Source organism: Melospiza melodia, chromosome 29 (genome assembly GCF_035770615.1).
Source record: "Melospiza melodia melodia isolate bMelMel2 chromosome 29, bMelMel2.pri, whole genome shotgun sequence".
Taxonomy (NCBI): Eukaryota; Metazoa; Chordata; class Aves; order Passeriformes; family Passerellidae; genus Melospiza; species Melospiza melodia.
This window is the reverse complement of record NC_086222.1, coordinates 159,428-408,090: the sequence shown is the minus strand read 5'-3', so window position 1 is coordinate 408,090 and position 248,663 is coordinate 159,428. Positions and strand designations below refer to the sequence as shown.

Sequence of the window (248,663 nt, the reverse complement as noted above, 5' to 3'; positions counted from 1 at the left end):
CTGCAGCCAGGCATGGCAGCATCTCTGCAGGTTCTGCTGCAGCCGGGCATGGCAGCATCTCTGCAGGCCCCACTGCATCTGGGCATGGCAGCATCTCTTCAGGCAGGCATGGCAGCATCCCTGCAGGCCCCACTGCATCTGGGCATGGCAGCATCCCTGCAGGTTCTGCAGCAGCCAGGCATGGCAGCATCCCTGCAGGCTCCCCTGCAGCCAGGCATGGCATCATCCCTGCAGCCAGGCATGGCAGCATCCCTGCACTGGATGGATTGGCACTCAGGCCTGTCTCCTGGAGCAGCCATGCTGGGAGCAGGTTTCCTGGCTGGGCAAGCAGGTATTTAGCCCAGCGCAGCAATCTCAGGGGCTGAGGGGAGCACAGGGGCACAAGCACAAGATCCCCAACATGTGATGGCATAAGTGATGCTCTGCATTTCCTCCTCAGCCCAACCTGAGCTCACCCCAAGTCCTGGGTGCCCAGCATTACGCACTACAGCCCCCTGGCAGCTCCCACCCCGTGCCACGGAACGTGCTGGGGGCTGTGCAGCCGTGGCAGGAGCGTGGCTGGGCTCTGCACAGGATAGGTGCTGTATTCAGGCTGGGGAGCACAGTGGGAGCAGGGAGGGAGGCCTCCATTGTGGTGCTTGCCGGCGCGGAGCGGGCGGGAGAGGGAAGCAGCTCTCCTCCAGCTGCCAGCACTCGCCTTTCAGAGCGCGTTTGGAGCGTCACAAACAATAAAGCATCGGCAAGGAGCCCTGGCAGCACAGCTGCCGGATGGCCCCGGCCCCATCAGGCGCCCGAGGCCGCCCATTACGGCGGCTCCCGCTGCCCGAATTGCATGTCTGCTGCGATTTAACGCTGCACAGAGACACGAGATGAGCGCGGCCGGGCCCGCTGCAGCCCCGCTCCACGGGGCCCTGCTCCAGGGACAGGGCTCCTGCAGGAGGCCTGGGCTGGCTGGGAGCCCTGGTCACCGCAGAGGGACAGAGGGACACCCAGGATCTCTGCTCTGGCACTCACCTTGTGCAGCCCCCAGACCCTGGCACAGACCAAACGCTGTGAACAGCTGCTCAGTGCGGTGCCCTTGGCCAATTTAATTTCATCATGGGACGCTGGTAGCTTTGTCCCATGGATGCAAACTGCTTGGCCCTTGAAGAAGCCAAAAATTGCCCATTCCAGATATCAAGCCCATCTTCACCCAGTGAAGGAGCCCAATGCTTTTAAATCCCCCAGAGAAGGGATGGGAGTGCGTTCCTTTCAAGTCCTCTCTTTCATTAGACACCCTTGAGATGCTTGCAATATTCTGCCAGTTTCATTACCACTAAAGGCAAGCAATAATAAGAACATGAAGGTATTTGGAGCCCATTGCTGTTAATGAAGGAGATCTGGCTGCTGCTGAGTGGGACGGCAGCTATGCTCACAGGCTGAGCCCAATCTCGGGGCATGGAAGGAGAGGACATGTCTGCAGCTTGCTCTGTCTGACAGTGTACAATCTCCCCCTAGTAAATTATCTTGGATGTAACAGTGCTGTGACTGCACTTAACGCTGCAAACAAATTGTTCTACACCCTAGTTAATTATCACAGCATTAATCAGGCTGCTAAACGTTAAGCACAGCCTGGACAAACCTGGAGCTAAAAATACGGGTCTGAGTTTATCTTTGTGACAGAGAAATTCAGAATTTTTATGGTTAATAGCTTTTTTAAGGTAGGAAAATCTTGGAGACCCTTACCTAAGCAACGAAGTTTGGGTATAGCACCATTCCCTCTGCAGTGCGTGAGGGTCCCAGAGTGAAAATCACAGTGCTCAGCACTACCTCCCTATCTCTCACTATTAATAGCCTGGCAAGCTCCCAAAATTAGTGGAATTTCTTACTCTGTTGCATTCAAGGATCACTGGTTATCTTGTTTATACTTTGCACATCAGGGAAATTGGCAAACACCAGCTTCCACAGTTTCACCTTATCTACACTGATACCTCCTCCCTCCCGAATTCCTCATCTGGAGCACCTGTGAGAACCAGGAAACCCAGACAATCTCAGAACAGGCCACGCTGAGGTCCCACACCTCTCCCAGAACAAAAGGCAAGAGATGGTCTGTGACTGCCCAAGACAAATCCACTGTGGGAGATGCCCACCCAGCTGGGAAAGGGCATTCTCAGGGGACAATGGGCAACCAGGGTATGGCAGTGGCACTGTCTGACCCTACTATCCCCCTTCCTCGTGCAGTGCCACAGCTCTGCTGGAAATGCCAATGCCATCAGTGTCGCTGGAGCTTCGGAGCCCGATGGGGATTGCGACTGACACATTACTGATGATGCAGGAGGAGTTTTTCACCAGTTTCCCCAAGAGAGCTGAGCCCCGCTGGCTCCTCAGGTGGAGCCAAGCTGCCCAGGTGCCTGAGCCACATCTCATCAGCTGCACTGCTGACGGCGTGGGGTCTGCACACACACACCTGGATCCCGCACAGCCCCGGGGCCCTTGCTGGGGCATCTCCATTTCAGCATCCTTGTATTAAGAGAAAGGTAGAACCCAGGCTGTGTCCAGAACACAGACCCTTTTGGCTCAGCAAATCTGAGAAACGCCTATTTCCTGCTGCTCACCCAGGCCCAAAAAAGCATGGGTTTGGCTGGAGCAGAAAGCAGGTGCCAGGTCCTCGTTGTTTTGAGCCTTTTCCTGGAGGTTTTCCCCCAGGGTGCATCCACGCCTGGAGCATCCCAGTCCATCCTCCTCCAGCCCCTGCTCGCAGCCTCCCGCCGGGCAGCACCGGCGGACACCTGCAGGACCTCAACAGGGGAGGAGCGTTTATTACTGTTGTGATTTAAAGAAAATAATTCACTTTTATCAGTATGGAGGGGCGCGGCCAGGGCAGAGCGCCGGCTGGGCCGGTGTTCCTGGCTGCTGGGGTGGGGGCACGGGGGAGAACGGGCTCGGGGCGATGATCGGCGGCTTCTCGGGGGGGAGCACGGCCGGACACACGGGCGGACACACGGCCAGGCACACGGACACACAGACGGGCACGGGCGGGGGCACGGGCGGGGACACGGGCGGGGGCACGGGCGGGCATGGGCGGACATGGGCGGACACCTGGGCGGACACACGGACACACAGACGAGCACGGGCGGGGGCACGGGCGGGCATGGGCGGACACACGGACACACAAGACGGGCACGGGCGGGGGCACGGGAGGACACACGGGCGGATACACGGACGGACACACGGACACACAGACGGACACACGGGCGGACACACAGACACACAGACGGGCACGGGCGGACACACGGACCCACAGACGGACACACGGACACACAGACGGGGACGGGCGGGGGCACGGACGGACACACGGACCCACAGACGGACACACGGACGGACACACAGACGGACACACAGACGGGCACGGGCGGACACACAGACGGGCACGGGCGGCGCGGCCCCGGCCCCGGCGGGCGGCGCGGCCGGAACCGGAGCGGCCGCGCGTGCGCTGTGCGGACGGCGCCGCTGCCGGCGGCCCCATGACGGCCGAGCTGCGGGCCCGGGGCGGCGGCGGCGAGGTGAGCCGGCGGGGCGAGCCCGCGGGGCGGGCGGGGTGCCGGGGGCGCTGGGGCGGGGGAACGGCGGGCCGAGCCCCAGGAGGGCGGCGGGCGGCGCCCCCCGCGCGGGCCGGGGCTGCCGCCGGACCGAGCCTCGCAGCGCGGCGGCCCCGCTGCGCCCCGAGCCCGCGGCCCGCGGCCGCTCGGGGCCGGCCCGCAGCGCTTCCCCGCTCTGCGCGCTCCCGGAGCCCGCCCCGTCGGGTTTCGTTGGGAATAACGGGCTCCGCGCGGCGCCGCGCGATGCGCCGGTACCACGGGAAAGGGCTCGGGCGGGCGCTCAGACACCCTCCGCTCTGCGGGGAGCAGGAACGCGTGTGCCCTCCCCGCCGCCGAGCAGCACCTCCTGGGGCAAGGCAGCGAAAACTGTTGCTCCAGACTTGAGGGCTCTGCGTAAATCGGCTCTGAAGGGACCCGGACCCGGACGCGAGGCTGTGTCAGTGCTCAGGGGACTGAAGCCCGGACCATCCCGAATTGACACAGGGCTCTGCACTGTCCTGTAGCATCTCGGTGCTCTTAGGACCCAAGAGATGCGTTTCAGAGAGGTCAGAGTTACGGGGTGCGATGGGATGGGGGTGTCAGCCCTTTGGTTGTGCGTTAGGAGTGGCATCAGTGCAGCAGCCGTGCCCGGGTCTGGCGGGGACAGGGACCAGACCGTGCCCTCTGTGTGCATCTTGCGCACGTTAATGCAGTCCGAGGTTGCTGCCTGCAGCTTCTTGTTGTGGCGGATATTGGTTTGTGAAAGCCTTGGCCGGGAACGTGGGCTTTGTTCCTGCTGCCGCCTGTGGGTTTCCAGCCCTCTCCGTATCCATTCTCCCCCACGATGAAAATGTGTGAGGAGCAGAGGCTGAAGGCCACGGCTCTGGGTGCTGCTTCTGTGCTGCAGCCTTCCTCCTCCTTGTGGGTGCTTATTTCTGGAACCCCCTTGAACTCTTGCACTGCATTTGCTCCTTTCCCTTTTCACAGTTTCTCATCAAAACAAACTTCTGAGGGCGGTGAGTCACCTCAGAGCAGGAAAATGGCAAAACCTTTCTATTCCATCATTCTTGGCTGACCTTGTAATTTTATCTCTAGTACCCTCTTTCCTCTCAGCCTCTTGGTTTTGTACTCATCTCTTGTTGCTGTAATTTAATACTAATAGGATTTGGGTTTGGGTTGTTATTTTTCCAGCAGGTAGGGCTTTGGTTCAGTTTGGGTTTGCAAGTGCAGGGTGTGTTAGCAGTGGCAGCACACTGGTGTTAATTACCAGCTACAGAGCTTGTTTTGTAGCCCCATGGCGTGTAACCTCAGAAAGCAATAACCAGACTAGTTATGGCAACAAAACTACGCACAATCCCCAAAATCTTAACAAATTGGTTGCACAAAGAGTGGTTCCTGGTGGCTTCTGTGGGCTGCCCCAGGCTGCCATAACCCTCTCAAAAGTGGTACAGGATAAGCTCTCTGCTGTTAGCACAAACCTTTCCTCAAAGGCTGAATAAAACCACACAAAAATCATTGAAAAATTAAATGGTAACGTAGAGCAGAGGATCAGTAATTGGCTTTTATGCTTACAGCAGCCTTTGTGACTTCTCTCTCTGTGTGCTGGAGCAGAAAAACCACAGAAAATCATGCCCTGTCCTGCCTCAGGTTTCATTATTATAATGCAGTGTATTAGCAAGGGTGTTTGTGGGGTTTTTTCTTCACTGGAAAAATCTGCCCTGCGGCGCAAGGTGGGGTCAGCCGACATGCACGGCACGCGCTAAGGCAGCAAAATTAGCAACATGATTTAAGTGGTTTGCCTTTGTGGGAGTATGCCTGCCCTCAGTCTCTCAGCCTTGGCTCCTCATCAGGCAGCTCCTCCTGGGGCTTCTGAGGCGTTCCAGGCTGTCTTGGCTTTTCTCAGGATAAAGAGCACATGGAGTTGAGGGGGGTTGCACACACATGTGTGCTCTTTCTTGTAGAAGTTGAGCAAAAGTAGTGTTTTAAAAGGGACAGAGAATTGCCACCAGAATAGGAGTTTTTTGTTTGAATAGCTAACACAGGTGTGTGCTGTCTTTGTGTGTGGAGTATCATCCATGACCAGTATGGGTGGGGGGCTCAAATAGTAGTTGACTCATTACTCACTGGGTGGAACTTGTGTTCCAGTGGCCTGGAAGCATCTTAATTTTTTTTTCAGTGGTGAGAGTAAGTAGAAACCAGAGTTCATTTGCCTGCAACTTTGCTGGTTAAGATTAATTAAAAGTGTGATCTTAAGGAACTGGGATTGATCAGGCTGTGCTGACTGCAGGATCCCCTACAGCCTCTGTAAATCAGGATACAGACCCAGCAGTTGTTCCTGTTGTAATATTTTTGCCATACCACATGCAATGCCAGCGTTATGGAGCTGCATCTCAGTTGTCACCCAGAGTGAGCCTTTGGCAGCAGCATCGGCTGAACTGCAGCCATGGGCAGGGCTGGTGGGACCCCAGTGCTGGGAGGCTCCTTGTGGAGAGGTGCCTCTCCTAGTAGTCATTGACTGAGGTTATTTGTGCTTGCCACGTGCAGTGACCACCCTGTGGTAAGCCTAGGCTGCAAAGACTTTATAAGTCTGGTAAAGAGAGGTTCTGTAATCATTTGTTTTAAGTGGCCGAACCAACCATACCATGGGGCCTTGAGCAGCAAGTGTCTCCCCAAACCTCAAGTGCTCTATGTGGAGTGGGAAGGAGGAGCATGACAGGCTCCTGGGTCCTTGGTCTGACACCTTATTGTCAGTAAGAAGTGACATGCACAAATGGCATGTGCCACCACACTGAAAATAGCTCCTGACCGTGCCCTGGGAGCAGGCGGCCGCCTTATATGTCCTGCTGCACATGCCACTGCCTTGGGGGCGGGGAGCCCCTTCCCTCCACAGGTGTGCACCTCCCACAGTGAGGGGGCCTGGCCCCCGGGCCTGCCTGCGTTCTCCTGAGGATACGGGGGCTTGCATGTCAGTCTGTGAATTCAGCAGGGAAAACCCCGAGTGCGATGTTCAAGCTGATGTTGCTGTTTGCATTAAGCAAGTGTGACTGGGCTTGAGTGTCAGTGTGTCAGCAGAAAGGAAGGAAAGAAGCAGTGCTCTGCTGGGCCCTCAGCAAGCCTTGCAGAAACAGCTTGATGTCCATCCTGGTCACCTTTTCACATAAGCTGACTTTATTTCTTGCACATAGGATTGCCAGGTGCTCCTAAATCAGATGAAAGAGATCACAGGAATTCAGGATTCAGCATTCCTGCTTGCTGCTCTAAAGGTTGGTGTATATTGCCATAGTTTTGGGGAAAGAGAGCTCTGATTTTGTAGATTTTGTCCAAGAAGTCAGGCAAGTTGGGGCTCCCGCCCAGCATAGCACACAGGTGTTTGCTGGTGTGTTTGTCAGCTGATGATGGGCTGGTCCTTGTTAGAATGGTCCATGTGTGGCTTGTGAGAGTGATAAAGGATCAGCCTGGGTGTGTGAGAGGCAAAGGGTAAATCCTTTGCTGTTCTTCTCCTCACTGGTGCTTTGCTTTCCCCTCCCGTTCTGCCAGGCTGCTGATGGAGATCTCATGGAAGCAGTCACCTTCCTGACAGAGGACCCTGCTCCAGAGCCGGTGCAGAGCCCAGCTGCTGCAGAACCATCCGCCTGGGAAGGGAGTGTGGTGGGCAAACAGCTCCCACAGGGTAAGCCTCACCTCTGCTCACTCCTGCAGCTTCATGTGTGAGCTCAAAGGGGAAATATCCATCCTCCCTGCTTCTGCCAGCAGCACATCCCTCCAGCTTCTGTTCTGGTGCATATTTTGCCAGTACTGATCGCTTAGTAGTGTTTTAATAATGTTTGGAGGTGACACATCACAGTTAAAAAGCTGATGATCCTGTCTCTCTATTTCAAGAGCTCTGAACTGTTTCCTTAAGCTCTGAATTTAGCTGTAAGGAAATCTGGGTAGTGCACAGCTGCATGCTTTGCCCTGTTCTCCTCATCCAGCTCACTCAGTGGCTCCTAGGCTGCCTGGCATGATCTGAACAGGGATTTCTGTTTAAAACCTGAACTAGGAAATTTTGCTTGTATTGGTTGAAGAGCCATGTTTGTGAAGTATGATGTTTTCTAGAATTTTCTCTTAAAGAGAACGTTTGCTGCTGTTGGTGGAAAACTGATCAGAATGCTGCCTCTACTTCTAGATGTTGGTGCTGCACCTGCCCCTCACAACCAAGACAGCCTCTGCACAGCCAACACTGTCAGACCACTGGAATCACCCAAAGCCTCAGCTGCAGAAAGGGATGCAGCTGAAAGGTCAGTGGAGCTGTAAGACCCCCACTTTGGCTTTCCAGATATCAGTGGGTTCTGAGACTGCTAACTGGAGAACTAGCATAGATCACCTGCCAGGTGGACACCTACTGGCTGGAGGGGAGCTTGATTGCTGTAGCTTTTACCGCACAGTGTTTCTCTCTTGTGACAGACCACAGGATCCCCATTCTGCTGAAAACAAAAACCGCTCCAAAAGGAAACGCTGCGAAGTCTGGGGAGAGAGCCCCAAGCAGAGTGACTGGAGAAGAGCGGGTGACTGGCCTGTTGGAATGAAAAACATAGGAAATACATGTTGGTTTAGTGCTGTTATACAGGTAATCAGCAAAAAAAGTTCTCTGATCTCAAACTTGCTATGGCCTTGGAGTCAGAGTGTTTCTCAGTTAGAAGTAAACATGCAGCAGCTCTGTGGGGGAGTCATCGTATGCAGATGAGTGAACGTGACCCTGCTCAAACACAGAAACTTCTGTGTTTATGTGATGTGCCTGTGCAGAAAGAGCCAAAGAGCAGTTAAATAGGCTTTACTTAAAAATAGCTACAGATACAGAGAATCTGTGTGTCTGTATGCAGGGAGTTGTGCAGTGATGGCCAGGTGCCTGCTGAAATGATAGAAGCTTGCCTGGCAAAGTGAACTGGTAATTTAATTTTACTGCAGTTATTGTTGGCTCGATAACACATGGTGTATCATATTTCAGTTAATGGAATACACTGGCATAGATGCTTAGACAAATAAACAACTAGGCAGCATGTATTATTAGTAATGATCTGAAGAAGAGACAATAGTAAGTGGAACTGAGCAGATTTGTCTCTCCTAACCATTTCACATCAGCAGAGAGATGTTAATCATTTGTCTTGAGCTCTGAGAGGAAGTAAGAAAGCTGCAAATGGGTTCTTCTCACTATGGCTTCTTCTTGGATGCTTTTCTGAGCCTGCCTGTGCAGAATAGAATGATTTTCCTAAAAAGTTTATATCTGTCCTAGAAATGGCAGGATGAGATTTCGCCCTTTGGGTGGGTGCAAACATGCTGATGATCTCAAAGGTCTGTTCCAGCCCAGTTAATTCCATTATTCTGATTCTGTGCTGGTCCAGCAAAGGGCTGCTCACACTGTAAACATGCATCCAGTAACATGGGACCATTGGGAATGTGAAGTTACAAAAGAAACCTGTCAAGTCAGAGTGAAAACAGGGCATCAGATTGCAGTGAGTCCAGTCCTTGCAGATGCTGACCGAGCTTTACCTCTCCTCTCCTTTCAGTCTCTGTTCCAGTTGCCAGATTTCCGGAGGCTGGTCCTTGGCTACTCCCTCCCACAGAATGTGCTTGAGAGTTGTCGTAGTCACACTGTAAGTTTTGATTCAGTAACACTGTCAAGTTTCCCTCTTTTGTGGTGTAGCATTCTGCTCTTTCTCTAACCAGATTTAATTTGGGGCTATCTGAGACCTGTGGCTTTAAAATCATGTGGCTGTGTTTAAGATAAATTTAGGAAATTCTCAAAGACAGAATCAGGATAGGAAAAAAAAGGGCTGCTTCTTGTATCTCTGTTCTATAGAGTCTTTAACTGCTGTGTGGGGAGATGTTTTTCCTATAAAACTTCTTTGGCAGTTCCAGATGACTCATTGGTTTGCATACATAGTAGAAGAAGTGGTATTTGAGCCAGTGTGCAGCTGGTTGTGTACCTTTTACTATATGTGCCTGTGGTGTTCAGTAGTGCTGTGTTTTAAGATAATGCTTTTTAGAGCTGCAGGATGGCTTTGACTTTTCTTCTTTTTGCAATGCAGGGAAAAAGAAATATTGCATTCATGCAAGAACTTCAGTGTCTGTTTGCATTAATGCTGGGGACATGGCGTAAGTTTGTAGACCCTTCTGCAGCACTGGAACTCTTGAGGGACGTGTTTAGATCAGCTGAACAACCACAGGTAAAACCATGTTGAAAATCCTTTAGCTCTCTTCAAACCAGCAGTCACAGCCACGGCACCCCCATTTTGCCTCACCCTGCTGGTGCTTTCAGAGGCCTTTTCCCATGTTTGTCAGCCGACAAGCAGCTGTCCCTGTGTCATTAGAGCAGAATGTACATGCGTGCTAATTACCCAGCCAGCGTAGCATGGCACTACCCAGCGCCATCTGCGTAGTCGGGGAGCGATCACGATAATTTCCTCTGATCTAGTGTTCAGATAAGCAGAGTTCATTATCAGTCTAAATCAGCCCAGCACTTGAGTCTTTCACAGCTCAGCTGAATGGGGGCGGCTGTGTCAGTGCTCAGCAGACTGGGGGAACACCTTCTGGTGGGTGTCACAACTGATTCTCCACTCTCATCTCTCTTGCAGCAAGACGTGAGTGAGTTTACACACAAACTACTGGACTGGCTGGAGGATGCATTCCAGCTCACTGTGAATGTCACGTGAGTGTTCTTGGGAGTTTGATCTAAGGAGGTTTTTAATAAGTTGGAGGACTTTATGTGAAAATTTTGAGCAAATGAGTGTTCTTTGTTTCCTGTGGATGAGGCTTACTCAGCTTGAAACGTTATGTCTGCATCTCCTGTTTGTGAGTGTGGGACTTCACTCAGTGCCAGTATGGTCTGCAGAGTAAATGAGCTTTTGAGGGAGCTCAGCAGCCCTGGTGAACAGAAAAGCTCTGGTAGTTTGAAACTTCCTTTCAGAAGCTGGCATCTTAACATTTTTCCCCCCCTCTTGCCAGTGTAAGTGTTATCATTGCTTTGGAACATGAAAATTAATGAGAAGCATCCTCTTTATTTAGTGCTTGGATAGAAAAATGTTCTTTTGCCTGTAGGCCCCCAGACAGGCTTAGATTACGACTTGGGGTTCTTTTGCAATCTCCAGCTGCAAATGAAAGTGTGCTTTTGCTCTCTGAAACAGGAGCCTTGGGGACAAATCCGAAAACCCAATGGTGCAGCTCTTCTACGGGACTTTCCTGACGGAGGGTGTCCATGAGGGTGAGTTAAGGGCTTGGTAGATTGAACTTTTTAACTCCTTTGAGTGTTTTGGAGTTAACCAGAATTTTTGTTCTCTTGAGTTAGCTCATGGTTTCTGTATGGTTTCCATCATCCAGGCAACACTTTTTCCAAGATTGAGACCTTTGGTCAGTATCCCCTTCAGGTAAATGGTTACCGGAACTTGAATGAGTGCTTGGAAGGAGCCATGGTGGAGGGAGAGATGGATGAGGCAACAGCATCTCAGTCAGTGAAGTATGGACAGGAGGTTAGTTTGACCTTTTTTGTCGAGCCTTTGGTTGCCTGCTGCAGAAAAGTGCAGCACACACAGTGCAGGGCTACTCTGATAACTTTGAATGGCAACTGTGAGTGTTCTCTAAGAATTGAATACAAAACATTTTCTGGATACCTGGAATCTCATGTAAATGTCTGTTAGTGTTAGGTGTTCGGACACTTAGTGTAGTTAGACACGAAGTCTTTGCTGAATTATAAAGATGTGATGTCCTATGTAACCAGTTCAGAGAGTTTATTTTAAATTGCAAAGGTCAATGTCTGCCTCTGAGTCAAGTCTCTCTCTTTCTGTTGAAGCCTACCTGTACCTGAGTAGGGGGAGACCTACTGCCTCCATATTTTCGGAGGGTAAAAGTACAGTGCTTAACTCCATGGTATGCCATTTGGAATTTGTCTCTTTCTCCCTATTATATTGTGTATGGTTTGGGGTTTTTCTTCTTGGTTTCACTCTTATTTTCTGACTGTGATGATTTCATTTCATTTCTTTTTTTTTTCTTTTTTTTTTTTTAATCTCACTAATCACAAACCAATCATAAAAAACTTAGTTGCAGCAAGGTGAAGAAGCACCATTGCATTCAGCATCCTCTGTGTGTAAGTGCAGCAAAAGTTAGCTTGGAGAGAGGCTGGGAAACAACATTGGCAAAGGTATCTGGTGTAGGCAGGGCAGGGAAGAGTATTTCAGTTCTGTGAGAATGTCTGGAAATTGTGTTGCTGTGGTTTAGACTAGCAAAGGAGAAACAAAGTCTTGAGTAGGGGAGCTCTGTTCTGACCCTGGACTTCAGTGTTTGTCCTGGGTTTTCCTGGTTTCTGCCTGAAGCAGTTCAGGTGCATTTACAGGGGATGTGGGTGTAGCTGGTGCTGGCTGGCGCTGGAGACAAAGGCACCTTGGAGCTCACCAGGCAGGTTCGTTTCAATCCAAGCTTTTTTAGTTCCTCAAAATTCTTTCCCAAAATTAAGGGAAATTTGACCCATTGTGGAGCTGTTTTAATTCTTCTGTCTGCACAGATAGGAGGAAAGGGCTCTGCCTTAATTTCTGAGAAGCCTTACTGGGGAAATTGTGCATCTTAGTTTCACTTCCTAGGATGTGGTGGCATGACAGGGGACATAGGGAATAATGATTTTGTCTCTTGAGCACCTAGGCAAGTGTGCTGAAAGTCAAAGCAGCAGGGGAGTTTACAGAAACTTCTCCCAGACTATGGGAGCATAAATCATTCCTCCTTTGTGGTTATGGGCTGCTGCTTAGAAAGCTCTAAAGCTCTGGTGTGGGGCAGTTTTGTTGCTGCAGCACACCTGACACGAATTCCACAAAGGACAAGGAGCTTAGTGTGCCCATCCTGAATCCAGAGGGGAGCATGAAGTGGGTGGTGCCAAGCTAAAATAGGTAAAGGAAGTATCTGGCAGTGGATGCTGGAAGTTGTTGTGAATCCAGGAAGAGCAAGAGGAAGTGTAAATTCAACTGATAATTTTTCTTTCAGCATAACTCTTTGAAGTAGTGTGTGTAGCTACAGAAAGTAGTTGGGGGTCTTCTCTGATTCCCCTAAATCAAGTTTGCAAGTAGACTGAGAGAGAAGAAGGATTCTGGTGCTGCAGGAGGACTCCTGGTTTGTTCATCGCTCCATGTGATCTTCCTCAGAAAAGAACTCTCTTGGGGGCTCCTAGATGATGTGCAGATTGTGTGTAGCCTCAACTAATTTGTAAAATTCAGTGCTGGACTTAATAATCCGTCAAGCTGGATGCATTAGGCAATGGCAAGTAATCTTGAGAGCAATTATGAGGCTTTTTCACAGTAAAAATGTAAAATGGAAGCATAAATTACTAACTTGTAAAATTTGGCTTTCTGACTAGTCACTCTGCAAACAAAACCTAATTCTGTGCTTAAAGACAGAGACTTTTAAATCAGTCTGAAATCATATAGGATCAGTCTGAAATGTGCCATTAGCAGTCATCTTAAAACATTTCCCTCTGGGGGCATTTCTGCTTTTGTTACAGCGCTGGTTTACAAAACTCCCACCAGTTCTGACCTTTGAACTCTCCCGATTTGAGTTCAATCAGTCACTAGGACAGCCAGAGAAAATTCACACCAAGCTAGAGTTTCCCCAGACTATGTATATGGACAGGTGAGTTGGCCTGTTGCATGGTATGTTTAAAGCTGTTGCTTTGCTATAAATAAAGAAATTAAAAAGGTTGTTTGGGTGAGCAAGAAAAGATTCTAAAATATTTATGGAAGATGGTGGATGTTAGAAGTAAAAAATCTCACCTGGCAAACGGGGCTCTGTATTTCTGTTTAGGTACCTCTACTGCAATAAAGATCTTATTCAGATGAAAAGAGAGGAAATGAAGAGATTGAAGGAGAAAATGGTGACTCTGCAGCAGAAACTGGAAAGGTGAGTAGTCAGCTGGTTTTATTTTTATGCCTTCTGGAAGAGTGCAAATGTTTAATTTTAAATGAGCTTTCCAATAGTAGAGGAGCTTGTAGGGGAAGCAGAAACAGCAACGTGCTTGTTCTGAAACATGTGGGAGAAGGAAGTGTATTTCCAAAAACAAACCTGTCTCTTCAATTGTTTCTAAATTTTACTGGCACTGTTATAGGAATAAATTCTTTCAAGAGCAGAGTTGACACTTTCAGCTGCACTGGCAATGTAGGTGAGGAAGCCCAGTAGCACATTACAGAAAAAGTTGTTCTTCTCTTGTCCCATGAGGTTTAAACCTATCTCATTCCTTCCTTCATACAACACCTTGCATTTTCCCCTAGGTACATGGAATATGGCTCTGGCCCAGCCCGCTTTCCACTGCCAGACATGCTGCAGTATGTGCTCGAGTTCATTGCCACAAAGCCAGCTGGGGCTGTTTGCTCTGCTCAGAGCTCTCAAACAACTCCCCTGCACTCCCAGGCCAAGCCCAATGTTTTGGATGTGCTTTCACAGCCAAACAGGTCAGTAAACAGAAATTAAAAGGATGCACAGGAGGACGCTTCACCTCCCAACTAAATGGTCCTGGGTGGCTTTCCAAAAGTGTGTTATTTATCTGGGCGCTGGTGAACACAATACTGTAGTGTGCAAGTGCTTGTGCAAGTAGTGGGTCACTGCTTTGCTGGTCATTTGGTTCTGTTGGTGTAAATAAAACACTGCATCTTGTTCTGTTCTTTCTCCTTGTCCAAGAGCATCCCTATATTCCTTGCCTAAGCAGCAGTTAAGAACTAAATTATGTGCTCTTTTGGGTTAGGCTACTCATTTTTTTTTGCTTCATTGACCAGTAAATTACAGCAATATTAGATTATTATAACCCAGGCTAGCATGGTTGGTTTAACACTCTAAATTAAGCTGAGTAAACACACACGTTTTCTTAGTAGCAATGGAAGGAATTTTTAGCATTGCTCATTGTGGATCTGTGCTTAGAGAGTTCCCGAAGAATTTGCCTTAGTATTCTTCCTGTATTTTAGTTTGGACTATGAAGGCTGAAGCACATTTCAGTGTACTTGTTCTCTCTACATTTTATACTGCTCTGGAAAGGAAATCCTGCTCCAGCTCTAGAGTAATTTTTGTTTGGTTTATTTTGTATTCTTTTCCGAAACAAGAAAAACTAGAGAAAGATTAAAAAACCTGCCCACTACTCTTGGATTTTGCTCCACAGCATACAAGAAAGGACTGATGCTAGGACTGAAGATGAAGCTTTCTTTGTGGCCAATTCTTCACCGCAGCAGAGCTCCAGTATGGATCTCCAGCCTCCTGTTTCACCTGCAGAGCTGTCTGAGCGTCCAGCTCCTCACGTGGTCTCCAGGGAAGAGCTGAACTTGGTTCAGACGTGTCTGCAGCGATGGAGGAACGAGATCGAGCAGGACGTGCAAGGTTGGCCCCAAATGCATTTGTAGGGATTTTCCTCCTCAGTGCCCACCTGGTTTCTCCCCTGTAGCTTTGCTGGATACAGCCTGAACTACAAATAATTTTGTCCCTGTTTGAGCTCTGGTGTTGAGTCTATCTGATATTCTCTGCATGGCCTCAAATTCTTTGAAGTGAAAGGAGCTAGCATAGCCTGATGAGTAGTCATTAATTTTTATGCATTTCTCTCATGGTTGATGTTCTTGGCAGATCTGAAGGAATCTATTGCCAGAATCAACCTGTCCATCGAACAGATGTACTGTGACCCTCTCCTCCAGCAGGTAGGAAATGCAGCTTCAGTATGTAAATATTCACCTAGTATTGCTGATCCTCATTTTTGTTAGTAGACATTGGTTTAAATTGCCCCCTCCACTGTATTTTTAAATTTCCAGTGATGAAGCAGAGAAAGATTTAGTTATGAAAATCTTGTTTCTTCTTTCCTTAAAAGTCAGTTTTCACCCAGTAAGAAATTTATCAAATTGCTCGACTCTTGTGCCGTGCTGCACCTACAAACATTCCCAGTGTTGGTGTGGAGAGGTCAGGCAGAATCAGTCCCTGGCTGCGCCCCTGAGCGATGTCCTTGTCACTTTGCAGGTTCCCTATCGCTTGCATGCAGTCCTGGTCCATGAGGGGCAGGCAAATGCAGGGCACTACTGGGCCTTCATCTATGACCAGCCCCGTAAAAGATGGCTCAAGTACAATGACATCTCAGTGACAGAGTCGTCGTGGGAAGAGCTGGAGCGAGAGTCGTTTGGAGGCTTGAGGAATGCCAGTGCCTACTGCCTGATGTACATCAGTGACCAGGTGTCCCCTGTTGGTGCAGGTACACGGCCACAACTGCTGGTTAATGACGTGTGTGTGCTGCTGTGTCTCTCTGGCCTGCATGATCATTATGTTCCTCAGCTCCTTCAGCACAGCTGTCTTTTGACAAAGCACAAAACTTCACCTCAGATAGGATTAAATAATCTGCTTCATGCTCGATTCATTTCTAAATACCTGGTAGGACTGAAAACTGCCAGGAGAAGCATCCAGTTGAGATTGGAAACAGCACCTCACGCGTGAATCATGGGTGTACAGGCTAACACTGCCCCTCTGCCACATTTAACATGCATCTAGTGCTTGTCTTCTTCATTTTGACTTTTTGTAGTGTTTATATGGCAGCATTTGTTTCCTCAGGGCATGTAAAACACCACCACTTTATCTGTCCCATTTTTATCACACTTCCTGGCTCATTTGCTTGGTCTTTGATGATTACACCTAATCTAAATGGGCTCTTTTTTTGTGCAGCCTTTCCCCGAGAGGTTTTGGTACCTGAGTGGCTCAGACTTAGTGTGTTTGCCGTGCCAGTGCTTTGTGGAGAAATTGCTGTGCACGTGGCTCTAGACATGGCAAACAGCTGTACAAGGACACAATAATTTCACGCGTGGCTCATTTTGATATAATAAATGGAAAGAAACAATGGAGAGCTGACATTCTGTTCATTGCTAAATGTGGCTGATGAGGATCTGGAGGTTGTTCTTTGTTTTCTTATGACAGTTCTGAAACAAACCCATTTTTTTCTCCTATTTAATGCATTTTTTTTTGTTGTTTTTTAAAGCATTTTGCAAAGGGTGCATAAAAATATCTGCTGTAGAAAGTTGCCATTTGCTTTTGATAAATTTTAGGACTTGTCTGAAGCTGATGCTGCTTGGGTTTTGTGCTGTTTTACAAGTGAATACTGAAGTACACCTAAAAAGCACTAAGAAAAATCAGTGTGATACTCATGCTATAGAACCCATGCAGCCCTTACCTTACCTGCTGTACAGTGATGAAGGTGTGTCATCTCTGGCTGAGCTGTGAACTTTCCAGCTGTTGGCAGTTCAGTGCTGTTCCCTGTGCACCTGGAGCCCTTGGACCAGGATGTGTCTGACCTGCATCAGCAGATGCTGGTTCTGGAATTGCTCTGTGTAAATGCTGTCCAGTAGTAGAACAAAACAGGGGTTTGTTTTAGATAACTCTGTAGATTTGTCTTTATTTTTGCACCTTTGCTTCTGGATCACCTTAAATTACAGAGCCAGTAGAAAATTTGGCTTCTTTCCCCTTTTATCCCTCAGCCAATTTCCTGTGCTGCCCATGATGTTGTGTGTGTGCTTAGTCCCTAAGGGTGGTGCCCTGCCACAGTGTGTTTCCTTATGCCAGTCTTGCATTTCCTCCAGATGAGGGTGAGGGCCCAGAGGCTAGACAGCTCCAGAAGGAAGTGGAAGCTTTGTCCCCAGAACTGAGACACTACATCCAGGAGGACAACTGGCGCCTGGAGCAGGAGGCAGAGGAGTGGGATGAGGAGCAATCTTGCAAGATTCCTCAGATGGAGCCTTCACCTACTTCTGAATTGCAGGACCTCTCTTCTGAGTCAGGACCAGGTAATCTCGCTCTGAATTTGCAGACAGTGTCAGAACCAGGAACAGCCAGCTGGTCACCAGTACCACTGTGTTGAAGCCTTGCACAAATGTGTCAGAATGCAGGAGCAGGTGCGAAAGAGGCAGCACAGGCAGCTGCTGGAGGCTCTGCCCTGACAGTACAAAAGGCTGTTCTGCTGGTTTTGCACGTGCATCCTTCCAAGCCTGTCCCCAGAAATGCAGTTTCCCATTCACTTACTCATCATGGGCTAATATCAGTTCATTTCCAGCTTTTTTTGTTTTTCACAAATACGGAGTGGACAAGTGCTGTTCTCTGGAGTAGGAACCCCTGATGCCGTGTGCCATTCCCACTGGAACGGGGTACGCACACACTCGCCTCAAGTGCCTTCACCTCGGGCAGGAAGGCAGCAGCTGTGTAAAACTGCATGGACAAGCTGCAAAGCATTTTTGAACATGAGAGAAAAAAAAACCTTGCAGCTCTTGCTGACTAGTACCACGCATCTGTCCTGACAGAGCAGTCCCCAGTGTGTGAGCCGAGCGTGCACTCCCTGTCCTCGGAGCATGCCAGGATTGCCAAGGAGCAGACTGCCAAGGCCATTGCCAACACTGCTGATGCCTACGAGAAGAACGGCGTCGAGGCAGCTCTGTGCGAGGTAGGAGCTCAGCCTTGGCCCAAGAACCTCCCCCTTGTCTCCAGATTATTCTTCTTGATAGACCTTTGCTTTTCCCATTTCTGTGAAGTTCTGTAGCTGCGCCATGTTTAGCTCAGTCCCCTTTGGCTTTCCTGTTTTTGGCTTTGGATTTTCTTACTCACTCTCTTCTTTTTCTTCTTGGCCACAGCGCAAGGAGGTAGAGCCACTGAAGGCCCATCCAGAAGAAATATCCCCCACAGTTCAGGCAGAGCAGCCCCGGGACACTCAGGAAGCAGAGGCTGCTGCCCAAACTAGCTCACAGGTCTCTGAAGTGGAAATCCCCAGTGTGGGGAAGATTCCCGTTAGATCCGATGCAGATGGATATAATGAGGAGGTACAGATCCCGGTGCAGGGATTAATAAATTACTGCTGCTCGTTAGCCTCTAGCTTTGTAGTTAGCTGGCTTTGAGCTGCCCTAAGGGTGGGTGTCATAGTGTCTGTCATAGGAGTAACACCCTGTACAAAGTCAGTTTTCCTACTGTGGAAGGGAAGGGGGACCACATCATTCCATAATTCCATTTTTAAATGTCATCAGAAAAGGAGCTCCATAAGAGTACTCAGTTTGTCAATCTGCATGTTGGTCATAATTCCTCTTTTTGGCACAACTGTATCAAAATCGATCCTACCCGTGTTAATTTCTTTACAAGTCTCTCTGCTGTCTTCAGTTACTATTTTGTCCCCAGTCAAAGACTTTAATCCCAATAGCATAATTTACATACCCTGCCCACTGATTTTTTTGGGGTCTGACTTTAACCACTCTCATACATGCTCAAGCAGTGTTTTGAAGTTCTCTCACTTGCATGAGTTGGATTTCACACAAACACTGGGGCTGTCACTCCTTGAGTAGGTTTGAGATGTTCTGGAGTTATCTTGGCTCAAGGAACTGCTGCACCACAGGTTCTGCATTTATTTTACATGTCTTAGGAAGATTGAGTGGGACATGGTGGGGACATGGCCAGCCTGCTTTACCTTCTCACTAGTTGAATTTAAAAATTCAAGGGTTTGGAGTGACCAGCCTTGAGATCTTTAAATGCCTAAAAAAAGCCCAGCATGTAAAGTGCATGTGATGGATAGAGTCAGTAGCATGCAAGTAACTCACAGCCCCAGTTATCACACCTGTACTCATACAATTTCCTTTAAATCTTACTTTTGAAAGTTTCTTCCATTCTTCGCTGTGCTGTCTGTTCTTTCCCTGTCTGTTACTGTTTTCCTTGTTCCTGTTTGTGTCTGTTCTCCTGCTTTTGTGGTAGGTGATGCTGAGTCCAGCCATGCAAGGTGTCATCCTGGCTATTGCAAAAGCCCGCCAGACCTTTGATCGTGACGGGTCTGAAGCAGGGCTTGTTAAGGTATTGATTTGTTTGCTAAATCAAATAGTATGGATATCTGTTTTCCCAGAATAGAGTATGTGCCATATTGACAGGTCAGGAATGTAAAGGGAACGATTTGTGCACTTTTTCTTCTGGTTAATGGCCTTTGCCCTGCATTTTAGTTCCTGCGCTCTTACAGTGATGAGATATCCATGGGTTCAAAACAATTTTTAGAGCTTGCAAGGGAACACCCTCCTGCCAAGACAAACAGAAACTTTTTTCTGCTTATTTTAGTACTGTAAAATTTGGTTTTTTCCTCCTGAACATACTTGCTTACTTGTGACCTCTGCTGTCAAAGATGTCAAGAAATGTCTGTGTGAACAGAGGTTTGAAAGCATAACCACTGGTGAATGCTGAAGCTGGTGTTAGATTTTACAGGCAGGTAAATTTAACTAAAAATACCAGATGGACAGAATCATCCATGCTGTTAATCTATGGGATTATAAATCACAAGATACTCTTGCACCTCAGCAGGTAGAAGTGTGTCCCAGTCGATTTTGGCAGCCTGGGCACTTGTCAGAGGGTTGCCAAATGGGTCTAAGGCAGCTGTACCCTCTCTCAAAGGCATTTAGACACCCTGGCACTTTTGGAAGCTCACACTTCACACGTGGGGCTTGCCTGGCTGTGGGGGCCATTGGTTTAGAGCTGAGGTGTTGGTGGGCTTCTTTGAGCACTGGGATATCACCAGCAGAGGAGGCTCGGTGTCACCACAGGAGTCCTTCCGAGCAGGACCCGTTTGAGCTGCTGTGGCATTCCCACGGGCACACGGGTGGATCTGTCAGTACCTGTGTTCTGTTGGCAGGCATTCCACGAGGAGTACTCCCGGCTGTACCTGCTTTCCAAAGAGACCCCGACCCCCCAGAACGATGCCCGCTTGCAGCACGTGCTCATCTACTTCCTGCAGAACAACGCTCCGCAGCAGGTGGTGGAACGGACCCTCCTCGAGCAGTTTGCAGACAAGAACCTCAGCTACGATGAACGGTGAGTGCTCAGGGTTCCAGGGAGGGCTTTTCCCACCTGGATGTGCAAAGGCCACTGTTGTGATTTTTCTCCTTTCTGCTCACATGGAGCAGGTCCATCAGCATCATGAAGGTGGCACGGGCAAAGCTGAGCGAAATCGGTCCTGACGATGTTGACATGGAGGAGTACAAGGTAAGGGACCAGAGAGCTGTCTGATCCTTCAAGCTGTCCTAGCTGGCTCTGTCCAAACTGGGAAATGGGGAGCATGGCATGGAGCTGCATGGCCAGCACAGTGGCCACTTGGCAGAGGGTGTCTGCAGGAAGCTGCTGTGGGAGAAGGAATACAACGGAAATCTGAGCTTGGAGGAGTGTCTGCAGTTGGCTAAATTCATATGTGTCACTCATGAGAGACATTTAAACACTTAAAAGGGTAGAATTGGGAACCCCAGACTGCATGTGGGTGTTCCAGCTGAGGCTGATGCTCTGTTTCCTCCTCTCCTCACAGAGATGGCACGAGGACTACAGCCTTTTCCGCAAGGTGTCCATTTACCTGCTGACGGGGTTGGAACTCTACCAGAATAGAAAGTAAGTTCCTCTAATTGTGTTTGGACAAGATAAGTTGTAGCTAAAAGTAAAGGCCACTGTGACAAAAATTTTTCTTTGAGCCACAATGGCCTGTGTTTGAGGCCAGTGGGAGATTTTTTGACCTGCTAATAGGTCTTCTTGAATCCACAATCGAGCTTGGTTAACAGTTTAAAAAATATGAGGCTGAGCTGCTGGCTGGCTGCCTGACAGTTCTGAGAGTTTCCCCTAGGATTTCCCTTTGGGAAGTAGAGCTTTATATTCTGTTTTCAGGAGATGAATTTGCAGGAATGATTGCCATCACTTTGGGATTTTTCACCTTGGACTCCTGTATTAAAAGGAAAGTGCCTTTAGATGGATTTACACTTTGTGCAAACACATAGTTTGGAGCTCTCAAAGGGCCTTGGTTTCCTCCTTACCACTCTAGAACCTGTATTTTCCTTCAGTGGTGTAGGCTTTCAGAAATTATTCCTGGTTGGAAACAGAACTGAATTCCAAGGTGGTTCACAGTGACAAGCCACCAAATTCAGGTGGGCAAATTGACATGAGACATGACAAGAGCAGTTTAGAATTACCCCAAATTGACCTGATCCCTGTCAGCAGTTCTGTTTTCTCATCTGAAGCTTGAAGTGTGCGAGGGACTGAAATACACAGCCTTCTGCCCTTCTTGGGGTGTCCTCTCATAGTGCAGTTCCTGGAGCAGTACAGAAAACAAACACAGAAACAAGCACATTGCACATAAACTTGGTTTTAAGGGGCTCTGCCCAGACACTTGTTTGGCATTCTGGGCAAAAAGGAGCAGGAATGGCTTGACATGGGGCATCTGTTCTTTTGTGCTTTGGCAAGGAAATACAGCTTTTCCCATCGAGCCTGAATCTTCCAGCCGGGCCCAGCAGGAAAGGTTTCCTGAGCTGAGCCCAGGGAAAGGCTGCAGTCACGGCCCTGGCAAAGCCCAAAGCCTGCAGAGCTGACCCTCTTCTTGCAGGTACCAAGAGTCACTCACCTACCTGGTCTACGCCTACCAAAGCAACACCAAACTGCTGCTGAAGGGAACCAACCGCGGCGTGAGCGAGTCGCTGATCGCCTTGTACCGGAGGAAATGTCTCCTGGTTTGTATCCAGGAGCTCAGCCCTCACTTTGGAGAGGAGGGGGGGGAGCAGCCGGGGCACCATGGCAGCCAAGACCAGTGTAACTGTTACTGCTATGTCTATTGATGTGACTCTGCCCCTTGCTGAGTGCCAGCAGCAATATGGAAAGCTAATAATGATCATGATTCAATTAAAGAACATGCCACATAGGTTTCAGGGAATCTAGGCAAAGGCAGATCTGGTTCTTGCCATCTTCAAACCAGAACTGTAAATAAGCTGTGTGCTCTCTGTATACAGATACAGCAAATTGCCTGCATGTGTATGCATATATATGTTTTCAAGTCTGTTTTCTATGGTGTGTTTCCCATGCCTGAAAGTGGCTGTTCCACCAGCTCCTGGTGTTGTTTGTTAGTCCTTATTCTCTGCATGGCTGCCAGTGCAGGGCCCAAGCTGGGCCTTTCCTGGATGCTTATCCATGGTCCATGCTTGTTCTTTACAAGTCTGTCCCCAATTCTCCTTCCACCCCCAGAAGCTGAACGAGGTGGCAGCTTCTCTTTTTGTCAGCTGTGAAGAAGCTCATGTGTCAGAGGGTGTGAGCATCCTGAATGAGCTGATCATCCCCTGCATGCATCTCATGAACAACTTTGAGATCTCCAAAGAGGACCTGGATGCCATCGAGGTCATGAGGAACCGCTGGTGCTCCTATTTGGGACGAGAAGACATGGACGGTAGGACATGGCTGCTGTTCATGGGCAGGCAGTATCTGGATCTGAACTGAGAAGGAATTAAAGACCATCTAAAATTAAATACTCGGTGTCTGCACTGCAGCCCATCAAGGCCCTTCTAATTGTGGGAGGAGAAATGCATTTGAATGACCCATTAAATCCTGTTACAGAAGAAATTAGTCTTTTGCACTAAAGCTGCAGAAGTGTACCTCATCCCTAAAATGGGACAGCTGATGTCCCAAGAATGGCTTAGAGTTCCCTTGAGGGGCTTGGGTCTTCTGTCAGGGCTTCTGCCTGACTGGAGGTACCCAGGAATGGCAGGTAAATGCAGACATGCTTTGTGGCATGGCATGCTCCTCTTCAGGAGGGAGGAGCAGGTGTTATCAGAGACCAAGGTTATGGAAGATGGAATGGGGGAGCAGATTTGGGGCATCTCTGCCTTCTGAAGAGGAGTTTGTCATTGTAGAGCTAAATGTTGGTTCTGGGCAGCTGTTCTTGTTCTGTCTTTTCTTCTGGAGTCAGCCTCTGTGACTTGTGACTCCCCTCAGGTCATTTCTCGTCAGACAAATTGGTCCTGACTTGCCTTGACATGTGTGTGAAGGTCTGGGGAGTCCCTGCAGAGTTCTTATCGCTAACAGGGGGTAAACTTGATGAAAGAAAATTATGCAAAACCACAGAGGTTTATTCTCAAAATAATGTTGTAAAAATTAATATTGGATACATTTATCCCAGTTGCTGGGCTGGATGTGACAGCCTTTGCTTACAGAGAAGGTTTCAAAGAACCAGAAGCTGCTCACCCCTCCCATGTCACGTGGGCTGGCTCAGGTGTTGCCTGCTCACTCCTCTTCCCCCGTGGGGGCCGTGGTGTGTCGTGGGGGCCGTGGTGTATCATTGGGGCCATGGTGTGTCGTGCACCCCAGGGGCCTAGGCCTGCCCTGGGAGTGGACGGTGCCAGCTCCGCACGGGCTGAACTGGCCTGTCTGGGGGGTACAGGATGTGGAGGCTCCATTGCCCTCAGTTGCACAGTCAATGTTTGGGTGTCACCCTGAAGCACGCAGTGGTTCTTCACTGACAGCCGGGACAGGAGCACCTTTCCAGGGAAAGCTCCGTGCCTCGTGTCTCAGTGGGACACGGCCTGTGCTCCCAGGTGGCAGTGGAGCCTCCCTCACAGAGCCCTGGGAGGCAGGCAGGGCTGCCCGGTGCGGGGCCTCCTCTGCCTCAGCAGCCACTGCTGGTCCCTGGTGATGGGCTGGGCGGCTCTCAGCGCAGGGAGAGGAACCTGCAAAAGGCACCACAGCTCCTTATCCCGGCGCTGGAGCCCTCTGCCATTGCTGCCACTGACCGTGTCCTCCTTTCCCCTTGACAGCAAAGCTGCAGATGAAGCTGGGTGAGCTGCTGCCCCGGCTCCTGGACGGCTCCACCGAGGTCATTGTGCTGAAGGAGCCCCCGAAGATCCGGCCCAACTCCCCCTACGACCTGTGCAGCCGCTTTGCGGCCGTCATGGAGTCCATCCACGGCGCCTCGGCCGTGGCCGTGCAGTAGCCGCGGGCAGGCACGCCGGGGCTGCAGCGGGAGCAGAGGGGCCCTTGGGATTCCAAGCTGTGTTCTTTGTAAATACGAGCGGATAAAAAGCAGTATTGCACTTGTGAGGCAGAACGTAAGGCGGTAACACGAAGGACCTGGACCACTGTTACAGTGCAAAGCGCAGCAGCACCGTGGGGCCCAGCCGGGCTCCAGAGGCTCCTCTGTCCTGGCAGCCCTCGAGCTGCAGCCCCTGGGCAGCTGGGGCTGCGCTCTCGGGCACCTCCACAGCTCCCTGAACGGCCACTGCCAGAGGCTGCGTGTTGCAGTCCAGCCACACTCCTGCTCACAGGAGCCCGGGCTGAGTGAGGAGGAGGCAGCAAGGAGCAGTGGCTCGTGCTCTGCAGCGTGGGCAGTCATGCACGCAGCTCTGTGTGGTGGTCAAGTCAAGCAGGCTTTTGCCTTTTGTATTCCAGCTGGCACCAGAAACCACGCAGGAGCCTTCCTTGAAGAGGCAGGCAAATCCTGGCAGTGAGGAGCCAGGACGGGGCTGTGGGTTTGTGCCTGGCAGGAGCTGACTGGCTCAGGGCAGTCACATCACCCCAAAGGATATTCCCCTTGTGGCCGGAAAGCAAACTTCCTTCTCCCCTCGGGTGGTGGATCAGGGCTCGATTACTGTCAATGGCAACTTGAGGGCTCAGATCAGCCCCTTGTGTTGGTGGTGGGCGTTTGTGTTGACTTTGTTAACAGAGTGCCCTGTTGGCATTTCCTTTTGCGGTCACCCTGTGCTTGCATTGGAGCTGCAGCAGTTGTAAGCCAAAAGTTCTGAGTCAGTGGAGGGGGATCCTGTTTTTTGGAACTATGCAGAGTTTTCTAACAGTGCAATAAAAGCATTTGTTCTATGTTAGAATGAAAAAGCTCCTTCCATGTCTTTATTCCACTCTAGGGTTCTGCCTGAAGGTTCCCTCTGTACAAAATGTGTTGTCATTAGCAGAGCTGCCTTAAAGGTGGTTCCACCATCCTGTCAGGGGGTGTTTCCGCAGTATTTAGGAATAAAATGCTCATGTGGGAGAATCTTGCACTCTCCTGGTGACTTCATGATGAAGTAGAGCTGCTTTTATCCACAGGTCGTCTGGCTGCCAGTGTCCCAGCAGTGACCCGTGCCTCCTCAGGGACCAGGGTGCTGCAGTGCCAGTGCTGCTCTTGCAGCTTGTTCCCCCCATTGTTGTGACAGAGCAGTGGGATGAGGCCTTCAGCTTACTGCTCAGGGTCCTTGGCCTTCAGTGAATGGAAAGGCGGAGCTCTTGAACAGAGTCCCCAGGCCATCACCCACCCAGAGGCATGCTACCTCCTCCCAGGCAACACTTGGCATTGCCAGGCAGCTTTTGTGCACTTGCAGGCAGTAGGATGTGGTTTGGGAAGAGGAGAGCCTGTTTGTTCTGACTCGTGAAACAGTGGCTTTGCCCTGTTCTTTGTGTTGCTGCCAGAAGCTGAAATGCCCAGCCCATGCCCACAGCCTGTTTTAAGGAACCAACAAAGAGTGTCAGGAGTGGTGCTGGGGACGTCATGGTATTTGGTCTGAGCTGGACAGGAGGAGCGTTCCCAGGCTGAAAACCTTTGCTCACTGTCCTGTTCTCCCATTTCTCAAGGGAGTTAGAGCCAAAACAGCCTCCGTGCTCCCTGGGTTGGTCAGCCCTCCTAGGGAGCTGGCAGGGGGTGCAGCTCCTTGGGAGGTGATGGCCAGGAACAGTGCCCCTCAGTTCGACCTTGTTTGATTCTCTTTCAGAAGGACTGAGCACCTGCCTCTTCCACTTCACTCTCAGCAGCACCAGCTCTGTCCCCAGTCCTGCAGCACCAGAACTGCCTGTGATCATCACTGTTCCCTTTCCTTGCCCATCTGCTCCTTCCTCTCCTCCAGCTGAGCAAAGTGCAGGTTTCAAAATGGGACTTAGAGCGAGTGGACTTTGCTTTCCCCAGGGCTGGGCCTGCCTTGAGATGGGTCACGCGCCCACAGCTCTGAGCTGCAGGGATTAAACCAGCGGTGAACTCCGTGTCCAACCAGTGCCGTAGCAGCGGCCAGCCCCTGTCAGGACTCCGGGTGCTAATCCAGCCTGATGGTCCATGCTCTTGCTCACAGAGGTGTGTAATCAGCCTTGATTTTTACAGCTGAATCAGGAAAATGTGGAAGGAACAGTTCAGACCAGCAAAAACCCTTTCTTGCCTCTTGTGCACAGGTAAAAGATGCGGTCAAGGAACTTTTGACACAAAGGTCTGTGGCTTATCTGCTTTATCATCTTAGCCATGAGAAGATGAGGCTCCCTCAGGGCACACGGTCACTGCCATCCCACCTTTGCAGCAGGAGTAGAACTTGGTGCTGCCTTGTCTCATTTTCCTCCTTCCCCCTTGTTTTCTATTTTTCTCTCTTTTCCTCCAATGTTTTCTGGACCAACCAAACCATAGCTGCAGCAGCAGGGCTGCCCATTGCTGCTCCCACCCTGCATCCCACCTCTCCAAGGTACAGCTGCACGTTCAGAGCACAGACACACTGCCAACGGACATGATAATTTATTGCAAATATTTCAGAGCAACACAGACATGCAAGGAAAGAGCTGCTGCACTGGGGCACAGCATTAGCCACATCAGACTTGGCTATGGGGGCCTCGCCAGAGATGCCAACAGTGTCACCCATCAGTGATGGTACCACGGTGTCACCAACAGTACAAAGCACTGCCAGCTGTTTGTTGCCTTCCCATTCTTGCTTGGTGAGTGCTGCAGGGAAATCTGCTGCTCCTTAACGGAGAAAAGGTGAAGCAGACGCACAGAGGAAGGAGAGAAACCTGCAGAGCTGCCGTAGCAATTAGCAAATCATCCTGTGAAACAAGCAGGAGCCCTCCCTGCCAGGGGAAGAGCCCACGAGGTGCACAGGGCACAGCACCTGAGGCCCTAGATGACCAAGTCTGCGTTTTTGGGGTGCAGGTGGTGGCCCCTGGGCAGCCCTGGTGCCGCGGGGCCCTGGCGGCCGGCGGGGGCCGGCGGCGTGTCGGTGCTCGGGGCGCGGGCGCTGCAGGCAAGGAGCAGTCCTCCAGCGGCCAGGAAGGCTCCAGCAAACCAGCCCAGGAAGGTGGCCTCCCCAAACTCCCACCTGGGCACGATGTCGGGGACGGTCTCGTCCCAGAAGTCGAGGACGGTGTTGTAGGCGACCCAGGAGACCGGCACCAGGGTGGTGATCCCTGCCAGGCCCAGCGTCGCTCCCCCGCCAAGCAGGAGCCGCCGCTTTCGCCCGGGTTTGTCCTCGCAGGTTCTCCAGCCCTCCAGCCCCAGGGCAGCCAGGAGGCAGCCCAGCAGCCCCAGCCCGTTGGAGAGGCACATCAGGAGGCGAGAGATGCGCAGCTCGGGGGGCAGCGCCAGGAAGGAGCCGTGGGCTTGGCATTCAACCACCCCCTCCTCCTGGGTGATGCAGACCTGCCAGAGCCCCATGTTCCAGACCTCCATCTCGTTCAGGTCCAGGTTGAGGTTCTTCCAGAGCGGCACGAAGGTGGTGACGCAGGAGCTGATCCACCCGAGGAGAGCCAGCAGCATCCCCCCGCCCTGCGCCTTTGCCCCCCAGCCCCCGGCCATGCCGTCGCCGCCCCGCTAAGCTGCGGGCCTGGATCAGCCGCCCCGAGCAGCGGCCGCGGGCATTAACGCTTGTGGAGCGGCGTCCGCCCGGCCGCCGGCCGCGTCTGCCGCCCGGGGGGGGCGAATTCAAGCCTGTTCCTCCAACGCCGGGGTGTGGCCACGGTCGTTTTTCAGCTGCTGTTGGTTTTTCCATGCTAAAAGGAGAGCCCGGCTCAGCAGGAAAAGCCGGGCGCATCCCCGCGGTAACTCCGGGCTGGGTCCCGCCGCTGCCTCGCCGTGCCCAAGAGGGTTAAGCCAAAGCACGCAAATCCTCCGAGCCTTGGCCACCCCGGAGCGAGAGCCTTGGCAGGGACAGCGATTCTCGGCTGCAGCAGTTCCAGCCTCGGTGGGACACGGCTGGCACCGTAGCACAAGATGCAAGGCAGCAGACAGGTAGAAAAGCATCGGGCTTTTCTCAGGAGTCGGTGGCCCTGATCCTCATTAGGTCGTTAATTAAATATGCAAAGGAGCCTTTGAGGGCTGCGTTGAGAATGGGGATGTTCAAGGGAAGGCGCAGGTTTCAGATGGGCCCTTCTCACAGGTGGGCATTGATCGCCCTGTCCTGCACCCAGCAGATGACACTCGTGGTGTTGTGATGTCCTGATAGGAGACACCCTGATGCAAGCACACAGCTGGGGAAAGCCCATGGACATCAGCTTGGTCCGCTGGAAGGTGTTCCTGTGGCAGGGGGCTGGAGCTGGACTGATCTTTAAGACCCTCCCCAACCCAAACCGTTCTGGGATTCTATGAAAAGGACGAAAAGAAGCATCAGGAAAATCCCAAGTTTGTGCTGGCACTCGGCCCCCATCCTCCCCCACGTGCACTGCCTCCGCGGGGTCCAGCTTGCAGATTCATCTTCCCTGGGAGATTAGCGACTAATCTCCCCTTCATCCGCCGTCTTTCTTATCTGTATCGGGAGCCAGACGGGAAATTACTGAGTCCTGCTGGTCGCGGGGTCCAGCCCTGGTGAGTGCCGGGAGGGTCTGTGCAGGGGGCTCCCACAAGGAGGGGGCGAGAGAGCGCGGACCACGTTCAGCAGAGAAGCGCAGACCAGGCAGGAGAGAGGGGATGTTTTCCAGCCCTTGCTGACCATCCCGCTCCTCAGAGCAGACAGGGAGCATCATCCCGAGGGCAAGAGCAGGGAAATCCGCTGGGAAACCCCTCCTGCTCCTTCCCCCAGGCATTGGGGCACCTGCTCCTTCCGATTAAATCGTCTCAAGGTAATTGTGCCTGTCATTGAGACAGATTAACGGGTGACCTTCTGCCGCTGGAGCGGGATTGGCGGCCGCCGCCGAGCTCCCAGTCCTTCTTTCCCTCCCACCGGCCGCGGTGGCACGGCCGGGCAGAGGATTCCCGTCCGCAACCGGGGGGAAGATGCCCGGCGGTGGCCGGGGCGCAGCGGGAGCCACGAGCCGAGAGCGACGCGCGCCGGGCCGGCAGCCGCTCTGCCTGGACATGAGGTGGGTGTCTCCCGGGTGCCGGCGGGTTGCTCCGGACACTGACATCCTCCGTCGCCGCGCTGAGGAGCGCTGGTGCCGCTGCTCTGCAGTGGCAGGGGATGCTCGAGGGAGGCAGAGCGCCGTCGCTTCCACCCCATCCCCACCCCTTCCCCGCAGGCCGCTGCGCTCCGGGTTGCGTTTCCAGGCCATGAGCTCCCATCGCGTCTCCCCATGGGCACCGGCTGGGCTCAGCCTGTCCCGAGGAGCCCGGCCGTGGGATCTGCCTCTCTCGCACCTTCCTCCGCACCTAGGGACCATCCATTTCTGCCCGGAGCTTCTCAGAGAACCCGCAGCTCCCGCCACGGCCTGGAACAACCGTGGGACAGTGCCTTAGGCGCTCACCCGGAGCTCGCCGGCTGCCGGGGCTGCTTCCCACCGGAGACGAGTGCCTCCTTCCCCGGCCTTGCAATGCAATTATGGCCCTTAATGGGCTTAGCCATCTGGAGCCAGCCCGCAGGCGCCCCGGCACAGCTCCGGAGTTGGGACAAGCGTTGCTGGGCGAGCGGGGCTCCCCCAGACCCTGGCCCCGGGGGATGCGGAGCGGGCCGGAGCCCCACGCTGCTCTCCCGTCCGAAGTAACTCCCGCTTGTCTCCCCCCGGCAGGACCCCGCGCCCAGCCCGGGGCTGAGCCGCCGCCATGGTGCTGCCCTACGCCCGCAACGGCGGCGGCGGCGGCGGCTGGCTGCCCCCCGAGGAGCCCCGTGGCCGCAGCAACTCCATCCCCCCGGCGCAGACCCCCACGGCCAAGCACATGCTGGCCTACCTGCCCCGGCCGCCCGCCGACACCAGCCGCTACGGCACCTTCCCGCAGAAGGTACGGCTCGCCCCGGGCTCCGGGGCATCCTCGGCGCGCGGCGCCGCCGGGCGCTCGCGGCTCCTGTCGGAGGCGATTTCTCACCGACGGGCTCCTTTCCCCCCCGCAGCCCGATCTGCCGGCCGCGCCCGGGGCTCCGCTGGAGGACGGCGGGCAGAACGCCGCCGCCGCTGCCAAGAGGGGCGCCGCGATGCCAAACTACCCGTCCGCACCCCGTCACGGCGGCTTCGTCCCCGGGGAGCCGTCGCTGCCGCCGAGCCGCGGCAGCCTGAGCGCCCAGCAGCACCGCGGCCGCCCGTCCTGGTGCCCGCCGCCCGCCCCGCAAGAGGCGGCTGCCCGCTTCTACCCGCTGCACGCCCTGAGCGCGGCCAACATCCCCAACTCGTCCCGCGGCAGGACCTCCGCCCGCAGCTCCGCCGCTCCCACCCCGGAGGGGCTGCAGGGCCGGCGCTGCAAGCTGCTGGAGGAGGACGGCCCCGCGGCCCAGGCCGGCCGGCGGCAGCGGCAGCGCTACGTGACCAAAGTGGGCAAGTGCCAGGTGAATCTGGGCAACATCCAGGACAAGAAGAGGTTCCTCTCGGACATCTTCACCACCATCGTAGACCTCAAGTACCGCTGGTTCCTCTTCGTCTTCATGATGTGCTACGTCGTCACCTGGGTGGTCTTTGGCTTCATCTACTTCCTGGATGCCTGGGTGCGCGGCGACGTGTGGCACCGGGGCGATCCCGAGTGGCAGGCGTGCATCGAGAACGTGGACGGCTTCGTCTCCGCCCTGCTGCTCTCGGTGGAGAGCCAGCGCACCATCGGCTACGGCACGCGCATGGTGACGGCCAACTGCGCCGAGGGCGTCATCCTGCTCATCGCCCAGTCCATCGTGGGCTCCATGATCGACGCCATGATGGTCGGCTGCATGTTTGTCAAGATCTCCCGGCCCAAGAAGCGCGCCCAGACCCTCATCTTCAGCAAGAACTGCGTCATCTCCCTCCGGGACGAGAAGCTCTGCCTGATGTTTCGCGTGGGGGACCTGCGGGAAAGCCACATGGTGGATGCCAAGATCCGGGCAAAGCTGATCAAGTCCCGCCAGACGGCCGAGGGGGAGTTCATCCCCCTGGAGCAGTCGGAGCTGAACCTGGGCTATGACACAGGGGAGGACCGTCTGTTCCTGGTGGAGCCCCAGATCATCTGTCACGTCATCAACCGCCACAGCCCTTTCTGGGACATGTCGGCCGAGTCGCTGCGCCGGGACCAGTTTGAAATCATCATCATCCTCGAGGGCATCGTGGAAGCCACAGGCAAGTGGTCTGGGGGAGTCAGGGTGGAGAGGGGGGGCTCCCCTGGGCTCCTGGGGATGCCAGGCAAACCCAGGCCCAGGAGTGACATCTGAGCAAGAGAGGCTCGGGGTGCTGTGTGTCTCCAGCAGGCTGTGGGTGAGGCAGGGCTGGAAGCCCCTCGCCCTGCAGGCTCAGGGGGCTCATTGTGGCACCCGGCACAGCACAGCCATGTTCTCCATTGCTGCAGGAATGACGTGCCAAGCCCGCACCTCCTACACGGAGGACGAGATCCTCTGGGGATACCGCTTCGAGCCTTGCATGTCCCTGGAGAAAGGCGCCTTCCAGGTGGACTACAGCCGCTTTGAGATGACCTTTGAGGTGCAGACGCCAGCGGCCAGCGCCAAGGAGCTGCAGGAGCTGCGGGAGCTGGAGCAGCAGGAGCACTCCACGCTCAGCCTGTACTGGGACCAGCTGGTGCAGCCGTGCGCGCTGCCGGGGCCCGGCGAGGACGCGCTGCTGGGGACGGCTGTCCCTGCCAGCACAGCCCAGGGCGGCCGGGACGAGCCAGCGCGGCGGGACTGCCCTGCCTGAGCCCCCCGGGCCCGGTGCCCCACACCAACAGTGCCATAGCCCACCCTGCTCTGGGGGGCTGAACGCCCCCCGCTCCCCCAGCTGCAGCCACAGCATTCTTTCATTCTTTTTGTTAAGTTGTTCTTTTGTAACGAGGAATACGAGGCAGCGGGTGAGTAAAGGCTGTTCATGACAAAACCACCGACCGTCAGCCGCGTTTGTTCTGGGGGGGCCCTCGGGGTCCGGGCAAAGAAGAGGCAGAGCCCAGAGCCCCCCAGTGCCATGGGCTCAGTCCTGCACCACCTCATGGACCCTGACACAGCCCCCCAGCACCCGAAGCTGCCCCCAGTCCCTGTCTGAGAGGGTGCCCCGGGATCCCCCAGCAGGGAAGCATTGCAGCGGGCTGGTGCTGAGAGAGGCTGGATATGGTGTAGTAGAATAAAATTAATATTGTTACAGGAATGACACCACTGGAGTCACCTGCAGCACCTGGCAGGGCAGTGCCTGGGCCTGAGCCAGGGGCCTGGACTGAAAAGAAATCAATGAAATCTGTGTATGCAGGGTCTGGCTGGGCTGAGGAGCCTCCCTGCAGTCCCCAGACAGCTTTGCCTCAGGGGGTCGCAGAATAACCCCTTGGATTTAACCCCTTTTGCCCACCTTTGCCTCTCCTCTATCTACCTACCTTTGTATCTCCCCACAGAGTCTTGGGCAGGGTATTTTCTGACCTCACCTCAAATCTGTCCTGCCCAGAAGGGTGTGAGGGGAGGGATGGGGCAGATGGAGCAAGCTCAGCCCGGCACAAAAAGGATGCATAGGGATGTAATATAAACATGTACATCAGTGTCCCTACCCCACACCCCCTACAGCCCCAAACCCCCGACAAACATAAAACTCCCTGCACAAGAAACAGTTAAAAAAAAAAAAAGGCCGCAAACAAGTGTTTGTAGGTGCAAAGTTAATAAGGGTCAATATGCATGTTGATCCAATATAAAACTGTGATTTTCCTATTAAGCAGTTGATTTACATGTCATTAATATTCAAATACAGGCCACTGGGTAAATAACAAACACAAACTGGGTTATCACACACACGGTCGCGTTTCACAGCATGGGACAGGCTCGGGTCCCACCGAGCCAGACCGGCTTCATGTCCCTGTTCCTGTCACATTCCCATTCCTGTCCTGTTCCCACTCCCTTTATTCCCGTTCCCATTATTCCCATTATTCCCATCACCGTTATTCCCATTATTCCCATTATTCCCGTTATCCCCGTTATTCCCATTATTCCCATTATTCCCATTCCCATTATTCCCGTCCCCATTCCCATTATTCCCGTTCCCATTATTCCCGTTCCCATTATCCCCGTTATTCCCATTATCCCCATTATTCCCACTGTTCCCATTCCCGTTCCCGTCCCCGCGGGGCCGCAGGTGTCGTTCCCCGTCCCGGCCGCCAGGAGTCGCTGCCGCCGCTCCCACCCGAGCTCCCTAAGCCCCGCCCCTCCCGTGCTTCACTTCCGGCGCGTCGCGGTGACGTCAATCGCTGTGCGACGCGGTGACGCGCAGAGCTCTCCGGCGGCGGCCGAGGTGGGAGCGGAGCGGGAGCGGGGCCGGGGTGGCACCGGAGCGGGAGCGGGTTGGGAGCGGAGCCCCCGCACCGTGCGGGGCGAGCCCGCCGCGCCCGCGGGGGAGCGGGCCCGGGCCCTGACGGCGGCCCTCCCCGCAGCCTTGCCCCGACTCACCCGTATGGCGCGGCCCTGAGGGGAGATGACCGACCAGGAGAACAACAACAGCATCTCCAGCAACCCCTTCGCCGCCCTCTTCGGCTCCGTCGCTGCCGCCAAGCACTTCGCCGCCATCCAGAAGCAGCAGCAGCTGCGGCAGCTGACAGGTGCGGAGGTCGAGGCTGGCGCTGGGGCAGGGGCTGGGCGCGGGGAGGGGGCGAGGCGGTCCGCTCGGACACGGCTGGCCCCCGAGACGCTGAGGGCTCTGTCGTGCAGGCGAGGAGACGTCCATCAGCCAGGATGACTCCGACAACAGTGTCTCCGAGAGCCTGGACGACTGCGACTACTCTGTGGCCGAGATCAGCCGCTCTTTCCGCTCTCAGCGAGAGCTCTGCGAGCAGCTCAACATCAACCACATGATCCAGAGGATCTTCCTCATCACACTGGACAACAGTGAGCCCGGGTTTGGCGGGGTGTGGTACAGGCTGGGGCAGATCTGACGTGGGAGAGGACAGCTGGGAGGGAACAGTGCCAGGTGCTGGGGACAGTCCTGCCTGCAGGTGGAACAGAACAGGTCCCTCTGCCCTTCCCAGGTGACCCCAGCATGAAGAGTGGGAATGGGATCCCAGCACGCTGTGTGTACCTGGAGGAGATGGCCGCAGACCTGGATGACCAGGACTGGCTGGACATGGACAATGTGGAGCAGGTAGGGACTGCCTGGGACCACCTGTAGGCTTTGGCCTCTGGATTGAGTTTGTTTCCTCAGAAAGTACATATGATATCCCACATCCTTTTCCAAAACCTGGCACCAAGCTGACACTTATTGTTTTGCTGGAAAAGCCCATGAGATTTCTGGGATGTGAGACTGAGAAAAGTGTAGAATTTGGGGAATCCAGCCCTTCCTCCTGGAAGCTGCAGGAGTTCGCTGCCCTGTAGGTCTGTGTGGGTAGGAAAGGGAAGAAAAACCAGAGAGCTCAGTCAACAGTGTCCACACACACTCATCTTCATTTGCAGCTGTATCAGTCATTCCTGGGGAGGATTTCAGTGGAAATGGTTTCTGGAGGGGTACTGTTGTTCCATGAGGGGCTGGAAGGTTTGCTCAGGCCAGAAGCAGCTGAGGGTTCTCACTGCAGTTACTTAATGAGGGACAGGGAGAGCTGTTCCCAGCAGGAGCCCATTAGGCTGTGTGGCGTGGAGCTTCCTCCTCTGGAGGGGCCAGCTCTGCGCTGGGCTGTGTCACTGTGCCCTGTCCCTGCCGGTGCCCAGGCCCTGTTCACCCGCCTGCTGCTGCCGGAGCCCGGGAGCCACCTGATCCACATGACCTGTGCCAGCAGCCAGAACCTGTCGGCCGACCGCGACGCCGGGGAGAGGCACATCCTGCGCTACCTCTACGCCTGCTTCCGCAGGGCCCGCGAGGAGGTGGGCCAGGCTCTCTGCACCCCGCTCTGCCGCGCCCCGCTGGAGCTGCCGTGCCCCAGCTGGAGCTGCCTTGTTGTCCCTGTCAGATCACCAAGGTCCCCGAGAACCTGCTGCCCTTCGCCGTGCGCTGCCGCAACCTGACGGTGTCCAACACGCGCACCGTGCTCCTCACCCCCGAGATCTACGTCAACCAGAACGTGTACGAGCAGCTGGTGGACCTGCTGCTGGAGACGCTGAGGGGGGCACGTAAGTGCAGCCGGGCTGGGGCACGGTGCTGGCTGTGCCACTGCCTCGGTGCTGCGAGGCTGCCCTGCAGCATCCAGGGCTTGGGTGAAGCTTTGGCTCCCCTTGCTGCCAAAGGGGGGTTGTGTTTGGGTCGGTTTGGCTGTTGGAGCACTGTGAGTAACAGCCTTGTATCTCCTGCTAGAGTTTGAAGACATGACCGAGTTCCTCGAGGAGGTCATAGAGGCCTTAACGATGGACGAGGAGGTGCGCACATTTGGGGAGGTGATGGTTCCCGTGTTCGACATTCTGCTGGGGAGAATCAAGGACCTGGACCTCTGCCAGATCCTGCTCTACACATACCTCGATGTGCTCCTGTACTTCACAAAGCAGAAGGACATAGCCAAGGTGGGTACTCTGGCTTAGGCAGGAGCTTTTTGCAGGGGCACATGAGCAAGACCTGATCTGCAGAGGTCAAACCAGCAGTGTGGTGTAACAACACCTAGTGTGGCTAGTCCTACCTCTCCTCTCCCTTCTCATAGCCTGCCACAAACCCATTAGTATGTTAGGGTTTTTTGCTGGGATTTTGGACAACTGTCAGCATGTCCTGATGTGTTCCCCAGGTTTTTGCAGGCTACATACAGCCCAAGGATCCCAGCAATGGACAGATGTACCAGAAGACTTTGCTTGGTGCCATTCTAAATATCTCCTGCTTGTTGAAGACCCCTGGCGTGGTGGAGAACCATGGCTACTTTCTGAATCCATCCCGATCCAGCCCACAGGAGATTAAAGTGCAGGAATCCAACATCCATCAGGTGGGAGAAGCGGGGCAGTTCTGCTTCCTGTGGTGTTAGTGGCCTCTCATTGCCTGAGGGTTCAAAACGTGGTATCAGGGCTTGAGTTCCACTGCTGGTTCAGGAATAGCCTGCCTTGCAACTAGGCATGTCCCAAAACTGCTTTGAATTCTCCAGCTGGAGCATGGAAACACTTTTGCCAGCTGCCTTGGGTCATTATAACCCAGGTCTTTGTGCCTTATCAAAGTTGCCCGAGCTTTTGGAAAAAGGGTGGCTGGTACTGGCAGAGCAGACATCAGTAACTTGAGGTGCTACCTGGAGATCATCTACCTCAGGTGTTGCAATCACCAGGGAGTAGTTTTCAGTGCCTGTCCTGTAATTAAAACACTAATTGATTCACCAGTTGAGAAGTGATAGGCATTCACTTCTATCTCACCAGATAGAAGTGAATGTTCTCTCTCATTATGCAAGTAATTTTTTTTCCTTAGAGAAATACTTAGGAATTCATTCCTAGGAATGTTCCAGTAGGTCATGAGTAAAACACGCGGATGCAGGATATAAATACAGGAGTGAACTGGGGTGCAGAGGTCATCCCTGGGGGGAACTTTCCCACTCAGGGGTTCTTTCAGGCTGTCAAAAATAGGCAAAGAATTTTGGATTTACTCCATATGAGAACAAATTGTCTCAGCTATGCTTTTGCCTAATTGTTGTTTTGTGCCAGCCCCAGGATCTGACCTGCTTGTGTGTGATGGGTGATTCATGGGGTGTCCCGAGGAGCAGGAAAGGGTCTGATAGCAGTGGTATCACAGAGGCAAAAGAACCACCCCCAAGGACTCATTCAGTTGTGTTCTGTTTCCTCTAACAGTTCATGGCCCAGTTCCATGAGAAGATCTACCAGATGCTGAAGAACCTGTTGCAGCTGTCACCGGAGACAAAGCACAGGATCCTGTCCTGGCTGGGGAACTGCCTCCATGCCAATGCGGGCCGCACCAAGATTTGGGCTAACCAGATGCCAGAGATTTTCTTCCAGATGTACGCCTCAGATGCCTTCTTCCTCAACCTGGGGGCTGCCCTCCTGAAGCTGTGCCAGCCCTTCTGCAAACCCCGATCTCCAAAGCTGCTAACCTTCAACCCTACCTACTGTGCCCTGAAGGAGCTGAACGAAGAGGAGAGGAGGAGCAAGAACGTACACATGAAAGGTACACCTAAGCTTTGGGGATGGGAAAGCAGATCTCCTCAATCTCCACTTTACCCACTAATGCCTTCTCAGTAAACCATTAGGGTTAGGGGAGAGTTAGAATTGTGACTAGAGAGGAGCAAGAAGAGAGCTGAGTGCAAATACAGTGCTGCCAGTTATCACCAGCAGCCCTTTTGTGTCCACAGAAGGGACCCTCTCAACCCTCTCCTCACCAGCACTGCTGGGTAGGACCTGATGCAGAGATGCTTTTCCTTACAGGTTTGGAAAAAGAAACATGTTTGATCCCTGCTCTGAGCGAGCAAGAGCCACAGTTTGCGAACAGCTACAATCTGGTGACGGAAAACCTGGTGCTCACGCAGTATACCCTGCACTTGGGGTTTCACAGGTACTTGTTTCAGTTCCCCTGGGGCTGTTTTCCACCCATGTGCAGCTCTGCACATTTCAGTAAATACTGTGAACACAGGGTGGCCAGCTGAGCTGCTGCTTCAACTTCAGCCTGACTGACTGCAGGAAGAAATTTTACTCTCATTTTTGCTAATCAGGATACGCTCAGGCTTTAAACAATCATTGTGGGTTTTGATTGTCAAACCCCCTTGGCCTTTCTGCAAGTGCTTTATCTTAATAAAGGAGTCTTGCAGGCTCCCTGTTACTTGTAGACACCAACAGCCAAGTGCTGGTATTTATAGGTTGCTCCATTCCCCCTCTCCTTGGGGCAGGAGCCTCATCCAGGTGGCAGAGCACCTGTCCACTGGGAGTGTATGTGAAACAGCAATGTGAGGTAGCTGTCAGCTTCCAGGAGAGGATTTTCTGGACACTAAAAGACTCTGTTTTGCACGACTTCCCTCTGCAAATCGTTGCCTAGATACTGTGAGGTCATGGCTGATCCAAGCAGAGTCCCCTTCTGGTTTATTCTCTAAATATAGACATTGACAAAAAAGTTATTATGCAAGTGGCTTGTTGCTGGGAAACTGAAGTGTCACCTTGCAAGCATCTCTGGGCCGTGTTGGATCCCTGACCTCAGTGACCCAAGGGAGCTCTGCTGTGTCCCCAGGCCACTCTGCAGGTGCCATGGTCCCTCAGAGGGTCTCGTACCCTCCCAGGTCCTGCCAAGCCTTTTCTCAAGGCTTCCCGTTGCAGAGCCCCAGCCAGGGTACCCACAGGAAATTATCTGAATCCACCAGCTTCTGCATTGGTGAGGCAGGATGTCTGTCTTTCTGTCTGTCTCCTGAGCCCCTCCTTGCCTCCTTTCCCGGGCAGGTTGCACGACCAGATGGTAAAGATAAACCAAAGCCTTCACCGCCTGCAAGTGGCGTGGCGAGAAGCTCAGCAGAGCTCCAGCCCCGCTGCTGACAGCCTCAGGGAGCAGTTTGAGCGCCTGATGACCATCTACCTGTCCACCAAGACGGCCATGACGGAACCGCAGATGCTGCAGAACTGCCTGAACCTGCAGGTGTCCATGGCAGTGCTGCTGGTGCAGCTGGCAGTGGGGAACCAGGGCAGCGAGCCGCTGGAGCTGAGCTTCCCGCTGCCGCAGGTGGAGCACAGCGCGCTGGCCTACGTGCCAGGTGAGGCCACGGGTGCTGCTCTGTGCCAGCACCTGCATGCATCAGCACTGCAAGAGCTGCCTGAGCAAGTGCTCCCCTGTCCAGGGCAGGACACAGTGCCACCACCGATGTTGTGCAGAATATTCTCTCTGAAAAGGATCTCTCTTAGAGAATTTGGGGCTGTTTGAAGGGCCATACTTAGGGTGGTGAAGCTGCTGACCTTTTAGAAGTCTTACTCATTTGCAAGTGGCAAGTTCTACGTTGATTTAGTGTTTTCTCTATATGTAAACTCTTTTTTCTGGGGCCTGCTTCAGGATTCTTCCCTTGGGGGTTGTGTAGAAGTGTGTCATCAGCAGATGCTGGATTTACCCCAGAAGCAACCTGACTTGTGGGAGGGAAGAGGGGAAGTGAGTCCCACATGTTACTCATGCCATCAGGCTGGGCATCCTTCTCCATGTCAGGTTCTAATACAGCTTTTTAATTACCAGTAGTTAATCAGCATCAGGGTGGTGAGGGGAGAGTGGATGGGAGGCTGGAAAAGGGCAAGGTGAGCTGCCTGGGGAGGAGCTCAGCTACAATCTCTGTTTGCAGAGTTCTTTGCCGATAATTTGGGCGACTTCTTCATTTTCCTGCGGCGTTTTGCTGATGACATCTTGGAGACTTCTGCTGATTCCCTGGAGCACATCCTTCACTTTGTTACTGTTTTCATGGGTGATGTGGAGAGGTAGGTGCAGCCCTAGGTCCTTGTTGCAGAACTCCCAGGGTGACCAAGCAAGTAGAAATTGCAGAGCTGTCTTGAGGCTTGGTTTGTGCAGCTGCAAGCAGGTTGATCTTTTTGAAACAGCTGAAATATGCCTGCAAGAGGCACAAAGGGAATACAGGCCTGCCTAGAGACCACTGGCTTCATGCAAGGTTCAAATGGGATTTAGTGCTTAAATATATGTGTTCCCACACTCTCCCTTTGCCTGAGATTCCACTGTGGCATGGTGTCTATGCAAGTGACTGCTGACCCAGGGCTGGCTTTACTGATGGTTTGCAGCAGTCTGGCACTCAAGCATGGATGAACACAGATCCTGGAGTGATTCCTGAGCAGCTCCATTCTGCACCATGGACATGTCATCCTGGATTTGCTTTGTTTTGTCTTGCAGGATGAAAAATCCTCACCTGCGAGCCAAGCTGGCTGAAGTGTTGGAGGCTGTGATGCCTCACATGGATCAGGCTCAGAGCCCGCTCGTCTCGAGCGTGTTCCATCGCAAGCGAGTGTTCTGCTCCTACCAACACGCCGCCCACCTGGCCGAGGCACTCATCAAAGTCTTTGTGGATATCGAGTTCACGGGTAAGCGCAGAATGGGAAGAGTTGTGTTGCCTGTGTAGCACCTGTGGGGGACTGTCCACTTGAAAGGTTCTTTGGCTTGTGCCCAGGTGACCCACACCAGTTTGAACAGAAGTTCAACTACCGCCGTCCCATGTATCCCATCCTGAGGTACATGTGGGACACTGATTCCTACCGGGACAGCATAAAGGTGAGGCAAGAGGTGCATGCCTGAGTGTGCCATGTGGGTGTGCAGCTCACCTGGGGGGTCACATGGGGGGCTCCACGTCCTGCCATCGGGGCTGGGCTGCAGAATTTGCTATTTCCTTCCTTTGCAGGCTCTGGCTGATTATGCCTCAGAGAACCTGGAGGCAATGAATCCCCCTCTCTTCTTGCGCTTCCTTAACCTGCTCATGAACGATGCCATTTTCCTGTTGGATGAAGCCATACAGGTAGGGCTGAGTTCACGTTCCATCACTGTCAGGTAAACAAGATCTCACTTCCTTGGTGCAATACTGACCTCCAGAACAGGGCCAGCTTGCCTGGCTCTGCCTGGTGAGTCTCTGCAGTAAGTAGTGTGCAGGAAACAATCCCAAGACGGAGTGGCCGGTGCCCTGGAAGAAGAGGTGAAGGCAGGAGGAAAGGTCTGGGGCCCTGTCCGTGGGTTACCCTTCCTTACGTTGCGTTCAGGAGGCAGCTCAGAACCAAGAGGAGCAAAAGAGCTTTTTCAGATCCAACAGGAAGCACGCTGGGAAATCTGCCTGTTCGTAATCTGGATACACTCAGGCTTTAAACAATCACTGTGGGTTTTGATTCTCAAATCTCCTTGGTCTTTCTGCAAGTGTTTTATCCTAATAAAGGCCTTTTGTCTCCAGGCAGTTTTCCTTTGGGATTGCAAGGGAATTTCAGGTGCTCTCATGTCCCTGGTGTGTGTTAAATGTGTCTCCACTCCTTTCAGAGCTGCTGTTGCTGCTAGAAAGGGCTATTTTGGGGAGCTATTACCTGCTAGAGAGCTGATTGCTGGAAGGCCAGCAGATAAGATGGGTGATATGGATGTTGCCTGACTGGTTTTGAGTGTTTCTGGACCTCCTTGCTGTCGCCACCCACGCAAACAGTGCATGTGTTCTGTCCTGCAGTACCTCAGCAAGATCAAAGTTCAGCAGATTGAGAAGGACCGAGGCGAGTGGGACAGCCTGTCCCCCGAGGCTCGCCGCGAGAAGGAGTCCAGCCTGCAGATGTTTGGTCAGCTGGCCCGTTTCCACAACATCATGTCCAATGAAACCATTGGCACTCTGGCTTTCCTGACTTCAGGTAGGGGAAGTGGTCCCTCCTGCCTGCCAGGGTGTGAGCAGGCAGGAACTTGGTTTCAGTGTGGTCAGATGAAGATGGAATGGCTCTGAATCTGCAAGCTGTTGTTTTGGTTTCCAGAAATCAAGTCCCTGTTTGTGCATCCTTTCCTTGCCGAGCGCATCATCTCCATGCTCAACTACTTCCTGCAACATCTGGTTGGGCCTAAAATGGGAGCTTTGAAGGTGAAAGATTTCAGTGAGTTTGACTTCAAGCCACAGCAGCTCGTGTCTGACATCTGCACCATCTACCTAAACCTTGGGTAGGTGACAAGGGGAGTGAGCTTGTCAGGAGCCATGCAGGAGCCATCTTGGTGATACTGGGGGAGAAATGCTTAGTTACACTCGAGCTTTTCTTTAGCTTTGAGTTCTTTGCTATGGGAATGTGGCTGCAGTGGGGCCTGTTTTGCAGCCCTGATAAATGGGGATTCTTAAACCTTTCTCTCATGTAACCTGGTGCAGGGATGAAGAAAACTTCTGTGCCACAGTCCCCAAGGACGGCCGCTCCTACTCACCGACGCTCTTTGCCCAGACCGTGCGGGTTCTGAAGAAGATTAACAAGCCTGGCAACATGATAGTGTCTTTTAGTAACCTGGCTGAGAGGATCAAGGTGAGCACTGGAGGGAATTCAGCATACAAAAAGAGATAGAGCTGGTTCCCTGTGTCCTTTTTGCTCCGTGTATTGCTGCATCTTTGCTGTGGAGCTGGATTTCTGGGAGTGGAGCTTTGTGCAAGGTCCAGCTGGGGCAGCTGGGAGGGTTCCCTGCCTGCACAGACCTGTGAATGCTCCCTGGTTTTTAAAGGGTGGGGAGGCGGAATCCCTCAGAGCCACGTGTGCTCCCTAGTCTCTTGCAGACCGGCAGCAGCAGGAAGAGGAGACATACGCAGATGCCTGTGATGAATTCCTGGATCCAATCATGAGCACTCTGATGTCAGACCCCGTGATCCTGCCCTCCTCCCGTGTCACTGTGGACCGATCGACCATAGCCCGACACCTCCTCAGGTGTGCAGCACAGCCCTCTCGCCTTGATACTTTTGGGAATCTGTTTCATATATCCAGGGACTCTTCCTGGCCTCTCTCTTTTCTTTTCTTTTTTTTTTTTTTTTTTTTTTTATCTCTAGCACCAGGAAAGTCCAAGTAATCTCCTTGATCTTTTCTGTTTCAGTGATCAGACAGATCCTTTCAATCGGAGTCCCCTAACTATGGACCAGATCAGACCAAACACAGAGCTAAAAGAGAAGATACAGAGATGGCTTGCAGAGAGGAAAAAGCAGAAGGAGGAGGAGCTGGAGGACACTCTGAACTAAAAGACAGGCTCTCATCTCTAAACCTCCTGTCATGGGCAAGATCACAGCCATGCAGGGGTAACGGCTGGAGCTACCACCCGAATGACGACCACATTTAGTGCATTGCCACCACCTTTGGAGTCTCTCCTCAGACCTTCCCTGCCAGCCCTTGTTCTCTCTTTTCCTTTCAAGACTCTCTCTTTAATACTACGACTTCCCACTGCACTACAGCTTTGAGCCTCAGCCACGGGAAAAGAACACAGCCTCCTCATGATGTGGTGCCCTGGCTCTGTATTACCTGCTCTTTGTGTTGGCCATGTTCTTTTCCAGCAACACCAAAAGCCTCCCTCTGTTCTGTGTTTAAACTGTAACCATCTCTCACTTGGTGAAAATGAGGGGGTGTTTTTCTGACTTTTATGTGCCAGGGGTGTAGCACGGTTTACTTCCCCAGTGAGTTTTGGGAATGGCGGGCGTTGGAAATTAAACACAGAGATCATCTTACAGCTGGTGCTGGAGGTGTGGCGCTGCCGGGAGCTCTGAAAAGCCTGTTTGGGTTCGGTGCGGGCACCGGTGCGCTTCCGGCCCTGCGTGGGCCTCGAACCCGCGGATCCTGCGCGGTCCCGCCCCGCCCCGCCCCGCGCACGTGACCCGGGGTCCTCGCGGCGGGCTGCCCTCGGCGATCGCCGGTGCGGTGAGCGGCGGTGACATTGAGCGCGCCGCAGCGATGGCCAAGGCCGCGCAGGGGCTGGTGCAGCGGCTGGTGCAGCGCGGGCCCGAGCTGGTCGGCGGTGAGGGGCGGCGAAGGGCACGGGGAGGGAGCGGGACTGCCGTGGAGCGGGCTGAGGCGAGGGGAGCGACAGCGGGCCGGGGGGAGCGCCGGGGAGGGGAGGGGGCGCGGGGCTGAGGGCAGCGGGACCAGGCCCGGGCAGGCCTCGCGGGCTCCCGCCGCTGGGAAAACACCGTCCGCTCGCTCCCCTTCCCGCAGCCGCCGTCAAGTACTCGAAGCCGCGCTTGGCCACGTTCTGGTACTACGCCAAGGTGGAGCTGGCCCCGCCGACCCCCGCCGAGATTCCGCGGGCCATCGACAGCATGAAGGACTTGGTCAGGGCCTTCCAGAGCGGCCGCCTGGCGCAGCTCACTGTCAAGGTACCGGCGGGGCGGGATGCGGCACTGCCGGGACGCAGCTCCAGCGGGAGCCTCCTACCCACCCGGGACATGCTCTGCTCCTGCCTGGGGAAGAGTAGGAACTGTTCTCAACGACGTATGAAGCTCATGGAATTCAGGGGCTCAGAGTTTAAAGTGTTTTGTTTTATTTGCTTTAATTCTTCCCTGCCTGGACCAGGCTGTGATTGCTCCCCTCTGCTCCCAGGGAAGGGAGAATCCAGCCTTCTGGATCATCTGTTGGCCTTGAAATTAGTGTGTTTCCCGTGTGTGGGCTAAGAAATGATCCTTGAAAGGGCTATAAAAAGCCAAAATCAATAGCTGACAGTGTGCTTAATGCTGTACAACATTTCTGTGATGGGACGTGTTGAGGGGTACCCTCTGCTCCGCTTCTGGGTTTTCACCTTGAGAACTGCTGGAGGGCATGGATGTGGGATGGGAGTGAGGGAGGAGCTGTTGTGGGAGTGTGGGATCTGAGCAGTGGCTTTTTCCTTTCAGGACGCAGTGAGGAACGGCCTGGTGGCCACGGAGGTGCTGATGTGGTTTTACATCGGAGAGATCATCGGCAAGCGCGGCCTCATCGGCTACAACGTGTGAGCACTCACCTCAGCAGTGCCAGCAGTGCTGGGTCTGTAATGGGGGCTGCAACAATAAAACTAGGAGCTGATCGAGCTGTTGTCATCCTTGTCTGGTACTCTGACAGGTGCCAGCCTGTCCTGGGGGCAATGCTGGCAGGGATGGCTCCTCAAGGGGGGTCTGAGGGCCAGGCCTAAGGGTGCCAGAGTGCTTCAGTGACATCACTTGGTCACCAGAGCTCTCTTTGCTCTGGGACACTCACTGTGTCCCAACTGTGGCTCCAGGGGAGGTCTGAGAGCCCCAAAATCAAACAGAGGCTGGAAAGGGGAAATATTCCGTTTGTTCCTGAATGCAGTTCCCATCAGCTACTGGGACCCAAAAGCAAATTCCAGTACTTTTTCCTTTATCAAAAGCAATTTCCATGGCTTATTCCATAGGGAACGTAGCCCTTCAGGTTTGGTATCTGACTGGTGCAGTGGAAGCCTGTGTAAGTAAGCAGAGCCTTTTTACTTACATGTGTTACCTCAGCTACCACCAGCCAAAGGTTGAGCTGTCTGGGGTTCTACCACCTTGCTCATTGTCAGCCAGCTCTTGCAGGGTTTTCTACAAAACCTGGTGAGTACCCTGTGCTCTGACATGTTCAGAAAATAATTTGTAGGTGTTTTCTGGGGCTAGCAGCCTGTTTTTACTGTCTTAGAAGATGGTTTTAGTCATTATTGCTCCTCGTTGATACAGTTGTTGTCCTGCTGCTCCTTTGCTTCTGTGGGCGTTGTGCTGTGCACACGGTGACCCTGCAGGCCCCCAGCCCTCAGTGACCCTGATGTCTTGGGGTGACTGTGCATGTCACTTGCTCTCTCTGCAGCAGAACTGCCCTTCTCAGCAGCTCATCCCAGCACAAGGCCTTGTGTGCTTCTGACAGGGAGTGCAGCTGAGCTCACACACTCCAGATGTGGTATAAGCAGTTTGTGGTAAGGTTGTTCGTGGCATGGATGGAGACCTTTTCTTCAGTCTTGTTAAAAAGAAGGCTTCCTGCCTCAGCAGCTCTGGGTCACAGCTGGTCACAGGTCACTTCCATGCCACAGATGGGAAAACTGAGGCTCAGCGAACTCTTCGTCTTCTGTGGGGGAGTCTGCAACAGGAGCATTGACTGGACCTGTGCTTCCAGCCCCCTGCCCAGCCTGTGTCCTGTGCTTGCATCTCCCACCAGCCTGGCCAGGACACCATTCCTGCCTCGCACAGCCTTCCTCCTGTTGCTGCAGAGTTTTGTGATTGCTCAGCCCAAGCAAACCTGACCAGCGCTGCAGCCAATGCTCTGGCTGAGCAGGGGTGAATGATGGCCCCCAAAACTGCTCCTCCCCACAAGCTTTTTGCTCCTGTCATCACAAACTCTTCGCCCAGCAGGTAGAGACCAGCGAGAGCAATGGACCAGGCCCTGGTATGAGATTCTGCAGGATATGTTCCTCAAGGAGAGGGAGATCACATATGGGATGTCATGTGTGAGCTTGACTGGAAGGAGGATTCTGAACCTAAGAGAACCCCACTGAGGGCAAGGCTGTCTGATCTGGCTCCAAGAGCTGCCTCTCATCTCTGACTTGTTCTTGTCTGCATGTGCCCCTCCCAGAGCAGGCTCAGTGGGCATTCAGGGGGCTGCAGCTCACACCAGGCCTGGCCTGGCAAAAGCTTCAGTAGGCGGATGGGATCAAGCTGCACTAGTAAAGCTTGGGAGAGCTCAAAGATGCTCCTGTCCCCGGAGACGACAAAACCATCTAATTTTAGTTCTCCTCCCGGGAAGTCCTCGGGAGCAGTATGCCCCCAGCCCCGCTGCCACAGCAGAACCCCAGGCAGAAGCAGCATCTGTGACCCCAAAGGGCTCCCGCAGCTTGTTCGTCCTCCCAAACACCACAAGTGTCTGGCTGCCTCTCGGGGACAAACAGCCTCCCGCCGCCCCTCCCTCCTCCCCTGCCCTCGGCTTATGAACTTCGGAGGAAAATGGGTATTTTGTGTCCCCAGGCAGAGGGATTTACATCTTATCCGTGTGTTTGCAGTGCTGCTCTCATGGAATACAGTGGGCACTTGTTGGATGTTAACCCTGCTCTCGCCGTGCCGTACACGACGGGGTTGCCAGCCCGGTGCTGTCGCCGCCACCTCCCTCCCGGGGGTGGCACCCAGCGGGACGCGGCACCGGCAGGGCGCGGGGCCGCAGGCAGGACACAGCCGGGGCCGGGAGGGCAGGGCTGTGGCCCGCCCTCGGTACCACAGCTCGGGGCCACGGTGCCCCCGCAGGGACCGGCTCGTCCCGGGCCGAGCACCGGAGGGTCTCGGCGGGGACTGCGGGCTGTGCCGTGCCCGGCCGGGGCCGCGCCCCGCATCCGTCCCGGCGCTATGCGGGGGGCGGCAGCGCCGCCTATGCCGTATGCGCGGTCCGGGGCGCGGGGCTCCCGCTCCCGCCCGGCATCGCCGCCGGGGTTATGAGGGCTGCCAGCGGCCCGTGTATGCGGCAGGCAGGTTCCGGGGCCGGCTCGCCAGCAGCCCTGCGCCTGTATGGCGCTGCGAGCGATGAGGGGCCGCGGCGGCCCGAGGCTGCACTATCCAGGGCGGGGGGCTGCACTGGGGCTCAGGCCTGGGGCCCTGCATATCGCCCAGCGTTATCCCGGGCTAGCACTGATCGAGCATGGCTTATTCATGTGCCTGGGCGGCGGGATGGCGGAGCCCCACAACCTGCATGGCACCCGTTGTTATGCAGCGCCTCCACGGGCCGGCGAAGCGCTATGCAGGGCGCGGGGTGCGGCCCGGCCCCGCTCTCTGGCTCGTCGCCTCTCAGTAAAGATGGCGCACAGCGGTCGGTGGCGCTTCCCCGCCCGGCCCGGCAGCGGCGGCTGGGGCCGCCGGGGCCCGGGGGGGTCCCGCCTACGGGTGCCGGCCGTGCATAGCCTGCGGCCCGCCGAACCTGCGGCGGCGCCGGCGACGGCGGGCGAGGGCGAGCGCGGCGGCCCGTGCTCCGGCGGGGCGGCGGGAAGCGGCGGAGGCGGGGCAGCGCCGGGCCCCGGCGGCCCCGCGGCCGCGGCCGGTCCCGGCTTCGACGCGGCGCTCCAGGTCTCGGCCACCATCGGCATCAACCTCCGGCGGTTCCGAGCGGCCTGCGGCACCGAGGCGGGCAGCGGAGAGGTGAGAGGGGCGGCGGGGCGGGGGCGGGGGGGCGCGGCGGGCGGGCGGGTCCCGGGCGCAGCATCCCCGACGCCCCGGCGGCGGCGGCGCGAACACACCCGGGCGCACCCACCCAGCCCCGGCCGCACAGCCCGCCCGTCTCCGGACACACCTCCCGCGCCCCGCACAAAGGGCGCGCCCGGCGGGGGGGGCCCTGGGGGGGCGGGTGGCGGGACCAGGCGGGCGGGACCCGGTGCCGGTCCGTGTCCGGCCGCCCTCGCGGTCCCTCCCCGCGCACGCGACTTGCCGCCGGTGCGTCCTCCCTGCCGCCGCCTCCATTATCCGGCTCCCGCCGCTCCCGCGCCCGCGGCGGGGCGGGATGCGGTGCGCACAGCCCGCTGCCGGCAGCGAGGTAGGATGGATGGGCCGGGGCCGCCCGGTGCGCCCGGTGCCGAGGATGCTCGGCGGGGTGACGCGTCCTTCCCCGGGCGCGGGGGCTCCAGGGGGCTCCAGGGGGCTGGGCTGCCGGCCCCTCCTGCGGGCCCGGCGGTGAGTGTCGCGCACCGGCCCTCCCCCTTCTTCTCCTCCTCCTCCTCGTCCTCCTCCTCTTTCTCACTCTCGCCGTTGGGGATGCCCCAGGCGGAGCTTGGGGCGGCGGGCCCGTTGCGAGAGGCCGTTCCGCGGTACTAGGAGAGGTAGTGCTCCTTCTTTTCTTCTTTTTTTTCTTTTTTTTTTGAGTTGCTGTTCTTCCTCCCTTTTTTTTTTTAAGCCTTTCTAAGGCAGCCGGAGTGGGCGTGCGACAACAACCCACCTATTGACAGAACAGGGAAGACATGATGGGGGTGTGTTACTACGAGCTGCAGCGTTGCTTTCCCCCAGTTGTTTTGCATCGCTCCTTAGCGGCATCCTTGCGCCGGCAAGAGAATTCCCCAGGTCTTTTGTACCAGGAGGGATTTCTTATAGATTTTTGAAGGGCCAGCTCCGTCTCCTCTTCTCCAGGCAGGTTGCCAGCTGTAGGGTAGGTGAATGTATCTTTGCATTTTGTCTGTATAAAGACCAGTTGGTTTCCTTTCCCATGACTGGCCGTAGCAGAGGTCATTAAAACATACATGAAAATACAGTTTTCTTGTGTCTTTCTGGCCTGGTTTTGGCATTTTCTGTTGGGTGCCATGAAGTGGAGCTCTTGGCTCATGGCTGAGCTGGAGGAGTACCTTGCCTGTAGAGTGGCAGTTCCCACGGGCTGCAGTGCTGGAGGAGCTGGGTTGTGTTTGCAGGAGCAGAGCTGAGCGTGGGGACACTCCTGCTCTCACCTGTGCAGACTTTGGGGTGTGAGTCACACTGCTCTCATTAACACCATCATCTCAGGGGCTGCACTTTGGGATACTTCTCTTTTTTGTTGTTTGCAATAGACATGGCTTGATGGAATTCCTGGCGTGCCTTGGGAAGCAGTTAATATCTCACCAGTGCTAGTTCAGGGAGAGAAATGACTTGAGATCTGGCTAACCAAGCTGACCACAGAGTTAATAATCCAGGAGGTTTTTCATGTGGGGGGAGGCAAGTTGCTTTGTTTCTTTTCCTTTTCTTTATTTTTTTTTTTTCCTAAGATGACATTGGGCTGTGGTTTGTTTAATTCCAGTTGTATTCAAGTATATTTTTGCATCTCAAAAAAGCCCTAAAACATATTTGAGACATCTTTTTGAGTTTAGCCTTTAGGGTATTTTTGCTTTAAAGTAAAATAGCTTGAATGCATTGTAGGTGTGGCAGCTGATTAATACGGGGTCTCCTGGATTTTAAGAATTCTACCTATTACATCATTTTTCTACTTAGCTGCTAATAGCTTTTCTCTAATAGCATTGCATACAGTAGAAAGTAATGATAAACATTGATTTGTGGCTTGGTGTTTGTAGGCTCAGTTTTGTCTGTCCCTCATGAGCCAGGCAGGGGCAGACCCCAGGTGTTTCCCCTCTCTCTGGATTTACAGCATGCTGGTACTCTTGGGCATACTCAGAGGAGATCCTCACAAACATTCAGATTGGGTTAACTCACCCACTTGGTTCCTTTTCTTTGGTGATGCTCAAGAAACACAACATTTTTGCCTCAAAGGACATAGTTCTCCTGGCTGGTGAGTTGTGCACTTGTCTTAGTCCTAGTGAAGATTACAGTCCCCGGAGGCTGCTTTTTTCTGTCCTGCAGTACAGATTCTCTGGGGAGGGGTGAGGGTGTGAAGAGGGCTCTGGCACATGGGGGCTGCCTGTGGCCTCTGCGGAGCAGAGGACAGCTGTGTGCAGTTTCTGGGACCCGTGGGGCAGCTGCTCTGCAGGATGTGCTCTTCTGGAAGGGGGCTTGCAGAAGACCCCCTCATATTAGGGCTCACCATGGCCTCTCAGTCACTGCTTGGGGCTCTTGCTGTTCTTTTCCACAAGGTTGAGGGTCCTTCCTGAGCCAAGCCAGGTACAGTATTCAACTGAGTGGCCATTATTCCTCAGGAGGAAACTCTGAGCACTTGTTTTGAGGAGCCAGTGGCAATCAGAGGAAGAAGTTGTGTTACCTCTTTATTTACAACTTCTGCTCCGCATGCTTAATTTTTTTCTACCTCATTCTTGTCTGCACTAGTGTAGATACCTGTTGAAATTGGGTATTACCACCAAGTTAGATGCAGGAGTAATGTTGTCCAGAACAAGTATTCGACTCAGTCTTTCCCTTGTCTCCTTGACAGTTTCATAGTATGTGGCAAACTGTGTTTCTCATTTAAAAGGTACCTGAATTATGGGGTGTCAGGGCATTCTCCTCAGATTCAGGTCACTTTGTACAAAGCCTTGTCTTCTGCTGCAGCTCAGTCTTGCACTGAGTTATCTTGAAACCAGCTCACATTAAAGGAGCCACATTCTGATACTTCATTTTAACACCAGAAGAATTGCTGGGGGACTTTTTGCACAGTGAAGCTGTAACTGGTTGAACAGTAGCATTTGTACTGGGTGCTAACCTTTCAGCTTGGTGTGAGTGGCACTGTAGGAGCAAGAAAAAGATGATTGCATTTTCTTTGTTCATTATGTCAATATTTGGTATAAAAGAAGCATAAAAGTAGTTGTTAAATATCTGCTCTGCCTGTCAGTTTAGAGCTTCCTGCCCATGTGTGAAGGGGATTGAAGCTTTGGGGCATAAAAGTTGAGCGTGTGCTGGATGCATGCTGGCAGTATTGGCTGAAAGTTGCAGAAGCTCAAGCTTGGCAGTTGGATGTGGTGGTAATGGTGATGTCCCTGGCACCACCATGATTATACCTGGGGCATAATGTTTTATGTTGGATTTGTGGACGTTTGCTGATGCCTGGAATGTTTGGAAATGGTACCAGATCCATGTCCTGGGAGTAAGGATTATCTTCCATACTGATGCCAGGACTGGCAAAATAGATCTGTATTCTCAGTAACACGTTTGTGATAGACCCACCCTGAGCCTCAGCCCCATAAAGAGCAATATATTCTTTCTAATTCTAAAAAACCTGGACTCTGGAAGCTGCAGCCCTAATCACCATTGTGTTGCCATGGGTGATGCCTGCAGCAGTGTAGTTTGGGGGTTGTCATGGAGGTGACCAGGCCAAGAGCTGCTGTGGGATCTCAAGACGTTCTCTGTAGGTCAGTGCTGCTCCCAGGTGAAGCCCCAGCAAAGTCTGTGCATCACTCCTGGTCAAAGCTTTAGCTGAATGGAACAATGGAAGGACAAATGTCCCCTCATCTGACTTGGTGCATAAGGATCACTCCAAGTGCTCAGCTGTTTATTATTGGAGTTGCATCACAAGTAGTGGCTTGGGAAGCATCTCCCTGAACTCCCAGCAGACTCTGCTCTGCTCCAGCACCCAGTGTTCGTCTCAGGGTTACTACCTGCCAACCTCCAAGGGTGTTTACTCTGCTGAAAGCAGGGGAGTCTGGTAGATGTTGTGCTGCAGTCACTAAGCAGGCATCTGAATGAGCTTCTAAAAATAGCTTATCCCTTTCCAAGAAAGTGAGGTGCTGTCTAACTTGGGCCAGACCCAGGGTGGGGAATAGGAAGGACAGCATTGGTCAGGTGACTCTATTGTAAAATAAACTTTTTCAGGTGATGGTTGGAGTGGCTGCATTGCTGGTCTAGAGGCCCTTGCAACTTCACAGACCCATAGTGGTATGGTTTACACTGATATTCCTCAGACAGAGATCAGAACATCAGTTAGTGCCTGCAGGATAGTTTCTCCTTTGAAGGTGGATTTTCCTGTGAGATCTTTAACTGGAAATGTTTTGAAAAGTAATATTGCTCAAGAGCATTGTGACAGACATTTGCTTGCAACTTCTCTGTTCTTTAGTAGCTGGGTTACTTCAGGAAAAGCCATTCTTTATATGTGCACAACTCTGAAGTTGAACCCAGCTGGGATAGTGCAATGTTTGAATGGGAAATGTATGTGCTGCCCACAGAGAGATCATACCATGTGTGTGCTTGGTTAGTCTTCATGTCTGGCATGAGGCAAGCCTTCCCTCTCATCCTTTAATTTATAATCCTGAGTGGCCTTTTTTGCATTGCATTATTCTCTTTCAGGTAAATGAGGCCATGTTCAAAATCTTCATGGTTTTTAATCACTCTCATCTGTCATGACATTTCTGAAAAACCGAAGGGAGGCTGTTTCTGCCTAGTTTGCCTCAAAGCTGCATTTTGGCATGTGATGGCCAGCTGTACCGTTTAGCCTGGCAAGTGCTGAGTGATACTTAGTGGCTTTCTTCATCATCTCTGACAGGTTGCAGGGCTGCCTTCCCAGCTAGTGATAGTGACCATTCTGAGGTCACCAATACACCCAGGAATGCCACTGAACACACAAGCACAAGTAACATATTGGTCATACTACTTGTGGTTGTAAATGAAGCAGAAGTGATTGTTTTGTGGAAGGAGCCGTTTTGCTGTAGATGCTTCTGGTGACTGGTTGGTAAGAAATGGAAAAAATTATCGTTCCCAGGCTATTGGGCCAAAGCCAGTATTAATGTTGGAAACAGTACTTTATCTTACATTGGCAAAGCAAGATAACAGAGCTCAGTTTGAAAATAATGCAAGTTGTAATCATGGATTGACAGGTGATTGTCAAATATATGGCAAATACTGATTTAGTAGCCAGAGATAAAATAATAATGACTTTAGGACTCAGAATAACAAAATGAAGAGAAGATCTGTAGCAGCCACAGGAACTTGGAGGCCAGTGCAAGTCAGGAAATCGCACAGGTTGAGCAGCTGATCCCTCAACGTTTCTAAACCTGACTGTTCTTAGGTATTTGTTATTTCTCAGTGCCTTGTCTGGGTTTCAGGCCACATGTGTCTCTGCTGGCAGCTTCTCCCTCTGTCAGGGCTGGGGACCCCTTCCCTTCCCTGCCCTTCCCTGCCCACGCGGGCAGGGCTGCAGCGCCCAGCGATGTTTACATGCTGCTGTAGCCCACGTGCTCTGGAGCAGAGGCAGGCCTGTCGCTGCTCTGCTGGCAGTGCTGCGGGACTGAAGTTGAGTTTCTCCCTTTCTGGGAATGGCCTTCAGGGGTGCTCTGTGATGCAAGGTGTCTCAGGCAGAAGCAGTGTCTTCTGGCATAATGTAATTTATTTTATGCTACTTTATCATTGCTTTTGCTGGATTTCTTGTCATCTCTGCTGCAAGTTGTATTTCCTTTTTAGCAATTTTTTGTTAAAGGAGCAAATGCCAGTATCTTTTTTGGGTAAGGAGAATCCTCTAGAATCCTTTTGTGCTTCATTCACAGTGGAGTTCATTTCAACATTAATATCCATATCCTCAAACTTCCTTCTACTCTCTCATTGCAGGATGAACAGTTTTTAGGTTTTGGTTCAGATGAAGAAGTCAAAGTACAAAGTCCCACAAGGTCCCCCACAGGTAAGTTCAAGCTGCAGGATTGGGTGTTGACTTTCTGTTTTCTTTTGTGATGATTTTGCTGTGCCTCTCCTGTTTGTTCATCAAATCTCATCCAGCATAAAAGCCACACCAGTCTTTAGATTCAATGCAGTTAGTTTTGGATTCTCTATGTCCAATCTGTAAAGGAGCAGGGAAAGTTTGAGTAAAGGAGTTATACTGATGAAACCAGTACTTGAAACCTCAAGTCAGTGTTCTGGAGAGGCAGCTATTTAAAGAGTAAGGGTCTGAACTGGTTTGACTATTTTAGTATTCTTCAGTAGACTTCTTTCTGCCTGTGTTGTCAATAAATGCTCTCACCAGAGCGCTTTGCTCTTCCACCATAATCATCTGCTCAGCTTGGCTTCAACAGCAAACTGTGGTGGAGCACCTTGCTAGTGCAAGGGAAGATCCAGAACTGAAATAGCTGGACTTGGTGAGAGTGCAGTGAAATGCATTGGTCAAGGTGGGTAATCAAGTCTTGTGCTTGATGGCTCCAAGGCAGTGCTGAGTATTAACTATGTCTCAAAGCTAAAACCAGTTTTTAGTAAATTTTCTTGTATCAGCCTTGTGTAGGTTGTTCTTGCTCTCTTGACCTCTCCCTTAGCAGTGCAGATGGATGGCACTCGAAAGGAAGGATTTTTTGTCTTTCAGCTGGCTGTGAGCTGCTTTAAAAAAATGTATAAAAATTCATGTGTTTAAAAGGTACCATGTGCCCTTGAGAATTACTGCTCCATCCCAGCATGAAGTTGGTGCTGGGCTTGTGCAATATATAATTGTTGGGAAAAGGCTAGCTTGCATTTTTAAACAAGTTATCTACATGGTATTTTATGTGGGAAAAGACATTTGTTGGGAAGGTATTCTCTACATGTAGTGCCAAAACTATTTTTATTTGTTGATTTTATTAAATGTTTTGGCAACGTATGGGCAGTGTGAATGATACTGAGTAAACACTTGTTTGACCTGAGTAATGCTCATCCCACACTTGGAGAAATTTAATATGTTCCCTGCATTCTCTGTTTCCCTCTCAGTTAAATCTAGTCCACGGAAACCTCGCGGGAGGCCCCGGAGCAGTTCTGACCGAAGTTCAGCTGTACTGTCAGACTCTTCATCAGTGTGTTCCCCTTCAAGCAAGTCTGAAACCACATCCATGGAGAAAGTAAAGAAGAAGGAGTCGAAGAGTGGGGAAAAAAGACGAGGAAGACCTCCAGCACTTACAAGTGTGAAGTTCAAGTTGTCACAGGAAAAGGACACATCGGACATTCAGAAGGGCAGTAAAGAAGAAAAAGAGAGTCTGAAAAAAATCAAAAGATCACCATCCACTACATTTCAGCAAGCAACTAAAATCAAGAAATTAAGAACTAGTAAGCTTTCCCCACTGAAATCTAAATTTAAGCCTGGGGCAAAACTTCAGATTGGGAGGAAGAGCGTTCAGATCGTGCGCAGGAGAGGCAGGCCACCGTCCTCTGAACGTTTAAAGACTTCCTCAACTTTGGTCATGAACTCACAGCTGGAGAAGCCCCAGAGGATTCGCAAAGAAAAGGATGGCACACCGCCTCTCACAAAGGAGGAGAAGGCTGCTGTCAGACAGAGTCCACGCAGGATTAAGCCTGTCAGGATTATACCTTCCACCAAAAGGACGGATGCTGCGATTGCTAAGCAACTCTTGCAGAGGGCTAAAAAGGGAGCACAAAAAAAGATTGAGAAAGAAGCAGCCAAACTGCAGGGCAGGATGGGGAGAACACAGCTCAAAAATATTCGACAGTTTATCATGCCAGTTGTGAGTGCAATCTCATCGCGGATTATCAAAACACCCAAACGGTTTATTGAGGATGAAGACTACGATCCTCCTATTAAAATATCCAGACTAGAATCCACACCAAACAGCAGGTTCAGCACTACATCTTGTGGCTCCAGTGAAAAGTCCAGCGCCGCTTCTCAACATTCATCTCAGATGTCTTCAGATTCCTCACGGTCCAGCAGCCCCAGCGTGGATACATCTACAGACTCCCAGGCTTCTGAGGAGATGCAGATGCTTTCTGAGGAGCGAAGCAATACTCCAGAAGTTCACACTCCCCTGCCTGTTTCTCAGTCCCCTGAAAATGATAATGGTGATAGGAGAAATAGAAGGTTTTCGATAACAGAAAGAAGTTTTGGCCAGAGGACTGCAAAAAAGCTGTCAGCCTTACCAAGCATGCCACAGCAGCAGTCCTCCTCCTCTCCTCCTCCCCCTTTGCTCACTCCCCCCCCACCACTGCAGCCTGCTTCAAGCATCTCAGACCATACCCCTTGGCTTATGCCTCCAACCATACCGTTAGCCTCACCCTTTCTTCCTGCTTCTGCTGCACCGATTCAAGAGAAACGAAAGTCAATTCTGCGAGAGCCAACATTTAGGTGGACCTCTCTGAAACATTCCAGGTCAGAGCCACAGTACTTCTCATCAGCAAAATATGCCAAAGAGGGTCTTATTCGCAAACCGATATTTGATAACTTCAGACCCCCGCCGCTAACACCAGAGGACGTTGGCTTTGCATCTGGCTTCTCAACGCCAGGTGCGACAGCTCCCACGCGTCTCTTTTCACTTCACTCTGGAGCCAGGTTTGATATGCACAAGAGAAGTCCTCTGCTGCGAGCACCACGATTCACACCAAGTGAGGCCCACTCCCGCATCTTCGAGTCTGTGACCTTGCCCTCGTCAGTCGGCCGTGCCACCACAGGCACCTCTGCCACAGGCACGTCCTCTCGGCGGCGCAAGAGGAAAGCGTTCAGCCCCATCCGATCAGAACCCAGATCTCCTTCACACTCCATGAGGACGAGGAGCGGAAGGCTTAGTACCTCTGACCTGACAACTCTCACTCCACAGTCTTCTGTCTCTTCCTCTTTAACTAGTATTTCAGTTAGTTCTCTTGCCACTAGTGCCTTAAATTCAACTTTTACTTTTCCCTCCCATTCCTTATCACAGTCTGGGGAATCAGCAGAAAGAAGCCAGAGACCAAGGAAGCAGACGAATGCTCCAGCAGAGCCTTTCCCATCTGGTAGTCCTGCTCCTCTCTTCCCCTGGTTCACATCAAGTCCCCAGACAGAGAGAGGTAAAAACAAGGACAGGGCAGCAGAAGAGCTCTCCAAAGATAAAGATGCTGACAAAGCCCTGGAGAAGGACAAGAGCAGAGAGAAAGACAGAGAGAGAGAAAAGGAGAACAAACGGGAGTCAAAGAAAGAGAAAAGGAGAAAAGGGTCAGAAGTACAGAATACCACTGCTTTGTTTCCTGTAGGTAAAATGCCCAAAGAAAAAGTCAGCGAAGACGCTGCAGCATCATCATCTGCCAAAAAAACTGCCGGGCGGAAGAAGTCTACAGCAGCAGATCCCACGGCAGAGGTTTCCACTGCTGCTCTGGTAGATACAACAGCTGTCAAAACCAAAACATCCAAGAAAGGTAGAGGGGGGCTGGACAAATCAGACCTGGATCTCAGCCCCACTGTGCCATCTTTGGAGAAGGAAAAAGCTCTCCGTCTTTCTGCTCCTTCATCAAGCACTGTTAAACATTCTGCTTCCTCCATCAGTTCTATGTTGGCTCAAGCAGACAAACTGCCAATGACTGACAAGAGGGTAGCTAGTCTTCTGAAAAAGGCAAAAGCCCAGCTGTACAAGATTGAGAAGAGCAAGTCCCTCAAACAAGCAGATCAGCCAAAAGCACAGGTACTCCTTTTTCCAAGTTGGGTTTTTTACTAGAGTGCATCTTACTTTGAACTTGTCCTGAAAGTCACAAATAGCTTTTGTATACTGAGCGTGAAGAATTAATGTGCCAAGCTAAGCAGCTGTTAGTGCAACAGATGGCAAACGACCCAAAACCAAGAAGCCCTGGGCAGAAGCTGAGGGGAAGAGGGATCTGCTGCATAGTCAGCTCAGAGGGGAGCTGCATGCATTTTGGAGACCAGTACAGCATAGCTGCTTACTGGGTTTCTCTGAACAACTATAAGTAAAGCCATCATCTAGAGTAGTACTCACTCTGAAAAGTGCAGTTCCAGCAAAATGCAGTGTCTGTCTTTGCCTTGAGGTTACTTGGGGGCCCTTCTCGAGTATAAAGTTGGCTTCTGAAGGAAAGTTATTTCTTGATCTTTCTGGTTTTTAACTTTACACAGTGATCTCTCACTTGTAGGAGGGAGGAAGATCCATTGGAATTTTTCATCTGATTTGGGGAACTGCTTCCTACCACTTTGCTCTTTTCCCTCTTCCCCACCCCAAAACCACCCTTTTCTGCAGTCCTCTTTACCTGCCAGAAAGGGAGATGAGATATGTTTTCAGGAAATACTTTTTATTTAAACTTTTACTTTTTGTAACAGCACTAGTGTTGAAAATCGCTAGTACGTATTTCAAGTAGAGAAGCCTCCAGCTGTTTATTTCTGAAATGAAGATGCCCATGCATCTGTGTGACTGGCCTGGTGTAGCAGAAGCCCAGATTCTCACAGTTGCTTATTTGGGATAGTTATTTCAGTGGGAGACATTCCAGAATCTTACTAAAACATGGAAAATTGAAATGCTCAATTTGTTTAGTATCTCAGTAAACCCCTTACCTGAAACATCAGCAGCTGCAAAGCTCTCAAACAGCCTCAAATACTATTTGCTTATGTTGGATCAATCAGCACCAAATGCTGCTCCAATTCCAGTGGACTCTGATTTTTTTAATGTCAGTTCCTTGATAATGTGGCTTCATGAGCAAGTTGGCTTTCCAGTAGTGGATGGAGACTTACCTTGGAATTCCAGTTGAGTCACAACTCTTGTTCTCTTGCATTTATTCTTTCTTGGATAACTGAGGCTTAGAAGGCCAAGTCCGTTTTTGTCCTGATTATTACAATCTGCAAGCTAAGATACAATTTGCTTAGAAGTCTCTATGCATGTTTCTCAGTCTCATTTTGGTAACTTTCTTAGGAATACTGTCTGCTCTCATGTTCTGAAATCTAGGGGCAAGAGAGTGATTCATCAGAAACGTCAGTCCGAGGACCACGAATCAAACACGTTTGCAGGAGAGCAGCTGTCGCACTGGGCCGCAAGCGCGCGGTGTTTCCTGATGACATGCCCACTCTGAGTGCCTTACCATGGGAAGAGCGGGAGAAGATACTGTCTTCCATGGGGAATGATGGTGAGTTAGGATTTCTGGTTTTCATCTGCAGGCCCATACAAAGTCAGCTTCTGGTGATTGCTTTAAATGAGGACTTCAAGTGATTAACAAGGGAAAGTATGTTAAAGAGCTCTGGGCTCTCTATTACAGTGCCACTCAAACAGGGTTAATCCTTTAAGCTGTTGGGAATTGTGTTAAATATGTGTGTTTTGCACCAAACCTGTGTTCCGCCAAGGGGCGTGTGTGCATATACATGTGTATGCGCACAATCTCATGTGGCTTTGCAGATGAACTTAGGCTTCATGGGCTAAATTAGATACTCCTGAATGATTCTTTGACATCAGAAAATTCACATTAGAAATGTTCTTTTGGTAGATAAGTCATCGATAGCTGGCTCAGAAGAGGCTGAACCTGTTGCTCCACCCATCAAGCCCATTAAGCCGGTCACCAGAAACAAGGCCCAGCAAGAGCCTCCGGTGAAGAAGGGCCGGCGCTCCAGGCGCTGTGGGCAGTGTTCAGGCTGCCAGGTTCCAGAGGACTGTGGGGTCTGCACTAACTGTCTAGACAAACCCAAGTTTGGTGGGCGCAATATAAAGAAGCAGTGCTGCAAGTAAGTGTGTCTGAGAAGCTGTTGAGCTAATCCCTGCTCTGAGTGGGATAAGTGTACCCACGATCTGGGCCAGGAACCGCAGATTTGCACTGTGTCATGGGCTTGGACTGAGCTTGACCTGGTCTGAAGCTTGATCAAAGGAAGGGACTGTAAACAGTTTGAGAGTCGAGACCACAATTCAAGGTGCAGTAGTTATGAGCTTTCTCTGGAGTTCACTTCTAGTTTATTCTGCTCAGTTTGATGAGAGTGGCAGAGTACTGGGGATTGTTTGGTGTAAGATCTGTGGGTTTTGTTAGGCAGTACAGGATTTTGCAAGGAAGGCAATATGCACATAAATATTTATCTCTTATTCTCCTAGACTGCATTCATGAAGAGCTTGTGTTTTCAAGCTGATGTTTATTTAGCTTATGTACACTTTGTATATCAAAGGATTAGGGTTAGGGTCTCTGGATCCTAACCATGGATCACAGGTGTGTCTGGATATTATTAAGAAATACCACTCCTCCATGATTTCTTCTGTCATTTTTTATACATATCACTTAGACTGAACCTTTTTCTTTTTTAATTGCAGTATTAAATTGATTTTACCAGACTAGATAAACTGTCTGAAAAGGCAGCTGCTAAAGTGGCACCAGTAGATTGTTGTGGTATAAGAGCTATTTATAAGCTTTGCTGTGAGAATTGCTGTGTGAGAACACTCTGCAGACTGCAAGGAATCTTGCTCTCAGCAGCTTTGCCCAGGCTTTGGGCTGGGTTTCAGAGCCATGGGCCCTGCTACAGGAATGGAGGCAGAAACAAAGCCTGGCCCAGTCTACAGAAGACATTTTATGCCAAGAATAGGACAAATAGGAAATAAAATTAAATAAAGTTAGCAAAAATCTTGGTCCCCTAATCCAGTCCCATGCTAAGAGTACTTGGTTTTGTCTGAACAAAAGTAGTGTATGTATTGATAATGTTCTTTTCAGTTTTTGATGTTGAGTATTTACAGACTTAATGTCTCTAAATGTCTGCCCTCTTGATGTCTGCATCTTTGTTCTGATTTCATGACATGTTCTTTCTTTTTAGAATGAGGAAATGTCAGAATCTACAGTGGATGCCTTCAAAAGCTTATCTCCAGAAGCAAGCTAAAGGTAGGCTAAAAGACTTGCCTTGAGTATAGTACAAGACAGAATTTTTTCTTTTCAGAGGTTTTGCTCTCTGTGCTGTTTTAGCTACACTGGGTTTATAAAGGTTATTCTGCTGGGGGCCAACCTGCCTGCACTGTTGGTGGCAAGTGCATGGGGCAGGAGAGATGTGAGTACTGACAGACATTGCCCATGCCTGTGTCTTTCAGCACTGGCCGGGTGCTGACTGGACTGGTTTGTTTCCTTCCTTTTGCTTCCTTTTCCTTCCTCACAAAATCTGCTCTCAGCTCTGAATCTGTATTACTGCAGGAGGGTGTTGCTTATTGCTGTTGCAAAATAGGGGCCCTAGGTGTGAGAGAACATAGACTGAAGTACAAACCAAGTTTATTTTTTGAGTACAGTTTTTTCTTTGGTATGACAGAGTGACAAAGTTCTGAATCAAAGTGTCTGTATCCTTGTTTCAAGAGAGCAGCAAATAATTTGAAGTCACACTATTTTGTTTATGTTGCTTTATCTGTGCTTCTTTTTCTTAGCTGCAAAAAAGAAAGAGAAGAAATCCAAGACAAATGAGAAGAAAGAAAGCCATTCTGGAAAAAACCAGTTGGACTCTGGACAGAAACAAACTCCTCAGGCTGTTGTACCAAGAGAAGACAATTCTGGGAAGAAGAGCAGTGAGCCTGCCCGTAAGCCTGTTGAGGAAAAGCATGAGGATGGGAATTCGTCCGTTCCTGTGTCAGAGCCCAAACAGGTCCCTGTGTCTGGTACCAGAAAGACTGGCAAGCAGATGTCCCAGCCAGTCCAGCTCCCTCCTCCTCAGCCACCAAGCTCAGGACCTTTGAAAAAAGAAGCACCTAAACCTAGCACTTCTGAGCCCAAGAAAAAGCAGACTCCCCAGCCAGAAATAGGTAAATGGGACTATTTATCCTCAATACATTTGAGTCATGTTAAGTAACAATACTGCTAAAAGCTGGTGCATTTTAAACCCAATGAATGCTTTATGGTGTGTTGAAATCTCAGCAGATTATTTTGGAAATTTTGCTTAGAACTGGCTTCCTTTTTCTTGAGTCACAGTATATGTTAGGGCAGGGAGAAAGATGGCTATCCTGGTTGGGACTCTTGAGTTGTATAGTCATGGCAGTCTTGAGGTGTATTTTCAGAATTGTTAAATCTGTCAACTTCCCATTCTGAATGTGAAACCAGGAGGATGTAATCTTTTATACAAAAGTATAGTACGCTATTGTATGTAGTGCAGAGCAGTGTGACCAGTCACCAGCCAGGCAGCTCTGGGATTTCTGTGGCTTTGCACTCACAATGCTCCAGACTGTGTGCAAAGCAAACTCTTCTTCTAGTCTTGCCTCAAAGAAACTGCTCATAGCTGGGGAGGTGCAGCCACAGAAGAGGGTGGAAAAGTTCTAGTCTAAAACTCATCACACATTACCCAGCTGATTTTTTTCCCTTTTCTTCTCTACAGGTGGCTGTTAGTTACTTGAAATACTCATAATTTTTCCCCCCCTTCCTAGGCACAGAACAAAGCAAACAGAAAAAAATTGCTCCCCGTCCAACTTTCCCTGTGAAACAGAAACCAAAAGAAAAGGTGAATACTGTTTTTTGTACAGTCAGTAAAATCTCAAGCACATGGAACTTCTGTCTGGAAAGTAGAACCATATTGCTTAAGCCTTTGCAGATTTTTTATTTGGTTCTTAAACATGTTAGGCTTTCCCTTGTGGCAGTATGTGGATAGCAGAAACCATGGCCTATGCCTAAGATTCAGTCTAGATGTTACTTTGGTATCCAAGATTTGTGTGTTGGAGGGTGGAGGCTAGCTTTTCCCTAAAAAATGCAACTACTTTAGTCTCAGAAATAGCTCAATCATGGAAAAAAAAAAAAAAAGAATTGTCCTAAGTAAACCTGAGGGAGAAGTGAGTAGAGCCTGTTTATACTCAGACTTGTCCCACTGCATCCAAACACCAACCCATGCTTTGATGAAAGAACAATGTGATGGTAAAGCACATGGAATTAGGAGTGTACTTGCATATGGAATGCTCTTAGGGAATCGTTTGTAGAATGGTCACTTCCCTGCAGCTTTGTAATACTTGCTAATTTTGTGCTGGTTTGGGGGTTTGTCTGTAAATTATTTATGGTATTGGATGTAACTGCTGATTAAGTTCTAACATCCAGAGTTGGGATTAATGCAGGCTCCTTTGCTTGACCAGGAAAAGCCCCCTCCTCTAAGCAAGCCAGAGAGCAGCACACTGAACTTGCTCAGCACTCTGACTAACGGCAGCAGTTCCAAGCAAAAGCCACCTACAGATGGAGTCCACAGAATCCGAGTGGATTTCAAGGTAGAGGACAAAATGTTTTAAGTATTTGAATGTCCGCTGGCTTTCAGACACTGGAACTAGAGTCCCCTGAAAGTGCTGGCAATAACTGCTGAGTTTGTGTGTCTGGTACCTTTCGAAGGGAACCGCCAAAATAGGAGCCTCATGATAAGTCACTTGGTTGATTTTTAAAAGCTTGTTATGCCTTTTTTTTCTTATAATTAGAGTACTGGATGAAGAGACACTTAAAGCTTTAAAACCTTAACTGTCTATGTGTGAGGATGAGCAAGAATTTGAGGTTTATGAAGAATGATTCCATTAAGATGGAACTTTAAAACCTTACCACAACTTGAGCCAACAAGATTTGGGGAAAATGTTAGTAACTTGTAATTCACAACGTTTGGGGTATATCTGGGGTTTTAAAATGATAATTCATGTACATTTTTGAACAGTGTTGAAATAATAATAAAATATTTTCCTAATAATTTTTCAGTTCATCTCTAAGTGTTGATACTGGAGATCATAGTGGGATCTCATAAGTGTTTTATACAAATATGGAGCTTTAATAAAGTATAATTCTTCTGAAATTTCACTTCTAGTAATACTTGTGCAATTGTGAAAAGCCTCGTCCTGTTCCTTAGGTTTGCTTTCCCTAGAAGGAAGGCTCTAGCATGCCACTGAGTGCTCTCGGCATGAACAGCGCCGAGGTGTGACTCTCCAGAATACACTGTAAAGTAGACTGAGGTAGACATTAAAACTATTCCAGTTTGAGGCATCTTAATCACAGGCCCTGAACTGAACAGTGGCGGGAGCATTTTGTAGTGATGTTGTGTTGCCTTGTTCTGCATGGTGATGTGTCCTTTTGTACTTTCAGGAGGACTGTGAAGTGGAGAATGTTTGGGAGATGGGTGGGTTAGGCATCGTCACCTCGGTACCTATTACTCCCAGGGTGGTGTGTTTTCTCTGTGCCAGCAGTGGACATGTGGAGGTAAAGCATTGTGTTCTGCTGTTGATGACTTAATTACAGCACTGTATTGTTACAAAAATAAATAAATAAAAATTATAATGACCTTAACCCAGAAGAATTCAAAATAATACCGGTAAATCTGTCTTTGCTAGAATTTGTCCCAAGATAATAAAGTCCAAGGTATTTAAAATCAGTTTGGGAACTCACATCTGATACAAAGCAAGAGTTTTGGCCTCTTTTAACCTGAAATAAAAAAGACTGCCCAATGGTGCTGACAGGTTTTAGACAGCCTTGACTTTTCCAGGTGTGTCCATACCTGCCAAGAGGTGTAAGCTGTTACAGAAACATAACTGGAAAGGTTCTGATGCTGCCTAAAGAGCTGGATTGAGATATGTTAAATGCATTTCCAGGTTTAGCTAGGTACCTTCTTGGCATCTTCAGACCAGCTAACCTGGGTGCTATTGCTCTAGGAGAGCCTGGGTTCTGATGAGTGGGCAGGGGAAGAGCGGGTTAAGTTCTGGATGTGGACATCAGTGCACTTGAGGTCCACGAAGGCCCTGTGGGCCATGGAGCCATCCCCTTCTTAGTCAGGAGTCCCCAGGGGACAAACAATTCCCATGTCCCCTGTGAGCCTGCAGTGTCTGTGCTCTGAGGATGGTTGTTTTTCTGATATGACCACTCTTGTACAGGATACAGAGAAACTAGAAGAGCTTTGTAATGGTGAAATGGGCTGAACAGAGGGAGAGAGACTCTCTTTGCTCTGCATGTCCCTGCTTCATGCACCAAGTGTGTCTTCTGGTGTATCTGGCTTGTAGTACAGGGAGGAAGTGAGGGAAGGAGATCCTGAAGAGCCTTTATCAATGCTCAAGGCACTTAGTTAACAGGTACCAGACTCTTGGTGGCTGTGAGGTGTCCAGTTGCTATTTAGGTTACCTGAAATACAGAGTTTCCCTCCTAAAATCTTGTTCTGTCAGTTGTAAAGCAGAATTCAAAATAGTTCAGAGCACAAGCGGGCTGGTTTGGGAACTTGGAGCAGTTTCTGCTTTGCTAAAACCTGCCTCTCCCCCCTTGCAGTTTGTATATTGCCAGGTCTGCTGTGAGCCCTTCCACAAGTTCTGCTTGGAGGAGAGCGAGCGGCCCCAGGAGGATCAGCTGGAGAACTGGTGCTGCCGTCGCTGCAAGTTCTGCCACGTCTGTGGGAGACAGCACCAGGCCACCAAGGTACCCCAAAACCACTGGGAGACCCAGCAGCACCCCCAGGGCTCCTCTGGATCCGGAGGTTGGCCAGCAAGCATGTGCCAGGAGCAGAGTCTCTGTGCGCTGGGGAGGAGGCCTCTTGAGTTGCTCCATTGCAGCTTCCTTCTCATGACCTGAATGGGGGATCTAGTAAAAAATGAAAAAGTCCAGAATTTTGCATCCCTTTGCAGGGTGTCTGTACCAATGCTTTTCTCCCTTATTCCTGTAGCAGTTGCTGGAGTGTAACAAGTGCCGAAACAGCTATCACCCTGAGTGCCTGGGCCCAAACTACCCAACAAAACCCACCAAGAAAAAGAAAGTTTGGGTGAGGGATTTTGATTTATTTTTTGGATAATTCATTTGTTGACTGATAGTAGTGCCATGGAGCAGAGCTCTGCAGGTGGTTTGCTCTGATCCAGTTCCTCATCTCTTCAAGGCACGGTGCCTATTGCCTCAGAAGGTACATTTGGAAATACTGAGGCGGCTGGTTGGTAAGATGTTCTGAGAAAGCAGAATTGTTAGAGAGATTACCCCTTTTTTCAGTTGTAGTAAGTCGTAAGATCACAGTAAGTTTTTTGGTCATAGACCCATAACATGGAAGAAGGTCTTTTAAATGGAAGTGTTGGTTAACAAACCTGTTGATACCACTATTGAGAGACAATTTGGATTAATTTGCTAATTTGTGTCTTTCAAGCTTTTGTTCTAAGTGCCTGTAGTTGCCTGTAGTGTATTTGCTAAGACTTTGGGTACGTGTTTCCTTCTACAATGTACAGAGTTTAAAAAGTGTTAAAATAGGACTGTATATTTTAGATCAGAAGAAATGCCACAACTACGTCTTCTTTTAGGGAAGGGAAAGTTGATATTTTCTTTAGTGCAAATATGGAGGACAAAAAAACTATATTGTGATTTAGTTTAGTGTTTTTTCTTGTTGTATTATCACCATCTTACCACAGAGGAAATGAGCTCAGTTCTCTTCAGTGAAAGTTTCAGCATTTAAAATTCCTTGTCCTGTTGGGTAACATCTCTGCACTCATGAAATAATAAAAATTATGAAATGTGTGGAAAGCACAGAAACTGCTGGATAAAAGCAAGTAATTCTTGCCAAATGAATTCTTTTTCCAGATATGTACCAAATGTGTTCGCTGCAAGAGCTGTGGATCAACAACACCGGGCAAAGGATGGGATGCACAGTGGTCTCATGACTTCTCCCTGTGTCATGATTGTGCCAAACTCTTTGCTAAAGGTACATATAGTGTGATTCTTTACAGCAGGAGCTTCCTCAGCTGCTTGGGTTTGAATCAGCCACTGTGAGTGGGCAGGGGGCTGGCTAGGCACCTGAGCTTGGCATGGTCCAGGCAGCAATGCAGGCTGGTCGTGGTCGAGCCTGAAAGTGCACGTAACAGTTCAGACTTCCATAAGATCCCATTTTGTTTGCAGGAAACTTTTGTCCTCTCTGTGACAAATGCTACGATGATGATGACTACGAGAGCAAGATGATGCAGTGTGGGAAATGTGACCGCTGGGTCCACTCCAAATGTGAAAACCTTACTGGTAAGGAAATGCTTGTCCCCTCAGTACTGAAGAACATGAGGCAGTGATTAGACCAAAGCAATCAAGTCTTGGACCTTTCTATTAGAGGGTTACTTTAATACACTCGCCTCTTGTGACCTACATGAAAAATGCCTGTGGAGTAACAACAGATGAACCAGTGCTAATACTAATGACATCCTGAAAGCACAGGATCCTCAAAGGCAGTGTCCCTCAATTAGCTGTACAAGGGACTTTTGTTACATGAAAAGTCTCAGGCAGTAGGTGCAGGGCAGGGATTTTTTCCTGTATCTTTCAATAAAGCAATTCAGGTGGTTATCCTGTCTTCTTTTGTCTCCAGATGAAATGTATGAGATACTCTCCAACTTGCCCGAGAGCGTGGCATACACCTGCATTAACTGTACAGAGCAGCATCCTGCAGAGTGGCGTCTGGCACTGGAAAAGGAGCTGCAGATTTCCTTGAAGCAGGTTTTAACAGCCCTGTTGAATTCCAGAACCACCAGCCACTTACTGCGGTATCGACAGGTAAGCTGGAGCCTGTGCCCTGTTACTCTGGCATTCAGCTGAGTTGTTGAGGTGTTGCTGTGCTTCATACTGCAGAATTGTCTGCATCATACTTGGAACAGTATGTGCTGTGATTTAGTTATATTTTTTCTTTCTTTTGTTGATTCCTTTGGAAGCAGAGAAGTGGGTATCTGTGATACGACTTTGAAGCTGAAAGAAAAATAGGGTGAAGTTCTTCAAGGAATAGGAGGATTTAGCTCTGTGATGATGAAGATGCTTTTTGGACAAAAGAACAGGATCTTTGTCTTGAAATATGCACTCAGAAATAAGATTTCTGAGCAATGAGTTTGATTCTTTTGGTTGATGGTTCTGTCCTGCTATGCACCTTACAGGTCTCAGCAGAAAGCTGGTTAAGAGCTTTTCTTTGTTGCCCCTACATTTTGGACAGAAATTCAGAACTCAGGCCTCCTTTCTTTCACATTAGCAAGAGTCTTTGGATCAATAAATGGGCTTGGGAGGGTATAATCAGGAGCAGCTACAATTCGATAGTTAACATCCCTCTGTCTCCTTGCTGGTGTTCATAGGCAGCAAAACCACCTGATTTAAATCCTGAGACAGAAGAGAGTATCCCATCCAGAAGCTCTCCTGAGGGTCCCGATCCTCCTGTCCTAACAGAAGTCAGTAAACAGGAGGAGCAGCAACCTCTGGATCTGGAAGGAGTGAAAAGAAAAATGGATCAAGGAAGTTACATTTCTGTGGTATGTCAAAGTTATCATGTTCCGCTCTATTACTAGACACTCTGAATTGCTTTATCACATATGGTGTTCATAACTGAGCACCTTAAGCCTTTACTTTAGGAACAAGGAAGCAGGTTATTGTGCTGCTAAAAATAGTTCTGGCTGGCACCAGTTTATATTGGTAATGTAAAGTAATTGACGCTTTTGTGGGGCTCTCTGTAGCCAGCAGTAGTACTTGGTCAGATCCCAGTTTGCTGTTAGTCAGACATTTATGTAGATAAGTGTTCAGGTCATCCTGAACATGAAAATTCTGACTGAAGGTCTTGCCAAATTGCCCTGATTCAGTTGGTTAGCTGGAAGCTAAGGATTCATGGGCGGAGGAGTGATCTCTTCCAGAGTCATTTACAAAAAATGCTAGTCTTGACCAAATAAATTCTCTTTGCACAGACCAGCCTTTTCCTTTTTTTTCCCTAGAGAATTTGTAATCTTGAGGAGCACTGTATATTGCAAAGTGCTTGGCGAATCTTGTGGTGCCAGATTTTGACCAAATCCTCGTGAGACAGCTAGTTTAGCGGATTTAAAACCAGTCAGCTGAAGTGAACGGCTGTGGGTGTAGCAGCTGTGCCAGCCAGTTTACAAATTTAGAGGTCTTCTTGCTTTTTCACAGCCAAATTCCCTTTCTGCTTTTGAGTTGATGCTCTGGTTCAATCTTACAGTCATCTGAATGTTCACTTGAACATTGTTTTAAAAAATTAGTGGGTGGTATAGCTGTGCAAAAGACAATCCTGTTAATGTGAAGTTTTGTGGATTTCTTACAGTTGGATTTTAGTGATGACATCGTGAAGATCATTCAAGCAGCCATTAATGCCGATGGCGGTCAGCCAGAGATTAAGAAAGCCAACAGCATGGTCAAGTCCTTCTTTATTCGGGTGAGCTGGCCTACAGTTACTGTGAAAAAATCTGCTTGGTATCCTACCCCTGCTTGTTGATGTTGGAGTCTAAAGGGCCACCACATTTAGCCTTGCTTGGGTGTTTCCAGGAATAAAATAATACATTGTCAGAGTTGTTAATGTTAATGAAATGTTACTAGTTGTGCATTTACAGTACATCTTGGCTGAACATCTTTGAAGTTTGTGGAATGTTGTCTAACTTTTCTAATGGGATGTTTTTTCCTTTAGCAAATGGAGCGTGTTTTTCCATGGTTCAGTGTAAAAAAGTCCAGATTTTGGGAGCCAAATAAAGTAACAAGCAAGTAAGTAATTGTTCTGTATCCAACTGCGGCGCCCTGCCGTTTGCCAGCTGGCCAAGCAAAACGTATTGAAAGAGCCTGTTTGCAGGGTTGGAATTTCTGGTTTTCCTTTCTTTTCCTTTTTTTTTTTCCTAAGAAGTTACGCAGTAATCCCATTCCCATGTTTTGTACACACTTCTTTAATTTAAGCAGAGTAACCAAAATTCTTAATTAGAACTAGGTGTACTGTGTGTTGGCTTGTCAGTCCTGACCTTCCTTCCCTCTCCTGCTCACAGCCCCATTTGGGGTAGCCCTCCTGCATCTGTTACCCTTCAAAGAAGCAGACAGCCACATCACATACCTTAAAATGTGACTGGTGGGGGACATATGTGGGTTGTAGGTGATTAACAGAGCTGTTGCTGGGGGGTGGATGTCAGCTGGGCAGGGCGTAGCCAGGTGTGACACTGACCCCTTGCTCATCTCAGCAGTGGTATGTTGCCGAATGCGGTGCTGCCCCCGTCGCTCGACCATAATTATGCTCAGTGGCAGGAGCGTGAAGAGAACAACCGCACTGAACAGCCCCCTCTGATGAAGAAAATCATTCCAGCTCCAAAACTCAGAGGGCCTGGAGAGCCAGATTCACCAACTCCTCTACATCCTCCTACACCCCCCATCTCTGGTAAGAGAACTGATGTCAGGACTGTCAATCTCGAACCCAGAAATGCAGCTGTCTTGGAGACCTCTGTGACCTGAAATCATTCAGAGGCAGTAACATATGAGATGTTTCTGAGCTGAGCTTGGACCCAAGAATGCTTTTGTACCCACCTCTTTTCCCCCGAGAATGAAGGTTGTGCAGAGGCTGACATATCCTTTGGTTTCCAGGCTGCTATTGGAAACTCTTCTACTGTGTTCACATACTGACAATCTGTCCAGATGAATTTTTGCTGCTCTGAATTTCAGTATTGTTCTCTCTTTTAACTCTTAAGGCTCTGACAGAAGCAGAGAGGATAGTCCTGAACTGAACCCACCTCCAGATGTGGAAGACAACAGGCAGTGTGCATTGTGCCTGAAATACGGTGATGATAGTGCTAACGTGAGTATCTGCCCCATTCCCCTTTCTGGAGGAGTTCTGGATGGGTTTTGTGCGATGTTGTGTCCCCAGGAACATCTGAAGAGAGCATTTCCTTCTGTTCTTTAGGATGCTGGACGTCTTCTCTATATTGGCCAAAATGAATGGACACATGTGAACTGTGCTTTGTGGTCAGCAGAAGTATTTGAAGATGATGATGGTTCTCTGAAAAATGTGCACATGGCTGTTATCCGGGGAAAGCAGCTGGTGGGTACAAGCAAAGAGCACTTTATTAAACTTCATGCTGATTTGGAATCCAGGATGGGAGCGCAGCTAAAAGATGGCTTGTGTGCATTTGTTCTTCTCTGTCCTTTCCTTGCAATATTTTTTAACACTATATGGAGTAGAACTGACTGAAGATATTTGGAAAGTTATTTATCCTTGCTCAGTTCAGAAATATTATGGAGACCAAGTGAAGCTTACAAATGTGAGGACTGGATATGAAGCACAAGCAGGAAGGTCTGGGAAAGGCCTGGAAGAACTAGTCCACAAATGAAAAAGTTGTTCCATGTGAGGAATAATTCTTCCTCTCACCTCCTCCTCCATGTCTCTCGCTTGTCTGTGTGAGTCACTGTAGTGAAATGGAGCAGCAATGAAGCGGGAGATCAAGCATTACTCTAAACTTCTGTCTGTGCCAAAAAACCCCAACTGACAACAGCAATGGTGGTCTGGTTTTAGAATAGATTAATTTTTTGTTTTCTTTCTTTTTTGTTTCTGCAGAGGTGTGAGTTCTGCCAGAAGTCAGGCGCCACAGTAGGCTGCTGCCTCACTTCCTGCACCAGTAACTATCATTTCATGTGCTCACGAGTCAAGAACTGTGTCTTTCTGGATGATAAGAAAGTTTATTGCCAGAGGCATCGCGACTTGATCAAAGGAGAGGTAAGATTCTTCTTTCACTCTGCCTCGCTCTCTGAAGGTGGGGTTAGCCTGTAACTATGAGCACTTTTTAGAAGTTTATGTTGAATGTGTTTCTTGCTAACAAGGACTGGACCGCATTGCTCTTAAAAAGAAGCCAGTAATACAAGTGGCCTGGGGAAGTTTGGCAAGTTTGGTGCTGTGTGGTAGTTCAAAAACCAAAAGACCAAAATAAGGTTCAAGTAGGACAAACTATATAGCATGCGTGTGGTGGTTCCTTTAATTAACAAGTAGTTTTGTTGGTTCTTGTTCCAGGTGGTTCCTGAGAATGGGTTTGAAGTTCTTAGGAGAGTTTTTGTGGACTTTGAAGGGATCAGTTTGAGAAGAAAATTTCTTAGTGGCTTGGAACCAGAGAACATCCACATGATGATTGGTATGATCTAGTCTTTGGATGCTTGATCCACCTTTGGTGCTGGAATCAGGTTCACAGATATGTTCCTCTCTCTGCTCAGGTTCAATGACAATAGACTGCTTAGGAATTCTGAATGACCTCTCAGACTGTGAAGATAAGTTGTTTCCCATCGGCTATCAGTGAGTATAAGCTGTTTCAAGACTCAGTGTCTTTCAGTATATTTCATGTCAAGCAAGCACTGAGGTATCATATGGGAAAATTGTCTGTAGTTTTTCCTACACTGTTGAGCAATCTCTGATTAAGGGTGTGCAATGTGTTCTGCCAGGAGGGCTTTGGCCAATGTAGTTTCGAGAAATGGAGAATTTAAAGCAGAAATAAGGTTTACTGAGCTGTTGAGTAAATTGATTTGTTTGAATTATCTTCCAGGTGCTCCAGGGTGTACTGGAGCACAACAGATGCCAGGAAGCGCTGTGTGTATACCTGCAAGATCATGGAGTGCCGACCTCCAGTCGTGGAACCTGACATCAACAGCACTGTAGAGCATGATGATAATAGAACAATTGCCCATAGCCCAGTTCCCCTTACAGGTAATCTTTTAAGGACTTCATAGAAGTATATTCTCTGTATGGTTTTGCCATAGTGCATCTCTTAAACCAAATCTCTTAAATTTGGGCTAGAATCCAATTCAGGCTTCCATGTTACAGCATCTCAAGACTTTAAGCTCCTGGATATACTGCTTTGAAAACTTGAGCCAAACAAACACTGCTGCAGGGATGGATTCTAGTCTACAACTCAGGGAATCTTCTACTGATCTAAAACTTCAGACTGCGTTTGGTCTGTGATATGGGGTTTATTCAATACAATGTTGAAGAGTTATATTGTGGTTCTGTGTTTCCAAATTACTTACTTGTATCCAGGGTAAAGCTGTGAAAGGTTTTTAAAATGTTTCTAGTCGTTGTCATTGTTAACATAGAATCTTAAACTCTATAAATATATAGTGGAATTTCATGTGTAAGATGAGCAATTGCTACAAATATTTGAAAGTGTTCTTACAAGAAGAAAGCAGACATTATCTGATGTCAGATCTTTGACTTTGTGTTTATTTAACAAATACCCTGATTCTCCAAGTGGAACGTGATAGTAATATATACTTTATCAGATCGTAACTTTTAGGGCTCAGTGATGGCTTATACTGTTGTTTCCCTTTTGTACAACAACAGAAATTCTACCAAAAGACACCCGAAATACACCTGAAATTGTAAACCCACCGTCACCAGATCGTCCCTTGCATTCTCAGACCTCTAGTTCCTGTTACTATCCAGTGGTCTCAAAGGGTCCCAGGATCAGGGTGCCGAGTTACCCCTCCGCACAGAGGTCTCCTGGATCGCGGCCGTTACCCTCTGCAGGTATTTCTGCTGCTGCTGATTTTGATTGAGGTTTATTGTGGTAATATTTTCGGTTTAGTTCCTGTCTTTCTTGGCTTCTTTCAGAATGAGGTGTTCAGTTTACTGTTTCTAGAGAAAGCAGTGAAATGGCAATAGGTTGAGGAGGGGAAGTTCTAACAATTCACAGTAGAGATGGCCTGCAGAGAAATGTACAACTAAAACAAACATTCCGGTGGGATGAAGAAGAGGCAGGATTTGCACCATATAGTAGTAGTGAGCCCAAAACATTGTAGTACCAGTTAGGGACTTAATATCTCAGTATTTTTCCAGAGAGAATCAGAAATCTGGTGTTGTAATTCAGCAGTTTCTGACTAGTGTTTTCTTCAAACTGATGTTGAAAATTCACATCTGAAGTTGAGATACCAAACCCTAAAATACAAGCTTGCTGAATTCTGGTTGAAGGTATCAGGTTTTTAACATCTATCTAAAGTATAAACACTGTGTGTTGGTGTTGTTTGTGAAAAGGTTTTGCTGGGCTTTAATTTCTAGTGTTTTTTCTGAAGGAATTGGATGTGCATTCATTGTGAAGATTTAAGATCACCTGACAGTCTCTCTTGCCTTTGTTTCTTAGGAAGTCCTACCCCAGTGACCCATGAAATAGTGACAGTGGGAGATCCTTTGCTGTCCTCAGGACTGAAGAGCATTGGTTCTCGGAGACACAGCACCTCCTCTCTGTCACAGCAACAATCAAAACTCCGGATGATTTCCCCTACACGAGCTGGGAACACTTACTCCAGGCACAGTGTGTCTTCAGTTTCCAGCACGGGGGCCTCTTCAGAATATGAACCTACTGTCAAAAGTAGTGACCGCTTTGTGGGGTCAGTAAGCACAGGCCCTCCAAGTGCTTCAGTTCAAAGTTGCTCTACCAGTTCAGGCTCCCAGAAAACAGTGGCTACAACTGGAAATAAAACTTACCAGCTGGATGCATCTCAGTCTACAGAAGGGAAACATTCCAGCAGTTCAGATTTAGTAGCCAAAGGTGCACCTTCTAAGGGAGAGAAAATCAAAGCCTCAAAGGACCCAGATTATTTGTCTCATACTTTTGTTTCTGGAGGAAGCGCCAAAGTGTCTACTCAGCCAACCAGTTCATCAGCCATGGAAATGAATAAAATAGGAACCTTTCAAGAGTGTTCAGGATCATTTTCTTCCAAAGAAGCAATACCATTTCCACCTTTGCATCAGAGGGGCCCAAGGAAAGACAGAGATCAGCACATGGAACCTTTACAGCCAGAGAAAACAACTGCGGTCGATGAGATGGATGCAAAAACCTTGAAGGCTGCTGGAGTAAACAACAGATCTCCTGCAGCAAGTGAGCAGGTAGTTACTGCCCCCAGAGATAAACGTCACAAAGGCAAAAAGTTAATGAAAGACAGTTTTAAAGAAAAGCATTCCCTGAAATCTCTTACAGAGGCAAGTCAGGCAGTCGGCAGTGATGAACTGAAAGCAGACTTTGGCAATCAGGGTTTGGCAACTGAACAAGTTAGTCAGAGGTTATGTAATAATATTCCTGCTGAAAAAGCTGGTGATAAGTCTCCATCTTCACAAGGGCCATCTAAAGGGACTGCAGTGCAGGCTGAAGCAGCCCCTAAGGAATCACAGGCACCCAGGAAACGCACTGTTAAAGTTACTCTGACTCCTCTCAAAATGGAAAGTGAAAACCAGTCTAAAAATGCACAGCAGGAAAGTGATGCTGAAACTCAGTCTGCAGGGGCAGACCTGGCTGCTTTGGCAGAGCCATCCTCAGCTTCAGAAAGCCCAGAAGAGAACCCTGTAATTCAGGGAAGTCCAAATGAACCACCAACACAGGAATCTCAGAATAACACATATGAAAATTTGGCCATTCAAGATAACAGCTTGATGCTCCAGGATGGTGCTAAGGCTCAAGAAGAAGGCTCATACAAGCGGAGGTATCCAAGGAGAAGTGCTCGGGCCAGATCCAATATGTTCTTTGGATTGACTCCTCTGTATGGTGTGAGGTCCTATGGAGAGGAAGACATTCCCTTCTACAGTAACTCAACGGGCAAGAAGCGAGGGAAGCGGTCAGCAGAAGGACAGGTGGATGGAGCAGATGATTTGAGCACATCAGATGAGGACGACTTATACTACTACAATTTCACAAGGACTGTGGTTTCCTCAAACACAGAGGAGAGGCTCGCATCCCATAGCTTATTCAGGGAGGAGGAGCAGTGTGATCTTCCAAAAATCTCACAGCTCGACGGTGTGGATGATGGAACTGAAAGTGATACAAGTGTCACAGCAACAACCAGAAAAGTCAGCCAAGTAACTAAAAGGAGTGGCAAAGAGAATGGGACAGAGAACTTAAAGCTGGACAGAACTGAAGAAGCTGGTGAGAAAGTCACCAAGAGCTCCACCGTCCACAAGACCGACCCCAAGATTGATAACTGCCACCCTGTGAGCAGGGTTAAAGCTCAGGGTCAGGACTCTCTGGAAGTGCAGCTGAGCTCGTTGGAAACGGGCCGCAGGGCTCATGCAAGCACACCTGCTGACAAGAATTTACTGGACACTTTCAACACAGAACTTCTGAAATCCGACTCTGACAATAACAACAGTGATGACTGTGGGAACATACTCCCTTCTGACATCATGGACTTTGTGCTGAAGAACACACCATCTATGCAGGCCTTGGGAGAAAGTCCGGAGTCCTCGTCATCTGAACTCCTGACACTTGGAGAAGGTTTAGGTCTTGACAGCAACCGTGGCAAGGATATGGGTTTGTTTGAGGTGTTCTCCCAGCAGCTACCCACCGCCGAACCAGTGGACAGCAGTGTCTCTTCCTCCATTTCTGCAGAGGAGCAATTTGAATTGCCACTGGAGCTTCCTTCTGATCTCTCTGTTCTGACCACTCGCAGCCCTACGGTGCCCAGCCAAAATCACAACAGGCTTGCCGTCATTTCAGAGTCTTCACTTCCCTCCTCGGGAGAGAGGTCAATGCTTGCCTTGCCTTCCACAGAGTCTGGGGAGAAGAGAGTGACAGTCACAGAAAAACCTGCCTCAGGAGAAGGTGACACAGCTCTCCTGAGTCCAGGGGTAGACCCAAGCCCCGAAGGACACATGACTCCTGATCACTTCATCCAGGGTCACATAGATGCAGAGCACATAGCCAGCCCAGCCTGCGGCCCTGTCGAGCAAGGACATGGCAGCAACCAAGATTTAACAAGAAACAGCGGGACTCCGGGGATCCAGGTGCCGGTATCACCCACTGTTCCCCTCCAGAGCCAGAAGTATGTGCCAAACTCCACTGACAGTCCTGGCCCCTCGCAAATCTCCAACGCTGCGGTGCAGACAACTCCACCCCACCTCAAGCCAGCCGCAGAAAAACTTCTGGTAGTTAATCAAAACATGCAGCCCCTGTACGTCCTCCAAACTCTTCCCAATGGTGTCACCCAAAAGATACAGTTAACACCTTCTGTGAGTTCTGCGCAGAGTGTGATGGAAAGCAACACTTCAGTGCTGGGGCCCATGGGGAGTGGGCTCACGCTGACCACAGGATTGAATCCGAGCTTGCCTCCATCTCAGTCATTATTCCCTCCCACGAGCAAGGGTATACTGCCCATGTCCCATCACCAGCATATACATCCCTTCTCCCCGCCTGCTCAGACAGGCTTCCCACCAAACATCAGCAGTCCTTCACCAGGTCTTCTAATTGGGGTGCAGCCACCCCCTGATCCTCAGCTCTTAGTGTCTGAAGCTAGTCAGAGGACAGACCTTGGTACTGCTGCTTCTACACCAGCTGCTGCCCTGGGCAAGAAACGGCCCATATCTCGTCTGCAGTCACGGAAGAACAAGAAGTTGGCTCCTTCTGGAACCCCTTCTGCTATAGCTCCTTCTGATATGGTCTCCAACATGACCTTAATTAATTTTGCTCCTTCCCAGATTTCTAACCACCCCTTGGACTTGGGAACCATTGCAAATTCAACATCCCATAGAACCGTTCCCAATATTATCAAAAGGTCAAAGTCTGGGGTCATGTATTTCGAGCAAACATCTTTGCTCCCACAAGGTGGGACCACTACTACTGCAGTCAGCACATCTCCCAGCATTATTGGTGCAGATGCCAGTCACCTCCCAGCAGGGCCTGTATCAGGCCTAACGTCGAGTTCCTCAGTGCTGAACGTTGTATCCATGCAGGCCACAGCAGCCCCTAGTACTGGTGGGTCAGTTCCTGGTCACGTTTTGGGACAAAGTTCAGTAACGTTAACAAGCCCTGGATTATTGGGGGACCTTGGTTCAATAAGCAACCTCCTGATCAAAGCTAGTCAGCAAAGCCTTGGTCTTCAGGAGCAGCATATGACTTTACCACCAAGTTCTGGGATGTTTTCGCAACTGGGAGCATCTCAGACTCCGTCTACAGCAGCCATGACAGCTGCATCAAGCATTTGTGTTCTACCCTCAGCACAGACAATGGGCATGACAGTCGCTCCATCAACTGCTGACCCAGAAGGCTCCTACCAGCTTCAGCACATGTCACAGCTTTTAGCCAGCAAAACCGGGGTTGCATCCTCCCAGCTGGACCTTAGCACAGTTCCAGCAACCACGCAGTTGTCAAGCTTTCCACAGCTGGTCGATGTTCCAAACAATACCGGACTCGAACAAAGCAAGGCTTCCTCATCAGTGATGCATGCCAGCTCAGCGTCTCCAGGGGGCTCCCCATCACCTGGGCAGCAGTCTGCAAGTAGCTCTGTGCTGGGTGCCACAAAAATGAAGCCAAAAGTCAAACGAATCCAGCCATTATTAGACAAAGGGAATGGAAAGAAGCACAAAACCTCTCACGCATGGGCTGGATCTTCTGAAGCTCACGTTCCCGAAAAAGGGGCTGTTGCTGTACCCCCGGTCTCGGTTACAGGGTAAGAGGAGAGTTTGATTTTGCTCATCCCTGAGGTTTTGTAACAGTCTGAGAGAATCTTGCACTAGTTTCTCCAGCAAGTTGTGCAAGTCAAGGCAAATTGTGAAGTGCAACTTTTGATTCTGTTGTGGAGCTGGAAGCGTGATCTGGTTCTCTGTATCTTACAAGCCGTTGTTGTTAGTTTTGTAATTCTGCAGAACTGCCAAATCTGTGTTGGCAACTCCCAATGGATACATTCCTGCTTTCCAGTCTCATTTATGGCACACATGGGTTGGCAGATACATTGAATGTTCCCAAATCTTTTTCTTCCAGGACTCCTGCTGTGAAGGCAGATGCGCAGGATGCAGCCAGTGTAGATCAGCCATTGCAGAAGCCACATGGGCAGTCTGCAGGGTAAGGGTTGAACAGACCTTTCTGTGTGGTTCTGCTCGCTGAAGCTGAAGGACATTTGTTTGGAGAATGCAGGAAGTCTGGCATTCCTAGTTAAAATGCCTGGGGAGCTTTCAGTGGGGAATGTACAGTCACAATTTGATGCAATATGGAATCATTTTGCATTAAGCTGCATGTAGTTCTGGGAAGCTCAGTGCCTGCTGAGGAGATGCTCATTCAGCCGTGTCTGATTGTGTGTTGGCCTGCACCTTAATCCTGAGTGGGGCTGACACCAAGAGCGGGTTACAGGCTGTGTGGAATTAGGCTGCTGCCCACAGACTGACACAGGCTGCAAGCAGAAATGCTACTGAGTAGAATCTTTTTGTTTGTTCATTTCCAACTGAATTGATGTCAGAACATTTGATCTGGAAAAAGATTCTTGCATCTGTCTAAGACTGCTGCTCAGGGTTGTTGAGGAAATGAGGCAGGTTGTTAGCTGTTTTTCTCCATGTTCTCCTCCTTCTCTCCCAAGGCAACCAGCTGTTGTCCCAGAACCTCAAGCAACACAGAACTCAATAAATGAGCAAGAAAATGCAGGTATGTCACTTCTTCAAAAACACCTAGTCTCAGAATTCTTCATGACTGGGAAAGTGGTGTTTGAAGATCTGATTTTTGTGTTTGTCATTCTGTCAGGAAAAGGGTCAGAGCTATTAGTTTGTGTTACCCTTGCTATAAGGGGAGGAAAGGTTTGTTTGCTATTTGTAGATCTTGGACAAATAGTTTTGTCTCTGTTTTTAGTTTGTGAGAATTTCAGCACTTGAGATTTCACACTCTTACTGCAACACTCTAGAATTTTTTTCTTGGCTGGATTTGCTGGTGAAAAGGCAAGTCAGTAAGTTATTTTCAATCGTGGAACACTAGGTGTAAAAACCATTCTTTCCAATTCCCATCTTCATGCTGGCTTCTGTCTTTTCTAGGCTCAAAAGCTCTCGAGGAAGAAGAGGGCACTTTCAGCTCCCCTCTTATGTTTTGGCTTCAGCAAGAACAAAAGAGAAAAGAGTGTCTTGGTGAGAAGAAGCCAAAAAAAGGTTTGGTTTTTGAGATCTCTAGTGATGATGGTTTTCAGATCTGCGCAGAAAGCATTGAAGGTGAGAACTGCACAGTGTTGGTTTTAGCTGTCCTTACTAGAAGTAAAATTATTACTTCTGAGCACCTTTTATTTGCTTTATTTATAGATTTAAAAAAAGAGAAAGAGAAATCTCTTGGTTTACAGCCCTAGAACAATCCTAGTTCCTGATAATGTCTGGATTTTATTATTTATTTTGCAATATAATATATTCAGTGACCTATTATATATATCACTGACCCATTTTGTTTTATCAATTGACCAATGATGTTGAACTGTAGTTTGTCAAGAAACAGGCAGTGTGGATCACACAGTGAAGTGTTGGGTGTCCAGACTTTTCCTCCAGACCAATTGCTGAACACCCTGCCTTATGCCAATATCAATTTGCAAGAGAATGAAAGCAATTAGATCCAAGGATCTTAATTTATGGCCTGTGGAAAGTTGGAAACTTCATATTCTCCAATTAGTTTATTTAAATATGAGTATCCCAGTGCTTGGATACTCTGTGACCATTTGTCATCTGTGTGTGTGCTGCAGATGCCTGGAAGTCTCTGACTGACAAGGTGCAAGAGGCCCGTTCAAACGCCCGCCTGAAGCAGCTGTCCTTTGCAGGTAACAGCCTGTGCTCGACATAGGAGAGCAAACAGATCTTTCTCTGAGGGTCTTAGACTCTCAATAGTTCCAGTTAACCTGCTGCAGGCTTTATGGAGGGTAATTTCTCCCCAACGGAAGGATTAGAAACTCTCACATAGAATGCAATAGCTAATACAGTGCTGCTGTGACAGCTGTGTGGTGTCCCAGCTCTTTGTGACAAGCTGCTGTATCTTCCTGCTCCAAGTCTGCAGTGATAATTAGTTTTTGTTGTGCTCTACTTCTTGTTCCAGGTGTGAACGGTTTGAGGATGTTGGGGATTATCCATGATACTGTTGTGTTCCTGATAGAGCAACTGTATGGAGCAAAGCACTGCCACAACTACAAGTTCAGATTTCACAAGCCAGAGGAGGCTAATGAACCTCCTTTGAACCCACATGGCTCTGCTCGGGCTGAAGTCCACCTGAGGCAAGTGTGAGCCTTGTCAGTATTGGGGTTAACGGCCCTTTGGCTCCATAACTTATGCTGTGGCAGGGCAGGAGCAACAAACCTCTGCAGCACTAAAGCTCTCACATAAATGTTAAAAACTGGCACAGGAAAATCAACCATTCAGCATCTTTGAATTCTGCACATTTTCCTGTGCCACTTTGTGGCCCCTTTGGTTTAACAAAGCTTTCCTGGCTGAGGCTGTTACTGGAGGTTCTCAGAACCTGCTGTGTCTGCCCTGATGCACTGGGCTTTAAGGGAGGGCAGAGTAGGGGAGGTGTGAGACAGTAAACATGTCAGACTGTTGTGGCAACCACGTTTATTTTCAGTCAGTAAAACAAACTCCCTTTGGTCTCTTTAAATTGCAGGAAATCTGCATTTGATATGTTTAATTTCTTGGCGTCTAAACACCGACAGCCACCAGAATACAACCCAAATGACGAGGAAGAAGAAGAAGTGCAGCTGAAATCAGCTCGGTATGCAGCAGGGCTTAAAGGTTCTAAGGGGAAAATAGTATTGGGATGTTAAAATGAGCAGATCACACTTCGTTAAGGGTTGTGTGCTTTGAGGGGTATTTAAACACTGAAAGCTGTCAAGCACTGCCAGATATAGAGGTAACTTCTGCAGTAACAAAAGAAGTGACAGCTGAAGGTGACCACCAGACTGGTCTGCCTTCAAATGCTTCTTTTCCTTACCAATGAAAACAATCTGATGAGAATTTGAGGAGGAAAGAAAGGAAATTATCTTTTAGATATATATATGAAAACACTGCATTTATTTTGATTGTATTATCTGAAGGCTGCAGTGTCTAAATTGTACAGTGTATAAATTACTCCACCTTGGAAGGTGCCCCAGATAATACATGGCACAGAGTCTCGTATACAGGTCATCACTTCGCTGTGCCTCTTTGTTCCAGGAGGGCAACCAGTATGGATCTGCCAATGCCCATGCGCTTCCGGCACTTGAAGAAGACCTCCAAGGAGGCAGTTGGTGTCTACAGGTACGTTTTTGCTCTGGTACCATTGTCCATAGGATAGGGGAAGGTGGAAACTGGAAACCTGCTGTGAAGCCAGACTGCAAAACTGAGGGGAAAAGAAGGCTTGAGATTTTTTTCCCTCTTCCTTCTCTCTGCCCAAGTTTTGTATTTGAAAAGAAATCCTCAGCACAGACCACTTGCTCCTTGCTGGCTTTACCTTGGCAATAGCTCAGATGTAGGCAGAGTGACCTGGTTGTGGTCTTGTTAGTGTTCCCTTAGAGAAGGATTAACAGTACAACAGTGGTCCTTGTCACAGCCTGGTTTTTGCAGCCTTTGCAATCTGATGTTCTTGAGCTTTGCTTGTCTCATTTGAAGTAATTTGCTTTTCTTACTGCATTTTAGGTCTCCTATCCACGGCCGGGGTCTGTTCTGCAAAAGGAACATCGATGCAGGTGAGATGGTGATCGAATATTCAGGCAATGTCATTCGCTCCATCCTCACTGACAAACGAGAGAAATACTACGACAGTAAGGTGAGTTTTGGGCTTTTGTAGATGTTCTTAAAGAGTTTGGGAGAGCTAAAAAGTGGCTGTGAAGGTAGGACAGGCCTATATAAAAATTCTGTTGGGGACATCCCAGATTGTGTTTACTGATTTCTTGGGTTATTTTCATTCTAGCTGGAGCTTAAGAGGCTGGAGCTTTACAGGCACTTCTCTTTCCCTTCTGTGGTCTGGGATTAGTCGCAATGAATGTGGGGATGAAATGATGCAGGCAGGAGTGTGTCAGGCCCAGTGGATGGTGGCTGCAGACGCTCCCTCAGAGCTGGGCTGTCTGCTGGGGCGGCTGTGCTGGGCTGCCCTGCCTGCACTAATCCTCCCCTGTCCTCCCTGCACAGGGCATCGGGTGCTACATGTTCCGCATTGATGACTCCGAGGTGGTGGATGCCACCATGCACGGGAACGCAGCCCGCTTCATCAACCACTCCTGTGAGCCCAACTGCTACTCCCGGGTCATCAACATCGATGGCCAGAAACACATTGTCATCTTTGCCATGCGCAAAATCTACCGAGGGGAAGAGCTCACTTATGACTATAAGTTCCCCATTGAAGACGCCAGCAACAAACTGCCCTGTAACTGCGGTGCCAAGAAGTGCAGGAAGTTTTTAAACTAGAACTTCCATCAGCTGCAAGTGAGCCCTGCAGGGCCTGGGGTGAACCAAAGCTTGGAGTGAGCCCCTTCCCGGCCACTGGGATGGGACAGAGAGGCCAGAAGCAGGAGTGAAGATGGACTGGGCTCAGGGACCTGAGACTGGCGGCTGTGTTTGTCCGAGTCCACATCTTCATGTCTCGCATGTGCACACTCACCCTTGTGAGAGACATGGGCGGCTGGAGAAGATCAGCATGGTTATGTTTTTGCTATTCTCATTTCCCCCCGCCCCCATATTTGTTTCTCAGCATGGGGCTAATGAGTGGGAGAGGAGAGGGGAGGTCACCCCAGGCCCAGGCACAGGGCAGCAGTCGTGGGTTGTGTCCCTCTCCGTCTCCTGGCCAGAGCTCTCCTTCCTAGGGCTGAGTCAGTGGTTGGGTAGTGCAGTATTTGAGCTTGCCTCCTGGGGAGAAGGTCTGTGCCTTGCCAGAGGCCCCCAGGGACTGCATGTCTGCAAAACACTATGTGTGAGTGGGAGTAGGTGTGCGGGGGGCTGGCTTGGCTGCTCCTGAGGAGAGCAGGAAAGAGCAGCCCACAACTAGACACAAGAAGAGTTTGGCTGACATATTGCTCTGAAATCCCTGCCTGAGAGCAGGGGAACTCCTGGTGTTCTTTGGCAAGGAGGGCTTGTGCCAACAGTTGGGGCACTGTAAATCTTTGCTAGCAAAGGCTCCAGTTCACCAGCACTCCCTCTGGGCCATGTGGGAGGGAGGTAGTCCTCTGGGTCCTGTCTCCAGCGGCTGGGTTCCTCCTCTGTCCAGCGAGCTCCTGGCACAGCCAGCCAGCAGTGTCTCGAGGAACTGGGGTCTCTGGAGAGAGGAGGGAGTGCGAGCCAGCCCGGCCTTGGCCGCACACCGCTGTGGAGCAGGAGCTGGGAAGGACTGGTGTGAAGGCACCCGCTCTGCTCTGCCCTGCCACAGTGTCCCAGGCCTTTGGGGGCAGGCAGGAGAGTGGCCCTGCAGCCTGTCATGGTCAGTCGTCTGGGTGTAGTCACGTTGTGTTCCCCAGAAAACACAGAAGGACACCAAAACGGAGCCAAAGTTCTCTGCAAAGGCAAGGCCAAGTGCCAGCTGGCCTCGCCCGCAGCATCCCGAAACGCATAGGAAACGCAGGAGGCATTGGCACAGGGGACGAGGAACCAGGCCAGCTCTGAGCAGGTTGAGGGACACCACTGTCCTGGTTGGAGCAGTGTGAGTCCTCCTCCCTGTGGGATCTGCCCTGTGCCTCAGAGCAAAACCAGAGAGAGACAAATGAGAGACCCAAGCCTGACAGTGACAACATTGGATTCTGCTCTGTTCTGTTTACAGTTTAGTATTTAAGGTTTTATAAATGTAAATATATTTTGTATATTTTTCTATGAGAAGCACTTCATAGGGGAAAGCACTTATGACGAGGCTTTTTACAGTGGTATTATCCTAATTTAAGAGAATCTCTTTTTAATGATTTTTTTATTTTCATAGGATGGTTCTAGGAAATACCTGGCTGGACACAGTCTGAGCCTTTCTCCAGTGGGGGGGTTGCTTTAGTTTTGTTTTCTACTCTTGTTCTGCCTTTTTGACTTTAGTAACTGTCTCCGGGAGGGTTGACTGGACCTTAAACTGTATTTGCCCATAAGGACGGGGCAGGAGGGAGAGCTGCCCAGCATGGTATGAGTTTTGCTCTGTGGGAGGACAGTGTGTGACTCGGGCAGATAGTTTGATTCTGCCTTGCCCGTGCTGGTATCCTGCAAGGGTTTAAAAAAGAAAAGCAAGACAGGATGAGACGTGACACTCAATACCTCTTTGCTGGGAGGCCAGTCTGAGACACACACCTCCTGCCACAGTCTGTCCTTCAAAGGCAGATGGGTTTTTCTGCGCAGAAGGGAAAGCAGAAAGCGCCCGAGCTTTTCCGAGCTTTCCTGGTGGTTAGGTTGCAGTTGTTACAGGAGCCACTCTTCCTGGAGCTGATGTATCCGAGGGCTGCTCTGAACCGGCACTGGCAGTCGGTGGGGGGGAAGGGACGGGGAGTGCCTGCTGACTCCCCAGGTCTCTCAGAGGGGCATCCCCCATCCACTCCTCTCTGGTCTTGAGACTTCTTCCTCTGCCCTGAGAAGGAACAGCAGCGCTCGGAGGTTCAGAACCTGCCGATTTCCTTTTGTTATTGCACTGTGTGAGGATAATTTGTTGGTAACTGTTGAAAGCAAAGTCACATTGAGGCTGCATTTGTTACTGAGATGATTTGATGCACTGACAGTTTGGGAACGCACATACTTTGAGGAGCCCAGAGAGTGCCCACCCGGGGGATCTGGGCCCCGTGGCCCGGAGCACAGCTGCTCTTGGCCCTTTTCCTTCCGTTTCTGACGTGGGGCGGGGGCATAGCCCTCGCCATGGCAAAGCCCCTGATTTATCCCAGAGCTCAGCTACGCTTTCTCACCCCGCGCTCCCCGATCTCCTGGCTGCAGGAGGAGGTTCCCTGGGAAGCGCTGCCCGGAGCCGCCGCGCGTGGGGAGGGTGGGAAGGAGAGCGGAGGGGAGCGCTGTGCCTCAGGGGCCCGCAGAGCCGAGCGCCAGCCCCTCCTCGCCGGGCCAGCCCAGGCAGCGGCGCCCGCCTTGCTGCTATTCCCTGTGGCCAGTGGAACTGTCTGTCCCCGGGCGCACCGGGGCGGCTGGGCCTGCCTGCCGCGCCCAGGCTGCCCAGGAGCACCCCGCTCCCCCTGTATGAATGTATATTTTATAAGGACTGACGCAGATCATGGTATCTGAAAATACTAAAAAAGGAACCTTAGGGCGTTTTGGGGTTTTTTTTGTACAAACCGACATGTTTTTTTTTAAGGAGAAGCGGGTCATTGCAAAGGGCTGGGTATCTTTTTTTTTCTGGTTTTCTTTCATTTCAAAGCAATACCAAGTTCTTCAGCAGGACGGTCTGTGCAGAATCATGCCATTCACCCATACACTGGTCCACTCTCAACACTTGCAAATTTTTTTATAACTATAAATACAATATATATAGGAACTAATATAGTAATGCACCGTGTAATGAAGCCTAGTTCAGTATCGGTTCATGGCTTTTAATTCTCTTTAACACTATAGATAAGGATTGTGTTACAGTTGCTCACAGCTCCAGGAAAGCCTTGCTGCTCACTCCCCGCTGGCAGCCAGGGCCAGAAGCTGGGAGCGGGTGGTTTGGCTTTTCCTGGCCCTTCTTGTTACAGTCAGTACTTGTACAACTTGGTTTCTTCCTTTCCTTCCTCTCGTTTTGGTTATGAATGTTGGGGTACCACCTACATATAGGGAAAAATGTGCTCTGTGCTTTCCTGGTATCTTTTTAACAAGGTACAGTAGCTTCGTCTATCGGCCGAGAACTATACTTGTGGTGTTTCTTTTATTGAACTTACAGTCTCTTTAGTAACTACAGATAGGTGAATAATTGTTTCAAAAAACAAAAAAAAAAAAAAGGAAAAAAAAAAAAGCTCTGCAAAGGCAAGGTTATGTTCTAGAAATACATTTCTTGACAACTTATCATGTATAACAAAAGTTTTTTTTTCTTGTGTTCTTCCAATCTACTGGTTGTTTGTTTTTTTGGTTTTTTTGGCTTTGGTTTTTTGGGTTTTTTTAAAAAAAGAGGAAACGTGTCTAAAGTACATCAGTGTTAACTCCCTGCCACAGGGAAGAAGGAAATACTTTAATAGTTTAAAAAAATGCTGAAAGCTCTGCAAAAGACTGAATGTAAAAATAAAAAGTGTACATAGTTGTAAAAAAAAAAAAAGGAGTTTTTAAACATGTTTATTTTCTATGCACTTTTTTTTATTTAAGTGATAGTTTAATTAATAAACATGTCAAGTTTATTGCTGCAGAGGGCTCTCTCCATTTCTTCTTGAGAACTGAGAAGCTGCTGCTTCTCCAGGACGCTCACGAGGGCTGGGAGCCCCTGGCCAGCGCCAAGGGCTGCCCAGGGTGTTCCGTGCCGAGCCCTCGGCCCCGGCTGTGCCCCCGACCTTGGCCGGGCGGTGGGGCCCCAGCCCAGGCTGCCATAGGACGAGGCAGGGTGAACATTAACTGGGCTGCGGCAGCCACAGTGACACAGCAGCATGGCCACAGCCAACGACAGGGCCGTCCTGCAGACCATCTTCAACCCCAGCACCCCTTTTGGGGATATCCCAGGGTTGGATGAGGAGGAGGAGGATGTCCAGGACGAGGGTGAGTGATGCTGCATCAGGTTCTCCCTGGAATTGCCAGCAGGGTCCCCACAGGGCAAGCAGGTGGGCAGGGAAGGAGGCTCTGCAGGCTGGGAGCAGAGCCTGCTTGAGGATGGACATCGGCACCCTGTCCTGTGTCTGTTCCCTCCTGGACAGGGAGTGCAGGGTGGCAGTGGGACGGGGCCCCGTGGGTCGTCCCGGTGCCTCCACTTCCCAGTTACGGTCTCCCGTTTGCACTGCAACAGTGGAAGCTTTTCCGTTGGAGCTGCTGGATCAAGTGCGGGAGCTGGAGCTGCAGGGCGTTTCTGCGGCTGAGTCAGGAGACATCAGCACGGCCCTGGAGCGGTTCAGCGAGGCCATTCGCCTGCTGCCCGAGCGCGCCTCGGGCTACAACAACCGGGCCCAGGCGCTGCGTTTGCGCGGAGACGTGGCAGGTGAGCAGCGCAGGTGAGCAGCGCAGGTGCGGGCGGTCTCCTGGAAGCCCCAGCCCCTACCGACGCCTGCCCTCGTTGCCAGGTGCCCTGCAGGACCTGGACGCTGCCATACGGCTGAGCCGCGGCCGCGGCCGCGCCGCCTGCCAGAGCTTCGTGCAGCGCGGCCTCATCCACCGGCTGCAGGCGCGGGACGAGGACGCCCGGCGGGACTTGGAGCGCGCAGCGCGCCTGGGCAGCGCCTTCGCCCGACAGCAGCTCGTGCTCCTCAACCCCTACTCTGCGCTCTGCAACCAAATGCTCTGCGAGATGCTCGGTCGGCTGCGCAACCCCGATGGGGCCGGGAGCGACTGAGACGGGCAGGAGATGGGCTGGGTAGGGCCGTGCTCCTGAGCTGGCCCAGGCAGACACGCCCAGAAAAGGTCCGCCTCAGGTGCCAGAGCTCCTGTGCCTCCCTCTGGCTAACAGCCAGCGACGGGAAAGCACCAAAGCACCTTGCTGTGTGTGTCTCGCTCTGCTCAACCCCGAATAAAGCTCCCTCTGTTCCCAGCACCTGGGCTCTGCTCGTGGCATTGCAGGAGGCATTGTGGTGCGATTCCCAAGCGTGCACAGGCCCGGTGAGATGGGTGCCGCGGCGGGCGCGAGTCTGGGCCCTCTTCCTTGCAGGGGGGAGATGGGAATGGCGGGGACGCGCACACCCCGTCCCGGCCGGGCAGCCCCGGCAAGCGGCGGCCCCGAGCCCGCGGCTGCGCGCGGCGATCGCGCTCGGGGAGGCGGCGACGGGGCCCGGCCGGAGGGACGAGCGCTCGCAGCCGCGCCGGGCCCGCCCCTGCGCCGCATGCACTTCCCTGCCCGCCGGGCCCGGGCGCAGAGCCGCACTGCAGACCGGGCTGCACACGGCAGCAGCAATGCTGCAGGTAAGGTGCGCCTGGGCCACATCCTGCGACCCTGCTGTGTGCTGGAACACCACGTCCCTGCTCTAGCTGCGTCTCCTAGCGCTGAGCACGGCTGATATAACATGGGGTGTGCCAGCGGCTGGCCGGGGGCTGCCCTTGCCCTCCTGCTGCTACCGCTGCTCAGCCTCCTGGCGCTCTGCTTGGCAGGTGAGGCTCTGGTGGGGTGCTGTGCATGACGCCCAGAGCAGGACCCCTGCCACAGCTCTGATGGGGGGGGGGCTCTCTGGCAGCACTGGAGGAACTGGACCCCGCCACTGAGAGGCAGCCGCGAACAGTGTGCACCCTGCAGGAGGGGGAGAGTCGTATCTTCACCTGCTGGGTGCCCCGGCCAGCCCCCGGTGCCACGCTGGCCTGGTACCTCAACGGTCAGAAACAGGAAGTGAACCTCTCGACTGCAGACACTGCCAGCATCCTCACCTTCACTGGCCAGCGCTCCGACCACCAGCTCAACTGCTCCCTGACCATCCCGACCCCCAGTGAGAGCTACAACACCTCCATCCTTCTCAATGTGCAGTGTAAGGTCCGCGGTGCCGGCCTGCTCCAGACTGGGATGTGGGGAGGGTGTGTGGGGCTCCCATCCAGCCTGGGCAGGACCATAACCTGCATCCACCACAGCCATAGCAGGGCAGCATCTTGTCAGTCCTGTGCAAACGAGGTAGACAAGTGCTCCTGGACCCAGGCGAGACAAATCCTGCTCCCAGCTGTGTTGTCCCCATCCCTCCTCCCCATCTCACTGCCTCTTTTTTACCCAGATAAGCCAGAGATCCTCCAGGAAGGTGCCCACTACCAGCAGGTTGAGGGCACTGGCCTTCTCCTGGTGCTCTTTGTGCTGGTGCAAGCCAACCCACCTGCCAGCATCACCTGGATGGACAAGCATGGGCATGTGATGGCTAACACCTCCAAGTTTCTCCTGGGTGCCACAAGCTACCCAGGCCTGGCCAACCACTCACTCCACATCCATCTTAACTGCACAGCTGGAAACCTCTCCATCAGTGCAGCCAACAGTGTGGGCATCACCACTGCCTCCCTCCTGCCCACAGGTAACTGTTGAGGGGTGGGCATGGTGCAATGGCCCTGTGGAAGGGTGCTGATGGCTCTGCACTGCCAGTGCAGGTCTGCTGGATGCCCGTGTGGAGCTGCCTGTCCTGGGAGTTGCCATTGGAGCAGCCCTGGCCCTATCTGCCCTGCTCAGCCTGGGCTCCTGTGCTGCCTGCCTGGCATGTCGCTTGCCCGAGCTTATGCGAGGTCCGGGGCAAGCAGGACGCAGCCCACGCAGCCAGGGCTCCCAGTGCAGCAGCTCTGAGCCCCCGCAGCCCCAGGGCACGCGTCTGCCCCGCCAGACCCAGTCCCTGCCACCCAACCTGCGCCTCGGTGACCTTGCACAGGAAGAGGGAGGTAAAACCCTGATGTGCCAGCGCAGCACGTGTGGGGCTGCGGGTCTTGTCTGGGTGAGGGATAGATGTCCTGGCTCTTATTCCTTTGCTTCCCTGCAGCTTCCCCCAAGGATGCAGGAGCCAGTGCTAGGGGAGAAGAAAGTGCCCTGCTAGGACTGGAAAACTCCCTGGTCCGCAGCAAGCTTGGTAAGGGAGCAGGTGGGCAAGCAGCCCTAAAAATGTGTTATGAGACATGGAGCTCCGTGGCTGCCCCAACAGGCAATGAGTTCTTTGTCCTGCAGGTTTTATCCAGCTCCCAGTGTCTGGGCGCATCTACAAAGTGCCCAGCATGAGCAGTGATGAGATCTGGCTGTGAGCTGCAGCGTGGTGCCCGTGAGCCAGGGCTGTGCCAGAGCTGAGCAGCTGAGGGTGCCAGGAAGGCCGTGGTGGAAGTGGCAGCTGACCAGCTCCAGTCTGTGCTGTGCAAGGCTTGGGAGCTGTGCCATCAGCCAAGGCATGGTTAAATGTAGTCCCTGAACTTTACTGATACTCTGTTATAATCAAAATGCATCAAAACCGTTTATAGCCAGGCTCCAGCACTGCGATTCCTCTCGGGGTAAAGCCAAGCACCAGCTTTGCTTTAGCAGGTTTGTGACTCCCTGCATGACCCTCTTTGCCCCTGTCCCTGCTGCTGTGGCAGATGGGTGGGAGGTCAGTGGAGCAGGGGCTGAGAAGAGCCCAACAGCAATAAACTGAATTCAAGCATCTCTGTGGTGCCATGCAGGTTATTTCTGCTTGACAGGAGCTAAGGAACTCTTCTCAACAGGAAAGGGGGTTCAATAATAAGGAGCAGAGGAGATTCAAGGTCTCCAGGTCAGAGCTTGCAACACCCTGAGCAGATCTGAGCGTTGTGTTTGAATGTGGAATTTATTCCTGTTTGCTCCAGCCCATATAGTGTGTGCTGAAGGAGCCTCTGCTCTGCAGCACCTGTGGCAGAGAGAGCTTGACCCTGGGAAAGGCTGGTTTAATGCTGAACTCCTTGGGAACAAGTCAAAAATGGAGCCATTAGGCAGCTTCTGCAACAAATATGGTGAGTCAAGCCCTACTCCCTAACAGAGAGCAGCCCAGCAATGTCTCTGAGATCAGAGAGGCTTCTGATTTGCTGTGTGGTATCCCCCAACCTGCTCTGGGTACACCTCAGTGTCCAGTGGCAGACAGTGATCCAAGAGATGAGGCTTTAATGTGCAGCATCAATTAAAGCTCAACACCTCTGCCTCCGCTGCTTGTGAGGGTGGGTTGGATGGTGGGCTCCTGCCCTTCTGCCCATCAGCCAGGGGCTTGAAGTGCTGCAGGGAAAGAACATGCTCATGCAAAGATTTGACTCCCACTGCTCAGAGCACCCTGAGGTGTGCTCAGCCGCCAGCCCAAGGAGATGCACTCAGGCCTGTGCTGGCCTTTGAACAACATGGCACCTCAGCCCAGAGCACAGCCCAGCTCCCTGCGTCAGGCAGAGGCACCAGGGAGAGAGAGCATCAGCTGGGAACGTGTTCTCTGGGGCCCACCAGCCCTCTGCACACCCCACTGCCATCACAAAGCCAGATGTGAAGGGCCCAGCTGTGCAGTGCTGCTCGCTGGGTGGAGCTGCGTACCTGCGAGTTCTTGAACTCCAAGAAGAGGGAGAAGAGGACGTGCAGAGGGTGGATCCGGCTCTTGTACACGGGGATGTCCAGAATGGCTGTGGGCGAGATCAGAGCGTGTGAGGGCACCTGATCTGCACTGCCCCACACAGAGCATTGTCAGGAGGGGCTGAACTCCCACTGCCCCACCACTGGGGCTCCACGCACCACAGACTGCAGCCCCCTGCAGTGCAAGAGCCCACCTCCCACTGAAGCAGGCGAAATAATCCCGAGTGCTCGGGGCTGAGCCTGCAGCTAAAGCTCCCTGGCTTTCAGTGAGAGCGCCAGGCCAGCGCCACATTGTGTCCGCAGCACAGCCTCCCCAGCTCACCGCAGATCATGTCGATGTACTCGGCAAGGTCACAGCTCATCTCCGCGCTCGGAAGACCCACCTGCAACAGACAGGGCTGTCAGATCTGCTCCGACTGCTCGAGCCTGGGAGCAAACAGAGGCCACTGGGGCAGCAGCTGGGAACTCCCCTGCTGGGCTGCTCCCCAGCTTCTGCCCAGGGCGGAGCCATGAGGAGGAACAAGCCCAAGAGGCTGGGCTGTGGGATGGAGCAGGCACCCAGCTTTAATGGGAGATGGTTTCTAAGACCAAGCACTGAGCTAACCACTGGTCACCCAGACCATATACCTTTCCCAGGAGCTCCTCGAATTCTGGTGACCATTCTTGCATCAGGGTCTCGATGTCAGGCATTGGCCTGCCAGGGAAGATTAGAACATCAACTTCAGCATCAAACACAACCTTCCACTGCTAGCTACTCCGTCAGGAGTAATCCAGTAACTCACCTGGAGTAATGGACTGTGGCAGGAGGCTTGCAGCGATGCAGTTCACTAATACTTTCAATCCAGCTCTCAATGGCTTTAGGGTTATTTTCTGCATTCTCCAAACTCTTCACTTTTATTTGCTGCTAAAAACACAAATATAAACCTGGAAGTGTTTAATGGTGTTTTAGGGCTTTTTGGCAGAGCTGCATTCACTTCTGGTGAACCAGGCCTTCTCTTTCCCAGCTGCACTTTACCAACGGATTTCTGCAAGCAAAATGCCAACTAAAACTGGGTATGAACAAGCAAAAGGAAATAAAGCATCACCTGAAGTGAACAGACCCAGAGTTCATATCAAGACTTGGCTGAAGCAAGGCTCAAATCCACTGCAGTTTAAAACTATGGATTAAAGCAAAAGGTCTGGTTTTGCTGCTTTCAAAGTAAACTTCTCAGCTGTAAGAGTAAAATGCCATGGTTTTACTGCAGGAAATGTGACCTGCAGTAAGTGTGACCTCCCTCTCCCTGACTCACCGTGATGTTGTGCTGCTTGGAGTTCTCTGTCAGCCAAAGGGAGAGCACGGTGGGGTCTGACTGCTTGGTTGAGGGCTCATCCAGGACCAGCAGGCCAAGGTTGTCAGGCTTGCCATCAGGACGAGGAACCTGCAGGAAAACAGAGCCCTGTTCTCTGGGGATCCAGGGCAGGTGCCTTCCTACGGGCTCTCTCAGATGTGCATTCTATGTAGGGTGCTGCCTGAAAAGGACACGGTGTTGGAGAAGGAAAGCCCAGGCTTTCTCCCAAGTTACCCAAGTGCTGTTTGGGAGGTGACCAAACCACCAGTGTAGTTTTCCAGGTCTCTGCTCATCACATCTGACAGAGCAGGGGCAGACCAGAGCCCAGGCTGCACTGCCTGGCTGCCTGCCTGCTCTGAGCCTGCGTTCTGTTTCGGTTCATGGAGCAGGACAGAGAGGGGAACCTGAAGAGACTGTACCTTTAGGAATGCATCGATGTCTCCAACAGCAGGAATAAAGTCTGGAATAAAAGGCTGCAGCTTGTGCTCAATCTCTATTGTTTTGGGAGTGTACCTGGAAAAAAACACCACCACAGCATAGGTGACTAGAGACCGTACTGCAATAATTGACATAAAGGAGAGCCAAGAGCAGGCTAAAACCCTTCCACTCACCTCTTGATGTATTCAAAGAGATCTTTGATTTCAGAGGACACCTGCAGGTAGTCAAAATCTGCTGGATTGAAGTCACTAAAAGAAGGAAGAGAGTAGAGGGAGAAGATTAGCATCTCCTGGGCACAGCAAACAAGCCCGGGACAGGTTCGCCAGCTGGAGGAACCACCATCCTGAAGCATCGGGGAGGAGGAGGCAGGAGCTGCCTGTCCCGATGCCACGACTCTGCTCACGCTCGTGGGATCTGGGGAAACCGGAGGAGCTGACAGGGCCCGAAAGGCACCCACCAGCCTCAGCCCGTGGCCAGGAACGCCGCTCACCCGTCCAGCGTGGCCCCGTGCTCCTCCGAGTCCTCCTCCGAGTCGCTCTCCGAGGAATCTTCCTCCGAGTCCTCATCGTCCTCGTCGTCATCCTCGCTGAAGGTGGCTGGGCCGGGGAAGTGTGCGGCTGCCTCCTCCTGGACGAGAGCCGGGTCTCACGGGATATCACCGAGCCCCCGGGGCCGTGCCCCCGCCCGCTGCGCTCGTACCTTCCCTCCGCTGCCCCGGCCGCCGCTCCCGGCCGCTCCGACCGGCACCCCGGGCCGACGGGAGTCCCGCAGGCGGCCCGCGGTCCCCGCCAGCGGCGAGCGGGCTCCGGGATCGGCCTCAGGCAGCTCCAGGCTCTCGTCGTACGGCTGGTTCTCCACCGGGCGGGGCTGCGCCGAGAGCCGAACTCAGCGGCGGCGAGGCCCGGGACGGCCCGGCGCCCGCACCCACTGTGTGCTGCCACGCCGTGTCCCGTGCCCCACCTCCGCCCGCGCCCCGTGTCCCGTTGTGTCCCCCGTGTCCCCCCGTGTCCCCCCGTGTCCCATCTCAGCCCGTTGTGTCCCGCCGTGTCCCCCGTGCCCCACCTCCGCCCGCCTCGCTTCCCGCCGCGCCGCCGCCGCCGCCGTCGCCATGGCGACTCCGCCCGCCGCGCCCGTAGCGCCCACTCGGCCCGGCCGCGCGCGCCCCCTGGCGGCCGGGAGGAGCCAGCGCCCCGCCCCGCCTCGCCCCGCCCCGCCTCGCCCCGCCCCGCCGTGACGGTACTTCCGGGTGCGGACGTGGCGCGGCGCCGCCATCTTGCGGGGCCGCCCGGGAACCGGAGTGAGCGGAGGGCCCGAGCGCGGATCCCGCCGCCGCTGCCGCTGCTATGGTAAGGAAAGGGCCTGTCCGCCGCGGGCAGCGCGGGGCTCGGGACAGTCCCCGGGGCAGTCCCGGCGCTCGCCCGGCCGCCCGGCCTGTGCTCAGGCCGGCGCTGGAGCCCGCGGCCTGGTGGGACGGAGAGCGGCGCTGCCGGGTCGGGCCGGGGCCCTTGGGGGCGGCGGGGACGCGGCACTTTTTCTCTGGCGACTTGGAGCTACGGTGCCTCGTGAGCACGGCCTCACGCCTGCTGTAATTGGCGTTCGGGCTGTAAGGTGTAACCGGGCCGGTGGTGTCCGCCCGCTCCCCCGTGGCACCCTGTGTCTCAGGGCCGGTCCAGCTCCTTTTGTCCGTCACGGCGGTGTTTGGGTTAGTACAGACCCGCACACAGCTCCGGCAGAGCTGAACTGTGCCCGAGGTGCGGCAGGGATCAGCGCTGCCATGTTTGAGGATTTCGGATACTTTCTGTCAGTAACAGCAGTTGCGGATTTAAAAGATCCGAAGCGCGGAACAGAATTATCCTGACAAAAGGAATTAACATCTGTGAGAGAGAAATAAAGGGAGGAAGTCTGGGCAGACTGGGAGATGGAGAAAGTGCAGTTGGCGAGTGCCTGCTGCCCAGTCGGTGTGATAACGCCTGCGAGCTGCCTGGGAGTCAAACCGGGGCTTGGTGAGCCTGGCTCTGCCGTGCCTGTGGCGCTGGGAGATGTTACACCTCACAGCGGTCCTGTGTGTAGTGTAAGCTGGGACAGCCTGAGGGAAAAGTCGATAATCCGGAGCCTCCCCTAACGCTCCCAGGGACTGTACACCTCGGTCTGTGTGAAATCAGGAATGATCGTTTGCCTGACAGAAGCAGGGAGAGCTCTCAGGATTGTTTTGGGACAGAATGTGGATCGGAGAGAGTGAGCAAAAGCAGGATGTCTCTGCTCTTGACATAGTTCATTTCCCGGTCACAGAGGAAGACTTAGGATCTTGTCTAAGGAAGGGTGTGCAGGTGAAGTGTGCTGGTCAGAGATGCTTTCCGTGGGCACGGGCGGGGCGCTGCTGACGCGCTGCTCTCTTCCAGGTGCTGTTGGCAGCCGCTGTGTGCACGAAGGCAGGGAAGGCCATCGTGTCCCGGCAGTTCGTGGAGATGACTCGCACCCGCATCGAGGGGCTGCTGGCGGCGTTCCCAAAGCTGATGAACACAGGGAAGCAGCACACATTTGTGGAGACAGAGAGCGTGCGGTACGTGTACCAGCCCATGGAGAAGCTCTACATGGTGCTGATTACCACCAAAAACAGCAACATCCTGGAAGACCTGGAAACACTCCGACTCTTCTCCAGAGTGGTAAGCACTCCTCGCCCTGTGATGTAGCCCAGAATGGTGCTCTTGTGAGGGATCTGTTTCTGAGCTGGTGCAGGGGCACTGTGTGCCTCCACTTGGTGGGTCTGTGTTCCAGAGCCTCCCTTTCTGACTAGACAGAAAGCTCCGAACTTTTGATGGTAGTTTTAAACTCCACATTAAAAAAATCATCAGTTTTACTTCACTGGTGAGACCAAAGGGCAGACTGTAATTTAGAATTAAATATTCTTTGTACAGTGTGTGGTTGTTACAAGTGCAGTGCTGCTATGCAGGAATCCTGAAGCAGCAAGTTGATGTCTTCACACAGCCAAAGGATTTTCAGGAAATTCACTGGTCCCAGCATGCAGGAACCTTTGGGTTCCTTTGAGTTAGTGTTATGAGGAAGCTGAGAGGTTTTATATGGATTTTGATGTAGAAGAACTAATAGCATCAAAGCTTCATCTTGTTTATTGACAACGTAATGGTAGGAAGAGCAGTGTAAAGTTGTGCTGGGCTTGGGTCTGGCACAGTTGAGACCCCTGGGATGGTAGAAAGAAAGTGTTTACGTGGTACTGTTTGGGGGTACTCCTTTAAAATGTTCTCGCCTTCTAGATCCCTGAATATTGTCGAGCTCTGGAAGAGAATGAGATCTCAGAACACTGCTTCGACCTAATCTTTGCCTTTGATGAAATTGTTGCCCTGGGCTACCGTGAGAATGTAAATCTAGCACAAATTCGGACCTTCACTGAGATGGATTCACATGAGGAAAAGGTGTTTCGGGCAGTCAGAGAGGTGAGCAGGGACACCTGCATTCCTGACACAGGGTGCCCTATCTGCGAAGCACCACTTCTGCTATACAGAGTGTTGTTCCACTTTGGAGGGGCCGTGCAATTAATTAGCGTTTCTGAGGGCTAAATGCTCATGTCTTGTTTCTTTTTTCTTGGCCAGGGGTTTTTGGGCAACTGCACTTAGCTCCTGGGCAGGGCTGATGTTGCAAAGCTGCATCGGGATCTTCTCTTTTCCTCCAGACGCAGGAACGCGAGGCGAAAGCCGAGATGCGCCGTAAAGCGAAGGAGCTGCAGCAGGCCAGGAGGGATGCAGAGAGACACGGCAAGAAGGCACCAGGCTTCGGGGGCTTTGGCAGCTCGGCTGTGTCTGGGGGCGTGACAGCAATGATCACAGAGACCATCATCGAGACCGAGAAGCCCAAAGTGGCACCAGCTCCAGCCAGGTAGGGGGGAATGCAGGTGGCAGATGTGGGAGTCAGTGTTGGCTCAAGCCACGTGCCCAGAGGGTCTGACGTGAGTTCCTCATCTGTGTAAGTATTGAGGAACATACGTACCACAGTAGCACCCCATAGTCTCTTTGGATTCTTGGATGAACAATGGGCTTTCATTTTGTGTGAGAAAAAGAGGTCCCAGCTCCTGGTAATGCATGGAAGTATATCTGAATCTAAATTATAACTAAGCACCCTGCACATAAAATGGTCAGTTCCATGCATATTCTCCCCCAGAAAGGCTGCCAAGTTGAATGGTATGTTGTTGGGATGGTCAAGTTACAGCATTCGAAGGTAACTGGGAAGGGGGAACCCATTGCTGTCAGCTGACTTGGAGATTATTACATGTTTTATTTAGGCCTTCAGGTCCCAGTAAAGCCTTGAAACTCGGCGCTAAAGGGAAGGAGGTGGACAACTTCGTGGACAAGCTGAAATCAGAAGGAGAAAATATCATGACTTCTGTAGGCAAGCGCTCTGCAGAAGCAGCCAAAGTTCTCACTTCTCCCATTAACATGGAGAGGTGAGTGCTGCCCTTGCTTTGGAAGCAGTCTCCTCACAGCTCTCCCTCTGCATGTGGCGTTGGGAGAGAGCAGCTTCATTGCTCTTCTTAGGCTTTTTCCTGTATTTTCTTACCTTGTAATTATAACCGTTGGGCAAAATCTGGGAAGGCATGTCAGCAAAAAAAAGCAGATAGTTTGGTTAGGCATCCTCATGACTAAAATGGGCGCTCCATCCATTGTTGAGCTGGGGTTGGGAATTTTCCTGTGCTTTTTTCCCTGCACTATTGTCACTGTTTCCCAGCCTTGTTACTGCTCAGGATGGAAGTGTTCACAGTTCATTTTACTCACAGTGATTAAAAACCTTTTAATGCCCTGAGCTGTGCACTCAGCTGTGGCCTGTCAGAGGGGATTTGAGTGACCAGCTTGTCAAGATGCTGCATCACTGCTATTTAACTAGGCTCCCATCCCTTGCAGACCCATATGCATGGATCCTCCCGCCTCTGAGTTCACTGTCAGAGCAGTATTAGCCCCCGCTGTACCAGCCATGCTGTTGTTTGGGAGTCCCTGCTCAGTATAGCCCATCCTTACTGAGCAGTGATCTCTGTTGTCTGGGGGATACCAAGAGTGTAGGACTTGAGCTTTTCCCTCTGCCTGTCTAGTGTGCACATGAAAATAGAGGAGAAGATCTCCTTGACTTGTGGCCGTGACGGAGGGTTGCAGAACATGGAGCTTCATGGCATGATCATGCTGCACATCTCTGATGAAAAGTTTGCACGGATTCGCCTTCATGTAGAAAATGAAGACAAGAGGGGAGTACAGCTACAGGTAAAGCCTAATTGGAGTCCCATGCTGTTGAACATGTTTTTGCTGCTTTCCAGGGGAAAAATAATGGAAATACTCAAGTATCTTGCTGTCCTGTGTTCTCATCTAAGCCTTCTCAGCAAATACATTGGAAATGGGAGTAGTCAGTGCAAGTATTAGCAGAAGTGCAGGGCCAATCACGCTCAAGGGATTGAAGTTCACTGGAGAAATGCAGTCTTGGTCACTGTCTTGCCCTCAGAGCCTTATCTGCCCAGCAGTGCACCTTGGCATGCCAGGTGACCTCATGTGGACTTTGCAGCAGCCTGGTGTGTTGCTCAGTGCCTGTGCCAGTGGGGAATTAATTTATTCTCTTGGGAGTTGTTTCTTTCTGAGGTTGTTTGTCCTGTCACTGCTGTGTCTGGGACACTTGAGGGCAGTCAGCAGTTGTAGCTCAGAAGGTTCTTGGGAGATTGGTCCTTCCCTTTCTCCCTCCTCATGTGACCCTACAGATCCCTGGAGGAGGTGCTGCTTTGGCGCACTCTGGCTCGCTCCTCATTAGGGACTCGTCTGTACGTTGTCTGTCTGCAAGTCCACTTCCTTCCAGTGCATCCATGAGTGGGCTGCTCACAGCACTGCCACAGGTGGTGCTTCAGGTGGAAGATGAGACCAAGCCCTTTGCTGACTCCTGTCTTTCTAGTACAACTTGAATGGGAACTTGCAAAAATCCTCTGCTTCTAAAAAGCTGCTCACACTTGAGATTGTGAAGAGAGTGTTTAAATGGAGTTTGGCCACTGACATATATGTGCATTAAGGTTGCTGAGGGGAGACAGTAGTGTTATGGTGTCAGGCTGTTTTTCCTAAGCACATTAGATTGATTTTTCTTGAAATGTCTGCTGTAATCATTCAGGATGGTCTTTGACTTATAGTTGTTCTGTAGACACCAGCCTGCATGACTTGAGTATCTGTTGCAGGTGCTTGTAAGAAAGACAGTGGTGGGGATCCTTCTTGTCAGATTAGCATTTTCTGGAAGGATCCCAGGTTGATAAGCAGTTGTGCTTCAGATGGGCTTCTGAGCCAGCAGAAAACCTGATGTGTGTTTCGTCAAAGCTAACACTGGAATGTGTAGGCCTCTCTGGTAGAACCTGCATTACCTATTGTTCTGTCCCTGGGCTTAGACCTATAGTCTGGGCATGTGTTCCTCTTGCAGACTCACCCAAACGTGGACAAGAAGCTCTTCACCACAGAGTCACAGATCGGTTTGAAGAACCCAGAGAAGTCATTCCCTATTAACAGCGATGTGGGCGTGCTGAAGTGGAGGTTGCAGACCACAGAAGAGTCCTTCATTCCATTGACAAGTGAGTGCAAGTCTGAGGGCTTGGGCAGAAGAAGCTGATGATTGTCCATGAGCTGCTGATAGCCACCTTGCAGCAGCTGGGCTGCCTGGAGCCTGGCATGTTGTAAGACCTTGGAGATACTATGTGTATCTGTTGGATAGTGCCTGTCCTTGTGTGTTTTCTGTAACACCTCAATGAAAATAGAGACCTTTTCTTAAAGTCAGCTTGAGGGTGACTTCGCTGGGCATTTTGAAGTGCATCATCTTGTGAAAGCCTATTCCACATGAAAGGCCTGCATGGTTCACCTACTGTCTCTGTTTCCTCAGTTAACTGCTGGCCATCAGAGAGTGGGAACAGTTGTGATGTTAACATTGAATATGAGTTGCAAGAGGAGAGCCTAGAGCTGAATGATGTGATCATCACCATCCCCCTGCCGTAAGTCATGCTCCTTATCACACAGCACTAATGAGTCCCATCACCTCCTTCCCCTCTCTGTTTTGTGGATCTGGCCAAGCCAGTGTGTGCTAGAGGCATTTCCTTCGCTCTGTGCAGGGAAGTTATTGTCACTTCTCATTGCCTGGTGTAGGTCTGGTGTTGGTGCCCCAGTGATTGGGGAGATTGATGGTGAGTATCGCCACGACAGCCGGAGAAACCTCCTTGAGTGGTGCCTGCCAGTGATAGATGCCAAAAACAAGAGCGGTAGCCTGGAGTTCAGCATAGCAGGGCAGCCAAACGACTTCTTCCCGGTGCAGGTCTCCTTCATCTCCAAAAAGAACTATTGCAACATACAGGTATGGTCGCTGCTTGTGCTCCACAGGTGGGAAGTCACCCTTGCCTCGGTCCCCGGCTGGCTGACACTGGTCGTGCTGCAGGGGCACCATGCTGTCCCACTGGCCATGGCTAAAGGGTTGGCTTTAACCTGCTTCTGAGACTGCTGGATTTGGGAGTCCCAGCAGACAGCACTGGCAGCTGACACTTCATGGAGTTTGCCTGAAGTTCCAGTTGTTTCTTCAAGTCTCTGAGTAGTCATTAATTCCCATCAGACTTTGTTGGAAAATCCATCAGCCTTGTAGCCAAAACACTGCTTAGCATACAGCTGTCTGTCTCCACTGAAGTCTAGCCAGTGGCTGCCACTTCGCTCTTCAGCAGAGACACAGTTACCACAGAAAATCACTCCCCTCTTTCAGGGATCCTGGGAACAAAGGCCTTTGTTTCAGGGCTGAGCTGTGGTTTGAGGGCAGCAGGTCGGCTGTACTTATCATGGTGTTGGGAAGCATGGCATCGCTGCAGTAAGGGAGTGATGTTCAGTGCTGAGCTAATGTTGCCTCTTGTCTCCACAGGTTACCAAAGTGACCCAGGTAGACGGGAACAGCCCTGTAAGGTTTTCTACTGAAACCACCTTCCTGGTGGACAAGTACGAAATCCTGTAATGCCAGACGTGGTGACGCACAATGGAGGAAATTTTTAAATTAAAAAAAAACGAGGCCGACGTTTATTCTGAATGTTGGGAACGCCACAGCCCCCTCTGCTAAGATGCGTGGCTCTGTCTGCCATCTACAGTGTTCCGGGGTCACAGACATTTTTTGCAGAGAAGTGACGTGCTCATGGGGGAAAAGGCCACAAATTTCTTTGGCAGATTTTTACCGACTGGCAAAAAAAGCAAGATCTCCACAAAGAGCCTGACTTTGACATGCTCCCCCTCACCCCGAGATGCTCGGAGCTCAGCCCAGAGCCGACCAGACATCACTCTCTCCTGAAGCATCACATGCTGTTCCGTTGTTGGTGCTGCCATTTTCATTTCTCCTTGGCCTCTGGTTCTCATGTGTGGGGCCACCTGCAGGTCCTGACCCTTCCCTCCGGTGGAAGCTGAGCAAGCGACCTTGGCCTCAGAGGTGGGGGGGCTCATAGCAGGGGTGGGGAAGAGGGACCCGGGGGTTCAGTCCTTTTGCCCCACACAGTTACTGCTGTTCCTCCAGCTCTGCTGTGTGGCAGTGGCCCAGCTCTAGGTGGTCTGGTTCCTGCTGCTGCAGCGGGGAGAGCGTCCAAATGGGACTGTGTCCTTACTGTCTTCCACAGCTGTTCTCAGCCAGGCTTTGGAGGAAGTTTAGTTAGGTTAGAACCAGCTGTATATCCTTTGCAAGGCCGTTTTGGTGTCTGGGGAGGCTGAGGGCTTTGTCTGCCTGGGTGAAAGGAGCTGTGGAGCCTGGTTGACTTACTTGGCCTGCATATCAGGACCTGTCTCAAGTCAGTGTTGGTTCAGCACTGGCAGGTGTGGGAGAAGGAAATGATGGTTTCCAGGTAATGCGAGGGCTGATCCGAGCCATTTCTCCTACTGCTGCCTCATGAGCGTATTTGCTTCATCTCAGAGACCTGTACTGCCCTCAGCTCATCTCACCTGCATGGCTGGGGCCTGTCACAAGTGTCACCTGCCCTTGGGCACACCTCACCTCTGCAGCCAGAGGGCCCGAGTGCAGGTGGAAGGCAAGGGCCCTGAAAGTGCGTGTACTGTGCTCTGTGAGAGACAGCCAGCCTGTCACGGGCCCCTGGGGTCCTCTGCCAAAGAAGTTTGTGGTCTCTCCTCTGCTGGCAGCACCCGAGAGGAAATCAACCCTGGTCCTGTCCTGAGAGGGCAAGCTCTCTCCCCTAGCAAAGTAGGCAATCCCATTAACCCAGTCCTGTTCCAGAGCTGCTTGTCTGTATGATTTTTAAAATGGAGTCTAAGTTAGTTCAAGCATCCAAGGAGCTTTTTTTTTTTTCTCCTTACATTCATTGGAGGGTGATATTTAAACCGAGCCGAGGTCCCCACTTTTTGTAACCCTGTATGATCCTGGCCTAGGGAATAGAGCACATTCCAGTGTACACAGAGAATTCTGAGTCTTTAATCAAATAAAGTACTGTTGAAGGAGTTGGCTGGGGGTCGTGCGGTCCTTGCGGAGCCGGGGCCGGTCTGGCCGTGCGGGGGCGGGACGCGCCGCCGCCGCTTGGGGCGGGGACCGGCCGGGCCGGCGGAGCTGCACGGCGGAGCGGCGGCGAAGGGCGGGCAGGGCTGTCCCAGCCGGGGAGCGAAGGTGAGCGGAGCTGGCGGGGGTGGGACACACTCAGTTTGTGCCCCAGCGCCCGCTGCCCTTGGGAACCTGTGGGGCTGGGGCCAGCGTGTCCTGTAACGTGCGAGGGTTCCCTGGTGCTTCAGAGACAGCTTTGGGATGCGGTGCGGGCAGGAGAAAGCTCGGCTGCCTTGGCCCGTGTTGGGGCTCCCTGCTCGCTGGGGTGCCTTAGGAGGGGTGCAAGGAAGGAGCTGCAGACAGGGAAGTAGGAAAAACACGGTCAGCCATAAAACCAATCATTGCACAATGTTTTGGTGGTGCGTGGATGGGCTGGGAGTTGGTTCCGGATCCAGTGGTCCACGTCAGCGGTGAGTTTGCTGCTGTGGGAGCCCTGAGAGCAGCTTGGTGTTGGAAGGCAGCCAGACAAGGTTCTCCTATCCCCAAATCCTGCTGCAGCTCATGGGCAGTCACAGGGGGAGGTGGTGTTTGGCCCAGGGCTGCCGCTGCTGCCTCTGACACCTCTTGGGGAGCCTGGGAACAGTGCTGCTCTGGCTGGATCCTTCCTGCTCCATGGCTGGCCTTGTTTACTCCAGCTTCCTGCCACACTCCTGCCACAGCCCCTTCAGCTCTGTCAGAAAGCCAGAGGAATCTGGCAGTCCCAGAAGGCCCAGCTGCTGTGCTGAAGGGCCACTGTCTCTCCCAGCCCTCTCTGAGCACTAGGCAAGGGCTGCAGGGGCAGGTCCCCTGGCCGAGCACCACAGGCAGTAGCAAGGCAGGGTACTTCTTGAACTCCTTGTACATTTGGGTTTGCTGTGTGGTGCCATGTGTTGGTACAAGTGGGAGGATGGATTGTAGGAGAATAGAGATAGTGCTTGAAGGTAATCTCACTCCTGGGGAGTAGCAGCTGTACTAATTACCAAAGAGTAGGAACAGCCCTGCCCTTAATAGGGCACAGCTGTGTCCAATAAGGATGGGTGTTATAAAAGACCAGGTTAGGAGAGCTGGAGTTGGCTGTGCTGTGAGGAAGAAGGGTCAGGCGGTCATGCAGAAGAAAGAAAAAAGGAGTCAGTGTTGCAAGAAGCTGCCGTGGGAACTCACAGAGAGAAGGCATGTAAGTTTTACAGTAAGATAACAAACTAACGGTGACAGTCACTTTCCATCCACCGTGGATTGGTGCCAAGCACCCACGCCAATGGTGTGGTGGCCCGTACAGGGATTGATCCCGACAGGTACATGTAGGGCACCATGCAGGTGGATGGAACCACAGTATTGCACAGCAAGGGATCCTTGCTGGCAACCAGAAAGAGGAAAGTGATCAATGCCTGCTTTGGAAAGGTGAGGTTCACCCCACCCCTTTACCAGCTAACAAAGGGCTGGGTGATGGGTTCATGCCAGGGGTTGGATTCAAGACCCATCAGACCCATCCTGTGTCATGGTCCCCAAGACGTTGTCAGTGGGAGTTGCAGATGTTCCTTGCTGAGCTGAACCTCTGGCCTGCAGGTGAGAAATTGTCATTTTGATACGAGAGCATTTGGAGGAGCAGCTCTCCATTGTGCAGTCTTGTGAGGGGTCTGGAGCTCGTGCCTGTGCTGAAATGTCTGGAGGCACATGCTGATGGTGGGGTCGGGTCTTGAGCTGCAGCAGTGGTTGGGTCTGTGTATGCCTCAGCAGCCCTTGGAGCTGGCTGGCCTCGGGGAGTGCTGGCTGCCGTAGGCAGGGCTGCACACCCTCCCCAAGCTGAGCACATGGTGGGCATCCACCAGTCTGTGCAGACCTGAGGCGTGATGCCGGCAGGGCTGGGGCTGGAGCACAGCTGTGCTGCAGTGGGGCAGGAGCACTCCTGTGGAGCGATGAAATCAGCGGGTGTGGCCAGGATTCCTCAGCTCCCGGCGGAGCTGTCTGGTGGCTGATTTATGGTGGTGTTATTGCCAGGACCATGGCGTTGTCCCAGCAACCACAGTGCAGCCCCCACTGTCCCTCGCCTGGGTGGGATGGGGCTGGCTGGGTCTCCCCCACTCAGTTGTCAGCCCCAGACCGGGAGACAGAGGCCAGGAACAGGCTCCTCATTCGCCTCTGGCTTCGTGCAGGAGACAGGCTCCCCTTCCCAGCGGAAGGGCCGGTTGTTTACTAGGGCAGAGGGTGTGGGAAGGGGTGAGCGCACCCTGAGTGCCTTAGCAGATGGGGAGCAAGCAGGCAGCCAAGTTGGCTGGAGGCTGCGATGCTCTGCTGTGAGCACCCTTAGCTCGGCCACTCAGGCTTCCTCCGTGACTCATCCAGCCACCCACAAGTGGGGATGAGAGGCCGTGCAAGGGGATGCCATGCGCCTGTCTCTGCCATGCTGTTGCTTCATCCCAGCATGGCTGGTACTGCATGGCGTGGCCTGCCAGTCTGTGCTCCTGTGAGCACAGTCTGAATGTCCCTGCCCTGGCCGTGGCACACAGTGCAGCTCTGGGGCCAGCTGGTACCTGCTGTGGGGTGAGTCAGGATGTGCTGTGCCCAGCTCGGGTCTGGGTCTGGGCAGGTCAGGCAGGAGTGGACCCCCCGAGCACCCCTGTCCTCGTGGCTTGGGGCAGGCAAGCAGACTGCAGCCCCTGGGCAACAGGATGCAGGCGGGGAGCACGCTGGGGCAGCGTGTCTGTGTGCAGCCGGCTCTGCATCGGTGAGGCTGGGCATCCTCCCAGGTGAGGCTTTTGGCCGTGCCAGGTGAAGAAAGGGGCTTTTGTCTTCCAGGAGGCCGGGGCTGAGTAGGCAGCCCTGCGCGGGGTGCACGAGGGCCGTGGGCTGTTCGGCGGTAACCGAGCCCGACCCCTTGGCATTTGCTGCCTCCACCGCTTCCCACGGCGGGAACAAGCGGCGCGTTCTGCAGGCGGCGGCGGGAGAAGAAAGGCCGCCTTGTCCGTGCGAGCAGTGGGGCGCCGGCTGGGGCGGCCGCGCTCCCGCCCCGCATTCCTGCAGCGGAGCGGCTGCAGAGGGGCTGCATCCCCGGCAGCACGGGCTGGGCTGACGCGGGCGTTCCCTGCGTGCTGACGAGACAGGTGAGGGGCTCTGTTGGAGGGCAGTGTTGCGGGACTGGGGGCGTTGGGAAGCGATGGGGTGCCAGAGTCACCCTCCAGCTCATGGGCAGGCAGGGCTGCTTGTGGAGTGGGGGGAGTTGGGTGGAGAGTTTGGGCAGCAGGCAGCAGAATCGGAGACGATCTCCCAGGTGGCCGGAATGGGGGTCCTTCACGGTTCTCACCAGGTCTAACCAGTACAACCATGGTGGGAAGGAGTTAACACCGGCACAAGATCCCACCCTGGCCCCGCTCCCTTCCTCTGCAGCAGCCTGGCCCCTCCTGGCTTTTCCCCTTCCTGAACATTGTGACGGGACCTAGGTGTCAGTGAGGGGCAGGGGCTCGGCAGGCCCGCGGGGTCTCCAGATGCTGGGAAGTGCGGCACCGCAGTGCCTGGGGAACATGGGCACCCTGCCGCGGAGGGTCCCGCTCGGCGCCAGGACCAGGCGGCAGGTAAGGGAGAGCAGGGATCCTGCCTCGGCAGCCGGCGTGCAATTGGGAACTGCCCTGGGGGTCCCTTATCTCTAGGCCCCCCTTTCCCTAGCTGAGCTGTCCCCATCCCACATGGTGTGGCTGTAGTCCCCACGGAGCCCTTGCTGTGGGGCCAGTCCTGCTGTTGCGGGAGGCGCACGGGTTTCATCCAGGTCCTGCATCCCACGCCTGGCGTTTTCCAGCGTTTCATTTTTTCCAGAGTGTGTAATAGCCGTTCGCTCGCCCCCGCAGCTGAGCCCGGTGCTGGCCTAGCGGGGGGGACCCTGCGGGGCTGGCTGGACGGGCGGCGATGCTGGCGAGAGCCGAGCCCGGGGCTCCTCCTGGCGGCCCCGGCCCCGGCGTCTCCTAACGGGGATGGAGCGCTATCCCGTCTGCGCTGCCCGGGAAGGGTTAAGCCCAGTCAGCTAGTCCAGGGCGGAAGGGAGGGACGTAGGGAGCAGCAGACGGTAAATTTAGATCCTCGGAGCGTCCCGACATGGCGTGAGTGCCGGGTGACGGAAATTGTTCCTCCTCGAGTTGCCTCCCACTCACGCAGAGAATGTGTGGCAGCATGGCCGTTCCATGGGTGGTGGCCCTGCCTGCTGGCCACATGGGCAAGGGTATGAAACACTCAGCATACGCACTATGAGCTGCTGCTGGACTGTGGGAGCAGAGGCATGTGCCTGGGCACTGGTGGCATGGACAGGGGTGCCCAGGTGTGCCACGCACGGCAGACAGGTGTTGCTGGGGACAGCCAGAACCTGTGCTTGCTTGTGTGTGCTTTTCCAATGACAGCCATTGGGGTCTGGCTGCCCACAGCTCTTGGCATTTAAAGCATGCCTTTCCAACACCATGCCCCCAAAACTGAGTGCATTTGTAGTTTTCCTTCCTGGACTGTGTCTTGTCCTGATGCCTGGCTCATACATGAGTCTCCCCGGGTGGATGGGGATGTGTGCCTAGGTAGGATACGTGCCTTGGCAGGCAGGGATGCTCACTGGCTTCAGGCAGCTGCTGACATGATGAAGACAGGAGCTCAGGATGGCAAATGCTGGTTTGGAGTGGGTAGGGTTTGTGCTCAGGCTGCTGTCCAGGATGTGCAGGAAAAATACATCGAGGCCATGCCCAGTGTGGTCACTTGTTCTGCCATTCTGTTTCTTCTGGCAGCCCGTGTCCGGTACCATCCAACGCCTCCAGGAAGGCACCATGGAGGCACCGGGCAGGACCCCCGCCAGCCCAACCCGCAGAGTCCAGACTGTCATCCAGGTGAGCACACAGCATCAGGACCTCTGCTCTGTGGGACCAGGGGAATCTGACTGGGATTCCTCTGCAGCCAGCCCCACCACTGGCGCTGCCCTCCAGCCTCTCCCCAGTCTCAGCCAATCCTATTACGGCATCCTCAGCAAAGCCCATTGAGCTAAGCGGCTGGCAGTTGGGATCCTCTTAGATGCAGCCCAAGCCCCATGGATCTCCAGCTCCTCTCAGTTTGCCTCCGCTTCCCGGGATAGGTAGCACAGGCAGGAGAGCCCTACTTTCCTGTGTCTTGCCGCTGGACAGTCCTGCTAGCATGTGTCTGGCATTGATCCTGGCTATGTGGCTGTTTCGGAGCAGCTCAGCCAGGTGGGCAGTGAAGGGGACTGGGCTGCAGCTGCAAGAGTGGTGAGCATCCCTCCTTCTCCTACAGAACAGTCCCCTGGACCTGATTGACACGGGCAAGGGGCTGAAAGTGCAGACAGAGAAGCCACATTTGGTGAGCCTGGGCAGCGGTCGGCTCAGCACTGCCGTCACACTCCTGCCGCTGGAGGAAGGTGAGTGCTGTGGGGTCTCTGCGGGCACGCTGGTGACAGAGACACTGAGATACCGACTCTGCTGGCAGGGAGGACCACCATTGGCACGGCTGGGACCGACATCGTCCTGCAGGGCGCCGGGCTGGCGCCCCAGCACTGCTACATCGAGAACGTGCGAGGGACACTCACCCTGCACCCCTGTGGCAACGCCTGTGCCATCGACGGCGTGCCGCTGCAGCGGCCCACGCCCCTCACCCAAGGTAGGAGCTGTGCTCACCAGAGCCTTTGCCTGTGGAACTGTGCAGTTGAGAATTGGGGTATTTGAGGAGCCATCCTGTAACTGCATATCCCAGCTAGCATCCTTCTGGTCTCTATGCTCTGCGGTGGGAACCTGCCCGTTTCTGGCAGAGTTTGGGAGCTGGCTTTGCTGCGTGTGTCAAGTGAGGTGGGAAGGGAGAGACCCGGGTGGGCTTTGGAGAACAGCGGAATTGCTGAGCCAACTTTGGGAAGGGAGATGACAGAGGAAAACAGCTCGGGTGTCCTCCCGGATGGCTGCCGGGACACGGCTGGCCTGCCTGCGTGGCTACAGGGCCCGGAGACGGCCGGCCCCCAGGGCCGCTCCCGGGAGCGCGGACAAAGCCGCAGGCCCTTCCCACGCGCTCCCCGCCCCTGCCCGGCTCCCGAGCCGCTTCCCGGGGAGGACCCTCGGGCGGGGCGGGCGAGGCCCGGCCCCCCGCCCCTCCCCGGGGGCGGCGCGGCGCTGCCCGGGCGGTGGCGGCGGTGGCGGTGTCGAGGTGAGTGCGGAGCTGCGGCCGCGCGTGTCCGCGCCGGGCGGGGCTCGCTCCCGTTGCTCGGGGCCACGGAGCCGGAGCGCCCCGCGGGCGGTGCCGCCGCGCTCCCCGCGCCTGCCCCCGTGGCCCCGGGAAGGGAGGACCCGCCGGCGTGGGCGCTGCCCCGCGGGGACAATGGGAGCCACGTGGCCGCGGGGAGGGCTCCGGCGCGACGCCCGCGGGGCGCTGGGGTCTCGCCGGTGCCGCAGCAGGCGGCGAGGGCCGTGGCAGGCTGCGAGGTGCGGGCAGGGCTCAGCCGAGCCGCCCATCCTCCTGTCCCCGGGGGCAGGCAGGGACATGACAGAGCAGGGACAGCATCTGTGCAGGGCCCCAGCGGAATGGACTGCGGGGCTGTCAGGCCGACGCTCGTGGTGCAGTTTGGTGTTTACTCGCTTTGCCGGGGCGACCTGTGGCTCCGCTGATGCCGGCACGAGGGGAAGGAAGGCGCAGGGCAGTGATGCATCTCTCCGGGACAGCCTGGGCGTCGGCGCTGCTCCCTGGCGGGCGGGATGCCCTCGTGGGGCCGGGGCGAGCAGGACTCGGTCCCACCCTGGCGCGCAGACAGGGGATCCAGGCTCCCGGACGGGGACAGCAGTTACTCTGTAGTGCCTCTCGCTCTTGCTGAGAGCTGGGCTGACGGGTGCTCCAAAGAACACGTCCCCTCCGGCGAGGGATTTTCAGCAGCGGCTGTTGGTATGGAGCGAGCCTCTCCCAGAGCCCTGGCAGGCGCTTCAAAGTGGGGTGTGTCGGCGGCAGCCCGCCTCCTCGCCGCCTGATGCTCCCCGCTGCCAGCACATGCCTCCCCAGCACCGCGGGCAGCAGGTGAACCGCGGCGGGCGCCCGCGGCTCCGCTCCCCTTCCCTTCCTCAGGTGCCTTCCTCCTCGGGGCTGCTCGGCAGCCTTGCCCCAAGAGGGCTGCTGCTTTGGGCCGAGAAGAGACGCTTTGCAAGCAGGGACAGGAGCTGTCTTGTCTGCAGCTGGCAGCCACGCAAGCCCTGGAGTGCCGCCAGCTCCCCCGCGGCCCCCGGCGGGACCCCAGCTGTGCCTGCCCTGGGATGCGCTGCCGGCAGCTGCTGCGCTGACCTGGATTTCAGCCTCCCCTAAGCCTCTGCTGCCAGCGGGAGCCCGCTCCCTTCCCGAGGACGCATCTTGGGGCGAGCAATGCCCCACTGCCTCCCTGCGCTCTCTAGAACCGCTCTGATATTGCCGGCTAGCAGCTGAGCCCTCTCTCCTCTCTCCCAAGGGTGCACCATCTGCCTGGGCCAGGCCACCTTCCTCCGCTTCAACCACCCTGCTGAGGCCAAGTGGATTAAGAGCATGATCCCCGCGGGGGGCAGGAACCCATCGGCTCTCTATGGGCTACCAGCAAGTAGGTGACCCCCCCTTGTCCCTGGTGGGGCGGGGCAGATGCTGAAGTGCTCCCTGACCCATCAGCCTTCCGAGTGCCCAGTGCTCTCCCTGGGCACAGCCCTGTCCTGTTGCACTCAGGCTCACACCCGGCTGTGATGTGCCATCCCTCAGCTCAGCACGGTATGGCAGCTGCACTGGTATTTGTTAATGATTAATATCCCCTCAAAGAGGTTGACTGTGGGGGCACTGAGGCATGGCTTTCACTTCTGCCCAGCCTGGCCGTGGCAGAGCCATCGCCCGTCGGAGCCCCCCCATTGCTCGGAGGCGGGTGTTTATGTGCTGGGGCTGTGAAGGCCATTCTTCTGGCTGCTGCCCTTCATCTCATGAGCTTATCTTGCTGTGTCTGCCTGTCCGTGGAGCAGTGGGCCAGGAGCCAGTACTGTGCCTGGTTCCTGGAGATGTCCAAATCTCCAGCACTGATCCCTGGGCTGGTAGCCCTTATCCCTGCCCCAACCAGCACGCCCTGGCACAGGGAGAGGAGCTTGGCTGCCTTCCCGTGCCACGTGTGTGTTGGGAAGGCAGCATGCCCGCAGCTGGGGATGGGAGGAGGGGCTCAGGGAGGTGCTGTGGCCGAGGAGCATCATGCAAGCGTGCAGCATCCCGTGTGGGCCCTGCGTGCCCACTCTCTGCCACGCAGGACGGGGTGGGATCACACTGGCAGGGCTGTGGCACGTCTTCCCAGGATGTAGGCAGTGCCAGCTGCCGTGGGGAGCCGCTGGGTGCCAGGGAGTGACGCAGCCTGGGTGGCACGCTGTCCTGGCTGGGCTCCACGCTGCTGCCATTCGCTGGCGCCCTGAGTGACAGGCACATCGGTGCTGCGCAGGGAGCGGGGGCAGCCCAGGCAGGGGCACCCTGGCCGGGCTGTGGGCAGGCTGCGGGCGACCTGGTGGTGGGTCTGGACGTGCTGCAGCTCAGCAGCCTTTGGCTATTGCATCTCTGGCCCCTTGCTGGGAAGCCAGAGTGTGCAGCGGGCACGTGATGGGTGCCAGTGGGGGCTGAGGGCAGCTGCTCTCCAGGGAGTGGAGCAGGGAGCTTCGACGCAGGGAGGGTGGCTGTCCTCTCAGGTTTCTGTCTCCTGGGTGATGGGACTAGCAGGATTCCAGCCTCCTCCCTGTCCCAGCTGGAGTGGGAAGGGGGACAGCAGAGAGGGGCTGCTACCCAGCTCTGACTCTGCAAGGTGTAAGAATGATGCCAGGCTGCCCCATAGGGCCCGACCCAGGCAGGGGCTGTGGTGGAGTCACACCACTCTGATGCCTTCTCCTTTGTTTCCCTGCAGAATCCGAGGCCCTGGTGAATGGTGGCCACCAGCTGTCAGAGTGTGGGTGTCACAGCCACAGCTCCCTTGTCAGCTCCATTGAGAAGGACCTGCAGGACATCATGGACTCACTGGTGCTGGAGGAATCCACAACCCCTGGCATCCAGAAGCCGCCTGCCTCTGGCCGATCCCCCCTCTCCCCTGTGGTAAACGGGGGTGGCCGCTGCCTCCTGTGCCCCCCACCCAGCCCTGGGGCTGCCTCAGGGGGCTCCAGCTATGAGAACTTCTCTCCCCTCTCCTCCCCAGCCAGCAGCAGTAGCTACACCAGCCCCTCACTCAGCAGCCAAGAGCAAGGCCCGGCCGTGCCGCCCCCTCTCCCACTGCGCTCCTCCAGCTACAACCATTCTGTCCAGCCCCCCGCTCTGCCTGCTGGCGGTTCTGGTGAGCCCTGGCCAGCTGAGAGGCTCGGGGACCCCCGCGGGGGCAGCCCCCGGCTGACGCCCAGGGCGGCGCCGCGGCCGCGGGTGGCCCTGCAGGAGCGGCCCCCCAGTCCCTTCCGGGAGCCACGGGACGCTCTGGCCCCCGGCCGGCAGCCCGCCAGCAGGGCAGCCCCAGAGGCCCGCCTGCAGCCCCCCGAGAGCCCACGGGTTGCCCGGAGGAACCTCGAGAGCATGCGGGAGCTGCCTCCCCTGAGTCCTTCCTTGTCACGCCGGGCTGCCAGCCCCCGGCTCGCCCCTGACGCCCCCTCCCCGCAGCCCCGGCTGGGCAGGGACGTGCCTGGCAGTCCCCGTGCCAGGCGCAAGGGCCCGGAGGAGTCGAAAGGTGCTGGGGGTCCTTCACCCCCGCTGCTGGCAGAGAACCCCACTCGCCGTCCCAGTTTCAGTACTTGCCTGAGCCCCGCGTATGGGCTGGGCTCCCCGGCTGTGCCCTCGCCCCGGCAGAGCCCCCGCGTCCCCAGAAAGCCTTTGGGGGACCCACGGCTGCCAGCGGGCTCACGGGAGCGCAAGAACAGCATCACTGAGATCAGTGACAATGAGGATGAACTGCTGGAGTACCATCGGCGGCAGCGGCAGGAGCGGGTTCGGGAGCAGGAGATGGAGCGCCTGGTGAGCCTTGGGGCTGAAGGGGACACATTTGACTGTGGGACACTCTCTTAGCAAATAGCTGTTGTTGTTTGCTGCTCTGAAACCTGGCCTTTGCCTCTTGGGGATTTGCCACAGCTGCCGGGCTGCCGGCTCATCCAGGGGGATTATGGCCAGGAGCAGCCATCGGTGCTCAGTAGCTCTCTGGGAATACAAAGCCCCCGGCTTACAGCAGCCTGTGGAAGCTGGTGGGGCTGGCATGGTCCCAGGGCTATTGGCTAAAATGGTGGTGCCCCTTGCAAAACTTTCCACATCTTGTCCATCCCTGCCAGGGCCCATCTGCTGGTGGTGGTGCCGTGGCTCTGTGGACGTTGCGTCTATATTTAGGGCTGATGGAGTTTTTATGGGACTGGCATCTGCCTGGATGAGGTTTGCCGTGTCTGTGGCAGTCCTGCGGGCCAGGCTGAGCCGCCAGGGCTGTGTTTGCTCAGCCCTGACTCACGCCTGGCGCAGGCAGCCTGAGTCACTGCCTGGAAATAGCGGCGGCGCTCGGCAGCCGGCTCTGCTGCCTGTCATTAGTCTGTCTCCAGCTCCAGCACATCGCGTGCCTGCCTCTGCTGTGGGGTCGAGCTGGCTGCATTGTGCTTTGTGACGTTGTCTGCCCACCCCGCCGTGCAGGGCCGTATTCTGGTGGCCACCATTGGCACGGGGCTCTGTCTGCTCCTGCCACAGCGCGTGCTGGATGGGGACCGTCCTTTCTTACAGGAGCGGCAGCGCCTGGAGACCATCCTGAACCTCTGTGCTGAGTACACCAAGACAGACGGCACTGAGCCCGGTGACACACACAGGCTCCTGGCTGGTGACACGGATGCTGGCCAGTGGGTGCCCAGGGGTGCCATGGCTCTGGGCCACGCTGTCGAAGAGCTGCAGCAGAGGGAGAGCGTGGAGAGATCAGATGAGGAGAACCTGAAGGAGGAGTGCAGCAGCACGGAGAGTACCCACCACGAGGTAAGGGGACATCTGTGCCATTCTGTTCCATGCCATGCTGCACTGTGCCACGCCAATCAGCCCCTTCCACAGCACGAGAAGCTGACAGGACCCCGGGCCAAGGAGGCACAGCGGCTGGAGGAGGAGCGTGCCGGTGTCCTCGGACGCCTGGAGCAGCTGAAGGGTCGTGTCAAGGAGCTGGAGCAGCAGCTGCAGGAGACATCACGAGAGGTGAGAGCTCAGGGGACACTGCTGGGTCCCCTGCTGCTTGCTGCCCTCACCAGTCAGCACTAAACTCTAAGGGTATGAGCTAGATCCAGCAGGAGCAGCAGTCCTGACGCTGCTTTGTCCGTGCAGGCAGAGATGGAGCGGGCGCTGCTGCAGGGTGAGCGGGAGTCGGAGGTGCTGCGGCTGCGGCAGGAGCAGGAGGCAGCGCAGCAGCTGCAGGAGAAGCTCTCCAGCCTGGACGCCAGCATCCGCAAGGAGCGGGACAAGGTGGGCCCAGTCACAGGTTCCCACTGTCACCAGCTGTGCCATACCCTCCCTGGCACTCACAGCCCGTGCTGCAATGCCTCATGCTGCAGCCTTTCCCTGCGGACATGTTCTCCAGACCCTGGGCTCCACAGAGGCTTTGGAGAGCAGCCCCTGTGGTTTGCATTGTGGGGGGATCTGTCTGTCTGTCTGTCTGTCTGTCTGCCTGGGCTTGGTCAAACAGCCCTGCTGGAGGAGAGCACAGACAATGTTCAGGAAGCATTTCAGCTGCTGCCTGTTGCTCTGGCTGGGAGACTGGTGTGAGGCTTTTCAGATGGCTGCTGCCTGCGGTGGGCAGTGCCGGAGCAGAGGCCTTGGCTCTCCCCATTACCTGTCCTCGCTGGGGAACTGTGCCTTGCAGCAAGTCACCTCACTCTGCTGCGCCTTCATGAGTGATGGCAGCTGTTGCTGTAGTGTTTGGCTTGCTGGCGGTGGCTGGAAAACCACTGCAGTGTTAATCTTGGTGGGTTTAGGAGGGGGTCCTGGCCCCCTTTGCCCGATGTTGCCTGTGGTGCAGTTACTGCCTGAAGGCAGTGCCATGGGTGCCTGTGTGGGATGTTTGTCCCAGCTGCTGGTTGCTGGCTGTCCCACAGCCTTGCAGGCAGTGTGGCATGGCCTTGTTGACAGGAAAGCTGCTGGGATCCAGTCCCTGCTGCCGGAGGCCATTGTCCTGTGCAGCCTATGCCAAGGTCCCACCAGCAGCTCTGTGCCACCCTCATGTGGCATCAGTGTCTCTTGGGGTCTGGCCTGCCCCGTGGCTGTGGGTGCCAGAGCTGTTGGGATGCCTGTGGCCTGGCAGAGTGGCCATTGGTGCCTCCCAGTGATGCTCCTACAGCATTTGGGGGTTTTGTTCTGGTTTTGGTCTTCCAGCCCTTTGTAGGTATCTTCTGTAGCCAGGGACAGCCTCATGCAGAGCCAGGAGAGGAGCACAGGGGAAGCCCTCTCCCAGCCTCTCTGCTGACCTAACCACCCACTTTCCTAACCCATCTGAACTGCTCACACTAACAGTGCCTGCTCTGAACTCTGCCATCACCTCTGACATCTCTGCACATCTAGAGCCCCCAGGCAATCCACCGTTCCTCTGCTGGGGCATCTGCCTGTACCAGCCTTGCCTCCCTGCCAGCATGTCCCCTGTAGCCCTTTTCATGATGTCCCATCTCTGTGTGGAGCACAGGGTTCCTTGCAACAAGCATTTCTCAATGCCAAGCCCCCATACGGTGCCGCCAACCCTGTGGGTGGTTCCCCTATGCCAGTCCCATGCTGCTGGCCCATTTTACTGCTCCTGTGGCCAGGCCCCTCATCCCAGCCCAGGAGTCAGTGTCTGCTCTGCTGCTGGCTCATCATAGCCTCAGCATCTCTTGCTGGACCACAGCCTTCTTTTTACACTGCTGCCCTCTCCTTCTAATGCCCTCTCCTTCTCTTCCTGCATTCAGGACCTGCAGTCCCTAACTGGTAGCAGTTAACAAAGCCAGTTAGTGGTTATTGTGATGCAGCTGTGTGCAGGATTGGGATGACCTGAACCATACTATCAGCGTTGATCTTTTTGCTGCCTCCAAGTTTGTTCTTGGAAACACAAAGCTGAGGTCAGGGGCTGGCTGTAACTCCTCTAACACTCTAACACTGCTCAGCCAGTTCCTGTGTCTCTTGATCTCTGGATCCCCCTGTAGCTGCCATGCTGTTCCTTCTCCTGAGAGCCCCCTCTGTCTCCAGATGAGCTCCTCTCTAACTCACAGCTTCTGCATGGCGCCCATTTGAGAAGTGTGTCTTCTTTTTTTTTTTTTTTTTCCTTTTTCTTTTCCTTTTTTTTTTTTGTTTTGTCTTGTTCTCCCCTAATTCAGGAAAGGGCAAAGGTTGATGCTGAAAGGAAGGAGCTAGAGCAACTCCAGGCGCTTTACCATGAGTCGAAGAGCCACCTTGCTAAGTGCCCCGAGTCAATGCGGGAGCAATTGCAGGAGCAGATGCGAAGGGTCAGTGTCTCCCCCCACCCCTCCCGGACCATGGCCCACCTCCCTCCGCTCCAGCTTAGGCCAGCTCTTCCCTGCCAGCCGGGCTGCACTGGGAGCGTCGCGCCCGGGCTGGAGGCGGCTGGCGCCGGGCACCACCGTCCTGGTAAGCTTGCCCCTCGCCCGGGGCGCGGGACAGCTCGGCAGAGCTCCTCGGGACGGGCAGGGCGCCGGCACGGACCCTGCCCTGCAAGGAGGGCAGGCTGGGGAGCCTTGGGGGCTGCTGCATCCTCATCTGGCTGCCTCCAGCTGTATCCTGAGAACGTTCATTCACACAGTCATGTTGATACGTGTTACTGCTAGTCCTCAGCATTTTTCCTATTACCTGGTATTTTCTGGAAGTGGTTGACTTTCCCCAGCTCATGGCTAGTGCCTGCTCAGATAAACCCACATTGCCACAGCCTGCTCCGGCCAGGCACGCACATTCTGGATGAGGGTCTGGTGTAGAGTGGGCAGGGGGGTGCTGGAGCATCGTCTGCGTGTGGGAGCCCTCAGGAGCCAGCACATCAGGGCTGTGTCACTGGCTGCCCGTCTCGTGGAGCAGGGTGAAACACATCCCCGTGGGGTGCATGGCACACTGGCTGCCAGGGTGGCACTGGCAGGCCTGAGCTGAGTGCTGCCACGTGCTGTCGGTGCATGAAGGCTGGAAGGACACACGGGAGTTTGTCCAGCATGGTGCTTGTCTGTTGGGGCTTTGCCACCTGCAGGCTTGGTGACACAGTGTTGCTGTTGGTGGTTATGCTGGCGTTTTGTTACCTGTCAGGGCACGGCTTTAGCCCATGTGTGCTTCAGCAGGGGCAGCTGGTCTCCGAGGGCTGGCAAAGCCCCTGGCTGTGGCAGGCTCATCTCATGGGGGTGACTGCTCTGTGCTGGCCAGTTCTGGGTGCCTCCATTGCCTTCGTCTGTCTGCAGACACTCCTGTCAGAATCTCTTGTGTTTCTGATGCCCAGCAGAGGGCAAAACTGCCTGCCTGCCACACCAGGCACAGGGGACAGGCTTGGCCACCAGCTCGTGTTCCTGGCCAACACCAGTAGGGTGTGGAGGCACGGCAGGAGGCTTTGCTGCGGGAGACCTGCCTGCAGGACGCCATCCAGTGAGTGTGATCCACTCACAGTGCTCTCGTGTGTTCAAAGGAGGCAGAGGCACTGGAGACGGAGGCCAAGCTGTTTGAGGACCTGGAGTTCCAGCAGCTGGAGCGAGAGAGCCACCTGGAAGAGGAGCGGGAGGCGCGAGGGCAGCAGCTGCTGCAGAGCCGGGCCGAGTGCCACCGCAGCATCGCCCGCAGGAAGGTGGGCATGGCAGGGGCAGCTCCGTGGGGCTGTGCCCCTGGGCCAGGCTGCATCCCAGGGCTCCCAGCAGCCAGCTCATCTCTGCTGCCACTCCCCAGGAGCGGGTGGCTGCCCTGGATGCCCAGGCTGCCCAGATCCGGCTGCAGAGCGCGCAGGAGGCCGAGCGCCTGGCCAGGGAGCGCAGCAGCGTCCTGCAGCTCCTGCAGAAGGTAAGGCCCTGACTGTAATGCAGCTCCTGCACAAGGTAATGGCCTGACTGTGTGCTCCTGGGGGGGCTCGAGGCAGGGGACCAGATCCTGCCAGCTCTTGACAGGTGGCTGGCAGGCAGCGAGAGCTGCCATGGGGTGCCAGTAGCCATCAGCTGCCTCTGATCTGTCACCCCCTGTGCAGGAGAAGGAGAAGCTCGTGTCTCTGGAGAGGCGATACCAGCTTGTCACAGGTGGCAGGAGCTTCCCAAAAATGTCCTCAGCTCTTCGAGAGGTAAGTTGGTAGAGAGGAGGCTGTGGTCCTTAGAGCTGCTCTCTCTCCTAAGCTGCAGCCATCGGTGAGAATGAGCCTTGTGCACCACCAGCTTTGCTCTGCAGCAGTTCCCAAGTACCTTCTGACCAGAGCCAGGTGCTTCCACCTGCTCAAAGTCTCTCCATGGGCTGCAGAGGTTGTGGGGGAGGAAAGGGAAATGCAACAGAGCAGCCCATGGGACAGGATTGCTTAGGGTCCCATCGCTGCTGGAGAGCAAGTGTGGGGATGTCTTGGTGCTGGTCCAGGGGACTTTTAGGTGGGAGTGACTTGCCCCATTACCTTGCTCATGGCTCAGAATGGGGAGCCACAACCATGATGCCCTCAGGGGCTGTGGTACTGCCTGACCTGCTGCTGCTGGTAAGAGGCACAAGATGGCAGAGTCCCCTCGTGCCTGCCCGCAGTGGGACTCCTGCTGCTGCCGCCTTGCTGTCTCTGCCCACCTTGCCTACGTGACCTTTACCCTTCTACAGGAGACCCTCCACATCTCAGAACCTTATGAGCTGTTGGAGGGACCTAAGCCCCTGAGCCCCCTGCCAGCAGCTGCTGCCTCCTTAGCTTCTCCTGCCACCTACTCCTACCCCAAGGCACAAGAGGTAACTAACTAGAGGGACTAGCTGCATGTGCTTGCTCACTTACCCCTCCTTGGCTGAGACCCCTTTTGTGGCCTAATGTCACCCCCAGGCAGCAGGGCAGCCCCACAGCAGCATGGCTGGAGCATTTGTCATACAGATGTCTGGCAGTTGTGCTCATTAACATTCAGTCCCTGATTCCAGGCACTCTCCTGAGCCTGCTGGGCATCCCAGTTCCTGCCACTGCCCCCTAATTTAATCCTGGTGCAGTGGTTTCCCCCTTGCTCACTGCTTGCCATCTGGCTGGGCACCTCCTGACAGCATCCTATAGGGTCGTGCTAGCATGGCTTTCCTAAAATAAGAGCAAGTCCCCAGCTTTAGCATGTTTGTTTCAGAAAGGATGAGGAAGTGGGTTTTAAGCTGGCTCAGCACAGCTCGAGGTGCCTCCCCCAGTGGTGCTGCACTAGGGAGGACTTGTGGCCCGTGGAGGACCCTGAGGCATCCCTGCCCCTTGTAGGCACTCAGGAAAGCTGCGCTGGAGGCTGGAGCAAGATGGGTGCCAGCACACCCAGCCCAGCTCGAGCACCCCAAGGTGCTGCACACCGGGGACACCGTGGGCAGCAGGGCAGGGCTGGGGAGGCAGGGTTGGGGCAGGAATGCACAGGGAGGTTTGCTCCCACTATGCAGTCAGTGCCGTGATGCTAGCACATGGGTCTAACTCTTCTCCTTCTCCCTTGCCATGGATTTCTAGGAGTACATGAGGCTGTCTGACGTTTTCAGGTTCTGCAGTAATGCACGTGGCCCCAGCCTGGACACTAAAGCTTCTGCTGCTGCCCCTGCTGCCGCTCAGAGCTCTTTCTTGCTTGCTGTAGCTCCCACAGCCAACGAGGTACCTGCCCCAGAGCATGCTCGGGTTTGCTCCCTCGGGTTGCCTGCAGGCAGGGAGGCAGCTGCAGCCCCCGTGAGCCCTGGGGCCTGGAGCCACATCTCTCTGGTGTTAGCACGCTTGTCTGGCTGGGCTGCGTGGGGAGCAGAGGCTCCAGCTGCCCGGTCTCCTTGCGGGGTGCACTCCTCGCCCGCTCTGGATGCAGTGGCAGGGCAGGAGCAGCGTGGGTGCCCAGCAGCGGGAGGGGCAGCCCTGTGTTGGCTGGCTGCAGTCCTGGCCGCTTGTCTCGAGCGAGGAGGATGCAGAGCAGGCCTGACCCCGTGCCCAGCAGCAGGGTGGCTGCTGCACCGACTGCTTTTCCTCCCAGGACAATGAACCTTCCTGTGGGGGTTGGAGCTGCCTGCTCGTTCCTCTGTGCCTGCTTGCCCCAGCTCTTAACCTGGTTCAATCTGCTTCTCTCTGCCCAGTATGTGACCGTAGAGCAGCTCTCGGGTATCCTGGGCAGCCTCCACACCCCTGCTGCTTCCCTGCTGGGCTGTACCCCTCCGGCTCCTTCATCCTCAGGCTGTGCTCCTCCTCTTCCTCCTCTTCCATCTCTCCCTTCTCCCTTCGTCTCTGCAGAGGTTGGTGCCCTGTTTCCCTCCCTTTGGCCCCTTGTACTCTCCCTGGGAGGTGATGAAGATGCATGGGAAGGGGTGAGCTGCAGATGGAGCTGAGCAGCAGCTCAGGCTCTTGACACTCCACACACCCTTGGCTGTCCTGCCTGCTGCTCCACTGTCCCCAGGGCTGGGGGTCTTTGTGCTTGATCAGTTATCACATTCTCTTGAACAGCAAACAGCTCCTACAGCTGCTGGGACTTAGCCACGGAGTGCACAGGATCCCCAGGGGTCTGCATGTTAAGTTCTGGGGCAGTGGTGCAGGCATGGGCAGGAATGCTTCAACCTCTTCTCTGTGCATCTGTCCCTCTTGCTGCATTTGTCCTTCATCCTTTCTCACGCAGCCTCTCTCTCCAGATGGAGCAGCAGCTGTTGGGAGGCCCTGTGTGTCTCCCGGCTCTTGATTTAGAGAAGTGGTACCAGGAGGTTATGGCTGGCTTTGAGACCTCCTCTTCCTCTGTCTCTCCTTCTTCTTCCCCTCCTCCACTTCCAGCTAAAGCTCACTCCTCTCACAAGGCTCTGCAGGTAATCCTGGCTCTCTGCTGCTGAGGCTCAGGCTTTGGGGCCGCTGGTTGTGGCCAAAGTGGGGCAGTGCGGGGACGTTCCTGTGGACCCTGTACCCTGAGTGCTGCTGGGGCTCTGGCTGCCACTGCAGGCAAAGGGTAGGCAGTCTCTGCCTCCTCTTGGACTGCATCCCTTTGCCAGGATGGCACTGACACAGAGCAGGATTTGGGGAGCCATCTGTCCAGGAGGACTTTTGCAGTTCCCCCACGTCTCTGTCCTGCTGTGTCTCTGTGCTCAGGTCTATCGTGCAAAAGCAGAGGCTGGTGCTGGTGTCCTCACCCCTCGGATGAAGAGCGGGACCCCTTCGTCCTCGCAGCTCAACCTCTCCGTGCTGGAGCGCAGCCCCTCTCCCAAGGTATGGCTGCCAGGGGACCCAGGCACCCTGGCCACGGCTCCCGCCTGCCTGTGCCAGCCCCCGTGCCCATCCTCGCAGCTGACCACCCCCTGTCCTGCCCAGGGCCCCCCCAGCCCGGCGGGCAGCCTGTCCCGCAACCTGGTGGCCACGCTGCAGGACATCGAGACCAAGCGCCAGCTGGCCCTGCAGCAGAAGGGTGAGCTCTGGCTCTGTGTCCTGGCTCTGGGGGGTGGTGGGACCTCGGGAGACGCTCTCCCTGCTGCCACTTGGGCAATGGAGAAGGGAGCCTGGCCGAGGGTGGCGACAGCAGCAATGCTCCAGCAGGATGCGATGCCTCTCTCACAGTCTCTTGCTTTTCCCCCCTCTCTTTCCTCCTGACCCCTCCACCTGACGGCCCATCTCCAGCCAAGCTGCTCCCGGCAGAGCCCTTGCAGCCAGGCAATCTACCAGGTAGAGATGTGGGGTGACTCGGACTGCCTAGAGCAGCCCAGAGGCAGCAGCATGACTGTTTGCTGGCACCTTCTGCCATACATAAGAGTGGCATGACCAGTCCAGGGTGCCAGGTGCATCTCAACATCTGCTAAGAGATAAGCCTGTGCTTCCCTATCCTGTAAATGCTTTGCCCTGCTTGTTCCTTACCAGCCCTGGCGCATGTGTCCTCTGCTGCTGCCCAGACAGGTTGCAGTGCTTGCCAGAGAGTTGTGACTGCAGCTCCCCCCTCTGCCCCTACCATGCCTTTGTGGTTCCAGCTGTGCCTGTAGTGTCTTCTGCCTGTGCCACCCCCTTTGCCCACCATGCTGTGGCTCTGAATGTGGCACTTTTAACTGGGTGTTGTCATCTTGCTGTGGCACAGGTCGGCAGGTGATCGAGGAGCAGAAACGGCGGCTGGCAGAGCTGAAGCAGAAAGCGGCTGCCGAGGCACAGTCCCAGTGGGAAGCCCTGCATGGGCAGCCCCCCTTCCCCACTGCCTTCCCCCGGCTTGTGCACCACTCCATCCTCCACCACAGCCGTCCCCACGGTGCCGGACCCCGGCCTGAGGAGCTGGACCACGCCTATGACACACTCAGCCTGGAGAGCTCAGACAGCATGGACACCAGCATCTCCATCGGCAACAACTCCGCGTGCTCGCCTGACAATATCTCCAGGTAATCCTGGGGACAGCTCCTATGGCCAGAGGACAGCTCTGCTGGTGTGCTGCTGGCTCAAGGTCCTTCCTGCTGGGGCAGCTGCTGTGGCTGTTTTGCAGTGCTAGCGGGATGGAGACAGGGAGGATTGAGGAGATGGAGAAGATGCTGAAGGAGGCACACGAGGAGAAGTCGCGGTTGATGGAGTCCCGGGTGAGTGGGGGCACCAGCGCCGGGGCTGGGTGGCAAGCAGGACTCCGGTGCTGGGGCTGAGTGCCTGTGCGTGCTGGCAGGAGCGGGAGATGGAGCTGCGGCAGCAGGCGCTGGAGGACGAGCGCTGGCGGCGGGAGCAGCTGGAACGCCGGCTGCAGGATGAGACCGCACGGCGGCAGAAGCTGGTGGAGAAGGAGGTCAAGCTGCGGGAGAAGCACTTCTCACAGGTGTGAGGCAGGCTGCCATGCCCCTCTCTCAGCCTGGACAGTGAGGCACGCCCAGCTTGCTGCCGCTGTCCCAGCTCGCAGCGGAGGGACGTGGCTCTTGTCACTGTCGGTGGCCTTTGCAGGGCTGTGTTGCTTTTCCAGGCTCGTCCCCTGACACGGTACCTCCCCATCCGCAAGGAGGATTTCAACCTGCGGCTGCACATCGAGTCCTCGGGCCACAACGTTGACACCTGCTACCACATCATCCTGACAGAGAAGATGTGCAAGGGCTACCTGGTCAAGATGGGCGGGAAGATCAAATCTTGGAAGAAGCGCTGGTTTGTCTTTGACCGCATGAAGCGCACCCTCTCCTACTACGTGGGTGAGTCCCGATGCCACCTTGTGCCCCCTCCCCATGCCATCACCCACAGTCCACAACAGTTCCCTCTCTTGGGCAGATAAACATGAGACAAAGCTGAAGGGTGTTATCTACTTCCAAGCCATTGAAGAGGTTTACTATGACCACCTCCGCAGTGCAGCCAAGGTGAGAGCTGGGCACTGCCCCTGCTGCGCTGTCTGCTGGCAGCCACTGTGGGTGTCCCCATTCTCCTGCCCTCTGTCACGCTGGTTGGGGGTGGCAGGGCAGTGCGTGCCAGGGGTGCTCCTGGAATGGTCTGTGGCCCCTGATGGTGCCAGCCTCAGGGCACCAAGGGCAGGACCCCAGTGCCGGGCCTTGTGGGGGACCAGGGGGGGATTGCTGCTGCTCAGAGGGGAACAGAGTGCTGATTTCATCCTCCCCTGCAGAGCCCAAACCCTGCGCTCACTTTCTGTGTCAAGACCCACGACCGACTCTACTACATGGTGGCACCATCAGCCGAGGCCATGCGCATCTGGATGGACGTCATTGTCACCGGGGCAGAGGGCTATACCCAGTTCATGAACTGAGAGCGGTGCTGTGTGTCCCAGATCCACCAGCTGCATGGACTTGTGAGCCTCCCAAGCAGCGAGGAGCTCCTGAGGGACCGTGGTCCCTGCTACGTCTCCTGCCAAGGGCTGTGCACACCGGCGTCACGGGCCTGCGTTGGGCACAGCTGGGTGGTCCTGAGTGTTGCCTGTCCAGGCAAGGGAATAAGGTTTTTTTTATGCTGACTTTCTAGAAACAAACTTTATTGGAACAATATCAAAGTGCTGAAATGTAAAAAGCTGCCAAAGAGCTGCTGGGACCTGAGCCCTCTGCCTTGGGGAGGTGCTGGTTTTGAGGCTGATGCTGATTGTTGCTGCCACAGTGTTCCAGGGAAGGAGACGGTGAGGGCCCCCCAGCCCTGTGCGGCCAGGATGTCCCACTGTGTAGACTCAGACCCCTTTTGTAAACCTTTTATAATTTCGGAGCGTTGTCCCCCTGTGCTGGGGCCGGGTGGGGGTTGTGGCGCTGACTGCCCGGTCTTAAAGCATTTGTGAACCAGGCTCTCCTTTCTGCACGGGCTCTGAACTGGCAGTACGGTACAGACGGACCGGGGTCTGCCCCGGGGCTGGGGAGCTCTGGGCTGGGCTGGGAGGGAGCTGAAGGGCACGGCATCGAGCACCAGAGATCGCGGGCACCGCGGCAAGGGCCCGGAGCCACCAGCGGGGAGCGGCCGGAACATCGGCACGGGGCCAGGCCAATGGAAGGGGCGGAGCTCGAAAGAGGAAGGGGTCCGGGGCCGCACCGGGCCCGCCTGGGTCCACGCGAGCCGTGCCCAGCCCGAGCCGAACCCGAGCCATGCCGAACTTGGCCTAGCCGAGCCGAACGAGGGCGGGACCTGGGCGGGGCATGGGGGCGTGGTTCACAGGGGGCGTGGCTCGGCGGCGGCCTGCCCGCGAGGCGCCTCTCGGCCGCCAGGGGGCGCGCGCGGTGTAGGCGGCTAGCACGTGGCTCGGCTGCCGTGAGGCGCGCGCAAGCGCACGCGCGGTGCCTGCACGCGCGCCGCTCAGGCGGCCCCTGCAGCCCCGCCCCCCTGCTCTCGGCCAATGGGGCCGCGGCTCCCCTTCGTGACGGCTTCCGGCTTCCCCCGACGTGGCCCAATGGCCGTGCGCGCGCTGTGCGATTGGCGCGCGGGGCCGGCCCTGGCAGCCGCGCCAATGGGCGCGTGCCGCGTGCCGGCGGGGGCGGGGCCAGACGGCGGGGCCGCCGCGGCGGGGCTGCTCCGCGCGCCGGGCCGAGCCGAGCCGAGTGCAGCCGAGCCCCGCCGAGCGGTGCCCTCAGAGCATGGCGCGGTTTCCCGGCCGGGCGCTGCCCTGGCTGCTTCTCTTCAGCTTCCTGCCCGCTGCAGGTACGTGCGCGACGGTGCGGGAGGCGGCAGCTCCCCGGGCGCTCCCTGCTGGGCCGCGACGCCGACGGTGTGGGGCTGGCGGGGAGGAGCGGCCGGTGCGTGGGTGCCTCCCCAGCACCCTGTCCGGGCCCCTGCCTGTCTCGGCCGCCCACACCGGGAGCAGGTTCTCACCGAGGGTTTGTCTCCAGAGCCGGTGGCGGTGATGTCGGTGGACGTGGGCAGCGAGTCGATGAAGATCGCCATCGTGAAGCCTGGAGTGCCCATGGAGATTGTCCTGAACAAGTGAGCGGCCACGGGAGGGTCCCGGGGGGATCCGGCCTGTCCTGCATCCCCCCGCCAGCGCCGGGAGCGGACGGCCGGGGAGGCTGGCCGGGACAAGCCGTCCCTGTTCCTCTCTAGCCGGAGGAAGGCTCCCATTCTCCCACGCAGGCTTGTGACTCGGTCTTGGTCCGGGTGGGGGCTACGGGGCATCCTCCAGGGCACTTTGTTAACTCACCTTTAAGGTGTTCGGGTGCGCTTTGGGTACCTTTCCAGCGGGTGCTGAAAGCCCACGTGGTTAAGAACACATTGTGTTGCCAACCCAAAAGGGCACCCAGTCCTCTGATCCTTAGTTCCCTTAAGGGAGCCCAGAGCCAGGTTTGTTTTGCTGCAGCTGTTCAAAGCCCGTACTTGTAACACAGGTAAATCTCTTGCATTCAGCTGCTGCTGTAGCCCATCCTCAAGCCACTGAGTGAAGAATCTGCAGGTGAGAGAGGGCATATGATTAGGAACATCTTCGGTTTCTGGGAGCCTGGAAATAACAAGGATGTTTCTTACCCACCTCCCTGAAATTCAGCAGTGCTAGACTAGATAGAATAAGGGAACTGTCTTGCCTTGCTTATGGGTGGAGGAAAGCAAAAATAGTCTCATCAAAAGCACTGAAGTGGTGGTGGTGGGGGGGGCTTGTCTAGTAGCCCCTCACCTGAGCAGAGGCTGGCCCCCCTCTCCAAACACTTTCCCTTAGTCCTTCTGGAGTGGGAACAACATCTGTCTTCACTGGAGACTGGAATGTTCACGTTTTCCACTGGTTTATTCCTCCTTCTCTGTTCTCAGGGAGTCACGAAGGAAAACACCTGTGGCTGTTTCCTTGAAGGAGAATGAGCGTCTCTTTGGTGATGGTGCGCTGGGGATGGTAAGAGTTCCTGTTTGCAGAATACATGTATCCCACGTTGTCACAAACGTCTGAGACAGTGTTTTATCGCTGTCCTGCATGCCCCATCTCCTTGATGTGTTACTGGCTCTGTGTAGGGGCTGTGTGCTCCTACTCCCACAGCAGGAGTTGTTCCCCTCGTAATCTGGGAGGGATTGCTTTGACGGCAGCGTAACTGAAGGGATGCAAGTGGGTGATGTGTTTTTTCCTGCAGTCCATAAGGACGCCCAAGGTGGCGTTCCGATACTTCCAGGATCTGCTGGGTAAGCGGATCGATAATCCCCACGTGGCGCTGTACCAGTCCCGCTTCCCGGAGCACGAGCTGGTGAAGGATGAGACCAGACAGACTGTTATCTTCAAGTTGTCCCCGTAAGTGGCTGCTTTTAGGTTCTTTGTGGGATGGATGTCAGCTACCAGGCTTCTGCAGCTTGCTGTTGATGCCATCGTTTTCTTTCCCATTGCAGAACGATATGGTATTCTCCCGAGGAGATGCTGGGGATGGTCCTGAACTATTCACGTGGTCTGGCTGAGGAATTTGCAGGTTGGAAGGGTTTAGCTTTTTCTTGTCTATGTGCGTATGAGTTCGCGCACTATAGGATTTGAGGAGAGACCAAAAGCATTCAGAAACCCAAGGTTTTTGGAAACAGGATATTGGTTCTCTCCAGCTGTAGGCTGTAAGCAAGACTTAGAAGCTATCCAGTTATCATTTGTTTCTAATATGATGCAAGTTTGGGATCATGGATCTCTATCTCTATTTAACACCTAGTCTTGCAATGAAGGAGCCTTACAGGCAATCTCTGGAGAAAAGTGTTTTCTTTATCATGTGTATGATCAGAGTGGAGGCACATGGAATGTTGCTGCTGGGGAGGGTGGAAATGGTTCTGTGAAGGCTGTGCTGTAGCTTTTCTGGATGGAAACTTGCTGTTGGAGCTGAACTAAAAGAGCAGAAATGGCCCTTTGCTGTGAGGCTTGCTAACAGAGAGGATGCTGTCGTGTGTATTTCACGCTGTGTTGCTAATGAAATACCATATTAATGAAAAGCGGATAAATTACCAGGAGGTTTTGTCATGTGGTCAGTGACGCTCCAGCCAGTCCAAAGACTTTTTACTGGAGGGTGAATATGATGCAGTGGCAGTGTAAGGCTCCATGAAGATAGTATTTGTTGGAATGGAAGGCTGCCCAGAGCATTTGAGAGTATCCTGACACATGAAAGAGCAGCCAGTAGACTTGTGGCTTTGTGTGAATATGCCAGGTCTGCTTGGTTTCAGCAGGATACAGAGATTCATCCCTAGGGATCCTGGCTACTGCTGCAGGGTTGCATTCTTTGTGGGTCTTTGCCTCGGGTCCTCTGGGTTTGCTGCTGTCACTCCATCTCAACAAGTCTTTGCATGTGGCTACACTGATGCGGAATTCCCTGCAACTGTTTCAGAGCAGCCCATCAAAGATGCAGTGATCACAGTTCCTGCCTACTTCAACCAAGCCGAGAGGAGAGCGGTTCTGCACGCCGCCCGCATGGCTGACCTCAAGGTGCTGCAGCTGATCAACGACAACACGGCTGTAGCGCTGAACTATGGGGTTTTTAGGAGGAAAGACATCAATGCCACGGCACAGGTAGGCGCATTTGAGGGATGCGTAGAGTCCTGCCAAGTTGCCTGCATGCAGGGGAGAAAGTGCTTCAGAAGAAATCCAAAGAACTTGAAGTAGACTCTGCTGATCAAGCAATCTCCTCTGTTTGCATGTGGCTTGTCAATAAGACAAAGAGATTAAACGCTGTGTGCATGTATGGTGAAGCCTGAAAGCTGCTGGAGTGAGGACAGGTCTTGGAAGTTCCCATTTTGTAAACCTGGTCCTTGCCCATCAGCTGGGGAAAATAACAGCAGCAACTACTTGAAGTATTGGAACACTAACTCAGAAGTACTTGATTTACCTGAGGCTGAAGAAAGAGCAAAACTTTGGGTTTTGGACTGTGAAATAGATTAGAAGTTTTCTTGTCTCTTTCTGTCAAACATAACCCTGAACATCACCCATGTTTGGTCAAAAATGGTATAAAATAGTCCAGGGAGTAGGTAGTTGCGGCCTGTATCACACTGAAAGCTTCTTTACTTATTTGTGGGGGGATGTCCAGGTGTTTCTGCTTCACTGTCCCGACTTTTCTTTCCAGAATATCATGTTTTACGACATGGGAGCAGGAAGCACTGTTTGTACTATTGTTACTTATCAGACAGTGAAAACTAAGGACTCGGGAACCCAACCTCAACTGCAGATCCAAGGCATTGGGTAAGAATTCCACACAAGTTGCACAAATCCCACAGGTCTCAGAAAAGAAACCATTTGTTTCACAATCTTCATCATGTAGAATTTTGCAGTGAAGCTTCAGTACAGTAATTTGGATGGCTGATGGGGAGCAAGAAGGCTTCAGTTGGGAATAATTTTGGTATTGCTGTCTTTTACAGAAGGTAGCTGAGAACTTCCAGGAGCGTAGGAGGGGACCAGCATACTTAGTTTGCTTTAAGCTTTCCTTTGTTAGCCTCAAACCACGTAAACCTATTCCATTGCATGTAATCTTTTAAGTCTGTCAGTTGGAAAAGAGGAGTATGCTTCTAGAGAGGAATGAAAATGCAGTGGACTCAATGCCTTGCCAAATAAGGAGGACGGTGCTGTGCATACCCAGCCCAGCAATTTTAATTCCAAAGCATTTATATTGCTGTTTTCAAGATAGCTGAGACCCAATACAGTTGTCCATTGGTTTCTTGGCTGTTTTACATGCTTGGCAATAAGGCATTTACCTAAAATATAATGAAATTTGGTCTTGAAAGGCTGTTGTGGTGGTGAATCTCTTATTTCCATCTTTCTTTCATTATAACGTGTTATTTTGGGGACAACCTTTGTTGTTTCACAGTCATGACAGCTGATAATACTGCACCTATTTTTGACCACTTGCTGCTCTGCATATTTGTAAAATAATACATGAAATTTGTTCGTGTTTCATTTTGATTCCGGTTTTTACACCTCTGTTCATTCTTTTGCTCAGCTTTGATCGTACTCTTGGAGGTTTAGAGATGGAGCTTCGTCTCCGGGACTACTTGGCAAAGCTCTTTAATGAGCAGCACCCTTCCAAAGATGTCCAGAAAAATCCGCGGGCCATGGCCAAGCTGCTGAAGGAGGCCAACCGATTGAAAACTGTGCTGAGTGCCAATGCCGACCACATGGCACAGGTCTGACCTTCTCCTGGGCGTTCCTGCATTTTTTGGGCTGAGTGTGGGGTGGTTGAGGACTGGTGTAAGGGAACACTGTCCCTCTGCAGCGCAGGTCTGCTGAGGAGCATCGCTCCCGGTGGTCCCTCTCAGCTTGTGCCCGCTTGGTAGCACCGGTGATTGAGTGGATTGAAGAAGAGTTATTCGTGTCAAGTATGTTAAATAAACTTTCACTGAGAGAAGCTGTCTGTTACACCCATGTTCCATCCTCTCATCACCTTAGCAATGGTAGGGTTCAGATGAGTGTGGTTAGGTCTGTTGTGTGTTACAAAAGCCAGAACTTTTTGCACACTGGACAAAGATTTTGCGTAGAAAAAGCTCCACAATTAATTTCATTCTGACTGGTTTTTTGGTTTTTTTTTCTGGACAGATCGAGGGACTACTGGATGACATAGACTTCAAAGCCAAAGTCTCAAGACAAGAATTTGAGGATTTGTGTTCTGACTTGTTCAAGCGTGTCCCAGGACCCGTGCAGCAGGCTCTGAGTAGTGCAGAGATGAACATGGTGGGTTTAAGAGAATGCATTACCAAACCTGAAGCTAGTGTGTGTGGAGCTACTGCCACATCATGATTGAGGCATCAGTGGTTGTGTTAGCAGGACTGTTTGGAGATAGATGCCTGCTATTGTGACAGTGATTTTGGTGCTACAGAGAGTTTGCCTGCTGCAGTGTCAAGCAGGAGTGTCACACTTGCCCTGCACTATCCACCAGAAATTAGGGACTTGGAGGAGGGGCTTCTTAATCTTAAAGCATTTTACTCCTCCATTTGAAATAATGATGTTTCCTCTTTTTGTCTTGGATACTGGTTCTGGTCTCACTCCTGAAGTTTTAACTGAATGAGTCTGGATACAGAATTGTGGATGTTTGGGCTTCTCCTTTGCACACTCCCTAAATTGAGCTCTCTTGTGGGCTGCAGTTGAACCAAACCTGAGGCAGTCCTTTGGAGAGAGTCACTGTGGGTTAAATGCTCACTTTGTAGGATGCCACAGCTCTTGAGCAGCTTTGGGCTCTGATGTTCAATGCAAGACACTGAGTTACCTCTTAAAGGCTGGATTTCTGTCTGTTCAGATCCAGCCAGCTCTTGGTGTCACTGTCTCCTGTGGCACTGAGCTAGTTTGTGTAATTTTGAATCAAGTCCCATGTTTCAGGTGGCTTGAAGCCACAGTCAGGTTGTCACTGTTGCACAGACCTGACCCCAGGTGCCTGGTTGTTGGCACGGCTGATGTCTGTCTGAGATCTGTTGGGTGCCGGCCTGCACGGGGACAGCAGGGTCTAGTGTGGGTGTTCTCTAAGAACCATGTCAGCACGTGGTGACTGGGGCAGGAGCGTAAGGAAGCCCTGGACTTAGCTTTCCAAAATTGCTTTCTTAAGACAAGGTGACTGTTTCCAATCCCTAGGATGGAATTGACCAGGTGATTCTAGTTGGAGGTGCCACACGGGTCCCCAAAGTGCAGGAGGTTTTGCTGAAAGCTGTGGGCAAGTGAGTATGTGAGGCCCCCTTCTAGTCTGTCTCCCATTGACAAGCTGCTGTTTATGTAGACGCTGCAAACTTCATATGTGTTGCTTTTTGCTTCGTAGAGAAGAGCTGGGCAAGAATATCAATGCTGATGAGGCTGCTGCTATGGGTGCAGTCTACCAGGCAGCTGCTCTAAGCAAAGCCTTTAAGGTGAAGCCCTTCATTGTTCGGGATGCTGCTGTATTTCCTATCCAGGTAACCTTTGGTTTTCCTTCTCTTTTGCAAGCTATGATGGGGCTGTGATGGGAGAAGCAATCCAGGCTGGAACCTCATGGCTTCCTTTGAGTATGGAAGCTCTGGAGAGATTTCTGCTAATCTAATAACAAAAGCAGAAGGAAGTCTTCTTTATAATAGAAATGCAGTATCCAAGGAGCCAGGCATATGCAAACACCAGTTGAGGAATATTTGCCTGCCCCCAGCCTTGAGGCCGAGCAGCCGAACACTGCTGATGTAAGATGCCACAGTTTGCAGTTGCTGAATCTTAATTTCTGTTTGTCATGCAGGTGGAGTTTACTCGTGAAGTTGAGGAGGATGATAAATCCAGGAGTTTAAAGCATAACAAGAGGATTTTGTTCCAGCGCATGGCGCCCTATCCCCAGCGCAAAGTGATCACTTTTAACCGCTACACAGATGACTTTGAGTTCTATGTCAACTACGGAGATCTGACATTCCTGAGCCAGGATGACCTGCGGTGAGTTGGGCCCAGCACCCAGGCCAGCAGCTCTGTGGCAATGCAACTTGCCTGGCTGGAAATGTATTGCCAGTGCGTGGGACTGGCACTGGCGCATCTGTTCTCTGAGCTGCGTGTCCTTTAGCCCTGCCAGTTCCTGCTTTTTGCAGTTGCCCATCGCCACCAGCCTGAATGAGAGCAGCGATTGGCTGTTCTGCAGCACTGTTATCCTGAGTTGTCTCTCTGCTTTTGTCTCTGTGCCATCAGAGTTTTTGGTTCTCTCAATCTCACTACTGTGAGGCTAAAGGGAGTTGGGGACAGTTTCAAGAAGCACTCAGACTATGAATCCAAAGGCATCAAAGCACACTTCAACATGGATGAGAGCGGTGTACTGAGTCTTGACCGGGTAAGCACCACCATTGGGATGGTTGTCAGCTGATGTATTTTCAATTTTATCCCTCTCTCTGGTCCCTGCTTAAAACTAATCCTGAGCTTCTATTTCCAAGGTGGAATCAGTGTTTGAGAGCCTGGTGGAAGACAAGCTGGAGGAGGAGTCAACACTGACAAGTAAATGTGGAACTTTGATATTCATACTGACTGTTTTGTTACCTGTAGTGGCTGAGATAACTACAAGTGTTGTGTTTCTTTGGGGTGTGGAAGTTACACAGTCTGACTGTATGTGTGGCTGTCTGTGCACACAAGGACACGGAGGGAGGTTGCAGAAGTGTGAGTCTGGAGTGTGTGAAGCTCACCTATACCACAAGGGAGCCCTGGTGATCGTTGCGGTTGTGAGGAGAAGGACTGAGAGCTGAAGATTACTTTCCTCCTCTGGATATGTAACTTTCTGAATTTTCTGTCTCCCATCATCAGAACTTGGAAACACTATCTCAAGCCTGTTTGGGGGTGGTGGCCCTACACCAGAGACCGGAGAGAACCTGACAGACTCAGTTCAGGTGAGCCCCAGGGTGACTGCTACTGAAAGGAAGCCCTTTTGTCTTGCTGTGGCAGTTCTGTAGAATTACCTGTTCTGTGAAACACTGCATGGAATTTCTGCATTTAAAACATAAATTTTGTTTTCCCTTTACTTGTTTGTGATGACCAGGAAGAGGAAGAGAGCCTAGCAGAAACAGGTAAAGAAGAGCATGGGGAGAAACAAGACCAGAAAAGCCATACTGTAGATGCTGATGAAGAGCATGGACAAGAGAAACAGCAGACTTCAGATCAAGAAGAAACTGCCTCTCCGAAAGTAGAGTCAGAGAGAAAGGAAGAAGGCGAGAAATTAGAGCCTCAGGTGAGCATCGGATTGAAGGAATGGGGTGGGTTTAGTATGCAAGAAATGTAATTTCCTCAGTGGAATTCTCCCTCCTCTGAAGTGCCCTGCCTTTGAAAAAAATTGCAGAATCTGAAAATCTGTTCTCTGGCTTGAGAATGTACTTTGTGTTACAGGATCCCAAAGAAAACAGAGAAACTGCAAAAGAGGAAGACCCGTCCAAAAGTTCCAGTGACAGCACAGCTACCAAATCAGAGGAGGAGAAAATCAAAGCACCCAAGAAGCAGAAGCTTGTCCATGAGATCACAATGGAGCTGGATGTAAATGATGTGCCTGACCTGGAGGAAGATGAACTGAAGAGCTCGATGAAAAAGTAGGTTTGAAATGGCTCTGCTAAGTTAGAACTCTAGATGAAGGAAGGGAATTGCTTTGGGATGGTGATGGCTCACACAGGGCACTGCTGACCTCAGAAGCTGGTGTGTGTGATGTGCTGCTCAACAAAGGGCACTTGCTAACTTTTGATTTTTGTTCTCTTTGCATGTTAGACTCCAAGAGCTGACAATCAGAGATCTAGAGAAACAGGAAAGAGAAAAATCAGCCAACAGCTTGGAGTCATTCATCTTTGAGACCCAGGTAAGAGAGGGATATAATGAAATGAGAATTCCAGGAGAGCAGTAGAAGTGTTTTGCACAGCTTTTGGCTGATCTGAGTGCAGGGGAGTTGTTTGAGCTGGGGGAAACTGATTTGAAGAGCCCAGGTTTTGTCTTTCGCTCACTTTTCCTAATGCTATTAGGCTTCCCAGGCCCATGTTTCCTCAATACAAAATGAAGTTTCCCTTCAGCATGTCTAAAACATTGAACAATTGCCCCCAGAGTGTAAAGAAGCTACAACTTCTCAGGAACTGTTGTGTAGAAGAAACAATTAGTGTGAAGTGTATGTGAAATAATGACTGTTGCAGTGTTACCATCATGGAATGTGGGTGTGTCTGTACCTGGTGTGTTTCATTGTGCTCCTGGCAATGCTAGGAGCAGAGCTCAGATTTGGGAGGGTGCAGGCAGCGCCCCACCCCAATCACAAGTGAGTGCTCTTGTTTTATGGTTCCAGGCTCAGTGGTGTTTGACCATTGCTTGCTGTTTTTTTAGGACAAGCTTTACCAAGAGGAGTATCAGTTTGTTTCGACAGAGGAGCAGAGAGAAGAAATTTCCAAAAAGCTTAGTGAGGCTTCCAGTTGGATGGAGGAGGAGGGCTATGCAGCTGCAACAAAGGTAGTACTGTGTGTAGTCAGGACACCAGTCAGCTGTCACTGACATGGAAGTGACCACAGAGACTGACAGAGCCTTTCTAATCTGGTTCTTGAGAGTTTCTTGGTTCCTCAGAGCATTATGCACAGAACAAAATAAGAAGTTATCCTAGCCATTGATGCTTCTACAAGAGCTTCAGCAGGAGCCTGTTGACTGAAAGCTTTGTCATGTGGCTCTTTTTACTGCACTGAAATGGTGTATTTGATAGAGTGAAAAACAAATGAAGTTAAAACTTCTGAAGTTGCCAGTGTTATACAGTGGTGAAATTAACTGTCTCATTTCTCCTCTCCCCCATTTTCAGGAGCTGAAAGACAAGCTTTCAGAGCTGAAAAAGCTTTGTAGGAACCTTTTCTTCCGTGTTGAGGAACGGAGAAAGTGGCCAGAACGCCTGGCTGCTCTGGAAAGTCTGCTCAATCACTCCACCATCTTTCTCAGGTAAGGACAGGCTTTTGGGAAGGAATGTCATGCAACTGATTATGTAGGAGCTGCCATCAGAATGAGACCAGAGTGAATGTCAAAGTCAGTGGCAGTTCCTGAGAAAAGGTGAGCAGAACCCTGCTCCCCGGTGTCCTGTTCTGCAGGACCTGTGAACAGCCCCTTGTCCAAAATGGGGGCAAGAAGGGTCCAGTATGGTTGTTGTGATGTTTTTGTATTACTGAAGCTGTAAACACTGAGTTGCCAAAGTGCAGTCTGCTTGGCTTAACTAAAATAAGCTTTCTTTTCTACAAGGGGAGCCCGAATGATTCCAGAGTCTGACCAGATATTCACAGAAGTGGAACTGAGTACACTGGAAAAAGCCATCAATGAAACCACGGTACTGAAGGATGGAGTGATGCTGGAGGAGGGTGGGGGGTGGCAGTTTGCCTTATGGCCTATACTTTCACTTAGGATCGTGGAGTAGAATGTGCACATTTTGTTTTTCTGCCACCAGCAAACCTTTTGTGTGTTTCAGTGTTTCCTAATGTCCAGCCTGACCCCATTGTGTCTGGGGGGAATGGTGGTTCCTGTGTTGCATGTGGAATCATCTCCAGGGTGGGGGTGGAGCCCAGTGATCTGATTGCACTCGGTTTTTAAAGGCAGGCACTGGGTTTTGTTTCTCTTTTTCCTGTGTCTGGGTAAACTGAGAGGTTGGTGGAAATGTAGCACAGAGGAGAGCTGTCCTGAGTAAAGCAGAATAGCCTGGGGCAGTGACTTTGAGATACTGTAATATACAGCAGTTCCTGGAACCCAGAAGCATTCCAAAAGCACCTCTTCCCTCACGTCCCACAGATCTGGAAAAATGAGACACTGGCTGAACAGAACAAGCTTACTCCTACTGAGAAACCTGTGCTGCTCTCTAAAGATATAGAGTTCAAGATAGCAGCCCTCGACAGGGAAGTGCAGTATCTCCTGAATAAAGCCAAGTTTGCAAAACCCAAACCCAAAAGGGAGAAGAATGCCACAAAAACTGATCCAGGCAAGAATACTACAGCAGCCCCTGAGACTGAGAATACTATCCCTCCCACGGAGGGGAAACAAGAAGGTAAGTAGCAGGCTTGGAGCATGTATGTCACTCCCTGTTATAATTACCATATGTAATACGTGGTGTTTCTCTTGATTGAACGGGAGTTAAAGAAGGGAGGACAGTAGTTAACTGTGAAATTAGGTGAGTTTCCTCTCAGTTTTCAAAGACAGCTGGGAAAATCTATGTATTGCAGTGTCCTTCACCCCCCACCATTTGTTTGGGTTTTTTGTGAAGAAACAGAAATTATTTATTAATTTCCCAGGATAGTCAGTACCTGTCTTGCTGGCTTGTTGACTTCTAGGAAAGATTAGCCATTGACTGCACTTCAGTGTACTGAGCTGAATACTCAAAGTCCTGTCCTAGATCAGTGAGTAGAATGAATTGTTGATGAGAAAGGTTCGTGGCCTAGATGGACCCCAGGGAAAAAAAAAATCTCTTGGGGCATTAGGACTTAGTTTTTTGAACTTTCTAAGATCCTCAGGTCTCAAGTGCCCTGGTCCTTTCAAATCTGGGTGCTGTTTGTCAGCATTCCTGCTGGTTCCTCTCAAGGGATCCTGCTCACAGTCACAGCTCCAAAGGTCATCTGCCTGTGCAACCAGTCAGTCTCCAGGGCTTCTGAGGACATAAAGCTTGGCACTCAGAGGGGAATACAGAGCAGTTTTGTGATGCTTCTCTTGAGAGCTGTAGAGTGATCTGCTGGGAGAGTGAGCTGTAACAGTCCTGCTGAGGCACCACAGCTGGCTGGTTTAACCTCGCCTTTGCTCACCTCATCTCTTTGCACCTTGTTTCCTCTGTGTTCTCCCTTGACTTCTGTTTCTTTCTGCTTTAAACATAGACAAACCAGAGGATATTGATCCAGCCAAGGAACCTCCTACAGCTGAGAAAGCAGCAATAGATGATAAGCCTGGATCAGACTCGGGTGGGTAAATGTTTTGCTAACAATCTGGAAATTGGGAGCTTCGAGTGCAAGGTGTCTGGGGGCTCCTTTGCAGATTTTTAGCTGTAAGAGGTAATATGATGGTAGAACCCCTGACTGCTCATCCATTGTTCATTCAGAGTGGAATTCTTATGCACCAGTGCTGCTTTGTGCCCCTGTCCCTGCAGTTTGCAGCCAGTCCCATGGCTGAGACAGGCTCTGCTTAGAGCTGCTGTGCCTCTCCTGCTGCCAGGGCAGCGCTGTGAACAGGGCCAGAGGGTTCATGGCTTCAGCCCCGTGGAGATGAGTAACAACCCCCAAAACCTCTTACCGTGGACTGCAAGTTTTGTGGCAAATTTTGCAAATGTCAGAGACTCTCAGTACTGCTTTGCATGCTGTGAAAACGACTGCAGTGTTGAAACTGAGTTTGCTTCATTACACAGGGTCCAAAAAAGAGAAGGCAGAAGCTGGAAGAGAAAGCAGGAAAAACGATGAATTGTAACAACCTGAAGTCCTTCAAGTGTCAGCATCTATTTATTTCATAGTTACTTTCTTGTTTTTCTTATGGACCTGGTTAGTCATGATGTAAATGGAACACAATGGCAACACAATGGGATAGAGATGTAAATTTATTTTTTTGTTCTTTCTGCGGATTTTGCCTCTACTAACTTAGTGAATTGGTTTTTGTTTTTCTTCTATTATGTGGGGCAGACTGCCCACCAAGAATTGTCTTTGTTTCAGTACAGAAGTCACCAAAGTGACTTTCCTGTGGGGAGAAAACAGTGCAGAAACATCTTAAGGTGTAGGAAGTAACCTGAAACATAAGCTCTGTGCCCCACCTCTTGTGAAGATGATTGCAGAAGGATATAGACCTGAAGTGCTGTTGTCTATGAGACTCTGACTTAGAGCAAATGTGTGATCACAGCTGGTGGGAGGTGTATTAATACTTGGATTCGTGGTAGGGTGGAACAAGATTGGGAAGGCAGATGATCTGTGCTTTGAGATATGGCTGTGTCTGTTTTCAATAGGCTGTTTGTTAAAACTGTCTGTGCTCTCTAGCAGAGTCCAAGAACCATGATGCGAGACTTTTCAAAAAGATTCTGTTCATAATTTTTAAAGTTCAGAAAAGGCAACACTGAATGCAGAGGAGAGGGAAAGATGGGCCGTGTTGGCACATCCTGTAGTCAGTCACAAGGACAGCGATACGGCTCAAACAACCAAACCTGAAAAGTCTAACGGCAACTGCCTTCCTTCCTCGGTATTTTGTGCACTTGGACCGATTTAATCGTGTGACTGTCCCTGTCCCTGGCCGTGACCTCCTGCCTCCTCAGACCGTCCCTGCTGCTGCCACACACGCGAGCGGGGTCCGACGGCTGCGAATGTGCATCTGACATTGTTCTCCATTCGGGCTCTTCAGCCGAAAATAAAAGCGACCCGTCCAGCGGGGCTGTGCGGAGCGGTGCCGTGTGTGCCGGGAGCGGGGCGGGCCGGGAGCGGGGCGGGACTTCCGCGGGCCGGGGCGGGGCGGCGGGCCGGCTCCGCCCGTCCGTCTGCCCGTCCGTCCGTGCGAGCGGGGCGCTCCGGGCCGGTGCGGCAGCGATGGCGGCCGGCGGGTACGGGCGCTACCGGGCTGCGATCTTCGCGGCCATGTTCGTGGGCTACACGCTCTATTACTTCAACCGCAAAACCTTCTCGTTCGTCATGCCCGCCGTCATGGCCGAGGTGCCGCTGGGGAAGGACGACCTGGGTGAGTGAGGGTCCGGGCCCCTCGGCCCCGCCGGCCCGGGGTGGCCGTTCCGCGGGCTGAGGCGCCCCTGGGCTCTGCCCGCCGCAGGTCTCATCACCAGCAGCCAGTCGGCAGCCTACGCCATCAGCAAGTTCATCAGCGGCGTCCTCTCGGACCAGATGAGCGCCCGCTGGCTCTTCTCCTCCGGCCTCCTCATGGTGGGCTTGGTCAACGTGGTCTTCTCCTGGAGCTCCACCGTCATGGCCTTCGCCGGGCTCTGGTTCCTCAACGGCCTGGCCCAGGGGCTGGGCTGGCCGCCCTGCGGCAAGATCCTGCGCAAGGTGGGTGCCGAGAGCCGCGGGGAGCGCCGCTGCCCTCCTGACCTGCCCTGGCATCGGGGCCGCGCACACCTCGCTGGCCCGCGATCCACAGGGACTTGCAGCTTTTCTCACTCCCTTCCAGCCAAGGAGGGCCAGAGCACTATCTGCATTCTGCTGCCTGTGGAACAAGTTTCCGTGCACGGGGTTCTGCTTATCCTAGCAAAGATTCACTCTGCAGCCCTCGCCCCTATGTGCTTTGAGTGTAGCTCAGTTTGGTAACATCTCCTGGTAGCAGGGCTCTGCCCCGTTGAGGCAGACTCTGTTGAAATTAGGTATTTTAGGCGTGGACACACCGGACTGCTTCACTCTGCTGCTGCGGCTCAGGGGACAGTGAGCACAGTTCCATCTGCACGCTTGAGCAACTTGGGAATTCCAAATCACAGGTGGTTTGGGTAGAAAACTGGGTAAAATGGAGGAATAGTGTAAGATGAGTCTCTAAGCTGTGTGTACTTGGGGTTTGTGACAATCTGAAAGGACCAGATGGATTTCTCCCAAGGACAGAAGGAAAGGAGTTTGGTTAGCTTTATGCTGATCCCTCACGGAAAATGTAAGATCCAGGAATGAATGTACTGCAAGTACTCGTGGGGCAGGGTGGGGAAGAAATGAACAACTTTGTTGCTCTTCTGTGAGGCACCTAGCCTCCCCTAACTGATGAGAGAGCTGTGCAGGGCAGTTGAATGCACAGAAAAGAAGGGCCCAAATAACAGAAATATCAGCTGTGGTGTTTTCTGAAGATGTTCATGAATGTAGATCTCAGACATTTTCCTGCTGACAAGAACCACCCAAGTGGTTCTGGCTCTGGGTGCTCCTTGCAGTACGGAGCCCATCATGTCTGATACTTAATGCAGCAGAGTCCTAAAGTTACCCTGTGACTCTCTGTGTATCCATCCAAGTTCCTGAGCCAGCAGAGCTCTCCAGGAGGACGTTGTTCTAGCAAGTGAGTACACAAAACCATGTGCTCTTAAACTTGCCTCTCCTGCCCCGCGTCTCAGTTTCATGTTCTGTAAATGGAAATAACTTTGAGCTGGCTCACAGTGTGGACACCTGTCAAGCTCTTTGGGCTGACACTTGAGTAACGTTTGGAGTTCCGTGCATGACTGAAGTAGCGAGGTGTGGGTGTTCCCTCCACCTGCTTTTGGAGTTCTGTCTCTGAATTGCCCCCGCTCCACATCATGGGCTTCAGGGGAGGGTTTTCAGGTGTGCTGTCACTCTCTTACACCTCATGCTGTTTTTCTTGTTGCACAGTGGTTTGAGCCTTCCCAGTTTGGGACTTGGTGGGCAATCCTGTCTACAAGCATGAACTTGGCTGGAGGCTTGGGCCCCATTCTCGCTGCTCTTGTGTCTATGAACTACGATTGGCGCAAGACTTTGTCCTTCTCTGGCTTCACCTGCATGGTTGTCTCTTTTGTTTGCCTTGTCCTGATTAAAAACGAGCCGGCAGATGTTGGGCTGCCCAACATTGAGCAAGGAGCCAAGAAGGGGAAGAAAGGTGAGCATGTGGCTTCGATGCAGGCAGGCAGCTGCAGCAGAAGATGCAGTGCCTTCTGTCTGTGTTCTGGTACAGATGTGTCACTCTCAGCATACCAACGCCTCCATCCTCCCCAGTTTCTGAAGTCACATTTTGGCAGGCGTGTGGTAATGGGCTGATTTTGGCTGCTTTATTCTAGTAATGAAGGTACAAATTGTGTAAACGAAGGCCCACTGTGATCTTGTGGGAAGGGGCTGGTGTAGGGATTCCTGACACTGGCAGAGCAGGGGAAAAGCCTGCTGTTAGCCCTCTGTTAGTCTTGCTCCCTAGCCTGCCAGCAGACACCTGTGTGCTGCTGAGCTGCTCAGGGCTGGCTCTCCCCATATAAGTCCTGTCTTCCTGCTACCAGCATCCCTATTTCCTTGGAGCCTTGTGTGCTCAGCCTGCGAGTGCAGTTTTGGTGAGGTGGTGGAGAGAAAAGCTGCAGCAGCAGGGAGTGCTTTCTTGGGCCTGCCCTCTGCTCCTCCGCTTTGGCAGCGGGCAGGCAGCTCTCCCCTCACCCCACCTTGGGCTCTCTTGACCCCTGGCTCTCAGTGGACTCTGCTCAGTGTTTCTGTCCCAGCCCAGGACATCTAGTTAGTAAATGTTTGTTCAGACCACTGAGTGTGGTGCTTCTCTGGAAGCAGAACATGTAGATGGGAATTGCAACACAGGTTTTCAGTAGGATTTTAAAGGCCAGTGGAAACTCAGCCCATGTTCCATGCTGCCTGTGCTGCCAGACTGGACCTCTTTGCATAAGAAAAGAATATTGTTTCCCCGGAGCATTCTCTGGGGAGAGCAAGTTTGTTGGTGTTCTTGGAAGACTGATGCAAAAATCAAGGTAGCATCTGAAAGCATCTTTGTTTGGGTCTATGCAGTGCCTTTCACAGGCATAGCTAAAAAACACTCCCAAAGAATCTAGAGGTAATTTTCCAAAAACCTTTGTGGGTGGTTTACTGGCAACTGAAATACAGAAAATTACTGGGAGTAGTGTTTTGATTATTCTTTTCAAATCTTTAATGAATGTGGGATAAAATGACAGAAGAGATTTTGAAATCACCAGAACAAGGGGGAGGTAGAGCCATTCACCACCGTTCAGCAGCTGTGAATAGCTCCCTGTGTGGGGATGTTCTCATGCCTTGCTCCCGCCTGTAGAACTGTCTGCTGGACTGCAGGTTGGTGTGGTTTGGGCTCTGGTAACACTCCTCCCGACCTTCCTACAGGTTCCTCCAGTGACAACAGCACCTTGACAGAGCTGCTGCTCTCCCCATACCTCTGGGTGCTCTCAACAGGCTACCTGGTCGTTTTTGGAGTGAAAACGTGCTGTACTGATTGGGGACAGCTCTTCCTGATCCAGGAGAGGGGACAGTCCATGCTTGTAGGTGAGATGCAGAACTGCATTATTAAGCTCTGGGGCTGCAATGTGGGAGGTGTTGCCAGAGTTTGCCTGGGTGGAGGCCCTTGCTTAGCTACACACAGGTTTTGGGCACTCAATAACTGAATGATGGAGTTAGTGCATGCACCAGGCACCCCAGTGCCAGGGCGTTCCTGGGACTGGCAGACAGGCATTCCTGAACAGGGATGAGCCAGATGAGCCAGCTGCTCACGTGCTCTGTGAGCTTGCAGCCCACAGCACCAAATCTGATGGGCTGTTCTTTGCTTCGTCTGTGTTCTAGGCAGTTCCTACATGAGTGCCTTGGAGATTGGGGGCCTGGTGGGAAGCATTGCTGCTGGATACCTCTCCGATAGAGCAGTAGCAAAAGTAAGTCATGTGCACCCTTGGGCATGCTGGGCAGGGAACACAGTGGCTGTCTGAGCTGCTTCACTGAGGCACTCAGGCAGGGTGCTGTCCCTGGGAGCACAGCGGAGAAACCAGCCCATACTCACTTCTGTCATGTGCATGGGCACAGCTGTCAAACACTCCAGAAGGTGCTAGGAAGTAGGTCTGCTGATGTTAGGGGTTGCAATATGCCTGTCAGATTCGAGGTGTTTAATCTGTTTAATTTGTTTGCTTTACTGTGGTCTCCAGATTTTAGTGTGGAAGGGCAGTTTGCTGATAATTGTCTTCTGGCTGAAAAAAACCCCACATTAAAATCCAGTGTTAGGATCTGGAGCCAGATTCAGGGTGGAAGGGGTTGATAACTGAAGTATGGTTTATCACTAAGAGCTTTTGTTTAGCACAGTTTGACTGCGTGCAGCCCTTAAACCATTAACAAGGTGTGCCAGCAGATGTGCTGTTGACGTGCGTCCGTGTTTCTGATGGGGCTGTGGATGGTGTGGTCACTGCAACTGTAAAAGGAAGTCGCTGCAGTTTCTGCCTGTCCACTTTCCTGCCTTGCTTGTGTCCCAGGTGGGGCTGTCCAGCTACGGGAACCCCCGGCACGGGCTGCTGCTGTCCATGATGGCTGGCATGTGCGTGTCCATGTTCCTCTTCCGCATCACGGTCACGGGCGACTCTCCCAAGGTAAGCGGCTGGCCGTCCATAGGGGTAGCCCTGGGAGGGGCAGGTTTGATGACAGAAACCAGGACTGTTTTCTTCACCATTCCCAAGGGTTTCTTTTTCGTTGCACTTGTGAGAAGCGCTGGCTTGGCCTGGCTTGGGGTGCTCCTGCTGTCCTGTTGTTGCAGGCAGTCTGCCTTCCAGACTTTGCATGAGACCTGACTTGCATCTGCCCTTATGATTGCTAAATAAATAAAACTTCTTTTCTCCTTTCATTTTTTTCTTCTTCAGGAAAACCACTTCTGGACTGTAGCCTTGCAACCTCTAGCTGATCTTACAGGCCTAAAAGAACATGAGGTTTCTGCTTGCATTTTTTCTCCCTCTGCCTTTTTCTTCTTTCCCTGGTCTGCCTTACTCCTATCCTGAGAGGTTGGTTAGCACTTCAGAACTTAAAACCAGGGCATTGAGAAGAGATTACTGTAAGTTTGGTAAAAGAAACATTTTCTAATAATAATTTGAGTACACTAACTGACTTTAAAAAGTCTAACTATGTAACTTTTAAGTTTTATAAAGAAAGTTCTGAGGACCTCTGTTCATCAGGTAAAATATAGCCTGCTAAGTGGTCTTGTGGGTGAGATCTGAAAGAATGATTCTGCTCTGGCACATACATTCTTATTCAGTTTCTGGCAAGTGTTTTCCTAACTCCTTTCTGTTTCACATCTGGAAAATATGATGGCACTTAACTTCCTACCGGGCTTTTTGAAATGGTGTTTGCAATTCTAAAAGCATGCTGTAATGTGGAGGTGTTACTTACCCTTTGTTGAGCAAACAAGAGACTGACAATTTTGGGCCAGATAGGTTTCTTAGAGCAGAAACTACCACTGAAGTTCAAATTGTTGAGATTTTTTGTGGTGAGGTGTTTTTTTTTTTTTTTTTGGTTTCTTGGTAATTTTCTTTGGTTTCTTTGGTTTCATTGAGGTCATCAGAAAGAGATGTCTCACAAATAAACATGCTCTGATCAGTCCCATGCATCTAAACTGAGAAAAGCTTTCAGTTGGTAGCTCCAGGCTTGTTTATGAAAGCAACGTGATCCACAGTTCTTTACTGTGGTTTCTTGGGCTCATTGCCCTCTTCTGTTCAATGTTCTGTTTCTTGCAAATCAGCACAGGCTGTGGTGTGGGGGCAGAACTGTGGGAGGGAGGAGAGCTTGCATTGGCCGGTAAGATGGAGTGGTGGGGATGCAGCTGGGCTTTATGGATGTGGGGACTCTACAGGCTTGAGCTCTCCTGGCTGCAGGCTGGGGAGCTGGTGTCAGCCTGAAAATGTCAAAACTCCCTGGTACTGAGTATAGAATCAGAATTATCAACAGTTGCTAACTGACGGAAGTGAGATTTACAGATCCTGTTTGTGATTTTGACAGCTGTGGATTCTGACTCTGGGAGCTGTGTTTGGGTTCTCCTCGTATGGCCCGATTGCCCTGTTTGGGGTCATAGCAAATGAAAGTGCCCCTGCCAACCTGTGTGGCACCTCCCATGCCATCGTGGCCCTCATGGCCAATGGTAAGTAATACCCATTTCCCCAAAAACAAACAAAACCCATGCACATTCTTGATGAAGCATGGTCTAGGCCCAGGTGCCAAGCTGCTGCTGGCCATGGGAAGGCACCTAAGGAGAGAGGGATAATGGAGGTGGAAGCCTCAGGGATGCTTTCCTGCTGTGCCTGACAGGTTTTGTGTTGGGCTTTAAGTTCAAACCAGGCCTAAGGGGAACTGTTATATATGCAAAAGCAGGTGTTGATAGATAATATGGGAGCACACAAGTGTTGTTGACTTTCTGTTTGTTTTTCGTTGCAGTTGGGGGTTTCCTGGCTGGACTGCCTTTCAGTACAATTGCCAAGCACTACAGCTGGGCCACAGCGTTCTGGGTAGCTGAGGTCACCTGCATGGCTAGCACAGCGGCTTTCTTCCTCCTGCGAAACATCCGCACCAAGATGGGCCGGATTTCCAGGAAGGCTGACTGAGGAGGAGCTGCTCGGTGGAAGGATGTTCCCACGCTGACGTGAATGATGCTCGTTTTTGTTTGACTGGCCTAGGAGCGAGTTTACCTATTGCTGCAACCTAGATAAAAATGTCTCAACTTCTCATCCAGTGTCAGGTGCCAGAGGGCTCGAGGTTCCTGCTACTGATCACTTTTTCTCTCAAGATGTGATAATTCACCTAGTTTACATTTGCAATGATTTTACTGTACCTCTTCCTCACAGCACTGTTAGAGAAGCAAGCGGGCTCTGCAGCCCAAGCTTCCCCACTAGAAGTGGTCTGAAATGACTGGCTTCAGGTGCACTTACCTCTAGTTTTGTCGTTATTGTCTCAGCCATTAACCGAGACACCAATCAGTTCAGCCTCGCTGCTCAGGCCCTGAACCCAGCCGTGCTGCCTGTGTCCGTCCCATGCAGCTGCCCCGGGCTGTGCCAGGCCACCTGAGCACGAGCCCTGTGTGTGCTCAGCTGCGTGGCAGCGCGCAGCAGGGCACGGTGAGGGCTGCAGCCCCACCAGGGGTTGGTTCCAGGAGTGAGCAGCAGGACAAGCCGGGGCAGGGCTCTTCACAGCAGTTAGGAACAGGCACGTTTCCAGGGAATTCGTGGTGTCTGGAGCAGCTCCTTCTAAGTGAACTGATCCTGCTGGTGCATTCTGTGTGCAGTATTAATGATTGGCAAGGCAGGCAGCTGCTGCCAAGGCAGCTTACAGCCAGTGCTCTGCAAATCAGCCAGCAGAACTATCCCAGCAGCAGGAATTGCAACAGCAGCCACCACCAACCCACAATTTCTGCAGCTGGGTTTCTTGATAACCCACATTTCTAGCATTGACTTGTATTTTTCCAGTACAAGGTGTGAAGACTGGGATAGTTTTGGTCAAGAGCTGTGTCTCTCATGGCTGCAGGCAGGGGCTGTGAGTCAGCCTTAGCAGAGCTATCACTGACAGCCTTAGCAGTCAGGCCCAGCACCCTGCAGTAAGTACACTCAGGTATTTAATCAGGAATTTGTTGAATATTCTTGTTTTTCCCCAAAAGGATTTACTGTCTTAGGATCCTGAAAGAGGCACGTTCAACTCGTAAAGAACCTGCATGCAGGTACTTTGCCGAGTACCTTGCTTGCAAGAGTAGTTAGCTAGCCTTAATTAAGTAAATGGAAGTGAATTACATTTTGTACTTAATTACATTATTTTCTTCTATATCTGAAATAAAAATGGAGCAGTGTCACAAGGGCCCTGGTTGTCTTATGGAGAGTGGTGCAAGCAAAACCACCCAAATCCACGTATCCTCTTGAGGTGCCAATGTCCCCACCAACAGAAAGCAAATAGCCATTTGTCTCATTAGTAAACACTTATTACTTCTATACAGAAACCCTCTGCAAGACCGTAAGTTCGAGCTATACAGGAAAAATACCTATGTACATTCATGACAGGAAAGAAAAGCACTGACTGTGGGAAAGCCACAGACCTGCACCTTCTCCTTCAGCCAAGTGCAGCAGAGCTGCAACAGCAAAGTAAGGCCCTGTGGCCCAATGTAAACAGTGCTAAGGAATCTCTTTAAGGTAAGTTTTGCAACAAAGGGGATCAACTGGTATTTTGGGAGATACTGAAGCATGTTTTGGGGATGTGCAGTCTCTGCTGTGGAGAGGGGAGCTTTGTGAGAGACCAGCCAGGGAAGAGAGAGGCCCCGCTCTTCAGACGAATGAATCTCTGCAACAGGCAAGGCTTTCTCTATGATCCAGGTCCGAAGGGTCCAGCCTTCTCTGCCACCTCCAGAGCAAGCTTCAAGTTCTGATCAAACAACTCGCACCTGAAATAGTCAGAAAAGCAAAAGGGATGACTTCTACCTATGGAAGTGAGTTAACAAAGCTAACAAAAGATCTCCACATCCTTGGCTCTGCATCCTTCAAGGAGAAATTCAGAAATTATGACACAGCAACATGACTACTGTCAAGGTCTGACTTGGTCCTTAGTTAAGGTTAAAGCTTCTTATATAGGCCCAAACATATGGTAAGACAGCAGGGCTTGTGCCAAGGGAGAGCACCTCCCATTGCCCCAGCAGAGCCAGCACTGGAAAGAGCTCAGGGCTGCGTCCTCTCTCGGCAGCAGTGTACTGTAGCTTCCTTCCCCTTCCTTCAGCCAGTTTTGCTACTTAGGAGTGCATTTGCTACTGTATAGGCAGAAAACAATGAGGGGTTGCAGCCAGGTTACTAAAAATGGGCTTTTCCTTACCTTATTGGCATCTCCAGGGAGTAGAAAGGATTCTTCAGAGCGAAGTCTGAGTAAATCTCATAGATTTTGCGGAGAAGAGCGTCTATCCCTGTCTGCCTTGGGTCAGCAAGAACCATGAATTTGATCCCTGGAGCCATAATGCCAGGGGCATGAGGAAGGCCAACCACAGACAGCCCTGACGAGCAGAGCAGTGCCGGCGCTTGGGCCCCCCGGTACCTGTCAGTGTCTGGAAGCAGTGCAGCTTGAAGGTGTCGGTCTCCAGCATCTCGATCCCGGAGCTCCCAACCTCGGGTGATAGCTGCGAGCCGATGGCGAACAGCCTGCGGGGACAGGCCCTCAGCGCCCCTCACCGCCCTGCCCGTGCCCCCCGGCCGTCACGGCCCCCCGACTCACGAGTGGAACATGGAGGCCAGCATCAGCTTCTCGTTGGAGGAGAGCCGGTGGCGGCCGAAGCGGATGGACACCGGGTAGTTGGCGGGGTTGCTCAGGAACTCCAGCACGTCCTTCCCGTCTGCCGTGAAGCGACCGTTCACCTCGGCGCCGTTGATGGCGAGCACGGCGTGACCCACTGCGGGGACAGCGCGGCGGCGTCAGGCAGACAGTCCGTCGGTCAGACGGTCAGTCAGTCTGTCCGTCAATAAGCCCGGCCCCGCCCGGCGCTTCCCACTCGCCGCACCGCGGATGCCGTCCCGCTGCCCGAAGGCAACGACGACGCGCTCGTCGTGCAGGCGCAGGACGAGATCGAGCGGAAAGCTGAACGTCTTCTCGGTGTCGGAGCGGGGCGCGTAGTGGTCCAGCTGGTAGATGAGGCCGCCGGCCTTGTTGACCACGTAGACGCTGAAGATCGCCATGGCGCCGAGCCCCGCCCGCCCGCGGCAGCGCCGCCGCCCCGGCAGTGACGCACGGCCCCGGGCCCGCCCCGGCAGTGACGCAGCGGACCCGGGCCCGCCCCCGCCCCACGCCGGGCCCTTCCTTTCTCGCCGACATCTTGCGGAGCAGCTGCGGCCGCATCATGGTGAGCGGGCCCGGGCCGGGGGACGGGCGGCGGGCCGGGCCGGGCCGCCCGAGAGGCGCTGGCGGCTCCGTGAGCGCGGCGGGAAGCCCTGCGAGGTGCCCGGGGGGCCGACCCCGCGCCTCGCCGCTCACCCCCCATCCTTCTCACCCTCTCGCAGCCGCCTAAAGACGATAAGAAGAAGAAGGACGCGGGCAAGTCCGCCAAGAAGGACAAGGACCCAGTCAACAAGTCCGGCGGCAAAGCCAAGAAGAAGGTGGGAGCCGGCGGGCCGGAGGGCTCCGCGCGCGATCCCGGGCCTGGCGCGTGTGGCGCGGCCGGGCCCCAGGGCGGGGGCAGGCGGGGCCGGTATCCTGTTGCTAAAGGAGCCAGCTCTTGGTCTGCCAGCAAGTTGTACATAATAGTGTTAAACTTGAGTAACAGGGGGCTTTGGTCCACTTAGTTTTAGATCCTACAGGTAATAGCCGTAGCACGCTCATTTACGGAGGCAATTTTGTGCATCTCACTAGGGCTTTAGTTTGGGATGTGATTCGGAAACGTTCGATGCTGCAGTTCTTTCATCATCGTTTAGTTCCATCTTCTGTTCTTGCTTATAAGATTGCTTAAGGGGGGTGTTGTTTTTTCTCTCTTTTCAAGTAGAAGTGGTCCAAGGGGAAAGTGAGAGACAAGTTGAACAACCTTGTCCTGTTTGACAAGGCCACTTATGACAAACTGTGCAAAGAAGTGCCCAACTACAAGCTCATCACACCTGCAGTTGTCTCAGAAAGGCTGAAGATTCGAGGCTCCCTGGCTCGGGCTGCCCTCCAGGAGCTCCTCAGCAAAGGTGAGCACTCGAAAATAAAAAAACGGAAAGCTGCTTGAATTGAGTGTTTGGTTTTCCTTGCTTGCCCAGCAGCTTTCCTGCAGCATCTGAACTGCCCCATGCGTAAATTGTTTTTGGAGAGCGACTGCCTTAACTTGCGTTTCAGAAGTGCTCCAAAGTATGGAGCAGCAGTTTGTAACATACAGGCATTGCTGTACTAAGAAGAATGTTGCCAAAAGAATGGGCTGTGATGTAACTGCAGCCAGATGGCAACAAAAGACTTGTATAAGCTGCTACCCCCTGTTATTTTCTCTTGTACATTGCCCTGCCTCTCTAGGAGGGATCCTTGGCATCCCTGGCATCCATCAGTACATGCACGCTGGTGTAATTTTGTTTTTCCATAGGGTTGATCAAACTGGTGTCCAAGCACCGAGCCCAGGTGATTTACACCCGGAACACGAAAGGTGGAGACGCGCCTGCTGCAGGGGAGGACGCGTAGGGAGGTGAGCTGGGTGCTGAGCTGTGCAATGTGTAATGGGCAGCTTCCACATGCCTGTTGTGGGCTGTTCTTCCAGAGAGTATTTTGCTCACATCCTAAGCAACTTCCTGGGGGAACATTACTGGAAACACCAGCTTTCCAGAATTAAATTATAAGGAGATTTCTGATTTTGTCCCTGTGCTCATTGAATGGGGAAAGTATCATTTGTTCCCCTTGCTGTGGGCTGCAGGGCAAATGGGCACCTGTCCTCCCTGCTCCCACATGGCACCATGGCCAAGTGCTCCTGCTGGGATAAAACTGTCAGACTGTCTGCTTTGTGCTAGCCTGCTTTTACCTGGATGTCTGACTGGGGACTTCTTGCTTTGCAGGTTCTTCAGTGACTTCGTCATCAGTGTGTCATATGTAGATGCACACAATAAAATTATTGGTTATAATTTTTCTTGATTTTTCAACAGTGTGTATGTTTCCTTACTTATAGTGATGCATTACTTATAGTGGATTTTGGTTGAGGTTATGGCTCTTGTCCTGTAGCAGCCAGTTTTTGTCTTTATTAGTATCACAAATGTGTTGCTGAAAGGGAAGCGTGAAACTTTTACATCACCTACAGCAGCCAGTGATGTTAGACAATGTAAAGGATAAATGCTAAAATGAAGAATAGCAATATAAGTTTGAATGAAATTATCAAACACCTAGCATTAGTTGCCTGTAGGGTGGGCCCTGCATTTGAAATGAGTTTCAGTTGGTCTACAAACAAAGAGGCATTTTAAAAAAAAAAAGTTTATTTCTCCAAAAATTTTTCCTTTAGCAGGATGTGCCATTTCAGCATAGGCCACTGGCATCACTTGCTGTACAGAGTAGGCTTTCTGACAGGGAAGATATGGCATCCACAGGAGCCTGTCCTTGCTGGCAGGACTTGACTTTGTGTGGCTTTAGATGTGATGCTCAGATGAACATTCTATGCCCGTACAGGGCAGTCAGCAACAAAACTGCAGCTCCCTACAGTCAGCCTTTCCACAGCAGAGCTGGGTGTCTGGTGTTCCTCATCTGATCACCTTTTTTTCTTCTTTTCCCCTGATTCAGTTCTAAACTGGTGCCTGAAAGAGAGCACAGAAGTCAGACTGCAGTAGCCTTTAGACAGAGATAATGAACACGTATTGAAAAAGTAAGAAAGCGCTGTGTGTAGTGTTCTAGCACGGAAGCTCCCTCAATGTTTTTGTTACCTCAGTGAGTGGTAGCTCCAGCTAGCTGACAGAGAGTTCTGGCACATTAAAAGGTGCCAGTGGGACAGTAAGTGGGCCAAAAGGTGAGCCAAACAAAACAAGGCAGATGCCTTCATGTGTGCAGCCTTTACAGTCATGAGCAGACGTCCTTGCAGGCCATGGTGCTGCTCCAGGACAAGAATGATACTCTGCCTGGATTAAGCACAGTGTGGTGCAACTCTGCTTAATGTCTAGTTGTGCTTGGTGCTACCTCAGAGCCTGCTCCATGAATAGCTTGCATGTACAGCAGCCCCACACTGCCCCTGGCACCCATCTGTGCTGTGCTGAAGCTCACCGGGACTGCCACCTCCTGCCATGATTCCACACGCGCCCAAAGGAAGGCAGCCAGCTGTCACTTGTCTGAGAGGTATGGTCAAAGTTGGCACCAACACGTTCCACTGGGAGCTTTTTCAGCTTCTGCTTCTCCTCTGAAAAAGAAAAATAAATTGTAGACTGGTTTGGGTTGGAAGGGAGCTTAAGGATCACATTGCTGCAACCCCCTGTAGCATGGATAGGGATGCTTTCCCCTAGACCAGGTTGCCCAAAAGCCCAAATACTTTGTTCAGCAGAAGTTTTTCAAATTGCATTTGGTTCTCTAGCATGTTAAAGTGACTCTAAGGTTAACTAGAAGATGTGCAAGCTGCTCACTGTGTTTGAGAAATTCCTCATAGGAAGGTCCAATTTGTTTACTTCCATCTTCTTCCTCTGTTAGCCACGGAGGTTTTGCTCCTAGAAGTCACAGGGAATATTTACTTAGCCACTGAAGTTACCCTAAACTGTGACAGAATAAAAGGGTCCCCTCCTTCCCCCATCTGCTGCTCGTGCTACCAAGCAAGTGACCAAGTGACCTCTGGGTGTTCTGAGAAAAAAGAGCTGGCCATGGCAGATCACACCCCAAATCATACACTTCCCCACAGCAGCAGCATCAACAGTTTTTACTGTGCTGATGTGTTTTCTTCTCTAGTATGTCAAATATTGCCAAGAGTGGCTATGGCTACCTCCTGGTAATGCTGCAACTGCTTCAAAACTGGAGTTATCCCTGTGATGTTTGCAAGCCATGAGGTGGCAGCCTGGTGAGTCATGATGCAGGTGCACTTACCTGTGTGGACATTTCCTTTCCCTTCTGTTTCCTGTTAACAGGAACATAAAATGCTTATGAGAATCTTGTGTTTAGGAGTATCTCTGAGCAGAAGAGCATTGCCTTCATTCCTTTCCAGAATCAAGTTCTATTAGAAAAAGGCAGAGGAATACTCATCTCTTTAAAAGAGTTTGTTTTTTTTTTTTTTTTCCCCACAGTATATTGAAGAATGTTTGCTTAATGAAAGTTAAACCTGGGTAACTGAAACTAGACTAGCTGCTCACCCACATCCACAAAAGTGTTTCTTTTTGTGATGGAGACCACCCCTTGTTCTGCTTTGTGCCATGTGCTGTAGGTGACTTGCAGTTAAATCGAAGTCACATTCACTAGCCAGTCACCCCTACCTGGTGGCCAATGAAGGTCAGAACCTTGCTTGATTCCATCCAGGCTAAATCAGGTCCTGTCTGCATTCTGCTCGGGCCAGGCTCTTCTGCACCACAAGGGCTATCCCTGAAATAAGAGGTCAGCTCTTGCTGTAGTGCGTACAAAAGCTTGCAAAAGCATTGCAAGACCCCGGTAATGACAGTGTCAAACTCCCCATGCTTTGAGCACACATGCATCAGTCACTGCTGAAGAAAGTGGTGCTCACCGTTCAGGTCCTGCGGGGAGCCTGCAGACAGAAGGTCCTGCACAGAATTCTGGCTCTGGTTGAAGCTGAGTGTAATTCAGGAAAAAAGGACAATATTTCTGGTACTGAGCACAGCCCCCACCCAGCCGCCCCCAGCCCCTCCCCGGAGCCGGTGGTGCGCGGTGCAGCGCCCGCTCCCCGCCGGGGTGCAGCCAGGGCAGGATACAGCTCACCGACCTGCAGCGCGGCTCGCACCGTCTCTCGCTGCCGGCGCTCGGCCTCCCGGATGTCAGCCGCCATCTGCGGGGACACAGCGGTGAGGCGGGGCCAGCGGGGGCCGGGGCCGCTGCGGGGAGGTGACCGAGCCTACCTGGAGGATGCGCTCCTCCTCCCGCCGCTGGTGCTCGGCCAGCGCCTGCTCCAGAGCCTGCGCGAAGCGCTCGTACTCCTCGGCCGGCACCAGGCACCGCTCCCGCAGCGCCGCCTCCGCCCGGTTCTCCCGCCAGAACCGCGCCGTCTCCCGGCGGTGCTCGGGCCTGCGGGACACCGGGACACCGTCAGCACCGCCCGCACCGGCCAGGCGCCACAAGAGCCCGGCATGCGGCAGCATCGGCCTGCCCCATTCCTGCCCACGCACCCGGCCAGGTGCCGCAGCAGCCCGGCGTGCAGCAGCGCCAGCCCGCCGCGCCGCCCGTGCCGCTGCACGCCGCGCCCGCAGCACGGGCACCACACGCGCCCATCGTGCTCCGCCGGGTCGTAGCGCCGCACGGCCGCGGCCCCATCGGCCACGGCCGCCGCCGCCCGCGCCGCCGCCGTCGCTTCCTGCAGCTGGGCCAGCGCCTCGCGCAGCCGCCGGCGATGCCCCGTGCTGTACCGGTGCCGGCGGCCCGTGAAGGCGCTGCGGCGGCACAGCCCGCAGTAGTGCACGGCCATGGCGCCCGCCCCGCGCCGCGCAGGCGCGGGGAGGGACACGGCCCCGCCGCCGGCCCCGCCCCGCCGCCGGCCCCGCCCCGCCGCCGGCCCCGCCCCGCCGCCGGCCCCGCCCCGCCGCCGGCCCCGCCCCGCCGCCGGCCCCGCCCCGCCGCTCCCGGTGCCCCGGGGCTCGCCCGCGGCACCGCATGGGCCCGTATCCAGAGAAGGGCGGCCATGCTGGGCAGGGTGTGACCGTGTGTCTCATGAGGAGTGGCTGGCGGAGCTGGGGCTGTTTAGTCTGGGGAAAAGGAGGCTCAGGGGTTATCGCTCTCTACAGCTGCCTGAAAGGAGGCTGGAGCCACGTGCGGGTCGGTCTCTTCTCCCACGCAATCACGGACAAGACAAGGAGACACAGTCTTAAGGTGTACCAGGGGAGGTTTAGGCTGGACATTAGGAAGAATTTATTCAGAAAAAGAGTGATTAGACACGGAAATGGGCTGCCCAGGGAGGTGGTGGAGTCCATCCCTGGAGGTGCTCAAGGAAAGACAGGACGTGGCACTCAGCACCATGGTCTAGTTGGCAAGGTAATCTTTGGTCCTAGGTTGGACTCAGTGATCTCAGAGGTCTTTTCCAGCCTAATCGATGCTGTGACTGCTACAGTGACTTAGATGATATTAACTACACACCCTGCCCTGCACAGTGCAAAACTGGGAGAGAGAAATTTGCAGCTGTTAATTGGGCCGTAACAACTGCTTGGGCACTGGTGCTGCTGCCTCAGTCATTATCCATGTTAAGCTGCAGGTGTGCTATTGCTGAGCAATGGGACACTGCTGAGGGCTCTGTGGCTAGTGTAGCCTCTCTTGTTTGTCTCACTAGGTTGGTTTCATTAGAACGGTTTCTTGTCTGGTCGGGTGACCTATCCCTGCTATTTGGGTTCATCTCGTATTCCCAGTGTCCTGATGACTGGGTACTGGCTTGGTTTGTGTCATGGACAGATGTTTGCAATACAAACATCCTGCTCACCCACTCACCATGACTCTTCTGCACACACAGAGGGGAGATGGGCGATGGGGATGGAAACAGAGCAGCTACAAACCAAAATCATCACATCCTTGGCTTAGTACCAGCAGGAATTAGATTTCAGACTCTACATATGTTGAGCATTTTGTAGGAGGATGGAGGTTATGCTTGTAGGGGAGGAGTGCATCAGTGAGTTGTTGCTCGTTTGAGCAAGGAGACAGAAAGAGGCTGCTTTCGGCAATTGCTGGAAAAGATTGTGCCATAATGTTAGTGCCATTGTATTGGGAGAATCTCAGAATAAGGGTGAATTCTGTGACCCTTGCATCAAAGGTTTGGCTTTGAGTTATTTGAGGTTTTTTTTCTGTAGGATGAAAGAAAAGGTAAAGGTGCTTTTTCCCACAGCAGGTTTGCTCTGCTGGGCTTGGGGCCAAATGTTCCTGCACTTTTGCTGTGACTATTCTCACCCTTTGTGTCTTTTGAGGTGAGATGCTGAAAAATAAGTCAAACACCAGACCAAGCTTTTCTTGAAAAGAAAATCTTCTCAGAGAATCTGGAATGCTCAGTTTTGCCTCTTCAATAGTGTGGGAGTTTGTATTGTATCAAGGTTTGCTTAGTTCTTGTTAGGCAATCCACAAATATCAATCAGTGCAATTTTGCTTTTGCTAGATGCAAAAGACTACAGCCACCCACGGTTTTTCCACCTTGTGTGACAAAGTTCAGGCATTGGCTGAAACTTTGTTGTCCCTTTCAGGATCCTCAGGTACAAGCAGGACCTGCTTGGTTGGCTGCTTTCCTCAAAAACTCTCTGCATGCCCCAGTCAAAGCCCTTTTCCCTTCCTGAGACTGGAATTTGGTATTTAACCTTGGGATGTGCTGCAAACAAGCTGGCTATTATAGTTTAATAATTTACCACATATCACTTGACCTGTCACACCACAAAGCTGCTTTTCCCTTCCTTGCTGGAGTGAAACCCTCACACAGCTGTGCATGATCAGCTGAGGCACAGAAACACCCCAAGCCTATGATAATCCACGTGCACCTTCACACAGACACTTCACCTAACTTTGGTACCTCAGAAATTAACTCCCTCAAGAGTTCTAGGCTGAATAAAGTTACTTTAATAATCTCAGAGCAGTGTGAGTATTTCGGTGGGGTCCTGCAATAGAAAGTCCTTGCTTGCAGATGAAGTCTCTTGACTTGCTTGTTTTTCAGCCGGGGATGACTTTGAAAGACACGTGGGGCAATGTGTGAGGCACCGGTGTAAATAAAAGACAGGAATATTTGGGTGATGGACTTGTCCACGGGCAGACACAGTTCTCTGTGCTGCCCTGAGGAGAGCAGGCTGGCAATCACTGGAACCTGTGGCTCGGCCACCAGAGGCCGTGTGAGCTGGCAATTTACAGGGAGTGACTGAATTCACCTCACCTGTAGCTTGTTTGGAAACGGTACCCCGGAGTTCGGTGCAGGCTCTGGAGCAAAAGTTAATTACAGAGCGTTAAAGGAGATAAGAAGCAGCTGCAGAACTTTCAGGGCTGGTAGCATAAATAGGCTGCAGCTGCTCAGTTTTCTTTCTCCCATCTTTCCCTGGGTTTCTGCATCCTCAGAGAATTCTGTCCTGGTGTTTGGAAGTGGTAAGTAAGACTAGGGAAGGGGAGGGATCAGATATAATGTAATATGATACAGTGCTCCACCAAGAGAAGCCCTAAACAGTTGTACTTAGACCATTCCTAAAACAAAAAAAAGATGTGAAAAGGCTTTGTGAGTATTTCCTGCCTCTGCTGCAGCAATGAAAGCATTCCCCCATTTGGTAATGTTTACTTCTTACTGGTAGAGATTGGAGGTGCTACCATAACACACACAGGTAAAGAAGGAAATGAATCTTCTGGTCTGCCTGGTCTGTTCAATGAAGCTAGCAAGACTGGAAACAGAAATGTTGGTTTTCCAGCTTAAAGCCTAAAAGTGTTTTAAAGTCTAAATATGTTTGTAACCACAAACTTTTCCCTGAAGTACTGGAAAAGGCTAAAAGGCCTTAATTTTACCTTTGGCTATCCAGTTACTGAATCCTAATCCTCCTGTTCTGAATGCTGTGCATTCTGCATGAAAGCATGTAACCCCTGAGGGCTGCCCTGCACCCCTGCATTCCCACAGAGAGAGATCTTGATCAGACCGATAGATCCAATTTGGGGCAAATTGAATGTAAATCTGCTGATCTGCCAGTTCCTTATGGTTTATCTTGGAGCTCATGCTTCTGGCATCATTTTTTCACCCCTCTCTAGCTTCATAATGTGGAACAGAAGGTAGAAGAGAACTTACTGAGAGATGCAGAAGGCCAAAGTACCCAGCATTGCTGTCTGCATAGTGAAGGAAGCTGGAAACACAGGGGTGACAAGCTGGACCTGCCTTGGCTCAGGACATCTGGATTATTCAAAGCTAGCTCTCTTCAGGTGAGTGTTACCTGCACAGAAGCCAATTGATGAGATAGTTTAACTGAAAGTAGGCCTTGCCTACTCTTGCACACTTGCAACCACAGTTACTGCAGGGGAAGTTTTGTAAAGCTGCAGGTTGGGATCAAGGGCAGCTCTTGTTTTTTGCTGATTCCCACCTTCTGGCACTTCAGAAAAGCATTTCAGATTTGAGTCTTAACTGTGAGTGCTCAGTTGTTTCTCAGGGTGTCTGACTTCTGTGTGTGCATGTAAGGTGTAGGTATACGCCTTCAGCCATGGCTTCATGTGAATGTGTTTTTTGGGGTCTTCTCAGCAAGCCAGAGACTGTATTTGCTTCTGTTTTTGAAAAATGCTGTGTGATGCTCCCCTGAAGATAGGGCAGCTCTATAACTTGGCTTCCAGTTCAGAGTTGTTACAGGAGTCTGGCATCCCTCAGCCCCTGAAAGCTTTGAATTTGTACAGAGTGACATCTACTTGTCTGTGGCAGCAGGAGAGTACCAAGGGTATCCTGTCTTGTTTGGGCTTTGCCCAGCCAATGGCATTTGTTTTGAAGCAAGCTCAGTGGATGTGGTGGGGATGCTTAAGGATACTGGTCATGCCAAGCAACGGTGGGGTTTATATAATTTCCCCCCTCGTAGATTAAAATATTAATTTCCAATTAAGCGGTCCGTTTTCCCCTGTTCCTAGTACAGAGTGTACAGTAGATGCCTGGCTTACCCTCACACCAGTGCTCTGTTGGCACTGCTTCAGTTCCTCGTGCTGCAGTAAATAGCTGATGCTGTCTAACACAGACAGAGCTCCCAGGATTTGCTGGGCTGGGTTAGGAACCCTGACCCCTCCTTCTGTTAAAGGGAGGCAGCAGGGCAAGCTCAGTGATGGGGAACGTGAGGCAGAGAGGAGGCTGTGAGTGGTGAGAGATCCCTGGCACAGGACCTGGGGCTGTGTCAGGGTGCCCAGTCATTCCTGCCAAGGACTGAAGTGTCTTTGATGGTGCCATAGCTGGATGCTGCTGTCATTGTAGCTGTTCACAGCCTCCTCAGGGTGCGAGAACGCCACAGATGTACTTGATGAGCATCACAGCCTGTTTTATTAGCTGTATTCTCTTCTCTCTGAATGGATACACTATTTTCTGGTGGGGAAAAGGTGGCCTCTTACCCTCCATGTCTTCAAATTCTGTGAAGTTGCAGTAAAAGAGCTGAACTCGTATCTGCCCCTCCTCCCTGATTTTTAAAACCACTTCAAAGGTGAGCTGGCAGAGGACTGAAGCGACCGGTTCCACCAGGCTCGTTTCTGCTCACCTTTCCTGCCGCTCCCCCGTGGAACAAAGCACATCATTTCCCTTTGATTTCCCACTTTGAAAGCCATAGGGGACAGAGTCTGAAATGGCCCACAAGTTTTTTAGTGTCGCCTCTCTGTACCTTCCTGAAGCACTGGGTGGATCAGGACAGGACTCCGGGAAGGAGACCTGTGGCTAAATTGGCCAGTGGATGCTCCACCCTCCTGGGTGTTGCCAGGTTTGTGGTAGGGTGAGGTGACGGGGGAAGGAGCCGCAGTGTCTGGGTTTGGTGCCTTTGACTGATGCACGCAGGGCTCCGCAGTCCGGCCTGGCTGCTGCCACCAGCAGCACGTGCATCCCATCCCGGCACAGCTCCTCCCCAGGGACAGAGGGCCCTGCCCTGCTCTCCATCTCCTTGCCAAGGAGAGGTGGCACCTGGCAGAGTGGAGTGCATACAGCCAGTCTCCTGCCAGGCAAGCAGGAGAAAAGCAGTGAGTTTGGCAAGCACAGGCTGCTTGCCCTCTCTGAAAGGGATTGTGTCACAAGTGTGAGGCTGGAGGAGAGGAGAGGAAAGCAGGGCTTGTTTTGGCGATGCGAGTTTCTTTTCTTCCTTCTGTGCCATCACAACTGGAGAGATTTGCAAAGCTTTAACACATAGGGCTGTCATTTGTGAGCAGGCAGTGATGCAGCCCATCCCTGGCCTGGTGCAGACTATGTGATACTGAATCTCAGTGTCCCAGAGCTCTCAGCAAAATACAAACAGAGCTTGTCTCTGCTCAGCTTACAAGACGACAGGATGGTGCCCTGCAGCAGTGCAGCTGCACAGCACATGCACGGTGTTTGGTGCAGTGCACATGCATGGCTGTGATGCTCAGAACAGTGGCATGCTGACTCAGTGCAGGGAGGATAGTGGGATAATAAAGCAGTAGGAATCGGTCATGTTGAAGGAAGTACCAGATGATAGTCTTGAGTAAAGGTTAATTAATCTGACCTCTGTTTATTCTGGTGAAGATCTCCATGCTTTGTAGTCACTTTTGTATGTATTGTGAAACTGCAAAATCTCCTCCTGCTGGTTCAGGGCGAGGCTGGATGCCTGTATAAGGCTGCTTTTGGACAGTATTGAAAATGCAAATATATTTTTGTGTGTGTTTGGTTTTGTGTGTTTCCCTCTCGGACCCCAGGTGCAAGAATTGATGCTGGAATCATACTCAGCTGCTTACAACAGGATGTTGTAACCCACATGTTGGGGCTTAAACCTCTGTGTAAGACCACTTTCTGTGATTCAGCCCTGCTCATCCTGCTAGTTGAGTGTCACTGAGAGGAGAACCATATCAGTGAAGGTTTAGTCTGATAAAGACCATTCTCTTAACACTGCTGCTTGAAACAGGGATATTGTATCTTTAAGGCACCCCCTTCTCATTCCCCTAATACCTCTAGGCCTCTGAATGATTCTGGAGGAGAGGATCAGTGCAGGAGTTTAAGGCATCTTTCCCTGCCCTGCTGCACTGCTCACTTGCTGCTCTGAAGGCTGTGCTTTGCTGTTTCTATGGAAACCATTAGTTGCTAAGCAACTGGAGCATCATCTGTGGTGAGCCCTCGCATCTAATTATCCCATCACAGTGGCTGAGAGGGGCTGAGGGGGGATTAACTCCTCTACCATGGCAGATCCATTGACAACACTTTAGTCACATTTAAAGGGACATTGTCTCCCTTCTGCCACACTTATGAGGAGGAATAAGGTTTTCTGCAAGCAGCAGACACACTGTCTGTGCTCATGGCATGCTTGGAGCTTCCGTGCCCTTGCATGGAGCTCTGCAGAGAGCTCTTCTTTCTGTTGAAGTTATGCATGATGCACTTAGCTGTACATTTGGATTGTGCAGACTTTGCCTTGTGGACTGTATCTGGGCCATACTTAGAGTCATTAGTGTATTTTTTTTGTGTGTGTTGTGGTCACCTTGATGCTGCCTTCACTGTCTCTGTCCCCAGACCCTGATGTCATGTCTGCTCTGTGAGTCATTGCTAATTCTTCAGAGCTCAGCAATGGAAGAGGTGGGCAGCTCTCTGTCTTCTGTCGGTCTGCAAACATTGCAGAGTTTGGTATTCACTTTTGTATTACCTTACTGTTAGCTTCTGGGAGTGATAGAGATTGTCATCAAGGAGCACTGAAAGCCTGAGGGGTGAAGTAACAACTTCAGAAAATCTCATTTTCCAGATCTCTGTGAGTGGACAAAGCCAGCAGCAGCCTGGTGAATTTTTCACATTCAGATAAAATAGTAAATCTGAGAGCTGATTTTAATTCTGAGTTTGCAAACACAAGGTTGATGTAGTGTACAGCTGAGTCTCCTCACTGTGACAGATTGCATCTGAATGAGGTTCCCAGATGTGTGAGGAGAATGGTTTGAGTTACATTCACTGAGTTTAGGGAAAACCTGACTGCACCAGGTCCATGCTTGGATGCTTCTTCTTGCCTGCTGCCATCGAGACTGATAGGGACTGGTTCCGCCTCAGTTTTCACCTTCTGCCAGAAAATGGATGCTTTGTGATTTACTGAGATGACTGCTGTTCTAGTGGCTGAATCAATGAGAGCTGGGAGGTCTATTAGAAAGTTTTCCTGTTTTTTTACTGCCTAGATCTGCAAGCCAGCTGAGAGTTACTGCAAAGCTCCCTAGCAGTGTTTGCTGTGCTTTGTATGGGAAGGGAGGATACAGCTTCAGCAGGAGGGTGGCCCATTGCTACTTCTGAAAACAAGAGAATCCCTGAAACCTCTCCAAACTTACTTCTCTGTGTCCACCCTTGAATTGTAATGTCTTTCAGTGCAGCCAGAGCCTTCAGGCACTGTCTGGCCCTGGCAATGTGTGGTGCCAACACCTTAGTGCTGCTTCCCCATGGAAACCTCCTTTGCCTGCTGGTTCAGGGCCAGGCTGGATGCCTGTATAAAGCTGCCTTTGTGACAGTACTGAAAATGCAAATATATCTGTGTGAGTGTGGTTTTGTGTGTTTCCCTCTCAGACCCCAGGTGCACTTGTGGGAAGTGGGGTGGGAATGAGTAGAGGGGCTGTGAGTGTAGGTGAGGGTGATGCACCTGTTTACAAGAGGGCACTGCAGAATTTGAATGCATCTGTGAGGAAAGAAGGTAGTGGTCCATGGTGCATGATGCTATTTAAGAGAGAAGAGGATAATTTTGCTTCTTTGCAAAAGTGAGAAAGAAGGTTGTCTGCATCTAGAACTTTAGGGAACTGTTCAAAATGTAGTTTGCCATGTGCTGGGACTCACAGGGATCAGGAGAAGCAAGTATGCAAGCCTCTGACTCACACATGATGTCCTAGAGTCAGAAGGAGTAATCTAAAAGCCGCTTGAGCCATGTGCTGCATCTTAATGAGGAAGGCAGCCCTCAGAAAATTGCTGCAGCTGAGCTCCTGCTGCCTAGCTTTGCTACCCGTGTGGCTATTTTCCTGCAAAGACCAAAAAGCCCCGTGCTGTCGGATTGCCCCTGAGGACTTGTGCAGAGCAGTCAGTGTGCCTCCTGATGCCGCCCATGCTAGGTGGGGTGCTCCCTTTGCACCCATGGGTTTCTTGGTGGAGAGCAGCAGCAGCACCCCTCTATTTGAGCAGAGCATGGCATCAGGGAGAATCAGGGCAAAATGTGAGAAAGTGCCAAGCATGATGAATTTGATTTGCAAAATTGCCCATGCCTCTCCTAGTGGATGAATACGCTGCTGGAGCAGCACATGTAAATACACAGTGCCATTGCATAGTAGCCGGGACAAAGCAATTAAAGTGAGGCAAGGAAATTTGGAAGATAAAAAGCCACTGTTAAAGTTGGAGTTTGTACAGAACACTGAGTTGAGCGGGGAGACTCTTGGAAAATGTTGAGGGGTTTGTAATTGCTTGTTTGAGAATGGTGCCTGAAGTATTGAAGTTTCTTCCAGGTGGCTGGCTGGGTGAAATGTTTCCTGGCTATCGGGTGGCCAGCAGTGTTTGTAGTTTGCTCCCTGATCTAGAAGTGAAACTGGAGAATGTTTTGCTCTGTCTCTGGGCTGTACTGCATCCTTGTTCTTCCTTTTCACTCTTGTGCCCTCTCTTTTGTTTTTCATTTCCTTTTGGCATCTTGGGGCTTAAAGCATTTCCAAGAAGAATTGACGTTAGGAGAGCAGCCACTGAGGAGGCTTGCCAAATGCTCTACATTGGCTGACAGCTCTTCTCAAAACCAGATGGTTACTAATTAAAGGGAGTCAAGTGGGAAGGCTGCATTGGCCTTTCTATTTCCTTTTCCTTCCTTTGATTAACAGAGTTTGTGATCTTGGAGAAAGATGGTACTCCTGTCTTTCCTGGGAAGTCCTCTCCCAGTGCTTGCTAATGTGTGGTGATGCCAGTGCTATCTGCAGGGTGCAGGACCTTTCTGAGGTTCTTTCAGGCTGACTGTGTGCTCTAAGGTAGCTGCCATGGGCGGTAGGACACAAATGCAGCTGTAAAAAGAAAACACAAACTGGGAGAGGAAAATTAAACATTGGGAAGAGCTCTTCTTGGAGATCTTCTGTGGGACTTTTCCTTGAAGCTTTATATTGTCAGTAGAGGAAAGACTGATGTCGTCATTGGGGAACTTCTTGTTCCTCAGCCTGTTGTGCCTTTCACACAGAGGAGCCCTTCACACGGCCCATCTCAGCCCATCTGTGTGCGTGGAGGCTGCTCCGTGTGGCTTTTCTCCGTGGTGTGGGAGTTGAATGGCTGGGAAGATGAAGGGCAAGCACACGCTTCTTTTATTTTCAAGAACATTTGGTTTCTAGAGCCAATCTTAACAGATGCACTGTCAATGCTTAACGATTCAACCTTGTGTGGAAGAACTGGGTATGAAGAAGACTGCATTGGCAGTAACAAATGCCTCCCACTCCAATTCATGTCCAAGAAAAGTGTAGCAGTTTTGTCTTGATTATATTTCAGAGTTGTAGTCCTCCACAAGTTCCCTTGCTGAAATCTTGCTCCTCCCATTCTGCCACTGTCTTTTCCTCCTTCATATGCAACCTCTTACTCAATTTAAGTAAATGTGCTGTACTGGAAATCACCAAGGCAGAATTAGTTAAGGAGAAAAGAAGTGAACAAATGACAATTCATTAAAATGTGTCATTGTAATTGCAACTTTCTGTGCATGTTCTTAATCTGTGAGGCCAAAGCACAAATTTTCTGAACAAAGCAAAAGACAGCAAGAAGGTGACAGTCGAGAGGCTGGAGCAGCATCTCTTGCCTGCCTCTCAACCACACAGCAGTCACCACACCAGCTTTCCCACAGAAACAGGCAGGAAATCTCTCTGTGTTGGTTTAACACAGCCTGTCTTTTTGAGGGGGAAACCACAGAGGTGGCTTCTGTGAGAAGCTGCTAGAAGCTTCCACTATTTCTAACAGAGCCAGTCTCTGATGGGTCGGGAACAATCTTTCCAACCTGAGGAAGAACATCAGCATTTTTGGGTGCTCTCTAGACCCATCTCTCCTGCACTGCTCAGGCTGCTTGGTGCAGACTATCTGCCAGTGCCTTCCAGCCTGGAAAGGGTTAAATCTCAAAAGCACCTCCTGGGGTTCTGCTACTTCTTTTCATCTCTATTTTACTTCCTCAAAGACAGAGATCAGCTGTCTGGATCTGGCTTGACCTCACAGCAAAGCCCATGGCCACACTGCAGCACAGATTGCCTGTCTGCAGAGGGACACACAGATTTGCTGTGCTGGACCCCTTTTGGAGGTGAGCATGAATATTTCATGACAGGGAGAGGATGCTTCAGCAGCATGATGCAAATGTGGGTTTGCATTGTGCTGTAAGGGACAAAGGAGAACAGACCCCAGGTCAGCATCTCCAGCTACCAGGACCTCCACTTAGGAGGCTCCCAAGGGCAAAGGGCCCTCCTGGGCCCACCCACCTTTTTTCTGCAGGGACAATGGTACAATGAGCCACAGGTGGTGCCAGCAGCTCCTGCGCACACCTGCCATTCTTCACCTGGATGCAATATCCCAGAGGTGAATTGCAGGCTGGCTTGACCCTGGTGGGGGATAGCATGGCAGCCTTATGAATCCCCAGGACATCCCCAGTACCTAAGACCTGGTCAGAATGCTGTATCAGCTCCAAAATATTAGAAGTAACCAAATGGTCATTCTTAACTGGAGAGATAAAGATAGTATTGCATGATGTGGAAATCCATTTCCTTGCTTCTACACCTGGGTGTTAAAGCCCCGACTGGCATTTGTCACCAGAGCTACGGTTTCTCCTTTTCCTGTTAATTAAAACATCCACTTCTGCTGTGCACACACTGCTTTCGGGGATGGCTGCATCTCTTTTGCATCATCAGAGGGAGAGGTGGGGGAAATAAAATGAAGTAGCATGTTTTCTGGTGTTTCTTGTGCCTGCTCTAGTACTGCCTCTTGGCATCAGGAACAGAGGGGGACAGTCAGGAGCACAGAGGGACAGGCTGGAGCACAGGGGGACAGTCAGGAGCACAGGGGGACAGTCAGGAGCACAGGGGACAGTCAGGAGCACAGAGGGACAGGCTGGAGCACAGGGGGACAGTCAGGAGCACAGAGGGACAGTCAGGAGCACAGGGGGACAGGCTGGAACACAGAGGGGCGGTCAGGAGCACAGAGGGACAGGCTGGAGCACAGGGGGACAGTCAGGAGCACAGAGGGACAGGCTGGAGCACAGAGGGGCGGTCTGGAGCACAGAGGGACAGTCAGGAGCACAGGGGGACAGGCTGGAGCACAGAGGGGGACAGTCAGGAGCACAGAGGGACAGGCTGGAGCACAGGGGGACAGTCAGGAGCACAGGGGGACAGTCAGGAGCACAGGGGAACAGTCAGGAGCACAGGGGGACAGGCTGGAGCACAGGGGGACAGTCAGGAGCACAGAGGGACAGTCAGGAGCACAGAGGGACAGTCAGGAGCACAGAGGGACAGGCTGGAACACAGAGGGACAGTCAGGAGCACAGGGGGACAGGCTGGAACACAGAGGGGCAGTCAGGAACACAGAGGGGCAGTCAGGAGCACAGGGGGACAGGCTGAAGCACAGGGGGACAGTCAGGAGCACAGAGGGGCGGTCTGGAGCACAGGGGGACAGTCAGGAGCACAGGGGGACAGGCTGGAGCACAGGGGAACAGGCTGGAGCACAGGGGGACAGTCAGGAGCACAGGGGGACAGGCTGGAGCACAGAGGGACAGTCAGGAGCACAGGGGGACAGGCTGGAGCACAGAGGGGCGGTCTGGAGCACAGGGGGACAGTCAGGAGCACAGGGGGACAGTCAGGAGCACAGGGGAACAGTCAGGAGCACAGGGGAACAGTCAGGAGCACAGGGGGACAGGCTGGAGCACAGAGGGGCGGTCTGGAGCACAGAGGGACAGTCAGGAGCACAGGGGGACAGGCTGGAGCACAGGGGGACAGGCTGGAGCACAGAGGGGCGGTCTGGAGCACAGAGGGACAGTCAGGAGCACAGGGGGACAGTCAGGAGCACAGGGGGACAGGCTGGAGCACAGGGGGACAGGCTGGAGCACAGGGGGACAGTCAGGAGCACAGGGGGACAGGCTGGAGCACAGAGGGGCGGTCTGGAGCACAGAGGGACAGTCAGGAGCACAGGGGGACAGGCTGAAGCACAGGGCGACAGTCAGGAGCACAGAAGGGCGGTCAGGAGCACAGGGGGACAGGCTGGAGCACAGAGGGGCGGTCAGGAGCACAGGGGGACAGGCTGGAGCACAGGGGGACAGGCTGGAACACAGAGGGGCAGTCAGGAGCACAGGGGGACAGGCTGGAGCACAGGGGGACAGGCTGGAGCGCAGGGGGACAGTCAGGAGCACAGGGGGACAGGCTGGAGCACAGGGGGACAGGCTGGAGCACAGAGGGACAGTCAGGAGCACAGGGGGACAGGCTGGAACACAGAGGGGCGGTCAGGAGCACAGGGGGACAGGCTGGAGCGCAGGGGGACAGTCAGGAGCACAGGGGGACAGGCTGGAGCACAGGGGGACAGTCAGGAGCACAGGGGGACAGGCTGGAACACAGAGGGACAGTCAGGAGCACAGGGGGACAGGCTGGAGCACAGAGGGACAGTCAGGAGCACAGGGGGACAGGCTGGAGCACAGGGGGACAGTCAGGAGCACAGGGGGACAGGCTGGAGCGCAGGGGGACAGTCAGGAGCACAGGGGGACAGGCTGGAGCACAGGGGGACAGTCAGGAGCACAGAGGGACAGTCAGGAGCACAGGGGGACAGGCTGGAACACAGGGGGACAGTCAGGAGCACAGAGGGACAGTCAGGAGCACAGGGGGACAGGCTGGAGCGCAGGGGGACAGTCAGGAGCACAGGGGGACAGGCTGGAGCACAGGGGGACAGGCTGGCTGCAGTGAGAGCCGCCGGGGCCGGGACGCGTCCGCCGGGGCAGCCCCGGGGCGGCGGGGCCGCTCGCGTCCGCCAGGCGGCGCCCCCGGGCAGGGTCCCGCCGCCTCCCGCGAGTCCCCGAGTTCCTCTGAGTCTCGGGGGATGCGTGCAAACGGCAGGCTGTCAGATAAGGTGGAGATATCTGGAGTATGAGAGGAGACTGAACAGAAATGCAAGTAATAACGAGCTGCTCAGGGGTGGGGTGGTCTGGACAAGAAGAATCTTTTTCTTGTCCCAAATTCTGTCGAGTCCTCACAGCATTTGGACAAAAGTGCTCAGCACTTTTGGCCTGAGAGTACCATCAGACCTGTGTAAATGCACACAGGTCTCGGGAGATAGAGGTACAGACGAAACAGGGCTGGGTGAAAACCTAGGAAACGGAGCTTGAACACACAGGTAGAGCCTGTAGCCTCACTCAGGTGGTTACCCTTGCTGGAACGTGCAAGGCACATGGGCCTAGCCAGCCAGCTGAATGTTGATGCAGGTGAATTGGGCTGTGTTAGTCCTGTGTGCCAGGGCATACGCCCTGCTTCCCTGAAAAACAGGTCAGAGATGCTGTGGGAGAGGTTTTTCCCCAAGTTAGAGTTTTGTGTGGTTGAGGCATTGCACACAACAAGATGCACATGACTGTCTTAGGAACAGAGATTATATGTGGGAATAATGGGGCTCTCAAGTGGTAGTCCAAGCTACCACCAAAACAAGTCCTTGTCATGCTGCCGATGGCACAAGGCAGCAGCTTGCTAACTTTTCCCGTTCTGAGCCAGTTTACAGAGTGGTGATTTCAAGTGACCCCCAATTCTAATAGAGACATTGTATAAAATTTGATTTGTGTCAGGCCTGTGACCTTTCTGAAAACTGTCCTGATCTCTGCTCTGCAAGTCGTAGGCACAGACTTGCACATTTGCAGTGACCAGGCTTCCAGGCGTCGTCTGCGATAAAAGCACAGTAAATAAATCAAAGGGAGGGATTGCTCTGTTTCTAGTTCAGCCTTATTGTAAGACCGTAGTAGCAGTGACAGCAGAAGCTGTTCTTGTACCTTCCTTGACTGTCTCCTTATTCCCTGGTACGGCGCACCGCAGATCGCTTGTTCTAGTGTGTCTCTAGGGCTGGCGCCCATGTGCCGTGCTCTGTTCCTGCTGTTTGCGGTTGCACACGCTCGTGCGTGCCTACAGAACGTGTGTCTGCCCCGGCACAGCTGCCATCCCACACCCATCCGGGGCTTTTCCGCGATGAGCACGGTGCGTGCTGGGCGCGCCGGGGCCGCCCGGGGTCCCGCCGTGCCGGGCAGGGGCCGGGGCGGCGCGGAGCCGCGGGCAGCGGGCGCGGAGCTCCGGGAGCCACCGGCCTGCTCCACCAGCAGCGGCATCGCGCTCCGTGCCCGCCTCTGCCTGCGAGGCCGGCCGGGACGGCCGCGGTGGGAGATCCCGCATCCCTGCCGAGACCCCCGGCCCCCGCTCGCTCCCGCCCGGCTGTCGGGCGAGGGCTCTGCGCGCTTTGTGTCGCCGAGCGCCGCGGCCGCGGAGCCAGTCCCGCCGCCCCGTGTTTGCAGAGCCGCGCTCGGCGGAAGGCGCCCTATCAGGATAAGAGTCCCCGCCGCTGCCGCCAGTCCGGCCCCGGGGCGGTGGGAGGCGCCGGCTCCGCCGATGGCTGCGTTTATCGCGCTGGTGGCCTCGCCAAACCATTTAACCCTTGGCGCCCCTCCGCGGGGCTGCCCCTGGGCTCCGGCTCTCCTGGCCCTACCGGCTGGCAGGGGCACAAGTTCCCTCGCAGCCCTGGCGCCGGTAAACCTCAGCCTTTTCTCGGTAGCAGTGTCCCAAGACCAGGGACAGCCAAGCAGGGCCCCATGCAGAGCAGTCCAAATACCTTTAGAGCAGGTAGCAAAGGCCATCTGAGGCTAGGCAGCTGTGGTAGGAGTGAATCCCATGCCAGGATTCCTGCAACATCAGGACTATGTGGAGCCGAGATGATTTCCCTAGGGCTGCAGTGTGCATCTGAGCTATTGGGAGGATAAGGCTGGCATTCAGAGTGTTCAGGAGTAACAAGAAGGGAAGAAGACTTGAAGAGTTGCATCCTGCCTGCACACACACAGGCATTAGGAATGCATCAGGCATCCAAGCAATAGCAAGGCAACCAGGATGCTGAGTCTTGGTGTCATTGTGATCCTGGAACCGTGTCAAGAGTTTGTCTTTGCTAAATGATGGTCTGTCAGCCATGCTGAAGCTGCAGCAGCAACAACAGCATATTTTCATTTGGAAAGAGGATGTCTCAGTTTGATTAAAATCTCCCTCAGTACCTCAGCACAGGCTGTGTTTTGCCCAGCTCTAGGGTGACAATGCTAAGCAGGAGACTGGCTGGCTGCATTGCTTCATGTGTTGTCTTTGAGCTTCCATGTTTCTTGAGACTGCAGTGGGTGAACAGTCTTGGTCTGTTGGAGATGTGATAGTTAATAAAGAAAGGTGATCCTGTTTAAAAGGAGAAACCAAACTGGGCGCTTCTGATGCTGTCCAATTCCATGTAGACAATGGAACACGCTGTCTAGGCAGCTGCAGAGGTGGCAAAGGTAGTGCAGGCTCCTTGCAGTGGCCTGCTGCTGCTGGCTGTCCTGCTCAAACACCAGTGAGCATGAAATGAAGGAACCCATTCTTCCCCAGCTGACTGCAGGGTTGGGGGAAGACCTGGGGGCTTTCCTAGGCTGTCTGTTTTTCCCTTTTCCCTGAGCAATGGCTTTGTAGTACCACCAAAACAGAAGTGGGATTGAGACCTTGCAGTGCAGTGCAAGGGAGATCAGGCACATCACGGACTTGTGAGACTGTGGGATAGGATCTCTGCTAGTGTCTGAGCAGAAGAAAAAGACACTTTGGCCAGGAATCTGCATAGGCATGGGCAGGACTGAGAGCACCCTGGGAAGAGATGAAAAGATGTTTTTAGGCCTGTGTCTACCTCAGCAGTAGCAACATAGCCTCTTCCATCTTCTTGCTGGACCATTGCCTTTCTGTGGGAGAATACAGGATGAATCTGTGAGCTAGGTCTGTGGATTTAATGCTGGACTACCACCAGCTCCCTGCTCCATAGCTATGTGGATCAGCAAAGCAGAGAGCTGCTCCCAAAACAGGAATTTCACAGCCCCAGACTCGTTTCCTTCAGCACAATTTGTCTGGACTCTTCTATCTCTGGGGCCTCTGCTGGGGATCTGCTGGAGTGATCCACTGAGGAAATGCTTCGCAAAGAGGCAGCCCCAGCTGAATGTGAATCACATAATTAATTCCGGTACAGTTAATTGGACCTAATTAATCATATTCATAAGTATAATGAGGGCCTTGCCCACAGGGGTCTTGTGAAGGTCTGAGCTTAGGGCTGGCGTTCTGGAGAGTCAGTGGGAATGAACAAATCCCAGAGCCTTGGACATAGCTTAGGACCAGCTCCCTGTTGGCAAAACAGGACAAGGCCAATCCTTCAAACCCTGTAGCCCTGTATTCTCTGTATCCCATAGAGGTAGGATGTGTCAGGAGCTTCTGGGTGGTCAGTCACAATCTTCCCAGGGAAGGCTGGAGTCACTGTCATAGATGGCTCCCTCTTGGTCTTTAACTATTCAGGGAGACTTTTCTGGTTTGTATGTTGTATGTAAGTTTTGTGGTCCGAAGGCAGGAAAAGGAGCAGGTAACAGCCAAGTCTGGGCATCTTGGCTGGGGCTTGCTAAGGTGCTGCTGTACCAGGCAGCTCCTGGAATAAGCTGCTACCATGGTGGTGGTGGTGGCTTTGAGGAGCTCCAAGGAATCTGCTTCATCATCTCCTCTCCTATCTTGTCTCTCCTAGCATGGACATAATTATAGAGGAGGGAAGGGGAGACTGGGAGTCATCATCAAGTGCAGGGAGGGTAGCTAGCCTGGCAAATGTTAATTAAAGGTAGAGCTCTGAAAGCAGCAGGCTCTGCTGAACCAATAAGCAGCTGGTCCTCTTGCTGACCTTTCCCAGTCTTGCTTTGCCACTTCCACGTGTGCAGGCTGGGAGAGGTGTGAAGGTCTGTGATGTAAAAAGCCCAGAAGGTATGAGGGAATGAGCAGGAAGAGAGAGGAAACGAGAGGAGGCAGAGGAGAGGTGGTTCCATGTGTCCCCTATGCACCACACCTGGCTGGAGGGAAGGAACTGCCTGTCTGCCTGTGGCACTGAGCTGTCATGCCAAGTAATGGTGGCTGGGCACTGTTTTTAACCCACTGCACCTGTGCATGCCGTCTGCAGCAGCATGAACCCAGTGCTGTTACTGGGAAGGATGAAAGTGTGAAATTATGTCACTGCTTGCTGATGAGGGACTTGGGAGTTCACCAAGGAGGCAGCGAGACCCCCCAGAGGGGTCTATCATTCTTGGATGGCTGGTGCAGGCAAGCGATGCTCGATGCAGAGGGGTTCCCAGTGCCTGCCCACTGCGGCCCCAGAGTAAAACCCAGAACATCCGCAACCCGCCCCCTGCGTCTGCTTCGGCATCGGGTGCTTTCCACAGGCGCTTCTGCAAACGGGCGAGGCCGCCCTGTGCCAGCTGCCTAAGAGGCGCCTGCAAAGCCTGATGTCGCGACTTTTCAGTAGGCGTTGGGAGCAGCCGGCTCTTCTCCCTCGCTCGCTCCCTCCCTCTTACAGCAGCCCCGCTCTTCGCTGGGCCTCGTTGCAGCACCGTCTGCCCGTGGGGAACGGGAGGGCTCCGCCGCATGTCCCTCATGTGCCGTGGGGAAGGGGGGCGGCAGGGTTCCGCCGGCAGCCCCGCCCGCCTGCCCGTGGGGAGCGGGGCCCCGGTGCCGCCCGTGCCGGGAGTGGGCGGGGCCAGGGTTCCGCCGGCAGCCCCGCCTGCCTGCCCGTGGGGAGCGGGGCCCCGGTGCCGCCCGTGCCGGGAGTGGGCGGGGCCAGGGTTCCGCCGGCAGCCCCGCCTGCCTGCCCGTGGGGAGCGGAGCCCCGGTGCCGCCCGTGCCGGGAGTGGGCGGGCGGGGCCGGAGGGGGCGGGGCCGGGCGGGGCGCTCGCTGCCCCGGCCCACCGGGAGCTCTCGCCCCTCGCCGGCAGGGGGCGCTGCCGCGCGACGCCCCCGGCTCTGGGGGCTGACACCCCCCTTGTCCCCCGTCCCCCACGGCCGCCGTTCCCTCCTCGCCCCGGTTCGGGCGCTGCGGGTGTGAGCACAGGGGCGAGTCTTGTGTTAATTTTCAACCGAGGCCGCTGCCTCCCGTCAGTGGAGCTGGATTGTTTGTCCCCACATCACCTCGAGCACTGCAACTCTGGGGACGCTGGCAAGTGGTCCCCGCCTCCAGCCCTCTCCTCCCAGCCCCGCTCCTGAGCGGCTGGTGCGCTTCAGGCAGGAAAGCGACACGTCCTGGTTAGGATGTTGGTGGCATCGCCCAGGAGCGGGCAGGCTGCCTCCACAGTCTGGTATGCATGTGCACTGTGTGGCTCCCGTCCGTGGAGTCTGTTGCTCAGGGCAGGAGGGTGGTTAATGCCTGGAAAACTTGTTGGTAAAAATAATAACATGCTGCTCTTCTCAAGGGCCGGAGCCAGTCCTTGTGCCTTGTGTGTAAAATTACAAAATATTCTGAGTTGGAAGTGACCCACAAGGATCATCGAAGTCTGCTCTGGGAGATGCAGCAAAGATGGGATCAGGTGTGGGACCTCCCCGGCACAGTGAGGCTCGAGAGCAGGACTCGCAAGGTGTCGGCCTGAGCAGAACGGGTGTTTCGGATGATAAAAGGCAGAAGGATGCTCAGTAGGAGCAGTCCCCGTGCTGTCGCGGGGAGGAGTGGGATGCAATTCTGCAGGTCCCGGCAATGCTGAGACCCGTGTGCCATCGCGTACATGTCTGTGCGACTCGTGGGTGTGCGACACCTGGACGGCCACTCGCGGGGCGCCGGCCACTCGTCGCGGGAGGCCCGGAATGGGCGGCGGTGCCGATCCCGGTCCCCGGCGGCGGTGCCGGTCGCGGGCGGTGCCGCTGGGCGGCCGGCGGGGCGCCCGCGACCAGGAAGCGGTTAATCGGCGCGCGGGGCTTTTATTTTGACAGGGCAGCGCCTGGCTCCGGCTCGGAGGAAAGTGAATGATCCTGTTTCTCCAAATGATTATTCAGGCTCCGGCGGAGAAAGGAGCACTCGGCCCGCAGCGCCTCGCCCTCGCCACGGCGCCCCCGCCCGCGCCCGGGCCGCCGCGCCCGCCGGCTCCGCTCCCCGCCGCCCGCGCCCGGCCGCCCGCCGCAGCGCGGGGAAGCCGTCCGCGGCCCGGGGCCGGGCGGGCAGCCGGGGCTCGCCGCGGCCGGACGCCCACCCCCGCCGGCGGGCGCGGGCTGGAGCCGCCGGCTCGGTGGGCGGGAGGAGCGGCGCGGCGGGGCGGGGGGAGCCGCCGGCAGCGGCCCCGACCCCGCGCCCTGCGGCGGGCGGCCGAGCCATGAGCGCGGCCCGCGCCGCCGGCCCCGCGCCGCTGGCCGGCCCCCAGCAGCCCGCGGAGCCGCGCCGCGCCGCCCCGGCGGGCTCTCCCGGCCTACCCTGAGCCGCTCCGCCGCCGCCGAGGTGAGTGCCCCGCCAGGCCCGGGCAGCCGCCGTCCCATTGTTCCGCCCCGGGGGGGAGCCGGGGCTCCGCGCCGCCCCCGCATCGACCCCTTGCTCCGCGCAGCCGGGCCCGCCTCGGGGCTGTCATCCGGCCGGAGCGGCGGCCGGGAGCCGCCGTCCGAGCGAGCCGGGGGCTCCGGGCTAGCCGCCGTTCCGTAGCTGCCGGGGGCGGCGATAACTTGGCGGGGGGACGGCGCCGGCCTCGGCTCGGCCTACCCGCCGAGTCCGGCCGGCTGGGGATGAGCTGTCAGCGCTCCCGCTTGCCTTGGACATTGCCCCTGCTCCGCGGGACCCTGCCCGATTCGCTCTCACGTCTCGGGGACCGCTCTTCCCAGGTCCTTGTCACCTATTGCTGCGGCCGCAGGCGATTCCTCGCGGACAAAAGTGCCTCGTCTGGGGCTTTTCTCTGGTGCAGAGAACTTAATCGAGTTCGGTCTGTTTTTACCGGAGCGGGTCTGCACTTTGCAAGACGTTTTCGGTGCTATTAAAGCCCCAGGGAGGATGGGAACTTGCCACGTTTCACGAAGAGTTTAAACAAACACTCCTGTCAGGGACCATCCTAACTGTCAGGAGAGACCTGTCCCCTCTATTTGCAGTATTCTACTCGATAGGCTTCTGTTCCCTGTTGAGATAAATCAGGCGTGCGGTCAGCTTGGACGAAAAAGAGAGAAACACCACCTGTACATGCGTATTCTTCTTGGGCACAGAAAGGAATCAATGTAACAAAACTCCCCTGCATTGTATTAGGGACGTGTACTGTAGCAGGTGATGAACTTGTTCCAGCCCCGTTCTTGCTGGAATAGAAATGCGAGAAGGATGCATATCTGAACACATAAGTAATGCTACATGACAAGGCAGGCTGTTGTGTTGTTGTGTGTGGCAGCGTCTGCACGCCTTGGGGGCAGCTCCGTTTGACAGAGTGTCAGGCTGCGGCAGCGTACGGTTGTGTCCCGGCTCTGCCAGGCAAAGGGCTGCCAACGGCGTGGCACAGAGGCCAGCCATGCACCTTCGGCTGCAGAGTGATGCTACGTGAGCCTTAGTGTGTACTCTTGACCTGCAGGATCTGTTCTGCGAATGTGGCTACCACTCATTACCCTGCTGAAATGCAGTTTCATGCCAGGCATGCAGTAATGACATGCAGCTCCTTCCATCCATCAGTCACATACAGGGGCTGTGTGTGTGCCTTGCGTTGCTACTTTGGTGGCAGGAGGGATAAGAACAGTGAGTCACCGAGGAAGTGATTTGCCCAAGGTCACTTGGCAAGGGTGTGTTGGTGCTGAATCAAGACCTCCTTTGACTCTGGTGCCTGTGATAATGCTGGCTGCCACCACACGTGGGTATGTAATACCCAAGGCTGGAAGCAGTGCAGAAATGGCCAGGTCGATGTTGCTGCCTGATTCTCCTTGGTGGAAAGATGAGAGTATCAGTGTGCTGTCTCTGCATCAGCTGTCTGTTCCATTGGGAGTTTTGCCAGAGCATACATAACCTAAGTGGTGAAGAACCTTTTTGTTTGTTTTTTAATATGTGTGTTGCCATTTTAGCCGAGCAGGTGGTTGTTCCTTACCACCCTGACCTGCATCCTCATTACCTAGAAAATCCATTTCATGGTGTTTTCCGTGGTGCAGTGTTTTAGGTATTACTGTGTCTCCCTCCCCTGAAAGTCCATTTCCTCTTTCCAGATCCCTGCCAGTGCAAAGAAATAAACAGGCAGCAGCTAAAGGAAAGCCTACTTAGAAACGAGAAACCACATTTGTTGTTCAGTTGAAGAAAGTAAAATAGTTGTTTTGTACTTTTAAGGCCTTTTGCATCTTGCTGTTGGAAGGTGGCTCTCTGGCCACTGTGACAGAGGGCACAGACAGCTGCATGAAGCAACTGGGCCATCACAAAACTGGACATAGCAAGCTCACTGGGCTATGCTGCTCCAGGCAGCTGCCAAGGATGTGCTGGAGTTGCACTTTAGTTCCAGGCTAATTCCAGTGCGCTTTAGTTTCACTTTAGACTCCAGCCCATGAGCTGTGGACTTCACTCATACTGGCCTGGAGTTTCTGAGGTCCAAGCTCAACTCAGCCTTTCACTTTTCTGTCAAGTTGTCAACCCAGCTGGCATCATGTCCTCTATACTTGCTGTTCTGGGGAGAAAAAAAACATTGCTTTTTCTTCTGTCCCCTGCTGTTCATTCCTGCTGAACACTGTGAGTGCTTTTCCTTCTGTCAGCGCTTGCTCTGTGGAGGGATGTGGAAAGGAGGGATAGCTGGAGAGGAGGCTCTTGGTTCCCTCTGTGGGGAGCACCAGCTGGGTCCTGACCAGTGGCTGTTTCTTACTGCTGTAGAGATGTTGCTCTTTGTTACTCTCCAGTTTGTTTCAGGGTCCCAGAATAGGTGTATATGATTGTTTTCTCTCTCTTTTACCCCCGTCTCTTGTCAGTACAGTGTCCGGTTCAGAACTGGCATCAGAACTTTCAACAGTCACCTTGCTTCCTTGCCTTGCATTAGGCTTTGCTGCTGCTAGGAGGGAAAGTTCTTAGCGGTCAAAGTACTTGAGGATGTGTTTGTGTTCCTCGGATGTCCAGATGTGCTGCTGTAATGGGTTTTAATCTGCTCAGGTCTAGTAATTTCCTGGAGATGGCACAGGCTGGCTTCCAGTGCTTAATTCCTTAGGGCTCCATCCAGTTTTAAATACCCTGCCTGACACATCTCTCAAGTCGGTCTCTTCTGGGAGAATAAGCGCCATGTGGAAAAGCACAAGTTTGCTGTTCCTGTCTGAGAATGCATCAGCAGTCTGTTCTACCTGTGAGCCTGCTCCTGAGCTTCTGTCACTGCCTCCTCCCAGGGTTGTCTGCTGTCCCCCAACAGCCTGAGCCAGGCAGAAGCCTAGAGCTTGCTCTGAAAATGTAATTTTCCTTGTACTGTTGCTCTTTTGGCTGAGACCCAGGATCATGCCAGTGCCCTGGATTGGGGGTGGGAGAGGGCACATAGGAGACTTTGAGCTGTGTTTGATTACTTTTGACATTTTTAACAGGAAATGTGGTATGTAGATGCATGGATATATAATATAATACAGGGTAGAGATATCATAGCAATATGATGTACAGATGCAGCAATATTTTGTCAGTATTATTTAAGCTGTATCAGTGAAGTAAAAGGAGGATTGCCAGCATGACTCTTCTGGAAAATCAGAATCTAGTGCAGGTCAGGACTTGGTGTCAGTCAGCTCTCCTTTGCTCCCAGGCAGATTTTGACTGGCAAATGCATTCTCTGGTGATCTCATGTGTGGTCCTGTGTTTCCAGAGGGTGGTGGGAGCTGTGGATTCTGACTTTATGTAGTTGATCTCCATGAGATTTAGTTACCCTATGAGGTTTCTCATAGCACTGAAGCTGTGGAAAAATGCACCCGTCTTGGAGCAAGGGCCCTAGGAAGTGTCGTGAGTACTTTGCTTCTCAGTTGTGCATCTTCAGCAGCTCTGTGTGGTGCAGATTGTGAGGATGGCCACAGTGATATTCCTCAGTTCTTCCTGACTTCTATTTTGAAGTTGTGTGCTGATTTCCACTGGGCCAGTCTTTGCTGCTTTGGTTTGGCTTCCTTTCTTCAGCACCTCTGGCAGCCCTGAGAGGAAGGTACCCAGGAGCTGTTACTGGAGATTGGTGGGCATGGTTTCTGTTGCTGTATTTTGCACTTCATCAGCCTCTCCTGAGGAGGCAGCACCAGCCAAATCACATGGCGTGAAGGAGAGGCACCCTTCCTTCTTCTGTGGTGCCTGTTTCAGGTCATCGGCTCAGCACCAGACCCTTTCCTGGGAACAGGGAACTGTTTTTGTTTTCTTCCTACCTGAACTTCTATGAAACTCAAAGGTGGATAGGGTGATGGATTTGTTCTAATTGGGACCAGTTCCTGATGGCATTTGCAGTTGCCACAGGGTTATACTCAGCAGGAGATACTGTGGGGGAAGCAGTTAGTGTCACTGGTACTTGCTTCTGATTTAAGAGAAAGCCACGCTATGGAGAGACAGGAGTCCTGCTCGCTGCCTGCATCCTTGGCCAGCAGATCAGCACTTGGTGCCCAGGGAAGCCTGGGCCATGGCATGGCAGGAAGATGGAGCATGGGTTGTCTTGGCATGGCTATCTGAAGCCTCTACCAAGCCTTGGAAGTGGGTGTGCTGCTGTTGGGCATCCTGACTGGCTCCAAGTCCTGCTTGCTTGGGGCCGGACCTGCTGCTGCCCCTCTTCCAAGGCGTGAGATGGGCCATCTAAGACAATATGACTCCAAAACAAGCAGGGTTGTCTTGATGCCAGCTGCAACCCTGCACTGGAGAAACCAGTGTGAGGATAATGGGCTGCAGTGCCCTCAAGAGGGAAACGAGAACCTGCTCTGCTCTCGCTGAGTGTGTGTCCATGCTAGGCACACTCAGTGCAATGAAGCCTGCTTCCCACTGGCTCAGCTCTTTATCAAGAGGTGGTCTGGGCACAGGTGGCTTCCCTGTATCCTGGTATCCTTGCTGAATTGTCAGATGGGTGCATCGGGCTGTGGTTTCCAGTCCCTTTTCCACTTCCTGTGATGGGAGGGCAATGCCTTCACCTGGCATCATCCTGCTGTATCTTTCTGGGCAGCTCCAGGCAGAGGAACATGCAAGCTATGCCTGGGTATCTTTGGGAGACAGGATTTGTCCAATGCAGGCAGATTGTCTGGCAGCTTCAGCTGGAGCCACTAGAGAAAACGGTACTTTGATGCTGGGTTTTTCTTCCCCCAAAGAGCTGGAGCTATGTTTGAGTGTTGGGTTTTTCAGCTGCGGCTCAGGATGCCTGGAATCCCAGCTGGGGTATAATGGGGAGCCTCCTCTGATGCTGGGGTAATAGCCTCAAGATGGCTTTAGGACTGTGCTGTGCACTGTGCCCAGAGGTGGGGCGTCACCCTGTTTGGTGATGAGCGCTGCTGGAGCCAAGTTCTGGGCCAGAAGCCAGGTTTGTGATCCATGCCAGAGAGGGCGAGACTTGGAAAGCAAAGCAGAGCTCCTCCTGAGTGAGAGATGGACTGAAATACTGAGCAAAACAACAGAGTGCTCCTTGTTCCTGCCTATGCCTACTTGTCTTCTTTCTTCCCAAAGTATGTGGGAGGCCACAGGATAGATCTGCTAGGGAGCAGGAGGGCTGTGCTCCTCAGGCACGTCTGCACCATTGTGCTTCTTTAGGGTGCTGGTTGGGTTGGTTTTTTGCAGTTGTATTTTGTGGTATTTTTTTTTTCCCTTTTAACCCTGCCTCTGGTATTGCTGGATCCTCCCCATCCTGGCTGCTACTGGATTAACAGCCACCTCCTTGCAAGGTGTGCTGTCCAGAGCAATGCTGTGTTCAGTTGCACTGCTCTTTCTGTCACAGGTCAGCTGAGCAGCTTACTTTTTCCTTGCTCAGCTCCTAGTCCTGTGGTTGAGAAGAGGAAATGGGCCAGGATATGGTTTGTGTAGAAGATGCACTGTGGCACTGACTGTTTACAGATTCTGTGCTTCTCAAAATGTAAGCACAGGAAATGCCAGGCTCTGCTGGGGTTTGTGTGAGCAGCATGGCTCCTGCGTGCTGGATGTCTCGCAGCCTCTGGCTGCAGCAATCTTCTGCCCTGTCACAGGACAGAAGAGGTTTTAAACACTCTGCAGAAGCAAATGATTGCTTTTTTTTTTTTTTAACCACCAAAATAGAGGCTGGCAGGAAAAGCAAAAGGAAGTGACTTAACCAAAGACAGGAAGGGAATATGTGGCAGAGCTAGGGACAGAAGCTAGGACTCCCAGTTCCTGCTCATCACTCCTACTCTCTTGCCTCTCTGGGTCTCAGCCTCCTGTTCAACACATAAGCAGGGTTTTTCTATTCTTCTGAGAAGATGGAGGTCAGGAGCTCCTCTCTTGAAGTATCTTCAATGCCCTGTGCATCTTAGAGTTTTCTAGCAAGATTTGCCCTGCTAAAGTTAGAAAGCTGTGGCTCGTGTGATTACAGCAGTGTTGCAAACTCTGTCCTTGGCTACCAAGTGGAGCTTGTGGTACTCCGAGGAGGTCCTCTGTTCACCCTGCAAAGAAATGCTGCCCTCCAAGAATGATGTGCCTTTGTTTGGAAGGCCATACCAAACTTTCTCTTAAGGGTTTATGTTAGGAGTCCTCTGCTTGCAGTGTATCCCCTGCTGAAGTTTGCTTCATGAACAGTCTTCCTTGACTTGCCAGCCAAGGCATGGTACCTGTCTGATCAGTCTGCGTTAGTTACCTGGTTCTGCAGGCAGGGACTCTGAAGCATTTGTATTCCTAATAGAAAGTAAAATCTTAATACACTCTTTGGAAGAAAGATCCAGCTAAATAGCTGTGTATCAGTGAATAGCTGTACTCTCCTTCAGATGGGCAGGGGCTCCAGCAGTGGGTGCATTGATTGTTGCTTTGCTCTGTTGCCATGCTGGGCTTCAGGCCTCTGGAAAGGCTGCAGTTGGGAACGGATGCTGGCTTATAAAAGGCAAGGGTACCAACAACCCACAGTGTAGGTCTCCCTGCTCAGGGTGGGGAGGAACTGGATGGGCGGCTCTGAAGGGTAGTAACTTAGCAGAACGGCTGCGTCTCTGGTCAACTCTTCTCAACATCAAGCTGGCCAAGGCTGTGGAAACCCCTGCAGCACTGGAGCTTTCAGCACTTCCTTGGCAGGATTTATTCCAGCACTGATCTGTAGCAGAGGATCGGGCCAGACAGGGCCTGAACGGAGCAGGTCCAGCCACAGGCGAGCCTCAAGCGTGGCAGTTAGGCTGGGCTGAAAGCTGCCTGTGTCCTGCCTCTGTGCAGCCTTGTTTGAACTTTCCTCTGGCAAGGAGCAAAAGCAATCCGGGAGACCTAGGGCTAGTCCAAGCAAGTTTCCTCTGCTCTGTCCACCCCCAGATTCAGTGGGGGGGGCGCAGGGGCGATAGCAGCAGCTCAAGACTGTCCTCTCAGAGCAAAGCAGTTTGAAGGGGCTTTGGTCACGACGGCATTTGAGCAAATGTTTCTTTCCCTCTGGTGTTCCCTGCCCCTTGGGCAGGGAGGGGGAAGTGAAACTGTGGTTCAGACCGAGTCCTCTGGATGGCAAGAAAATTGCTGAGTAGCTGGTTTCCAGGTTGCCGAGGTTCTAGCCAGGGCCCGGTGTGGGTGCCAGAAGCAACAGGCTTGGAATTTCCTCCGCCTGGTGCCAGCTCCGTTGGGCTGGCCGCAGCACCTCTGCTGGGGCTGGAGCTCTGCTTGAGCTCTGCAGTGGGGGCGCTCCCAGAGCAGGGGTTACACTGGAGCTGGAGCTGCCCCCTCATTCTCGCAGCCTGGTTTCTATTTTCTTTTCCAAGGTCCAAGATGTTTTGAATTACGCAGCCTCCCGCGGGGCTCCTTGAGCAGCCGCCTAACGAGCTGAGCTCCTGACAAACTTTGCTCTGGCTTTAGCTATGCTTGGAAAATTTTACAGCCTTTTCAGAAAAAGGAAATGCCAGGAAAGGCCTGTCTCTTCTTACTTTTATGAGGGGGTCCCAGTTGAGAGAGGGCGAGATGAGTTTGGAAGAGAAGACAGGAAGGATTTTGTATATGGTAGTATATACGCTTTCTGGTGATCAGGGTGAGTTGGTGCATCTTCCTGTACTGGGCACAGTGGGGGCGAGACCTTGGCAGATGCGTCACAGACACAAGAATCATTGACTCCGTTGCTGCAGGGAGATGGTGGTCTGTGTCTTCCCTCCACATGCCAGCATCATCATTGGCTGTTTAATCTTTGCTAATTATGTTTTTTCTGAATGGTGGTGGTTTTATTTCTACTGTGGTCGCAGGCCACGTGGCCAAGCTGCGTGTTGGTCCCCAAGGCTTGAGGGAGGGATTGCCACCAGGTGCTGTGCTGGTGGTTTCCTTATCAGGGATAGCACGTGCCCAGGCAGGGTACTGTGGGCATAGGGCAAGGAATGCAGGTGCTGCCAGCACAATGTTTGACCCAAGAGGGGTAGTCTAGTGTAACTTTCCCCTTTGTATGAGAAACTAGGACCCAAAATAAATGGTGACTTAGCGTTTGTAAGTCTTCCATTTGTAAGATGGTGCTAAGAAGGGAGCAGGAAGCCCTGTGTTTTGGATAAACTCCCCCTTGGCGAGGCGCTGGAAGTCTGCCCTTGGATTTGTCTGTTTTCCTTCAGGAGTGCCCACCAGTGAGGTCATGGATCTCCCAACAAGTGCTTCTGTCTGGAGAGGTACTAAGGGTACAGGCTACTTCTTTCCACCCTCCTTGCATGTCCTCCCAGTGTCCCAGATCCCTTTCCAGCAGTGAAAACTCATCTATGGAGACTGGGATGGGGGTTTTGGTTGGAGCCTGTGAAATCTCAGCAGCCTGGGGAGTTGTGGAACTTCTCCAGTGGGAGGGATTGAGGTTTCTGTGCGATCCATAGGCGTCAGCTGCTGCCAGTCGTTGTGGATGAGCATCAGACGTGGGCAGTGATGGCTCTGGCTGGAAGGAGCCTCACACTGGTCCTGCTTTGAGGGCATTGCCTGTTACACTTGTCAGGAGTGTGGCTCTGGATAGCTATTTGATTTGGCAGCTTATGCAGGCCTGGTAGCCCTGCGAGTGGGGTGCAGGCACCAGAATTGTGCCCTACTCTCCCTTTTTCATTGCCCTACCCATCCCCTGCTTTCTGCTATTTTGGCCAGGAGAAAAAGCACCTCATCATAGCTGTGTCCCCTCCTGCACCTGGGAAATGAGTGATATATCCCCTTTCCTTTCTTGGGACTCATGTGCAGAAGCTGAGATTGTATTTGACAGGAGAGGCCAAGCACCTTCACTCTGCTGCTGGGAATTATGAGTGTGGCCATCCTGTTGGTATCTTGCAGTGATGAGCTTCTCTTAGCCCAGATTGTTCTCAGATTTCAAAACGTGTGGGAAGCTACTGGGGAGACTATTGAAAAAATAGTTAAATAGTTTATTGTTATTTATGTTTGTGATGCTATCTGCACATATATGGTTTAGAATGGCTGAGTTGGGTGGTTTTTGTACCCTTTAGTTTCCTAATTTTCAGTGGGGAATCCTGTTTCATGTGAATTTGACCCTAGGAAAGGAAAGACCAAGCCCTGCTTGTCTTCCTTGCTGTTAGAACAGTACAAACCCAAAAGAAGCATAGGTAAGTGCAGGGGCATGACTGTGCTTCAGTCTGTGGCATCTCTTCCAAAATATTTTTACGGGTCAGAGGTTCAGTAATTATCTGCCTAGACTGCCTACCTCCATTGGAGAATTCAATGTGAGTTTTTGCTTCTCATCCTCTTAGGGGAAAAAAAAAAAAAAAAAAAAAAAAAAAAAGAAAAGAAAGAAAAATAAATCAAAGCAAATAAAAGCCTTTCCAAAACCCAGACCTATTTTTGCTCTTTAAAAGTCAGTTTCATGAGTTGAAATTGTAAACATCTTGTTGATAAAAGAAGTTACTTTGCCTAAAGCAGAGCTTCAGCAAAGAGGTGTCCAGCCATTTCCAAATATTTTTATATCATTTTAGCCCTGATGTGTTATTTTAATGAGAAGAGTGATTTTTCCACCTGTGGAAGGTGTGGTCAGGACCTTACCTGTAAGCCATTGCTTCTCACCCCACCTTGTGATTTCAGTATATTCAGAGACTCAGCTACTGGTGGCAAATGTTTATAATGTAGTTTATTATGCTTTTTAATCAAAATTAATTTCACAAAGTCCTAGTCTGATTAAGATGTATTCCTTATATTAGTAGGGTTTAGTTGTCCTTTTTTTTTCCACCCTAGTTTAAGGGCCCCAGGCATTTTTCTGATGCTGTTGCAATAATACGCTGCCGTTGATAAGTCCTTTCCCCAGAATTCCCTACAGGTCCTTGGAGGGGCCCCTGAAGGTCCACAGTGGGTTTAACAGCAGAGGAGCAAACCAGCCATCCTGGGGTTTCTGTTTCTGAGGCCGATGCTGGCAGTGCCATTTTCCGAGCTCTTGTCTGGAAAGGGACGATGTTGACACTGCTCAGGGCCGCTGATTCCTGTGTGGGTGATGACGTTTGTATTCATCTCGCTGCAACCAGATGGAGAAGTTAATTGCTTTGCCCAGCCTCTGGTTGAAACAAGACTGCAGAAGAGGGTAACTGTGGCTGGTGGTTAGTTAGTTGGAAGGGGAGAAAGAAGAGGTGACCATATCCAAGAGTAATTGTCGTGTTTTGGCACTGTCCTTCCTCCAAGACCTGGTCCTGAGCATTTTGGGTGGCTGCTCTTTCACTGTGTGATCTGTGGCTTTTCTGTCTGTGGGTGGTCCAGTGGCTGGAGCTGTGGTGGCTGTTTGCAGTTTTTTGGAAAAGCAACCAGGGGTATGCAAAGAGTTGATCTTTCTTGGAAACTATAGGAGAATCCCAGTAGCAAACAGTCCAGGAAATCAGGCCCTCACTTCTCTTGCTGCCTCCTTGCCTCCCCACTGGGCACGGATACTAATGTGCCCATACTTTGACTCAAATCCTGTGCGAGTGGCTCAGCATCAGGTGAGAGCCCAGCAGTGCTTCTGCCAGACATGACATGCAGATGGTCAGGCAGGGGATGAGGCAGAGCTGGGACCTGGCTCGAGAACATGTGGCATCCAGGCCACATTTTGCACACCAGGTGTGTGTCTGTGAGTCCTCCCTGCTTTGGTGAGCCGTGGCTAATGGCTGACCCTGGGCTCGGAAAGGAGGAGGAGTGTGGGGGAGCTGGGATTGTAGCATTGGAACACTGAGGAATCTGTGCATTGCCCTTGGCCAGTAGACTAGTCTAATGCCTTGTCTGATTTGCATATCAATTAATTTTTATTTTAAGAGGACTCAAGTGGACCCAAGTGCCAGACTGCATCTCAGTATGCTGTAGGAGGAACCCAGGAGTGATTTGATTTGAACTGAATAAGCCTGTGGATGGTATTGCTTAATGAGCCAAAGATAGTCCTCTGGGTGAAGTCAATCCCTCTCAGTCTGAAATGGGTAAATGCCAATTTTTCTGGGAGTCTTCAGGTCCCATTGAACAGTCTGGGCAGCAATTGAGCGAGAGTCTTGTAGTCACAGGATACTCTCTGATGGTAGGATGGTTTGCCTGGGACCTGCCACTGCCTTTGGAGGTCCCAGTGCCAAGGGACCAATTTTCTAAGGTGCTGCTCCCCAGCACCATATGACTTGTCAGGCCCAATGCTGCTTGGCTGACCACATCTTGGGTTCAGGACAGAACCCATGGGAGAGGGGTAGTTGCAAGGTAGCTTCTGGTTGTAGAGCTCCTCTGGTCAGCCTCACTGCTGTGGGATGGGGAGAAACCCAACCTTCCCTACCCAGAGGCAGGAAATGAGAACCACGTGGACTGACTTGGAGCCTCACCGGCAACTCATACTCACAACAAAAGCAGTGTGGCTGGGATTGGGCTCACTGGCTGGCTGCCACGGCACTGGTGGCCTTGTTCAGTGTCCTCCGTTTGCAAAAGGGGGGAAAGGGGTGTTCCTTTTTGGCTCCAGTGCTCAAAGAGGGGGCTCTAGCCAGAGCTTGTCTCTCTTCCTCTTTCTGCTGTGCATCTCCCCGTAGGCACTTGTCTGGGCTCTCACTGTGAGTGTCCAGCTGTTGTGTACGCCAGGAGTAAAGGCAGCTCACGGGCTGTGGCACACTGCCTTCGCCCAGCCTTAGACACACTTGGCCCCAGCACAGCAGCTGTGCTGGGGTTTGCAGCTGCCACTGCTTCCGGGACAAGAAGGGTCTTGCAGTTTCATGACAGGGATTTTTCCTCCTGCATTTGAGGTCTCTCAGCAGTCATCCTTTCTCTAACCCCAGCTGAGGTGCCAGGACTCCCATTTCCCGTCGCTGAAGTAGTGGTTATTGGAGAGAAAAGCAGCATAAGCTTTCTCGGCGGAGCCTGTGGTGTTTGTCCTGTTCCATCAGAGTGCGGCAGCAGTGGCACCAGCCGCTGCCTTCCTCCCCTCGCTGGGCTGGAGCGCTGCAGGCTCTCGGCAAGCGCTGTCTGCGGACATCTGCTGCCTCCTCCCCCACTGCCTCCTGGCAGGCAGCAGCAGCTTCCCAGCAAACAGCCTGCTCTTTGCATCACTCCTGCACGCCCCACCAAGGCTCCTTCTGCTCTTGCAGACACCTTCGCAGGACCTTGAAATGGTGGTTTCCCCGGTGCTGGCTTGGCTCCAAGCAGCCTTCTGCTTCACAAGACCTCAGCTGAAAAAAGAATCAGGGTGCCTGATGGAGGAGAAAGGCTTATTAAAGGTGATTCTTACCGGGTTCTGGCTTGAGATTCAAACAGGCAGCCCTGTCTTTGGCAGGGCTCCAGCCAGCGCCTGGGGCCTGAGGCAGGCATGGAGTCTGGGGCAAAAAGCTTGGAGCTGTTTGACTGGAGCAGATGTGGGTAGGGCAGCTGTGAACTGTCGCCCTGGTGCCAGAGCTGGATGCTTTGGGCCGGTGTCTGGCTTGAGTATGTCACGTGCAGCCAAGGGAGGCAAAGCTCACTATTGCAGGTATTCATGCAGCCCCTTCCAGGGGACGGGAGCTTTTGTTTCTTTCTGCTCTGGCCAAGTAATGGGACGATGTGCTCCTTGGATGTAGATGGCCACAGGGCTGTGGGTTTCTGTCTCCTGAGAGTAACCCCCAGGCTTGGTAATTCTGCCATCTTGGCAGTAGGAAGCCCCTGCCAAAGCAGCATTTTTGTGGGTTCAGTCTCTCAGTGCTGCTGCACCGGGTTCCCATCTGCAGGTATCAGCGTTTGGCACCACAAGGTATGGCAGTAGCCTTTACCGCAAGCACAGGCAGTCCTCTAAGCCACAGTTGCCAAGATGCTCTGGTTGCATCTTGTATGCTTCTAGCCTGGGGACTTCTCTGGAGAGCAGAGGAGCAGAGGAGCTGGGAGGGATGGAGCAGGATTTAATGAAGTGGGCATGAAAAGCGTAGCAAAGTCCTTTCTCCTGAAACCAGTGAAGCAGTAGCTGGGAGCATGAAGACAATGCCTGTCTGTGATCTCAGGGCATGCCCAGAAGGAGGGCTGAGGTATGTAGATTAGTCAGAAGGGATGGTGGAGGATGAAAGAGGATTCTGCAGCTTTGACTGTAAAGGCAGTTTTGGAAGAAGGAGCTGAAGGGATTGCAGGTGGGACATGAAAACAGGAGCTTGGAAAGATGGGATAAACAAAGCTAGTAGGGAAATTTGCCATTTTGTACCTGGATCAGAAATATGCGAGCACAATTTAAACTGATTTAGACAAGAAGGCACAACTCTGTGTTTGGAGGGAGAAGGGATCATCATCTTCATGTGAGCATCTTTGCAATGGAGGAGTGCAGAGGCACAGCCAAATCCCCCCTGGCAGCTTGGAGGAAGCTTGGTGTTATGTGGAGAAGTATTGCTTGACACGTGGTTGACAGTAGGTTCTGCCCCCCCTGTTTGCTTAGTAAGACTGTGGACAGTGACTGCACCTGGTGTCAGAAGAAGTAGTAGTGGGAGAGCTGTGTGGATGCCATGTAAATGCTGCTGGAGGAGCCTGCAAAATCACCTGAATGCCTGTGATGGATGTGGCACAGAGATGGGGGCTGACAGGAGCAGCGAGGCCAGGGGCTGCATGACAGGCAGGGCCAAGTGCACACTTGTGGGTGCCAGCTGGGCTCAGTGCTGCTGCACAGAAGGAGAGAGCCTGGAGCAGATCCAGCAGCCAGACCCAGGTTGAGTGCTTGAGTGTGCTGTCTGCCTGGGCAGTAGCCACAGGCCCCTTCTCCTTATTGGTGTGGCGCTGAGCACAAAGGAGATGAAGCAAGGGAAGGATCAGGCATGTGTTTGAGAGGGAGATGAGAGATGCCACTGAGAAACAGAACTGAGCTCGCTTCTTTTTGTGCTGGCAAATACTCAGTTGGGTGGGGGCAGAGGGGCTGGGTTGCAGGCCAGAAACACTCGCACACATCCCTGAGAGGGGAAGCTGAAATGCTGCAGGAAGCCATGCTCTTGCCTGCACAGGTGAGCCAGAGCCGCTGCAACTCAGTGACACAGCAAAATCATGCTTCCCCCAGACATCTAGGCCTGTCCCAGAGCCTAGGAGGAGACAGCTAAGGAGGTTAGAGGGCTCTGGCAGGCAGCCTTTAAACCCCCACTGGGGAATAGGGATGTCAGCAGCAGCTGGAAGCAAGGACTGGTAGGTTCTGGTGTTTACCCAATGCTGAGGAAAAGCAGAAGGTGCCATGTGGAGCCAATTGTTGCCTCCCCCAGGAGACTAGTGAGGGAGTGCAGGGGAAAGCAGCTGGGCACAATGTTATCCTGAGAAGAAAGCACTGATAAGTGGAGGCAGAGGGAGCACCAGGGCCCAGGAGATTGCTGGGAAGGACATCCTTCCTTTGAGCAGAGAAGGGGTGCCAAGAGTCCAGCAGGACCCTTGAGATGCGAGCACTCTCTCCTGTGAGCGCCTTGATTAGTACCTCTGGTTGTGACTTTGTGCCCAAAAGCTTCCCAGAAGGAAGTGGCATAGCAGGTGTAGGTGTCTGGACTGCAGGGACTGGTGCTGGGCTCAAGGAGAGTGGTACCTGGCTCTTCTTCCTTCCCTGGTGGTGCTGGGTGCATTCCTATGAGTTATTATTCCCTCCATGCCAAGGCTGGTGCAAGACTACCCCAAGTGCTTGGCTGTCACTCTTGTGGGCTCTCATTTCCTTCTGCAAGGAGTCCAGCTCCTGGGTTGGACCCAGAGGTGAGACTCTGTCGCCAGGGGCTCGGGAGCACGCTGAGCCAGCACACAGGGAGCTCAGCACAGGCCCTGGGCAGCACTGCAGTGCCAGCTGGCCCTGGGGGAGACCCGCGGCCTCCCTAGCCCAGAGCCGTTTGGGGTGGCCCCGGAGGGCCTGCAGCAGCTCTTCTTTGCACTGGAGGGATGGAGCCAGGAGAGGGGGAAGGGAGCAATCACCCCGCAGAGGGTTAATAGTAGCTCCAGCCTGCTGCTCAAAGCCCAGGCCCTGCTGCAGGAGCGGTGTTGAGCAGCCTGCTCCAGTTGGCGTCTGTCCCAGAATGCTTTGGAAAAGCACTGGCCTCTGACCCCCAGTACAAACTGAGCCCAGCACGTGGGAGGGAGAAATTACTCCCAGACCTTCAGGCTCCAGGGTTTACAAGCTGCCTGCAATAAAGCAGCCATTTTTTCCAACAGTTATTAAATCTCTCCTTTTAGCTCGCTGCAAACCTCTGCCTGTTGTTCCCCTGCCCTGTCCCTAGCACCACACTGTGCTTTTCCTGCTCAAGCCCCAAACACCTCTATAGAGTGAGGCAGGCCTTTTTGGGGAAGGCTGAAGGCTGGGGAGAGCTCCAGCCATTGGTTCATGAACAGTGCCCCTCACCTTGCACTGGTGGGTCCCATCCAGTTTGGCTGCTGTACTTGTGTCTGTCTGCCTCTTCTCTGCATGAGCCAGTGCAGGCAGCAGCAGCCTTCCCAGGTGCCTTGCTGCAGCAATCCCTGGGGGAATCTTGTACCTGCTTCCCCCACTTGCAGGGTGCACATCTGCACCCCTCCTCTGAGCCCCCATGGGGCCAGTGGGCCTCTGCTGATGGACCACACTTCAGAATTGTCTTATTGTCCATGCTGGAGACTGGGAACCAAAGAGCAAAGTTTTCTTCTTGGCCTTGCTGATGGCTGGGGCAGCTGTGGACAGGGCCTTGGTTTTTCTTAGCCTCAGTTCTGCTATCTTGAAATGGGAATAGGAGCAGGGTTTGCACTTACCTGTCGTCAGCTCCTTAGGTAACTTATTCTGTCTGCACTCCCTGCAGTGAGTGACAGATTAATTGCCAGGGAGGCTGGCCAGTTTCTATGGGAGATCACTGCGTGGGAGGCTCATGAGGCTTCCTTCACGAGCTAGTGTTTGTAATGACTGCTGCAGCTGGAAAGTGCCAAGAACTGCTTATTCACATAGGATTTTGTGACCATCCAGTTGTATGGAAGTGCTGAGTTGGCGTGGAGCAGTGAGCACTGTCTGTCTGGTGCTGTGCTGAACATGCCAGCATGTTGAGTTGCTGCAGAGGGTGTGGGGAGCACGTGTTTTTGTTTGTACAGTGCTTTGGGAGCAGAACACTCTTACAAGTGGCTACCATGCCACGGGCACTGTGGGATCCAGATAAATAAAATTGGAGCTGGTATTTCAAAACAACTTCTTCCCTGCTCCTCCCACCTCCTGTGCACATTCCTCTGGCGAGAAACAGGCGAAGGTGAGGAGGTGCCCACAGAATTCAGCTGTAGCCCATAGCCCAAGAGCAGCTGCAGCAGCAGGCAGACTAGACTCTACAGCCCTTTTCTCAGCAGATGTAGGACACATTGAATGGAGCAGGTCATCTTAGCCTTGGCCTTGCCACCCATCAGGCATGTGACACCTGTCTGGGGACCCAGAGCAAAGACCCTACCCCTTGAGGTGGCTGGAGGACACCAGCTCTGACGGTAGCCCTGGAGCCTTAGGGCTTTCACTGCGCTTCTCTTTCAGACCCAGTGATAGCCAGGAGCAAAGTGCCTTAGCAGGAGTCTCACACTGCACTGGCACTGGCTGACCTGTGCTGTGCCTTGCTCTGTGCTGCATCCCTGGGTACAGTGAGGCAGGGAAACCATTTTCCTAAACATATCCTGGGCCGGTCTAGGATTTACTCAAAACACAAGAAAAAAGCACATTCATCCGAACCCCCTTCTCTCTCTGAGGCTTGGTTTTGTTTTTAAATCTATATGGCAAGCAACCAAACTGGCTGAGTCAGTCAGCTGGCTGGCCACCAGAAGTAAAAATGCGGTTTTGTCCCCTCCCTTGTTCCACCCCCCCCCCCCCCCCCCCCGGATTTTTTTTTCTCCTTCACTTAGCGACAGTTTCATGTATTTACAACAAACCTCTTTCTGCCTTTTTCTCTCTTGGGGCTGGGACAAATGGAAGCTGGTTTTTATTTTCAGAATCAGGCTAGGCAGAGAAGGTACAGGAGGGCAGCCTGGCTTTGCCTTCTTGCTTCTGCTCACAGTGATGCTGCCTGGGAGAAGAGGGAGCTCCCTGCTGCGTTCAGGCCTTTGCAGGCTGATGGCAGCATCTGCTGTCCTACAGGCAATTAGAGAGGTGAAGTGCCTTGCCCAAGGCCATGCAGGCCTGGCCTGGGAGGATGGGAGCTGAGGGTCAAGACTCCTTTGGACCCTGACACCCAGAAGCTATGCTGGACATGGGCTGGCTTTCAGGGGGCAGGAAGCTGTGTGAGGTTCCCGAGTGTTTTCCTGGCTGCTGTTGGTGTAGGGATGGTCTGGTTGAAATGTGCGCTTCCATGGGGAAGATGGGAGCCAACAACACTCCTGTGTGAATAGCCAACATCTTCCAGAGGACTAAGACACTCTTTGGGGGGAACCAGGGGTGTTTGGCTGCTCTGATGGCAGTCTGCATGGGCAGCTGGCCAGGTTTTGAGCACCTCATGCTGTTGGGCTGCTCACAATTTATCCTGAGAATGGAAGCACCAAGGGGTGGTTTTCTTGCTGTGGCCTGTGGTTTGGGTATCAACATCTTTAATTTCTGGGCATCTAAATTCTGTAGCCCCATATATGGGCAGCCTTGTTACCCATTCTCTGCGTGGAGAGGAGATGGTGCAGGGGTGAAGCCGGTGTGTTCGAAGTACTCGCTCTGCTCCTTCCCTCCTTCCTTGTGGCAAGCCTTTGCTCCAGCCTGAACTGTGTGACAGATCGTGACAAGTCATGGAATCTCAGTGTGTGTCCCAGCTCACATGTGGCACCCCACAGAAATAAAACTTAGCTGTAAATAAAGGAGGCTCCTCCAGCGAGAAGTTTTCAGATGCAAATTGTCCAGTTGGCTTCAGAGACAGATTTTCTTAATTTCTATGTTGATTTTTGCTATTTCAAATGCATACAATGCAGCAAATTCTCCAGTCTGACTGGCTTCTGTGTACTTCAGCAAGGGAGCTGCATGAGAGTAAGCAGCTGGCTGCCTGCTGTGAGCCTCCAAGTAGCTGAGGATACATACCCACGTTGGTCTGAGCTAGTTTGCTGCTTCCTCTCTCATATCTCACTACTTAATCACAGGACATACTTGCAAGGCTGCAAAAGTGGGGAAGAGGAGAAACTGATTTACTGTTTTTTATTTTAGCAAGGATGTCATGGGCTAAGAAATGTTAAAAGGCAAAGTAAATCCTTCACAATATTTTGCTCTGTTGAAATGAAAGGAACTGAAAGATGGACAAAGGGTTAAGAACACGGTGGGGAAAGGTACCCACAAGTTGCTGGTGAGGCTGAGCATCTTTGCCACATGTCACATGGGGAATGTAGACATGAGGGGAACGACGGCTCTGTTATCCCCCAAGATGTATATCTCTGCACATGTAGTTGTGCCCCCGTCTCTTCTCTGATGGCTGGTGGCCATCTCTGGTGGTCCACTATACGGTTAAGCTGGAGGTGGCTGTGAAAGTGCTGCACTGGGGAGACATCTGCAGTTCATACAGAAATTATGGCAGCAACTCAGAAGAGGTGAGGAAAAACGAGAAGCGATGCTGGGACCTGATGTTGGCAGAGATTTCTGGGGCTGGAAATTAGTAGAGGGTAATGGATGGTGCGCACTTGCTGAGCGGTAAGGGGAGCTTTCAGGTCAGGAGGATACTGGGGATGTATCTCCAGCCTAGTGCCTAGTCCTCAGTCTGTCATCACTTCTCTTTCCTTTCCCATCTTTTAGGAGCTTATGCCCATAGGCTTGATGAGGTGTGGGAAGAGGAGAGCTTTTTAGCAATACCTGAGTGTCTCTCTGGAATCACTGTGCCTGACAGAGCCACTCTTTTTCCTTAAACTGATTTGTGGTCATTCACTCAGCAATCGTGCAAGGCAGAAGAGAAGGAGGAATGGTTTGGAAAAGAATCTAGTGGCCTGCAGTTTGCTGACACTTGTGGCCAGGTACTGAAGTGGACACTATTGTTTTCCACCAAACATGGAGCACACCGGGGACCCGACCCCATACAGGAACTTTTTGTGTGCAGTGCTTTTGGTAATTGTCTCTGTTAGTGGATGTCTACTTGATCCTGGTACTTAACCTTTTGGTTTTGCCAGAGATAAAGAAATAAGACTTGTCAGTTCAGTTTTGGTTCATTTTTCAGTCCTTGCCTTCAGAATTGCAAACCTGTGGGGATCTCAAAATCCCAGTGCTCTTTCTGACAGATAGGGATGGGGAAAATAATCCTGAAATGGATCTGCTGTTTAAATCCTTTCCATCTCATGATCTGAAACTTCTGATAAACTGCCTGACCTTCAGCCCCTCTGTTTACACCCTAGCTGGACTCCTCAAAATGCTGATGCTGTCTTACAGCTGTTTGTGGTGTTCCTCCACCCAACAGCATGGTTTTTAAAGTTGAGGGAGTGGAGGAGGGAAGCATCCCTGAGGGACTACTTAACTTCCAGACTTGCTTGCATTCTGCTCCCCAGGCAGGTGACTGGAGTTTGGCACAGTCTGTTTCTAACCTCATCACCAGGAAAGATGCTTGTAACAAGGTCTGACCCATGGGCATACTTCTAAACAAACACAAACTCCTGCAGCAAATCAATACCTGAATCAATGGTGTTTTTTTTCCTCTCTCAGAGTACAGCTGTGTTGACTCAGTCCGCTGAGGCTGTTTCCTAGATCATCTCCCTGCCAAAGCCTGAAATAAAGAGCTGGAATACCTCTTTTCCATTTCTGTTGTCACCTGAGTTGAAGGAGAACCTACATTTTAGGCCTCACTAGAAGTCTTGCTTATAGTTCTTGGAGTTAGCTGGCTATCTCCAGTACATCAGAGGGGTGAAAGGCAATGGGCAGCTTGGCAAGTCCTGAGTAAAATTGTGGTGGTATGTACTTTCTGCCTTCCGACCTTCCAACTTGTCAGGTGCCTTTTTGAATACACTCTGGAAAAAAGGCAAATGACACTTCAGTGGGCTTGGTCCCTCCCGCTGGCCCATCCCTCTGGGGGCAGTTGTGAGGGAGCCCCCACAGTGTTCCCTGCCCGTGGGCTCTGTGTGCGCCTGTGCTGGACAAGGATGCTCAGCACCACGTGTGCTGTGTTGTGTTGTGGCAGGTGTTTGCCATCACCGTGGGGTACAGGGGCTGGTAGAACTGCAGCGCTTGGAAAAAGCCCTGTCCTGCACAGCCAGGCACTGAGTGTTTGGAGCTTTGTCTGTAGTTTTACTTGCTCTGGAGGGGAAAATCACTCTTGTGGAAGTAGTTAGAGATGAAAATGTAGCTGCTGTCTCATCCTCGGGCTGTTGTCACTGTGTTGAGGATGGACACTGCATGTCCCCTCCCTGAGGCCGTGCATGTACATCATCCTGCAATGTGGTGTCAGCAGGGCCAGCAGCCAGGGCTGAGCTTCTTTGTGGTAGTCTCCAGTGCATAATGGGAGTTCGAGAATGAGCTTTGTTTGGCACAGAGCAGGTGCTGTGTCCTGAGGATGCTCAGGAGAATGGTCTGTCTGCTCCTGGACGGTATGTCCAGATCTGGGAGCTGACAGCTCATTTCCTGTTTTGCATTTGACCATGAAGATGATTTTTGTCTCCTGCATTTGCCCTTGTGGAGTGAGGCTAATGGCCTTGGGAGTCAGAAGGGTGAACCCACTCATGTCTGGGATGTTTGGAAAGAGCTATTGAGAGACTTGGAGCCCACTCTGCTCCAAAACTGTTGTAACTGCAGCCTTGCCTGTGCTCTCTCTGGAGTGTTAGAGAAAATCCTGCACGCTGCAGCTGGATGTGAGCAGGGTGGTGTGTCCTGGGCCTCACACATATCAGGCTTTGCTTGCTTTCGCAGTGAGGCTCTGGTGCCCAGAGGTGGGACTGCTGAATTTGCCGAGCCAGGCACTGAACAAGAGAACTGGTGTCCTCTGTTCCCTGCTGCGCTGTAGGGTAGGCTCTCTGTCTAGACTGGAGTGCCAGGGCCTGGATGCAGCGGGACTTCTTGCTGAGGCCAAGCAGGACCGGGCTGCGGGAGGAGAGATGTCTGTGTCCTGCAGCGCTGCTGTCCACTGAGGAAGAAGGCACGGCAGGACTTCATCACATCCACCAGCAGAGAGGCTTCCACCTTCTCTCACGCCCACGCGCTGGGACTGACACGCACACGTGTACAGACACAGGTTCACACCAGCATGAACACGCTTGTGCGGATTCACATGAATTTGCAGTTAAGCAGGCACACCCATGCCAGCACAGAGCCATGCTGGTGCAGGCCTGCTCGCTGTCGTAGAGGCAGACATGTTCATATTTGCATGACTCCGGGCTTGTGCTGGCACAGGCACCAGTATACATGCTCCTGTGCTTGCAGACACTGGCAACAGAGCTGAGCCATGGCACTGGTCTATTTTTGGGAGCACTCCTAAGAATTGTAAGCGTGTTTCAGATGTTAGAGTCTTAGATGGGGGAAAGCTAGAACAGATGGCTGGAGGGTTCAGAGCAGCAGCCCTGCTGAGAACAGATATTTATAGGCAGATTTAACCCTTGTGTGGTCTCTGGAGCTATGTTTAAAGGGGCAGCATCTGGAGCAAACATGGTAGAGCCGAGTGGTGACCTCTGAGGGTGTGCTGTCCTATCTGGTTTCTGTGAGCCGATTATCAGTGTAGTCTGGAAATCCCATCTATGCTCTACCTCTTTCTCAGAGGATGCAGCTTTCCCTAGACCGTGGAGCCTGGTTTCTATAAACCTCAGTGAAAATGGGCTGGTTGGGGTTATTATTTGCTGGCCAAGCTGGGGCAGTGGGTGCTGTGGCTGCCCTGTGCCTGTGTGACCAGCAAAATGAGGACAAAGATTGTTTTGTCCCTCTTGCCCTGATTTTTTTCTTTTTTTTTTTTTTTTCTCTTTTAGCAAAAGGTTATCTAGATTCTTCCTTTTCCTTGTTGGAAGCAGATACTCTGTTTTCTTTCAGGCGCTGCCATCTTAAGAGATACAGATTAAACTCTGCCCTGTCAGATCCATCAAATGTTTTTACCTGCCCTCATCTTGGACTCTTGTGCTTGAGCGTTTAGAGAAGAGCAAAACTCGTCTGGGGGTTGTGCTGCTTTGTTGAACAGAACTGGCTGCCAAGTGAGGCGCATGGCAGGTTTGCAGTGACAGCTCTATTTGCAGTCCTTTCTTCGAGAGCATCTAGCCTCCCTTTTGGGGTCTGAGGTAGTGTTGTATTTAACTTGTCTGGCATGTCTTGAAGTTGCCTTCACAGAGCTGAGTATCAGGCATGGGAGAAAGTGATCGGGGGAAAGGAAGAAAGCCATGCCCTCAGGTGGGACATATAAAGAACTGACAGAGCAGTTATCTGAGAGTTGCAGGGAAGAAGACACTGGCTCTGAAAAGATGAACTGGGGTGCAGACCTGGGGAGCTGTGTGAGTCTGCTCAAGCTGCTTTTCAGTTTGCCTCTGGCAAAATTAGGGAGCAGTGTCACTCCTGGATCTAGTGCAGGGCACTGGGACTGGATAAAAAAGAAACAGAAGTGGTTGCCACTGGCAGAGTTGGTGCTGCCAGGTCCAAGAAAGATGGTATTTGTGCTCCTAAAAATTGGAAGATTGAGTCTTGCTGTGAGATGGGGGATGCAGCTGCAGCATCAAGTGGAAAAGGACGTTCCTCCCTCGTAACTGATGACAGGCATTTGATCTTGTAGGGTTTGAGCTGCGGTGGTTGTGTACAGTGGCACACATGGCAGGCACCTGGGCTGCACCTTTCCTCTGTTGGGACTTCAGCTAATCCAGATATTTGGAGCTGCTCTCTGCCTGGCAGCTTGTGCCTAGCATAGAGATTCCAGGGAGGCAGTGCTGAGTCTTATAGGGCTTTTTTCCACTGTCTTTGCACTGCATCGCCTGTTAACCAGCCAGAGGCATTTCCTATGTTAGAGGTGGCATGCGGCAGCCCTAAGGCAGGCTGTTTGTCCAGAGTCAGGTGCTTGGCCAAAGGTTTTGTACAGATGCTCAGTGTATGCCTCAGTGAGCTGGGTTTGTTGTTGTATACCCTGATTCCATGCGCAAGGGGGCATGAAGCTCTGCTGGAAGGTCTGGGAGTGTGACGTAGAGTGCTCGTGTTGCCTTGGGGATCAGCTCTGTGCTTTGAGAGTGTGAATTCAGAGCATCCCCAAGTTTTCTGTACACTGATGTGCTGGGCATGGGAGATGCAAATCTGTAGAGAGGAGGAGTATGTTGGAGCTGCTTGCTTCCTTGCTTACTCATTCCACTTTCAGACTGCGGGGGCTTGGAAATCGGTCACTGTAGTCCCCCCACAGACAGTTGTGGGGGGGACTATAATCAAAATGTGGCTTTATGGTGAGACAAACTGCTTTTGGTTGCTGCAGCACCTCCCCCCCTCCCCGCACACATCCCGCAAGCACAGCTGATCCTGCTGGATGCCCAGGTGTGAAGGTGGCAGTGCTGGCAGCGCTCAGCCAGCGCGCAGTCTGGTCTGCTGCATGGTGGTGTCATCTGGCAGCTCTGTGTCTGTGGCTGTCTGACTGCGTTTTGTACCCAGGCGTATCGGTAGGAGCGAGGTTGCTTGGTGGGGCCACGGGGCACGCTGACGTGGTGTTCTGTGGCTGGGCTGCCCAGTGTTCTTCCAGGGCCCGCAGGAAGGGCTGGCAGCCACCCGCTCTCCTCCTACCTGAGGAGGCAGAGAGAGAACCTGGCAGGAACAACGTGCCCAGTTGGGTAACTGCCAGTCCTGGGATCTGCCCACACTTGCCTGGCCTCCCACAAAGGCCCCATTGTTCATGAGAGGGCAAGGAAGAGGCTTCCTGCAGCTCCCTGGGCATCGTTAACCCTCTGCCTGCTGGGAGCAGGCTGCAGGATGGGCATGCATGGGGCAGGAGGTCCCATAGGCAGGTGGAGGAGCTCCCACTGCCCTTCAGGTGAGGAGGGGAGCTGCGGCAGAGCACCAGCCTGTCTCTGCCAGCTGCCTCTAAAATTGCCTCTTGCTGCTGTTTTGAGGACAGCTAGCATGTGCCTGTGCTAAAGACATACACCAGAGAGGTAGGGCCCTGTTGAGCCTTAATTTCCTCTGGCAAGGCATAGGGAGGCTCTCTGCCTTCTTCTAGGCTGCTTTCTGCCATGACCTTTCCTTGGGAGCAGCTGCCAGTGGCTGGGTTGCCTGGGCCCCGATGTGCATGCCGGAGCAGGACATGTCTTTAGGAATGGGACATTTAGGGTGGTGGGGGGTTAATTCCAGTGGCTGAGACATCGATGTGGAACCTGTTTAAAGCAATTCCAGACCGATCAAAGTGCCTTCTTCCTTCCTGTCCTGTAATGTGATCTCAGGCACTGAGCTGCTCGGGGTCTGCTGTGGCTTCTGGTTCCTGTTGTTGTGGAGACAGAGTCTTGGAGGGCACAGGCGTGCCTCGCTGCGGGTGCAGGCTCGGAGCCAAAGCACAATATCCGTGTGCTGAAGAGGACAACAAGTACCCTGTCGCTGGCCAAAGGAGCTGGGCGATCGTGTCCCACTCTGCTCGCTGGCTCTGCACTGTCCATCTTTTGATAGCAGTTGTGCTTCCCCACAGCTTTCTGCTATGTGTGTTTCCTGATCAGCTGATTCCAGGGGTTATAGGGCTGCCTTGGCACCCCTGCTCTGTCACAAACTTCCTCTCCAGAATCCATGGGACGGGGGAGAGGAAGAGGCATTTGAATAGCATGGTAAGGCTCTGTACAGGAAACTTTCTGGATGTCAGTCTTCAGAGATGTTAACCCTGATAAATCTCATGCTAGCTCAGAGACTGGAGAATTGGCTTGGTAATTCAAATACCTGAGGACTTTGAAAACTAATAGATACCTTGTGAAAGTCACCAACTAGTTCTTCTGCAAACCCCCATGATAACTTGTTCATATCATTACTTAAACGGCTGTCCTGCTCCCAAAAGATCTCTTATTTCCTCCCACTCAGTAGCCTTTGCACTCTTCTCCCCTCCTTGTACTCTGATCTTCGTTGTTGCAATAACTTTCCTTAATATGTTCTGTTTCTTAAATAAGGGCAGAACTAGAGTTAACTGTGGAGGGCCAAGGGCTGAGTTGTGAGCACTTGATGACCCCAGCTACTGTACCTAGTGCAAACAATGCCTCAGAGCTTGATCTGCTTGAGTCTGGGCACTTGACCTCTGGCCACAAGGACCACTGCAAACCCCAAAGACTCCTGCAAACCTCAGAGCTGGAGCAATGTCAGAAGCCCTTGCCCACTTGGCCAGTCATAAGTTAATAAGATGTCTCTTCTCTGGTGAGGAAGAGCCCCAGGGCAGGCTGCCTGTGGGCCTTTCTCCATCTGTGGTTGTACATCTGCAGCCACAGAGGGCTCACTGCCTCCCCGAAGGATGCAGTTAGTGAGATGGGGCAATTCCCAGTTCTTTTTGCCTGTTTCCTTTTGGGTGGTTGGAGGCCTGGCCAGGGTTAGATCACTGTGTCTCTGGAGGAGTTCCTCTGAGTTGCATGAGTGTTTGCATAAGGGCAGAATAGCCCCTGAGAATCGGGACTGGATCTGTGGGGAAGGCCGTGCTGCTTTTTTGCACCTGTTGAGTGGCAGAAGCTGAGGAGTTTCAGCTTTGTGTATGGAGGGGGTAAAGGTGAAGCACGGTGAGGAGGCAGAGCAGCTGCTGTCTTGGGGTGCACAGTGGGTTAACCTCTCCAGATCGGTGCTAGCCCAGACTCTGATGGTAAAGCTAGATGGGGAGCAGTGGCTCCCCTCTCCTCGAGGTCTCTCCCTCCCTTTCCAGCCCAACACTGTAGTCCCAGTACTGCTTGCAGGCAGCTGCCACCACTCAGCTGCAGGATCAGCTGCCTGTGCCGATCCTCTCTGCACTGGGGAAGGTGAAAGGTTTCCCAGGGTGGAATTTCCTGCGAGGTACTTGCATAGCTGCTTCCCCTGTGACCTTACACCCTGATGTGCCTTAGTCATGATGGCATGCAAATACGAGGCAAGGGGGTGGGGGCTGGAGGGAGCTGCTGGGAAAAGGAAGTGACCTCAGCCGTGGTTTAATTATAGAGCCCGGCACTTGCTGCTGCTGCTGGGCCTGGTATTTATAATCTCGGAGGAGTGCTCAGCAGCTCACTGCGTCTCTTGTACAGTCCGGGCTGGCAGGGGGCAGCGTGGGGGCAAGGAGCTGGGGCAGCCACCCTGCTTCCCCTCCTTCCCGCCTTCCTCGGTCAGCGCCCCCTCCCCAGCTGTGCTGGGGTACACACACGTGTGTGCCCAATTGCACAGACATGGTGCTGCAATCCAGGCAATTTGCAGGCCTGCAGTTGTTCCAAACCTATTCCTTTTGTCCAGGTGTATCTTTTGTATGTTGTATGTAGTTCCAGGATTGGGCATAGGAAGAGTCCAGCTCTTTCCCAGCTCTCTCTCCTCAAAGGCAAACAAACTTGTTGCACTGCTGGTGGTACAGCAGGCTGCATGGCACTGAGAGAGGTGGGAGGGGAGTCCTTGCCACAAGGGTTTCCTGCTGGGATCCTGCCTGCAAGGACTGTGCCGTTCTTCAGGCTGGAGATTGTTCTGAGCTTGCTCAAAGGGAGAGCTAGTGTTTCAGGGAGATTTTCTGCAAGGTGAACGTTCAGCCCTGTCTTGCAGTGTACAACAGGCATCTGCACGCAGCTTTAATGTGAAAGAGCGTAGGGATGTGGTGCATGGCTCTGCTCCCCAGCACAGTGCGGAGGCCCTGGCTGAGGGCTGAGGCAGCCTGGGCTGCGGGGCACACGCCGTGCCCCGGCCCGGGCAGGAGCGCCGCTGGCTGGCCCGGGCTCGGCCCTGGCCAGGCTCTGCGTGCCCTGGCTGACGGTGACACCTAGTGGTTTCGTCCCATAGGCTCGCCTCGGGCCCAGAGCCGGGGCACCCAGAACATGTGGAGCTTTGGACAGCCGGCATGAAGCTGGACCGGCCGTAGGCAACAGACCCTGCAGTGCTCAGGAGCCCTCGTGTCTCTGGCGTGGAGACAGGTGGGCAGAGAAGGCTGCCGGGGCGATGGCCCTGCCTGCTGACCATGGCTAGTCTGTCACAGAGCCCTGCAAAGAGACTTTCTTATTAAAAAAAAGAGCAGAAACTGTTGCGTTAAGGCTTGGAAGCTCCTCAGGAAGTTCAGGCATTGCTGGGTTCCGGTCCTGAACACTACTGGCATTGCAGACTTCTTTTGTTATTGCCAAAGGATCCTAAAGCAGTTACTAAATCCTAGATGCAGGTGAAAGGCTGTCCTCATAGGCTCAGCTACATCAGCTATTTACCTGACATGTGTGACGTTAGCAAGACTTGTCTCCCTTGTGATTCTTGTGGAGAAGGTGTAGGTTTAAGGTCTCAGCTGTGAGCCCTGCTGCTCAAGAGAGCAGAGGCAGTGTGGGGCACAGCTCACTAGCTAGGCTTTTTAGCATTACTTGCCCAGTCCCAGTAACCCCAGTGCACAAACACAGTGGAAGTGGCCTGAGGATGTCTCTTCATCCCATGTAGCAAATGTCCAGGGAGGTCTGTGTTGTGGCCTTGCATAGCAGCCTGTGGTGTTATCTGCCAGAAGGGAAACCGCTCCATTCATATACAGATGAGCTTGTCTTAGTGCATCCCAGCACAGCCAAAGGCTGCGTGGGAGTGTCCAGCTGTCACAGTAGCCCGTGTTCCTGGCCAGATTTCATATACTGCAGGATGAGATCCTGCCTCAGAGGAAATTGAAGCTCCCTGGGCAGCAGCAGTACCTTTGGAAGAGATTTCTGTGTTTGCTTCCTGACCTACTGGATTCTGTTACTGGACTGCAGTCTGCCAAGCTGCAGCATACAGGTGGCTGTTCTGCCCTCCGTGTGGGGCACCTGCAGCTCCCTGCAGGTCTCTTGCTGACCCATCCCTAGCAAGACACACTAGCCATGGTATCAGGCAATTCTTGTTATCATCCCAAGGGAGCCACATGTGACTGTCTGGCACGTGCAGGGTTTCTGTAGGGAATACACTAGTTGAACTGGGAAGCTAGAAGGATCTGCAAATTTAGAGTTAGACCTGGAAACTCCCTCAGCACAGGATAGGAAACCAGGCTCTGGCTGGTGCTGCAGTAAGGAGGAGAGGAGTGGGAGAAACTGTTGAACTAGGGGGACAAGTAAGGGCTAGAAGAGGTCTTCTAACCCTGGTTGGGCTGAAGCTGTTACAGGAGAGAGGTTGTAGGGTGCTGGTCAGAAAGCAAATGGCATTCCTGATTCACCTTGCTTTCTCTGAGCCTCAGCTTCCAGCCACGTTACATGGGATATGTGTCTCCAGGTGGAGGGGAACATGAATGTGAGGTTTTGTTCTACTAAAGACCTTTGAGACTTGTGGCCAAGTAGCCCCACAGAAATTCATCTTTCTCAAGACAGCTCCAAGTGACAGGAGATCAGCAGGGCCTGCCAAAACGACTTGAAGAACTGCTAGGATTCCAAAGAGCACTAAGTTCTCTCTGCAGGTCTTGTAGGTAGAACCCTCCCATACACCTGTCGAGAGCACCACCTTTTCTGCCATTTAAAAGGGCATGAGAAGGATCCAAGAAATAAATATGAGTGAAAAAGGGCTTCTCTACTTTATCAGTCTGATAATATAAGGGTGAGATAATTTCGTGACACATTCAAAACAGATGACCCTTGTCAGCAGAGTTGCCTGGTAGAACTCCCTGTCTTCAAGTGTCTGAGTCTCTCTGGCCAAAGCAAAGCTTAAATGAGAGTGCCTTTAGCAGCAGCAGCCTGAGTTGAAGCTGTTGTTGCTGGTGATGAGCACTCTTGGGCAGGTGTTGCCCTGCTGGGGCCGGGGGATGCTCCTGCAGTCACTGGCTGCTGTGGAGCGCATTGTCTTGGACTGTCTTGCAGCTTGTTGGGCTCGGGTCGCTTTCAGGCTCATCTGGGTGTTGGAACCCACCTGACTCTTGGCTGGAGCTGGCTGGCTGACAGCAATGCTGTTTCACTGCTGGTTTTGGGGGGGTTGTTTCTCACTGAAACAGACTCGAAACCTGTTGAATGGTTTTGTGAAAATTATTGTTTTGAAACAATGATTTTTGCATGGGAAAGCTCAAGTTTCTGATTCTGGTCTTCTCTCAAATCATAAATGATTCAAGGGTCTCATACGTCAGAAATCTCACTTCTGGAAAGTTTGTCGTAGTCTTTCCCTTCATGAAATACACTGACTTTACTGATGTAGTATGATATTTTTTTGAGGTGTTCAACCCCTTCTGCTGTTAACCCTGGGAGGACTGGTAATCTAGGATCTAGATGTTGGGTCATGTGCTGGGGATCTCATCCAGATTTGGAGTGCACAGTATGTCACGAAGGAGCAGTGGGTTTCTGGAGTCTCTCCTGCTGTTCTCTGCATAATGTCTTTCTTCAAGAAACCCTTCAGCTTGCTTAGGACCTCTCATTTCCAAAGCCAAGGTGTTCAGCATGAGTTTGTGGTGGTGTCCACGGGATTTGGATTGGATTGGTCAAGACTGCATCTTGTAGTGAGTGATTGGGTGGTTATCAGCATAGGTTATGTACTTAGAGGGTGTTTGCAATAGTAATCTGGTTTTGTTACTTCCTGGACAGGCTGGCAGAGAAGGGTTTGATGACTTTGTGTGTTGCATCACCGTGTCATAACCTGTTTTGAATGTTGGGTTTTGTGAGCTGTGGAACACACAGCACAGCTCAGTGGATTCTGGTATCCACTATGTGTGCTCAGCTGGGTAGTCTTCTGAGTTTCACAAGAGCTTTTCCCAGCCTCTGATGGGAGGGAGGTGTGGTGAAGCACCTTCTTTTTTGAATCATCGTGGCTCTGCTGTCCTGGCTTCCTCTCTTGTGCCTTCTCCCAAGAGGGATAATACAGCAGCAATGCCAGCCAACTCCCAGATGTGGAAGCTGCAAGGCTGGGGGCAGAGATGGGCTCCTCATCTTTGCAGCTGTGTTGGGAATCCACGTTATCGTCCTGTGGAGAGAGCAGGAGCATGATTCACCAGAAAAAGTCTTCTGGGAATGGGGGGGGGGGAGGATTCAGGTTTCTTCAACTGTCAACTAGCAATTCTCAGATTGCAAATATGTCAGCCCAGTCTCTCCTGCCAGAGCTTACTCCTCTCCCTCTGCTGCTGTTCACACTGTACTAGAGAAGACTTCCTGAAAGCAGTTTATGTTGTTTTGTTTCAAGATTTCTTGTCTACTAAGGTCCCAGACTTTGATTAAAGCTGTGACTTTTCAGGTGCAAACACTGTCTGCATTTGGATGTAGCCCTTTGTTCAACAGATACTTGCTGTGCCTTGAAAGCCTCCCTCCCTGCATGAGGTTGGCTGGGTTGTCCCCCTGTGTAATGATGGTGGAATCAAGGCACCCAAAACCCAGGCATCTTGCTTCAGATTGGTGGTAGCCAGGGGCAGAAACCAGGACTGGGAATTAAGTTTGCTATTGTTTTAAAAACTACTAGGATGGAGTGGGTGTGTTGCTAAATTGCCGAGAAGGACAGATTTCTGTGCAGTCTTCTTTTTGTCATGTTCTTCTCAAGATGTTTTGAATTGTTTGTCTGCTGGTGTCACTGTATCTACTTTCTAGTTAGTTATCTCCTGTGGCCCAGATGTATGGCACGCCTGCTCAAATCTAGTTTGAGTCTCAGGGTGTGGGGAAGGAGCTTACAGCAGTCGAGATGCCTGTTGTTATGCTGTGGCCAGACAGATAAGAGGCTGAGGCGGATCCCTGCTATCCATCTGCAACAGAATCCAGCTGTTGCTACTCCTGAAAGCAGAGCACAATCTTCAGGCAGCTGCTTCTGGCATTTGTCCCATTAGGAATTGTGAGGCAAGTGTTATCCCTCTGAGTGGTCACTAGAAGAGGAAGGTTTTCCAAAGTTTAGCCAGGTCCCTCTGTCAGCCCAGGGTAGCTTTCCATCCTGCTTCAGGCAAGGTTTTGAATGACTTGCCTGGAGCAGCAGCCTAATCCAAAATAAAGAAAGTAGGTAGGTGCCCCCCAAATGTTATGTTCTGGAGGAACCTCACAGCTGATGAGGCTCATCCACACTGCAGGCAGTGCCTGAATGTTTTATCATGGCAACTACCAGGTCCTTCGGGATCGAGGTGTGTTGTTCCGTGCAGTCTCACCTGAGAACCAGGGGGACAGGAGGTGTATCTCTGGACTCTGCAGGTGTCGGCTTTTCAGGGCCCCAGACTTCTTCCTCCCTCCCTGAAGTATTCACCGTGCTGGGCTTTGCTAGGGGTGTGCTGCAGTGCTGCTGAGCAGTCACATTTTCAGTGAAGCATTTTGGGATCTGTTACAAACGCAATATCATGCCTGTGCAGATGTGCCACAGGCAGACCTGGATCTCCCAAGCTTCTGTTGAAATGGAAGCACGTCCTCAGCGGGTGCAGCCACACAATGCCATCATCAGTGGCTTTGTGACCCTCAGGACTGTAGTGCAGAGTGTTGCAGGGATTGTGAGTGCAGCAAAGCAGAGGTGGGGGAGGGCCTCTGGGCCACCAGCAGCAGGAGCTGCTGCAGGGCTTGCTTTCTGGAATGCTGTCTGGCAGCAGCCTCTTCCAGTGGGGCTGAAGGCTCCCTGTGGCTGGCCAGCCAGCGACTGCAGGCAGCATGTGTGCTTAATGCTGCAGCTTGTGCCATATGGACCTTCTCCTCCTCCCTGCTTGCCCTCTCTGTGTCTCCTTCCCCGCTCAGCTCCCCTCCCCCTGCAAGAGGTTTGACAGAGCAATTGGGCAGGCACTGGGAAAGCAGCTCTGACATAAATCTCTCCTGGTGTGGAATGAGGGGTATAAATATCCAGAGAGTGATGTGATCTTTCCAACTGCTATTAATAGGTCTCTGGAGAACAAGAGCGAGCAAGCGAGACTGGCTGACACTTAAAGGGCTAGCAACTCCCTTATGTGCTGTGAAAATTAATCAGTGCCGTAGCTCTTCCTCCTGGCTAGAGCAGAGCCCTCACCGAGGTGTGTGGGGCGGAGGTGGAGGAGAAGGGAGCAACTAACAACTCCTAGCTGGGAAGCAGTGATAGGCCAAGCTATGCATAACTAAGGAAGAATGCTTGGTTGAGCTGTGCCACATGTTTGCATAGCATGCCATCAGCCCCTGGCTCAGCTTGCAGGGAGCCAGGTGCTGAGGAGACCCTTTCTGCAAGCACAGGACTCCCTCACAGTGCCTGATGGGCTGCAGCCTGTGCCTTGTGGCGATGGCAATCTTTTGCGGATTATGGATCTGCCAAATGTGCTTCACTCTGCTTTCTTTGCAAAGGTGCAGTGATTTGCCCTGGCACAGCAAGCACTTGGCTTTTGCTAGTGGCGTCTCCAGGCTCACCTTTACCAAGCCAGGAGCAGCATGTGTAGTGCTGCTGAGCTCTTGCGGTTATATCTATACACCTAGGGTTTGGTCTGGAGCTGGTGCTTCCTGTGCCTGGGTGGCAGAAGAAATCTGTGCACAGCATCTGGCCTGCATGGTCCAAATGGGAAGAGCAGACCACAGCAACCCCCTTCCTTGTGTGGTGGGAAGTTTCTCAGCCTGTGCACAGGGAAGCTTCTCGGGTGCATTGTTGGGGTGTCATGCAAAGCATATAGCAGATGTGAGCAAACAGAGGCATACCTCAGCTTCCATGAACATGTGGTTTACTCTCCTTCCCTCCTGCTTCCTCAAGAAGTAAAAACTACTGTGACAGGATTAGGGTTGTGTGTTGGACCAAGGGTTTGTGGTGGCCTTCCAGAACACACAGTGTGATACAGAGCTGCATCCCAGTCATCTCTAGTGCCTGTGCAGAGTTCCAAGGGGAATATTCCAGGTGTGAGCATGAGACTCTGCCAAGGCAACTAGATCCTGCAAGGAGGGCTGCTGCAGCATTGCTTAGCTGCATGCATGTCCTTCAGCCCAGAAACTTTTGTGTTCTGCCCTAACCTCCTCTTCTCTGCCAAACTCTGCCTCAGGCTGCGGGACTATTCAGGTAGCTAAGCTGGGTTTTGAGCAGGAAAGCATCATCCAGGTATGTGGCACATTGCATCATTCTGCTGGTCTGGAAGCTCCTGCTAAAGTGGACACCCAGAGCCTTAAAGCAGGAGCTGGAACTGTCCCTCTGGCCCCAGGGAGAAGCAGACCTTGTCTGATGAGTGCCTGCACTTCCTGGCTCTGTCCTTGCCTTGGAACCCTTCTCTGCCTCCTTCTCAGTTGCCTCAACCTTTGTCCCCTGCTCTGTCCCAGTTTTCCCTTTATAAGCTTGTGTCAAGACTGTCTGCTCAGTTGTCTAGCTGTCTTCTGTGTGTTTTGCAGCACAGAGGAAACTTATTTATCAGCAAAGGGGATTGCTGAAAACAGTAGGGCACTCAATTTCTCTCTAGGGTCACAAAGGTGTCTTTGGGAACACCTGCAAAATAGCTCTGTGCATCCTTCTACTCTCCAAAGGGCCAGGCTGGCATGGAGCACCCATTTCTCATCTTGGCCTTTGAAATGAGGGCTCTTATGTCTGTGGCTGTTTCTTGAAGTACTGGCAAGTCTGCCATGCCTGGGTGAGAGTTTACAGCTTGTCATGATGTGAGTGAGTAACTGCAGAGCAGGATTTTTTGCTCAAAGGGGCCAGGGCTAATTCCCAGCATGAGCAGCTCTGGGTTGTGCCTTGCCATGGACTTTGTCTGGCCCTGTGACCAAGTAACAGCCCCAGTGCACTGGTCGTGTGCTGTGCCCCCAGCAGCTGCACCCGTGTGAGGGGCACCGTGCTGACTTTCTGCTCTTTTCTCTTGCAGATTTCTGATTGAAGGGCCTGTGAGCTCCCTCCACTGGCACTGTGGGAAGCTTTAGCCAAGCCAATGCACCCTGACAACAAACTGCCCAGCCATGGCAAGGCAGGCAGCAGCAGTGCCCTGGCCCAGCACCACAATGTGAGCCAAGCACCCACCTGCAACTTGGGCTCAAAGGGTGTGGGGGCAGGCAGCCATGGCAGCAAGGCCACTCAGATTTCCCCTGGCAACTCTGGACTGAAAAACAGCCAGAACACTGTCCCAAACTTCAGCTCCTTGAAGGGCAAGGTGAAGCGGGAACGAAGCATCTCGGTGGACTCCGGAGAACAGCGAGAAGCCAGCACCCCATCACAGGACACAGAATCAAAAGGTAATGCCCTCCTAGACCTTGCCTCAGCATGTCCTCCTCTCAGTTGCTACAAACATCCTGGCAGGACTTGGGATGGGAGCATCTTTGGTTTCTGTGCTGTGTCTTCTGTTCAGGCTTGTCCTGGCTGCCTGTGTGACTTTGCATCACTGCTTGTCACATCTGCAGTTTTTGAACTAGAATGGCTGAATTCTCATTTGCTTTGCATTTCATTCCCTAAACCATTTGTTACACCCAGAATCTGGCACTGGTTTTCACAGGCTACTGAGGCCATCTAAGCAACAGCACAGTTCACTGAAACAACACCAAATGCCCCTGCATGTGCAATGTGCAAACTTTTAACTTGAGACTGAGTTGTTTTCTATCTTCTTCTTGTTGGTATAGAGCTGCTTAGTGGTGTTGCAGCTGCCCAAAGACTCAGTCATGGTTAGCAAGGAACTGCTGCAAGGGTCACAGTCTGAACAGTTCTGTGGTTTCATCAGCAATGGAAAACTCTTGTGTTACAGCATGTGGCTTCTGGAAAAGGGCTGAGTCAGTGCTTCTAAACCCTTTGCCTACCCTGTCCTCAGCAGCCTTCCCTCTAACCTCTTGCATTCCATCAAGCTCTGTGCTCAGTGGCTGTGTGGGATACTTGAGCATCTCACAGACGGTTGTAGGGGGAGAAATTCTGGTTGTGCCCTTGGTTCCAACCAAGACTCACACCCAGTCTGCAGACGCAGAGCTGCAGTTCTGGCTTGTGCCCCTACGGATTTGTTTTCACAGTCAAAGTCATGTTGCCTGACTGCCTTAGGCCAGAGCTGTGCCATGGAACAACAGGTAGAATATACCTGAATGAATTTCCTGGCACTGGGAGGGCTTTCTCCTCATAGTGTTACAGGGGTAACCATACACTACTGATCATAAGCATTTGCAGTTTTATCCCAGAGCTGTCTTGTAACCACACTTCCACAGGGAAATTATTTAAATGGCCTGATCAGAAATGCCTGAATCTCCTGTGTTCCTAATACACTGACAGATCATGTGAATATGGTCATGATGTAAAAAAGACAATGTGAAAAAAGTAAGGCCAGACAATGTTTCATTAGTTAAAGCACAGGACTGGAAGTTATTAATCCTGTGTCTGATTGTTCTCCCCAAGTTCCTAAGTGCCTTTAGGCAAGCCACTTCCTCTCTGAGCTGCATCAGTCCCATCTGAGAGGGTGGACAAGTGGAGGGAGCATACAAGTTTATAAGAGAGCATGAAGGCCCTTGCCTGATTGGTGTCGACAAAGGGCAGAGTCTGTCTCTTGTTCCTACAAAGAATGTGAATGTGCCCTCCCCTCCTTAAATTGCTGAATCACAGACCCTTTAAATTTATGGTTAATGTCCAAAGCTCTCTAGTTTGGAACTGCAGGTAGACACATCCTATGTGCATAGATTCCTTTCAGGTGGTAAGAAATACATCTCATTCTGAACCTTTGACTCTCACAGGGAAGCCTCACTCGATCTGGCTGCTAAGACAAGGAGCCCAGACTGAGCAGATGCTTCAGGTTTTTAACCAGTGTTGGGCAGCTGTTAGCTTAAGGCTTACTGCTCAGTGCATCCTGGTTGGGTTGGTACTGCCAGCACGCAGCACCCAGCTGGGCAGGACCCCAGCCTTTCAGCCCCTTAAGCACCTCTGCTGGCCCTGTCCCTTTGCAGGTGAGGTGGCTCCCCGCAGTAAGCGACGGTGTGTGCTGGAAAGGAAGCAGCCATACAGTGGCGATGAATGGTGCTCTGGGCCGGACAGCGAGGAAGACGACAAACCCATCAGCAGTGCACACAGTGAGTCACTGCCTCCTTACCGCTCTGAAGCTTGAATAAAGCCAGGTCCTTCCTACAGCTCATCAGGAGGGCTGATGACGCTAGCTTTGCCTGTATGTGCTCACTTAGCCGAGTGTTGTGGGGCCCATTGCAGTTGGTGATCATTGTGCTGTGAGAATGTTTGCCATGCAGTGAGGCCTTGGACCTGTTTGGTGGAGATGCTACAGACATGCTGGAGGGAAAAGTGTTGAGGTTGAATGTCCCTGCTGTACGTTGCTCTGGCCACACTACCCTGGTCATAGTGGCAGCCAGAGTGCAATGTGCATTGCTCTTGTTGCAGCAGCTGCATCTCTGCCAAGCCACTCACCTTTCTCTCTGCAGCTGTGTTGTAAAGACAGCTCAGTGTAAAGAGGCTCTTGGGGTCTTGACAGTGGTTCAGGCAGAGCTGAGCTGGTCTGAGATGTGCTCTTTTTGGGACAATGAGCTGTAGGTCTCCTCTGTTTTCCAAAAGCACCAGCATTCTTTGACATTTTGTATCTACAATTCACTTTGCTTTCAAACTGTAACAGGGAGAATATCTGAGAGATGGGGCAAGGTCCTGTGGGATCTGTTATCTGAGAACATGAACGTGTAGAAAAGCAAGAAGAGAGTGGCCTCTGTGCCTGCCAGTGCATTGTTGCCATTGTCTCTGGAACATCCACTTGCACTTCTCGGCACAGTCCGCAGCCTGAGCAGCCTGCGCGGGAAGGGATAGTGCTGAAGGGTCAGCCTGCCCCCAGATCTGCCTGGCGGGAATGCGTCACGGTGGGGCTGCCCAAGGGCAGGGGCTGGCAGCGAGGCACCGCCCGTGTCCCCGCACCGAGTTCCCGGCGATGTCTCCTGTGTGAATGCTGCGGTGGCAGGGTCGGGCTGCAGAGGCTGCTGCGATGGGGAGAGGCAGCTGGAGGGGAGCAGGGAGCCAGCTGGGTTAAGGTAGAGGAAGGCAAGGCATGCCTCTGGTAATTGCAGCGCTTACTAATATTAATTACGGATCCTACTTAATAACGGCTGACGACTGCCAGCGGCCCCGGCCGGGCGGGCCGGTGCTGCCGCCTGCTGGCGGCCCCGCAGCAGCGCCCGGCAGCTCCTCTTCTCTGCTCCCCAGGCTGTAATGTAGCAGATCCTGCGATGTCCACGGCCCCACAGCTTGGCCCAGGGTCCAACCCGCTGCCTAACCTGAGCGAGAGCAGCGCTTCCGGCGTGCCCCATGGTGCTGCCCCTGCCTTGCGGGCAGAGGCTTCAGGAGGCGGAGGCGGCGGAACAGGGAAGCAGCCTTCACAGTTTGTTTACGTCTTTACAACGCAGCTTGCTAACACGTAAGCGGTAAACCCCACACCTCCTCCACTGGTATTGGCTGGCCTTGCCACACCTGGCCGGCCTTGTCACACCTGCCTGCCGCATGCACAAGAGAGCTGGAGAAATCTGTGTCTCTCTGCTTGCACAGAGTGGGAAACCTCTGGGGTTTGTGAGGGATGCTGGTAGTTGTTGCAGGTGGACAAACTGGAACTTAAATGCCCACTTCCTACCAGTGAGGCCTCGCTCTGCACTCTGTTTCACTCAGAGCCCATTTTGTCGCATCCAACAAAATGATTCTCCCAAAGCAGTGTGGGCTGCTGGTCTGATTTGAAAGTATCTAAGGGGTGGGTGTGACAGGGAGTGTAATGTAACACATGGTATTCTCCACACAACTCCTCTCTTCTGTCCTGCGTTGTCTTAGCCACAGAGTCTTAGAAGTCAGTTTAGTCTGTTTGGCCTAGGTTAAAACTAGCCTAGTTTTAGAGCTCTGCTGTATCACAGGTTCAGTGTGGGAGATTCCAATGCATCTTGGTGACAACCACCTTAGGGGGCAGCAGGCACAAAGCAAAGCCTGTCACTGGACGTGGGAAGAGGGAAATTGAACAGCAAGTGATCATCTGTTGGAGATCCTCACTAGAGGCTGTGCAGGACATATCCGAGGACTCTGAGAACATTCCCCATTCTTGGTTACTTCTAGGGATTTCTTTCTTCCTGTAGAACTGAAGAACGGAGGTGGCAGCTGGGGCCTTGGATGGGTAGGATGGGGCGCAGTGCCTGTTCTCAAGTGATTTGTGCTCTCTCCCCAGAGCTGCAGAAGCTGTCCTGCAGGGCCGAGCTGACTCCATTCTGGCCTACCATCAACAGAATGTCCCGCGGGCAAAGCTAGACCAGGTATACCACCTGTGAAGCAATCGCTCCTGTTGTCACATGCTGATGACTATTACCCTTCCAGTCTGATGTGGTCATTCTCCCCCACCCCCTGGCTCAGCTGTGAAAGAATGGGTTGCCAGAATGCCATTTCAGTGGGGTGGGAAGCTGCTTTGCTGCAAAATCTCTTTGGCACAAGTCCTTGCTGTTGTCAGCTGTGACAAGTTTGGGATGGGGCGTGGCATGCTCCCCCACAGCCACGTGTGCAGCGTACCTGCTTGTGTGTTCCTAGATCATGTAGTAGTTACCTACATTTTTTTCCTGCAAGAAATGAAGGTGAACTGCCATGAGGCTTCATTTTGGGACAGAGAGGTCTCCTGCAGGGTGCAGGGAAGAATACCTTCCTAGGATCTTTCCCTGCTCAAGTTTCTTCCCCTTTTCTCTGCCAGGCACCACCTGCTCCTAAAGTGCTGGGCGTTGCTGAGCCACTTCCAATTAACCCTCCTGCTGCCAATACTCCACAGTCCCAGCCACTGGCTCCTCAAGCAAGTCAACCGCAGCCACAGCCTCCCCCACCACAGCCTCCAGCCCCACCACCTCAGGCCATCAGTCAAACACCTTTGCCTGCATCCAGCAGCCTGCCTCAGGAAGGGACAAGTGAAGATGGCCGGAGAGATCTGACTCCCAACTCTTTGGGGAACAATAGCAGCAACAACCAGCCTGGAAGTAACCATCCAAATACGCCCACTGCATCTGCCAGCACCATGCAGCCTGGGCAAGTGGACTCCTCTGCCACACCCAGCTCCAGCCTCCTTGGAGAGGGCCCAGGGATGCCGGGGAATGGGCAGGCAGGCCTGGGCCCCAGGAACACCATGAACTCAGAAGGGCTCTCAAAGGAGCAGCTGGAGCACCGAGAGCGTTCTCTGCAGACCCTGAGAGACATTGAGCGTCTGCTGCTGCGCAGCGGGGAGGCCGAGCCCTTCCTCAAATCCAGCCAAAATGCAGGTGAGGGGGGCACTGCCCCTCAGCCACAGGCTGCCCCTGCCCAGCCCCCCGCGCCCCCTGCCACCATCAAGAAGTATGAAGAGCCTCTGCAGTCCATGATCTCCCAGACCCAGAGCCTTGGTGGGCCCAGCCTGGAACATGAGGTGCCTCACCACCCTGGCGCTGACATGGGCCAGCAGATGAACATGATGATGCAGCGGCTGAACCAGGACAGCCTGACACCAGAGCAAGTGGCCTGGAGGAAGTTGCAGGAAGAGTACTATGAGGAAAAGCGACGGAAAGAGGAGCAGATCAGCATCCATGGCCGGCCCATGCAGGAGATCATGATCCCTCAGTCGATGGGGAGCATGATGATGCGTGGGCCTCCACCACCCTACCACAGCAAGCCTGGAGAGCAGTGGCCACCAGGGATGGGCAGCCAGCTGCGGGGACCCATAGATGTGCAGGACCCTCTGCAGCTGCGGGGAGGGCCACCCTTCCCTGGCCCACGGTTCCCTGGGAATCAAATGCAGAGAGTCTCTGGCTTTGGAGGGATGCAGAACATGCCCTTGGATGCTCTTGGGCCCATGAATGCCATGCAGAGGCCAGTCAGGCCCAGCATGGGATGGAGCGATGATATGTCTCCTATGGGAGGCCCTGGGAACTTTCCACAAGGCACCTTGCCCTACCCACCAGGGCAAGGAGACCCAGAAAGGTTTATGAATCCCCGTGCAAGAGAGGAGATTCTGCGGCATCAGCTCATGGAGAAACGCCCAGTGGCAATGCAGAGGCCTGTGGGGATATCCAACAACTCCATGAGCCAGGGCATGGAAATGGAGAGGATGATGCAGGCTCACAGGCAGATGGATCCATCCATGTTTGCTGGACAGATAACGAGTGAGACCCTGAGCAGTGCCCCAATGGGAATGGATTTTGCAGGCACTCGGGGGATGCTGAGCCCTCCTATGAGTCAGTCAGGCCTTCGGGACATGGACACACCCATGGGCCCTGGCAACCTCAACATGAACATGAATGTCAATATGAACATGAACATGAACCTCAATGTCCAGATGACCCCACAGCAGCAGATGATGATGTCCCAGAAGATGAGGGGCCCTGAAATGATGACCCACCAGGGCATGAACCCTGAGGAGCTGGCCAGGGTTAGGGCTCAGAATGGCAATGGCAGTGCAATACTAACGGGACCCCAGAAAATGATGATTCCCTCACAGTTCCCCAACCAAGGACAGCAAGGCTTCTCGACAGCACAAGGGTCTTATCCCAACCTGCCCCAGGAGATGGGCAGTGGCTCAGACATGTTTAGCCCTGAGCAGGGCACCATGCCTGTTGGGAGCATCAGTGGCACCACCAGACTCAGCCACATTCCTCTGCCTCCAGTCTCCAATCCCACTCCCACACCAGGGGGAAACCTGGCCAACATGCACCCAGCACCTTCCCGGGGGCTGGGCCGCCGGCCCTCTGACCTCACCATCAACATCAACCAGATGAATTCCCCCAGTATGGGTCACCTCAAGTCTCCCACACTTAGCCAGGTGCATTCGCCACTGGTCACCTCCCCATCTGCCAGTCTCAAGTCCCCACAGACACCCTCGCAGATGATCAGCATGCCACCTTCAAACCAGTCTGGACCCCTCAAGTCCCCCCAGGTGATTTCTTCCCTCAACGTCCGGTCTCCAACTGGCTCACCAAGCCGCCTGAAGTCCCCTTCTATGGCTGTTTCTTCCCCTGGTTGGGTGCCATCTCCCAAAGCCACCATGCCCAGCCCAGGAGTCAACCAGAGCAAGCAGACTCTCAACATGAACTCATCTGCTTCCATCGGAGCTCTGGAGCAGGGTATGCTGGGTGTCTTGTATGCGAGTGCATGTCTGTGCTTAGTTTTGATGAGTGCGTGGACAGGGTTTCTCTCCAGCCCACAAGCTCTCTCTGGAACAGGAAGACATGTGTTCCTGTGCCTGGCTTTACATCTCGCAGAGCAAGTATGTTTTCCCAGGAGTCCAAACAGGGCCTTTTCAGGTAGATCTGTGACACATGCAGCAAATGCTGTGTCTGTGCTGGGCAGTCAGGGGCAGGTTTCAGTGGAAGTCTGTCACTGCTCTGGAGCAGGGTCTCTGCATGAGCCTTCTCAGAGTCCAGAGAGTGCGGCACTGTGCCAGCTCTGTGCTTTGCAGCCTCCTCTGGTCATAGTGGCCAGAGGCCAGGGTTGCTCTTTGGTGGGAGCAAGCCATTGCATGTGGACCATACTAAGTTCATCTCTCTCATTCTTGCAGGTTCTCTCCCTTCTGGGCCTCGGAGCAGCTCTTCTGCACCAGCCAGCAACACCTCTAGCACCATCAATCCAAACATGCCTTTTACTTCCTCTCCAGATCCATCCCCTTCCCAGAACCCCCTCTCACTGATGATGTCCCAGATGTCCAAGTATGCCATGCCCAGCTCCACACCACTGTACCACAATGCCATCAAAACCATCGCCACCTCTGATGATGAGCTGCTGCCAGACAGGCCTATGCTCCCACCTGGAAGTATGTCAGGTATCTACTTCTGGAGGTGGGCTTGCAAGGGGTCAGACTGTCTTGTGGCTGCCAGTGAACCTGAGGCAGCGGGTGGAGAAAGTATTAGGAACTCTGATCTCCCCATGACTGCCATGTCACATAGCATAAATTTCCCCTTGTTTGTAACAGTCTGTGCAATTCCCTGCCCTCTGCCCAGCCTGTCCATCAGCTTTTGGCTTGGGTGGAAGGATGTGAGCTGGTCTGGCTTGAGGAGTCCTCCTTCCACAAGACCTGGAAGTTTTTTACCTTTACCATGGAGATGTATTTGGCCCGAGTTTTCATGGCTCCCGGAGTTTTGTCAGGTTCAGAACTTGCAGGCAGAGGTCTCCTGCTTAGAGCCCTTGTGTTCCTGTGCAGTGGGACAGGGATGCTCTGAATGGGGCTTGGGAATCTGGTGTTTTGAGTGGAGCCCAAGTGCCTGCACAGGCAAGGCTGTGTTGTAGCACAGTTGTGATTTCAGTAGGCCAGATACGCTCCACTAACTGGTGGCACTGGTGAGGACATTTAGGCAAATGAGTGTTTTTGGTCACGTGGTGACCAGCTCAAAGGGGAATTCCAACATGCTCTACCACTTGATTTAGGGGTCTAAAGCCGTCTGATAAATATTTTTGTCGGTTTTGGAAATGAAAAATCAACTTTTTGACTCTTTCACTGCTGAGCAGTCACTTAGGTTGACCGCAAGGCATGCAAATGCATTGGCTGCCTCCACAAGCATTGATGGCTGCTCTGCTTTTCTGATGGGCACAGACTTTCCCGCCCAGACAGCACCTGTGCCGGGCCACTGACTCTTCTGCTTTTTTCCTCCTTAGCACCCGAGGTTGTGTGGTCACTGGAGCTTGCTGGGTGGCAAACCCTGTGGCAGGCAGGGGTGAAGGGTCACTCCTTGCTGCCTTTCAGGTAGCTGAGAGCCCTGATGAGACCATGATGTAAGGCACACACGGAGCCAGTCAGGACTCTAAAATCAGGGGAATGTAAGAAATTACAAATCTGGCATGGGACTGGATGAAGCTGGAAGAGCCCTCTGGTGCTTGTGGGGTTGAGGAGCTGGAGTTGGAGACGGTTCTTCCTCATGTTGGTGCTTTGTAAGCCCATCTTGGGGCTGCTTTCTGAGCATCATGCTCCATGCTCAGGGCATTCTGAGCAGGACTGCTTTGCAGGCTCTCAGGATGTGGATTTTACAGCCCTGAAAGGTCTGTAGGAGGGGTTAACTCTTCTCTCTTTTTCCTGTCCTTAGGCGTGACGGGGAATCAGCCAAATCAACTGCACTTGAACTCTGTGGGGCCTGGATCCGCTCAGAGCCCCATGGGAATGAACCTACCTGGTCAGCAGCCCCTTTCCCACGAACCACCCCCCACCTCTGTGATGTCCTCCCCAAACCCTCTGGGCTCCAACATTCCTATGCATCCAAGTGGGCCAGGGGCGGGCGTGCCCCCCCAGAACCCCATGATGCTGCCCCCGGGTCCCCAGGATTCATTGAACCAGCAGTGTGGCCCTGTGCCCAACAGTTCACAGATGATTCCTTCCAACCAGCTCGTGTTCCCCCGCATGCAGCAGCCCCACAATGCCATGCCATCTCCTGCCGGAGGCATGCCCATGGCCCCCAGTGCAGGAGGTGGCCCTGGGATGCAGCAGCATTACCCGCCAGGGATGCCCTTGCCACCTGAGGACCTTCCCTCCCAGCAGCCTGGCCAGATGCCCCCTCAGCAGCACATGATGGGCAAGAACATCCCTCCTCGGATTGGTGATCCCTACCCGCCCGTGCTTCCTGGGGTGGCGTCGGTGCTGAACGACCCCGAGCTCAGCGAGGTCATCCGCCCCACGCCCACGGGGATCCCGGAGTTTGACCTGTCCAGGATCATCCCATCAGAGAAGCCAAGCAGCACCTTGCAGTATTTCCCCAAGAGCGACAGCCAGGCACCCAAATCTCAGCCTTCCAACCTCCACCTCATGAACCTGCAGAACATGATGGCTGAGCAGCCCCCCGTGCGTCCAGGTATGAATGCTCCCAGCCTCCCCGGGCAGCAGGGCGTGCAGAGGGGACTCAGCATGCCCTTGTGCCATCCTGGACAAGTGCCCATGCTGGGCAGGACAGGCATACCGCCCCAGCAAGGCATGATGGGCAATAGCATGCACCAGGGCATGATGTCTCCGCAGCAGAGCCTGATGGCCCAGCAGAATTTCATGCTGATGCAGGCCAAGCAGAGAAGCATGTCTGTGTCAGGGGAGATGTATGCTCAGACAGGACATATGATGTCACCTCAGGGCTCTCTCATGGGCCCCCCGCCTCAGCAGAACCTCATGGTCACACACCAGATGAGGCAGAGGAGTGTCTCCCTGGACAGCCAGATGAGTTATATCCCTGGGCCTGGGAACATGGCGAACTTGCCTTTTTAACCCTGACTGGCCCTCAGGGCTGGGGCAGGGATGGGGCTGCGCCTACAAACATTTTTAAACCTTTCTCTGGGGGCGGGTTGGGGGCCAATGCCAATGAAGGACACCACGTGGGATGCTTTTCATATCGGATTTGCCTCTACACAGCAAACCAGATGTGCAGTAAACTTGATGTGAATTGGGTTTCTTTTTCCTTTCTTTTTTGGGGAAGGGGAGGGTGAAGAGGCTGGGAGTGGGGCTGTTACTTTGAACCCTGAGTGGCAACCAGGGACATCCAGACCTTGTGGCAGTTTGTAAAGTTTTCACTTATGGTTTTCCTCCGTCTAGTGTTTTTTTTGCCCTTTTTTCCTCTCTCTTTTTTTTGTCCTTCCTTTTTAAACAACCAAAATGTGCAAGAGGGTTTTTGGAACTAGCTGTAAATAGGTTGCTGGGAAAGGCAAAATTTGTGCTGGTTTTTAATTGTCCTGTATTTCTGTGTTTTAATAGAAGCCTCAAAACATGTTTTAAAAAACAGAAAGAAAAGAACATGCTAAAGGCAACAGTGTACAAGGATTGAAATCTCTCCGTGGAGGAGGCAGGAGGATCCCCAGGGTGCACAGGGTGTTGAGAGATCCCCTTGTAGAGTGACTCTGTCAGACCTGTGTTATTCACAAATCTGAATGGTTTTGCATGTGTGTGGAGAAGGGGTGGTGCAGTGTCATGCAGATCTCAGGTCCCATGGATACTATGCTGAGTACACCAACACAACCACTGACCAAGGACCATTGGGCCGGGGGAGGCCGCCAAGCTCTAGCCCCAGTGAAATGCTGCTGGAGCGGTGATCATCTGGCAGGGCAGAGGCCACAGTTTTAGAGGATGCAGCTGTTGCTGCTCTCTGGAGAAGCTGCTGTGTTTGGGATGGGAAGGATGCTGGCCCTTCAGCTGGAGAAGCGTGAAGAATCTGGGCTTCACAGATGGTAATGTGCTGGACCTGAAGGTCTTGATCAGCTCTGTCACCTCTAGTCCCTTCTCTTCCCTTCATGCTATGTCCCCTGTAGGCAAGATGTTATGGTGGGTAGGGACAGATGGGCTTTGAGGTGAGCAAGGTGATGCATTCCAGTGCTTCCAGGAGAGGCTAGCTGGGAACCCTGATCTTCTGCAGCCTTCCTACACCAGTCTATTACCCTTCACCACTGTGTCCTGCTTCCCTGCCATTGAATGCTTTCCCAGGTTTTCCTTGTGCTTGTCAGTCCTTCATCTGTAGAGTTTAGCAGGCAGTCTTCACTCCATGATAACCTGAGCTACTGGCAGCAGCCCTGCCCTGTGGCACAGGAGAGGTCCAGCTCTTGAAGAGGACCTGTCCTTGAGTGCAATACTCTACCTCAGCGTTCAGTGTCAGCAGCATGGCCGTCCTATGCTTCAGACGGAAGAGGCCAAGTTGAGTTGCAATCTCTCATTCCTAGGCTGGCAAAAGCATGCCATTTGGACAACTCTGGCTTTTCTGGATGCACTCCACCCTCTCCATCCTGTACTCCATAAGGTCTTCCTGCATGCAGCTCTCATGTTTTTTCACAGAGGGGAATGTGTCATGATGCATGCACGTTTCTGCACACATCACAGTATCTCTGGACCTCTGTGAGGACCTGCAATTCCAGTATCCAGTGGTGAACCTGGGGCACACAATTGGAGGATTATCTCTGCAGAGCCAGGCTTAACACACTACCTCTCTTATAACAGAGCTCATCTTTCGCAACTTGCTGTTGCCAGGAGGAGAGGGCTTTGGAAAGGGAGATTGCCAAGTAGTGAGTGAACAGCAACGCTTTTTATCAGGTTGCAAGTTGTTTGGAAAGCCTGATGGGTGCTGAAATGTCAGCCCAGCAGTTGTCTTGATCCAGTCTGTGAGAAAATGGAATCATAAAGTCCAGTTAAGAATACACTGAAGCTTTGGGGCATTTTGTAGTGGTGGGTGAGAAGCATGGGTTTGGATCTGAGGAAGGATCCTGCTCTAGTCTCCTGCTTTGTAGAGGTTTGTTGTATACAGTGTGAGCAAGTAACATGGATTGAAGTGGTTAAACAGGAACAATCATGAGAAGTTCTCTGCTCCTGCTGAGACAGAGCAGAAGAATAATCTTCAGCTCAGGCTTTGGACCTGACTTGTTAGCTGGTTGGATTCTTGGTCCTTTCAGTGTGTGTTTCAGGCAGGAGGACATGGCTCAAACAGATGTAGCTCTTTCTAAGCTTGACTTGCCTGAAAGGCTGTAGCTTCTCTTGGCTGCTCTTCAGGCTGTTGGCTGCTGGTAGCTTGTCAGAAACATCCAAATACCAATTATAATTCCAAACTTTGCTCATCACCTACCAGCAAGTCTTGGCTAATTTGAAGCCATACCATTTTCTATATGGAAGTTTTTTTGTCTGCCTGTAGATAGCTTTTGTTTTAGCCTGGTTGAGCTCTCCATGTGTTTGTACTTTCCCTGTTGTCCCTTTTGTGCAGCCCGACACAGAAGTCCTCACTGTGTCAGCAGCGCATTGTCCCTGTATCAGCAGGAGCCTGCAGGCTTGTGGCACATGCTGTGCAGTGCTCAGAAGACTAGTGCTGAGCGCTCACAGGGACATGGCAGTGTGATGCTGTTTCTGCCTGGCAACAGGAGGAAGACCTGTCCTTCAGTGACCAATAAGCCTTTTGACTCAGCTGCCCTGGATATAGAAGGAATCCTGATGCTAGGTCAGAGCTGAGGACTCTGGAGCAGCAGTTGGTGCTCTTCTGCAAAATCTCACTGCCCTGGAGCCAGCCCTACCCCTACCACTGTGATGGCTGAACAATGGGAAGAAGAAATGCTGCCTAACACCCCTGTGCCCTGGGCGCTGCTCCCAACCATGTCTGTGAACAGCGGTGTGGCAGGAGTTCCTTTGGAGGCTCAGTGACAGCCAGTCCTTGTTAGACTCAGGCAAGGTTTGCCATCAGCTGGTTGCCCGCTGCCGTGACCTGTGTCTAGTCTTGTGTCTTGTAGTTTATTGCTCGGCTCCTCACCTTGAGTTCTGTGTACTGACTCCACCTAATCGCAGTAGAAGGTTTGCCCATCTTTTAGCCATGACTTTGCCATGTTTTTCCAGCTCCAAAAAAGCAAATGCTAGGAATCTGCATCTTTCAGTATGTTGGATAATCACACATCTGGAATTAGCTTTCACATTGAGGTAAAGTTGACTGACCTGTTCTCTGTCATCCCATGGAGAAACTTCCCCAGTCATTTTGTACCATTATATAAATATATATATAAATATAAATATATAAATACAATATGTGAAGACATCTTATTGGTTTTCATTTGAAACAATTTTTAGGCTTGTTTTTGGGTATCTGTGCTGCCTGTAATGTATTGACCTGTTTTATAGGTGCCTTTTTATTAAAAAGACAAATTTCAAGACCTGACCCTGTGCCTGTATTTTTCCACATGATTTTCCACTGGACTGCAGCAGAGAGAGAGAGTTTGCAAGGTGCTGGAAGGTTTGTGTGGGCATCGGGGGAGCCCCTTCTCTGCATCACTCCCAGGCACGCGTTCATTCATGCGTTCCCTTACTTGCACTCACCCATGCATGCTCCACTGCCTGCCACGGCCCTGTGATCACTGTGTGTGCGTAGCAGGATGCTGTGCTGGAACCCCAGCTCTGTCTCCTGGGAGACTTGGTTGCCCTGCAGGAAACGCAGAGCAGTGTGCTGTTGTGAGGGTCTTCGTGTTCCCATCTTTGGGGTTGCCTTCATCAGAGACCAGGGTTTCCTCTGGTTTGTCTGTTGGAGCCTTGTTTGCAGAGCACAGTCCGGGACTGGAGGTGCAGCGGCTGTGCTGTGGATGGTGGTGACATCGCCTTCCCACGCATCATCTCCCTGCTTTCTGCAGAAGCCACCTTGAAGCTCCCCTTGGCTCAATCCCCCTTCCTGGTAGCCTGGGTGGGCAGGGTGCATCTGCCTCACTTGGCTGCCATGGCATAGGGGCTGAGCAGAGCTCCACTGGGGAGGATGAAGGTCTGTCCGAGGGCTGCAGTGGTGGCTTTGGCAGTGTGAGTACTTAGCAGGGAAGCCCACTCTGGGGCAAGGTGTCGTGACAGCCATGACAAGCCCACTCTGGGGCAAGGTGTCGTGACAACCTTTGAGGAGACAGTAAGGATTTTGCTGAGTGGAAAGCAGAGCTTCCTATGCAGTGAAGGAAAGTTCCTCTTGCTTTCTTCTTACCCACATTCAGCAGGCTGGCTGCAGGCAGCTATGGGAGGAACAATGGCAACTCTTTGGGGAAGGTCTGCCAGCTCTGAGCCAAGCCATTCCCAGGCTGTGTGGGCCAAATACAGGTGTAAGGGCAGTTTTCCAGTCAGGTTAGCAGCTGCTGTAAAACTGAGGCAGAAGGTGCTGCGGTTAGTGGAAGAGGCTCTGTAAAGCAGAGAGGTAATGCAAGTCTGGACTGACTCTGAACACAGCAGAGCCTTCTGCAGCACTGGTGAAGGGGAATCTGAGCAAGGTGCTCCTCTAAGCTCTTCGAGCAAAGCTTGTCAGAAAGGTGCCATCTGCCCACTTAGTCCTTTCTGATGCGTCTCCCTTGAATAGAGTGACACAGTTACAGACAAATGCTTACAAGCACTACACATGAGAAGACTGATGTTTTATTCACCTGTTTATTACAGCTTACCTCAAAACTTCCTAAAGGTTTGTACATACCAGTGCAAAAAGCTATAGTAACAACAGATGTGTAGTCTGTTCACTCTCATTTGAGTGCAGATTTTCTTTTTACTTTGTGACCACTGTAAATATTTTTATCATTATTGAATACTTTGTTATTTTTTTCAATAACATTTTCATATAGAAACACAGTTGTCACCATAACCTACTGGGGAGGTGTTTACAATGCTTCTGCAATGGGTTTTCTCACTGGTACAAGCGTGGAGAACACCTTTGCAGGCTTAAGAGACTTGCCCTTCTCTGCTGCATGTATGTGCCTGAACAACCACAGCTGCCATTACTTGAAAGTTTCATCTTTGAAGATGTGGTGCTGCAGGAAATGGAGGACTGCCTTATACTAGATGAGTTTTCTCCTCAAGTCACAATGTGAGATCAAGCTATTGAGATCTCTGCCTGAGTCAGGCTGAGGTAATGTGGCCCCTTCCATACTGACTGGTCTTTTTAGCAGGGCCCTTGAGTGAGTACTGTGAAGTTCACCTGGGACTGAGCCGTCTGCTACTGGGATGAACTTCAGAAGTGAGGTTAGCATAAAATTCCTGTTGCCACAGGAGAACTAATATTGTTTCGACATTGCTTAAAATGTGAGGTGAAGGGTAGAGGAGATTTTAAAGTGTGCATGTGAGGAGGGTGACATTGGTATGTATGGCTCTCCTACAGTTCAGGCCACAGTACTCTTTAGGAACAGAAACGTCATGGAGCAGTATTGTGGGCCCGCTGCCATGTTAAACTGTGACAAGACCTCCTAGGCAGCAGCAAGCTGTTTTGAGTCCGCTGGGGCTTCCCCACACACCAGCTTGTGGTGCAAGAATTAATGATGGGGAAAGCTGCAGCTCTTACTTTGAAGCAAATTATCATCAAGCTGCCCTGATCTGAGCAGTTTCTGCATACTTGCAGTTCAGGGCAAGATGACCACCCAGGTCTGTCCCTCTGTACATCTGGATGCAGTTAATCTCTGAAAGCCCTGTAGGTGCAGGTGGAGGAAAACTAACAGAAAGCATAGTGCAAAGCAAAATGTCACATTTCCTCTAGCCTTGCTAGAAACAAAGAAGACTTTCCCTTACTCTGGGGCAGTGGGTCTCCTTGCTCTCAGAACCCATAAATAGCCATACAACTAGCTGCCAAAAAAAAAAAAAATGTTATACTATCAGCTTTACAAGGCTGTGTGGTTTCTCTCCCCTGTGTGCGCTCACAAGACAGAAGCCATCTCCTCAGACAGTGTTCCTCCTTAAAGGAAAACTTTTGCATAGTCAGGCATTTAGTTCAGCAGCCGCTCACAGAAGATCATAACAGGAGTAAAACAGATCAAATGAGTGGGGAAGGACGCAACTGGTGTCAGGAAAGGAGTCTGTGACAGTCAAATCTTTCAGTCTGTGGGAGGACCTCCTGGCATGAGCTGTGTTGGGAAGATGAGGGTGTTGTGGCGGGCTGGGGGGATGTTATGCAGCAGGAGGACAATGTTGCAGTCAAAGAGTGTCCAGCACTGTACACCCATGCTATTGGATTGAGCTTTGCAGCCCCCATCAGTCCTACCTGCATCTCTCCAGTTGCGATGGCCACTGAGTCCCACGGCTTCCCTTGAGCACATGTGTACCAACCTTAGCTAGTGAAATGGAGACCTGTTTACTGACATGACTCATTTACTTGGCTGCACATTTTTCCTTAACCCTGGCAACCCAGTCCTGTGCCTGGCTTTGTGCACAAGATGCCTGCAGTCCATTTTTCAAGGGAGAGGTGAGAATGTCAGCTTCAACCCACTTAAGTGATCATCTTCATCCAGCTCCACAAGAGTGACCATCAGACATCCAGCATTCACCAACAGTTGCCAGATGGGTCTCTACAAGTTTGAGAATCAGGAAGAGCCAAGCAAGGTGTCTGATGAGATTTGGGTGTATTGGACCTGTTTCCTGAGGAGTGAAGAAAGTTGTGGGGATGCTTGTGAAACTTGCAATTGAGACCACAGCAAGTGTGCCACTGGGAAGGAAAGACCCAGGCCAGTTCTTCCCCGCAGGCAGCCTTTCCCAGCTAGAAAGTGGAGATGGAGGTGATGTTGTCAGACTCTATCCCACTACCCTTCCTTGTCACCTCCAGGATCTCTTGCAGAGTCTCCTGGCTTATGCAGCCAAGCTCCTGCAGGATCCGGAAGAAGTCATTACGGAACTTGACCCCAATAAAAGCGTAGAGGATGGGGTTGAGGCAGCAGTGTGTGAAGCCAATGGCCTCTGTCACCATGATGGCTGTGTCCAGTTGGTCTTCCAGGAGGCAGTTCTTGGTGAAGGCTTCTAGCTTGGTAAGTGTGTTCAGGAAGATGACAATGTGGTATGGGCTCCAGCACAGGAGGAAGATGCCTGTGACCAGGATGGCCACACGGACAGCTTTTTGCCTCTGCAGGCGCTGGGACTGACACAGTGCCCGGATGATGGCCATGTAGCAGTAACACATGACCAGCAGAGGCACAAAGAAGCCCACAGTGTGGTAGAGGAAGCGAGTTGCCAGCCATGCATTGTTTCCATCAATCCCAACTTCTGGAAAATAGCAAATGCTGCGGTTGCTGTCATCCGTCCAGACTTCCATGAAGACGAGATCAGGTAAAGTCAGAAGCAATGAGCAGAGCCAGACAGCCATGCAGGTGAGGTGGATGGAGCGAGCTCTGCGTTTGCGGTAGGTGTGGATTGCATAGACGATGGCCAGGTAACGGTCCACTGCGATGCACCCCAGCAGCATGCTACTGCAGTAGAAATTGATCTTGTGGACAGCACTGAGTATCTTACAGAGGAGCCTCCCAAATACCCACCCAGCCAGGCTCTCCACCACACTGAATGGGAAGGTGAGCAACAGTGCTAGGTTGGCGAGGGTGAGGTGGAAAAGGAAGCTTTCTGTGGTGGTACGAGACCGCTTGAACCTCTCTAAAATGACCAGGACCAGAGCATTGCCCAGAGTCCCCAACACAAACATCAGCAGATAGATGAGGGGCATGAAGACCTTTCTGAAGGGGTCTCCCTGGTTGCCAACCACAGATGAGGCTGGGTTGAAGCAGAAGTAGCCCTCCAAAGAAGGGGTGGTGTTCTCAGCTTCATAGTAACCACTCAGCTCCACCTGGCTCTGGGGAACAGAGAGAGTCTTGTTAATGGAGGGGAGTTTCTCAACACAAGAACCCAGTCTCCCAGCTGCACCTGGCAGACCTAGAGCACAGCACCCCCATGTCCTGCAGCCCACCTGCATCAGGAGGAGATGCTGTCTGCAGTGTGATGAGGCCCCTCTTGTGTTGGAGACTCCTCTACTGCCAAGAGGTGCAGCAGCAGGTGGAGAGGGTTTTCTCCATCTGTGACAGTGAGGGCTGCTCAGTCTATAATCTTTAACTGGAGTATTTGGGGATGTTTTGGTGTCCAATCAGATGATCAGTTTCACCTTCTGGTTCTTGCCAAGTTAGCTGCTGGCGAATTTTGCTTTCTCACATAGAATGGAACCCTCCTCTACCAGCTTTCCTCATTTTTCCCACCCACTTCTTATATGGACCACTCCTGTCCTGCCTGCCTGCTGTCAGGTATGAAGGTGGTAGGATTCACCACACAGCACATCTGTACCTCAAATTCTGTGCAGTGAACCTGGCCCCTTCTTCTCATCCTCAGAGGCCTGAGAGCTGCCTATAAAAGAGCAAGGTGAGGTGGGGTCAGCAGCAGCTGGCCTTTGAGATCACTTCCCACACACTTGGAGGAAGGTGTGCGGCAAGTGCTCAACACAATGGGAGGAAAGCCTCTGAGGTGCTGTGGTGCCATAGCTACAGGAATAGATGATGGAGAGAGGGATCTGTTGATAAAGCTTTCAGTTCTGAATTAATTGCAGTCAGAGCAGGAAAGGGAAGGAAAAACACCACTCAGACCCCAGACTGATATCCAGTAAGGGAAGTGCAGTAGAGCTGCTGCAGATGTGACTTGCCCTTGGTTTGCTGTATCTTCTTGACCAGCCTAAATTCAAGCTGAAGCTGAGGGCAAGTCTTGAGTTGTTGTTGGGCTCCCTGGATGGTGGTCATGCTTCAGCTGGCCTTGCACAACAGAGAGCAGTGGAGGAGGCTTGTGGCAATATGAATATTAGTGACAACTGGGAAGAGCTCAGCAGCAGTCACCCTGAGGTCCCCCACCCACACCCTCTCTGGAGACCTATGTTGAGACTTCAGTGTTGACCACAGCGGAAGTCTCTGCTAATGCTTTCATACCTTTCACTGCCAGCTGCAGCAGTTTGCACCTGCTGCTCCTTCCCTCATCAGCTAAAGTTCCTGTCTAAAAATACCAGCCCTGCTTTACGCAGTTTTAGACCTGATTTTGGGGGTTTTTGCTCACCCAAGGGGCTACAAAGCTACAAAGCTGTGACCAGCCTGGAGTGGTACCTAACTAAGGAAGGGTGATTTATGTTTCTTCTCTCTCAGGCAGCTTTCCCTGGGTAATGCACTGGGTGAATCTCACATGACTGTGGGGGCTTATCTAAACTCCTCTGCTACTGAAACTACCTGCATGCTACCAGAAGAAGCCTGGGCATGCTGATGGGGCATAAGTCTATGGGGAATTACCAAACTTGTAGAGCAGACTGCAGATACAGGCAGTCTCCAAGCAGTGGATGGTAGGAGGGTCCACTCCCCAGGAGCACTCCAGTTTCCCAAGGGAATGAGTCCTTGGGAAAAGTGTGGAATAACCCTGCCCAGCTCTTGCTAATCTAACTGTGGGGCTGCAAGCCTTTGGTGAGAAGCATTTTGTATTACTAAAGAACTTTTTATTTTTCTGATTTAGGGTATGATTTTGGGCCTTAAGAAATCCCTCCCAGTTATTTTCCTACCCAGCTTGAAAGTATTTCCTGCCTATTCTGGACCTGGACCTTTCAAGAGGAGTTAACAACACACACAGAAATCTGTGATGTGTTGGTCAAGGCCAGATCCTTGAACCTCTCTGATTAAAAGCAAAACAACCTAAAAACCTTTGCATTTTGGTGTAGTGACCAAACCAGGCTGCTCAGGCAGTGCAGGTGACTGTGCTGAAAACCCCAAACAGATGGTATGTTGGAATGGGAAATTTCACTGGGGAGAGGTTGGACTTTGAAGGGAAGAAGCTTTGAAGGGAAAAATGAAATTATGGAAAATAGCAGGGTTTGCTGGCTGGAGTGTCAGTCCTCCCTTGGAGCCATGCCAGCACCATTGATGGCAGTGGATGGGCAGCTTGGCTGGTGTTCAAGTTTCCAGCATCACCTGGTATTTGGAGCCGGAAGTGCAGAGGCTGAGTGCCACTATCAGACACCATCTGATTGCTGACGGGGAGCAGGTAAAGAGGGCTCTTACTGTAAACCACTCGTTGTGGGTAGGGGAAGCTTATGTGGAGCTGTGTTTGAATCGTTCTTGCCTGCACCTCTAAGCAGAGCAACACAGAGGAGTAGGAGTGGACAGAGATGAGTTGAAGACAAATAAAAGAAGATGAAAAATCAGAGTCTGGGCTGAGACAGGAAGGGCAGGGACCAGAGCTGCAGGAGATGCACTGAATATGTCAAGCTGAGGGTTCTGGGAACTCTGCTGCAATTCTAGGACTGGAAGTGGGTGGCTGCCTGATCAGGGATGGGATAAGTCAACAGTGAGCATGCAGAGGGACCTTTGTACAGGTCTTCTGCATGAAGGGTAGGGCTTGCTCTTCCCCGTGTGTAGGAAAAAAGGAGGAACAGAACATTTGGTAACAATTGAATCCAACATTTCTCTTTTTTGGAATAACTAATCCTGAGCTCTGCTGCAGGGAGCCACTGTAGTAAAAAAATAAATTCTGAGATGCAATATTTGAAAACCAGGGCAATGATAATGCCGCTGTGTCCTTGCCATTGGATAGCACAGCATACTCTATAAGGTGCAGCTGCTCTTTTTCACTTGTAAAGGCTGGGAAGAGAACTATGAAGTAGAATACCTAGTGTCATCACTCCCTCTTAGAAGTAGTACTTGCAATTTATCTTTCAGTCTTTAAAAGTCCTCTCTTGTAAATATACTGCGTGTTCCCCTTTCAGCAGAGTGTATGTGGAGCCTGTACGTATGTGGAGCCATATGTATGGAAGCTGGTACATGGAGCAAGCAAGCAGGGTGGTCATACCAAGGGTTTTCCCACATGGAGAGAGAAGACTGGGTTTGCTTGGGTATTCCAGTTGTCAAAGGAGACCAAATAAGGTGTACAGGGCTTTGCACACTGTGTGCACAGTCATTTGTACCACTGAAGCCTGGTGCAAAAGGTGCCTGGCTCAGAATAAGTGTTTCATGCCCACATCGGTCTAATGGCTGTGCAGACAGCAGGGCAGCAGGCAGTAGAAGCTGGGAGAGGCTGGCAGCACAGGATAGGACTGCTGGAGCCTCACTCTCCAGGTGAGTCACCTGGCCCTTTGCAGAGCCTCTGGTTTGTGTCCTCATGCAAGGACAGTACTTGGGTTTAGTGCTTGCCAGTACAGGTCCTGGTAGCTTTCCCCAGCAGAATACCACCATCCCTGGATCCCAGTTGGCTGTAGCCACACTACGCCAGCTCTCTGCAAGCAACAGCTTGTGATCAAGTCTGGACTTAAGGGATGGAAGGACTGATTACACTGGCATAAGAAACGGCTCAAGCTCTGCCTCTGCCAACAGGAGGGTTAGAAGATGGATGGCCAGAAACCTGGCCTTTCAGCCCGCCCCAGCTCTGCCATCCCTGTTATCAAGCAAAGCCAGGCCCAACTCACCAAGTCATAGGTCTCTGAGGAGTAGCTGACAGGCCCCATGGTTTGAGGGGCACGATCCTTCTCTCCTCCGGATATTGCAACAAAGTTCTTTTCTGGGGTGGAGTTAATCATTTAAGTGAGCGGAGAGGGGCACAGAATGTAACAATAGAGTATTTGCAAGGCAAATGAGCTCCAGGCATAGAGTGACCTGATTGATGTAAAGATTAACATCTAGCTTTATCATCTTTTTACTAGTGCTGTAAGTTGACCTTTAAAGTATAGTTTTAAGAGTCCATATTCATTTGGTCTATACTGCAGAAGATCCAGAACATCTTTAGGTCTTCCCTGGAAACCTTCTTGCCCACAGCAGTCCTTGTTACAGGTGGTCTGAAAGGCTTTGAAAAGGTCTGTGCTAAGGACCACCCTTACCAGAAACCTCCTGGATCCAGGCACTGCTCTGGAGCTGTGCAGGACTTTGAAGCATGGGTATGGTCTGTATGATCATCACCCTCTGCCTTGGGGTCCTCCTGGCTGCTTTAACCCCATTGACTTGTAGTTGTCTTCTGCTCCTTCTGCTGCTTCACCCTTTGTCTGGGCTTGGGGAAGTGTGAGGTGGCTTGCACAGGAAAGCAAGGCCTCGGCAGCCACACTGCAAGTCTAGAGCAGGGCTAGCAGGGGCTGGGCAGCTTGACTTCACAAGGGTAACAAAGGAGAATCAGGATGTAAAATCAAGATTTTCTCTGTTCAGGGAAACGGGCATTTTGTTCAGTGATGTCACAGCAACAGACTCACAGTGAGAATGCCCCGGTCTTAGTCAGCATTGCAGCTGGCGTTTTGGCAGAAAGCTTTTTCTGTGCAAGCAGCTGAGCTGGTTTGACAAGCAGAGTTCTTGTCCTCCTCTTGTCTAGATACAGCTGCATTAAGGCCTCTCTACTAGCAAGGACTCTGGTGGGACTTTGGACTGGTGAAGGAGGAGGTGGTGTTATTCTTGTGAGCACTGCTGGATTACAATCACTCGTGTTTCTTAGATCCCGACTTGTTGGGCACCTGCTGCCCCGAGGATGTCGCTGTCCTCCCCTGCCGTGAGGACTTCTGTGTCCACCTGCACGTGCTCATCAGCTTCTGGGCAGTTTCACCTGAGAGGATGGAGAGCAGCAAAACCGGAGGGAGGCCGTAGGGAGCTCCCACTGTGCCTCACTGACAGGGAGAACACAGATTGAGCAAGCCCTGTGCTGCAAGAGCTGAGGGGTAAGGGGAGTGGGAGATCACTGGGCCCGGGAGACAGAGAGGTCAGGAAGGATGTTCTCAAACAGCTACAACTGGAGGGCGGAGCTTGTGCTTTTGCTGCTGAGGGTGGAAAAACAACCACCTAGAGACAGATGTAGATGTGAGGAACTAGATAAAACCGGGAATGTTCTTGTCCTTTTGCATCATTTTGAAGTCTAAAAAGACATCTTTAAAGATAAAAGCATGAGCACGGCCAGAACAGAGAACCCTGTATTTTGGAAAAAAACATTTGAAGAAAAAATCGTCTGCAAAGCAGTAACTACTAAGATTACACTCCCATTGTGTCTCGCTTTGTCAAAATCCACGTCTAAGTAACACCGGTCTAAAAACAAATGCCAATCCCCAGCCTGCCACGATCGGCGGTTACGACTCCTACAGCTGTGGCTCCGTCCCTCATTCTTACGTTTGTGTTGTTTTAACGGGCACATAGCGAAGCCCCGTTACGTTTCCAGGTTCAAAGGGGAGGGGCAGGTCTGAGGGAGCAGCGCGAGCGGCCAGCGCGATCACGCGGGTACCGCACGCTGGGCGGGACGTGACGCGACGCGACGCGTGGCGCACGCCGAACGCCAAACGTACGTACGTACGTGCGTACGTGTGCACGTGTGCGTGTGGGGCGGGCCAGTGCCGCCCGCCGGGAGGGGGAGGGCGCACAGGAGGAAGGAGGAAGCCGCCATCTTGGAGCGTCGAGTCGCCATAACAAGGCACCGGGGGAGCGAGAGGATTTTGTACCTGGGCGAGGGGGAGCGCGGCTGGTGGCGGTGAGGACGGGCCAGGGTGGGCATGGCTCCGTGGGAGCAGGGCGAGGGGGCCGCTGCTGGCGGGCCGCGCGTCGCGGCCTGCGGCGAGAGCGCGGGCCTGAGCGGGGCCTGGCGGCGCCGCGGGCGGGGCGGGGACGGCTGGATCGGGCCTGGGCTCCCCGGGAGCGGCGGGACCGAGGGACCGCGGGGGCGGGGCGGGCCCCGAGCAGCTCTCGCTCCCCGCCGGCTCAGGCCGCAAACTGCGGCCGCGCCATTGTTCGCGGGCTGGCGGTGTTGGTGTGGCGCAGCTGCGATCGGCGGGCGGCGCCGGGCCCACCGCTCTGCCCCGGGGCTCCACACTGCGGCCCGGGCTCACCGGGCACACTGAGCACCTCGAGGGCTCCCTTTGTGCCGGGCCCAGCCGATGGAAAGGAAAAGGTCCGGAGCTGATGCCCCGGCCGCCCGCCCGCGCCCGGAGAGTAGAGATATGCGATGGAGGCCTTTTTTTTTTTCAGTCCGCTGGTTTGCGAAATGGTGGCGTCTCTTTTGTCGGAACAGGGAGATTTTTTTCGGTTCCGTGAGACTTGCGGGTTTTTTTTAAACTTGTGTTCTTCTAAAGGATAATTACGAGCGTGTGGGCATAAGGGACAGAGGTTTCATTTCCTATGCTGTTGGAGAACTTCTCGGCGTTAGCAGTCGGGTCTCATTGGCGTCTCTGGCTACCTTCGTAACTTCTCTGGTTTTTACGAAGTTAATGGGCAAGAGAAATACCTTTTCGAAGATGCCTTGAAAGTTAACTAGCAGAAAATCCTAGTATCGCAAACTTTAAAATTTTGCTGAAAGCCAGCACTGACACACCTTAAAACAGCTGAGAAGTCTGAATTCCTTTTCCACTCTCTTGAAATGCTCTCTTCAATGTGCCTTTTTATTCACTGGGACAACATGCGTTTTGTTGTGAATGCCGGGGTTAGGAAGCAGTAGTCTTCTGGTCTTCCCTTTGTGTTTTCCCAAGATGCGGATGCTCAAGGCGAGCCAAAAGGTTTTGTTTCAACAGATTTTGGACTAGGGACATTTTGTCTCCCTGGTACCATTGTAAGGAGTCTTTAGCTTTGATCCATGCTTGCTTTATGTAAGGGGCAGACTTTGAATTGTCTTTCCACAGTTTTGCAACCTTTTTGTTACATACAGAGTCAATATTAAGTCATGTGTATGAAATGTTATCTTCCAAGAACCACATAAGTTGTCGCTGACAGCAGGAAGGTAAGATCACAAGCAGGAAGCTGCCTGACCAGCAGTGTTACTGCCTCAGTTCAAGCTCAGTCACTCCGACTCAAAGAGGCAGCTGCTCTCAATTCAGCATAATGGTGTTTCATCCCTCTTCTGAATCGCCTTAAATCAATACCCGGTTGAAAACTGGGGGTAAGCTGGTTGAGCTAGCATTTTGGGTTGGAGGAGTGTAAGCTGTTGTTTTGGGTTTACATAATCTATATTTCCCATTCAAACTGAACAGGGCAATCAGTGTAATGTAAGGGTTTTGTCAGTTCTAACTGGAATGTCCACTCCCTGTGATAGTCTTGCTTCTTGTCACAAACTTATGCATAATATTTTTCATGTTTTTGGGCTGGTTGGCTGCATCCTGGAAGTGGGGGAATTGAAGAGTCGTCAAAGCAATTGATACACTTAATGGTTACTTTATGTGAGGGGATAGGTAGTGGAAGGTCGCTGAAAGTACAACTATTAAGGGAAGTTTCCTTTGGTGTCTAAAGATGTTAGGCAACACTTTCTAGAAAGGCAAAAAAAAGTTTGATGCATGTCTTTATAATTATCACTGAGGAAACAAAAAAGCAAGTGCTGTTGTTGCACACTGCCTGGGAAGAAATTTTTCTAAAATACAAGAGTACACTGATGTGATTTGCATAGACAAAAATCCACATACTAATTGTTATTGTCTGCTTCTCTTTCAGATTGAAGCAAGTGAATTGTGATATAACTGAACTTCAGTAGAGGGCTTTTTTTAAAAAAAAGTTGTTCCACAGTGCATCAGAGCAAGTTACTGCTTTACTTTTGAGTGACTTACAGGTGCTTGCCTGCATTGCAATAAAGGACTCATATATTGAGCAAGACTTATTTATCTCTTCATTTTGGAGAGTCTAATAAACTGTTATTACAGTTTCTGTACTGACTTTCAAAGTTTTGAAGTCTAAAAAGACATCTTTAAAGATAAAAGCATGAGCACGGCCAGAACAGAGAACCCTGTTATAATGGGTCTATCCAGTCAGAATGGGCAGTTGAGAGGCCCTGTAAAACCCAGCGGGGGCCCAGGAGGTGGAGGCACACAAACTCAGCAACAGATGAACCAGCTGAAAAATGCCAACACAATCAATAATGGCACTCAACAGCAAGCACAGAGTATGACCACCGCTATTAAGTAAGTATTTGTATCGGCTGCCGTGAAAGGAATGTTTAAAAGTTATGTATGGGAAAGCATTCTTGGATTCCCCCTTGGAAAATGCTGTCTTCTGTTATTTTGTCGCATGGGTGGTTAGAAGTGTCCTGTCGTGTACATTACGAAAAAGCTGTATTTCCATGTGCAAGCTTCTCTCCAACAGTTACTATTGTGAAAATCCAATTTGATGCTGTGCTTTTCTGAGTGTGAGCCACTGTCAGAGGTAGCCTAGCTTTAGAATCCTGTGTTTTTTGCTTGTTGGAAGTGGTGCAAGAGGGAAGTATAGGAGTGAAATGGAACTGAACTGACATTTAAGACTGAGGAGGAAATGCCACCTGGTCTCAGTCTAATTGTTTATGCCTTTCAGTTTGTTGCAGTTCTTTCCCGTGGTGAGAAATGCTTTAAAGTAATTTATCTTTTGTCACTGATCTGAAATAGTAGTACCTGATCTTCTCATTGTAATGCTCTGGCTTTAATTTATCAAAGGCTGAGCTGAGAGGATACAGTCCCACTGTGATATCCTGCTCCCCATCCAGCTAGTTTTGGAAGTGTGCTGGTTGGAATTTCTAAAAGGTGTGAAATACTTGGATGGTATGGTGATGTGTTCCTTTCCTTTTTTGTATTTTTTTGGTTTTTTTTTTTTCCCCCCCATGGATCCTCCCCCTCCTGAACAGCACTGGTTTTTATTTTATTTTGTTAATTATTTGTGAAGGAAGTGCTAGCTCTCCTCAGAGAAAGTGTGATGGAACACTCAGGTTCTTAAAATCTGCCTAACCTCCTCCCTCCTCCTCTTTTTTAAAAACGTATTATGTGGTTACTCTAATGAATGTTGCGAATTAAACTCATCACAATTCACGCATAACTTCCTGGGGCTGGTAACAAGAAAGACTTTCTCTCACTCTACAGTGACTTTCAAGAGAGGATGGGTATCTAAATCTCACGGAGAGAAAACGAAGTTTGGTCAACAAGTGGAGTGATTGCTTACTAAGTTTTTTCACCAGAAGCGTTTTTTACCTTTTCACCTTACTTGAGGGTTAAGAATGGATCTTCCTTGGGCAAGAGATTTTTTCTTTTTAAGTCATGAAATATTGTTGTGTGGGTTTATTATAGCCAGTTTCTGTTATGTGACTAAGTAAGTGCTCAGTTTTATATGTGTTCTGTTGTTTGATTCAGTGCCGTAAAAATGGGACCTGAATCATGACTGGACAAAGATTTCTCAGACTTATTTGGCAGACAGGTGATTTTGTCTGTTTACAGTTTTTTGCCTGTTACATCCTGCTTAGCTCAGAGAAGACGTGAGCTCATATGTGTAGGCACTTTTAGCTTTGAGGAGGTGAAAATATTATATGTTCATCACTATATCTAAGAAAAAAAAAGTGCAAAATCAAAGTATTCGTATTTAAAAATTTGTTTTCATTTTATTTTGCTATAGACCTGGTGATGACTGGAAGAAGACTTTAAAACTCCCTCCAAAGGATTTGAGAATCAAAACTTCGGTAAGGATAATTGAATTGTAGGTATAAATATTAAATAAAACTGGTGGGAGAGATTGCAGTGGTAAAATACTGTCCTGAGTGAAGGCTGAAAAGTAGTTCAGCTCCTGCTGTTTTAAATAAGGAATTAATTTGTTCTCTCAACTGCTTGTGAGTGATGCTGTGCTGTTCTTGGAAAGCTCAGAAATGGTGTTCACTGTGGATTTCTTAATTTATTAGTATTATAACATGACACAGGCAGCCTCTGCTTCATGTGAGGCAGATGGGAAGGTGTCACTGTATACACTCAGAAGCTGTGTTTGGCTCTGAGAAAGCCAATGTTTCCTTTGCCGCTCTAGGGTGTTGCATGACTTAATGGGAACTCTTGTGTAGTAATTTGTGGTCTTCCTGTACAGATCAAATTAACAGCTGTAGGTTGTATGACCTGATCTTATGGATGTGCTTTTTTTTTTTTTTTTTATTATTCAGGACGTGACCTCCACAAAAGGAAATGAGTTTGAAGATTACTGTTTGAAACGGGAGTTGCTGATGGGAATTTTTGAAATGGGCTGGGAAAAACCATCTCCTATTCAGGTTGTTTTCAAACTGACTACTTAGATGCTGCTTTTAACTTCTGTAGATGTTAACTTCTGTAGATGTTAACTTCTGTAGATGTTAACTTCTGTAGATGTTCTTATGCCTAAATGTCCAATACTTATGCCACCATTGGGGAAAATTGAAGCTGTGAATGAAAGAACTTGGTCTCCCTTGGGAAAAGCAAGAATTTCTAACCCCCAACTAAATCACTAAGTCAGTCTTTGAGTGACTTAGTGATGGGACTGCCTTTACACTTTTGAGACATTTTACTTGGATTTTCCTTTTCACGCTGGAGTTGTTAATTTGATAATTCTCTGTTCAGTAACAGTGCTTTCACATAAGTAGTTCCAGAGATCTGTTCTATACATTTTCCAAAACTGAGTTACCGTTGGCTCTGTACCTTTAGTTGTTAAAAATACGATTATGGCTTTATCGCAGTGTTGGCTCTTTTTATTGTAATCTTGTGGAAGAAGAGTTATGAAGTTTGTCAGAGAGAGAATAATATCTTAGCAAGTTTACTTTTCTGTACCTCCATCTTTCTTATACTTCTAAGGCTTGTCCTATTAAGAACTGTTCATGTGTAAACTTCAGGGGGTGGAAGGTTGAAATACCTTTTAAAGGGTCTCTCAAGGTTTATCACTGACACAGCTCTACCACCTTGTCTCTTTAAGGCATGAGAAAACTATGGCTTGCTTTGTTTATAAAGAGATTCTAATTATGGCACTTTTCCAAAAGGCTGAAATTTCTTTAGATGTTGCTGAAAAAGGGAGTGAAATTAAAAATACATGGGGCCTGTGTTTGGGTGGCTGAAGATTTTGAGAAGTATATCACAGAAATACAGAGGCTGGAATCACATGGGCTGAGGTGGTTCTAATGCTCAGATTAAGGGGGGAATCTTTTTCCTTAGGAGGAGTTTGCTGGTGACTGTCACTGTCTCTTCACTATTTGTTTTCCCAACTTTTCACTTTTTTCCTAATGTGTTAGTATGGGTTTACCTGTGGTACCTGATCCCTTTCTTATGATCAGGCAAGATAGGGACTTCTAGGTGGGAAGTGCTGGGGAGCTCTTTACTGATGGGTTTAACTTCTTCCTGTTCTGAGTCTGTCATGCTTGTAGTTCCAGGATAGTAATAATAATAATAACAATAATGGTCATGAAACAGTCAGCTTTCATGTGGTATTGTTAGTGAGGGGAGTCAAATTTAGTCAGCCTCTTCAGTGAAACATGACTTATGATTAATTGCTCATGCACTTTCTGTCCTTGCATTTCAGGAGGAGAGCATCCCCATTGCTTTATCTGGTAGGGATATCTTGGCTAGAGCAAAAAATGGAACAGGCAAGAGTGGAGCCTACCTCATTCCTTTACTTGAACGGCTAGACTTAAAGAAGGACAATATACAAGGTCAGTTGAGGTGGATCACACTTAGCTGTTGCCAGGTAATGGTGTCAGTCACTACATTAGAGACTTGAATCTAAAACTGGTTAATGAAATTGGGCAGTCTATGTTACCTGCTTGTACTTCCAGAGAAAGCTAATGAGGAGTGATGATGGGGAGGTGTAATTTGCAAAGTCCCACAGTTGTTTTCAAAAGGTTCAAACAGAAGAAGGCTTGTAGACTTTTCTGTCTTGCCCTGGAAAGTGAATGTGGAATAATAAGCAAGCATGCTGGCTGGGATACTTGTGCAATGGGTGCATCAAGGACTGGAGAACCCTTGCATGGAATTTGCCTTGTCAAAAGCAGTTCCTAGGTCTTGTTCAGGATACCTGGACTGGAATTCCTAGACTGTGCTTTTCATTGTTTTATATGAAGTCTCTGTCTCCTCTGAGGACGAGTTTTTAAGATACAGGGTGTTACTAATAACTCACAGTGATGTTTTTAACTTCTAGCAATGGTGATTGTTCCCACCCGTGAACTAGCCCTGCAGGTCAGTCAAATCTGTATCCAAGTGAGCAAGCACATGGGAGGTGCCAAAGTGATGGCAACAACAGGAGGAACCAATTTGCGAGATGACATAATGAGACTTGATGATACAGGTCAGAGCATTTTAGCTATGCTAAGGTTGTTGTTTCTTTGTGGCTTTTGCAATGGGGTCGTGGAATTTCTGCTTGTTACTATTTGCCTGTTTACAGAACAGACTACAGGGTCTTGTTTGGTGTTCGTATACTGTTGTCATTCTTCCAAAGTGTTCATGTGAAACATGGCCATGAATACTGGAAGGAAAGACAGTTTTAATAATCTTAACATTGTGGTTTTTTTTTTTTTGTTTTTTTTTTTTTGTTTTTTTTTTGTTTTTTTGTTGTTTTTTTTTTTTTTTTTTTTTTTTTTTGTTTCTCTCTTTTTTTTTTTTTCCTCTCTCTCTTCTAACCTTACAGTGCATGTGGTGATAGCTACCCCTGGGAGAATTCTCGATCTCATCAAGAAAGGAGTAGCAAAAGTTGAGCATGTCCAGATGATAGTATTGGATGAGGCAAGTTGCTTATGTTAAATGTTCTGGGATTTTAACACCAAGTTAAAGAAATGATGTGTCTCAGTTAGTGTCCTTTTGGTGCACAGCAGTGATTCAAACTTGCTTAGAAACATTGTAAGGTCTCCTCCATTTCTGAGTATTTTTGAGAAACTCTTTTGACAGTAGGAATTTTTTGCATGTAAATCTTCTAAGAAAACAGCCTAGGAAGATTTGCCTTTCCTGTCTTTGCTGATGCTGAAGAATAGAGTAAGTCTATTCTGCAACAAAGGAATGCATTTCCTTTGGTTTCTGTTTGAGTCAGCTGTGCTTACCATGTATATAAATGTATATAAAATTGACTTATGAACATCTAATAGCATAAGCATAAGCTTCTGAGTGAAAATATAGTAGTTTGAAAGCTCTTGGATGGCTCTGGTAGGAGCCTTGGTAACTGTTTTTTTTTTCCTTCCCCCAAATGTGTAGCTACCAAAAGGCTAAAATCTTATGCCATTGTTTTAACTTGCTGTTTATTACTTCTGTTGTTACAGGCAGATAAGTTGCTGTCTCAAGATTTTGTTCAAATAATGGAAGACATAATCCTCACACTACCTAAAAACAGACAGATTTTGCTCTACTCAGCCACTTTTCCTTTGAGTGTGCAGAAGTTCATGGTGAGTGGAGATGTGTCCCTGTAGGTACGATGATGGTGGTGACATTGTGCAGGAGGGGTGTGAATGAGTGGTGCATAGCTGTTAGTGTTTGGTATTTTAAATACATCTAAACTTCACAGGTTTAATCTAAATCAGCCTAGGCCTAAGTCTAGGACAGAAGTTTGAAAGCAGTTTTTGACCTGCAGTTGAATTATTGGGAAGCTAGGTGTATGCCTATAAGGTGCTATTTTCCACTTTGTATATTAGTTACATCATCTGTGTGGATTTGCTTGTGGAGGGTGCTCCTGTTTGGCCTGCTTAGTCACCTTGGATATATAAGTAATTGTGAAAATTTACCCACCCTGTTTTCAGCATAGCATGAAGAGTGAGTGGCTAAGTAGTACATCCTTGCCTTGGAGGAAGTTATGTGTGGTGTAGAGTGGGAACTGCATACATTGTTTTGCACGTAGATCTGCCTGCTTTATGAATATCTTTATTTTTCAGAATTCCCATTTGCAGAAACCGTATGAGATAAATCTGATGGAGGAGCTGACCTTGAAGGGAGTTACTCAGTACTATGCCTATGTCACTGAGCGTCAGAAAGTGCACTGCCTCAATACACTCTTTTCCAGGGTAAGGAGCAGGGCTGTGTTGGGAACATACCAGAAGCTTTTTCTCTCTTGGGATCATGAATAAGGCTGAGTATTTTAAAAGCAGCCTAATGAAAGTTCTTTGTCAAAATGTGCTATGTATCTAAGGCTAAAAATGCATGCTTCTTGTCCAGCATCTCTGTGTTACAGAACTTTCTTAATTGTTTCCCTTCCTATACAGAAATATATCTGATGTAAAATACCAGCAGCATACTTGCTGTGCTTTCTTTCTACACGGAATTTAGACGTGTCTGGGATCCTCTGTTAGTAAAATGCTGCATTTACTGAGAATACTGTTTATATGTTCAGCTCCAGATTAACCAGTCGATCATTTTCTGCAACTCCTCTCAACGGGTTGAATTGCTAGCCAAGAAGATCTCCCAGCTGGGCTATTCCTGCTTTTATATCCATGCTAAAATGAGGCAGGTGAGTATGAAGTCTTTTCCACCCCACCTCAGGCTTTACTGAACAGCTGAACTAAGTCTCATGCTTGCTTTAAATTTGCATGTTCTTCATAAACTGAGACATGTATTGCTTTGCTATAGCTTTGGTTTTAGATACTCACTGCCAACCTTCCCCCATCCCAGCTCTCTTTCTGGACTATTCAGTGTATGTGTCCAGTTGGTATTTTACTACTTCATGTCGGGGTGATTAGTCCCAGTGTAAGCACAAACTGCAGCCAGAAGGCACAGTTTTTAGTGCTGCTGCCTTGCTTTGGCAGCATGGGGAGCCAGGATAGAGCACACAGTGTAACTAACTCAGATGAAAACGGGCCTGAATTAAATTACAAAAACCACAGTACGTAGCCCATTGAGTGCCCTCTGTGGCTTTGCAAACAGTAATCTTGCACTGTGACTGCAGGGGAATCTGAGAAGTTGAGGTGATGGATTGAATGAAACCTCTTGGTGAAAGCTGTGGCTAGTGTATGGTAACCATACATTTGTGGCTGTGGTGTTGCTGGTAAAAAATTCCATTGCAGCTCTGCTGGTGTGGAGGTTTCTGTTAATTGTACAGTAGCTCCTGTACAATACTTCCTCTAGCTTCACGCTATTAAAAGATGTCAGAAGGCTGAAGTGATGCATGTAGAACAGGCTTACTTTGAAATATTTTTTTAAAATTTTATATGTAAACTAGGATAACTTGCTGCTCATGCAACTGACAGGTAGTGCCAATGTTTGCTGGGGCAGATGCAGAGCAATAATAGGGCAACAACAGAAGTGGTGGTGTTACTGAGAACAGAGAGATACGGAAGTGGGTTTCTTGATGTTTGATTTTGGTATGCTTTTGATCAGTCAGTAGATGATCTTTTTGGATGAGTGCAGCTAAGTTTCCAGAATGCTTCAGCTTGTTCATTCCCTCTCTAAATTTCACTCAACAGTGATAGTACTTAATCTTAGTGTAGCCCAAAGTGAGGTGTTTGTGAGAGGAGAGTCTTCACAGATAACTGATTCATCCCACCCCTAATTGTGTTAAAGGAAAGGAAAGTTACTACCCGGAAAAGGAAAGTTACTACCAGCTTCAGTTTTTGGGGGAGTGAGGCAAGCATTTGAAATTTGGCAAGGGGGAGCTGGAGAAAGAGAACAGTCAAAATATCAGTTTAACTTCCTTGATGTGATTTCAGGTGATTTTTTCTTTAGATAGTCCTTTTCTTAGATGGTTTTGATGCCACCATAGGAGGTTTTAAAACACAGTAAGTTAATTGCCTTTGTTGAGAAATGGGATCAAAACTCTGTAGAGTTAGTTCTTTAGAATGTATGGTAAGAAGTGCTACAAAATTTGTACTGGCATCTTGTTTCAACTCAGCTGTTCTCTAACGACAAGGGGAAGAAATGTATGCGATTGAAGTTGGGTGTTAGTTACTGGAATATACCTAAAAGTAACAGCTGATTGGTTTGTGGGTTTTGGTTTTTTGTTTCTCTTTGTTTATATGTATGTATTTGCAGGAGCACCGCAATCGTGTATTCCATGATTTCCGAAATGGCTTGTGCCGCAATCTCGTTTGCACTGGTGAGAGTTCCTAAACATTTTCCTGTTTCTAAAGTTTATGATAGAAAGTGCATTATCCCAGTATTGTAGATCAGTTAGCTGTAATAAACCAAAACAAGATGTTTTAGTAAGATGTGTCTTTGTCAAGCCTGCATGTTAGCAGGGTGCAGCACTCCTTTAGGCATGAGGAATTTTGTCTTTTGTGAAGGTGCAGCCAACAAATAATTTTACTGCAATAGTGTTTTTACTTTCACGTGTGAGGGTTCCCTGAGTTGTTGGGTCGTAAACTGTGTGATATATCTGTACAGCTGTGACTATGGTCATATGACGTTTTGGTGATTCTTTTAAGTGTTTATAGCTCACTTTTTCTAAATTCTTCTGTAGTTTTGACTGGCCTGTGTATGATCTGAGTTCTTTGTTGTATGGCCTATTTATGGCAATATCGGCAGTGTCTGCTATCACTACATATGTCTGGGCCATCTTAACAAAAATCGCTAGAAGCAGAATAGAAGTAGTTGAGGTGATGGAATGTAGTTCAGGTCTCAAGTCTGTTGTGACACTGGCAGTGCACAATTCTGTGTGAAGAGATGCTTGAGAAGAACTGCTCTGAAATAGTGTAATGTGGAAAAAATAGCTTTGTGGTTATTTTTTCTGTGTAGATGTGCAGATCTGGTGGTTTTGGTTTTTCTTCTTACATTATTCATGTTTACAAGGTATACAGAGCAAGAGGAAGCTGTAACACGATTGTATGTAAACTGCCTTTGATACAAGGAAAGCTTATATTTGGAAACTAGTGTGAAGCAATGTTAATCACTGTTAATCTTTACACCCTAAACACTGTCAGCGTTTGAGCTCATTGAAATTAACTTCCTTTGTGATCTGGATTGTCTTTCAGATCTGTTTACCCGAGGTATTGATATCCAGGCTGTGAATGTGGTGATAAATTTTGATTTCCCAAAGCTGGCAGAAACTTATCTTCATCGCATTGGCAGATCAGGTGAGAGGAAAAACCTGTTTTAGGTACAACGTTGCTGATGACTGTGATGCTTTTTAGCCTTGAATTGGCTTTTGGTTTTTTATTACTATATTTGAGAATTACCTTAGGTAGCTTTGATTTTTCTGACAAATTTATTTTTGGGTATCATTTCAGATGGCTGTCCTCTCTGAGGATATTATCTGAATAAAGGGCTTTTCTCTTGAAACTGGCCTGAACAATCTAATGGGGGAAAAAAAGAGGCATATCTTGCTTTTATATCAGGAGACTTACTATTGCCCCTGTTTGCAGTTGGGGAAAATTCTATACTAAAATCTCAGCTTCAGAGTGTCTCAAGCCTAGAGATGTATGTGTCTTTCTTCTGCATGTGTTTTGAGATATGTTTCTACTGTCTGGGAATCAGCGGAATAGGCCCTGGAGAAAGGCAAAAAACAAAGGAACTTGGTGTAGTTGAACTTTATAGTTGAGGCTTGTTCAAGAGCTCTGGAAGACTTTTTGCTGGTGATTATCCTGGAGCTTTGGTCAGAGCATTTTGAACCTCCTGAGTTTTACTCCTACAGCACTACAAAATTCCTTACCAAAAACTGATGTGAAAGGTGTAGACACCTGTGGCTGGATTGTTTTTAACATCACAGAATGATACTAACTTCACTGTCTGCAGATTTTTTTTCTGTCCGCCCCTGTGTTAACTCTGTTCAGTTTAGGCGTATGTTTTTGTTTTTTTGTCAAGGTCGCTTTGGTCATCTTGGCCTGGCCATCAACTTAATCACCTATGATGACCGATTCAACCTGAAAAGTATTGAGGAACAGTTGGGAACTGAAATTAAACCCATACCAAGCAACATCGACAAGAGCTTGTATGTGGCAGAATACCACAGTGAACCTGTAGAAGATGAGAAACAGTAAACATGCAGGTATGTAAATGCCTTGCTGAATAGTGATGTGTTGAATGAAGGGATGTTGTTGATGTGTCAGTGTCACCTCAGGGGAAGAGGGAAACTGATGTGATGAAAAAGCTCTGAATATGAAAACATGGGTTTGAAATAGAATGTCAGTGCAAGGAATTCCATGGATGTGCTGAAGGTGGGAGGGGAGGGATGAGTATTTTTCAGTTGTTCTAATTGAAATGCTAACCATGTGCTAAGGAGATAAAAAATGGGGAAAAGAGGGAGTGGGGAATGGTTGATGGAGTACTAGTAGCCTAATGAACTCTTTCTGTATTGGTAAGCTGAAATGAGAAATTGATGAGGGGCAGAGAGGAAAGTAGTCCTCAAAAAGGTGAGGAGATAAAATGGATAGCTGTGAGAACAGAGCATCAACCAAAGAGTAAGCACCTCACCAACCAGAAGGACCAGGTTCAAGCAGGGAGTGAAGCTGTAATTCATCTTTGCTGCCACTTGAGGTCGTCTACGTAGTTTCAACAGAAAATGAGGTTTCGCTGTTGGAGACTCATCTAAGTGCTCCCTCTCTGATCAGTGTCTCAGGAAAAGCTGCTGAGTGAAGTCCTTTTATAGGAAGATGACTTGCCCTGGACTGCAGTCAAGCTAAATTGGCTGCAGGATGATGATCTGACCTGAGTTAAGATGTCATGCAAGATCCATCACCATACAGTCTGGACTGAAAATCATTCTTGTGTGTACTCTTCTCAGAGGTCAGGAATTAGAAAGATAATACCAGTGAAGCTGCTGAAATTCTTTTCAGATGACCAAAGATGATAAAGTGGCTATAGAAGCAGACTGCTTGATAGCGTTAAAATGAACCTATGGTTCCTTCTTTGAAGTCATCCAAGGATAGCCCTAGATAGTCATACCAAGCTGACTTGAAAGCTTCTGCTTTGATGATTGAACCTTCTCCATGTCTATAAATAAATAGAATACAAAACAGGTAATGAATGTGGAACAGGCTCTTGGATGGCAACAGTTAACGAATGTGGACAGCTTCCTAAGGGGAATGCTGGGACCTTGCCCACGAGCAGTTTGCTGCTTCCTAAAATACAAAAAACCAGGAGGTAGTCATGTTCCATAGGTACAGAAGGGCTTTAGCATCACCTCTTTCTACAAAGCTGAAGCTGGTATTGAGCTGTTCAATATGCCCTTTGCCTTTTGAGAGCTGTTGCATAGTTATTGTATGTGATTCATCACTTTGTGTTCTGGTTTTGTATAGAACCGATTTAACTGAGGGTGTTGTGGTTGTTTGTTTTATTGAGTTTTTTCTGCCTTTTTTCTGGTTTTGGATTGTTTGTTTGTGGGGTTTCTTTGGTTGATTGTTTTGGGTTTTTTTCTTTCCTTTTTTTTTTTTTTTTTTGGTTGATGGGTTTTGGGGGGGTTGTTTTGTTTGTTTGGTTTGATTTTGGTGGTTTTGTTGTTGTTTTGTTTCATTTTTTTTTTTAGGCTTTGATTACACATGCCAGAAGGTGAAGCCCTATGATCCAGATCTGTGACACATCGTTTCTTTGGGGATACCCTTCTCTTTGTGGGTTTTTCTTCATCTTTTTATTTCGGAACTATGAAGACTAAAAGAACTCGGCCTTTTTTTCTCTTTACATTTGGCAGCAATGAAGAAAGAAGATAAAAGGAGGAATGTCTTTTTGTTTTTCCACTTGTTTGCACTGTGTGCTGATTGAACATTAGTTGCACTAACTGCTGGTTTTAAATTTTGTTTTCTTTGGGCGGGAGGGTCAGCAAGGGAAGAAGAGAAACCCTGAAAAGAGAAGAATCTTGATGAACACGAGCTTGTCTGCTATTTCAAATTCTTTAACCATTGACTGAGTGCATTTCAACTTCTCCCTGGTTACTCATCTGTTTTTTAAGCTAAAGAGCTTCTTACTTATTCGTGCAAAGTGCCTTATGCTATGAGACCATTCAGAATATCACCTTTCCAACACAGCCCAAGGAATCGACATCTGTTTTTGGTTTCAGGTCAAAGTTCCCCTCTCTTCCCCTTCTCCTCCTTCCCATGTAGTCAAGCCCAGGGCTGGGAGGTGAAATGTATTGGTTACTGGTAATACTCCTTTTTTTTTTTCCAACTTTTTAAAATTTTTTTAATTTTTTTTTTTTATTGGAGGAGTTGATATGCATCTACAGTTCACCCAAACTGTAAATATCTGTATTTAAAATGAAACCAACCTAAAATCTGGGCTGATTAGGTGCAGCATCATAGCTCCAGAAGGAAAGAGTAGCCTGTGATCCTTTGCAGGAGCCATAAGAAAAGCCCTGTGCTCTAGCAGAACACTAAAGACTGGTTTCCATGAGTCTTCATTGGTAGTTACAGCACTTGATAGGTAGACTTGTTTCAGAGCCATGGCCCTCTTTCTTCTGGTGCAGTGTGTCCCATAGAAAATCAGATGTGTATATTGTACAAACTTTGTAAATATGATTTTTTTTTTCTGTTTGGGTTCATATATAACTTTTTCTTTTATGATGAAGGTTGCTGAGGTTAAAGGGATTAGACTGATTATGGGAGCAGCTAAAGATGAGAGGGGCTCAGTTTTCTGCAACACTAAACAATGAGATGTTCTCTGACCTCTGTGAACTGCAGGCCACCACAAGTGTCCCTTGTCAGGGTGGATTTACTCTGGTGCTAGCAACAGTCCTGTACTGCTCCTATGGAAGAGATCACTTGTGGGGCACCAAGACTTCCAAATCCATAGCTCAGCCTTTTGGGAGATGCTCTTTGATTATCCCCTTTAGAAACTTCAGGAACTTGACAAGCTCTGAAGGAGTCCATGACCTGTGTTCCACCGTGGTGTGAGGGAAATCCAGTGGGTGTCACTGAGCAGTATACACGTAAGGTGTGGATTTGGGTTTGAGAGACCATAAAAAAACCAGTTTGCGTGCATAAACTGATAGTTCTGGAGCTTTGTGGAATTGATTCACTTCCTGCAGTGCTGCATTTTCTGCCCAGAGTGGCCTCTGTGCAGAACTGTGAGCAGGTAAGGGCAAACCCCTGTTAATGTCAGAAGCTGCAGGAAGCTGCTTGCCAACTGCTCTTGTTTGCCATGAGTTGCTGTCTGTCATTTTACATTGTATATTGCTGAAAAGTGCTTTCTGGTCAAATAGTGTTGCTTTAAATTGTGCCCCTCCCAACATGCTTGATGTTTGGCCTGATCTACAGGCAAAAGGAGTGAGACAAATCAAAAAATTACTCTTTTTAAAATCCCTTTTAGCCTGTTAACCACCACTGTCAGGAGGCACCTGGGTGAATGCAATCCCTTTTGCTCAGTCATTTATTGCATATACAGATGCTGCACTCACACCATGCTTGCTTACTTCTGAGACAGGATTTAATTGTCTTAATTTCTCCCCATTTTGACCCTTTTTTTGAATTGGAGTAAAATAGTTTGGAATTGCAAGGTGGACTAGCCATTCCTTTCCCTGATGATCATAAATAGAAGCCAGGTGCCTCCTGACAACAACTTTACAAGATTGAAAGGTCTTTGTGTTCGGGATGTTTTTCTTCTTTTTGTCAGCAGTGACTCCTTAATTGTAGCAAATGCTGCACTAGAATACAAACTCAAGAGCTTGGTCTCTGTGAGCCACATAGCTTATATCTGACTGGCAGGTACTAAATGTAAACAGTTTTGGGGTGCTTTTTGGGGGTGGGGGGTGGGAGCTTCTGGGTGGTAACTTTGACCAAAAGTAAAATCTTGCTCCTGTACTGCAGCCAGCTTATGATTTTCCAGACAGAAGAGGGATCATTTTAATGCAACAAAGACAGGAAAATGTAAATAAATTTTGTATCTCACCAGGGCATGCACATGTAACAAGAGCAGGATAGCAATGTCAAGTCGGGTGTGTGTGCTCTGCATGGATTTGTGGTAGGTTAGCCTGGTGCCATGCATTGATGGTCCCTCTTGAAGCACAGAACTTTTGAAAGTATTACTTTAAAATTGGCCTCTCATTGAGGAATGGCACTTACCTAAACTATCGGGGGCACCATTTTTAGGTGGCTTCTTGTCAAGGAAGAAGCAGCCTATTTTTGGTGCTAGTAGGCTATCTCAAACAGATGCGATCTTGCAAATGGAAAGATGCTCCAGAAGACTAGGATAATCCTAGTTTTGATTTTTTTGTTTTTGTTTTGTTTTGTTTTTATTTTGTGTGGGGGGATTTTTTTTTTTTTTTTTATTGTTTTTTTTTTTATTGTTTTTCCTTCCCCTTTTTGTTTTCGATTATTTTGGTTTGGGGTTTTCTTGGTTGTTTAGTTTCCCTACCAAAGAGTAAGGAGTGTGTATAAATCTTGGCTTCCTGAGATTTCTTGTGAGCTCCAGTTTTTGCTGGTTATCAGCCTTTACAGATGGATTAGTCAGAACCTTCAGTGATGAGCCCTAGGTCAAATACTTCCTCTGACAAAATTGATGAGAATGAGGGCCTGATGTGTTCTGCATTCCTTTTTTGTTGGAAGTCTGAAAGTGTCACTCTGAGTCTCTGAAATGGAGTTTCACAACTGGATGAGATGGCTGTGAAGAAGGAATCTTCAGCCCCTTGAGAGAACCTATAGGCCTGTCTCTGGGTGTCCACTGTCAGGTGGGCACTGTAACTGCTGGAGGCCTTTTCCCAAAGGGAGGGGGGTGGGTTGGTCTCAAATACATGTTTCAATTTCCAGAATGAGATGGGAGCATCTTTCCTTGCCCTCTGTGACTGTTTCTGTGGGTAAGAACAGGGAAGCTCAACATGAATTCATGTTGTGTTATATGGTGGTATCAAATCATCTCATTCTGATCTTCTGTTTATTTTTATTTGGGATGGGGGGGGAGGGTGTCTGCTCCAAGGATTTAAAAATGCTTCAAACACTTTTTTCTTTACAAATGACTGATAGGACACAAACCTGAGCAGATGGCTGTCTTGCCTCAGTTTCTGTAAGAGGTTACAGAGCTGTCATGCCACATCTCTTGAGCTGCTGTTGTGGTGGTTCTTGCCCTGATGCTGAACTTCATAATGCTGCTGTGGCTGCTGGTCATTACTTCCTGAGAACAAAGTGAATTTTGTTCCCAGAGACTCCAGCAGTTCAGCTACCATGGTAGAGGTTGGGCAACTGTAGTTCCTTCAGGGAGTTTTCTGCTTGCTGTGAACTTCTGGTTTTCGAATCACAGTTTATCTTTGTAATCAACCAGGTCTGTGGACCAAAGAGCATGCATCTGAACATCACAAGAAGGCTTTGGCAGATTATCCTGTAGGCTTTGCTCAGTTCATCACTGCATTGCTAAAATGCCTCTGCGTGGAAGCATTGTTAAATTCTGCTGTAGACAAGTTAGGGAGGAGTGGAGGGGGGGTGGGGGGATGGGAGTAGGGATGTCTTTATTAAGATACAGCCTTGCTGTATTTTAACCAGTAATTTTGGGGAAGGGGTGTCAGGAGAAGAAAATAGTCACTGTTCCCCTTATTGAAAGAAACTGGAACTTTTATTTCAAGAAAAAAAATATTTGCAATTTAAGTGGAGTGTCATAATCCAGTAGACCCTAGACAAGGGGTTGCTATTCTAACTGTAAACCAGCAAACAATATGGTCTAGTCCTTCAAAACAGTCAAGGGAGGGAGGGGAAAATTGGCTTTCTGTTAAATTGGCAATTGGCAAACTCTCCAGTGGAGCTCAGATTTTGTTGAGAATGTGTTTTCTCTGGCTTTGTATGTGTTGCAGCACTGACTTGTGAAGAGCTTCATGAGTTGTGAGTGCAGAAAAGATGAATGGAAAAATCCTGATTTTGTTAATTAAACTCAATAAAAGCTCCCTGGAACTCCCATTTGTTCTGTTTTTTTCATTTAACTGCTGAGTGGAAAACATGCTGGTGTCCTTATAGAGACTCATGGTCTGCATTGGATGCAACAACCTGTGGAGAGAAGCCTCAAGAAAAGGAGGCTCACAATAAAATGAGCTATGTCCACGAGAGGACATCCTTTTTCTGCACAGACCCTCCACATGGCAGCTGTTTTTTCCAGGGTTGAATGCTCCACAGTCTTGTCTCAAGACTAGAAGACTCCGCATGGCATCTGGTTGCAGTGCCAAGTTAGCTGCTTCTTTGACAATGAGAATTTCTGCAAGGGACCAGAGGACCACTGCAGATCCTGCTGGGGCTGTGTCCTCATGTCTTTCATTGAGTCATCCTGACTTCTGCCTTGCTGTCTGTTTGTGCTGCAGAAGACATTGTGTGTGCTGTGGTTCTGGTGGTTGGAAAGAGTCTTTTAAAGATGCTTTAAAAATCACCAGCAAAGGAGTTGGCAAAAGCAGGTTTAATGTAAAAGTGAAAGCAGGGCAAAGTTCAAAGCACACAGGGTAAAAGCAGGCTACACCCAATCTAAAACCAAAATCACCCCAAAATTATCTGCATGGATGCTGGGGGAGAAGGGCCAGAAAAGTAAGGATAGGAATGGATAAGTGGGAAGTTGAGTCAACTTCCCCCCTGCTCAGCTAGGCCCTGGACTTCACCAGTGGTTTATGCATAAAGGTTTACCAGCAAACCTAACAGCACTTAATTGATAGCTTAAGTTAAACAATTTAACAAAAGATTCGTACGGAATTTACCATAATGGTAACTTAAGTATTTCAGATTGCAAACAAGGTCCCACTTTGAGCAGTGCCTGGGGCACTGGAGCAGTAAATACGCACAGTTGCAATGAAATGAAATACTGCGTAAGTACAT

At 51.7% G+C, this 248,663-nt stretch overlaps 19 protein-coding genes across 27 annotated transcripts; 14 read left to right on the top strand and 5 right to left on the bottom strand.

The window, feature by feature from the left end:
- Nucleotides 1-3,483: 3,483 nt before the first annotated feature.
- USP28 (ubiquitin specific peptidase 28) lies at nucleotides 3,484-25,205 on the top strand. 3 transcript variants are annotated; one of them, XM_063178264.1, is made up of 26 exons: nucleotides 3,943-4,123; nucleotides 6,743-6,820; nucleotides 7,095-7,227; nucleotides 7,723-7,834; nucleotides 8,001-8,163; nucleotides 9,101-9,187; nucleotides 9,623-9,760; nucleotides 10,169-10,242; nucleotides 10,718-10,794; nucleotides 10,911-11,059; nucleotides 13,072-13,199; nucleotides 13,371-13,466; nucleotides 13,835-14,014; nucleotides 14,713-14,927; nucleotides 15,168-15,238; nucleotides 15,552-15,780; nucleotides 17,153-17,356; nucleotides 17,867-18,006; nucleotides 18,194-18,379; nucleotides 19,296-19,391; nucleotides 20,215-20,393; nucleotides 20,486-20,564; nucleotides 20,878-20,957; nucleotides 21,940-22,063; nucleotides 22,572-22,770; nucleotides 24,134-25,205. In XM_063178264.1, exons 1-26 carry the CDS (start codon nucleotides 4,109-4,111, stop codon nucleotides 24,307-24,309), a joined length of 3,408 nt encoding a protein of 1,135 aa, XP_063034334.1. In that variant the 5' UTR covers nucleotides 3,943-4,108; the 3' UTR covers nucleotides 24,310-25,205. The 3 variants fall into 3 exon arrangements, with proteins under 3 accessions (XP_063034335.1, XP_063034334.1, XP_063034336.1); XM_063178265.1 differs by lacking the exons at nucleotides 3,943-4,123; nucleotides 18,194-18,379; nucleotides 19,296-19,391 and adding an exon at nucleotides 3,484-3,542; XM_063178266.1 differs by lacking the exons at nucleotides 3,943-4,123; nucleotides 6,743-6,820; nucleotides 7,095-7,227; ... (4 more) ...; nucleotides 10,169-10,242; nucleotides 10,718-10,794 and adding an exon at nucleotides 11,380-11,456 and having other exon boundaries at nucleotides 11,008-11,059.
- Nucleotides 25,206-26,842: 1,637 nt separating this feature from the next.
- Nucleotides 26,843-27,906, bottom strand: LOC134430535 (putative claudin-24). The gene has a single exon (XM_063178290.1). The coding sequence runs from the start codon at nucleotides 27,904-27,906 to the stop codon at nucleotides 27,232-27,234; it is 675 nt and encodes a 224-aa protein (XP_063034360.1). The 3' UTR covers nucleotides 26,843-27,231.
- Nucleotides 27,907-30,081: 2,175 nt separating this feature from the next.
- On the top strand, nucleotides 30,082-32,120 carry LOC134430528 (G protein-activated inward rectifier potassium channel 4-like). The gene is made up of 3 exons (XM_063178273.1): nucleotides 30,082-30,258; nucleotides 30,368-31,550; nucleotides 31,777-32,120. Exons 1-3 carry the CDS (start codon nucleotides 30,082-30,084, stop codon nucleotides 32,118-32,120), a joined length of 1,704 nt encoding a protein of 567 aa, XP_063034343.1.
- A 1,503-nt stretch (nucleotides 32,121-33,623) lies between these two features.
- UBE4A (ubiquitination factor E4A) lies at nucleotides 33,624-43,443 on the top strand. The gene is made up of 20 exons (XM_063178267.1): nucleotides 33,624-33,683; nucleotides 33,823-33,987; nucleotides 34,097-34,273; nucleotides 34,414-34,526; nucleotides 35,087-35,239; nucleotides 35,326-35,485; nucleotides 35,667-35,869; nucleotides 36,085-36,276; nucleotides 37,121-37,454; nucleotides 37,712-37,838; nucleotides 38,711-39,018; nucleotides 39,589-39,721; nucleotides 40,146-40,333; nucleotides 40,420-40,520; nucleotides 40,648-40,761; nucleotides 41,446-41,620; nucleotides 41,738-41,918; nucleotides 42,118-42,265; nucleotides 42,501-42,658; nucleotides 42,822-43,443. Exons 2-20 carry the CDS (start codon nucleotides 33,864-33,866, stop codon nucleotides 42,961-42,963), a joined length of 3,231 nt encoding a protein of 1,076 aa, XP_063034337.1. The 5' UTR covers nucleotides 33,624-33,683; nucleotides 33,823-33,863; the 3' UTR covers nucleotides 42,964-43,443.
- Nucleotides 43,444-43,611: 168 nt separating this feature from the next.
- Nucleotides 43,612-44,774, top strand: ATP5MG (ATP synthase membrane subunit g). Its single transcript, XM_063178292.1, has 3 exons — nucleotides 43,612-43,730; nucleotides 43,928-44,088; nucleotides 44,602-44,774. Exons 1-3 carry the CDS (start codon nucleotides 43,667-43,669, stop codon nucleotides 44,698-44,700), a joined length of 324 nt encoding a protein of 107 aa, XP_063034362.1. The 5' UTR covers nucleotides 43,612-43,666; the 3' UTR covers nucleotides 44,701-44,774.
- A 2,731-nt stretch (nucleotides 44,775-47,505) lies between these two features.
- Nucleotides 47,506-86,399, top strand: KMT2A (lysine methyltransferase 2A). 2 transcript variants are annotated; one of them, XM_063178262.1, is made up of 36 exons: nucleotides 47,506-47,844; nucleotides 53,638-53,707; nucleotides 54,754-57,419; nucleotides 58,683-58,860; nucleotides 59,215-59,449; nucleotides 60,515-60,579; nucleotides 61,107-61,478; nucleotides 62,094-62,167; nucleotides 62,787-62,915; nucleotides 63,766-63,879; nucleotides 64,933-65,079; nucleotides 65,324-65,419; nucleotides 66,217-66,337; nucleotides 66,532-66,645; nucleotides 66,983-67,167; nucleotides 67,731-67,904; nucleotides 68,702-68,812; nucleotides 69,062-69,135; nucleotides 69,597-69,790; nucleotides 70,098-70,204; nucleotides 70,310-70,447; nucleotides 70,961-71,119; nucleotides 71,411-71,528; nucleotides 71,608-71,686; nucleotides 71,934-72,094; nucleotides 72,728-72,913; nucleotides 73,524-77,817; nucleotides 78,129-78,209; nucleotides 78,718-78,782; nucleotides 79,163-79,333; nucleotides 79,849-79,923; nucleotides 80,196-80,370; nucleotides 80,757-80,864; nucleotides 81,305-81,388; nucleotides 81,767-81,896; nucleotides 82,259-86,399. In XM_063178262.1, exons 1-36 carry the CDS (start codon nucleotides 47,506-47,508, stop codon nucleotides 82,532-82,534), a joined length of 11,865 nt encoding a protein of 3,954 aa, XP_063034332.1. In that variant the 3' UTR covers nucleotides 82,535-86,399. The 2 variants fall into 2 exon arrangements, with proteins under 2 accessions (XP_063034332.1, XP_063034333.1); XM_063178263.1 differs by having other exon boundaries at nucleotides 47,799-47,844; nucleotides 69,600-69,790.
- Nucleotides 86,400-86,590: 191 nt separating this feature from the next.
- TTC36 (tetratricopeptide repeat domain 36) lies at nucleotides 86,591-87,725 on the top strand. Its single transcript, XM_063178291.1, has 3 exons — nucleotides 86,591-86,743; nucleotides 86,988-87,176; nucleotides 87,259-87,725. Exons 1-3 carry the CDS (start codon nucleotides 86,635-86,637, stop codon nucleotides 87,525-87,527), a joined length of 567 nt encoding a protein of 188 aa, XP_063034361.1. The 5' UTR covers nucleotides 86,591-86,634; the 3' UTR covers nucleotides 87,528-87,725.
- A 250-nt stretch (nucleotides 87,726-87,975) lies between these two features.
- TMEM25 (transmembrane protein 25) lies at nucleotides 87,976-90,267 on the top strand. 3 transcript variants are annotated; one of them, XM_063178285.1, is made up of 6 exons: nucleotides 87,976-88,090; nucleotides 88,360-88,644; nucleotides 88,882-89,169; nucleotides 89,243-89,524; nucleotides 89,623-89,709; nucleotides 89,805-90,267. In XM_063178285.1, exons 1-6 carry the CDS (start codon nucleotides 88,012-88,014, stop codon nucleotides 89,876-89,878), a joined length of 1,095 nt encoding a protein of 364 aa, XP_063034355.1. In that variant the 5' UTR covers nucleotides 87,976-88,011; the 3' UTR covers nucleotides 89,879-90,267. The 3 variants fall into 3 exon arrangements, with proteins under 3 accessions (XP_063034355.1, XP_063034354.1, XP_063034356.1); XM_063178284.1 differs by having other exon boundaries at nucleotides 88,007-88,276; XM_063178286.1 differs by having other exon boundaries at nucleotides 88,008-88,276; nucleotides 89,238-89,524.
- Nucleotides 90,268-90,723: 456 nt separating this feature from the next.
- IFT46 (intraflagellar transport 46) lies at nucleotides 90,724-94,225 on the bottom strand. The gene is made up of 11 exons (XM_063178295.1): nucleotides 94,016-94,225; nucleotides 93,653-93,820; nucleotides 93,444-93,580; nucleotides 93,127-93,201; nucleotides 92,935-93,028; nucleotides 92,477-92,605; nucleotides 91,970-92,091; nucleotides 91,815-91,881; nucleotides 91,510-91,570; nucleotides 91,152-91,237; nucleotides 90,724-90,848 (listed from the first exon to the last, which is right to left on the bottom strand). Exons 1-11 carry the CDS (start codon nucleotides 94,223-94,225, stop codon nucleotides 90,753-90,755), a joined length of 1,245 nt encoding a protein of 414 aa, XP_063034365.1. The 3' UTR covers nucleotides 90,724-90,752.
- Nucleotides 94,208-102,426, top strand: ARCN1 (archain 1). Its single transcript, XM_063178318.1, has 10 exons — nucleotides 94,208-94,299; nucleotides 95,353-95,616; nucleotides 96,223-96,402; nucleotides 96,639-96,841; nucleotides 97,245-97,406; nucleotides 98,046-98,211; nucleotides 99,395-99,542; nucleotides 99,848-99,956; nucleotides 100,108-100,312; nucleotides 100,862-102,426. Exons 1-10 carry the CDS (start codon nucleotides 94,297-94,299, stop codon nucleotides 100,949-100,951), a joined length of 1,530 nt encoding a protein of 509 aa, XP_063034388.1. The 5' UTR covers nucleotides 94,208-94,296; the 3' UTR covers nucleotides 100,952-102,426.
- A 2,312-nt stretch (nucleotides 102,427-104,738) lies between these two features.
- Nucleotides 104,739-123,733, top strand: PHLDB1 (pleckstrin homology like domain family B member 1). The gene is given in 29 exon segments (XM_063178247.1): nucleotides 104,739-105,040; nucleotides 105,296-105,513; nucleotides 105,516-105,566; nucleotides 105,569-105,600; nucleotides 107,251-107,349; nucleotides 107,768-107,891; nucleotides 107,960-108,130; nucleotides 109,944-110,069; nucleotides 111,387-112,471; nucleotides 113,213-113,455; nucleotides 113,528-113,665; nucleotides 113,792-113,929; nucleotides 115,804-115,932; nucleotides 117,102-117,257; nucleotides 117,356-117,466; nucleotides 117,648-117,737; nucleotides 118,247-118,369; nucleotides 119,097-119,234; nucleotides 119,699-119,854; nucleotides 120,245-120,412; nucleotides 120,690-120,806; nucleotides 120,909-121,002; nucleotides 121,212-121,256; nucleotides 121,660-121,951; nucleotides 122,053-122,143; nucleotides 122,224-122,370; nucleotides 122,512-122,731; nucleotides 122,808-122,893; nucleotides 123,154-123,733. Coding segments are annotated over 29 exon segments (4,791 nt in total). The 5' UTR covers nucleotides 104,739-104,978; the 3' UTR covers nucleotides 123,295-123,733.
- An 802-nt stretch (nucleotides 123,734-124,535) lies between these two features.
- HYOU1 (hypoxia up-regulated 1) lies at nucleotides 124,536-137,723 on the top strand. The gene is made up of 24 exons (XM_063178311.1): nucleotides 124,536-124,658; nucleotides 124,847-124,940; nucleotides 125,751-125,829; nucleotides 126,062-126,216; nucleotides 126,312-126,388; nucleotides 127,277-127,458; nucleotides 128,009-128,124; nucleotides 128,879-129,062; nucleotides 129,472-129,606; nucleotides 130,498-130,580; nucleotides 130,679-130,811; nucleotides 131,120-131,307; nucleotides 131,554-131,692; nucleotides 131,793-131,853; nucleotides 132,157-132,239; nucleotides 132,389-132,577; nucleotides 132,733-132,929; nucleotides 133,102-133,189; nucleotides 133,699-133,821; nucleotides 134,159-134,292; nucleotides 134,587-134,671; nucleotides 135,127-135,379; nucleotides 136,197-136,280; nucleotides 136,721-137,723. The coding sequence occupies exons 1-24, from the start codon at nucleotides 124,595-124,597 to the stop codon at nucleotides 136,777-136,779; spliced, it is 2,985 nt and encodes a 994-aa protein (XP_063034381.1). The 5' UTR covers nucleotides 124,536-124,594; the 3' UTR covers nucleotides 136,780-137,723.
- Nucleotides 137,724-137,837: 114 nt separating this feature from the next.
- On the top strand, nucleotides 137,838-145,587 carry SLC37A4 (solute carrier family 37 member 4). 2 transcript variants are annotated; one of them, XM_063178593.1, is made up of 9 exons: nucleotides 137,838-138,024; nucleotides 138,112-138,344; nucleotides 139,629-139,872; nucleotides 141,114-141,272; nucleotides 141,567-141,652; nucleotides 142,241-142,354; nucleotides 142,622-142,687; nucleotides 143,751-143,889; nucleotides 144,183-145,587. In XM_063178593.1, exons 1-9 carry the CDS (start codon nucleotides 137,877-137,879, stop codon nucleotides 144,347-144,349), a joined length of 1,356 nt encoding a protein of 451 aa, XP_063034663.1. In that variant the 5' UTR covers nucleotides 137,838-137,876; the 3' UTR covers nucleotides 144,350-145,587. The 2 variants fall into 2 exon arrangements, with proteins under 2 accessions (XP_063034663.1, XP_063034664.1); XM_063178594.1 differs by lacking the exon at nucleotides 142,622-142,687.
- Nucleotides 145,588-145,688: 101 nt separating this feature from the next.
- On the bottom strand, nucleotides 145,689-147,470 carry TRAPPC4 (trafficking protein particle complex subunit 4). Its single transcript, XM_063178595.1, has 5 exons — nucleotides 147,265-147,470; nucleotides 146,982-147,156; nucleotides 146,805-146,908; nucleotides 146,589-146,715; nucleotides 145,689-146,166 (listed from the first exon to the last, which is right to left on the bottom strand). The coding sequence occupies exons 1-5, from the start codon at nucleotides 147,437-147,439 to the stop codon at nucleotides 146,088-146,090; spliced, it is 660 nt and encodes a 219-aa protein (XP_063034665.1). The 5' UTR covers nucleotides 147,440-147,470; the 3' UTR covers nucleotides 145,689-146,087.
- Nucleotides 147,471-147,511: 41 nt separating this feature from the next.
- RPS25 (ribosomal protein S25) lies at nucleotides 147,512-149,353 on the top strand. Its single transcript, XM_063178373.1, has 5 exons — nucleotides 147,512-147,603; nucleotides 147,761-147,856; nucleotides 148,240-148,423; nucleotides 148,807-148,905; nucleotides 149,270-149,353. The coding sequence occupies exons 1-4, from the start codon at nucleotides 147,601-147,603 to the stop codon at nucleotides 148,899-148,901; spliced, it is 378 nt and encodes a 125-aa protein (XP_063034443.1). The 5' UTR covers nucleotides 147,512-147,600; the 3' UTR covers nucleotides 148,902-148,905; nucleotides 149,270-149,353.
- A 309-nt stretch (nucleotides 149,354-149,662) lies between these two features.
- CENATAC (centrosomal AT-AC splicing factor) lies at nucleotides 149,663-152,799 on the bottom strand. The gene is made up of 9 exons (XM_063178372.1): nucleotides 152,504-152,799; nucleotides 152,237-152,402; nucleotides 152,104-152,166; nucleotides 151,888-151,952; nucleotides 151,643-151,748; nucleotides 151,260-151,290; nucleotides 150,809-150,889; nucleotides 150,456-150,588; nucleotides 149,663-149,995 (listed from the first exon to the last, which is right to left on the bottom strand). Exons 1-9 carry the CDS (start codon nucleotides 152,797-152,799, stop codon nucleotides 149,950-149,952), a joined length of 987 nt encoding a protein of 328 aa, XP_063034442.1. The 3' UTR covers nucleotides 149,663-149,949.
- A 19,556-nt stretch (nucleotides 152,800-172,355) lies between these two features.
- Nucleotides 172,356-219,764, top strand: BCL9L (BCL9 like). Of its 3 annotated transcripts, none has more exons than XM_063178508.1 (8): nucleotides 172,356-172,440; nucleotides 206,076-206,439; nucleotides 208,117-208,239; nucleotides 209,363-209,573; nucleotides 210,360-210,444; nucleotides 210,870-213,258; nucleotides 213,693-213,944; nucleotides 215,209-219,764. In XM_063178508.1, exons 2-8 carry the CDS (start codon nucleotides 206,139-206,141, stop codon nucleotides 216,366-216,368), a joined length of 4,521 nt encoding a protein of 1,506 aa, XP_063034578.1. In that variant the 5' UTR covers nucleotides 172,356-172,440; nucleotides 206,076-206,138; the 3' UTR covers nucleotides 216,369-219,764. The 3 variants fall into 3 exon arrangements, with proteins under 3 accessions (XP_063034578.1, XP_063034577.1, XP_063034579.1); XM_063178507.1 differs by having other exon boundaries at nucleotides 213,693-213,953; XM_063178509.1 differs by lacking the exons at nucleotides 172,356-172,440; nucleotides 209,363-209,573 and having other exon boundaries at nucleotides 206,301-206,439; nucleotides 213,693-213,953.
- Nucleotides 219,765-221,006: 1,242 nt separating this feature from the next.
- Nucleotides 221,007-228,119, bottom strand: CXCR5 (C-X-C motif chemokine receptor 5). The gene is made up of 2 exons (XM_063178337.1): nucleotides 227,788-228,119; nucleotides 221,007-224,166 (listed from the first exon to the last, which is right to left on the bottom strand). The coding sequence occupies exons 1-2, from the start codon at nucleotides 227,896-227,898 to the stop codon at nucleotides 223,090-223,092; spliced, it is 1,188 nt and encodes a 395-aa protein (XP_063034407.1). The 5' UTR covers nucleotides 227,899-228,119; the 3' UTR covers nucleotides 221,007-223,089.
- A 1,567-nt stretch (nucleotides 228,120-229,686) lies between these two features.
- DDX6 (DEAD-box helicase 6) lies at nucleotides 229,687-247,766 on the top strand. The gene is made up of 14 exons (XM_063178526.1): nucleotides 229,687-229,811; nucleotides 231,755-232,218; nucleotides 233,669-233,732; nucleotides 234,198-234,302; nucleotides 235,577-235,706; nucleotides 236,192-236,338; nucleotides 236,678-236,776; nucleotides 237,304-237,422; nucleotides 237,906-238,034; nucleotides 238,361-238,477; nucleotides 239,995-240,058; nucleotides 240,933-241,034; nucleotides 241,762-241,945; nucleotides 243,422-247,766. The coding sequence occupies exons 2-13, from the start codon at nucleotides 232,019-232,021 to the stop codon at nucleotides 241,935-241,937; spliced, it is 1,452 nt and encodes a 483-aa protein (XP_063034596.1). The 5' UTR covers nucleotides 229,687-229,811; nucleotides 231,755-232,018; the 3' UTR covers nucleotides 241,938-241,945; nucleotides 243,422-247,766.
- The last annotated feature ends 897 nt before the right edge of the window (nucleotides 247,767-248,663 follow it).

Bases quoted from the DNA above. Each gene is read 5' to 3' on its own strand.
- KMT2A (XM_063178262.1), top strand. From the start codon at position 47,506: ATGGCGCACAGCGGTCGGTGGCGCTTCCCCGCCCGGCCCGGCAGCGGC. The intron at 53,708-54,753 runs GTAAGTTCAAGC...TTTCCCTCTCAG, and splicing joins TCCCACAAGGTCCCCCACAG to TTAAATCTAGTCCACGGAAA. The intron at 72,095-72,727 runs GTAATCTTTTAA...GTACAACAACAG, and splicing joins TAGCCCAGTTCCCCTTACAG to AAATTCTACCAAAAGACACC.
- LOC134430535 (XM_063178290.1), bottom strand. From the start codon at position 27,906: ATGGCCGGGGGCTGGGGGGCAAAGGCGCAGGGCGGGGGGATGCTGCTG.
- DDX6 (XM_063178526.1), top strand. From the start codon at position 232,019: ATGAGCACGGCCAGAACAGAGAACCCTGTTATAATGGGTCTATCCAGT. The intron at 237,423-237,905 runs GTGAGTGGAGAT...TTTATTTTTCAG, and splicing joins TGAGTGTGCAGAAGTTCATG to AATTCCCATTTGCAGAAACC. The intron at 240,059-240,932 runs GTGAGAGTTCCT...ATTGTCTTTCAG, and splicing joins CCGCAATCTCGTTTGCACTG to ATCTGTTTACCCGAGGTATT.
- ATP5MG (XM_063178292.1), top strand. From the start codon at position 43,667: ATGGCCAAGGCCGCGCAGGGGCTGGTGCAGCGGCTGGTGCAGCGCGGG. The intron at 43,731-43,927 runs GTGAGGGGCGGC...CCCTTCCCGCAG, and splicing joins CGGGCCCGAGCTGGTCGGCG to CCGCCGTCAAGTACTCGAAG. The intron at 44,089-44,601 runs GTACCGGCGGGG...TTTTCCTTTCAG, and splicing joins TGGCGCAGCTCACTGTCAAG to GACGCAGTGAGGAACGGCCT.
- TRAPPC4 (XM_063178595.1), bottom strand. From the start codon at position 147,439: ATGGCGATCTTCAGCGTCTACGTGGTCAACAAGGCCGGCGGCCTCATC. The intron at 147,157-147,264 runs GTGCGGCGAGTG...CTGTCCCCGCAG, and splicing joins GCAGCGGGACGGCATCCGCG to TGGGTCACGCCGTGCTCGCC. The intron at 146,909-146,981 runs GTGAGTCGGGGG...CTGTCCCCGCAG, and splicing joins CTGGCCTCCATGTTCCACTC to GCTGTTCGCCATCGGCTCGC.
- TTC36 (XM_063178291.1), top strand. From the start codon at position 86,635: ATGGCCACAGCCAACGACAGGGCCGTCCTGCAGACCATCTTCAACCCC. The intron at 86,744-86,987 runs GTGAGTGATGCT...GCACTGCAACAG, and splicing joins GGAGGATGTCCAGGACGAGG to TGGAAGCTTTTCCGTTGGAG. The intron at 87,177-87,258 runs GTGAGCAGCGCA...CCTCGTTGCCAG, and splicing joins TTTGCGCGGAGACGTGGCAG to GTGCCCTGCAGGACCTGGAC.
- LOC134430528 (XM_063178273.1), top strand. From the start codon at position 30,082: ATGGTGCTGCCCTACGCCCGCAACGGCGGCGGCGGCGGCGGCTGGCTG. The intron at 30,259-30,367 runs GTACGGCTCGCC...TCCCCCCCGCAG, and splicing joins ACGGCACCTTCCCGCAGAAG to CCCGATCTGCCGGCCGCGCC. The intron at 31,551-31,776 runs GCAAGTGGTCTG...CCATTGCTGCAG, and splicing joins GGGCATCGTGGAAGCCACAG to GAATGACGTGCCAAGCCCGC.
- UBE4A (XM_063178267.1), top strand. From the start codon at position 33,864: ATGACCGACCAGGAGAACAACAACAGCATCTCCAGCAACCCCTTCGCC. The intron at 34,527-35,086 runs GTAGGGACTGCC...GCCGGTGCCCAG, and splicing joins ACATGGACAATGTGGAGCAG to GCCCTGTTCACCCGCCTGCT. The intron at 35,240-35,325 runs GTGGGCCAGGCT...TGTCCCTGTCAG, and splicing joins TCCGCAGGGCCCGCGAGGAG to ATCACCAAGGTCCCCGAGAA.
- SLC37A4 (XM_063178593.1), top strand. From the start codon at position 137,877: ATGGCGGCCGGCGGGTACGGGCGCTACCGGGCTGCGATCTTCGCGGCC. The intron at 141,653-142,240 runs GTAAGTCATGTG...CTTGTGTCCCAG, and splicing joins CCGATAGAGCAGTAGCAAAA to GTGGGGCTGTCCAGCTACGG. The intron at 143,890-144,182 runs GTAAGTAATACC...TTTTCGTTGCAG, and splicing joins CGTGGCCCTCATGGCCAATG to TTGGGGGTTTCCTGGCTGGA.
- ARCN1 (XM_063178318.1), top strand. The intron at 97,407-98,045 runs GTGAGTGCTGCC...CTGCCTGTCTAG, and splicing joins TCTCCCATTAACATGGAGAG to TGTGCACATGAAAATAGAGG. The intron at 100,313-100,861 runs GTATGGTCGCTG...TTGTCTCCACAG, and splicing joins AGAACTATTGCAACATACAG to GTTACCAAAGTGACCCAGGT.
- CXCR5 (XM_063178337.1), bottom strand. From the start codon at position 227,898: ATGATTAACTCCACCCCAGAAAAGAACTTTGTTGCAATATCCGGAGGA. The intron at 224,167-227,787 runs GTGAGTTGGGCC...TCTGTTCCCCAG, and splicing joins CCTCAGAGACCTATGACTTG to AGCCAGGTGGAGCTGAGTGG.
- BCL9L (XM_063178507.1), top strand. From the start codon at position 206,139: ATGCACCCTGACAACAAACTGCCCAGCCATGGCAAGGCAGGCAGCAGC. The intron at 209,574-210,359 runs GTAAGCGGTAAA...CTCTCTCCCCAG, and splicing joins ACAACGCAGCTTGCTAACAC to AGCTGCAGAAGCTGTCCTGC. The intron at 213,954-215,208 runs GTATCTACTTCT...TCCTGTCCTTAG, and splicing joins CCCACCTGGAAGTATGTCAG to GCGTGACGGGGAATCAGCCA.
- CENATAC (XM_063178372.1), bottom strand. From the start codon at position 152,799: ATGGCCGTGCACTACTGCGGGCTGTGCCGCCGCAGCGCCTTCACGGGC. The intron at 152,403-152,503 runs GTGCGTGGGCAG...GGTGTCCCGCAG, and splicing joins CTGCTGCGGCACCTGGCCGG to GCCCGAGCACCGCCGGGAGA. The intron at 149,996-150,455 runs GTGAGCTTCAGC...GCTCTCTTTCAG, and splicing joins GGCAGGAGGTGGCAGTCCCG to GCACCAGTTTAGAACTGAAT.
- TMEM25 (XM_063178284.1), top strand. From the start codon at position 88,192: ATGGGGTGTGCCAGCGGCTGGCCGGGGGCTGCCCTTGCCCTCCTGCTG. The intron at 88,277-88,359 runs GTGAGGCTCTGG...GCTCTCTGGCAG, and splicing joins CCTGGCGCTCTGCTTGGCAG to CACTGGAGGAACTGGACCCC. The intron at 89,170-89,242 runs GTAACTGTTGAG...CTGCCAGTGCAG, and splicing joins TGCCTCCCTCCTGCCCACAG to GTCTGCTGGATGCCCGTGTG.
- IFT46 (XM_063178295.1), bottom strand. From the start codon at position 94,225: ATGGCGGCGCCGCGCCACGTCCGCACCCGGAAGTACCGTCACGGCGGG. The intron at 92,092-92,476 runs GTGAGTCAGGGA...TTGTGTTTTTAG, and splicing joins CCAAGCAGCACAACATCACG to CAGCAAATAAAAGTGAAGAG. The intron at 90,849-91,151 runs GTACGCAGCTCC...CTTTCCCTGCAG, and splicing joins TGGAGTTCAAGAACTCGCAG to CACTTCAAGCCCCTGGCTGA.
- USP28 (XM_063178264.1), top strand. The intron at 7,228-7,722 runs GTAAGCCTCACC...CTCTACTTCTAG, and splicing joins GGGCAAACAGCTCCCACAGG to ATGTTGGTGCTGCACCTGCC. The intron at 14,928-15,167 runs GTTGGCCCCAAA...TGTTCTTGGCAG, and splicing joins GATCGAGCAGGACGTGCAAG to ATCTGAAGGAATCTATTGCC.
- RPS25 (XM_063178373.1), top strand. The intron at 147,857-148,239 runs GTGGGAGCCGGC...CTTTTCAAGTAG, and splicing joins GCGGCAAAGCCAAGAAGAAG to AAGTGGTCCAAGGGGAAAGT. The intron at 148,424-148,806 runs GTGAGCACTCGA...GTTTTTCCATAG, and splicing joins CCAGGAGCTCCTCAGCAAAG to GGTTGATCAAACTGGTGTCC.
- HYOU1 (XM_063178311.1), top strand. From the start codon at position 124,595: ATGGCGCGGTTTCCCGGCCGGGCGCTGCCCTGGCTGCTTCTCTTCAGC. The intron at 129,607-130,497 runs GTGGGTTTAAGA...TCCAATCCCTAG, and splicing joins GTAGTGCAGAGATGAACATG to GATGGAATTGACCAGGTGAT. The intron at 135,380-136,196 runs GTAAGTAGCAGG...CTTTAAACATAG, and splicing joins CACGGAGGGGAAACAAGAAG to ACAAACCAGAGGATATTGAT.